The 288,358-nt window shown below is 39.3% G+C and overlaps 1 protein-coding gene across 1 annotated transcript; it reads left to right on the top strand.

The window, feature by feature from the left end:
• Positions 1-93,293: 93,293 nt before the first annotated feature.
• LOC127650725 (alpha-ketoglutarate-dependent dioxygenase FTO-like) lies at positions 93,294-275,618 on the top strand. The gene is made up of 10 exons (XM_052136328.1): positions 93,294-93,371; positions 140,449-140,526; positions 141,839-142,598; positions 148,158-148,385; positions 152,756-152,835; positions 155,120-155,263; positions 165,701-165,820; positions 181,713-181,837; positions 273,708-273,848; positions 274,108-275,618. The coding sequence occupies exons 1-10, from the start codon at positions 93,294-93,296 to the stop codon at positions 274,112-274,114; spliced, it is 1,761 nt and encodes a 586-aa protein (XP_051992288.1). The 3' UTR covers positions 274,115-275,618.
• Positions 275,619-288,358: the final 12,740 nt, after the last annotated feature.

Here is a 288,358-nt window from a genome sequence, read left to right as displayed (position 1 = left end):
CCCTGGTTCCTGGGAAAATTAAATGTTTATTTTTCTCTCTCAGTAAACAGAGAAGTACCTCACAACAGCTCTGGCAAACCATCGGCGGAATGATTAGCCAGTTACCATTCAAAATCCCCAACAGACAGTTATGAGAATGGAAGATCTAGACAAAAACTAGAAAGAGGCCAGTCATCAGATAACCACACTATGTTGGATGTGTCTCTCTCTATCAGTCCTCACTAGTGTGGCAGTCAGACTTGACTGCTTCCCACCACAAGATAACTTTGGACTGGGGACATTTTGTTTGCTGTGAACAGCAACTACAATTGACATAATTACACCAAGCCAATGCAAAGCACTCCATTGCAACCAGTCTTCCAGTACAACTAATTTTCAAAGACAGCCTCAGTCACTATTCACTTTCATTGCATCTTTTTTTTCATCATATAATGAAAATAAATGGTTATAAAATAAAAAATTCTTTTGTGTTCCACTGAACAAAGTCATTCTGGTTTGAAATAACATTAGGTTGAGTAAATGATTACAGAATTATCATTTTGGGTTAATTATTACTTTAAACACAACACAAGCAGTATACCATTTTCTTAAGAGTTGCAGAGTGTGCTTTCATGTGAGTACAGAAAAGACATTTAAATAAGATCATAAAGTACTAATTTTACCCAGCATACTGTGATGACGAATTCTTCCAATGAGCACAGTTAGTGAAAATGGCTCAACTCCTCCTCCTCCACAAAGGCTGTAATGAATTGTCAGCTAATCTATCCCATCCCCTGAACATTAGTTTTCTGAATGCATAAGATAATATGAGCAGTATAGCCTCATTTTCCAGATCTGTGCACACATTGCACACTCAAATTCAGATGTGCCGTGAGCCAAAGCTTTAATATATCATGCAAAATTAGGTCCATATTATTAAAGCAGACTCAAATGAATGGGCCACATATGCTATAAGAATGGAAGCTTCAAGAGAATAAAGGTGTGTGGAACAAAATGTGTGTCTCTTCGAAACTGGAAAAGAATGTTTTAGCAACTTTCATTGCACTAATGCGTGTTAGCAATGTTTTGCAATGAATGCACAAGGTAAACCATACAAAATACACATTATCTACTGCATATCCCTTACAAAAAAATCAAAAATTCTAACAAATTTGCCACAAATTTCCTTCTTATTATTTTCACATGCAAATGAGCTTGTGATTCACCTCAAATGTTTGCCAGAAGTTTGCAGCTCTTCACCGGTAGTGGTGAACCTGCAGCAAACCTTTGGCGGCAATGGAGAGTTTGCAAGAAAGCTCACATCATGAATATAATGTAAATATAACTTTTTTATGTGCTGTGCAGTTCATTGTTTAAAATTATTAAACTAAGTAAGGGTTAAGGGTCAGTGTTTAAACAAAGATTTTGTATGAACTGTAAGATTAATGAATAATGTCTTTGAAGTTCATCCTGGATTAACTGCAGAAGTTCACATAGATGCAATTGTCCTTGTTAATTGGCTGATGAAGGGTTTTGTTGGCAATTAATTGACAGTCTATGAATTCCATTCCAAGAGTGTTGTCCATCATTAGACCGACATTATGCAGGCAGAGATCTGTTCAACCTGGACAGATACAAAGTTGAACGTCTTCCATAAATCATGAAAAGTTTTACCTCAAAACAGTCCTCACACAAAAACATTTAGTTTACGGGAATAATGCTAACTGGGAACAATGCACCAGTGTGTTTGCTCATCGCGTGTTTGTGTGACAAATCTGGAAGCAGTTAATGTCCGGCTTTTCTTTTCTCTCAGTCTGGACAACTTATGTCATTGATATCCTTTGAAAACTGCTTGCATGATTATAAACTCAAAATCGTTCTTGGCACTCTGCAAAAATATTTTCTTGGCTGACTAGCTTGTTGTAATGCTAATCCACATTAAAATGTATCAATAATCAGAGGAATTGTTAATTTAATTTATATTATACTTGCAATGCAGAAAGTATTGTAAATAGTCTAATTAAATAAGAAATTATTTGTGTAATTAAGAAGCAAGACAGTTGTTTACAACCCACTCTTTAGTTCACTCTTCCCTCCTTGTCATTTTAAATACATTTAAGAAACTGAAAAAAGGAAGAAATTTAGGCTCTGAGCAAAACAGCTAATCTGCCTCATGCCTATTTCAGAACGCAGGTTTTCACTGATAGATTGTTGCATGCATATAAGTAAACGCAGAGCTTTTCAAAAATTGGAAGCCTGCACATAAATTCCCTAATCCTCATTTAAAATGTGAAAAATGATTGTCCAAATGACACATCAGGCAAATTAAAATCTATTTTTTAGATGAATTTATATATATATATATATATATATATATATATATATATATATATATATTGAAGTCAGAAGTTTACATACATCTTAGCCAAATGCATTTAAACTCAGTTTTTAACAATTTCTAACATTTAATTATAGAAAACATTACCTGTCTTTGGTCAGTTCGGATCACTACTTTATTTTAAAAATGTGAAATATCAGAGTAATAGTAGAGAGAATTATTTATTCCAGCTTTTATTACTTTCATCACATTCCCAGTGGGTCAGAAGTTTACATACAATTTATTAGATATAGTAGCATTGCCTTTAAATTGTTTAACTTGGGTCAAACATTTTGGGTAGCCTTCCACAACTTTCTCACAATAAGTTGCTGGGTTTTGGCCCATTCCTCCAGACAAAACTGGTGTAACTGAGTCAGGTTTGTAGGCCTCCTTGCTCACACATGCTTTTTCAGTTTGGCCCACAAATTTGAGTTGAGGTCAGGGCTTTGTGATAACCACTCCAATACTTTGACAAGAGTTAAATTTTGTTTCATTAGAACAGAGGGCATTTTTCAAAAAGTAAGATCTTTGTACCCATGTGCACATGCAAACTGTAGTCTGGCTGTTTTGGAGCATTGGCTTTTTCCTTGCTGAGAAGCCTTTTAGGTTATGTCGATATAGGACTTGTTTAAACGTGGATATAGATACTTGTCAACCTGTTTCCTCCAGCATCTTCACAAGGTATTTTTCTGTTGTTCTGAGATTGATTTGCACTTTTCGCACCAAACTATATTCATCTCTAGGAGACAGAATGTGTCTCCTTCTTGAGTGGTATGATGGCTGCATGGTCCCATGGTGTTTATACTTGCATACTATTGTTTGTACAAATGAACGTAGTACATTCAGGCATTTGGAAATTGCTCCCAAGGATGAACCATACTTGGCTGATTTCTTTTGATTTTCCCATGATGTCAAGCAAAGAGGCACTGAGTTTGAAGGTAAGCCTTAAAATACATCCACAGGTACACCTCTAATTCAGTACACCTCCTATCAGAAGTTAATTGGCTAATTGTCTAAAGCACTTACATCATTTTCTGGATTTTTCCAAGCTGCTTAAAGGCACAATTAACTTAGTGTATGTAAACTGTATGTTAATCCCAGCATACATACCACTCATCAGGCGCACAAAATTGCTTCAGAAGCAGGTGAAAACCTGGCTAGCAGGAGACATCTCTGCTCTTCAGGACTGTTTTGAGTGTACTGACTGGCACATGTTCAGGGAGGCTGTAACATATGGCGAATCTACTAACTTGGAGGAATACACAGCATCAGTGATCTGCTACATTAGCAAGTGCATTGATGATGTCTCTTTCTCCAAGACCATCAACACACTTCCCAACCAGAAGCCGACTATGACTGCGGAGGTGCATGCACTGCTGAGGACCCAAGACTCCGCCTTCAGAGCAGGCGACAAGGCGGCCCTAAGAACAGCGAGGGCCAAACTGTCAGAGAGGCAAAGCGCGCACACTCCCAGAGAATCCACACTCACATCCAGGGCAGCGGCAACACGCGGCGCATGTGGTAGGGCATCCAGGCCATCACCAACTACAGAACAACATCAGTTGTCTGTGACAAAGATTCCTCCCTTCCAGATGCGCTGAACGACTTATACGCTCGGTTTGAGGCGCAGAACGACATGGTGGCGAGGAAGATCACCCCTCCTCCCAACGACCAGGTGCTCTTGTCTTACCATGGATGATGTGAGAAAAACTCTACGTAGAGTCAACCCACCGAAGGCTGTTGGACCAGACAACATTCCTGAAAGAGTGCTCAGAGGATGTGCAGAACAGCTGGCAGATGTTCTTACCGACATCTTCAACATCTCTCTGAGCAGCACCGGCGTTCCAACGTGCTTCAAGGCCACCACCATCGTCCACATGCCAAAGAAGTCTTCAGTGTCCTGCCTCAACGACTACCGTCCTGTCGCACTCACACCCATCATTATGAAGTGCTTCGAGAAGCTCGTCATGAGGCATATTAAGACCCAGCTGCCGCCCTCACTAGAAACACTGCAGTTCGCGTATCATCCAAACCTTTCAACAGACGATGCCATCGCCACCACCCATCATCTGGTTCTCACCCATCTAGATAAAAAGGACTCATAAGTTCGAATGGTGTTCATAGACTTCAGCTCAGCATTCAACACAATAATTCCTCAGCACCTGATAGGAAAGCTGAACCCACTGGGCCTGGACACCTCCCTCTTCAACTGGATCCTGGACTTCCTGACTGGGATACCTCAGTCAATCTGGATCGGGAACAGCATCTCCACCACCACCATCACACTGAGCACTTGGGCCCCACAGGTCTGTGTGCTCAGTCAACTGCTGTTCACTCTGCTGACTCACGACTGTGCAGCAATGCACAGCTCGAACCACATCATCAAATTCACCGATGACACGACTGTGGTGGGTCTCATCAGCAAGAACGATGAGTCAGCATACTGAGAGGAGGTGCAGCAGCTAACGTACTGGTGTAGAGCCATCGACCAGTCTCTGAATGTGGACAAAACAAAAGAGATGGTTGTTGACTTTAGGAGAGCACAGAGTGACCGCTCTCCGCTGAACATCGACGGCTCCTCTGTGGAGCTCCTCGTCAAGAGCACTAAATTCCTTGGTGTTCACCTGGTGGAGAACCTCACCTGGTCCCTCAACACCAGCTCTATCACCAAGAAAGCCCAGCAGTGTCTCTACTTTCTTCGAAGTCTAAGAAAATCACATTCTATTGAGGGACTATTGAGAGCATCCTGAGCAGCTGCATCACTGCCTGGTTTGGGACTTGCACCGTTTTGGACCGCAAAGCCCTGCAGAGGATAGTGAGCACAGCTGAGAAGATCATCGGGGTCCCCTTCTTCCCTCCATCAAAGACATTTACAAAAAAAACGCAACCAGCATTAAGGATGACCCCACACACCCCTCACACAAACTCTTCTCCCTCCTGCCATTTGGCAAGAGATACTGAAGCATTCGGGCCTTCACGGCCAGACTGTGTAACAGCTTCTTCCCCCAAGCCATCAGACTCCTTAATACTCGAGACTGGACTGACACACACACACACACACACACACACACACACACACACACACACACACACGTTGTGTTTCCATGTTTTATGGGGACTTTCCATAGACATAATGGTTTTTATACTGTACAAACTTTATATTCTATCCCCTAAACCTAACCCTACCCCTAAACCTAACCCTCACAGAAAACTTTCTGCATTTTTACCTTTTCAAAAAACATAATTTAGTATGATTTATAAGCTGTTTTCCTCATGGGGACCGACAAAATGTCCCCACAAGGTCAAAAATTTCGGGTTTTACTATCCTTATGGGGACATTTGGTCCCCACAAAGTGATAAATACACGCTCACACACACACACACACACACACACACACACACACACACACACACACACACACACACACACACACACACACACACACACACACACAACTGTACACCATCCAACTTTTGCACATGTCCAGAGTTGCACTTTAATTCATTGTTACTTTATATCTGGCTGCTACCTCAATAACTTTTATGTCCATAGAACACTATTTCATAGTATGTTATGTTTACATTTGGCATTTTTAGAAAGTGTCATCTTTTTGCACTATTCATTACAAATGTGTACTGGTCGGCGCTGCACTGTCTCTTACTGTGTCTATTGTTCTGTTCCTTTTAGCAATTTATTGTACTGTCCCGTACTTTTTTGCACACGTTTGCATGTGCACTTTATGTAGAAATATTATGTATAAATATGATTTAGTCTGTGTAGTCTCATGTGGTTCTGTGTTTGTCCTATGTTTTTTTATGTAGCACCATGGTCCTGTTGGAATGTTGTCTCGTTTCCCTGTGCACTGTACTAACTGTATATGGTTGACCGATAATAAAAAAAACACTTGACTTGATTTAGTCAATTAAAAGTTAAACAATCTGTCTTTAAACAATTGTTGGAAAAATTACTCATGTCATACACAATGTAGATGTCCTAAACGACTAGCCAAAACTATAGTTTGTTAATATTACATTGATATATATATATATATATATATATATATATATATATATATATATATATATATATATATATATTGGGCTGTCAATTGATTAAAATTTTTAATCAAATTAATTACATGGTGTCCTGATTAATTAATCGCATTACATTCTTGTAGCAGAAGAGTTAATCATTGATAAAACAATATAAATGTGGCTTTAGAATACAGTATATTGTTTACTACCACATTATTGATCATAAGTCAATCATTGGCATACAGTTCACATCAATCCATTTCACAAGTGAGTGAAGTTTTTTTTTCCAGTGTTTTCCCGCTCTGGCAAGAAAAAAAAAACGGCTGCGCATGTTCAGTGTTTTCTTATTAACTTTTTTTTATAGTGATTTGATAATTAAAGGACGATGAAGTAAAATGATGCTGAAATAATAATAAAGATTATACAGACAAAATTGAAATGCGAGACACTGCTTATGACTTGCGGGACAAAGCTTCCAATTTTGGGACTACCATACGACCTGCGTCAGACATGCTTTTGTCGTGTCTCGTGTGTGTTGCGTCATAAAAATAAAATGTTTAGGTCACTGTGTCAAGTTAAATATAGTTTAATACTCAATCTTTAAACACATATTGAGATCCCTTAGTTCACATTTGAACCCTTAGTAACGCATATCTGTGTTGTTTTTGTTCACTGTATAAACTGTGCACACACAGCTGAAATTTCACTTACTGCCTTCTGGAGTAAACAGGTGGTACTGCGATTAAATGCAGTAATATTTTTAACGCGTTATTTTTTGTATAAATAATCGGGCATTATTAACGTGTTAACTCGACAGCCCTAATATATATATATATATATATATATATATATATATATATATATATATATATATATATATATATACCTGTATATGTATCTCAGCAGCAGGCAAAATAAAAAATTTGTCTACAGACAGGCACAGCGAGACAGCACCATAACAAGAGCAATCTTAATCTGGAGACAACTGGGTTTCGTTCTAACACATGTCCACAAACTAAAGCAAATCATGTCTGAAATGTTTTAAAGATCTAAAGAGAGTTTAACCTGGGAAGACACATTAGATTAAATTAGAGTATACACTGTAGTTATAGATAAAAGTCAACCTGACTTATACATTTAAAGTTTCATCTGACATTCAGTAGAGTGTCTAATGAGTTGCTGGCAGCCACAGATGCATGATGTAACTGGGATCAGAAGTGGAACTAAGAGAACTAGAGATATAAGAGTAATTCTGTCTATTATAAGGAGGGAATCCCTGAAATCTCAGGTGGGGTTAAGTTTGATCTTTGACACAAATTCACAGCACTGACCAATAGGAATTTGCTTGGTTTGGCAGTGACCTCTATGGGGCAGTGACCTCGTGCTGCATAAAAAGAGGCTGTTTGACAATTTGTGCTTGTGGGTTCATTCTCGCTTAACTTTCGTCCACACCTACTTCGCCTGTGGAATTATGCCATGCAAAGGTAAATGTGACCAAGCCCTAGGTTGACAAATTGTGTTGCACAAACATCAACAGATTGTGCCCCGATAATTACATATAGAAATTCCTTTATTAAAATTGCAGATGATTAGATTGACCAGTACATTTCACAATGCATTATTTACTCTGCAAATTCCCATACACAAACACATACACACTGTAAAAAACTTGATGTATAGCCTACCTCTTCAGAAAGAACATAACATTAGCAATCAAAACCAGGTGACAAGCTGTGATGCTATAATTGCCTAGACAGTTGAAGCTCTTTGAAAAAGGAAAATGTCAATATTAAGAAAAGGTTTTCTTCCCTGTTACAAGAATAAACAACTCTTATACTCTATTCATAGTCTGACTGTTAAAAACGTAGAAAAGTGCTAGCAGCTGCTGAAACTGCAAGCATTAGAGAGTCGACTCACTGCTCACCTGTATGTTAATATTTATATCCTCTCTGCTCTTCTCCCCTCATCTCTCTGTACATCACTCATCAGACAAGGGTTTGCACTCAGTGCAGTGTACTAATATTTTATTACATGGATTGTTAAAATCAGAACACTGTTCAGAATTAATAAACAACCAAATGTATTGCTCTAAGAGAGAGAAATACTCTTATTTTTTTATCAGTTTTTGTTATTTGAGGATCATGATTATTTTATTCAGATTGTGCTGGTGAGGTATTTGAAAGTCAAGATCCATTAGATAAAGAGTTTTTTCCTGTCCATTCACCATTAATGGGAATCGTACAGCTCTCATAAAACAAAGTTTTAACTTGATGTTTTTGACTGAAAATATGCACATCTACGCACACACACATCAACCTATACTGACATGTGCACACACACCTCTACAGAGTGCACACATAAATTTGATCATAAAAAGTAGTCTTTGGAGACAAGTATTCTTCTGTGCACTTATCCACCAATGTCTGACAGACTGAGATTGTGGATGGTTAGCTCTGTATGTGGGCCTGAAATGATACACCATGTCACTGGGAACATGGTTAAGTTATGCAGGAACTGTTTAAGGTGAAAGATTTGCACTCGGTTTCATTGCCAGTTCTTTTATATTCAAGCTCCCAAATGAGAATTCAAGTTGTTTTATGTTGTTCCAAACCCTTTCTTTTTTTTCATGGTAAACAAAATGAGATAAGGTGAAAGCCTTGCACCATTCACTTTCACCTTAGGGTGCATCTGAATCAGCTACCTAGTTATGTAGTCAGGGCATTGACCAGGGAGTCAGAAATCTCTAGATCTGTCCCAATCAGAAAAACATTTCAGTGCACCGAAACATTCTGTCCCTAAAAATTCCTAGAATGCACCATAAAAACAGGGAGCATCATTAATATGTTCCCTTACCGGAAACGTTGTCATGGCTTCTTAAGTGTAAAGTTATAAAGTCAAAGCCTTATTGTTGTTTGCAATATCTTTCATCTAAAATGTGCGTGAAGTTTTTAGATGAAGATTAAATATACACTACTTAGTTTTTTCTTCATTTATCTTTCATAATAACACTGTACATTTTCATATTGTGATAGATCTCAAGTTCTCTTCTAAAGGAGGAAGCGAGGGCCAGGTAAATGTCCAACATAAGTCTTTTTATTACACAATTTAATCGTAAATGAATGTACACATACAAACTCGGCTGCGTGTGTTTCTTTCTCCCTCCTCGGGTGGTCTGAACAGCCCTTTTAACGCCCTCCAGCTCTAACTGCAACACAAAACAGTTGTTAGAGGTGATTTCCTAAAGGTGTCAATCTTTACCACTCTTCCTCTCACAGCCTCACTCTACACAGATGTGGCTCAGCCACAAACAAACAAACAAACAAACAACCGCCATTCGCCACTAAGTGGCGGTGACGTCACCACGACGCTTGTGACAGGCTATGTGCACGTTAAGGCCACGTGAATTGTCGAACGCCCGCTGGCAGGAGGTCACAGGACAGATCCAACCAGTGACACGGGTTGAATGACTGAGATGACTGGCTGATGCACCACCTGTGCCCCCTACTGTGCCAACTTGCTGTGCTTTAGCCACCCTGCACTCTGCTCATTGTTGTGAGCGTCGCTCCTCTGGCTTCAGTTGTTGTTGGAGGGCGACCACCTCCAACTGGCCAGCAGCATCCTTCACAAGCCTCCTCCAAAGAGGCCGATCTTGACACTGCTGGTACCAGTCATCGGCAAGTCCACTCAGCTCCACATCCTCCTGTAACACATCACTCCATCTCTTCTCCAGCCCGTGCTGCGCCCGCTTAGCCCCCTCTATCCGGCCGAACAAAAACTGTTTAGGCATGCGGTGGCCGGGCATGCGGGCTAAAGACCCAGCCAACGCAACCTTGCCTGCCGGAGGAGATCACCGATGGGACTTTGTCCACATTTTTCAAAGATTTGTGAGCTCCTCACACAATCCAGCCTGGTTAAACCCAGGATGGATCTTAGGCAGGCCAGCCTAAATGTTTCTAGCCGGCGATGATGTTCCATTAGGGGGGTCCACGTTTCGCAAGCATAGAGAAGGGAGGGAATGACCGTGGCCGAGAATACTTGAAGCTTTGTGCGGAGCGACAAACCGGGTAGCTTCCACACAGCGTTACGCAACCGATGAAAAGATAATGCCGCTCGACTGATTCGGAGTGAGACCTCTGCTGTCAAACCGGAGCTGGTCATAAGCACACTTCCCAGGTATGGAAAACACTCCACTCTCTCCTCAACTTCCCCATCACCAATTGGGAGCTGTGGGGGTGTAGTGTCCGATGGTACATAATACCCAGGAAGGTGCTTAGTTTTGGTTGGGATGATGGTAAGGCCCCATCTCTTAGTGGCAATCACCAGATCATCAGCATACATAATGTGGTTGACCAATAGGGAGCCATCGCTTGACCGCACCCGGGCATCGATAAACCTCCCATTATATCTGTACCAGATGGAAATTCCTCCAGTACAGCCATCGAAGACTTCACGAACCACATGGTTGAAATAGATATTAAATAATCTGGGAGCCAGAGGACATCCCTGTCACACTCCAAGGTGAACAGGGAATGGCTCCGACTCCCGACCACATAGTTTTACCCGAGCCCGCTCGCCATCATGAAGGTCCATAATGATCGCGAGCAGTGGGTCTGGGACTCCGAAAGGACGAAGAACAACCCAGAGCCCAGGCCTACTGATGGTATCATAGGCCTTGACCAGGTCAAAAAAGCAGAGATGTAGGTCTTGCTGGAATTCCCTACACCTCTGCTGTAGCAGACGGACAGAGAATATGGCATCTGTGCAAGACCGCCCCTTCCTGAAACCACACTGGGGCTCCGCAAGTCTCTCCTCAGTGTGCCTGGCAAGGCGATGTTGAATAATCCTTGCCAGGACCTTTCCCGGCACACTGAGGAGTGAGATGCCCCTATAGTTATTACAATCTGAACGGTCCCCCTTTTTAAAGAGAGGGACCACCAGGGCATCCTTCCAATCCTGCGGAACCCGCCCAGTGGTCCAGACTGTTTTTATGATGTCATGTAGGGCAGTCTGTGCACAGACACCACCCTCCCTCAGCATTTCACTGGGGAGATCATCTCTGCCCGGTGCCTTTCCTGGTCTCAGGCTCTGGATCGCCTTCAGTACTTCCTCCAAAGATGGCACCTCAGCCAGCCACCCTCAGGGAGCGACTTCTTCCTCCAATATTTGTGGCACCACAGCCCCAGCAGGGTCATCCCCACTTTGTCCCTCAATGTTTTCCAGGCTCAGGGACTTCCCCTCCCCCAGGACCTCACAGAAATGGTCAGCAAATCTGCAAACCTGTTTCTGGGGGTCGGAGATTGGATCACCGTTCTTTCCCCTAATGATGGTAATAGGTGTGGTGCTGCATGTAACTTTTTTGATAGAATTAAAGAGCGATTTGTGATCGTGGGCCACTGAGGCAGACTCCATCTCCTCAGCAACCCGCGACCACCAACCATCCTTGCAGTGCCTCACGGCTCTCCGAACCTCCGAGCGAAGGCTGCGGTAAGCCTCTTCATTCTCTGACGTGGGATGCTGTAGACGATGAGAGTGGCCCTGTCGCATTTTCTCAGCCAGCCTGAACACCTCCTCCGTCAGCCAGGGTTTCTGAGGAGGTCTGGACCGTGTGCCCAAAACTGCCATTTCAGTTACATGAGCCACAGTCCTAAACCTCGCCCATTTCCCCTCGACATCCAGAGGAGTGGGGGATGATGCCAACCCCAGCTGCAAGCAATGCTGAAATTCTCGCTTGCAACTTTCATCAGCCAGCCTAGACCAGGCCACTATGGGTTTGAAAGGGGTCCTGGGTTTACAGCCACACCCACATCACTACATACCCTCATCGCCCGACTCAGGCCATGGAGCCATCCGGCCTGTCACTTACACCCCCCCCCCCCATTCCTGGAAAAGAAATCCGCAACAGCCATCTGATCCGTAGGGTGAGGACCGCCCACTTGATGGCCAAACACTCCTCCTCTATCTTGCTGTACTTAAGTCTCCCTCACTGAGAGTTTGTGACTAATGTACAGCACGGGGCACTCCTCTCCCTCAACCAACTGGGACAGTACCGCTCCCAACCCCCTGTCCGATGTGTCCGTCTGCAATATAAAAGGGAGAGAGAAGTCAGTAGAGTGCAATAACAGCTTGCCGCAAAGTGCAGCTTTCACCTGCATGAATGCCTGCTGACACAGCTCCGTCCACTGGACTGGACCTGGTGCCCCCTTTTAAGTAAGATCAGTCAGCGTGCTGTGACCAGAGGAGCGCCCCATGCTGTACATTAGTCGCAAACTCTCAGTGAGGGAGACTTAAGTACAGCAAAGATAGAGAAGGTGTGTTTGGCCATGAATATGATGCCAATATTACTTATCATGTAATGTCAGATGTCATCGCTCTGCAGCAGAATTTCTATATTTTCAACATCAACTCCATATGACAGAATTAAATCGAGTGTATGATTATGGCGATGAGTTGGTCCTGTCACATTTTCCAAGAGAGTTGAGAATATCGATAAATGCTAATCCCAATGTGTGATTTTCATTATCTATGTGAATGTTGAAGTCACCAACAATTAAAACTCTATCTACAGTACCTAAAAGATCTGATAATAATTTACAAAATCACCAAGGAAATCAGAATAAGGCCCGGGTGATATATATACTATAGCAAGAGTAAAAGACGACAGAGTCTTTTTTATTTATATCTGACAGTGTCACATTAAGCATTATTAGTTCAAAAGACTTAAATTTATATCCTGTCCTCTGAGTAACTACATAAACTTCTCTGTAAATTGTAGCAACACCTCCTCTTTGACCCCTTAGGCAAGGCTCGTGTTTATAACAATAACCTGGGGGAGTAGATTCATTAAACTAATATATTCATCCAGTTTTATCCAGGTTTCAGTCAAACACAGCCCATTCAATCTATGATCTTTAATAATTTAATTTACTTTACAATTTGTGATTTTGTAGAAAGAGATCTAATGTTTAGTAGCCCTATCTTTATATAATGTTTATATTTAATGTTTTTATTTTGTTCAAGTTTGACCTTAATCAAATTTTTTCTATATTATTTAGTGAGGGTATTGAGGTGGGAATTGTTCAGGAACAGACAGAGACTCCATATGATATCTAGGTGATACAGTCTCTATGTTTTGTAGTTTATGTGACCTGTGTGACATCTCAAGGCAGCTAGCAGATGTTCGGAATAACCAGTGTTTCTAGTTCCTGACCTGGGCCCCAGTTAGTCAAATACTATCATTATTAAGATTTGAGCCAAATTACTAGAGAGGAGAGCGGCACCTTCCCTGGAGGGATGGAGTCTGTCTCTTTTTAGCAGGTCAGGTCTACCCCAAAAATGCTTCCAATTGTCTATAAACCCTATTCTATTCTCCAGACACCACTCAGACATCCAGCCATTCAGTGACACTAATTTACTTTAAACCTCATCACCACGACGAGCAGGGAGTGGGCCAGAGCATATTACAGTGTCTGACATCATTTTTGCAAATTCACACACCTTTTTAACATTATCTCTAGTAATCTCCGACTGGCGAAGCCGGACATCATTAGTGCCACCATGAATAACACGTTTAGAGTTAGCCGGCACCCTCAGGCACACGAAATACATTTAACAATAGTGGCTGGAGTCTCTATTTCCATGTTCCTTACAATATAATCACCAATAGCAAGAGATCTTTCAACATGATTCTCAGTGGGTGCATCATTGAGTGGGGAGAATTGATTGGAAACCCTAACAGGAATGGGAGAGTTGTGTCACTTTCTTGAGCGAGTATGCCGCTGGGACTTCACCCAAACGCCCTGCTGCAGGGGCTCTACAGCTGAAACCATAGTGTGCGTGTTGCTCTCTGTACTTCCCGCATCCAAAACAGTATATACTGGCTTCTCGTTCTCACTGACCTCCACTAGCCTTTGGATGTGTGTCTCTAACTCATTAACCTTCTCCTTCAGCCTGACTAATTCCTTACATTCATCACATATGAATCCTTCACTGCTGATGGAAGAGGGTATTGTAAACATGTGACTTGCAATGAAATAAGAAATAACAAGAGCGGATGCCATGACTGCAGTTGTTTGTTGTTGTTGGTTGTTCTTGATAAGCGGTGCTTTGAGACTGAAGCAATAATCCATGTAACACGGAGGAGAAAAACGTGTGCGTGCTGTAAAATTCACAGTTTAATTGCGATGAATATAGAAAGAGGATGCATGTGGAAAATGCACGCAGCTGAATCGCAATAAGAGAATAATGTGGGGGAAAACCTGATGCATGCTGAAAAAATGGCAGATGTTAAGGATTAAAGGGTGAAAACAGATATAAGCGATGCTAAAAAAGCTAGCAGGCTACAAACACAGACTTGAGCTAGGCGCCAGCAGCAACAGGTAAAATACACACAGATGAAACAGTAGAAAAGGGGAAAATCCCAAAACACGCAGTAAAATGACAAAGGATAAAAAGACGTACGGATGAGAATAAGAATAAGCAATGCTAAGCAGGCTACAAACACTGGTGCTGTGTGCCATCAGCAACAGGAAGTTACATTACTATACAGTCTTTGACTTTGGGAAACAAACAAACCGAACGGAAGCAAATTGTGAATTGATGTAATCCGAAAAGTGTGTAAAATGCAGTCTTTTGACAGGACATGAGAGTTAAGGGGATCTGCCGATATATACATTAAATCCAGTGTCGAATAAAAGTGAGCCGCACCTAACTGATCAAGCAGCTCTTCAGTCGGATGCATCGGAAACACATCAAATTTAGACACAACACTGACTTTTCTATAATCCACACAGAACCGGACCACACCATCGCTCTTCGGATCCAAAACTCACTGTGAGATTCATCTATTACCCTATATCCAGCATCACCTTTAATTCTTCCTGAACCACTTTTGTTTTGGTGCTCGGGGTAATTGGTAGGGATGACTACGTACCGCTACTCCTGGGATTGTCTTGATATGGTGCCCAATGAGATTTATATGACCGTGAAGAGGCGAGAACACATCAGATAATTCTTCTTGCAACCGGCAACCTCAGTGATTTGGGATGGTGAGAGGTGGTCTCCACAAGTGACCATGGTGACTTGATCAGTGATTTTTAAGTTTACCTCCAGTCCGAGCTCCTCCCTCTCCAGAACCACCATCTCCAAAGTCACGGGGACCACCTCTCTCCATGGTTTTAGGAGGTTGAGTTGGTAAATCTGACGTGCTCTGCCTCTATCCATTCGTTTCACCTCATAATCGATTTCCCCAACTCGCCTTGTGACCTCAAAGGGTCCTTGCCACTTGACAAGTAATTTAGAGCTTGATGTGTGTAGTAATACAAGGACTTTATCTCTCAGTGTAAACCCCCATAGCTTAGTACCCCTATTATACAGCCGGCTTTGATGTTATTGAGCCTGAAGCAAATTGTCCTGTGTTAATTGCTCCAGTATGTGGAGTTTGGCTCTCAGGTCAAGAACATTTAGAATTTTGTTTTTGCTGTTTGAAGGTTCCCCCTCCCAATTTTCACATAGGACATCGAGCATGCTGCACGGTAGATGCACATACAATAGATTAATATGTGGAGAACCTCTATACAACCGATCCATGATAATTGAAATATACGGATATGCGAGTGTAATGTCTGGCTGAAGGTGATGACCATCAATCACTTTCACTTGATCAAAGGCATGCCGAAGGGTCTCGTCTCATACCTGCTCCAGAGGAAAATACCCTGCTGGAAACCGAGGGGAACCGGTTTTGTGGTAGGAATTCCCCGTTTACAGGGAATAGGAACATGATGAGGGGAAATAGAGAGGGAGAGAGGAAAGGGAGAGAGAGAGAAGAAGTAGAGGGCTCGCCGGCCCCTGAATACTCTGCCATATGGTCCTCTGCCAGCTGGATCACCTCATCCAGTGATGCTGGGCAGTGGCACTGGACCCATTCCACCATCCCTTTTGGTTGTTGGTTGATCAGCTGCTCCAGCACCACCAGGTTGACTATGGCTGCCAGCAGCCACCACCGGCAGGAGTCAAAGAGCTCCTTGGAAAAGGCAAATGGGCGGTTGAGCTCACCAAGCATCAGCGAGTGGAAGCGCAGGTGGTGCTGCTCTGTGCTGCGGCCTACCCGTTGCAAGATGGCACGTTTCAAGTCCTGATACCCCAGGAGGTTGGAGATGGGTAGATGTTGGGCTGCCAGTTACGCTTCTCCCAACAGCAACGGCAGCAGGGAGAACGCCCACTGGGATTCTGGCCATCCCACTACTTCCACTGCACATTCAAACAGCTCCATGAATGCCTGAGATTCGTCCTCTGGCGACGGTGAAGTGAGTCATGGCGGGGGCGGTGGCCAAGGTCACGCCAGCAGAAGCTCCATAGCACCTGCCGGTCCTCTGCTTGAGCTTGAAGGATGACCTGGAATCAGTGCTCTATTTCCTGGCACAACTCAAGCAGAGCTTGATGTTGGATTTGGTGGATGCTGGCGAGGGTCTTAAAGAAAGAGGACTCCATGACGGCGTAACTTCCTCCAAATTCCTGGGTTTCAGCACCACTGTAATAGATCTCAAGTTCTCTTCTCAAGGGAGGGATGTCCAAAATAAGTCTTTTTATTACACACTTTTCAGCGTAATAAACTTCAGCAAAACATAAATTAATGCACACACACACACATGAACTCGGCTGTGTGCATCTCTCGCTCCCTCCTCCAGCAGTCTGGACTGCCCTTTTAACCAGCTCACACTGCAATTCAAAACAGCTGTTAGAGGTGATTTCCCCCAGGTGTCAATCCTTACCGCTATTCCTCTCCCGGCCTTGCTCTCCACATACGTCGCTCGGCCACGCCCACATCACCACACATTTGTATGTGGTCAGAAAAATACACGATAATACAAAAATGCATGATAATATAATTTATTCAGAGATTCGATTACATTTATTCAGCTGATTAATGACAGCTGCACTTGAATGCACGACCTTGTTATCCTGTCACAGGCGATTGAGTCATAAGTGTCCCAATGTTCAGTAGATGAACCCTCTTGCCAGTGAACGATTTCATGTTCACAATATACTGATTCAAGAAATAGGAAGTAAACCTCCATCCAAAGTGTCAGCAGAGACAACATTGCTCCTCAATCCATAAATCACAGCCTCTCCAATATCTTTCTCTTTCTCACTCTCTCAATTTCTGTGTGCATATAACAACAACTGAAATCCAGATAAAATACAGATAAAGGAACATTTTTAGCCAGGGGCTGAACAAAGGTTTCACATATGCAACAATTTCCAAAAGCTATTTTTCTTTTCCAGCTTTTATAGTTGTTTTTGTGTGTGTGTGTGTGTGTGTGTGTGTGTGTGTGTGTGTGTGTGCGCGCGCACGCTCATAATTATGGTTATCTTTGCTGTCTGATGTGCATTAGTGGCTTGAGCATTGGCCAATGCAGTTAGACAGACAAAAGGATAAAAATTCATAGCGAGCAGATTGTCTTTTGACATGGCTTGGTTGGCAGCAAATACTTGCCTTTAGGGCTGATAAAGCTCAATTGCTTTGATAAAATGGATAGGGAACATTGTAAACTGCACGGACATAAAGTTAAGTGGAATAAAATTTTGAAATAATTCTCCTCAAATAATCCAAAGTCTCTCTGGAGGGGAGATGCATAATAAACTCAGTTTACAATTCCACCAGTAATACGGGCAACAATTCAAAAGACAAAATTAAAGACAGACACAAAATAAAAGCAAGCATCAAACAAAAAACAAGTTATCTTGATAATTAGAGAGAACAATGATTCATTTATTAGTATTTTTGCTTGTTAGAATTTGTCCAATGAAGTTTAAATTGACATAGATGTTTAGAAAGACAAAGAATGAGAATTTGAAAGTTTATTCCCGTACTATGCATACATAGCAAGTGTAACCAGGCAAAAGAAACACCATACTATACATTTTTCAATAGATAATTTAATACTCACAAAGATGTACCACTCTCATAGCTATTTTATTAGAGAACCAGTATGCATGGACAGCCAATGCTACACTGTCTTAATGGGATTTACTGCATGCGGATGTGACCATGTGCTTTATATTTAAATCCATGGTTGGTGCAATATAAACTTTACTTTCATCATTTCACATTACACCACGGCCCATCTCTTGCTTGCAGACAGACACAGGTAAATAAGGCCAGCCTCTTGTCACTGATCCGCATTCCAAATCAACGCTAATCATCATCATTGTCTTCATCATCATTACCATAATCATTATCCCTGTCATTTCTGCTACTATACAAACTCCTCTCACTACCATTATGCTAATCTCCATATTCATAATAGGGACGGATATTCTAATGATGTGTGTGAATATTCCTGAAGGCAGTGTGTATAACTGAGACTAGCAGTGCTGACAGCACGGGCTGGTCACATCCTGCTCGCATCTCAGGTGTGAGTCCTTCATTTAGCACCGATTACTGTGACGCCCAGCTTATGCATGTCACTTCCTTTCCTCTTCACAATTTAATCGTAATGTGGCTGTTGCGGTGGCCGCTAGCCCCGTTTGTGAAACAGGTGGTACATTGGCGACTACCCAGCCTCCCATCACCTTGTCTTTAAGCCTGTAGTTGTCAGGCGTGTGAAAATCTCCCGCCTGGGCTTTCAAGGATCTGGCGCATCTGCATGCTGCTGCATGAACTGACGCCTGCTATGTCCAATTAAATTCTTGAAAACTCCGATCAGCACTGTAACTATATATACAGAATCTGACTCACAGAGCATAGTGTCACACACATACACACACACTTTGTGTCACTATTTGAGTATATTATTTGGCTGTCTCCTGTTTCAGAACTTCAACATCCATCCGCTTACCTTTAGTGAGAGCCGTCATTCCTGCACATAATGGTATGCTAAAGTAGTGGCAGCTGAGAACATGGATTAGCTCCACACACACACACACACACACACACACACACACACACACACACACACACACACACACACACACACACACACACACATGTTGTGTTTCCATGTTTTATGGGGACTTTCCATAGACATAATGGTTTTTATACTGTACAAACTTTATATTCTATCCCATAAACCTAACCCTACCCCTAAACCTAACCCTCACAGAAAACTTTCTGCATTTTTTACATTTTCAAAAAACATAATTTAGTATGATTTATAAGCTGTTTTCCTCATGGGGACCGACAAAATGTCCCCACAAGGTCCAAAATTTCAGGTTTTACTATCCTTATGTCCCCACAAAGTGATAAATACATGCTCACGCTACACACACACACACACACACACACACACACACACACACACACACACACACACACACACACATGTTGTGTTTCCATGTTTTATGGGGACTTTCCATAGACATAATGGTTTTTATACTGTACAAACTTTATATTCTATCCCCTAAACCTAACCCTACCCCTAAACCTAACCCTCACAGAAAACTTTCTGCATTTTTACATTTTCAAAAAACATAATTTAGTATGATTTATAAGCTGTTTTCCTCATGGGGACCGACAAAATGTCCCCACAAGGTCAAAAATTTCGGGTTTTACTATCCTTATGGGGACATTTGGTCCCCACAAAGTGATAAATACACGCTCACACACACACACACACACACACACACACACACACACACACACACACACACACAAACCCAACATGTGTTACATCCTTCAAGATGTGAGGACCAAGCATTTCAGCACCTTGGCAATGGAATTGTCATGTGGAAAAGTGGGAAAGACTAATGGAAGACACCTGTCTCTCATTAAGACTCATCAAAAGACAAATTGAACAATGGTGGACCAATAAGATGTGCTACACCATCCTGGCACCAGAGACACTTCCCTGAGACCAATGCAACATACCATATTCAGTCCAACACCTTTTCCTTTCCCCCCTTTTTTTTCACAAGAGCAAAGGACAAACAACAAATCAATCACCAGTAACTAGGACTGTGCCTCATTCATCCAATCGTCATAAAGGCGCAAAGGGAGGAAGTTGCTTAGAATGAATAGCAGCCGCAGATAGCATGTTTTCTTTGCATGCATTGTTTTTTATTAAACCCGATTCTATAAAGGAACTATGCAAATAAGGGATGCACCTATCCGATAACTGGATCGGTATTGGTATCTGTATCGGTCCGACGAGCCCGATCCAAATCCAATACTCTGTGTTTGGTATGTTCATTACTATCAAGCTCCAAAAATGGCATAAAAGAACCATTAAAACACCATTAAAGCAGTTCATATGACTCATGCATTTTATTCAAAGCCCACAGAAGATGTGTGATAGCTCTGTGAATCACAAAAGGGTGTGTTTAATAAGTAAATATATAAAATGCATGTGCAGCTCCAGGGCATCAGTATATGGAGCTGCTCGGTTTACACACACACTCGCGGCTATTTTTAGCCTTCACGCGCTGCACAATATTTCAGCACTACTCAAGAACAATATCTCAGATGTAGATGCTCAATAGTCCGGTTCACTTATAATATGCATTTAGAACATCACTGGAGGTGCATTTTACCACAAGTTGAATAAGAAGCAAATTAAACTACTGTGAACTTGCCCACATACAGACACATACAGGACTTCCTGGAGAGTTTAGAATGTCAAAATAAAAGCGTGAGGGGTCAAAAAGTGCACGATTTAAATATATTACTGTTCATACTGTTGTATTTAAATACTGTTGTATTTAAAATTAAAAGTCAATAATAATAATATTAATAACAATTAATTATTATTATTATTGTCATCATAAGTATTTGTTTACAATTTATAACGATATATTTGTTGAATAAGTTGAATAGGTTCCAAAGAATAACTGTGTGAATGAAAAGTGGACAGATGTCTTACAACTAAATTGAACAAAACGTTGAAATATTTTTGAAGAAAAAATAAAAGAAAAAAAAGGCAATGTAACCCGCACAAGAAGAGACAGTCACAATGTAGATGAAAACTGCTTTTATTAAGAGCAGGCAAAAGTACAATAGGGAAAATCCAGAAGAAGAGTAGTCAAGGGGAGCGTAAGGTCGAAGCCGGGGAATCAGGATAAGGCAAAGGGGCAAATCTACAAATAGAGTGGTCGAGGAAAGCGTAAGGTCGAAGCCAGGTAATCAGAATCAGAATAGCGAGTAATACTAACAGGTAGAATAAACAGGGGAGCTAGGGGAACACTAGAGCTGGCAAAGCGAAGGGGTAACTAAACAATAACCAACACCGTGAGACGAAAGGGTCGTGATAAATATAGGGGAACAAACGAGCGGTGCAGGTGAAACGAATAACTAGGTGATGGGATGAGTGCAGGTGTATACAATGAAGGGGTGATTGAGACGAGTGCAGGTGTATTCAATACTCTGGCGATTGGGAGCGGGCATGTGAGCCCGAGGGGGGAGATTGGGAACGAGCATGTGAGCTCGAGGAAGCAGAACGAGCGTGTGAGCTCGAGGGAGCAGAACGAGCGTGTGAGCTCGAGGGAGCGGGGCGAACCGAAGGAGCGGGGTTCGTTACAGTACTCCCCCCTCTGCTACGGACGGCTCCTGACAGCTGCGCTCGGTTGCGAGGAGTGCGACCTCTGGGAAGTGGTGCGGGACGATCGGGATGCTGGCGATGGTAGTCCAGCTTAAGAGCTGGATCCAGGACATCTCTCGACCGTACCCACGACTGCTCCTCAGGTCCGTAGCCCTCCCAGTCAACCAGGTACTGCAACTCGCCTCCCCGACATCGGGAGTCTAGCAGAGCCCGGACCGTATAGGCGGGTTGACCACCGACATCGAGTGGTGGAGGGGGTACCTGGGCCGCCGTGGGTGGAAACATGGGGCTGTAGTGCACTGGTTTAAGAAGGGAAACATGAAACACAGAACAAATTTTGTAGCGGGGTGGTAAAAGTAATTTGTATGTGACAGGGTTAATGCGTGAAATAATTTTAAAAGGGCCGACATACTTGGGAGTTTTTTCGACGGGAGCCGGAGACGGATGTCTCGGGTGGAGAGCCAAACCCTTTGACCCGGATGGAACAGGGGTGCAGGACGGCGTCGGCGGTCTGCCTTAGCCTTCTGGGTTTGGACGGAATGTTGTATCCGGTTGTGGGTGGCTCTTCAGACCTGGGCACTCCTCTGGGCCCAGGCATCCACCGCCGGAACGTCGCTGGGGTCAGCTTCCCACGGGAACAGAGGTGGTTGGTAGCCCAGGACGCATTGGAAGGGGGTCAGGTGTGTCGATGAGCTGACAAGGCTGTTCTGGGCGTATTCGGCCCAGGGGAGGTTGGTGTGTGGTTTTGGGCGCAGTAGGCCCTCAGGTACCTGCCTATCTCTTGATTGAGACGCTCGGTTTGGCCTTTGGTTTGGGGGTGGTATCCCGAGGAGAAGTTGAGTTGGATACCCAGCCTGTCGCTGAAAGCTCGCCAGAAGCGAGACGTGAATTGGGTACCCCGATCAGAGGTGATCTCCTCGGGAATACCGAAGTTACGGAAGATGTGGGTGATCACCAGGTCGGCCAGTTGTGTCGCGTTGGGCAACCCGGGCAGAGGAATCAGGCGGCACATTTTTGAAAAACGGTCTATGACCACAAGGATCTCGGTCCGGCCGTCGGAGGGGGGCAAGTCCGGAATGAAGTCCATAGCAATATGGGACCACGGTCGGTCAGGTACTGGTAACGGCTGGAGGAGACCTGCAGGAAGGTGACGAGGCGTCTTGGACTGGGCACAGACGGGACATGAGAGGACAAAGTCGTGAATGTCGTCTTTGAGTGAGGGCCACCAATATCTCCTAGCGAGCAGCTCGGTAGACCGGGTAATTCCCGGGTGGCCAGAACAAAGTGAAGTATGTACCCACTGCATCAGTTGAGGGCGAATAATGGTGGGGACATATACCTTGTTGGGGGGGGTTTGAGGAGGTGCGGGCTCGTCGCCTTGAGTCTGCAGGATGGCCTCCGTCAGTTCCCACTGAATGGGTGCAACGACGCACAACGTGGGGAGAATGGTTTCTGACTCAGGGGGTTCCGAGCCATGGCTGAACAGGCGAGAAAGTGCGTCCGCCTTGAGGTTCTGGGAGCCCGGACGAAAAGTCACGGTAAAGTGAAATCGGGTGAAGAACATAGCCCACCTGGCCTGTCGAGGGTTTAACCTCTTGGCGGCGCGGAGGTACTCTAGGTTCTTGTGGTCGGTGAAAACGACAAAGGGGAACCTAGAGCCCTCCAGCCAACGGCGCCATTCCTCTAGGGCCAGCTTGATGGCCAGCAGCTCTCTATTTCCGACGTCGTAGTTCTGTTCGGGGGAGGACAGCTTGTGAGAGTAGAATGCACACGTGTATAACTTGGCAGGAGTCCCGTGTGGTTGGGAGAGTACAGCCCCCACCCCTACCTCAGAGGCATCTACCTCTACCATGAACGGGAGAGTAGGATCGGGCTACCGCAGGACTGGGGAGGTCGTGAAGGCCTCCTTAAGGGCCTGGAAGGCTTGTCGGGCGGGTGTGTTCCAGGTGAGGAACTTCGGGTTGCCTCATGTGAGAGAAGTGAGGGGTGCGGCGATTTTGCCGAAGTCTCTAATGAAACGCCGGTAGTATTTGGCGAAACCCAGGAACCGTTGGAGCTCCTTGAGCGTACTAGGTTCGGGCAAAGATAGGACTGCGGCAACTTTGTCGGTCTCCATCTCCATAGTTCCTGCTGACAGGACGTAACCCAAGAAGGAGACGGAGGGGCGGTAAAAGGCACACTTCTCTGCCTTCACGAATAGGTCATGCTCTCGTAGTCTCTGTAACACTCTCGAGACGTGGACGGTGTGTTCAGAGAGTGTAGCGGAGTATATTAACAGGTCGTCGATGTAGACGATGAGGAAGAGGTCTAGCATGTCTCGGAAGACGTCGTTCATAAACGACTGGAACACTGAAGGGGAGTTGGCGAGGCTGTACGGCATCACCAAATACTCGTAGTGCCCCCTGGTGGTGATGAACGCCGTCTTCCATTCGTCCCCCTTGCGGATGCGCACAAGGTTGTACGCACTCCTGAGATCGAGTTTGGTGAATACCTTCGCCTTACTGACCTGTTCGAGGGACGGTTGGATGAGAGGTAGGGGGTAGGCGAACTTCACAGTGGCCTTGTTTAGGGCCCGATAGTCGATGCAGAGGCTGAAGCCCGCCGTCCTTTTTGCCCACGAAAAAGAAGCCGGACGCCACCGGGAGGTGGACGGCCGGATGATGCCTAGTTTGAGTGCCTTGTCAATGTAGTCTTCCATGGCTTTAGTTTCGGGTAATGTTAGGGGGTAGACTCGGCTCTTGGGGAGTGGGGACCCCGGAAGGAGCTCGATGGCGCAGTCCATGCTACGGTGGGAGGGAAGACTAACCTGGGTCTTCTCGAACACATCAGCAAAAGAAGAGTATTCAGGAGGGATGGTGACAGAGGAGTTTACTTCGGGGCTCTCTACGGAGGTGGAGGACACAGGAAGGGAAATGCAGTGTGATAGGCAGTGGTCGGTCCAGCGCAACAGCTCCCCTGTGCGCCAGGAAATGTGGGGGTCATGAAGTGCCAACCAGGGGTGGCCTAAAACTACAGGGTCTCTGGGTGAGTGTACTATAAAAAATTGGATTAGCTCCGTGTGAAATAAGCCCACTTGGAGGAACAATGGCATAGTCCGGAAGGAAATGAGGCCCGATCCGAGGGGTGCCCCATCCAGAGAGTTAACTCTGAGGGGGGACACGACCGGACTGAGTGGGATGGATAGCTTCTGGACCAAGCCATCGTCTAAAAAATGTCCTGCTGCCCCGGAATCCACTAGGGCTGGGGTAGAAAAGGAGACATCGTTAAAACTCAACATTACTGGGAGGCAGAGTTGTTTCTGGGTAACGTTGAGAAAGACAGATGTTCTCACCTGGCTTCTGGAGAGGGAACGCCGAGGACCCGGCTGGGCAGGAGTCAATCGCGGTGACCCGAGTGCCGCAGTACAGGCAGAGATTCAGTGTCAACCGTCTGGTTCGTTCTGCTTGGGTTAGTGGAGCGCGACCAAGTTGCATGGGCTCGGCTGTGGAAGAGCGCTCGGGAGTCATGGGTTTGGGCGGGTTGAGAACCGTAGAAGGCTCGTGGACGACAGAGGGGCTCCGATAAGCACGGTCCCGAAGCAGGTTGTCCACAGTGATGGAGAGCTGAATGTAGTCCTCCAGTGACAGCGATTCTCCTCGGCATGCTAATTCCATTTGGAGCCGGTCATTCAACCCCAGGCAGTACACAGTCAACAAGGCAGGGTCGCTCCACCTGCTACCCGCGGCAAGGGTGCGGAAATCGAGTGCATAGGCAGCGGCTGTGCGTGACGCCTGTTTTAAAAACACGAGGCGGCTGCCTATATCTCTGCCAGCTGCCGGATGATTAAAAACCACAGCAATCTGGTGACAAAATTGATCATATGACAATAAAAGTGGGCTATTGGCAGTCCACAATGCGGTAGCCCATTGCCGTGCTTTGCCCGAGAACAGGGAGATAACAAAATGCACTTTCTCACAGTCAGTGTGCAAAAGGGGGTGATAAGTCATATATACAGTGCATTGCATCAAAAACCCCTGACAAGCATCTGACGAACCGTCAAACCGCTCGGGGGTTTGAAAGCTCGCAGCGCTGGGAAACACAGTGGGAACATCAACGGACACAGGGACAGACACAGGTGGCACAGGAAAAATCTGATCGGAAATAGCACGTACTGTTTGCAGAATTTCTTGTATTTGCTGTCCCTGAGCCGTGAGTGCTTGGTCGTGTTTGCCAACGGTAGATCCCTGGGCAGAAAGCGCCGTGCATATCCGCTCTAGCGAGCTGCGGAAATCCTTGGCGGCTTCCATTGTGACTGTCTTCTGTAAGGTTGGTTATTCTGTAACCCGCACAAGAAGAGACAGTCACAATGTAGATGAAAACTGCTTTTATTAAGAGCAGGCAAAAGTACAATATGGAAAATCCAGAAGAAGAGTAGTCAAGGGGAGCGTAAGGTCGAGCCGGGAATCAGGATAAGGCAAAGGGCAAATCTACAAATAGAGTGGTCGAGGAAAGCGTAAGGTCGAAGCCGGGTAATCAGAATCAGAATAGCGAGTAATACTAACAGGTAGAATAAACAGGGGAGCTAGGGGAACACTAGAGCTGGCAAAGCGAAGGGGTAACTAAACAATAACCAACACCAGTGAGACGAAAGGGTCGTGATAAATATAGGGGAACAAACGAGCGGTGCAGGTGAAACGAATAACTAGGTGATGGGATGAGTGCAGGTGTATACAATGAAGGGGTGATTGAGACGAGTGCAGGTGTATTCAATACTCTGGCGATTGGGAGCGGGCATGTGAGCCCGAGGGGGAGATTGGGAACGAGCATGTGAGCTCGAGGAAGCAGAACGAGCGTGTGAGCTCGAGGGAGCAGAACGAGCGTGTGAGCTCGAGGGAGCGGGGCGAACCGAAGGAGCGGGGTTCGTTACAGGCAAAAAGAAAACGCTGCTACATTCTTAATAAGCTATACATTTATATTGAAATAATGTGTAGTTAGAGGTTTGTGTTTCTTTACATATTAAAGAGTACTCTCAATTAGTTATAATAATGCAAAGATATTATAAACTGATTATGCAAAAAAACAACGGTATCAGATCGGGATCAGTATCAGCCAATACTGAGATTTCCGGTATCGGAATCAGAAGAGAAAAAGGGGCAACGATAAATCCCTAATGCAAATCCAACATGATCACAAGTGAAATCAACATTATGCTTCAGAAAGTGAATGTATGCTGAAATCAACCCCATTCTGCCAATTTCTAACAAGTGTGATTCTCCATCAGACATTTTTGCATCAATTCAAATGCAATCACCTTTCCCTCCAGCACTACTGATAAACACGTTTTGTGAGCAACCTCCGAGACACTGGCTCTGGTCTTGTGGGAACCAGGAAGTAAAAACAGCCACACAAACAATAGTGAGCACTAAAATTTAATTTGTGCTCCACTGGCGGTTATGTTTAGGGTTGGGTTTTGGGTTAGTGGGTTAATGGGTTAATAAAATATGCATTTCTGTTGAAAAAATTCAACTCGTTTTAGGCACCACTCTGGATATTTTACCTGGAAACTAGGCTGCTTACACGTGCCAATAAGTTCAACAACACTTCCAGCTTTGACCACTGGGGGCAGTGATTCAAATTTCAGTGAGCACAGACCAATTTTAGCTGAAGAAATTTTGACCTACTGTCACCAAATTCACTGTGCGATCAAATCTGGAAAATGAGGTAACAGCGCAAACACGCTCTGAAATTTAGTGCAACACAATTGGCTCAGCACAATTCATGATCTTTTGGGCCTATTCTGAGTGCTTGGTTGTGATTCAAATTAAACACCCACCAGCCCGCCGAATGCAGGTATTTCATGCACAGTGGAGGGTAATTACATAAAAAATATATAAAATAATGCATACCTGTAAGACGTCTCGAAGTGACATATGACAAGAAATTCCGTTCACGATAAAACACAAACACACACATTTGATGATACAAACTTCATTATATTTTGAAGGACAGACAAAAAAAAAAGCTGTTGATGTGCATGTCTGAATCGGTGTGTATTCAGAGGTTCAGTAGCACACCATTGCTCAAGCGCAGCAAGACTGCTTCTCATGGAACACGTGCATGAATAGCAGAGCCGGCCCAAGGCATAAGCGAACTAAGCGGCTGCTTAGGGCCCTGGCGGCCACCAGGGGGCCCCCAAGAGCACTTTTTTTTTTTTTTTTTTTTTTGTGATTATACTGTCAATGGACAATGGTAATTATACAAAAATGCAATATTATGTTAACAGGCTGCATGATGCAAGCACATTCAGACAGCAAAACAGCAATGTCAAAAAAAGGACATATCCTCTGGTGCAAAGAAAAGGAAAAAGAAGAAAACAGAGGAAGAGAATAAAACAGCAAGATATGTTAAGTAGCTAGGCTAAGTTATGAGCTAACATTAGCTGGCTAGTTAGTTAACATAGCCTATGTAGCATATCTTCTTTTTTAGGAAAGTTTGATTAATCATCCGTAAATAGCCTTGACGTCTTAATATATTATTAGTATAACATATTACTTAGCAAGTTTTAGATTAAAGTTTTTGTCTTCTGTGTAAAAATAACTTTCCTGGGTATATATTTTTGTAATAAAAATAAGCTTCTGTTCCATAAACTTTGTACTGATAACTTAACATTATTTACATTAGTCTACCATTTTGGGGTCTTTGCTATTATATTCCAATATCATTATGCCTCAATTAGCTAGTTATAGATTAAGAGTTGTTGTTTTAGGAGTACAGATGGCTTGCTGCTGTGTATAATAATTTGTGTTGAGAAAATAACATATTTTGTCAAATATTCTGTCAAATATGTACTCTTATGAAACTTCCCTAGGAGCACTGTTGAAATATTTTGGACGTGGGGCACAACCAACGCCACCTGCCCCAAGTTCCAGTGCTACAGCTGATGATGATTTTTCAACAAACCCAGATCATTATATTTATATGGATAAACCATGCCTTTGTTTTTGACAGACAGTTGCATTACCTTCTAATATGACATCTAACATGGCTAGCTTTTATTATTATTTTCATCTTTCATCTTTGCATCCACTGATGTTGTCATCTATCCTGTCAGACTCAGAAAGGACTGATCTGGTAAGCAGAGGGCCACTGCCTATAAAGTAAAACTTCACATTCCCTGAAAAACCTGATGGCTGAAGCTTCCACTACACCTACAGAAAGTTAATTAATGGGGAAAAGATGTAAGTGGAGCTGCTCACTTATTCAAAAAGAAATGATACTGTCTACAGCTTCTGCTGCAAATTGTTCTCTAGGAAGTCCACAAAACTGGTAACAGGGGATCAACAGGATTGTGTAAATATAGGTGTGCTACTGTTACATTTAAAACTGTAGAAGGGTAAAATTATGCCAGGCAGACATTGGTATGTTGTAAGCAACACAGCTACAACTAATCAAATTGATAAGGGGTGTGTTAGATTTATAGTGTGCGAATAATCAAGCATTGACAATATTCAATCATATAGGTGGCACCGAGGGGCCCCCAAATCAAATTCTGCTTAGGGCCCCATAAAGGCTTGGGCCGGCCCTGATGAATAGAGTTTTCACTCTTTCTTCTCTGTTTCAGTTATCTGAAAACAGTTTGCCAGAAAAGCAATATGAGAATGCTGCAAATGATCTCAGACCAAGATCAAGAGCATAGCAAATGTCTTGCAATGACATATATATATATATACACACTATATATATATAAAATTGGGCATTCACAAGCCACTGCATACCACTGCAGGTGGTAATAGCACAATGATAATTGTGGCAGGAAAATAGCATTGAGTTTTGTGATTAAAACACAATTTATAATAAGCCTACTTTACATGCTGGAAAGGATGGCAATAATTTAATTCAAATACCCATTGCACGGTGCTATTTCAGTGCATTTGGTGCACTTATAGATGCATGTTTGTTGCGCTGAAGTTTCACACACATAAGTGGTGCAACTGTTGTCTTGAGAAGTTCATGACTTCTGTCCTTGCGCTATAAGACTATGTCTTGTTCTAATTTGTGTAGCTTTGTTTTGAATAAAAGACACCAAAAATGTGGTCAGATCTTCATGGAACCAAGAGGTAAAACATTTAATCCTGATGTTGGGACTGCAACATGTATTAAAAAAATAATAATTTCAAAACCCCAATTCCTGTAGGCGTGTTTAGTAACCTGCTCTCTAAATGTGTTTTCTCTCATTCTCCTGCCACACACTGAGCTGTTTCTCTGTTGTCCCTGTTCACAGAAACCCCAAAACAAAGAAGAATGTTGGAAGTTTTTCAGGGGTTTGTTGTGTGTGCAGTCACGGTGGCCTGTATCACTAGCTTTCATCATGCAAGGACCTCTCTCTTCGGCTCATGAAAATGTCATCACAGGGTCAGTCTCCAACATGAAATAGAGGCCTTTACTGAGTTCGCTCACCAAGGATTTGTGGGTAAAATCCTTTTACCAACCATACAGGCTACAACAGATATACACACCATTTGAAGGGAATGCATGCTCAAACACAAAATACACACTGGCTCTCATCTGGTTATAGTTTATTGAAATACACAAGAGCAGAGGAGTGTAATGTCAGCTTATTTTCTAAGTGGACATACGGTACAATGTAGATCCCTCCTATCAACAGCAAAATTATTTTAGGATACTGTTGTGCATAAAGGGTAAGGGCACAGCTGAAATAACTTGTACATTATAAAAACAGCTTTGAATCAACCTCTTGACTAAAGCTGCTCACTAATTCAGTATCAGGGATTCAGTGTGACATGGTGAGAGATATGTTTTACAGCATGGTGATGATGAAAAACTCACCATGTCACTTGAGTTCACAGCAGAGCTGTTGAAGGGAGCATAGAAACTGCTGAATCTGGTTTGCCAGCCAGCTTGTGTTTCTAAAGCTACTTATGTTAATCAAATTTTTATATATGTGTCGTTGTTTTCATTTTGAAACAGAACAGATTTCTCCACCTTTAATTTTCTGTCGCTCATATCAGAGGAAAGCAGAGGGTGTGCGATGATCCTGGCTGTACCCCTCTCAGACATGTGTTATGCGAGGATAACAAGTCATGTTTCTAAAGAGCTTTTTTTTTTTACTCACAATCCACTCACAGATGAAGAGGAAGGAAATTAGAGAGAAAGGAAAAGACAGAGAAAGGCACTTTCAAGCTTTTGCAGAAAACAGATTTACCAGAGCTGTGATTCCTGTTTTCTGCAGCTCTATTGCCTCTTTTTATATTCTCAAACCATAGCATGCACCTTAACCTCATGTTTTAAAGATTCTTTGATGGGAAAGTCTAAATATTTCAATAAAAGTCAGTTTTATTATTCAGGATGTTCACAGGTGTTTTAACGTTCAGCGACCAGAGCTTTTCACACACGCAGTACTGTTACCGCTGCAGGCAGCAATATTACATGTATTAGCATGATATATTAAACATTTAGATAATTATTTACAGTCCTAAAATCAAATAAATCAAATGACTGCCAAATGACATTAAAAAGTCAAAGAGAGAGAGAGAGAGAGAGAGAGAGAGAGAGAAACATTCTAAGAATTCAGAGAATTCAGACTAATGTATGTCGGGCCGAACTAGGCAGATACCCCCTAATTATACATATTGAAAAACGATTCTTCAAATTTTGGACAAACCTAGATTCAAGTTCCCCTAACACACTGCAACATGAAGCCCTAAAAACCCAAGAGCTGAAGCCTAAAGCCAGTCCCCTTTGTCAGCTGGCTCTGAAACTCACAAACCCACTAACAAACAACAGTTTCAGACCAGCACTGCTGAACAAAATCATATCAGAATAAACCAAATCATAAAAGAAAGCAAAAATTCACATTTGTAGCATTGGGAAAATGAAAGTAAAAACCAAAGCAAACTGGGATGTTGTCAGGCCCTAAACAAAAAGTATAATCTAGCAGAATATCAGCACACTGTAAGAGATCCAAAACAGAGACGGATTCTCACCAAATACAGACTCATACAGGCCATAGAATAACAGAGACACAGACAACCATGGCTCCCAAAGGAAGAACGAGTCTGTGCCCACTGTGACACGGGTGAGGTCGAGACAGAGACACAGTTTTCCAGTTCAGCAGAAAGAGATCAAATGCAGGTGTTACTGGGGGAGTACCATCATGCATCAGTTGCAGCAACATTCATTTTTGAAGTGCACACCCTCCAAAACCAATCACTGCCTTAATGTACTGACATTTACATTTATGCATTTGGCAGACGCTTTTATCCAAAGCGACTTACAGAGGACTTATTACAGGGACAATCCCTCTGCAGCAACCTGGAGTTAAGTGTCTTGCTCAGGGACACAATGGTGGTGGCTGTGGGGATTGAACCAGTGACCATCTGATTAACAGATTACAAGTTCAGCTCTAGACCACTACACCACCACCACTTTGTGTATATAGTTATTATATATTTTATTTGATTTTATTCATTACCTGGCACCTTATTTGTATTCTATTTTTATTGTTATTTTTACTGTTATATTATAATTATTTGTCTTGTCATTATCTGTTTTGTGTATTATTGCTTTGGCAATACTGTATGTGAACACAATCATGCTAATAAAGTACTTGAAAATGTTATATATATATATATATATATATATATATATAGAGAGAGAGAGAGAGAGAGAGAGAGAGAGAGAGAGAGAGAGATAATGAGAGAGAGAGAGAGAGAGCTTTTCATATTCAAATGTAGGCCAGGAGATATACAGGAAAGTGAAAGGTTAGTTGATTTAGCACAACCTTGACTAACCTTTTGTTATGTATACCTTGTCTTGTCTTTCTGTTGCCCTTCGTTTGTCATTTTTGTCACTTTTGTAGTTCCTTAGTTTTCACTTTTGTCACCCTTATAGCTCCATAGTCGTCTTGTTAGCCCTCGTGTTCGCTGATCATTGTTTTCACCTGCCCTCATTAGTTTCCCATTGGTTTCTGTTTATCACCTTGTCATCTTGTTTGAGTTCTGTTTGTTCATTGGCTCCCGTTTTCCCATGTCCACGTATTTTAACCCGGTTGTTTTCACTCCCCTCTGTCAATTGTTGAATGTTGTTAAGCCTGGTATGTGATCCCTGCCCGAGTCCTCCGTTTTGTTTCATCGTGTTTAAGTTTCCTGTTTTCCCATTGTGGTTGTTTCTTTTGTGTTTATTCGTTTGTTTATTTAATAAAGTTGAGTTGCATTTGGATCCACTCTCCTCGTCTGCCTTTGCTACCTCATTCGTTACAGAACGATTGACCCACACACATGGATCCAGCAGCCTATTCGTGCAATTACTGGCTCCTTTGCCTCAAGCAGGGGGACTGCCCTTTGGAGGACCACGTCCAGGATTTTCTGGAGCTGGCACACCTCTCTGACTTCCCCGACCACGAGTCTCTGAGGGAGCCCGGTCAGCGAGCCAGAGCCCGCATCACCCACGGTCAACCAGCCAGAGCCATTAGCCCCCGATGTCAGTGAGCCAGCACCTGTAGCCTCGACCGTCCCTGAGCCAGCGCCTGTAGCCTCGACCGTCCCTGAGCCAGCGCCTGTAGCCTCGACCGTCCCTGAGCCAGCACCAGTGGTCTCGACCGTCCCAGTGCCAGTAGCCATGACCATCCAAGAGCCAGTGCCAGTGGTCGTGTCCGCCCAAGAGCCAGTGCCAGTGGTGGTGTCCGCGCAAGAGCCAGTGCCAGTGGTCTTGTCCGCCCAAGAGCCAGTGGTCGTGTCTGACCAAGAGCCAGTGCCAGTGGTCGTGTCCGCCCAAGAGCCAGTGCCAGTGGTCGTGTCCGCCCAAGAGTCAGTGCCAGTGGTCGTGCCCGTCCAAGAGTCAGCGCCTCCCGAGCCTCCCAGGGCTCTGCCTCTCAAGTCTCTCAAGTCTTCCAGAGCTCCTCCTCCCGAGCCTCCTAGGGCTCCACCTCTCCAGTCTCTTGAGTCTTCCAGGGCTCCTCCTCCCGAGCCTCCCAGGGCTCCGCCTCTCAAGTCTCTCGAGTCTTCCAGGGCTCCTCCTCTCGAGCCTCCCAGGGCTCCGTCTCCCAAGTCTCCCGAGCCTCCCAGGGCTCCGCCTCTCGAGCTTCCTGAGCCTTCCAGGGCTCCGCCTCTCGAGCGTCCAGAGCCTCCCAGGGCTCCACCCCTCGAGCCTTCCAGGGCTCCACCCTTGAGCCTTCCAGGGCTCCGCTCGAGCCTCTCGAGCCTTCCAGGGCTCCACCTCTCGAGCCTTCTAGGGCTCCGCTCCTCAAGCCTCTCGAGCCTTCTAGGGCTCCGCTCCTCAAGCCTCTCGAGCCTTCTAGGGCTCCGCTCCTCAAGTCTCTCGAGCCTCCCAGGGCTCCGTCCCTCAAGTCTCTCGAGCCTTCCTGGGCTCCGCCTCCCGAGCCTCCTACAGCTCTTCTCCCCGAACCTCTTACGGCTCTGCTCCCAGAGACTCTAAAGCCTCATATGGCGCCACCTTCCTCGGCTCCGCCTCCTGAGCCTTCCTCAGCTCCACCTCCAGAGCCTTCCAGGCATCCGCCTCTAGAGCCTCCTACGGCGCCACCTCCATCGGCTCCGCCTCCAGAGCCTTCCAGGCCTCCGCCTTTAAAGCCTCCTACGGCGCCACCTCCCTTGGCTCCGCCTCCAGAGCCTTCCAGGGCTTCGCCTCTAGAGCCTCCTATGGCGCCACCTTCATCGGCTCCACCTCCCGAGCCGCCCACGGCTCCACCTCCCGAGCCTCCCATGGCTCCGCCTCCCGAGCCTCCCACGGCTCTGCCTCCTGAGCCTCCCACGGCCCTGCCTTCCGAGCCTCCTTTGGCTCCGCCCCAGAGACCCCAGAGCCTTCTAGGGCTCGTCCTCTAGAGCATTCCTCGGCTCCACCTCCCGAGCCCCCTACGGCTCTGCCCCTAGAGACCACAGAGCATCCCACGGCTCCGCCCCTGATCCTCCAGAGCTTTCCATGGTTCCGCCTCCCTCGGCTCCGCCTCCAGAGCCTCCCTCAGCTTTGTCTCCAGAGCCCCTCTCCGCTCCGCCTCCACGACCTGTCCCTGTGCTGAGGCTGCCTCCCAGGCCTCCAGGACCGGCCCCTGTCCTTCGACCACCTCCGAGGCCCCCCAAACCTGTCCTTGCCCTGTGGCCAGCTCCCAGGCCTCCTGAACCTATCCTTGCCCTATGGCCTCTTCCCTGGCCTCCTGACTCTCCTGTCCCTGTCCTGTGGCCACCGACCTGGCCTCCTGTCCCAGTCCTGCGGCCACCTCCCAGGCCGCCTGACCCTATGCTCGTTCTATGGCCGCCTCCTGAACTAGTCCCTGTCCAGTGGTCACCTTCAAGGCCCCCTGACCCAGTCCTTGTCCTACAGCCGCCTTCCAGGTCCCCTGACCCAATCTCTGCCCTATGGCTGCTTCCCAGACCCCCCCGACCCGGTCTGCCCTTTGTGCCCCCTTGGACTTCCTGCCTGCCCTCTGTGCCCCCTTGGACTGCCTTCTTGCTCTCGTGCCCCCCCTGGTATGCCCGTCTGCTCCTGGTGCCTTCTTTTATTTGTTTCTTTTTTAGGATCGTCTGGAATCCGATCCTTTGAGGGGGGCTCTGTTATGTATACCTTGTCTTGTCTTTCTGTTGCCCTTCGTTTGTCATTTTTGTCACTTTTGTAGTTCCTTAGTTTTCACTTTTGTCACCCTTATAGTTCCATAGTCGTCTTGTTAGCCCTCGTGTTCGCTGTTCATTGTTTTCACCTGCCCTCATTAGTTTCCCATTGGTTTCTGTTTATCACCTTGTCATCTTGTTTGAGTTCTGTTGTTCATTGGCTCCCGTTTTCCCATGTCCACCTATTTTAACCCGGTTGTTTTCACTCCCCTCTGTCAATCGTTGAATGTTGTTAAGCCTGGTATGTGTTCCCTGCCCGAGTCCTCCGTTTTGTTTCATCGTGTTTAAGTTTCCTGTTTTCCCATTGTGGTTGTTTCTTTTGTGTTTATTCGTTTGTTTATTTAATAAAGTTGAGTTGCATTTGGATCCACTCTCCTCGTCTGCCTTCGCTGCCTCATTCGTTACACCTTTAGTGTAGAGAGAAATAATCTGTGCACACCTTAAAGGGTCAAACTTTGAAATAATAATCATGAGAAAATAAACACAATGTGTGCCTCAATGTCACTATGTGATTCTGTGGCATCAGGTCTGTCAGAGGACACATGACCCTGTACTAACTACATGAAGACTCACAAATGTATTTTGTGTGGAATTTAAAAATGTCTGTTTGACAGCCGCATTCTGTTTTAAGGTTCAAGCTCTGAATAAAACACAGCCATGTACTGTGCAGTATACAAACAAGAAGAAACTTAAGCCTAGGACAGCTCACTGGCTCATTGCACTCCCAGATTGATTCAGTACTTGTAGAAGGTCTTTTCCATGGAATTGAAATAAACTCTTCTACCAGATCTTTCCTAGAAAGATTTGTTTAATATGCACTTTTGTTTCCTTGAAAATGAGCATGACTTCTAATCACTGTGTAACACATTACATTGATATTGCACACTTTAATAAGTCAAAAGCATGGAATAAGTTTTTTTTCTCCCTCTCTTTATTTCCACATTTATAGGACATTTTTGAGCATTAATTAGTGAGCCCCTGAGCTCTGGAGGGAGAAGAACAGACATCATCTTGAATCATCCTGACAGGAAGGCATGGCCCAATTACAGCAACGCTCCGTTTCACTTTGATGTGGTGGAAAGAGAGATAGATCGGGGCGAATCACTTACAGACACATGCACACACACAGACACACATTATGGTAATGATGTGATTTGGCCCTGATGCTAAACTCTGTGTAGCACCTTTAAAGATGATGCTAATGCTAATTACACTGCTCTAGTGGAAAGGAAATGGTGGGGGTGAGCAACTATTTTGCTTAAATGAAGAGGCTCTTATGCACAATGTCAATGACAATGAGACAAAGTGACATTTCACTTATCAGGGTTTAATTATACACAGGGTGATATGGGAAAAAAGGTTACAGGGCAGAGTTTCCTGCTTTTACATTGAACCTGTTGGGTGTCTTACATTAATTAGAGCTTCTGAGAGACTAAAGAGAGTGTAAGATGAGAGAGTGAGGGACAGGAAGAGGAGAAGGAGAGATAGAGGGATCTACAAGGAAAGCCTGATATTATCAGGCTGTAATTAAGTTGTCACTTCAATTAGGGCAGCTCAAATTGGAATTGTCTTGGGTTGCAGCACTGAGCGATGTCTGTTTGGTTAATTAGTCTGGTGAGTAGCCAGAACATTGCACACACACAGACACATCAGAAAACGTGGTCATTTACAGTCTCAGCTGACTGGTTTATTGTCGGGAATAAAGCAAACACACAGGAGAACACACAACCCTCTACAGAATAATGTCGATTGAAGGTCAAGCAGAATCCATCTGTTATTGGTGAATAAACTTGTATTAGAGCGATACGTGGATGTCAGATTTACTGAGCTTGTCCTGAGGGCTGGTGAGAACACCACTGAAAAACATCAAGTGAATATAGATGCCAAACGAGGGACTTTATTAGCATGTAGTTATGGGAATCTTTTTAATCCAGTAAGCTTTACGGTACCTGAACTGATTAAAGTAAAACTGCACTAAGGCATTATCTGAGCACTCAATTCAGATAAACAGACAGATCAACAGTTTCAAATCAAAACATAAAATCTGAAATAGGGGTGGACGGGGGGGGGCGTAGGGGATGTACGACATCTGACGTATGAATGTCATGACGTAAACATTAAGCCAACAAATTGATTATAGTTTGCATGTAATTCAAATGTGAAAGTGTGGAGACAGTGTTGTGCTGACGCCGGCTGCTCATACATTATAAAGCTCCTCAGTGGCTCATACAGGGAAAACACCATCATGAGCATTGCACACTCTTTTTGTAGCAGATGACAGTAAACAGAGTGCAAATACACATTGTAGTGTGAGGCACATACAGAGTACATACTTACAGTATATAATAAAATAGCAGCTTTTGTGGTTTAATAATAATAATAATAATAATGATAATAATAATTAATATAATTAATAATAAAAATTACTTTGAGTCACGTAGCAACCAGCTTTTACAGAGTGGGAAGCTGCCGACTCAGTCAAAACAACACAAAAAAGCTCCATCAAAATAAATTTATAGGACAAAGTATGACAGAAACATCTCACTACTGTAAAGTTATGTAATATTCACTGTTATACTACTACTACTACTACTACTACTACAGTTACTACTAATGAGAATAAGAATAATAAAGTAGAAGTAATTGTATTATACTTAAGCAGGATCAGAGAATATTTAGCAGAGATGTGCCACTTCTAATAAAATGAATGGGAGAAATTAGAATGTGCACCCAATTGTCAAAGGATGTATAAAGGAAGTCTCGCCTTACAGTTAAAAGAGCAAGTCACCTTTTAGGTACAGATATCATCTGTCAATTAACTCTAGAACATGCATGCGCATTAGCTATCCAAGCCGGGATAAGACAGTGGACTGACTTGCTATAAAAGACTTTGGCAGTATCTATATCTGTGATGCTTTGTTATGCAGCACTTTATTTGAAAAATATAACTCTAATGTTGTATTTTGGATTGTGCTGTGAGGTTCTGTATATAAGCATTTCATTTGATAAAAAAAAAAATACAATATTATGCTGAAAGTTAATTGTTATATTTTCATTTTATTACATATTTAATTCATTTATTTAAACACCATGTTGATGATATAATTTAAATGAACTGTTTATATGGAGTTCAGAAAAAAGAAACAGGTATCGGACTCGGTATCGGCAAGTACCAAAAATAAAATATCAGTACTCGTACTCATTCTCAAACAGAAATGGTATCAGAAAATTCCTATACTCACTGTTTCAAAAGTATAACTACGAGACGTAAACAATATGCGTGTTAACATGAGTTTAGTGTGATAAAATAGCTTACTAACCTTTTCTGTGTAAAGTTAAAATCATTAAAATCAGAATCAGAATGAGCTTTATTGCCAAGTATGCTTACACACACAAGGAACTTTTCATGGTGACAGAAGCATCCAGTGCAAAGAGAATACCAAAAAATATATACATATACAACATATACATAGAAACATTTGAAATACAAATAAACATGTATACATAAACAGTGAAATTAGAATAAAAAATAAGATACAACAGATAAATATATAGAGGAAACTATAGTAGGGCAATAATGTTGTTCAAATATGTTATATACAAATATACAGTTATGTGCAAGGTGATTTAATTTATTGCGCAGAAGAGGTAGGCTATGTCAAATAAATATAAATGGAATATGATTATGAATGAATAGTTCAATATGCGCAAGATTGTATTGCCACAATAGAGAGTATTTGGGGGCAGTTTTAACTGGGTTTTGGACCCCATTTGGGTGAATGGGGTCCAAAGCGATTTTTCCAGCTCTTTTTCTCACTCAGGATGTGTACAGTTCTTGGAGGGTGGGAAGGTGAGAACCAATAATCCGTTCAGCAGTCTGGACTATCCTTTGAAGTCTTCTGATGTCTGACTTGGTAGCTCAACAAAACCAGGCAGTTATAGAAGTGCAGAGATCAGTAGGTGGCAGGTTGAATTTCTTTAGCTTGTGAAGGAAGTAGAACCTCTTCTGGGCCTTTTTCACAATGTCAATGTGGGTCTCCCACTTCAGGTCCTCTGAGATGGTAGTGCCCAGGAACCTGAATGACTCCACTGCTGCCACAGTGCTGTTTAGAATGGTGAGGGGTCAATGTTGGGGTGTTCCTCCTAAAGTCCACAATCATCTCCACTGTTTTTAGCGTGTTCAGCTCCAGGTTTTGACTGCACCAGTGAGCCAGCCGTTCAACCTCCCTTCTGTAAGCAAACTCGTCGGCGAGGCCGATGACTGTAGTGTTGTCTGCAAAGTTCAGGAGCTTGACAGAGTGGTCCTTGGCAATGCAGTCATTTGTGTACAGGAAGAAGAGTAGTGGGGAGAGCAAACATCACTGGGGGCCACCAATGTTGATTGTACATGTGCTGGAAGTGAATTTCCCCTGGTCTAACCGCAAGACGTAAACAATATACATGTTAACATGATTAAAGTGTGATTAAATATTTTACTAAACTTTTCTGTGTAGAGTTATATCCAATTATACAACTTCCTTGGAATATAATGCTGTAAACCTAAAACTACAATTTAAACAACTTTACATCTCAAAAATCTAAGTTTTAACAGAAGAATTCAAATTGTAAGCTTCACATTTCTGCCTCCAAAAATTGGCCAAATTCACTGCCATCTTTAGTGCCTAAAGACTGTAACCTCATCAACATTATTTTTTTGTGGTAATCAACATTATGCCACAAATACTGTTGATTAAGCTTAACTTTAATGAACCGGTAACATTCCTTGAATTGCTTTCTCTAATCCCAGCTTGATATGCTTAGTCTACTTTAATTTGTGGGTTGATTTCCCTGAAAAGTGAAAACTCTGTGGCTCTATCAGCAGTGGTGTACTGTAGATTAGGTGGGCATACTGTGAATTTAATCAAGGACACCTTATAAATAACTTTTTTATTTCAAGTTAAAGTTGTATATAAATGCATAAATATGTTTTAGCAGCAAAGTAAATACAGTGCAAATTATGGTGACTCCAGCTCTGCTGGTCCATCAGCATTTCACTGCAGTCGATAGAAATGTCACAGCCCTTACTGAAAAGGAAAATATGATTGGATAGCAAATATTCAATCATGTCCAAAATGGACGTTCTGATTGGTTGCTCAGCTGAGTGAGACTGTCTATATTGCTTGTGCCTTTAGCTCAGTGCTGCTGCCTTCTGCTGCTCCATGAACTTTTAGAGAGAATCACTGTACACTTAAAAAAAAACAAAAAACAAAAAAACTCACAATTCAATCAACAGTGCTACGGCTTCACCTCAGTAGATTGAAAAGTAATGGATCAAAAGCCTACACCTTGTTCGGCCGGCCATATCATTACTCATTTTAGAAGAGGATACGCAAAATCCTTAGAAAGATAGGTGGGCTTATGGCGTAAACGTATGCCCTAGACTACATTACTGACTATCAATGGATTGCTTTGTTTTTTTTTAGTATCTCAACCAGTCTGAAACAGCAATATTGGCTCAACCAATGGTTTGACACACTCTCTCTCTCTCTTTCTCTCTTTCTCTCTCTCTCTCTGAATATTGATGTGAGCTGTATCCCATTAGTCTGTTCTGTCCTCTTCTTTTATGGTTTATCGATCACTTGGTGTCTGTGGCTTTGCTTCAAACTCACAATGAGATGATTTACCAATTAACTTGAAAATGCTCTTGTAAAAGGCTGGCCCATTGCAATCCTGGTGCTTTATGCTATCTGTGGATAAAGATTACCTTATTGACAGATGCTGCAGTGTGTGCTGGATACTCTTGAACTGTTCAATGAAAAACAATTGTGGGTTTAAAAGTACTGCATGGGCAGTTTACATGCACCATTCAAAAGCTGAACACAGAGTAAAAACAATTAGCCATGCACTCATGGTCTCAAACTGTCAGTGTTTGCAACACAAATGCAGAGGACAGCCAACAGCCACAATGATGCTGTATATTTTTCAAGGGTGGATATTTGGCCTTTACAGACCATATAGCCATCCCCTTAGCTAAGAACAGATTTCAAGAAGTAAAAAGAGAGAAAGAGAAAAGATTCAAACCTTGGAGTCACTAAAGGCTTGTTTAGCTGGCAGCTGCAAGTTCTGCGGTGAGAAAAAACATGTGCAAGTATGTCTAATATTGGACCTCATCCTGTGGCTTAAAACCTTAAAATGAGAGTCCACACCACGAGTCCAACTTTTAAAATAAAATCTAGCTATGGATGTATACGGACAGGACAAATGGGACTACATTTGTTCATCACAATGCAAAAAGTGCCTACATGCATGCACTGTACAGATTAAGATGGCACATTTAGTTTGTTACTGTGCAAACCCGTGATTATTGTTCAGTGGACAGTCATCTGGACTTCTTTCCAACTCTTCAACCAGAGAAGATCCACCACTCATCACAAGTTCAAATCTGAAAAGTCATGGCCAACAATAACACCATAATATAACAGTTTGCTGTGATCCATCCATATCCCTTTTTTTATATATATTATTATTTATGGCAGTTTATTAACCTCTGTTTTAGAAGGCGTTTATCACAGACCCTAAATAAAGACACTGAGGTGAGTTTCAGCACAATCACCCTCTAAGGAAGACAAAATTTAAATATACAGGAGGCTTAACAGGACACATTCTTACTCTACAGTTAGGCTGCTGAATGGGAGTATTCTCTCTGGGTTTAGGTAAGAAGGCAAACTAATAGTGTCTGACATACAACAAATGATACAATTCAACAATATACCAAGCTATCAAAGGTACAATGTGATTTTGAGGGTGAGGCATGTAGAAAACGCAGACAAGCGATTTTTATAGTTGCTAGGCAAAACAAGTCCGTCTCTCTCGCCTATCCTATAGTTATTATGTGGAAGAGAGAGCAGGATCCAAACTTGCAAAGACACATATTGTTAAACATTTGGGTAATAAATGTTAGAGACTGAAAACTACGAAGAAAAAAAGCTTTTGTGCACTCTTTGTCTCAATATATATACAACATATGTATGTGTTCAGAAGCTCTAACCCATCCACTCATGGTCACACACTCTTCTCAAACCAACACAGTCACATGTCATGCATATTTAACTCTTGGGTGGTCACATGCCAAACAATGATTTGTGTTGGCCATTTTATATGACATCACAGTGAATTGGATTGATCATCTAGGAAATACATGGTTTATCTCTTGGTATCAGGGACGCCTGTCTGTTTTACCTCCCTTAATATATCCCTTATGGGACTGAGAGCTGCCTCATCTGAACTATGGTTTGGCATTATTTGATTATCACTAGTAAACAGCATAGTCAGAGAGGCATGTAAACAATCTCTTGAGTTTTACTGTCTTTAGAAATGTAATCTAAAATTAGCTAATTCATTATAAATGTCATTTCTAAATTTAGTAATTCATAATTCATTGTACTGTAGTTTTTTTTATTTCTCACACGAGTAGTAGCAATACTTAAACAGTTAAAAATGTTTTACAATATGTTTTCCCTTGTTGTATTTGCCTTACAGTAAGTATTTGTGTATGAAATTTATTTGTTCAGTGTCCCTTTAATTTGGGGTGCATTTCCCCTGTGGAGGGATAAAGGTTGGAAGTGGGACGGCGCTTGCGCTGGAATCTTGCTCTTCTTGAATGTGCACCGAGTGCACAGGTGCTGCTGTTATTGTTGTTTGGCCAGTACTTCTAATAAAGAAGATAAGTTGAATTACACCGTTGTAACCCGTGTTTATTTTATGCCATTCACGCCTATGGAGACTGGAGTGTTCACTGACGCAGAGTCGCAAAATAAGGATTACAGAAATAACAGCAGTTGAAAATACCTGATCAACTTCACCAATCCAGAGCTGAAATGTAGCTTTAAGACATCTTCTTACAGTTACAAATCACGGAATAAAGAATAAAATATTGTCACAGCTAACAAATAGTTGCAATAAGGGGATCTGGGTGTCATTAAGACTGACATTGTCGTTTTGAACTGACACAGCATCTCTGCTCCACTGAGGCAAAAAAGAGCAGCTAAAGTGCTAACACAAACACACTAATAAATTACATTTATGTGTCATCAAGCTTCAGCATTTGCTGACACCAGAAATGTTTTAACAGATCTGCCGAAGCAATGTGTTTTCATTATGATGCTCGCACTAACAGAGCAAGAAGGCTAATGAAAAGTAAACACTCACTGACCTTTACTAAAGTCGCTCTTCAGACATTGCAAATTACTACAAGAGAAAAGCAGAATGAAATTGCAATAAGTAAAAGATCTTCTATGAACTAAAGTGGAAGACAATAAGAGATTTACATTTACATTTTTGCATTTGGCAGACGCTTTTATCCAAAGCGACTTACAGTGCAGTTATTACAGGGACAATCCCCCAGAACAACTGGAGTTAAGTGCCTTGCTCAAGGGCATAATGGTGGTGGCTGTGGGGTTCGAACAAACGACCTTCTGATTAACATCCAAAACATTTCTTACTGAAATAAAACTGCTAAGCTGGTTTAATGATTGGAGATGGTTTAAGCTGGTCTTAGATGGTCTCCCAGACTGGTCAAGCTGGTTCTCAGCTGGTTTAGCTTGACAGGCTGAAAAGTGCCTAAAACCTGTCAAACCATCTTATGTCCAAAATATACTTATGCAGGTACTGTCCACATGCAGCCTTTTCTTTCTAGACACATGGACAATCAACCAGTCCATATTGGCTCATGGTCTAAAGAGTATATTTTGAAAGCTTTAAAAACTGCTTTTTCTCAACTACAATTCATGGTGACACCATAGTAGGAATAACTAGTCAGTACATGCAGATGTTGTCTACTATGACAAATAAAGAGTTCATAAAAGTCACCTCTCCCACGCCTCAGAGAGAAAAACCACAGAGTTGAAATGCAGCTCTGTGCACTTGGCACAAGCCTAAAGAAGAACATTACACTTCTGTCATGAAAGCACAAGAATGTCTAGAGAGGATAATAGCGTCATTAGCCCATAAGAAATAATAAAAGGCAGAAAAAAATGGGGCTGCCAAATTATGACAAAATGGAAATAACTTTTACCCCTGCAGATTCTTAGAAAATATGCATCTCATTAAATGGAAAGGTAATAGGCTAATTTCCTATTCTGCAGACAAGGTTTATTAGTTTATAGCAAATTTAAGTTTTTTTTTTTTAATTAAAGATAGGTGTGTCCAACAGACAGTACATACAATTATAATTTGTTTCCTTTTGTGCACTCAGAAATGTAGGCCGGTGTCTTTGTGGTGTTATCCTATTACTGTAAAGCCACATTAAACTTTAATTAAAGAAATCCAGTTATATTTTACAATAAAGGAACATGTCAAATATAGAATGACCTTTTTGTGCCCTGTGGCCACATTTTTCATAAATATTATTTTGGATTTAAGGATGATTTATATAAAGGACTGGGTATGGTTACTGTTGGCCTGGTGTTTTTAGAATGTGGTTTTGCAGAGTAGCAATTCCCTGGATATTAAGAGTGCAGTGTGATCATTAAACAAGCTCTATAAAACACATCTCAAATGGCCATGGCTGGACAATTGACCTCTCTGTGACTGCAGTGGTGCTCCTTTTCATATGGCAGTTACCAAAATCTGAAAATGAAAACATATTCAAGAGTGTTTGAAGTGCCATTTTAATCCTCTGAATATGTCGAGAAGTTGTGACTTAAATAAAAAAATCTAAAATAAAAAATAAATTTGCACAAAAAAAAATTATTCCTTCTGGAATAAAATGTAATCCATTAGTTTGCACCTGTCTAGTGACTGATGCTTGAATGTTTTGAAATAAATACAAGCACAAATTATATTTGAGAGCTACGGTGGAAAGGATTTCAATGAAAACATTTAAATTTAGGTCTGTTCCCCACAAAACAACATTGTATGGCTTCAAAAGACTTAAAATATAAGTAATATAATATAAATCATATGGTGCTTTTTTTTCCCTCTGGCAACATACTTAAAAAAAAATCTCATATTGACCAGATTACAGTCCACTGAGCAAAGTCATGCAGGTTTGGAACAACATCAGTGTGAGTAAATGATGATAGAATATTATTTTTGGGGTGAACATTTACAATGATTTCCAGATTGTGGTCTGATATGTTATACATTAGCTTCCTCGTTGTTCTTTGATGGAGACCTCTGCCCTTTCTCACACTTTGTATATGGTCATATGGCCTTAACTAGGGGAGGCCTCAGTCCAACATAGTGCTGCATGCTGCCAAAGGGTTGTTACACCTAAACAATAGAGATCAAAGCTCTCCACTGCCTTGAACGCAACCAGAGAGCTTCACCTGCCAGAATGCCACGTCAAAAATGCAACCTGTCCAGCATATTGTTCTGACCATCACACACACACACACACACACACACACACACACACACACTAAACCACTTTAATCCTATTTTTCCTGTATTTAGTCTTCAAAGAGGGTTGTGTGCTAGTTATCATGATAATATGCCATGGTTTCACCATTGCATCACTGCTTGTTTGGTTTTGAGGTTGTAAAACCATTTTTGTTTGTTTGTATTTGTTTGTTTGTTGTCATGTTTAGTCATGAAAAGCCACAGGATTCCAAAAAGAGAGAGAAAGAGAAAATGTGAGAGACAGGGAAAGGGTTCTGCCAAGCTAAAACCACCATGGCTTAATTGTGATGAGGTTTCCACTTGTTAAACAACAGCTTTGGCTGGTGACAGGAACAGCTTTTTATAGGACAAACATCCTTACAGCCCATAGTTCTCGGCTGGCTTCTCTGAGCATGCCCAGAGAGCAGTTCTAGGGACTGTCATTAGCAAATTCCATAAGGGCAAGTAAGATGATTAAATGCAACTGCAAAGAGGCAGCAACTTCTGTGCCATGAAAACAATCACCAAAATTGAGGGTTGTAAATTTCTTTGGGCACCAGCAAGCTAACAAATAAACAAAATGAGTGAAAAAAAAAAAATCCTGTGAGGGAGAGAAAAGAGGGATGGAATTCAACACTGTGCTCAGCTGTTGATTAATTTAAGGATACTTTTTCAGGATGTAGATGTTCAGAGACATCTGTTGGAATCAGTATTCCAGTGTGTCAGTATTTCACTTTATCTTTGGAAGCATAATTTACTCAGGTATGCACACCCAAATGATCAAAACCTTTTTAGCCATGATTGATTTTGGGAAATGTCATGGTAGATCATGTCAATGCCCCACTCTCACTCTCTTCTCTAAAGGATATTTGCCTTTCCTCTCATTATTGGAAATAAAAGGGGTTTCTTTAAATACAAAAAGCTTTCATTTTCCTGTAACGGGACAAATATGTTTTGCTAGGGGGCCATTTGGATCATTGTTCAATTAAGAATGTAGGTGAATAAGATTTATTTAGAGGTTGTTGTATTTGCAAAAAGAGAATTAATGACCATTAGATAGTGTCTTCTGTATATAGTGGCTTTAAATCATACAGCATGGTTTAGAGATAAAGTAAGCCATGCTTTGGTGAAATGCAGATAAACAGTCATATTTTTTTGATAGAAAAACCTTACTACTCAATTTTGTCTCTGAATAAATCCATGTAGAAATAAACTGAATCACTGAAAAAAAAAATGAATATTTAAAATTCAAATTGTGGCATTATATTATTGATGTTTTTCTGAAAATGAATAAAAGACCCAGATGAGAGATGAAAAAAGCAGAGGGAGAGAGAGAGAGAGAGAGAGAGAGAGGGGTGGAGGAGAGAAAGGTACCCAGGTCACAATTGAAAAAACTGATGTTTTTATCAGAAATTAGTCACTCTATAAAGAGCTTCTCAGTCAAAAAAAGCTGTGACTGCCAGATGCAACTGTTTCAAGTCAAAATCAACGTTTTATATTTACAATAAAAATGTATTGAGTAAGACTGAGTTAGTGTCAACTGCTGGTTAGTTTAGGTTTCAAAGCCACAGTTTAATTTTGATCATTCAAACTCAGACAATAAAATAAAAAAAAGTTTTGCATGACATGTGAAATATTACATTGGTATAAAATAACATACTGTGTAAACATAAACTTACATTGGTATACTGTGTATATCAAGTATTATATAATTCTTATAGAGCGTCTCCCTCCAGGCTTTTTTGTGAGACAATTGACAGACACCTTTGTAATTTTATTAAAATATTTCATTTACTGCATATTTGCTTAAATCATGGATCATACATAGCTGCCACCATTGTTTCTTTTTACATTTTGCTAATATAAAACAGGTTTTGTGATACGTACAGTTGAGTTAATTATTTATCAATAATTTTATCATTTTCTACAAGGTTTCATTTACATAGTCGGACCTCATGCAAGACATTGTGTGCAACCACAAAGAGTTTTGCAAGCACTGGAAACATTTTCATCTGTGGTTGTTTATAATTATTCATGCCCACACAATCACAGTTCCCTCAAAAACCTTGCAAACATTTTTTCCTTGGAAAATTTGGGGAAGAACTGAGCAATCAAAAGGTCTATATTCTAAACCGCATATAAGGAAAATATTTATATATACTTTATAATTTAGAAATAATAAGCATATTAAAGAAATAAAAAGAGCACATAAGCAATTACAATAACCTGCATCTTGCCAGGCTGCTATTATGTCTCACATCTACATGTGGCAATCAATGTTTCCTTCAAAACGTCTTGGCAACGTACGTAACCTTGGCTTCCTTAGGGGAACAAGATGTTGGGTATGATCGCTATGGGACACCATCCGAGTGTCACTTGGTCTGAAGCCCTTATACAATCATACCAATTTTGGCTGATGGCGCTTATGTGACGCCTCCTAGGGAGCTATGTCACGGCTCCATAAAGGCACTCGCTTTTTCCCCATAGAGTCAGATTTTCTGCAAAAGGCACAAGCCTATGCAGCTGCTAGAGAGTATGGCCTGCAACGTAGCGCCTCGTTCCCTCTCAGGGAACCAAGGTTTTGTACATAACCGAGATGTTCCCTTTCCTGGAACTCAAGCTGCTTATGATCGCTATGGGAATTAAATACATTCACGGCAGGCGAACAGTAGCTACCCACTGTCTAAGCCCATGTGACAAGCATAAAGCGGCACACAAGCAAGCTAAAGTGTCTTATAAAAGGATTTATGAATTTAAAAGTCCATAAGGATGTCATGCTCCTCATAGAATGGGCTGGAGTACCCGAAGCTGAAGGTAAACCGCACGCTTCATTAGCACTCGAAATGACAGCGGTCGGTGCGATTATGAGTCTCTATACTCTACCATGCTCTATCATATGAATTACCCATTTCAAAACGTTTTGCAATTGCTGCCAAGCCACTAGTTGGGCAGACAAATGAATTAATATATGGCTCTCTTTTGTAGCGTAAAGTGTAACCACTAGATTGTGCTCTTGGCTTACTTTTGTTGACTACTCAATCAGCGGCACAGCAGAAGGAGACTCCTGTGCCTTCACTACTGTGGCTGATTAAATGAGTAACTAATGTTTTATTTCCAATCTTTTTACTGTGGTATTTAACAAGAAAACACAGATCAGCAAACACATCAGTATACAAATAAATGTCCTGATTTTATATATATTAACCCCAGCCCTCAACACACAACTTAGGCACGAAAAAAAAGGAAGAGAGAAGTATGAATTAATTAGTACCTTGTATTTATCATTCATTATCCAGAACTATCAGGATCCGAGGAGCAATGTAAGCTTTTAATAAAGTTCATGAAGGGATCCCAAGTAATATAAAATAATTTTAGAGATCCTAGGAGCATACATCTTCTAGCTCTATGCAAGAGAAAATGTCTTGGATCCATCTGTCATGCGTTGAAGAATAAGAGCACTTCCATTTGAGAAGGATATACCTTCTGGCTAACAGAGTAGTTAAAGCAACAACCTGACCAGTGGACACAGCAAAATGGCAAAGAGCCATGTATTGGTCTTTGTCATTTTGCTGTGTCCACTGGTCTACCATGACATTTCAGTGTGTCAAATACACTGGACCAAAAGGTTAACTATCGGGGGCACGACCAAAACATATGAACACGATCCGCCGGGGATTGTCTACAACGATTGCAAGCATCACTCTTGTCAGGGAAAAATTTAGCTAACTGAGTGTTTGTAAGTTGGCTTCTATAGAGCACCTTACATTGTAGCAGGCCTCATATAAAATGGTTTAGAATATTACACCATTGATCATCTGAAATGAGAGTACAAAGGTCCCTTTCCCAAGTTTCCTTTAACCCTTTCTAGCCTGAGCCCATAATTCCGATGTTGGGCCTCATGATTTCAGACAAAGGCAGGCCTAACAAAGTTCTAAAGCCTGACTGAGGCCCACAAACACAAAGTCATAAATCTTACTGATAAAAACCGCTACAAAAAGGAGTACAAAACAGACTACAAATCCCAAGAAGCCTTGCTCACTTTGCAACTGTGTGAAATTCCAAAGGATCGAACTCTCACATCACGACGGACGTACCGGCCATCGACAGAGCAAGGAAATGGCCTCCCATCATCACCCGAGCCTCGAGGAACCGAGTCGGAGTCAAACGACGGATGAACATACGTTCTACATGCATCCTCACGCAATCCAAGTAAGAGGTTAACGTCTGGGCAGAGATAGAATATTTAGGTGTGTTATTCTTGTGGATCAAGGTTATTGTTTGTACAGTTTACGGACCGCCGAGTCCACTCATTGTTTGCTAATAATACTCAATGTATTAATGTAACATACTGTTATCACAAATGAGATATTGCTGTGTTGTAATCCAACCACGTTGGACTGTTGGGAATTTACGCCATTGCGGATGAGACCGGCACACTGTGTTTATTCATTTAAAGGACCAAAGGCCACGGGACGAGTTACGAGCCGTTCACCGAGTCTCTGAGAGATAAACTTAACAGTTGTCTTCCACGATCGCGAAACCGGCTTCGGAGCCGCCACATTCTCTCTCTCTGTGCCCAGCTTCTAAGCCAGCGGTTTCAAAGAGATATACGAAGGAGTTTATCCTCCTCCGACCAGCTTCCCTTGCCCCTCGTTTTCTATCAACGTTGACCATCTCCTGCATTTCTCTCCATCACCGGACCTGAGGAACAAAGCAGAGATGAAATCAAAGCAGAGATTTCGCTGATGAGCGTAAGACAAAGACCGAATCCAAATACTTTTCTCCTGACCGCTTAACGCAACAGGAATTCAAATGGACAACCCTGCTGAAATCACATAGGATTTACCAAGTAAGGCTGGATATCTGGGTAGATTTAGTTTAGGAACTATGACTATTCTTGTACAACTAAATCGTATATTTGATGATGAATGCTTGATGTTTTGAGTATAATCTTGTATGTTTAACTCTGATTGCTGTTTTGATTTGTGATATTGTAAATTATGGGTGAAATGTTGTTTACTGAGTGATCTGAACTAGCGATTCAGTCACGCTGTTACCAGCGTTTATCCTCCGTTAAATTGCATGCACCCCTGTTTGTTCGCTCTCTCTCTCTCTCACACACACGGAAATTCACGAAGTGAGCAGCACCACGGTTTATGTCCAACTCAGGCTGGTGTTTTCAAATTCTCCCGCCTGTTTGGTCAGTTCCTTTGTGTGCCTGCTCATTTCCACCCCCACGTGGTATTAGCTCTGTCACCTGGATCTGATCCGGCCATCTTTCTTTCCCTCCACATTCAAATAATCATTGGCTCCGCCCTTTACAATATAATCCTCCATTTTGAAACTAGTTTCCATCTTGAATTCAGTTCACCATTTTGAACCAAGTTCTCAATGTTGAAACCGATCCTCCATTTTGAAAGTAGTTCCCCACGTGGAGTTTAATCCACCATTTTGTTTCCTTTGTCCGAATCTAGACACATACTCACATACATACATCCATACCTCGTATTGAGTCCTTTGTCAAATCGTTTGTATTGTGATAAAGGTTTTGTCCTGTTACTGTTATTCATTCAGTCGGTTTCTGTTTTTTGTGAGTTTTTCTAGTTTAGCTTTCTGTTTCACTTTTTCCCCCTTGCAGGAGTTTTTGGTTTGTACTTTTGTTCTTGTAAATAAAGCCCTTATCCTTGCTTCACTACATTTGGGTCTTGCCTTGCTCTCTCTATTATCGTGACACTGAGACCCTTGGTCATGGAGGCAGAGGCAAACCTCAAGCTGAAAATATTCAATGCTCGTTCGCCAGTGCAAATTACTTGGAAAACTGAACTAAATTGGAGTACTGAAAAATGGGTTAGAAACCAGTCCATATAATGGGGAAACAACGTGTAGTACTTGAGACAAAGTGCTTTTTCACACTGGACAGTAAATTTAGTTGAGAATGCGCAACATAATGGTCGTCTGAATGGCACCTATACGAACCCCAAGCGCTTGTCTGTTAGACACGATACATGGGGGGAATCGAACCTCAATTTGTAGAAGAAGGCACAAAGTCTTTTGTCTATCACCCTCACAAACAAATGTATCGTCTTGACCAACTGGTTGCCTAGTACGAGCCACGGGGTGAAATTGAGGGAAGGTCCAAATGGAGGCAGTGAACTCAAAAAGGCATTCCCTAATGCGATGCTCTTGGTTGGACTGCAAAACCATTGTGTGTAGATCCAACAGCTGATCCACGAAACAGCCGAAAGAAATTAAAAAAAAAATACCTTGCATCTCCTCATAGAATCCAGAGAGAACAATGGCACAGACGAAGCACTCCGCGCATTGGTTTATCTGGGGAATATTCTCTTATTCCAGCCCTCTCGTTCTACAGCCGCGCAGCCACGAGCAGCACTTCGAACGGGGAGGGGGAGAGAGGCTGAAGCTGCTCCTCCATTGCCTAATTCATGTGCATTCTCCTAGAATGACAGAGAAAAAGACAATAGGGACAAAGGGGCCCATTTTGTTTCCTTGATGCGCATGGTCTCTCGTACACGTTGTTCATCAGAAAATGGCCGCCGAGCTGGGCCTCAGAGCATGTCCGACGAGACTAAAGCTATCACTCAGGGGGATGGCAACAAACATGAAGAGGATTCCTGTGTCGCACTCATATCTGGTCAGACACAGCCAAAATACCAAATGGCTCCAGCACACGGTGCTCCAAATCTGGAGGCCGTAGAACTGGAACAAGTGGGTATAATGCCTCGTGGTGAAAAATTACGCGCATTGATAAAGTGCAGTTGTCCTCGTTGTCCCTTGTAATGTTTGGAAAAAACACATTGAAATTGCTCTGACATGTCCATCACGTGTTTGCCACTAAAAAGGGAAAAGTGAACATTTGTAGTTATATTGTATATTATATAAGTTAAACTTGTATATAATAATTGTTTTGTTTCTAAAAATAATCAATTGTTTGGGTTCAGAAGAACTTTATCTGTCGACTGGAGTCATGTGGATTATTCTGATGCACCCATTTTATGCATTTTGGACCTGGAGTACATTCATTTGCATTGTTTAAAGGAGGAGGTCTGAAATGAAATCCTAAAAATCTTAAATTCTATTTTTATGAAGAAGAAACTCAGATACATCTTGGATGGCCTGAAGGTGAGTAAATTAACAGCAAATTTTCATGTTTGGGTGAACTATTCCTTTAATACATGCTTATATCCTTCACAACATTTTATGCACTTAAGCATTTACTCAAATTACTCAAAGCATTTTATGCATTTAATACATGCTTAAATCACTCAAAGTATTTTACTTATTTTTAACTAGGCTTTAAGGACATGCATTGCAGTTTCCAAAAAAATATAATTCTCATCACACATATAAAATGTATTAAACTTATTTGGAAAACACTCTGGATCATAAAAAATATATAATTAATACAAAATGTACATTCTCACATGTGTGCATAGAACGTGGTCAAACGTAGTCAAAACGTGGTCAAACAATTCATATTCATCCTTCAAAAATAACCCAAAACAAACACTCAATTTTAACATATGACTCTTATGAGCACATTTATTGCAGTTTGTGTAGATATTTGTATATTTATCCAAAGAATTCTTTACCTATGAAAAAAATCAGGAGCTCTACTGCACAACATATGCACAACATATGCTCTAGCAGCACACATGCGCAATGCAGAGAGTTCTTAAAGGGGCCACGTCCAATTTATGACTAGAGTTAAATTACATGAAAGCTGTGACATACTGTATAGTGTGAAAGGACACACTATACAGTATGCACCTACAAAATGTACTATGCACTCAGCCATGTAGTGTATGAACTTTCAAAGTGTAGTATCGTCCTAAATGGAAAACTTAACAGTTTTTACTACACAGAAGAGTTTGCGTTTAACAGCTGACAGAAGTGACATTTTAAACCCAAGCTTTGTGTTGCTGCAAGCTTTAGCGAGATATCCACCCTCAGTTCAACACTTAAATCTCAATAATATACATATTCACACAGCATGGTATGATGGTAAATCATTTATCTCACATTTGTAAGGTGCTGTCTTCACAGAAGTTTTGCTTGTTGACTCTGGCGTGGCTGTGACATGGCCTGGAGCTGACTCTGGCGTGACTGTGACTTGGCCTGGAGCTGACTCTGGCGTGGCTGCCATGACTTGGGTCAAAGCCGTGGAAGGCAGAGCAAGTGGGAGGCTCGAAACTAAGAGTCCTGGATAACTGGGAAAAGACCTCAGTGGTCGCGAACATGAACAGAGTCTCGGGAGTAACCTCTGTGGTCGTGGGCATGGACTGATAGTCAATAGTCAATAGTCAATAATCATTGTATGGAGGGAATCCTGTACTGAGTGATAAGCTATTCAGTTTGTCTGGATCGTTTAGCAGAAATTATTATTATTAAATCAGTTTGATACTGGTATCTGAGAGAGGGAACATTTTACACAGTATCATCTGCTTTGGAAACTACCATTTGCATTTTTTTCTTTGCCTATTGACTTGCCCCTCAACTCGTTCATCATGACTAACTGTGTTTTTAGTTGTTGTTGTTGTTGGTTTTTTTTAGCTTCAAGTGTTTTATCAAGATTTTGGATATTAATAAAGTTTGAATGGTGATGAATAACTACTACGAGTTTAAAATTGTAAATTATATTTTTCATGTTCTGCCAACAGCAGTGCAGAATTTAACCTCCCAATCCCTCTTACAAAAACATCCTTTCATATATCTTCAGGCAGGTATATGGATGGTCGTGGAAAGATCTTCCCAAAAGAGATAAAGAAAGGGACGGATTTTCATTTGGAATGATTTGGGAATGTTAAACTCCAGGTCAGGGTGTTTGTCTTTTCTATAATGTATGAGTTTCCTGTGGACTTATTCTAATCTGAAACATTATGAAACTATGCTGGTATCAGATCAGTGGCAGAAGGACACCTCTAACAAAACCAAATGTTAGGCATTGAGAAGAGAAATTGTGTGATCATGTGTGAGGTGTTAGTGTAGGGTGCAAAGCAGCGGTCTAATACCTCATGCGTTCATGTTGACACATGCAGTGGATGACTGAATGGCCGCCAGATGTGTTTAAGAAGGCAAAGACACAAAGGCAACCAAGTTGAAATATTTTAAAACTCATGGCAGTGTGTGTGTGCACAGAGTCACATCAAAGCCAAATTACACCCGTTAAAACCTGTCTCGCACTTCAGTGCAATACAGAGAGCGAGACGGATCTGACACCAGCCCTTTATAACAGAACAAAAACCACACAGACAAAAGCTAGCCATGTGCTAACCATTACTGATCCACTCTTTTCATCCCCACTCTGATGGGAGCAACATGTATAAAACAAGAGAGACATAATATCAGCAGCAGCAATGAGGAAAATATTTAAACATCAAAGACACTGTACACAATACCAAAATGTACGCCTTCACCCCGTGTCTTTATTGCTCTTTCAGATATTTATATTTGTTAGATCATTCCAGGAACTATGTGGAACAGGCTAGACTGCAACGATACTGACAGCTGTTTGCGAACACGCGATGGCAGAGAGAGAAAGAGTTGAGCTGCTCAAAATGGACGGGGCATGGTGCTTAGTGAGGATGTGATGACACACTGACAGAGCGCATGGAGAAGGAGGGAATGTTCCAGCATGTCAAAATAAAGTTTCCAAATATGTGAACTAGGCCATAAAACAGCACTGAAGACATTTGAGTGTGAGAGAGAAAGAGAGACCACAACTGCCTTCAGTCTGTGCTTGTGGCTGAGTTACACCATGTTTGCTAGTGTGTCTGTGTTGTGTCCTCATGTTCCGACAAAGCCAAAACAAAAACAGACAACAGGCACACCAGTGCCCAATACTTGTGTGGCACGTGGCCTTGTAAGAGGCAAAAGGAGATCATGAGCAGCAGAAGAACTACACGAATAATGGGCTATGTCTCACTTCATTCACACATACATAGTCAGACCGGTGGCGCCCTGGGCGGGGGAGGAGTGTAACGAGGAGAAGGGCGTGGCCAAGCCGTGATGGAGCATGGCCAGCGCTGAATCAGCTGATCAGCGGGAGAGTGAGATAAGGGGCAGCCAGAGACACTGGTTCGAGAGAGAGAGACACACTGCAGCATTGTCTGTGCATGTTTATGTTTGTTTTAAGTTAATTTATAAAGTTTATGTTGACTGTTCAGCCTATATACGTTACAACATAATATAGCCTTCTGTAAAAACTGGTAACCACTTGCTATCTTAAGGAACTAGTTCTACCTCATCTAACCCTATAAACTAGGGGTGTAATGATTCACTCAACTCACGATTCGGTTCAGTTCTCAATACTGAACTCGCATTCCAGTTTGGATCGGGTCCTGTTTCTTTACACTAATCCTGAATCAAGAAAAGTTAAGATTGAAAGTTTTTTAAATTATATTATTATTACTTTAAGCTGAAAATACAGAGCTATGTTAGGTACATCTGTTGCTTACAAACTATCACTGATTACATATATTAAAAATATTTCTAATTTAAATTGTATTTTTCTAAAATAATATTGTCTTAATTAAATCTAAATATTCTTTCCAAAAATACATGTTTAATGGAAGTACCTGGCTATCCAGTTTAATAATAATAATTTACTTAGGAAATATAATCAGATATGACATTTGTCATTAGGATTATGTTCCCCCATAGCATTATTATAATATTCAGAATTATATATAGTAGATTAATAAATAAACTTCAATTTTCTCTCATGCAGTCAGAGCAGATCACTCTTGCACTTCAAATGGATATTCGATTTCTCTCACTGAAAAGGAGTTTCTCTCTTCCACTCATGGTTTAAGTTTCAGTTTCCGCAGTTTCAACTGAACTCATCATTTTCTAGTGGGCATTTGTATTTTAGAGCTCATTGTATGCCCGTGTTATGAAGGCTTAGGTCATCGGCTCATCTCACATATTGGATAGAACATACACTAAAATAATGTAAAATAATGAAAAAACATCCCATATACATGATGCAGAAAGTCATATTTTTTAATTGTGATATATACATACTACGATAAAATGTTACATGCCTACTAAAAGCTAGTTTTAAAGGTGTAAACCTAATGTAATCAGGTTGATTCAGTGATATTAATATTTTGACTTGATAACGACCTTATGAAAATTACAAGATTGTGGCAACATTTTTGCTAAATTATATTACATATTTCCTTACACATATTGTTGCATTTCCAAGGTGAAATATCCACAGTGTTGTGCTAAAAAAGCAAGTAAAAACGTCTTTAACAGGTGAGGTTTTTAAGGTTCTTGCTCTATCAAGTTTTAAATTAAAAATACCTCCCTACCCTGAACCTTAAGCCTAAACCTAACCGATAGTGTCATAAAAAGCACATGTGACATGCAATACAGATGAAGTTTTTAAAGGTTAATGCTCACCCCGATAGTCTGGTGGAACCAGAAGAATATAGGACAATCCAAACAGAAGATGCAAATGCTTTGGCATGGCATGTCATTTTGTACTGTTGTCCTAGAGACCGGGGTTTGAATCCAGGTTTTGTCCCACTCATTTTCCCATCCGATTTCCTGTTTCCATTCTTAATATTTCCTTTAATACTACTTAAAATAATACATAAAAATGAATAGAAATGTTAATCTTATTGCAGTGATTTGATCACAGTGAATGTCGAAGAGTTCAGAGAAGGGTTTCATCCGGAGGCGAGGTCTGCCAGCCACACTCGTTCCCGCTACTCAGCATCGTTTGCAAGTAGATTGCATCATTGTATTACTAATATTGTAGTAACCATGTTTCTTTGGGAGAAACCATAGTTTTAATGCAATTAACCATGGTGTTCCTACAGTAATATGTTGTTAATATAGTAAACATGATTCAGTTTGTGGTTACTGTAAATTTACAAAAAATACCATGGTGAAACCATAATAACTGTAGTGAAACAAAAAAAAAATTTCTTCTAAGGTAAGGTGAAGGTTATGTTAAGGCATAGGGGTTAATGTAGTGTGTCTGTGGGACTTTAAATTAACATAATAAACACACTGCAGTGATGCCCATACTGTATGTTAATATTTAAATATGGGTGCAAAAGTATCTGACACTATTTGTGCCAGAGTGCAATAAGTATCAACCATTATTGGGATGTAAATAATATCTGCCATTATTTGCATTAGGGTGTGTGGCAGGGGAGAGAGAGATCGTTTACGGACATGTCCATCATGTGTGTTTATATTGTCTTTTAAGTTTGCCATTAAACTATTATCTATATCGTCAAGCCGGTTCTCGCCTCCTCCTTTCCATTGATCCCTTTACAGGGTGTAAAAAGCATATACCGTTATTTGCACCAAGGTGCAAATAGCATCTTTCTTACTTAAATCTTACCGATAACATCATAAAAAGCAAATTTGACATAAAAAATGCAATTGCTGAAGCATCTATATCCTTTTGTGGTGTTTCTGTCACACTTTGGGCCCACTTGTTGACTTGCAAGACCTTCGGGTTCCTTTGCTTTGCAAGCACGACTCTATCAGTTGAGCTACCATGCAATTTGATTGCACGTGAACAAGCTTGTTTGAGCCTCACAAAGAACAAACCATGAGCTGCAACATCGTACTGTTGAGGAAGACACTAAATCTCAGGTTGCTGTATGGAGATTGTCCCTGCAAAAAGTGTACAATAAGTCGCATTGGATAAAAGAATCTGCTACATGACTATATTATAAAATGCAGTGACATTTGAGTCTCCACCATCGCTATAAAAAATGTTTATGTGCACATAATCAAAGTCCACTTGCATACAGTCTGAGCTTTCATCTGCTCCATCTAGCTATTTTGGGTCAAACTGAGTCTCACTTCCTTTCTAAGGGGAAATGGACTTATGTCTTGCTATGCGTTTGATATAACTTCAGTTTCCTGTATCCCTCTCTCTGATTCTCGCTCTTTCTCTCTGTCTGCAGCAGCTTTTGGTTTCTGAGTTGTGCCTTTAAAGTATTTGATCCCATGATGCTTATCACACCTGTGAACAGAAAGAGCAAACATATAAATAAAGGAAAAGAGGAAGCAACACCTACCTTCCCTCTATTTCGAAAACTCTTTTTTTCTTTATGAGTTGGGATGAGCTTCCAGCATGGGCCAGTGGATGCAAATTTGCTTGCCTTCTCACTCACTAACACACACATGCAAGTCTATTAGATACTGATGTTCAAGGCTATACATATCTCTGTGTGTGGGTCCATCTCTGTTAAAGAGATTATAACAGTCTAATGTTTTGCCATAGAGCACAAACGGGTAGGTAGGCAAGTAGTGAGAGAGAAAGAGAGCAATTGTATGAAATGGTCTTTTGGTTAAACTGACTATAGTCAAAGAAACAAACAGGAGAGGAGGGCATTGCAAACATTATGGGCATTTGATACCTAAAACAACCATAAGACATCAGCTCTTTCTAATCAGAATCCCTGGCTTATCTCTAACTCGCTCTTTTTCACTCCCACTGAGTTTAAAGTGGATCCATGTGATGCTGAAATGAGAACCCACATCTGGAGCTGAATACCATGACATTGTGTGTGTGTGTGTGTGTGCCCGCTCTGTTACTCATACCCTTATTAGAGAGCATATTTAGTTTTTTGTTCATGAATATCATTATCCTTTTTTTTACATAATCAACAGAGCAGTAGCCAAGCCAACAAACAGACCATAGCAGTAAATTAAGATTTTTTAATGATTTTCACTCCCATAATGTTTGCCACTTACTTTGTGCTGCAGTGCTATTTATTTTATTTCCATCATATTTCTCTCTCTGCTCTGACTGTCTCACTTTCTCACTCGTTTAACAATAAGTTTCCAAGCAACAAAACAAATGTGCCATATGTGGAATGGCTTTGCTACATTTGGGTTTCACTGCTAAAAACATTGAGTGTAAGTGCACTAAATGACACTGAGGTTTTATGGTGGTATAAAAAGTGTAGTGTATGTGTGCACGTGTGAGTGTTAGGACAATGGCGTGTGATTTTAGGGAACAAATGTGAAAGTGTTTTCGTTTTCAGCCTTGAATTAAAATTGCCATAAAGATAAGAAACACCCCTCACGTTAATGCTGCCAGTGAATAGATAACGTCATACATTTACATTTAGTCGTACATTTACATTTATGCATTTGGCAGACGCTTTTATCCAAAGCGACTTACAGTGCACTTTATTACAGGGACAATCCCCCGGAGCAACCTGGAGTTAAGTGCCTTGCTCAAGGACACAATGTTGGTGGCTGTGGGGTTCGAACCACAATAAAGAGTTATTTTTACCATGAATATACTATGAAGATACAACAAACAATGCACCAGAACCAAAAGAGGTGTATATTGCTTTCAGAGAATGTTCTGAAAATATGAATGCATGGAATATGTGTATGTGTTGTATCAGAGACATTGCAGGATGAGACAGGTCACTGGTACACTGCAAAAAATGATTTTCTAGACAAGTATTTTTGTCTTGTATTCCTGTCAAATTATCTAAACTTTCTTAAAACACGATTTATTTACTTGTCAAGCAAAATGGGATAAGATATTAAGTCTTGTTTTAAGATAAATCTGACTAAATTTAAAAAAAGAGCTAAAAAGCCAACAAGAACACACAGAAAATCAACATATTGCTTCCAAAACTTTCAAATCAAGCCCCATCCCCTTCAGACATTGAATGAATTCAAATATGACTCTCTCTCTAGCACTACCGATATTGAGTATGTTGAGCAACCTCCTAGACATAGGTTCAAGTCCCAGGTTAACCAGAAAGTAATTGTGTCGGAGGTTGTATTATCGCTCTAAAATTTTTATGTGTATTGTGTACTGCATCATTTACAATAAAAGATACACCTCGCTTTAAGTGCAACTCTGTGAACATTTCACTCCAAAACTGGAACTCACATGTGCTCATACGTTCAACAACACTTCCAGCTTCAGACCCTTGGGGCAGTGGTTTGAATTTTTTGAAAGCACATATTGATTGATTTTTTTTACCTACTGTCACCGGATTCAATTTTTGAATGATATCATATGTTATTACTGTTTTGACACGAACTTGACAAACCAGTTTGGAGATTTTTGTCTGTACCCCATTCAAGTATAAAGGAACTTTTTTTTGTAATTCTATGAAAAGACAATAGCTGCTCTGAGATGTTAAAATATGGCCACTGAGTGACCTAAGTTGTCTTAAAAAAGGAACTTTGGTTTAAAGGGTTTCTCACAAATTTCTCTTTGACACTTGTTTTTTCAAGGAACTCATTTAGCCCATCAGGTATGTGGTATAACACAAATCTTGGATAAGTACATGTCTTGTGGTGTGTGCTGGTTTGCAGCAGGCTGGATGTGGCATCAGAAGCAGCGGTTGTTCATGGTGTGTTTATTATGACAGTCACCAGTAATGGCCAGAGATGCTGCTTGTTATTCAAAGCAGATCCAATAACAAAATACATTTGGTTTATAAAAATAAAAATAGAATCCACATACTGCTTGAAATGTTGCGGTCTGAAGAAATAAATAAAAAAAACCCAGCTCATATAAGCCCATTTTAACCTCACAGTTTCTCTGTTTCTGGGAAATGTGCAGATTTTGCATTTAACTCACAAAATGTATAAATCAGGATTGCATGTTCATACATCCGTCAAATATTGTAAGGTTCAAGCGTTTTCATTTCTCCACATAACATACTTCCTGCTTGACACACATCTGCGGTGAATAGCAATAAGATGGCTTTAAATGCATGCCAATTCTTACCACTGAAAAAGGGACTAAAAATGGAACTAAAACAGACAGAAGTCAAACCTAAACACAAACCTAAGAAAATTCAGCTACCCTCCCTAAGATACTCGAGTCACAATCACTCACTTACTCAATGTGCAAAATACATTGGGATTTGCCTTTTATTTTTCCATGAAATATGAATCTCTTCTAGCAGATATATCTGGATGTGTCTTCTTCATTATGACAAAATCCTCCACAGCTTTAGCACTCTTGTCATTGCAGAAGCAGCTGGAGAGAGGATAAAACAGCTTGAACTAACGCAAGTTCCAGCTGCTGAGGAATTATTACTAAATTAACCACCCTGTGTATCTCTTAATTGCTTTCTGCATAATGTGCTTTTCAAAAGCCCTTCCGTTTTATTCTTTCTTTGCACAGTTTAAAAGGGAAACGGATATCATGGACAATTTTAAATGAAAGATGTCCTCTCCGCTCATCTCACGCTCTCTTTTACTCTCTTATTTCCATGGATGGCTGGTCTTTATAAGAGTCTTTGGTAAAATATAACTGAAATTGCAGCATTAGACACCTGTTAATGTGTACTGTGTCTATCAATTGAACTGATATTATATGGTATAAAACTGTGCATTAAGTTGGCAAAATTCATCAGAAATATAGCTAAACCATTATTGCCAAGCACAGAGATTTCTGTTTAAAAGTATTTGAGGACAACCTCTGTATCTTTCTTCTTTTTGTCTTACTCTCTGTTTCTTGATTTAGACTGATTGTTAACTATGCATTTCTACTATGAACTATCCTATTTTTGTTCCCTAAAATTCATTCCATTTCTGTTATCATGTGTTGACACCTCCAACATATCCAGTTTGGCTGCTGTGAAATATACTGTATGAACTAGTATTTATGTGTGTTTTTATTTGTTCATGTCCTGTGATCTTAGGCTCCGGTAAGCTATAATTGTTTGCTGTAAAACATTAATTGGGACCAGATGAAGTGGGAAATATTTCTAGCATCTTTTTTATGGATAATATTAGGTTGTTTACACAATAATGAGCCACAAACCAAGACTGAGAAGAGACAGAAACCTGGATTAGCTCACACAAACAGATGTCACACACAGATGTATATTCATAGAGACTGTATATTCATAATATATACAACTTTATAAAGTTCTGAACAAAATTTGTCCATTTGGGATTTGATGATCCTATTGCTATGACATAGTGTTTTTAAATCAAATTGCTATTGTTCCTTTATTGTCCATTAGATGGCTTACTTGTACAACATAAAACATTTTCTCTCTCTCACTTTGCTTGTGGAGCCTGCATTTAGGTGTAGCCAAGCTGCATTTAACATACCAAACATATTGAGTTCTGAATAAGTCAGAGGACTCACAGAATGGGGGGGTAGATTAAGGATTGTCTATGGAGTTAGAATCATGCCAAAACCTCACACACACACAAAACGTGTTTTACTCACACCCAACGATTCACAAACAAACTCAGTGTGGTTTGCAAATACAAAACATCACTCACAAACTAATGCGTTTTGTTCTGCAAATAAAAATTAAACAAATACAGTATATTTTACATATACATAGAAACGTATTTCTTCAATGACAAAAATATCCTCCAAGTACAAACTAAAATCTTTCAAGTACAAAACAAAATCCTACAAGTACAAAACAAAATTCTACAAGTACAAAAGAAAATTCTACAAGTACGAAAAACTGTCACGTGACTTTTGGCACTAATTTTCTGCCTTGCTGATCCACACACAAATGCCTTCAGATCCACACACATGCTAGTAAATTGTCATGTAATTCGCACTCCACAACATCAGGTGGCGCTGTTACCGATTAGCTTGGCGCCGCCATGGACATGGAAAGAGAAGAGAAGAAGAAACGTTAGCGTGGGTAGGGTGTTTTGAACACGATGAGTGGCCAACAGGTGAGTTTGCAGTCGTTGCTGGTGAAAAATCAAATGTTAACTAACTAAACTCCAGAATGCAGCCAGTTTGGTTCTCTTTAATCTTTTTTTGTCGTCTTTTGACACCTTCAAAACCTTTTATTTCAACATTTTCCCCGATGTGACCACGTTGCATTGTCTCCTGTGTTGTTTGTTGTCAGTTAAACAAAGTTATTGTATTTTTTTGGTTGTTCCAACCCCCCAGGTGTTTTAAGATTGTATTCACACTACAATAAAAATAATACAATCTACATGTCTTTGGTTTGAACATTCATTATGATATTAAGAGAGCTGAATGTCCGCTGCTAGCACTGCTTGAGGAAAGCTATGCTTCCTGCTGGTCTGATTTGATTAAACAGAGAAAAATCAAACATGAGACAACCTCACTGATTCAGAAATATTTATTTGCTTTTAGTGTGAAAAGAAATGATAGGCCTATACTGTAACATCTCTTACAAACCAGTTATTAGCAGGGGCACTATTCTGTAAATAAGTGTTCTTTTTGTTACCCAAATGTGTGTAGAGAATGTGAGAGTGTATTTGTGCTACAATTGCATCGAATCAGGTCCTTTGCTGAGTACGTTTTATTGTAAGCCTAGTAAGTGCTGGACATACTGCACAGTAAGTAGGTAGATGTCTGAGCCATGTGATTGGGAGTGTCCCAGGGGATTTATGGCTGCCCTTAGTGCTGCCATTTGCTCATCACTCAGTACATCGCCCATCTCAGGAACAGTGACACCATGGTGTGGCTCATCAGGCAGACCACTGTCCTCCCAGTCCAAATGTGGTAGGTACATATTTGAATATGTAAATATTCAAATATATTTTATATAAATATAAAAGACCCCCTTGAACCTCCCTCAAGTTTATTCTTAAAACTGATTGAATATACTTTAATTCAATTAAAATCTTCGCTCATACTTAGCGCACTGTGGCTGTTTCTGCTTACACTTTAACCTCCTGTAGTATTTATAACTGTTCCATGAACATATTAGCACCAAATATCTCCACATCTTTTCACGTGAATTAGCGTCGCTAAAAAAAGTTTGCGCTAATGACATTTCAACTCCTATAAACTCTTCACAATTAAAGCCTCCCGTTACTTTGTTATTTCAGTGACTTAACATGACTCCTCAGATGGTGCTTAAACAAATGTGTGTGGCCTGAGGTGGTCTTCACTTCAAAATTCCGCCTTAAGACCAAGACGTATCAAGTGTAACATTATATGTGACCATAGTATAGTTTAATTTAGTTAAGTTAGAAACAAAATGGAAAAATTAGCCTAATCGGTGTAAGCTAGGTTAGCTCCTGCGGTACCATAAGCTACACACATATAAATATGTATATGTATATATATCTCACCCTACCCACGACAGACATTCCTGGAGTTTAGTTAGTTAACATTTGATTTTTCACCAGCAATGACTGCAAACTCACCTGTTGGCCACTCATCGTGTTAAAAACACCCTACCCACACTAACGTTTCTTCTTCTCTTCTCTTTCCATGTCCGTGGTGGCGCCAAGCAAATCGGTAACAGCGCCACCTGATGTTTTGGAGTGCGAATTACATGACAATTTACTAGCATGTGTGTGGATCTGAAGGCATTTGTGTGTGTGTCAGCAAGGCGGAAAATTAGTGCCAAAAGTCACGTGACAGTTTTTCGTACTTGTAGAATTTTGTTTTGTACTTGAAGGATTTTGTTTTGTACTTGTAGAATTTTGTTTTGTACTTGAAAGATTTTAGTTTGTACTTGGAGGATATTTTTGTCATTGAAGAAATACATTTCTATGTATATGTAAAACATACTGTATTTGTTTGATAGGTACGTTTTTTATTTGCAGAACAAAACGCATTAGTTTGTGAGTGATGTTTTGTATTTGCAAACCACACTGAGTTTGTTTGTGAATCGTTGGGTGTGAGTAAAACACGTTTTGTGTGTGTGTGTGTGTGTGTGTGTGTGTGTGTGTGTGTGTGTGTGTGTGTGTGTGTGTGTGTGTGTGTGTGTGTGTGTGTGTGTGTGTGTGTGTGAGGTTTTGGCATGATTCTAACTCCATAATTGTCACCGCAAAGAAGACACACACCTACACATCTCAAGGAATAAATATACTCAAGAGATAATAACAAGTGTATTCTAGGTTCACTGTGGTAATAGTTGGAAAGACACACTATCACACCTACTACAGTGTTTGAGTTTCCTTAAAAAACGTACAGTGGTAATGCCTTGGAACTGTAATGATATTAAATTGTCATAGCATGCTACTGAATGATTACCATATTCCTGTACCTTGTTATTTACATGCTACCACAAGGTACTTTAAAGAATACCATGATATTAAGACGATATTATGATACCATTATATTATGGCACTTGTCCAAAACAACACGGTGCCATGTAAAAAAAAAAAAAAAAAGGTAATAAAGACCAGACTGATCTCACAGTGAATTTGGAAACAGTAGGTTGACTTTTATTGAGCTAAACTCGATTTTTACTTACCGAAATACAAACCACTGCCCCAGTGGACAATTTTTATTACTGAAAGGGCATGTCTGAGCTCCAAGTATCCAAAAGTGTGTTGTAAAGCAAATTGTTCTTATCTTTATGGATGTAATACAATGAAGAGGAATAAACTTAATGTGAGTGCAGAAAAAAATATTATCTTAGAGGGAAAATTTAACCTCCAAATCACAATCACCACTGAATAGGTGAATACAATTACTTCCTGGCTTTAGTGCAGGACAAACCCAGGTCTCCCATATTGTTGAAAAGGTAAACATTCTTGACCCAATGAAAAAAATGTCTGATGGGAGCATAGGCGGAAATCGCGGGGGGGTCGGCCCCTTCAATATCATTAAAATATGTGTATTGTAAATAATATAATGATATATTCTTAAAATAATTGTTTAAGAAATAAAATAATACAAATGCAAACGGGGCAACAACAAAAAAACCCTTGGTGTCCCCTTCAAAAATTGCTCTTGAGAATTGTTATGTTTATTGTCCCCCCCAACATTTTTAGGAAATGTTCGCCCCTGTGTGGGAGCTGAGCTTGTTAGTAACTCAGCAAAATGGTGCTAATGTCAGAGTACTGGAACATTCAGAAGCTTTTATTTTAAATATATCGTTTATCTTTCCTCATGCTTTTACCCAATTTTGATCCAATTTTTTCATGTGTCCAAATTGTCTGAATGGCAGACAGGTTTATTGACACTTCTTGAGGAAAGAAACCCAAAGCTTTCCAGTTCACAGCAAATAGAGAACTTTACCAGGCTGCCCTCTCATATGCAAATCCTTAATTGATTTAATGTGAGACTTCTTTCCCCATTAAATTTGAACTCAGAGAGGTATCGTACTCTAATCAATGTTCAGTCCTTTTAGCTGTTGTTAAGATGAACAGCCCACTGAACATCCCTCAACTCAAGACATGAGTAAGCTTACAAGATGTTCTAAATAAATAAAGGCCCATCCTCACCACACCATTAGCGTATCCTCTGCTTTTATGCACATTGCACCATGTATAAAATATACTGTATTTCTTTTTTCCACCCATCATACATTCTAAAGAGTTGCTCTGAAAAGTCCCTTTGTGTCATTGGTTAAGTGCTAAATATGCTATTTATATTTTTTTCCACTTTCTTTTCCTATTCTTCTTTTTTGAATCATAGTCTAATTTATTGACATGCTCATTTCTTGTTCGTAAACTTGCCATTCATCTTTTAGTTCATCCAGCTTCCATTCCAGCAACGGAGCGAAACTGAGTTGTGACTTCTGGCTGACTGTGTCAAGTTTCTCCCTCTCTCTTTCTTTCCTCTCACTATGTCTCTTTCATTTGAGCGCTGAGAGGATTAAATCAATTATGTTGATTTTGTATTTATTGCATGTATGCCCTCAGTCGTTTGTAATTAGCTTATAGCTTTTGATGTGAGGTAATGTGATGAGAGTGTTACAGAATCTCTGGAGGCGGCAGAGAGAGAGAGAGAGAAAGAGAGAGAGAGAGAGAGAGAGAGAGTCAGGCGCCAATGCTTGTGGGTTTCAGGCCATCCCTTTGTTCTGGTCCAGTCACAGTTGAACAGGTGAGTTCCACCTGAGTGGAGCAGGACAGAGGGGGGAAAGGGGATCAGTGTCGGGGGCTAAAGGGCCATATGACTCAGGGTAGGACCACCCAACAGTCTGGTGTCAACCCTCAATCAAACATTCATTACATACTGGGGTACCCTCCCTCCATCTTTCCCCTTACCCCACAAATACACAATTACCTTAGAGATGGCCTTTCCACTACTCTTCTCCCCAACCCCCTCTCCATCTCTCATATTCCCACCTTCACTCAAATGCCTTAACCACCATGAGAGATGTGGGTGGCCGCCCCTGTAAAAGGCTACCTTACAGTATTTAGTGGCCTTGAGGATGGAGGAGAGAGAGAGAGAGACAGAGAGAGAGAGAGGGATGGATGGATGGATAGATGGATGGAGAGAGAGAGAGAGAAAGACATTTCTGGTGATTACAGGTGCGTACAGTGAATACAGATTTCTTAGGACACTTTATAATAATTTGTAATTGGTGTTGTAAAAAAATATAATCCATATGGCTACATCAATGTTATACTATAAATAAAAATATACACACAAAGATAAATGTTTAAGTGTAAAGGAATGTTCTGGGGTCAATAAAAGTTAGGCTAAATCTACAGTATTTGTGGCAAAATGTTAATTACCAAAATACATAATTTAGACTCCTCCCTCCTTTATTTTTAAAAGCAAAAAACATGATTACAGTAAGGCACATACAATTAAAGTGAGTGGGATCAGTCCATAAACATTAATATACAGACATTTTCAAAATTATAACCAAAAAGACGTAAACAGTTTATGTGTTTACATGATTTTAGTGAGGTACAATTGCTTTCTAACTGTAACTGTGTAAAGCTACTGTACAGTATATCCAATAATTCAACTTTGTTGTCATGAAGACATAATGCTGGTAAAACCTGTAATCTGGTAAACATTGTTACGTTGGTAAATCCCTTATTCTATATTTTTTTGAGGTAATCAACATTATGCCTCAAATGTTGTCGACTGAGCTTAACATATTTGTACCACCAGTTGTCCAATGTTTCCAGTATTCACCCTAATTAGTGATACATCAGATAGCCAGAGGATGTTGAGGGATGCTTCAGGACTCTACAATAAGAGTGAAGAGAGATGGAGAGTTAAAATAAGTTCTCTCTTAGCTCATCTCAGGATCTGAGTGGGGGTAAATTTCAAGGGTCAGACACTGTTACAGGCATAGGGTTAGAGCTGGAGTAAGATCAGGGGCATAGATTGGGATGGGGGAGGTAACCCCTCAATAATCAAAACAAGCAAGTCAAATCTGCTCCCTTGAGTCAGATGGATTGGCTTGGTTCATAGACAGACAAGCTGTTTGAAGATAAATTTAGTCCCTGTTCTCTGGTGTCAGTGAGGAGGAGGCATTTTAATGGCCCTGCTCTGAAAATGACTGAGATGGACTTCAGACAATAGATGACTTTCATGTCTTGCCCACTGTTATTCAAAGACAGACGCCTAAATACACCTACTTCTTTCCAGCATACAGAATATATTCACACAAAACACACATAAACACATACAGGCATGTACACACAGCCAAATCATGGACACATACACACAACTCTCTGCTGTTTATCTTAGGGGTCACTGTGCCAAACACACATGGCTGCTGCCACAGTTTCTAAAATTGCTCTGTGGCTGTCTGAACATCCCATAATAAAATAAACTCTGCATGTTTCAGGGTGCCTCACTGAGGATTTAATGACTGAGGATTTCAAACTCTGGTCCGATTTGAAAATGTTTCGAAAAGGCAGAGCAAAAACATCTTAAAAAGCCAGAGGATATTGGATTGGACGTCAGCAGCTTTCAAGGGCTGTTTGAATTGGCAAACAGAGCGGCGGATATTCACAGGAGAAGAGTGTGCCGTGCGACATTGCTCCACGAATAACTGAATCACAGCAAGCCATAGGAAACTGGTGGTGAAACTCAACACATGTAATGGCAGCCACAGGCGAGCAATGCCAGCCAATGCTGCCTCTGCTCTGGGAAAGACAAGTCCCATAGACATGCAGAGAACCTCTGATTTTGTGTGCAATAATGTCATAGACATTCTAATTTTCTCAATGTATTAATACATCTATGATAAAACACATAGCAAAAGAAAATAACAGACTTTGGTGAGGGTAGATGACATACTTATTTTGACCAGGGATGGGCAGTATTTCAGATACATGTATTTGAAATACATATTTGAAATACAAAATACTATTTTGTACTTTGTATTTTAAAGTCTTTGAAAAAACCATATATAATTTATAATTTTATGAAAGATGGTGGCGCGCACGGACGCATCGTCCACTCCAGAGCCTAACAACAGTGCTCATTTGTGTATAAACTCTGTTTATCATTGTTGTTTGTCAACAAGACACAGCCACTGTCATGTTTACAGTTTTGAGGATCTCAAAGTCATCTAGAAAAAATCTTACAAACATTTGCTCACACTAAAACTGAAGGTGCCGGTTGAGGAGCTAAACAACAGTGGGCTCTTAAGGTCGACAAGCTCTAAGACAGCGGCTTCGTCTGTGCAGCGTGGCCGGTGATGCGAGAGGAAGTGGAAGCGTGGCAAGCGGGCCATTGCTCATGCATGGCTGACGGCTAACCCAACCAGTCCTGCTGAATCACACCTTCACTATTTCTGGCCAACGTACGCTCCATGAATAGTAAAATGGACTTCCTAAGGCTTTGTATTACATCACAGCGTGAATTGAGGGACTGCTGCATTAAAATTTTCACTGAAACGTGGCTCCACGATAACATTCCCGACTCGGCAGTTCAGCTAGATGGATTAGCCTCCTTCTGCACGTACAAGAACTCATCGTCCGGTAAGGAGGAGAACCGTGTACATTCACTATTTATTGTTGTATTCAGTATTATATCATGCAAAGTGTTTTTTCGTATTGTTGTTTCGTTTTCACTGTTGTATTCGGTGTTGCACTAATTCATGTGTCTACCTGTCTTCCCCTGGTACGCAGAAGGATATTCCAATAAAAACTGCTTGACTTGACATAATAATTGCTGGCAAAGGTTATTAAGGTAGCTATGTTATTTCTCTCTAGCCAATGCAATGCTTGTCAACATTGAGGAAATCACAACGAGTCAGCAATCAGCTAGCAACCTAGTCTAACTATCATTAGCGAGTTCACTAGCTATTGCTAGCTAGCAAGCTAAAATGGAACATCATTCAGATTTGCCTTCAGTTTACATGGAGGGAAAATAAGAGCACTGGCAAGGGGGAAATAGCATTAGCACTAGCACTGGACATTAACACTAGCTAGTCAGTCTTGCTAGCTAATCGGTTGTTGGTGTTAGCAACTGCTTGTGTATGTACTAGCTAGTCAAATGTTAAGCATTACTCCTTACTAGATAGCAAGAAAGGTGCCCACTCTTTTACATGTGATTTATTTAATAGGGTTTGCCACAATAATTGCAGGCTGTAACCTGGACAGAATAGAAATGGCTGCTATTTGGCATTTTGTACTACGCAAGTTTGTAATCATGTACCTTTTATATATAATTGTCTTTAATTGATTGCCTTACATTACCTAACTTTGACAAAAAAGTACTGTGGCAGTGCCATGGTGATGGCATAATATGGTAATTTGAAATAAACCATTACCATAGTTTATATCAAGTACTATGTCCAAAAACATGGTAACACATAACTACACATACAAAAAAACAACAACTTTTATTTATTTTGTATTTGTATTTGTATTTTCAATTTAAACTGAGGTATTTTGTATTTTTTTTTTTAAATACATTTTCATGTATTTGTGCCCATCACTGATTTCGATATACAGGTGAAACTCGAAAAATTTGAATATCGTGCAAAAGTTCATTAATTTCAGTAATTCAACTTAAAAGGTGAAACTAATATATTATATAGACTCATTACAAGCAAAGTAAGATATTGCAAGCCTTTATTTGATATAATTTTGATGATTATGGCTTACAGCTTATGAATACCCCAAATTCAGAATCTCAGAAAATTTGAATATTGTGAAAAGGTTCAGTATTGTAGGCTCAAAGTGTCACACTCTAATCAGCTAAACACCTGCAAAGGGTTCCTGAGCCTTTAAATGGTCTCTCAGTCTGGTTCAGTTGAATTCACAATCATGGGAAGACTGCTGACCTGACAGTTGTGCAGAAAACCATCATTGACACCCTCCACAAGGAGGGAAAGCCTCAAAAGGTAATTGCAAAAGAAGTTGGATGTTCTCAAAGTGCTGTATTAAAGCACATTAATAGAAAGTTAAGTGGAAGGGAAAAGTGTGGAAGAAAAAGGTGCACAAGCAGCAGGGATGACCGTAGCCTGGAGAGGATTGTCAGGAAAAGGCCATTCAAATGTGTGGGGGTGCTTCACAAGGAGTGGACTGAGGCTGGAGTTACTGCATCAAGAGCCACCACACACAGACGGGTCCTGGACATGGGCTTCAAATGTCAAACGTCTTACCTGGGCTAAAGAAAAAAAGAACTGGTCTGTTGCTCAGTGGTCCAAAGTCCTCTTTTCTGATGAGAACAAATTTTGCATCTCATTTGGAAACCAAGGTCCCAGAGTCTGTAGGAAGAATGGAGAGGCACACAATCCAAGATGCTTGAAGTCCAGTGTGAAGTTTCCACAGTCTGTGTTGGTTTGGGGAGCCATGTCATCGGCTGGTGTTGGTCCACTGTGCTTTATTAAGTCCAGAGTCAACGCAGCCGTCTACCAGAGGGCCGACATTTCTGTATTTAAAATCCTTTTTTTTTATTGATTTCATGTAATATTCTAATTTTCTGAGATTCTGAATTTGGGGTTTTCATAAGCTGTAAGCCATAATCATCAAAATTATATCAAGTAAAGGCTTGGAATATCTTACTTTGCTTGTAATGAGTCTATATAATATATTAGTTTCACCTTTTAAGTTGAATTACTGAAATTAATGAACTTTTGCACAATGAACACCTAAAGGAATATTAGGAACACCATACTAATACTGTGTTTGACCCCCTTTCGCCTTCAAAACTGCTTAATCCTACGTGGCATTGATTCAACAAGGTGCTGAAAGCATTCTTTAGAAATGTTGGCCCATACTGATAGGATAGCATCTTACAGTTGATGGAGATTTGTTGGATGCACATCCAGGGCACGAAGCTCCCGTTCCACCACATCCCAAAGATGCTCTATTGGGTTGAGATCTGGTGACTGTGGGGGCCATTTTAGTACAGTGAACTCATTGTCATGTTCAAGAAACCAATTTGAAATGATTCGAGCTTTGTGACATGGTGCATTATCCTGCTAGAAGTAGCCATCAGAGGATGGGTACATGGTGGCCAATAAATGATGGACATGGTCAGAAACAATGCTCAGGTAGGCCGTGGCATTTAAACAATGCCCAATTGGCACTAAGGGGCCTAAAGTGTGCCAAGAAAACATCCACCACACCATTACACCACCACCACCAGCCTGCACAGTGGTAACAAGGCATGATGGATCCATGTTCTCATTCTGTTTACGCCAAATTCTGACTCTACCATCTGAATGTCTCAACAGAAATCGAGACTCATCAGACCAGGCAACATTTTTCCAGTCTTCAACTGTCCAATTTTGGTGAGCTCTTGCAAATTGTAGCCTCTTTTTCCTATTTGTTGTGGAGATGAGTGGTACCCGGTGGGGTCTTCTGCTGTTGTAGCCCATCCGCCTCAAGGTTGTGCGTGTTGTGTCTTCACAAATGCTTTGCTGCATACCTCGGTTGTAACGAGTGGTTATTTCAGGCAAAGTTGCTCTTCTATCAGCTCCGCCCATTCTCCTCTGACCTCTAGCATCAACAAGGCATTTTCGCCCACAGGACTGCCGCATACTGGATGTTTTTCCCTTTTCACACCATTCTTTGTAAACCCTAGAAATGGTTGTGCGTGAAAATCCCAGTAACTGAGCAGATTGTGAAATACTCAGACCGGCCCGTCTGGCACCAACAACCATGCCACGCTCAAAATTGCTTAAATCACCTTTCTTTCCCATTCTGACATTCAGTTTGGAGTTCAGGAGATTGTCTTGACCAGGACCACACCCCTAAATGCATTGAAGCAACTGCCATGTGATTGGTTGATTAGATAATTGCATTAACGAGAAATTGAACAGGTGTTCCTAATAATCCTTTAGGTGAGTGTAAGTTAAATCATGGCTTTGTGGGATAGAAGTATATTACAATACTTTCATTCAACTGTCTTTAGTTCTTATGGTCATGTCTATTTTTACATTTTTTATTTTATTTTTTGTCAATTTTGGAAAGACGTTTTAAATTATTTGCAGCTGAACGATGATACCCAGGTACACAAGAACACAAGAACACACTTAAAAGACTTGATTATGTTAGTATAAAATTAAATGTGGTGGTTAAATTACTGCAGTAACAGTAATTGAAAATATCTACCACATTATGCTTGGACCTCTGGGGCATTAAGCTTTAGGAATTGTGTGAAAAAGGTGTGGAGGTACACCTTAAAAGAGCTGGGGAAAGAGAAAAGCATGTTTCATTTTAGAATGTAAGTTGAAAGAGAAAGAAAGGGTGATAATGATGGGAGAAAGAGAGAACAAATGTTTGTAAAGAAACACATGGCATGACAACTTTTTTGGAAAACCTAAGTAACAAATGAATGATTAAAGAAACACAACATTGACTAAAGACAAGAAGACAGACCAATGAAGCGATATGGATATATTTATAGACTTTTAGATGGAAAGCATGAAAAGACATAACATAGGGGAGAAAAGGTTGCAAATGAAAGAAAGCGAGCGAGAGAGAACCCTTTTTTCACTCGTGGCAGGGAGGCCAGTGTCATCATGTCTCAGGAATTAGGCAGACACATGCGTTGGTGCTGCAGTAGGAGTGAGGCGCCGCTCTTGGCCTGCGGTTGGGGAACATGAAAGGGTTTGTGGGATGAGCAGGAGGGCTGGCCTGGCCCCTGGAGCGCTGTGCTGCTTCTAGCCAGAGAAATTTGGCAGCACACTCTCGCTGCAGCCCGCGGAAGGAATCCACTTCTATATTCCAGCAGGGAACCACAACTCCAAACAATCCCCCGAGAACAGGGCTGCTGACAAAACAACTCTGTCCACAAACGTTCGTACACACACTCACACTAAATCACTAACGAACGTAAGCATACACTTAAATTTGTTAACGCAACCTCAACACACAAATGCACACATTAACTCAACTGAGAATGGGTACCAGATAGAAAAATAACGTCAACATCAGAGCACAGATGACACAGGGTCCCTCACTGGAATCATTGTCTCTCCCTCTCTTTTCCTACCTCCTTTCTTTTCTTCTCTCCAGAGAGGAAAAACTCCACAGTCACACACACTTAGCACTCATTTGGCAGTACTGTTACCCAAACAAAGTTGTCTTTGTGTCTTGGTATATTGCAGCCAATTAAACAGTTCAATTATTAATTATATAATTGAGAGGTCACTCGGTGTGATGTGGTATTGGGAGAATAACAGAGACCAAAGTAGTAAAATAGCTCAAAGGAAACCCTCTGTCACTTACTGTATGGAAACATTGTGAAAGTGTTGCATGTCTCAGCAAAACCTCTTCTGATAATTGGGCAGCTATAACAATGTGTACTGGAGTGCAAACCATTTTCCACAGTGACCATCTGACTGTGTGATGAGATATTGTTTGATGCTCTTAATTAGTAATTTCAGCCCCAATTTAAGATGGTGAGTCAATTCATAAGCCTATACATGCTAAATAGTAATAATAAATACATTTGACATGCAAAATAAAGGCATTATTTACATAATGTTTTTGCCCAGGGTTTATGTAATTTTTAAAAAATGACTAAGAAAAAATTAACAAGGTAACTTGTTCAGTGACACTTAACAGGTGTGTCACGACTCACTCAGTCCCATTCAAACCCATCCAAATGCGGGAGGCTGAAATCACATGATCATTAATCATTAATCAAATTTAGTACAATGTTGCATACCAGAGTTCAAGCTTGGTGAACACTGAACTGTAAAAATGGATGACAAGATGACGCGTGACCAATAAAAGATTGAAGTGTAACACACTGACCACTTCAATTCAAAGGATACATATTTCAAAGATGTGTGTTTTTATTGTTACTGTGAAGTAGACAATATATTTTTTTATATTATATATCTTTTGTATTTGCGAGGTGTTATTTATTAAAACCTGAAGCCCTGCAATGTGACATTATATCCTTGTCCGTGAAAAATTGCATGCTCGAAGGCTATTGTCACTGCCACTTAAGGTCACGTAGAGCAGGGGAAAAGAATGCTAAATGCAAATAATAAAATGCAACTTACATGACCATGCATAATTAGTGTCAATCAAAAATATTTTGGCATATAGTCATCTGTCACCTGCCAATATGAGGAAGGAATATGACTAATGGGCCAGTTTTTGGATCCATGATGGCAAATTAATCATATTTCAAATAGTTGTGCCCATGCAGACAAAGTTTTATTTATTTATTGTAACCCCCAAGCATACATTTATGATGTATTTTATTTTGTATTTTTTCCTCATTGAATGTGTTTTTAGGGAGCCACTGATTAAAAAAAAAACAAACAAAGCCTTGATTTTTAAGCATACAGTATTTTGTTTAGGGTGATTCTTGTGTGACTTCAGGATACAATGGCAGTCTATGTAGAAATCTTGTTTTTTAAGCAAATTTGGCTTTGCTGCGACTTTAGTGTGACTTTAGCAAGCTGTGACATTTAATATGCAATTGTTCCCACCAAAACCAGTTTTAGTGATACAGTTCAAATATTTGTGATACAGTTCAGAGTGTCAGCTACTGTTACTATTATTATTATTTCAGTTTTTACTATAAAAAGTCATTGTTAAATTGCTGTAAACAAACATTTCAATTCTGCAAAGCTTGTTCTCTGAGGGTTAAGGACATTTTTGTTACTTTTGTACAATAAGCAATTTTGGTACTCTGTTGGCTTGCCACTTAATGTCCAATTTAAAATCTGTACCCTGAAGCAAAACCAGCTAAGAACAACTGCAGTAGATTATTAATAAAGAAAGTAAAATGTGCAATTTCTTTTAAACAATTTTAGTTGAAAGCTGGCTTTCCTTAATAGAATGACTGAGCAAGCCTGCAGGTTGGTAAGATCCTCACTAGCCATGTCCCATTTCTGTCTGAGTAGGACAGTTAAGATATACACACAGACAGTAGGAGGCAGCATAGACCGACAGATAAGGCATATATGATCTTCATATTTTGCTTTTTTCCTTCTCAAACAAACTCAAAATAAAGAGAGCATAAGCAACAGTCCATCCTTCAGGCCTACTGAGATGTGTCTCAGACACATGCACACATCTGTGGAGCAGAATGCAAAAAACCATGGCTGCGGAGGTGGTTGAACTTAGCACTGTGACATGAGGAAAGAATGACAGAAACAAATGTAACCAAAGTGGCATGTATAGAAACTACTATTCTTACTACTTCATGGAACAGCAAGATTCATTTTAATTCAGTTATATGCATCCTTCCATCTTCCGTTATCCTCTTTTTCCATTTCCATGCATTTACATCTGTCTATTTCTTTTAGTTTCTACATTTGTATCTGTCTTTCTGCATTTTTTTATTCTGAGCTACAGGGCCAAATTGAGTTTGGCTGCTGTTGTTGTTGGTGACTGTCATTTTGTTATGCTTCACAACAAGGGCTTACATGCAAACACACAGACATACAGATGCTACAAAAACATCTTTCCCACTGAATCAGCAGAAAATGCACTGCCAAACCACCCGTCAAGAGAGGAAAATGGCTTCTGGTGACACTCGATTCATCTGCACAACCACAAAAGAATATTGCGAATGGCCATTGCATTTTTTGACATCTGCGAATGATTTTTGTGATGTCGAAATTTCGAGATCGAGATGTCGAGATGTGAAGACAATTTATAACCCGTCACAGGTATAATTTATAGGATTCAGAGGCACTGGTTTATGTAAGGCCAAAATATACGGTGTGTAAAACAAGGCTTTATTCATCTCTGTGTACAATGAAATCTGACAAGATTTTAATAATAATAAAAAAAGAACCTCAGTCACCTGTTCAATTGTTAATAGAGAAATTTGACCATTCTGGCACATACTACAGTTTCATCAAAGCATGATAATGCCTCATAGAACATGAGCAAAGACACAGGGTATGCACACATGCAGTTAATTGGCCATTAGGCATAAAGAAATTTGTTTAAATAAAAAGCATGAAAACTGAGAGAGAAAGAGAGGATTGGCAAATATGCACGTCAAACCCAAAAATACACTCTAGCATGTGTCTCTCTTTAAATACATTTGCGCTGTCATTTTACTTTATAATTTCATGTTAGCAATTAAAACATCCTGGCCTGTCCCTGAAGCTGACTGTAATTTACTGAAATAATGCTGTAAATCAAGTGATTTCCCTCTGTCTCCTGCCTCTCTCTGGAGGAATTTGGGCTTCAGAAAACCACAGTCTGCCATCCGTATTTTGTTGTCTCTCAAAATCACGTTTAATCTGCCATCGCTGACTAATTACCCACTGCAAAGCATACCGGGAAAAGCCTCAAAATGGCTGTCTTATGTTTTCTGCAGTGCAACTTTGCAATAATGGCCTTTCTTTTGCATTTTTAATTACGGCTGATTTACGAGGCAGTGAGCTGAGGTCAGAGGAATATAAAAAAGGGGTCGCGCTAGGTTTATAGTTTCACCACTCTGCAAATCTGACACAGCCAAAAAGTGTCAACAGTTAACAATGTAAATTTAGGCATAGACAAAGGGAGGGCTATTGTATACTGGCTTACACAGAGCCAAGTGCTGTTTACTACTTGAACCCATGATTATACACATCCCTTCACCCACTCATCATGTCTATATAACCACATGTTAAGACATATCTAATTGCTACATTCACTGGCATAGCCTAACTTTAACTTTTACGCAACTCAAACTGTGAGCTTTTTGGTGAGCGTTAGCACTAAAAAGCATATAATTACTCAACATTTCTTATCACATTTATGTGATATACAGCGTCAAAAACATTCAAACCGAAAATTCTTGTGGTTTTTGGCTCTGTCTGTGTGCATAGGGACAGTCTTGTCCACAATAGTCTTTGTCTGTCCAGGGTCGTAAGTTTATAGATTTATAGGTTTGAAAGGACAAAAGAACTAAGGGTAAGTGGAAAAGAATGAACTGTTATGCTGTAATGTTTGCTAATTGAATGAGAATGTTACACTTAAATAGTGTTTTTCTGACACTACACTCAAAGCACTTTACAGTGTGAACAGGGGGTTCTCCTCAAGAACCACCAGTGTGCAGCATCCACCTGGATGATGTGACAGCAGCCATAGTGCTCTACTGTGCTCACCACACACTAGCTGTTAGTGGTGAGGGGAATATAGAATGATACAGCCAATTTGGCCAAGACACTGGGGTTACACCCTTGCTCTTTTACAAGAAGTGCCCTGGGATTTTTAATGAACGAGTCAGGACCTCGGTTTAATGTTTCTTCCGAAGGTCAGTGCCTTTTTTCAGTATAGTGTCCCCATCACTATACTGGAGCGTTAGGACCTGCATAGATCACAGGGTGAGCACCCCCTGCTGGTCTCACTAACATCTCCAGCAGCAAACGTAGTTTTCCCCAGGAGGTCTCCTATCCAGGTGCTGACCAGGCACAACGCTGCTTAGCTTCAATGGGCAACCAGTCTAGAGATACAGGGTGATGTGGCCACTGAAGCGTGTGTAACTGCTAAACTTTTAAACAAAAAGTAATGATTATTATTTAAGAAAAATTGTAAAATGATGTACAGTCATGTGCGATGAAGACTTTAGTCATATCAGTGTTGGAGATAAAACTACTTTATTCTACATATGGTGCTGGGTGCACATTCATGAGCGCTGACATGTTGAGATCACATGACCAGCCCAATATTACATACTTTATCTCAATAACCCCCTTTAACTGGACACTTTCACTCATGGAGTAAATTAATCGTGGCTGACTGCAATTAGCGTACTGTTATGATATTGGTAGGTTCACCAATTCACTAGATTTTACCCTGCTCCAAAAGAACACTGCAAAAGCATAGATTCCATAGATATGCTCCGTCAAAAGGACTTAGAAGGAAAACGCAAGGGTTTGCAAAAGTGAAGCTCCATCATGAGAACAAAAGTTGAGAACATCTCAACTTGTATAAATTGATCAGTGAGAATCATAGAAAAGTCCAGTTGTGTTTTCTTGAATCGAGTTTGTTGTATTCATACTTTGATTTCAAACTGACACAGATCTTTCCACACCCTCCAATCAGAGCAATGCATTCATATCGACCAAACGCTCTGTCTGAGCTTTCTCTAGTGTGCAGATGCACTAACTGAGAACTGTTTTTGCGTGATGCTGCACCTACGCCATTAGGTGTCAGCGCAACTTATACACAATATTACTGAGTGCACTGTTAGCATTTCAGTTTTCTAGTCATGGCTATGATAGGTGAAATAATTTTCTCTTCCTGTCTGATCAGGAAGGCACTAGGATGTTTCATCCTGACTGTTGAGGTCACCCTGTGCTTTAGTAGCATCCCAGAATGACAGTGTGCTGTTAACGCCAGAACCTCTGCTGTTAGGACAAACAAACACACTCCATTCACTGACTAAGAGAAGTGAATAATGAGGGCATCTGGAAACCTTTCTGAATATAAATAAATAAATAAATTGATAAGTCCGTAAATATGGTTTTGCCAGTATTTCAGTCGCAAGTGCCGTGTCAAGAGAAACAAAGGGAAAGTAAATGATGAAAGACTTGGAAACATATTTCACTGTTAGCAAAACCAACAACTCAGCCCACAACCACCATAAAAGTTAAAAGTACCATAAGCTAAGCCTTTTTTCTTTAATGATAAGAGAAGCATTATATATGGGGTCACCAACATGCTCACATATTCGAATACCACCTGCAAATTATTGGCCCGTGGAGGGATTTTTTCCCTTTAACACATACAAATGCATTGTGTTCTTCGTTGGGGCCAGAATAAAAAAGGGAACACTAATCTGATCCTGGTTCAGTCAGAAGACGCCCAACACCAGCACATCTGCAGACCAGCTGAGCGAAGCGTTCCTTCCCAGTCCAACTCCTGCTTCAGCATATCAAAGAGCCTAAGGGTGCCTTGGAACTGTTCGGATAGTTGTCCTTTTTATAAAAGACAAATAAGCCCAAACCTTGGGCTGCCATCCAAAAGCTGTCTCTGACACCATGTTGAAATGAGGACTTGGCCGGCAGACATGTGATCAACATGCGTTTAAAAGCTGTGGCGGTTTCAGGACGGCAGCGCTTGTCTTCCACGTTCTAATGCAGTCACACATTCTTTTATTAATCTGGCCCAGCACTGCACCGCAAAACAACATAATTTGCAAAACCACTTTATGACTTCAAAAGGTTTTATCCAGACAGCTTTGGTCTCCCTGACAGTAGGAGAGACAGAGAGGGGGAGAAAGGGGGGTTATGGAAAGTGTCAGCGCTAGGTGTGTGGTAGGCCTCTGTCTCTTTTGGTCTCTTGTGTTTTCTGAAGGGTGTGTTTACACTTTGAGAGGGGTCAGGCTGTTTGTTTGACATGGTGATATCATCAGGAAAATCACAAATTACAGTGGTGTTCAATTAAACAAAACCTCACATAGTGCTTGTTTTTCTTCTCTGTCTCTCTCTGAGTTGCTGACACTTTTTATAGAAAAGATTGACGTTGACGTATATGATTTTGAAGGAACCGGTGAAGACTAAAGCTGAACTGATTAGGTTTTACTGAAGACCTTCTTGATGACAGCAATTAGATGGGAAGTCAGTGTGTTGTTTCCAATAGTTCCAGGATTGGTCATATTATGCAGACTCACCAACAAGCGCAATCTCCTATCACACATTTTTGCATCAGCTCCAAAGTGTTTACTAGTGATGTCCAGTTCATAAACGAATAGTTCTTTTGAACCAATTCTTTTTAGTGAATGAGTTGAACTATTTCACCAAATCGGACTGAACACTCTGGTCGCAACAGTTCTTGAGTCAACAGTACAATGAGTCGGTTGTAAGAGTTCTCGTGTCAACAGTACATTGAACATAGAATCGCCTCTTTTGGAGGTGTCCGACATACTGAGAACCGATGAGCTGCTGACATTGAACATGGGGCTAAATGTATGTTTCAGCTGTATTTTGCTGAACAGCAGAAATTAAAACAAATAAAACATACTGGAAATATGTTTATGACTTGATTGTATTACCGATTTATCAACGTATGATGATCCCGAGCCAACAGTACACTGATCCGGGGACAGCAGCTCTCGAGTCAACAATACACTGATCCAGGGACAGCAGCTCTCAAGTCAACAGTACACTGAGTCCCTCGCAGCAGTTCTCGAGTCAACAGTACACTGATCCGGGGACAGCAGCTCTCGAGTCAACAGTACACTGATCCAGGGACAGCAGCTCTCAAGTCAACAGTACACTGAGTCCCTCGCAGCAGTTCTCGAATCAACAGTACACTGATCCGGGGAAAGCAGCTCTTTTGGTTCCCCTCCGTGGACATTACAGAAAAAAAACACTTGTCCATACACCCAACAACACTAGCCGCTTTGGCCACTGAGGGCAGTGTTTCGTATTTCAGGAAGTACAGACCACTTTCAGCTAAAGAAAGTCAACATACTATTTCTGATTTCACTGTGAGATAATTCTGATGACAGAGTTAGTTATCATAAAGCAGACATTGTAAAACAGTGCTGCCAGTATTGATGGAAATAGTGGAGAGATACCTCCACATCAAGCATATGTGCGCACACACATAGTTGCACACACCATAAATGAGCTCATCATCTCCAGCTAATAAGGAGTCCTGTTTAACACACAGACAACACATCGTCTCCACAGAATAATATAACAACTGCGTCTAAATGGAAACAAGCAGCTTTTAGGTTTCAACTTCAAAGCAATTAATAAACGATGGATAACCAGAAGCCACTCTCTAGCCCAGGCCAAACCAAACATCCATACACACATGCCAATCCAAATACACAATTAAACACATGCTGAGAGGAACAGGGAAACTGCTTTAATACTGTTTAGACTCATCGTGAATGGCTGTTGAAAACCTCAAAACCCAAAAGCTATATTGAGGACAATATGGTTTTATCCACAAACACAAGCATTTTTACAGTCCTCATGGAAACAACAGAAACAGAATCAGTCATTGGGAACGTTAGTAGGAAGGGCTCCAATGATTGCTAATAATCACTCTTACAGTACTTTGAAATGCTTAAAATATATGAGCCCTGGTTGCAGGACATGTCATCAATTTGATTTAAATGCCAGAAAGGTCATCAATTTTACTATGACAACAACATGAAATGTCCAATGAAAATTTACATAAATTATTATGTTTATTTATTATCTAAAACAATCTTGTAACATAACTTAAAGGAACTGCTTTGGCTGTTTCATTATTGATTTATACAGTAAAATAATACAGAATGTGCTTGGTGCTATGTGAAGCATTGCACAAAAGTATATTGGAAGTAAAACATCTGTCAGGGTGTAGAGTGGCATATTTCTTCTTTACAATTCACACGTCAGATTCACAATAAGCCCAACTGATGTCTAACACAGTTTATTATTTTACCATTAAATAAGGAATGTTGTTGAATAATACTTGTAATTTTATAGACAGATTTATCACTGTTTTTGAATTTTTTTTTTTAATCATATTTTGATCTTTTCTTTCTTTATTTTCATTTCCTAATACAGAAACATATTTTTTTTTAAATAAGAAAAATACAGCAACAACAGAATGTTACTAGCTCTACAATGACCACCTTTCTATATCTCCCCCCTTCTTCTCCACTTGCTTATAGAGCATTGAAAAATAAATAAAAAAGCCCTGATAAAATTAACCCAAAACATTTTGGTTCAAAGAGATAGCTTTTAATATTTTTGTATGTACCTCTTAATTATATTTCATTATTGCTCTTCAGCTTTAATTGTGAAAAAAAAAAAAAACATTTTGAGGAGGTTGTATAGAGCTGAGATCAAGCTGAATGAATGACAAGCTGAATTAAAAAAGTTGATATTTTAAAGAACTGCCAAGACAAAGAGGTCAGGTTGAGGGAGACGACATTTGAGGATCTTCATGCATGTCCTTACTTTCCCTTTGAAAACTCCAAACATTGTTTTGCAGTGGAGGCAGATGACTTTAACCTATTGCGGTAAGTCATGAATAAAAGCAGTCATTCCAGAGAGACTAACCTCCACCATTAGGAGTAGCATACGAGGCACAGATACACAGCAAATATGTGTGCTTCTGTATAGAATTCTATAATTCTTTCAGCCCGATATTGGCCAGAGTTTTAAAACAGGGCCCTTTTGTATGTCAAACCTCACATTTTAATGGATTTGCTATAAAACTCTTCACTGATCATGGTATTCAAATCACAACTTCAGCAAAACTGCCCCCTCTGATGGCGTCTGGAAGTGATCCAAACCAAGGAGGTACACCACATCTAACAGCAGGCAGCACGCTCTTCCTTCAGCAACCATCATTCTCTTTCCTGTGGTGTGTGTGTGATCATTTATAGGGGGCTTAATCAACATGTATTTAGTGCATGTATTTCGTGAATCATTTTTATAGGCCTTGCTTGCCTGATTCTGTGTACATAAGCCAAAATTGTGCCAGAGCTGAACATGGATCCAACATAAGGCCCTCCGTGACATTCAAAGACAGGGTTGTTAACCCTTATTTCATAAACTATTACAAGGTGCAGTAAATCAGATTCTAATAATATTTATAGAGCTTCATATTGTCCTCGAAACACTACCTAACTATTGAAAGTTGATGCTACCATATACTACCCTATTTATTATAACCACAGAAAAATAATATTTTAAAGAAGCAATTTTTTTGTTTGCTAATTGCTAAACTTTAAAATATTACAGAATATGAATGTATTTGTCTCAATAATCCCTTTTAACTGGACAGTTTTCCTTCTGGTACAAATGAATCATGGCTGAAAAATTAATAGTGCATTTTTATATTAAGTACATTTACATACACTTTAAAAGATCAATTTCATTTTTATGATTTAATGTATTGTAAATGTACTGTATACACATTAACCGTATTTCAATTGGTCTCTGCAAAGTGTAAATGTTCCAAAAGGTGACGAGATATTTGTATTTAACCCTGCTCATCAGTCCTCCGTCTTTCAAATATTTGATTACACATTTTCCCATGTACACACGAACAGACACTGAAAACAAATGGTAAAGTTAAACTTACTGTAAATTACTGGCAGCTGCGGTTGCCAACATTTCAGGCTTTGCGGAATGTTTTTTTAAACCTGTATATTTCAAAGTGCATTACCATTTATATTAATTAATGATACAAACTTGACCCATTAACCTTCCAAAAACTGTAAATATCTTCTTTTCACTTTATAATATATTTCTAATCACCACAATTACAGAAGGGCACATGATGATATAAAGTTCATCAATAGTGGTCCATCCAGGAACAATGTCCAATAAACATGTATGGACAGTGCCCAGTGTCACTCACACAAACAGTAAACACCATCAGGGTAATGCATTTGAAATGAAAATAATGCAATAAACATTAACTAAAGTACATCAAATATAACACAGAACACCCCAAAGTACATAACTGATATTAAAAATAAGAAGAAACATAAATATTCCCATAAAATATAATGTAATGGGTCACCAGGGAATTCTGGAAATGCCCGCTTATGGTTTTACTGTAATTTTAATAATAATTTACTGCAAAAAGTACATGTACTCTCTTTTTAAACATAAAATAATTTCGTACCATTAATTATATGGTAAAATCATATTTCAACATTTTACCGAAAAATTACATGTACTGTCTTTTTCAATATATTATTATTTTTACCATATATTTTAAGGTAACTACCTGTTAATGAATTCACTTTTTTACTGTAGCATATTTACAGTCGTGTACCGTTAAAATTACGGAAATGTTTTTTAAACTCGCCTTCACATAAACCCACTGTTGCTCAATTAGCCAATAACTGTGCATGCAATTGTACCGATCAACATTGTTAACTGAGAACTTCTACATTGCTAGATGTCAGTGAACATAAACAGAAATTTTACTGAGAGCGCCTTTAAAAACTTTCCCCATGCCAAAGAAGTCTTCAGTGTCCTGCCTCAATGACTACCGTCCCGTCGCACTCACACCCATCATCATGAAGTGCTTCAAGAGGCTCGTCATGAGGCATATTAAGACCCAGCTTCCCCCCTCACTAGACCCACTGCAGTTCGCGTATCGTCCAAACCGACACCATCGCCACCACCCGCCATCTGGCCCTCACCCATCTAGATAAAAAGGACTCATAAGTTTGAATGCTGTTCATAGACTTCAGCTCAGCATTCAACACAATAATTCCTCAGCACCTGATAGAAAAGCTGAACCCACTGGGCCTGGACACCTCCCTCTTCAACTGGATCCTGGACTTCCTGACTGGGATACGTCAATCAATCCGGATCGGGAACAGCATCTCCACCACCACCATTACACTGAGCACTTGGGCCCCGCAGGGCTGTGTGCTCAGTCAACTGCTGTTCACTCTGCTGACTCACGACTGTGCAGCAATGCACAGCTCGAACCACATCATCAAGTTTACCGATGACATGACCGTGGTGGGTCTCATCAGTAAGAAAGACGAGTCAGCATACAGAGAGGAGGTGCAGAGGCTAACGGATTGGTGTAGAACCAACAACCTATCTCCGAATGTGGACAAAACAAAAGAGATGGTTGTTGACTTCAGGAGAGCACAGAGTGAGCACTCTCCGCTGAACATCGACGACTGGAGATCGTTAAGAGCACCAAATTCCTTGGTGTTCACCTGGCAGAGAACCTCACCTGGTCCCTCAATACCAGCTCTATTACCAAGAAAGCCCAGCAGTGTCTCTACTTTCTTCTAAGTCTGAGGAACATCTCCAACCCCCCATCCTCACTACATTCTATAGAGGGACTATTGAGAGCATCCTGAGCAGCTGCATCACTGCCTGGTTTGAGACTTGCACTGTTTCAGACCACAAAGCCCAACAGAGGATAGTGAGGACAGCTGAGAAGATCATTGGGGTCTCTCTTCCCTCCATCAAAGACATTTACAAAAAACACTGTATCCGCAAAGCAACCAGCATTGTGGATGACCCTACACACCCCTCACACAAACTCTTCACCCTCCTGCAGTCTGGCAAGAGGTACCAAAGCATTCGGGCCCTCACTGCCAGACTGTGTAACAGCTTCTTCCCCCAAGCCATCAGACTCCTCAATAGTCAGAGACTGGACTGACACACACACACACACATGTCCAGAGTTGCACTTTAATTATTGTCACTTTATACCTGGCTGCTACCTCAATAACTGCTATGTGCTCATCTCATATTATGTTATTTTTACATTTGGTATTTTTAGAAACTGTCATCTTTTTGCACTACTGTCTCTCACTGTGCCTATTGTCCATTTCATTGTTAGTAATTTATTGTGCTGTCCAGTACTTTTTGCACACATTTGCACGTGCACTTTATATAGGTATTTTATTTCGTTGTGTTGTCTCATGTGGTTCTGTGTTTGTCCTATGTTGTTTTATGTAGCACCATGGTCCTGGAGGAACGTTGTCTGGTTTCACTGTGTACTGTACTAACTGTATATGGTTGAATGACAATAAAAACCACTTGACTTGACTTTAAACCAGGTTCCTCTAGGTAATATCCATTCATAATTTGTATCCAGTGCCACAGGTAACCCTCTGTCATCTGATAGCTGAATGACCCTCTGTTATCTGAAGGAAGAAAAAACAAAAATATTAAAACAATTTGGGTTCAGAAAAAAGAAAATCCTATTGAAAGACAGGAATGCATAAAGTCAGCAAGAAAAGAAAGTCACTTTTAAAAAGGGTGCATTATCATTCTGAGAGCTCCAGTGTGGAACCTAAATAATACAGTTCAGGTTTGGTACAACTATTACTGCCTCGGTAAAGTGCTTTGAAGTTAATTGAAACCACTGGGCAGTAATCTCCTTTATAGCACTGACAAATAACAGTTTCCTACAGCTTATCATTGAAGGTTAGGGCACAGGGGAGTTGGATGCATGTTCCATATGCCCATTCATTACAAATAAAAATCAAAAGGCCTCCCCATTCTCCCAGGCAAACCATGGAGGACACTGAGAAAATGGTCATGGACAGGATGTGGGGAGGGCAAAATTGCTCTTTTTTTCAATCTTAAACAACAGCCTCTGTGTCACTGTTGCTCTTGGGACTGATTTTTTTTAACAGACTTTACCACCTCTTTAGAAGAAACCACTTCACAACTTGATAATGCTATTAAAGTATAGGTGGCCCAAAATGCAGTATGTGCTCAAAGGGAAATCTGTCATTATTCCAAAAAAGGAGACTGCTTTTACTTACAAGCTGTTTTTTCAAACCATGCATCAGGCAGGCTGTACCAGGTTCTGGTTTTAATATACAATCCCAGCACAATGGTCAATGAATTTGTCTTTAATGTTCCTTATTGTTTTCCTGGCACAAAGCTCTTTTACACCTTTGATTTCAGCCCAGTGCAGTCTCTCTTTTTTACGTGGCTATTATTTTTGCGGAGGTAAAAAGCAGGCCTGTCAGAGGGTCATCCGCTCCTGATGCACTGCACAATACTGCATAACATCCCCCATAGTGCAAAGTGAGAACAGAGAATTGGCCAGACAAAAGACGAGGAAGATTTGATGAGCTGCAGAAGTTCAAAGTTTTTCTCTCCCCCTCTTTTTTCTCTAACTCAAGCTTGTACCACATCTGAAAGCATGCTGCCCTCAACCTACCAATTTAAGTTGTGAGCACATATTAAAAGTTTTCCTGAACATGTGATGGAATGATGGGACGATTGGACGCATAACAGGCTGACAGGCATTGGTGCAAAAATGACACCCAAATACATGGCTGATGGCACTTTAAAACACCCTTGATTGGCATTTGTAGTATATGAAGAATGGTTAGACATACACATACACATAAAACAAAAAACAAAACAAAACAAAAAACCTTTTTGATTGATTGGACGCGAGTCAGACACGAAGCACAAACAGACAGAGGCTCATTTCCTAACAAAAAAGTATGACAGCATAATAATTTCCTTTCCATTAACATACAAAGGAATCCCCCCATAGACACATGTACTTATACTCTTACATACATATGGACTCACTTTGCTCAAGGTATTTTTCAAACACATATTTTCCTCCAAAGCTAAAAGAGAAGGGAGGAAATGTAGGTTATAAATAGGAATCAAAAGAGTCCCCCTGTTTATTGCAACAATATGACAGAGACACTGAAATCTTTGAACGTATGAGTGCTTTGAGCTTTTTACAAGACAGGTGAAGAGAGCACATGTGTTCAATCTGTGTACCAGGCTCGCTTGGGTCGCCCTGATCATAAAAGTAGAGAGATTGCAAAGAAGTCTAATGAAGACACTGATCAAAGTCGGTAATGCTAATACATAGCAGGTGTTTTTAAACATTTTAATACCCCCCTGCTCCTCAGCGGGGCTTGTGCCTGTATATCTTTCACAGACCAGATTCTTTAGTCCTCCGTTGAAACTGGGAAACAGCAGAACACTTTTCAACACCGCTTCACATGCATTATGAAATGTCTGTTGACCTCAGACGCTCAGAGGGGGTTATGTCCGTGTCATACACAAATGCTGCTACATATTCTATTACAGCTCAAAGTGGTGTTTTTGGAAAATAGAATATCCTGCTTTGGGGCCCTCTGTGTTCAGCTGTATAGCACCTGGGCAAAAGCGGATGAAATGGTTGAAAGAGACATGGCAAGATTGTGTTTTGGAATATGCTCAAAGTATGACTACTATTTTTTTTTCCAAAGCTCTGTTTCTGATTTCCATTCGTTGGAGGCAAAGGCAAACCACAGGAGAGTCAAAACAGTGGCAAAGCAGCTCAGTACTATCTCAATAATGTCTTATTACATCTAATGACAGTGCAATTATATATTACTCATTATTCCACGGGTCTTTTGAATGCTTCATTCTGATTGGTTCACGGATATTCTAAGGTGTGCAATTATTTTTAAAGGAAACACACAGCTATAAATTAGTTCCAGGTCTTGACCGCATAACGGTTCCATATCACTTCACCAAATTATTTCAGTTATATCAAAGAGCCCTGCAGGCTACCACAACAAAAATAACCATATAAGCATGTTATTGGTTTAAGTAAATTGGGTAAGAACATCAAACAATGTATAAAATATCCTACATTTATTCGATTTTGGTGGAATTGAATCTCCCCCGCACTCACACACACAGACACACACACACACACACACACACACACACACACACACACACACACACACACACACACACACACACACACACACAGACACACACACACACAGACACACAGACACAGACACACAGACACACAGAGAGAGAGATGCAGCACATCCTCCGTTGCTAGTTCTAACATGACGTTTTCAAATTAGCAGTGAAGGCTTGCGCTGTATCAAAGCAAGATACACTTGATCAATACAAAAGTTTCTGTATTATCTGAAATATGTGTGGGAAAAACCTTAGTGCTGCCCCTCTCACACACACACACACTCGTGGACACACATTATACACGTAATGCACACACTTAAGGCCCAAATATATTTGTGAAATATTTGTGAGTCGTTTCTTTTTTTTTTTTTTTTTACAACAGAATGTTGTTAATGTTTATCACGGGAATATGGTGACACACATCTTGGAAGCGATTTTGAAGCGATGTTACTTCTGATGAGAAAAAAGTTTATCCCAGAAGCAAGATATCTAATTTTCTGAGTTTCTCTCTTTCAATCCCTTAAATACATTCTCACACACACATGCACAAACGCACTACATTATCACTCCAGTAAGTCCTCGTGTAAAGCAGTGCAATCCTCCATTGCTAGTTCTAACGTGCCGTTTTCGAATTAGCAACAAAGGTTTGAGCTGTACTAAAGATGCTGAATCCATGGCGGAAAGAAATTAGTTCCACTCATAAGAGCATTTTAGGAACGAAAACCAGAAAATGTCTTGATATAAAACCCTGAATGATGTCTTAAGGTGTGGTAACCATGGTATAAGCAGAATAATTACTCTGGCCATTGAATTGTTGAAAAATAATGCACACCCGAGGTGCAACGGTATTAGGTATACTCCAATGTACGTCGTGACCGTATCACCACCTCAGGTCAAATCAAATCAAATCACTTTATTGTCACACTACCATGTACACAAGTGCAACAGTAGGTGAAATTCTTGTGTGCAGTTCTGAGCAACATAGCAGTCATGACAGTGACGAGACATATACCAATTACAGTAAACAACATATTTACACAACAACAATTTACATATGAAATGTACACATACTTACACAACACAATAATTATATACAATGTACAGTAGACAATACACACAATATAGAATACACAATATACAATAAGTGGGAGTATATGAAATATACATAAGTAGTTGAATTGAGGAGAATATGTTGACAGTCCAGTGTGAGATTATAGATTATATAGGTCTATATAGGTGTGCATTATTTTTCAACAATTCAACAGTTCGTCATCAATTATCACCAGGCTTGGGGAGAAACAAAATGTAACGGGATTACATATTTAAAATACAAAATATAAGTAACTGTATTCCACTATAGTTACATTCAAAAAGTATTTTAATTACTGAAGAGATTACTTTGCATTTTCTTGCATTTGTTTAATTGAATATTTAGTCCTTTCAGATGGAAAACATTTATACATATAAATTATGAGATCCAAAGTGTATTTGAACAGCAGTGAAACACTTTCTTATGATGTGTGACATTCATACGCGCAGACAGAAAAGTACGTTTGAATTAAGTTTGGAGTTGAAGAAATAGAAATAAACCGTGTGAAAATTTACAAATTACTAATATACTCTGCACAGTTATAAACTGTGCAGAATATATTAGTAATTTGTAAATATTTAAAGATGGGACTCATCTGCTTGTAAAATGGTTAGAAATAGCTTAGAAAAATAGTTAGAAAAAGCTGACAATTTTCAAGCGGTGTATTTCTATTTCTTATATATATTTCTGTATATATATATATATATATATATATATATATATATATATATATATATATATATATAAAACACTAATTTCAACTTTACATGAGTAAAAATCTATTACTAACCTCTCTCAAACTCAAAGCTACAACCGGGATATTCTGTATAAGAATAAGTCATTATTTTTTCCTAACTGGATTGAGAAACAGATTATTTTAGTGTTTCAACTGTTCAATAGAGATGGACAACTTATGTCTTATACAGAATTTTTAAACACCTATAAGTTTCCAGCCACACCGAAAGAATATGCAATAGTATATGATGCTATACCTTCTGGTGTCAAAATACTATTTAGAAATGTTGATTTTAATATCTCTTCTGTTCCTTTCTATAATCCAATCGATTCAGATATAGGTAAAATTTGTCTGACCTCTTCTAGAAATAACAATAAATATGTACGGTCTTTGTTTCAGAAAGAAGTGATATCTGTCCCATATGTTGTTTCATACTGGAATTCTTTTGTAAATGATATTAACTGGAAAAAGTATGGACTATTCCCAATAAGTTTTTTGTTACAAACAAGGTCAAAGAAATTTCTTTCAAAATTATCCATAAGTACTACCCTGCTAACATTATATGACCGAAATTCAAAAGGGACATTGATGTGAACTGTTCTTTTAGTGAAATCACCCTGAGACCACCCAGCACCTTTTTGGATCTGCACACCCTCCACAACCTTCTGGAAAGACTTCTGCAGCTTTATTATGAAAGAACTTTACAAGGACTTTACTTTGAAGTGGGAAAATGTTGTGTTTTGTTTTTTTAGAAAACAAAGTAAAGAAGAAATTTTCTTTATTATAAATTTACTAATTGTGCAACCTAAATTCTATATCCACAAATGCAAATATGTAAAACAAAAACCGGCCTTTAAACATTTTTATTGTGATATGTTATCGTATATAAAATTAATTTGTGGTTCATTGAACAAAAAGGCTGTGAAAACTAGAAATATTTGTATAACTTACAATTTGTTTGAATGTATGTGATACCTATCCCCCTGGCAAGGGTAATATTAACTTGTATGTTTTGTATACTTTGTATACTGTTGTTTACGTCTGAGCAATAAAAAAAAAAAAAAAAAAAAAAAAAACAACTCAAAGCTTTTCGTCTATCCCCATTTCCTGTTTGAGTCAAATTACTAGGGTGGTTTTCCTGGCGAGAGGCTTGTGGGAAATGTAGTCTTAAACGGAATCTTGGTTAAAAAAAAAAACAAGTTAGTCAGCAATGCTAAACAACTAAAATTGGCTTTTTTGTTATAGATGTATCCTAAAACTATAAACGTTGGCGAGTTTATATTTAAACACAGAAAACAATATTTATAACGCTAAACGCTGTGTGGTCAAGACTACATATCCCATCAGCGTGCGCAATGAAATCGAGGCAGCGTAAACAGTACTCCAGGAACATGAAAAGATCGGATGACAGTGAGAGGGAAAAGAGGAGAAAGGTATCGCTTGCAGTTTTCTCTCAGTTAGCCAGTCATCGCATGTAGTTGAAGAGCTTTTAAGACACCGTTCAGTGTGTCCGGGGTGGTGTTGCACACGCTCGTTGATGGCGTGTGTTCATTTGAAGTGCGCGCATCTCATACTGCTCATTGCCTGTGTAATGTTTCCATTCTTTATCGCAGTATATCTTTCGGTTTGTGTACAGTCATCCGGCACATGCGTGTGTGTTACAACACTGCGCTGGGGGAGTGTTTTCTTATGACTGTCACTCACTGACTTTGCTGGAATGTGTTGTGTTGCTGCGTTAGAGTTGTTGGTGTAATGAATGAATAAAAGAGCAGAAGCGCGTTCAGGTGTTTGTCACACTGCAGGTGTCTCAACCTAAACAAACTTTCCCCTATTTATTTAATTTACGAAGCGTATGTATCGTGTTTGTACCTCTGCTTGTCCAGAAAGATTAATGACTAGACTGGTGATTCTTCCATGGTGAGCTGTTATGGAAATTGGCAGGTTGTGTTTATAATTAAGCACAAACACTGCGACATAAATAACACATGTGTTGTAGCTGTGGATTTACCAGAGCATGTTGGTTTAATATTAAGTCGTTTTGTGAAGCATCCTTGTGTGGAGTTTATCAGGACTGAAATTATGTACCTACATAATAGTGTGTATAATTTTTTTTTTTTTTTTTAATTGATGTTTAATTAAAAGTACTCGTCTGTGTTTAAAGTGTTGTCTTGTTAGCGAACATATTAATAGTATGGCATTTCTTTTGCAACTTTTAATCACAACTGTCTTCAACCTTTTACCAGCCAAGTACCCCTTAAAGTGTTAATTCATTATTTAAAAAAAATTCTCATCATTTACTCACCCTCATGCCATCCCAGATGTGTATGACTTTCTTTCATCTGCTGAAGTCACATGAAGATTTTTAGAAGAATATTTCAGCTCTGTTGGTCCATACAATGCAAGTGGGTGGCAAAATTGTGAAGCTCCAAAATCCACATAAGGGCAACATAGAAGTACTTGGACGACTCTGGTGGTTAAATCTATATTTTCTGAAGCAATATGATTGGTGTGGGTGAGAAACAGATCAATATTTAATTAATTTTTCCTATTTTTGGTGATTCACATTCTTTGTGGATATTGCCCCCTATTGGGCAGGGAGGAGAATTTATGACAAAAATAAATTTAATATTGATCTGTTTCACACCCACACTTATCATATATTGTCTGAACACAGGGATTTAACCACTGGAGTCATATGGATTACTTTAATGCTCCCTTTATGTGGATATTGGATCTTGGTTTGGCACCCATTCACTTGCATTGCATGGACCTGCAGAGTTGAAATAGTCTTCTAAAAATCTTAATTTGTTTACTGTAGAAGAAAGAAAGTCACATATCTGGGATGCCAGGATAATTTTTATTTTTGGGTGAACTATACTGATATCAGTATCAAGCCTGATACAGCGCTCATGTACTGGTACTCATTGTCGTAAAAATGCTCCGATACCAAAAAACGATTCCATCTGACGTATGAATGCCATTATGTAAACATTCAGCCCACAAATTAAAGTCATGTTATGTCCTAGTGAGATTATTTAACTGCAAAAGCTGCAATTTAGATAAATATATAGTTTGCAAGTAATTCAAATGTGAGCGCTTGTGAAAGTGTGGAGACAGTGTTGTGCTGACGCCGGCTGCTCATACCTTATAAAGCTCCTCAGTGGCTCATACATGGAAAACACCATCATGAGCATTGCACACTCTGTTTGTAGCAGATGACAGTAAACAGAGTGCAAATACACATTGTAGTGTGAGGCACATACAGAGTACATACTTACAGTATATAATTAAATAGCAGCTTTTGTGGTTTACTAAAAATAATAATAATAATAATAATAATAATAATTAATAATAATCACTTTGAGTCACGTAGCAACTGGCTTTTCCAGAGTAGGGAGCTGCCGACTCCGAGCTCATTAGTCAAAACAACACAAAAAACTTCAAAATAAAAGTAAATTTATTGGAAAAAAGTATGACAGAAATACTGTATATCACTACTTTAAAGTTATGTAATATTCACTGTAACACTACTACTACTAATAAATCAGTAATTGCATTATACTTCAGCACTATCTAACATCTGTGATGATCTGTTATGCAACACATTATTTGACTATTTAAAGTTGTCTTTATTTAAAGTTTTATTTTGTATTGTGCTGTGAGGTTCTGTATATAACCACTACATTTGATAAAAAACATTATACAATATTATGTTGAAAATTAATTGTTATATTTTCATTTGATTACATATTGAATTCATTTATTGTAAACACCATTTTGATGATAACATTGAAATAATCTTTTGATATGGAGTTTAGAAAAAAAAAAACATGTATCGGTGAGTACCAAAAGTATATACTCATTTAAAAAAACAATGGTATCAGGACATCCCTATTCTTGAACATTACATTTAAATTGTAAGGGGAGGAGGTGGTTAGTTAACTTAAGTTGAGTTAATTTATTTATTTGAGGTGTATTTTTCATTTTATTTTAACCAAATGTTTGTTTTAAGATCAAACAATTATTAGATGACCCCAAATAGCACACATGAGCAACTTGCAACCTGCGGGCTAGATCTGGCCCTCCACATTATTTAATCTGGTCTGAGGCCAGTTATCTTGCATTGGGACCTAACTCGCCTCCACAAGCATTTAACATGCTTAGGGTTGCCAGATAAGATATGCATACCTCCTAATTAGAGATTTATACTTGGGCAAATTTGAAAGATTCCGCCTAATGTTATACTTATTTTGTGCAATCTGGCCACCATGCATGCGAGTGGGCTCTTTCTAACACTCGCTTTCTCCTTTGAACAAACTTGGTGATCTCTCGTGCAATTTACTTCTGCTCAAGGAAAAGTATGATATGGCCACTCTGTCCATTCTTGAGGCTGTTTTGTGCTACTAAGATCTCGGAATCATTGACTTTATTTCACAAATTATTTGACAGGGGTAATTATTGACATGCAAGCAAGAGACGAATGTGTAGAAGTCCCTCACACCTGTATGTTCTTTGATCTCTTGCAGTAATAATTTATCATAGTCATGCAAGCTGTTTTATTCAGTTGTGTGCTGAATGGAAAGCCAAAACATTGGCTGACAAACCATTGACGAGACCTGCATCATGACGCTTTTAGATGGTGTAACACAGTTAATGATGGGCAAGGAGGAGGCGAGAACCGGCTTGTCAACATAAATAATATTTAATGAAAACTTAAACCAAAAGCATAAACATAAACACACACATGACGGACATGCCCGTAATTCTGTCTCTCTCGAACCATCGTCACCGGCCTGGGGCGGGGTGTATCTTGCGTCCCGCGTGGTCATCCCCGCCTTCCTCGCCCTGGGAGGAGACAGGAGGGGAAAAAAACGACAACAAAAAAATAGGCAAGGGAAAAGGCCAACGAGGCGAATGAGAGAGAGAGGAGAGAGAGAAAAAGCTCACTCACCGGTTCTCTGATGTACCGTCGCGTGTTCCTCGAACACTCCTCCACACTCAGGCGGACGACAGCCGCTCCAACCCCGGGCGAACCGGAGTCAAACCTTCGGCCCCCAGCGGGCAGAACACCCCTCCGCTTTTCTGGCAGCAAATGGGGACACTCCTCTACCCCTGGCACTCCCCTGGGTGGACGGCAGTGTCGAGGACTCTACGACGGGTATCCCTCCTCCTTCCCGGGCTTCGGCACCAATGTAACACAGTTAACGGATGGGCAAGGAGGAGGCGAGAACCGACTTGTCAATATAAATAATATTTAATTAAACTCAAAACCAAAACACACACATGACGGACATGCCCGTAATTCTCTTTCTCTCGAACCATCGTCACAGGCCGCCTTTATCCCTCGCACGCCTCATCAGGCCGATTGGGGACCGGGTGCGCGATATTCCGACCTGGCCCCACCCCCCCTCCGCTCCACACTCCTCCCGGCATTATCTCAGTCTGGGGTGCCACCGGCATGACGTACATCCCCCCCTATCCCTGGGGCGGGGTGTATCTTGCGTCCTGTGTGGTCATCCCCGCCTTCCTCGACCTGGGAGGAGACAGGAGGGGAAAAAACAACACAGTTAAAGGATGGGCAAGGAGGAGGCGAGAACCGGCTTGTCAACATAAATAATATTTAATGAAAACTTAAACCAAAAGCATAAACATAAACACACACATGACGGACATGCCCGTAATTCTCTCTCTCTCTCGAACCATCGTCACCGGCCATCTTTATCCCTCGCGCGCCTCATCAAGCCGATTGGGGACCGGGCGTGCGATATTCCAACTCGGCCCCGCCCCCCTCTGCTCCACAGATGGTTAATGTTTTGAGAATAAATAAAATTGTCCAGCTTTGCGACAAACATTCAAAGTTCTATAACTTTCTATTTAATAATTTTTTTTAGAAAACAGACTCCTGATGTAGAGAGAGTTAAATAGTAAATCGTAAATAATGTAATATTATGCTCAGCCTTTATACATTTTTTGAAATTTTAAATGCCTGTTAGAAAATGATCTACTTTTGTAGAGCAATACAATACATTAGCATTTGCAGAATAGCCCCATCCGTCACATATACACTTCAGAAAATTGAGTAGTCATCTATTTCTGGCCTTAATAGATAAAATAACTAAATAAATGCGGAACATTGTATCTCAAAAGGAGTTGCAACAATGTTTCCCACTATGAGCTACTTAAAGCCAGATGTGGCTCCTGTACCAAAATAATTGCCCACCCTTGCCCTAGGGGGATCACGGTCCCCCTGTTGAAGACCCCGAACAAGTAAGTTATTGAAATTAAGTTCTTGTACTCCTCTATCAGCTCTCTCTCTCTTTATTTCTCTATTTTATTTCTTTCCCCTCTCTTTTGTTCAATACTGAAATTCCCTTTTTCTCTCTCTGATGGCATGCTTTTGGATCATGTCTGACAGCAGGAAATCTATGTAGTACGTGGTTCCTCTGGCTTATTGCAGCTGCCATTAGGAACAGATGAGTCTCTGACTTGCTTAGAACTTGATCCAGCCGGTTCTGAGTCTATGCAGCAGACTGACAAACAGATCGACAGGGAAACAGGCCTGCTACCTCTTCCCAATCTCATTCCTCTCATCTCTTTTTTTTCCACAAACTCTAAAAAGGGGCTGAAAACCACATATCAACCAGATTAGGAATTTGGTGTGTATTCCTGGGGCTCCTTAACATAAAATGCAGGTCCACTTAATCATAATCATAAATAGGATAGTGTGTGCTGTTGTTTCAGCCACAAACATATGTGCATTTATGCTCAATATGTGACATGTGGACGGATGTCACTAGATGTCCTGTGAGCTATCCTTCTAAAAAAAGACTTGTATTTATCTTCTGCTCAGCTTTTACAGGCATTTCTTAAGCATATGTGCCACATGTGCATTATAAAAATACCACTTCCATTATCATGCTGTAGCCTGCTCTAAAAGGAGACTGTTGGCTAATAGCCTATTAAAGACTGACTTCATCCCTTTAGAAGTGGCTTTACGTGGCCTCCAACCCAAAAGTACTGTTTTTATATAAGTTGATCAAGGGATGTTAGACAATCAAATTGGCTGTTTTTTACATTGCTAAGATGACAACAACTATCCTACTAAAGTATTATTTAATTATTGATGCCACTTTGACCATCTTATTGTACCTATAGGGAATGTGGGTACTTGGGCCTGCATGTTGTTTTTCTTCTCTCACAGTTATGGATTTTAAAAGTGCTTTCTCATAAAAAGGCATGTTGTATTTCTTAACACTTGTGACACTGTTGGCCTCTGTTGCTGCTTTGACACCTTTTCTGATGCTTGTGTGGTAATTCAGGCATATTAGGCTTGAACTGAGAGCAGCGCCTTTGATCTTCGTGAAAAATGAGTAGATAAATTAGCAAGGAAAAAAAGATTACGAATTGCATTGTTTCAGTGCAGCACTGTACGTGAGGAGTTCAGAGGGTTGCCAGATGTTCAGGGGCTTTCACTCCTCCCAGCCTATCATTCAGAGAGTTATCGGCTCATTGACTTTCTCGGCTTGTGTGTTTGCTGGAGCAAGCTGTTTAGGCTATTTCATTTCTGAACACTCATTAAAATGGTTTGTGTTCCCCTTGGCAATTCTGTTAAATTAACAGCTAGCTTCAGTTCAGGGCTGATTATGAGGCCACACAGCCAGTCTTGATTAATCAATTTCCCCCACAAAATGTTCCTCTGTAAATTAGTGTTAAGGTAACGATTTATAGTTTCTAATGCAGAGCCGCTGTCATGTCGGAGCTGATGTTTTAGCGGGAGATGGTGTCACTTTCGGTGTAATCAGCAGCTTTTCTCCCCCATCGTTTTTCGCCCTCTCCATTCGTGACCGCACGCCCACGTCCTATTAATGAGTCCATAATAGAGAAACAGTGTCGGACAGCCACATAAAACACACTCAGGAATACATAATTAGACCCGTGTTCAAGCAGCACCAGGGGCAGATTTATATCCAGAGACTGAGTGATGTAAAAAGGAGTGAAAGGTGAAGAAAAACTAAAATAAGGGGGTAATGTAGTGTTGCTCATGACTTCTTATTCTGAAGTCATGATCTGAAAATCTGAAAATTCTGAAAAAGATGGGGGATGAGGGAGGGGAAAGAGGAGAAAGAGGGTGGGAGTGTTAGAAAAAATACTGCCACAGTTGATAATGATACCATTACACTAATGGAGGCTGCAAATGAAGTAGCAGGCGGACACCATGCTTTATTGCCATAGGGGGTCGTTTACTGCTGCATTCCTAATGGCTCGAGCCGCCGGTATTGATCAGGCCATCATACCGCTAATCCACACACGCATTACTTACTGCTGCAACACTGTGTCAGTCCTTCTACTGCTGCTACAACCTACCACCCAGAGCCCACCATGTCCACCAGCCACAGGCTTGCAGAAGACCCCACAGGGACTGTGATTTAAGAGCCACGGATTGGATGTTGACTGGGTCAGTCAATGCCCCCTTACTCAGGTCTCATTTGTTTTATGATGCACAGAGAGAGAGAGAGTGGACTGAGTGATTAAGTACAGGCGGAAGTGTTCATTTAATTAATTGTTTGGGTAAAGCAGTATTTGGTCTTCTGCCTTTTTTATGCTAGTATGTGTTGGAGCAGAATGATGAGTGTGCTGCTGTCTTCTCTAATGGCTCAGAACTGTAAATAAGTCTAGGCTGATCCATATCTTTTGGTGGAAAGCATCTGCTGATCAAGTTTTCAACTGAGCTCCCGTACACGTATGTCTCACGTTATAATGAGGAAATTAGCTGTGTCATCCAAAGATCCAGCCATCTTCCACCAGAGCTGCTCAAGGGCACGGGCCGTATACAAATGCTGAGCTCTGCACATGGTTAAAAAGCATTCAAAGCTGGTGTCGGTTAATTATGATCTGATGGATTAACTCGTTCCTCAACTGGACTTGTTTATTTAATAAAGTGGTGTCAATTGTGAATAGACATGCCAGTGTTATGTACATTGCCATCTTTAATATTCGCTTTAGTCACTGTCACTGTGGTTCAAGCTGTTAGAATACAGGCTTAACTTTGGTTGTTTGTTAATACAGACAGCATTTAAGCCGCCACTTTAAGATGTTGTATGAACGGGAAATTTCAAGATTTACACCTGTAAGTAAATGCGGTTGTCAATCCCAAACACTCTCCATTTTAATTAATTTGGTCGCAGGTAAACTTTCTGTTCACCTTATTGTTTTTGGGATTCTGGAAAGAATTATGTTGATTAGCTTGTATTATTAATTATTTTTTATACTTTTTATTCAGTTGAATATTAATTAATCATTATACAATCATAATATAATTCACAATAGTAAAGTATGTGTTGTATTTTCTTTGATGCATTGAATAGCATCCCCTTAAAATATATGGTACAAAACTGTAATGTATTTAAAAAGACAAAACAAATATTTTGTAATAAATTTTTTTTTTGTTGTATAAAGTCTGATTTTCCCATATAATTAATGGTAAAAATGTATATCATGTTTAACAAGAGAGTACATGTACTTTATATGGTAAATTATTTTTGATATTACAGTAAAAATTATAATATAAAAATAATACGTCATTCCTAGAATTCCCTGTGTTACCCATTACATTTAATTATATTTAATGGGAATAGTAATGTTTCTTCTTATTTTTAATATCAGTTATGTACTTTTGGGTGTTCTGTGTTATATTTGATGTAGTTTCATGTTTATTGCATTTATTTTAATTTCACATGTTTTACCCTGATGGTGTTTAGTAACACTGAGCACTGTCTCTATATAGTACATGTTTATTGGTCATTGCTCCTGGAAGGGCCACTATTGATGAACTTCATGTCATCATGCCCGTCATTAATTACCATGGTGATTAACAATACATTATGAAGAGAAAATAATATTTTTACAGTTTCAGAAGGTTAATATTAAGTTTATCATTTAATAATATAAACAACGATAATGCACCTTAAAATGTACAGGCATCAAAATTACATCCCGTAAAGACTGAAACGTGGTTACCGTAATTTTTAAAGTGAATTTCTGACAACCACAGCTGCCAGTTTTTACCGTAAATTTAACAGGATATTTTTTACAGTGTATGCAAACCACGTCTTAAAATGGCCTGAGTTCTTTGGGAGTGTTCACATACTGAAAAAGCCAACATTTTTGCTAACCATTATCAGACCCTGTAAACTAAACAAAGTGAACCTGTGAAAGGTTATGAAATTGGATTGAGATTAAATATCAGTGATTTAACCTTCAGGTTTAAGGGTGATAAAAATGTGTGCTTATGCAGTCTTTAGATGAGGGTTGCATTACATTCTTGAACTTTTAAGAATGATCTGAAATAAATTAATGGCCAAGTTCCTTGTTTAAGCCCAAAACACCCGATGATAAAAAAAACAGTGTCAAAATCACGAATGACTTAAAGCTTGATTAACATGTACAAACAGGCCTTACTTTAACACTGCCCTGCTCTGCTGTTATCTCCACAGTCTCTCCCGGGCCAAACCATCAGTCTCGTTTTCCTGTATCAGCATATCGGCTTTCACCTCTGGCCTTTGCTAATCAAACACTTCACCTTAAGGGAAACATTAATTCAGCTCTTTCATTGTGATGGCATCTGTGGTCATAAAGATGTATATTTATATTTCCCCTCCACATTGCCCGGCTGTTGCAGAGAAAGTAGATATTGATCTGGATATTTAGTCATTTCTTTCTGCTGGGACATCAATATTACGCTAATGTGTGTGTGAGCTGCTTGACCCTGGCCCCTGTGTCTATCTGGCCTCCCGTTGGGGCACAGTGATATACTATTCTGAATGGCATATCAATGAGTGAATAGGAAGTTTTAGGAGTAATATAAGGCAACCCTGAGGCCTATATGTGTGGATTAAGGTTGATTTGTTTGTTGTGAAGCCCCCACACACACAGACATACACACATATCCCCTAAATGCCTGGTTGTTATTTTCTTAATTTCCATTACATCTTATTTGCATTTATTAAAGCTGGACTATGCAAGATTGTTTTGTTTGAAATGAAAAAAAAAATTGCATTATTGAGTAAGTACACCAAAAATCCGTCTTCCAAACCATGTATTTGCCTTACCCTGATTCACTATGATAAGCCTATTATAATTATTTATATTTCAGAGCTGTCAGGACGGATTTGGCAGGAAATTGCATACTTCCATCAGTAACACGTGCATGTTTACGTCATGTCTGTAAATAAAGAAAAGAAGGTCCAGCTATACAGCGTATGTATATATGCGTGATAGGTGTGATGGTAGTTTGAAGATGAAAACTTGTCACAACACATGATCAACATTGACCATGGAGCGAGTTTTGTTGTTAGTGACATTTGCTCTAAGTTCATCACCTGTAACCATGGTTACACTCCTCTAACCATCAGATTAATCCGCTCAGAAGAGCAGAGCCGAAGCCCGATAATAACCAAAACTATGTTCCTCTGCAATTCATTTGCAATTCTATGATTCAACAGCTATAGGGCAAAAACTTATAGTGTAGCTTTAATAATTTTGATAAAATAGAAAACGTTTGTTTTACGCTTTGAAGAAACTGATATTTTCAGAGCGCAGATTGCATCTGTGGAAGTTTTTGTTTGGCCAATGCATCTGGACATGATTTGTGACTACTTTTATTTGTTTTGTTTTTGCACATGTACAGGAGGCACATATTATGCAGATTGTTAATGTACTGTTACATATTTTGACAAATTCTATGATTCTCTACATTGAAAGTATTCAATTTTATAGAGTGATGCTGCCATTTTTGGTCTGGCACTTTCATATAGGCTAATCAGTTGTGATGTATAGTCAATAATCAGTGTGATCAATAATCGTAGGACTGGCACAGAAAAGCTCTGAATAAACATAAGATTGACCTTGTAACCTAGACATGAGCATTTCAGTTTTAAGTGGCATCCATACAAATTTATTTAGTTTTATGTCTAACTCAATCTTCTCATAGTCATAGGCTGTACAGTCATTATTTGGCCATATTAGTTTAAAACAATATATTTACTTATTTAATGTTTTTTGTATTTTTTTTTTACATTGCATAACATCATGTGTCTTCAATGATTCCCTCCATAATTTCTCTGTCTCCTCTGGCTGTTCCACTGAACAGCATGACCCTTCTTTGCTGTTTATTTGTGAATTTATTTTCTTGTGTAATAGCTCACCTTTTCTTGTAAAGGGAAACTAGCTAATGGCAGCCCTTTGTCCAACATCTGTTTTCTATTGCAAGTCCAAAGTCCCTCTTTCATTCGAACTACAGGTGGCCAATTTCACTAGAGCCTGTAAACACTAACTCTTAATTTGTACATCATAAGATATGTTCTATAAATTAGGGGAGTGAAAGTGGTCCTGAGCACCTGGCATCTGTGTATGTGTGTATAGATGCCCGATGGGGGATGAAGCAATGCCCCATATCAATGCCAGTTGGAAGAGTGTGCTTATGTCTGCATCTGCCAGACAGGAATATGTAGATCCTGCCCTGCCAACCTACTGCTGGGTGCACATGCAGGCAATTGATTTACAAAGAGAAACAGGCACCTTTTAGAGGGTTCTTAAATGCATTTGATGGATTTACCTGCTGTTGCCTTTATTGCAGAACAGGAAACCTGCACAGCTAGAAAAAGTTTCATGATATCGATGAGACTGGTTGTGATTTGGGTAATGTTCTCCTCACATCATCTGTATAGTTTTGGCTTGATTGTCTGCTACAGTTGAAGTCAGAAGTTTACATACTCTTTGGGTGAAGTCATTAAAACACATTTTTTAACCACGCCACAGATCTAATATTAGCTTATTAACTAATATTATTTATTAAGTAATTTTTCAACAACAATTGTTTCACTTTTTTTTGACTATATCACAATTCCAGTATGTCAGAATTTTACATGCACTAAATTAACTGTGCCTTTAAGCAGCTTGAAAATGATGTCAAGCCTTTAGACAATTAGCTTCTTATTGGAGGTGTACTGAATTGAAGGTGTATCTGTGGATGTATTTTAAGGCCTACCTTCAAACTCAGTGCTTCTTTGCTTGACATCATGGGGAAATCAAAATAAATCAGCCAAGACCTCAAAAAAATAATTGTGGACCTCCACAAATCTAGTTCATCCTTGGGAGCAATTTCCAAATGCTTGAAGGTACTACTACGTTCATCTATGCCCAATACGTTGATCGCGATCTACCAGTCGATCGCAAAGGCAATGCTGGAAGATCGCACAAAATTTAAATGTGCTTTCGTTAAATTTTTATACAAATAAATATAATGTCTTTCCTTCTTTTAATTTCTGTCTCACTTGAACTTGATGAGTAAATTTTGACCAGGTGAGATTTTTGTTTATTCAGTTGCCATGACAACTTGCGCCCTTCAATGGCTTCTGAGAACAGAGCATGAAATTGCTAAGCTAACAGTGTTTGAGACTAGCTACCAGCAGCTACTGCCCTGATTATGCAAAACTTTCTGATTCCATTCAGTGCAAGTCATCAGAATAAGGTAAATTCCATGGCTATTGTAATCTATTGTGCTGTAGGTGTATTTGGTTTAGTGTTAAAACTTGATGATATAAACATTGAACATTATTTTATTTTTTTTAATTATTTTGAAGATTAATTCCATGTAGGGATACAGGCAGTAGTCCCAACAAGCATTTTTTTAACATTTTTTTTAAATGAAACTGGTAGATCTTATTGAGTTGGTCATTTAAAAGTAGATTATCACGCAAAAAAGTGTGGGCACCCCTGATCTATACAAACAATAGCATGCAAGTATAAACACCATGGGACTGCGCAGCTATCATACCACTCAGGAAGGAGACACGTTCTGTCTTATAGAGATTAACGTGGTTTGGTACGAGAAGTGCAATCCCAGAACAACAGCAAAGGACCTTGTGAAGATTCTGGAGGAAACAGGTAGACAAGTATCTATATCCACAGTAAAACGAGTCCTATATCGACATAACCTGAAAGGCTCTGAGCAAGAAAGAAGCCAAATGGGACATGGGAACAAAGATCTTACCTTTTTGGAGAAATATCCTCTGGTCTGATGAAACTGTTTGGTCATATTGACAATCGTTATGTTTGGAGGAAAAAAGGTCAGCGTGTGCGAGTAAGGAGGCCTACAAACCTTTTACACCAACAGTTAACACCAGTTCTGTCTGGAGGAATGGGCAAAAATTCCAGCAACTTGCTTGTTGAGATGCTTGTGGAAGGCTACCCAAAACGTTTGACCCAAGTTAAACAGTTTAAAGGCAATGCTACCCAATACTAACAAAGTGCATGTAAACGTCTGACCCACTGTAAATGTGATGAAAGAAATAAAAGCTGAAATAAATAATTCTCTCTACTACTATTCTGATATTTCACATTCTTAAAATAGTGATCATAACTGACCAAATACCTGGAATGTCTTCTACAATTAAATGTCAGGAATTTTGTAAATGTATTTTGTTAAGGTTTAAGTAAACTTCTGTCTTCAACTGTAGGTCAGGTTAAGATTGAGTTTGTGTTAGTTTTAGGGAAAAGATAAAGGTGTTTCTTATGGTTAGTGCTGTGAATAGGTTTCTGGTGGTTGTTAATAATTGACTCAACTATGATAATCATAAGAGGTCATTAAGATGTTTCCCTCCCAATTACAGGTTCTATCCAGATATCAAAAGGCTTTGTTGTGTGTGCAACAGATTGCATTTTAGGGCAATACTCTCTGTTCCACAGTTTCCTTCACATCATCACAACTTTTGTTTGTGGCATTACCATGCCAGCAGGTTAAATGACACCTTGTCAGGTGTCTAGTTTGTGATGCTCTCGTTTCAAGGTGAAATGCAGGAGGAGTGAAATAGAGAGCAAGTATGAGCACTCGAGTGGTCACTGATGCATGACACTGGCCTCTCATTACTGTCTCTTCTATTTTATACACACACACAGGCTTGGTTCTGAGCTGTGGCCTATTGAATGGTCATTGGTATGCTTGTCATAATGTTTCTGTCAAAACTCTTTCTCTTTCAGGCTGTCTTTCTTGCTCTCTCACTTTCTGTGGCCCTGGTCATCCTGCTGTAAGTTTACCCTGAACTACTGTCAACCACATGATCAGGGCTGCATAAAGAAGGTTTCTCTGTTTTGCTGTCTATCAAATGCTTTTCTCTCTTCTTCACTCACTCTTTCTGACTTATAAGGCTCGACCTCTCTTCTCTCCTGTTGTTTATTTAGATGAGATCAGCCAAGGCTAGTGGTTCAAGTTCAGTTGTTATGGTGATGAGCAGATGTCAGTGTCCTCTTCTTCTAGCGAGACAGAATGGAAGAAGTCCCATCATGCTCTGTTTGAAGAGGGTGTTTTTGTTGTTTAGTGCCTGTGTGTTTATGTGTGATGTGTCTGCTCTCGAAAAAACTAAGGCTGGTTTTACCAAAAAAATATTTTTGGATTACAACTTTACACTTACAGTATGTAACCCCAATATAAGTGCTTTACAGATATTAATTCATTAATTTATCATATTAACCTCAGCCATCCTACCATTTGCATATTTTATCAGCCAAGAGTTCAGTGGAGCAAATGACGGGTCAGTCACCAGTTTAGTCATGCTGTCATCTTTTGGCCTATGTGTTTTCAAAACCAGGATCAAAGATTTAGTCACGGAGTTAACATTTTGATTGTTGGCTTAATGTAATAAAACATGAATTCCTAAGAGACCTTGCTACTAAATTGGTTGTTATGTGTAATATACAATATACAACAGTTTGTTCCGGTCCACCAATCTGATTCACTGTGTGTATCATTCCGCTTGTGTTTGTGTGGTTTTAAACTAAACTAAAGCAGTAAAAAGCTGTAAAAGCAGTGCAGATGTGTTAAGAGCTATATCAGGGTCCAAACTAAAACAATTACTTGGGAGCCATTGGCTCCTAATCTGAAACATTAAGGAGCCAAATAGTCGCCAAATCACAGAATTGCTCGATTTAGATAGAAAAGGAAGACCACTGATAATCCATTAATCTGAGGTTTAATTTACAGTATATATTGCTGAAAAGATAAGTTTGCATTCCCTTTTGTCTCAAATGTTCACACCCCTTTCATAATTTATACAAATATAAGAGATAAAAGATTTTTTTATTTAGTAATGCTCTTCAGAATCTACATTACAGATATTTACATAAAGTTTAGTATTCATATAGTAGTGTGTTGTCTTCTTGAGCATCAATGAATGTTTGCACCTTGTGTAATAGTGTATTTGTCCTCAATTGCCCTAAGTGTCAAAAGCTTGATCTCACACATACATACATTTATTTAATATGTACATACATTCATTTAAATTGTTTTAAAATATTGCCTTATTCGGGGGCCTGAGTTGCTCAGCTAGTAAAGACGCTGGCTACCACCTCTCGAGTCATGAGTTCAAATCCGGGGCGTGCAGAGTGAATCCAGTCAGGTCTCCTAAACAACGAAGTTGGCCCGGTTGCTAGGGAGGGTAGAGTCACATGGGGTAACCTCCTCGTGGTAGCTATAATGTGGTTCTCACTCTCGGTGGGCTGTGTGTGGATGCCACGGAGTATAGCGGTAACATGCTCAACATAGCGGTAACACGCTCAACATAGCGGATTGATGTCTCAGAAGCCGAGGCAACTGAGATTCATTCTCTGCCACACGGATTGAGGCGAGTCACTACACCAACACGAGGACCTAGAGCGCATTGGGAATTGGGCATTCCAAACTGGGGAGAAAAATAAAATATTGCATAAGTCTTTCTTTACGGTTACAGGATGGCCCAGACACAGAGACTACAAGAGTGCAAATTGAATGAAATCACAGATGCAGTTTTTTTTATTGCTGCTCAAATCACAATCAATAATTACCAGAAGAAAATAAAGTGGTACACAATACAGGACATTTAATTATAAAGATGCCCGAAATAGACTTGGGACTCTTATTTTGAAATGTCTGCACTTTTAGTTGTGAACTCACTGAGACTACGGCTGATTAGCTGAGAAAGTGACTGATATAAACTGCTAACTTGAGCTACTGAGTTCAAACACTTTGTTCTTTTTGGGTGATTCATTAAAAAGACCAGGTTCAAAAGAGTCCTTTGTTCACAACTCTCTCGCACTGGAATTGTTGTTGCATGCTTTGAGTGAGCTCATCAGAAACAGAAAGGGTGAAAAGCGGTGCGAGACACACTAGTGCACGCTCTAAAGATGTATTCAATAACTCACAAGATAATATCTGATGAAACCGCATATAATTGCACACAACCCTGCTGTCGCCAATGGCAACTAGATTTTAAATTAGTGTTGCAATCATTTATTTTTGGTCACATTTGTGACCATTTTAGTCACAGACTGGAGCCTGTATATGTGTCTCTTTACATTTATTTTTGTGATATAACTGATTTTGGCCAGAATGTAGTGGCAAAAGACAATTTTTTGTATGTAATATAAGCCGGATTCCGGTGACATGAGTTGAGTCAGTGTCAGTCAGTGTTTTCATTGATCAGCACTACGCGATCACTCTGATTACTACTACGCTACTAAAGCTAGGAAATAGCTTTAAACAGCTTTAAACTAACAACTTCAGCATTAATGCTCATCACAGCTGAGAGACACAACAGACTGATTGATTACACAAATTCAAATCGCTTGCCTCTTACCGGAGATTCCACATTGGAGAGGACAAACTGTTCAAAATGGCGAAGGAGATTGTGGTAGGGTTGCAACGGTATGAGATTTTCACAGTATAACCGTCTCAGAAAATATCACGGTTTCACGGTATACGGTATTACAATATTATTATCATCAGTTACAATGACACTTAAAAGAGTGAAAACAGAAGGGCTTTTTTTTTTTTTTTGGTTGAGAAAACACTTTATTATAATGTAAATTTTAAACATTATTTATTTTTATTGAAGTATGTGTAAAAAACAAGTCTCTCTTTTGATAATAAATATAAAAATAATAAAGCTAACAGAATTATAATAAACCAAATTATAAACATGAATAAAAATAGCATGTAAACTATACATGTAACTATAACAAGTTTTATAACTAAAGCATGTTAGTTTTTACATGTTAGCATAGCATGTTAAATTAAATACAAAATGAAAAATAACATCAGTTGTGTGAGCTTTTAAAATAATGTCCTCTGATTATTAACAATTAACATATACTGTAGGTGCACGACAGTCAGACTGCTCCTGTCCTTCTTTAACTCCGTGGTTCTCAACTGGTTTTGCTTCAGGACAGATTTTACATTGAAAGTCAAGTAGTGACACACCATAGTAAAACGTAACCTGTATTTAATGTATCCTGGGTCGCATTTCCTTTTATGTTGCAAAGTTTGTTCTTGGTTTTCAGTACAAGGACATGCATCAAGTGACATTATATTTGTTGTTGACTTCAACAACAAAATCTACAGGAAGTTTTCTCTCACCCTTTTAAAAATTGAAGAGCATATGTACTTATGTGAGACCATTATTATCCCATTTTCTTTATTATTTCAAACATAATTCAAACAGAACATACATATTACACAGGAGGAAAGGCTCCTCATTACCATGGTTAAGTCAGTGTGCTAGTCTTAAATAGTAGTAATAATAACAAATTATAATATTTATGAAAAATAAATACTAGCTGAAACGCATCTTGAAACTTTAACTACAACTGCCACTGTTGATGTAAAATGAGGTCTAATAGATTCTACCTTTTAGATTATTTCATATGAAACTATAACATTTTGTGAAAATATAAATTCCTTTTACTCATGTAAAATCCTGAAACAATTTAGTAAAGGTGATGATGTGGAATTATAATTTATTTTTGGCACATTTCACAGTGTTGCTCAATTCCTCAGTGCTGTTTGCCAAGACAGGGCTTCCTACTGTTTGAGAGGTTCAATTTAATTTCCTCCGTAACACTTTAAATAATAAAAGTCTCACAAGAATTTAAATTGGTCACATCGGTTTTGAGGTCTGCGTTCAAGTGAAGCCCGGTTGTTGCACGCCAGAGACCAGAGTAGATCATGATCGCGAACTGGTTCCGTTACACTCGTGCGAAAGTGTAGATGAGAAGCCTTTAGCTGATTGCGAGATTATCATTTAATCTGTCTTGGCGGTAAAATAAATAAACTATCACTTGGGCGGCCTCCGAAATATCTTCAATGGGAGAACCATGGCATTGTTCTTTCCCTGCTGTTGGTGACCCAGTCCGAATTGAACTACCAGTTGAGAAACACTGCTTTAACTCACACACACTCACTTATGTCAGACCCCCTCACCTCGCTTCTCTCTGACATTATCTCCACTGCGTGTGTGTGGGGCACAAGTTGACGAGTCTGACAGGCAGTCGAGGAGGAAAGGAAATGCCCACGTGCAAGTGAGATTCTCCGTCCGGTTGCATTTTTTATTTTTTCAATACTGTAGATTAGCAAATGTACATGGTATGGTAACCATAAATTTTCAAACCGTGGTATACCGTGAAACCGGTATACCGCTGCAACCCTAGATTGCGGTTTCTATAGTGAATGACTCTTGTGTACCGGCTACCTCAAAATAGAGATAAATATCCCCGCTTGGACGGCTGTTTTTCCACTGACAATATAGGATGCATTTCACCAAAATGACATTATCTTCAGAAAGATGACGAACACATTAGGGCTGTCAAATAAAAATTATAATTCTGGATATTCATTGAATTTAAGAAATGCACATTCGAATATTAAAACTGTGTATTCGAATATTGGATTCATGCCAAGCACTGACGATGACTTCAGATCGATCATATTCTTGCACTAAAAAAGGCTATACACAGTGCAACATGCAGGTATCTCAAGATGCTTTTTCAATTTCGTATTAATTAGACACTACATCTAAAAAACAGCACTACTGCACGAGCTGAATAAACAAAAACAAATCGACACAAAGACGTTCACCTAGCATACATAGAAAAATAAATGGGCGGTTGCAAAAGCGTTCGGTGAACAGGCGAACTTAGTTTCTCTGCCCAGTTGACAGCCCTATAACACACTACAGCAGTGGTTCACAACCCTGTTCCTGGAGGCTCCCCAACACTGATCTCCATTATCTGACACACCCAATTCAGGTCATGGGGTCTCTACTAATGAGCTAATGAGATCAGGTGTGTTTGATTAGGGAGATAACCAAAATGTGTAGTGTTGGGGGGCCTCCAGGAACAGGGTTGGGAACCACTGCACTATAGCATCTCTGCTTGGGAGTGGCAACAGGTTATCGCTACCTACATGATGGTTGCAACACATGACTGATTTGGTGGACAAAAGTTTTTCAAATATTTATCTTATTTTCAAATAAAATTGTATCTCCGCGAGTCACTACGCCACCACGAGGACTTAAAGCACACTGGGATTTGGGCATTCCAAATTGGGGAGAAAAATGGGAGAAAAAATAAAAAATGTAATCACATTTATAATTGGCAAGATATGATTTATGCCTTGTATATTCCCATATATGCTCTTTACAGATATAAATTCATAAATACATCATATTAACCTCAGCCGTTCTGCCATTTACACATGTGTTTTAAGTTCCGTGGAGGAGATGACTGGTTTTCTGTCACCCGTTTAGTCATGATGTCATGCAACATTTGCCCATGTGTGGTGTTTTCACAAGAAGGATCAAAGATTTTGTCACTAAGTTAAAGATTTGATTATTGGCTGAAAGAACAGACTTGCTACTAAATCGGTTGTGATGTGTAATAGACAGTAGGTAGATATTAGGCCTAATCTGTGAATTAACAATGTGTATATAACATGAAATCCGACAACCCAAACAAGACCAACACTGACTGATATACAAAGAACAAAAACAAATATATGGTCCAGAAATGAGACATGTAACTGGTGTTTTATGAGTATGATATGAAGTAGACTGTTTCAAATATTCATCTTCACACTGCAGCTGAACAGCTCTGATGATAATAATAGCCTAATAACCATAGTAATTTTGCTTCTTTTCATATCAACACCATTATCATGTCAAATTAATGTTTACATTTAGAAACATTCCCTAATTAAATGTATACTTACATTTTGGATTTTGAGCAGCTCGTGATTTCCAGACACATGTATAACTGGGGTTTAACAAAGTTTATTACATCTCTTTCGGCACTTCATCTCTAAAGGCGAATTAATGAGAGAATTTTTTTTACAGTGGGAATAATATGAGCACTCTGCTAAGACACATGGAAAAGAGCTAGGACAGTGCTAGGAGAGTGCACTCTGTGTCTGCACTATCTTGTGCATGCACATGACTATGTCTTGCCGTGTCCAGTATATTATGCATTGCGAGTCTTTGCTAGATAAATATACTCGCGCTTGCTCTTCAGTTTGAAGTGCTCTCTCGCTTGTTGTTTGCTTGCACTAATGTAATAAATGCAGCACTGGCCCGATCGGGCAAGTGACTGTTCTAGCAACTGGCCCGAATCTTTCTCACACTGGTCGAGCCCTGTCCTTGTGTTGTTCCATACCTATATAACAAAATGCAAAAGGATATATTTTAAAAATGTTGCTATATTGCTGATTTCAGTTCAAAGTTCCAAGTCTTCTGAAGGCATGCAGTCAGTTTGGATGATGACCAGACTGACATTTAAGTTGTTATTCACTCTCAAACCAAATCAAATAGAATCATCGTTATCTCATGTAAACAGATAATTAATTTAATATGACAATATGTCAAAAACATCAAACCTCATTGGTTCTTGTGTTATGATGTTTTGTCACCAGGCGCACAAGAACCATCAAGGTGTTTGATGTTATTGAAGTGTCGTGTCGCTATTTATGATTTGAGTTCTTTAAATTAATTGACTATCCACTAGTGTTGTATGGAAATCGGCGATGGCATCATTCTTTAACGTATATCTGTTTGTGTTCCACAGAGGAAAGAAAGTCATATTGATTTGGAACTACATGAGGGTGAGTAAATAGACACAATTTTTAGGTAAGCTTGTTCTTAAATGTAGGCTTTATGAACTACCACCACATAGCCTACTCATACAAATATGCTTGTGAACAGTGTAAGGGAATGTTAGTTTTAAAAATGTAATTTTACTTTATTTCGTTATTTCTAATAAAAGTAACTAATTACATTACGTCATTAGTTTTTTTTATTAAAATAGTGCATTCATTTAATATTTCTTATTCTTACTCGAATGAGGCTTTCTCGCAGCTGTTGCAATAACATAGCACCTTTTGACTTTTATTTGGCCCATGTATAAGCGTTTTTTTCAAAAACCATCCTTGCCAGTCATTTCAACAGTTGTGACAACATATGCAGAAATATGGCCCTCAAGTGCACGCACGCACACACACACACACACACACACACACACACACACAGTTGTGTTTCCATGTTTTATGGGGACTTTCCATAGACATAATGGTTTTTATACTGTACAAACTTTATATTCTATCCCCTAAACCTAACCCTACCCCTAAACCTAACCCTCACAGAAAACATTCTGCATTTTTACATTTTCAAAAAACATAATTTAGTATGATTTATAAGCTGTTTTCCTCATGGGGACTGACAAAATGTCCCCACAAGGTCAAAACTTTCGGGTTTTACTATCCTTATGGGGACATTTGGTCCCCATAAAGTGATAAATACACGCTCACACACACACACACACACACACACACACACACACACACACACACACACACACACACACACACACACACATTGTCTCACAGTTAATGCTGACATGTATAGTATTCTTTGATTTTTAACAGCCAAATGGTGATGAACAAAATCCTTCTCTGATGCTGTCCCTCTGTGTGTGTTTGAGCAGTGTATAGACCATTTCAAGGATGTACACAATAGCAAAGGATTTAGAATGCTACTGCATATGTCTGACACTGAAGTATTTCCAGTAGCTGCATTTTTATAACCCAGAGCTGTCAAAATAAACTGAATAGAGTGTACTTTTAGAGTCTAGTTAAAACAGAACAAACAAGATGTGTGCATCAGATTTTTATTGTTATTTTGAAATATTTTTTTGTTTTCCATTTTTAATGATGCATATTGTTCATTTAATTTTCCCCAAAAGAAAAACATAGTTTGTTGAAGTTATCTTAATTTGAAACCATTCTTGGTGAATACAACTAAATATAAGATTCACGTAATGTGTCATAAGTGTTATTCTTAACATTCATTTTAATTTACGAGTAATTGGTTACTTGTTTTTTTGTGGGTTAGAGTGCTCGACTCCAAAATTACTCTAAAATGCCCATTCCTAGTCCAAGGGACAAATACGTCACTTCCTTAACCTCTTACGCTCTGGAGGGTTTTTGGGCTGCCGTCTGAAATTTTTCACACTCAAATTTAAAAGCTGCCTTTTCACACATACAGTGAACTAATTAAACAAATTGTCTAATTTTACAGATAACCTACATTTTAAGAAATTATTGAAATAATAAATAACTTTGTATTTGTTTACAATTGTATGATTTATGAAAAAATACAGCTTTGTTGTGTAACATTTGATATTCTATAAATGAGAACCCCAGATTCTAAGCTTTCAAATGATACCACATATGCCATATTCAGGGTGTTAAGTGTTAAAACAGCTTGCCATATAGCGCCTCCCCATGAACCCAGCGAGTTTAAGAGCCGACAAACAGTCCTTGAAATGGTCTATAGGCATATATGTGCCTAAACACTTTTGTGCTTAATCGCATGGTCTTACAAATAGTTTGTTTGACATTTTCTCTATTCGTTGTGTGTTTTTGTGCATTTGACACTGACAGGCTTCCTCGGCCTTGAGTGATGGCACATATGGATTGGGATAATCCATGAACCTGGTTCCACACATACACACGCACACGTGTGCCACACACACTGTCTTCTGTTTCTTACACACAGACAGCCTATGTCGGCCTATCTCTGTTTGTAATGGCGTCCCCATGCTCCATGATGACAACGGGGATTAAACGGTGAGGTTTTTTTAACTTTTTTTTTTTCTCTTTTTCTGGATCCGAAGAAAGAAGGCTTCCTTATCAGCTCTTCCAGGATCCACCATCATCCCTCTCTTCTCTCCTCCGCTGCCAATTACAAAGCGGATCATTTACTTCAAGGGTATAAATGTTCCGACACAAGTATTAGCAAGCAGAGCTCAGTCCCTGACAGATGTACCAACTTTAATTCTCTACTTGTGTGTGTTTTTAAAACTTTAATTAATTTATGTATCATCCTCTTGTCTCTTTCGCTCATTCATGTTAATCTTGGTTGCCATGGTGGTGGCGGGAGGATGTGTTGGTGCTGTCACTTCAGTCTGTTTCAGAGGTTCAGTCGGCTAATGTATTCAGGAAGACAGTAAATGGGAGGTAAACAGAAGAGAATTGAGTGAGTGAGAGAGAGAGATTGATCATCGCTAAACCAAAATGTTCCTCATTACTATTATTTGCACATTTAGGTCTCTTCCATATTCTTTTATGTTTGAAACATCCTCTTTCAGTTTTCTTAAATCATCATTTTCTATGTGGTTATCGGGAGAATTTTGAAAGTATACATTTTTAGTGGAGTAAGTATGCCTTTCTAGTGTGAGCGAGAGGCATAAACACCAACAATCATGCCATGGTCCAGATCTCTGAGATTACATTTTTTCCACATACTGATGGTTGATGTGAACATTAACTGAAAAAAAAAAAGGATGTCTTTCCAAACTCTAATTCCAAATCCAGTGTGTATGTGTGTTGGTAGTAAGTTTCCCCTGTGCTAATTAAATGTGTACCTGACCTGTCAGCTCAGAGATGGAGTAAGTGGAGACTTCATATTTATGTCAAGCCATTCTTGCTTCTTGTGACACTGTCCTGACTTCTCTCCAATAGCTGTTTTTAAGTTGTTGCTGTGGTTGTCTGCAAAAGCTATTGTGCAGTTGGTGTCAAGATAGACAGGCCTACGCTTCTGGACCTCTCTAGACAGAGAGAAAACCATTTCACATTAATTTCATCATTTATTTTTTAAAGTGCATAAATAGATTTAAAGGAATAGTTCACCCCTAAATTTAAAGGATTTCATAATTTACTCACCCTCATGCCATCCCAGATGTGTGTGACTTTCTTTCTTCAGCAGAACACAAACTAAGATTTTTGGAAGAATATTTCAGCTCTGTAGGTCCATACAATGCAAGTGAATGGTGCCAAAATCTTGAAGCTACAAAAAGCACATAAAGCCATCATAAAAGTAATCCATACAACTCCAGTGGATTTAGGCCAGCTCGTTGACGAGATTGGAGTTCAAACAGCCTCTTGCGTGACGCGAGCGTGAAAGCCTCCTCTGCATAGATGTTCATATATACAGTTGAAACTCGAAAAATTAGAATATCGTGCAAAAGTTCATTAATTTCAGTAATTCAACTTAAAAGGTGAAACTAATATATTATATAGACTCATTACAAGCAAAGTAAGATATTTCAAGCCTTTATTTGATATAATTTTTATGATTATGGCTTACAGCTTATGAAAACCCCAAATTCAGAATCTCAGAAAATTAGAATATTGTGAAAAGGTTCAGTATTGTAGGCTCAAAGTGTCACACTCTAATCAGCTAAACACCTGCAAAGGGTTCCAGAGCCTTTAAATGGTCTCTCAGTCTGGTTCAGCTGAATTCACAATCATGGGGAAGACTGCTGACCTGACAGTTGTGCAGAAAACCATCATTGACACCCTCCACAAGGAGGGAAAGCCTCAAAAGGTAATTGCAAAAGAAGTTGGATGTTCTCAAAGTGCTGTATTAAAACACATTAATAGAAAGTTAAGTGGAAGGGAAAAGTGTGGAAGAAAAAGGTGCACAAGCAGCAGGGATGACCGTAGCCTGGAGAGGATTGTCAGGAAAAGGCCATTCAAATGTGTGGGGGAGCTTCACAAGAAGTGGACTGAGGCTGGAGTTACTGCATCAAGAGCCACCACACACAGACGGGTCCTGGACATGGGCTTCAAATGTCAAACGTCTTACCTGGGCTAAAGAAAAAAAGAACTGGTCTGTTGCTCAGTGGTCCAAAGTCCTCTTTTCTGATGAGAGCAAATTTTGCATCTCATTTGGAAACCAAGGTCCCAGAGTCTGGAGGAAGAATGGAGAGGCACACAATCCAAGATGCTTGAAGTCCAGTGTGAAGTTTCCACAGTCTGTGTTGGTTTGGGGAGCCATGTCATCGGCTGGTGTTGGTCCACTGTGCTTTATTAAGTCCAGAGTCAACGCAGCCGTCTACCGGGACATTTTAGAGCACTTCATGCTTCCTTCAGCAGACAAGCTTTATGGAGATGCTGACTTCATTTTCCAGCAGGACTTGGCACCTGCCCACACTGCCAAAAGTACCAAAACCTGGTTCAATGACCATGGTATTACTGTGCTTGATTGGCCAGCAAACTCGCCTGACCTGAACCCCATAGAGAATCTATGGGGCATTACTAAGAGAAAGATGAGAGCCATGAGACCAAACAATGCAGAAGAGCTGAAGGCCGCTATTGAAGCATCTTGGTCTTCCATAACACCTCAGCAGTGCCACAGACTGATAGCATCCATGCCACGCCGCATTGAGGCAGTAATTAATGCAAAAGGGGCCCAAACCAAGTACTGAGTACATATGCATGATTATACTTTTCAGAGGGCCGACATTTCTGTATTTAAAATCCTTTTTTTTTTTTATTGATTTCATGTAATATTCTAATTTTCTGAGATTCTGAATTTGGGGTTTTCATAAGCTGTAAGCCATAATCATCAAAATTATATCAAATAAAGGCTTGAAATATCTTACTTTGCTTGTAATGAGTCTATATAATATATTAGTTTCACCTTTTAAGTTGAATTACTGAAATTAATGAACTTTTGCACGATATTCACATTTTTCGAGTTTCACCTGTAGATGCCTTATTAGAAGCTGTTCCTTTGGACCGCAATACTGTTTCCACACAAAAGCAGTTTAAACTGCGGTCAGAGCTAGGAATGTGCTGAACGACTAATGTTACCGGTGTTTAAATTCATATTTTGTAGTTGACTAGTCTAAAAAGAAACCAACCTTGATGCAACCCTGTTAAAATACTTAATCTATTACAAATCTGATGCAAAATTCAGCTGAAAAGGGACATTTTTCTGCGACGTGCTTTCATTGCATTATGATCATTGTACATTAGAACACGGCACTCATTCACTGAATCAATGTTAGCGAATACAGGCTTATTTACTGAAAATAACTGAAAAGCGCAGGACCAGTAGCGCTACCCTAATAGCCTGTTCTCAATGGATTTCACAAAGTAAAAATTACTTGACATATTAAAACAGTCAGGACATTGTTGAAATAATTAACAGGTAGGCTAAGCCAAATCTACTAGAGAGAAAACAATTTGTTGAAATGTTGTGCGTAAGCCATTGATCTAATCTAACAGCTGTTCTATAAAGAACGTTAAACAAAACCAGATACAATGTAAAATAGCTAAAGGAAAGCAAAGTAATAGGCCTGTGATGTAGCCTACAATAGCCAAATGTACATGTGTAAAAATGTTGGAACAGTTTAATGGGGAAAAATATTAACTGACTCTAAATACCAGAGTCGACTAGCAACATTAGAACTGTTTAGTCGACTAGTCTCGCACATCCCTAGTTTGAGCAAGGAGCTCTGTTTGAGGCATCTCCTCCATTCACTTGCATTCAAACCAATTCAGACAGCTCTCCTTGTTAACCGTTCCAAGATGATGCCGCAGTTTATTTTTCCAAACCAGCCGAATGAGGAATCTATGTATAAATATCTATGTTTTGTTGTAAACAACACTGCGCCTATGCATTTTTCCATGACTCACACATGAGAAGCAGTCTGTATTCGACCCTCCTGAATTTTTGGTGAAAAAAAAAAAAAGTTTTAAATATTGATCTATATCTTACATCTAGTGTTTTGCTTCAGAAGACTTTAATTAATACACTGGAGTTTTTTTTTGGCTGTATGTGCTTTTTGGATCTTTAAATATTTGGCACCCATTCACTTGCATTTTATGGATTGCAGAAATCTTTGTTTGTGTTCTGCAGAAGAAGGAAAGTCATACACATCTTGCATGGCATTAGCGTGAGTAAATTATAAGAGATTTTACATTTTAGGGTGAACTAATCCTTTTAGCATATGATACCTGGAGCTACCAAGAGCAATGTAAAAAAAAAAAAACTGACACTTTAGAAAATGAGTAAATTTGAGATTTTGAAAGCTTATACTGGGCTTCTGTTTTCTGGTTGTGTCTATACTATAACAAAAATCAGAAAATGGTGTTTTGGAAATGGTACCATGATAATATCATGTTTTTTTGGACATGTACCAAGGTAGTGCCATATTTGAATAGATATGCTTTACGGTAGTAACATGGTATTCTATGAAATAGCTTGGAATAACATGTAAATACTATGGAATATGAATATGGTAAACAGAATAATGGCAGAACCATAGTACCACCACAGTACTAGTGTAGTCTTTGTGTTAATCATATGAGTGAATGGCATATCCCTTGCTCTCCATGAGGGCTATAATTCACTCCCACCCCTCTCCCCCCAGATGGCTCCTTCGCCTGAGTGCATTTGCCCACTGGTCATGTGGTATTACACGGGTCAGGAGGAGTAATTATTTCTAGCCACTGAATACACACTGAAGATGAATAGTTTTTGAAGGGAGTGTAATGTGTGGCAGACCCATGCTGACACAGGGTTCATCCCAACTCTACGGGCATGATTTATCCCCTCAGTGTGCGTTAACGAGAGGAGGGTGATTTTGCTCTTGGCCTCACCTCAATCTTCATCATGGAACACAGGACAGCATTTGTTGAGAAAGGCTAAAGGGAATGTCATTGAACTCATCATCATTTCCTCATCTCTTTCTGCTGCCTCATCGAAGGCTCTTATGTCTGATCTCTGGCTCACAATGAGAGGCAGCTACATCACTGAGCCACACATAGGACAGTGTGCTTTGTTTCAGATAAAACATGAAGAGTGCAACTTCGATCCTGTTTACCCCTGGTGTTAACATCCGACTCTGGTGATCTGATCACAAGTGGACAGCGTTAAATACAGGTGTAAATAAACTTCAGTGTGTCTTGTGATCTGATCAATCAAACCACATTCAGAAGTGGTTGAACACACATATGGCCTCATCACATTTGTAGTGTAATTTGCAAATGTATCCTGATGCATCTCAGACAACATCGAAGGACTCACAACATGTAAACACCAAAACAAGTGTATTTAAACTTTGCCAGATAGGTTTGGCTTTAAATGAAAACAACGTTCCCATTGAAAAATTGGAAAAGCCTGCACATTCACAAGACTTTGCGTTATCTTCGTTATGAGATCAATATGCAGTCAGTACATTTACATGCACATTTGTACTTGAGCTACTTCAGCCTTTTTTGTAGTCGAGCTAGAGTCATCTGTCTGTCCATGTACACAATGCACAATCATATATTTGATGGAAGGATATATATATATATATATATATATAATTTTTATTATTTATCTTTTGTCTTTCTGCTGCTTTTGTATTGTCGTACACTGGAAGCTCCTGTCACCAAGACAAATTCCTGTATGTGTAAGCATACTTGGCAATAAAGTTGATTCTATTGACTAATGGGACAAGTTGACTAGTCAGCGGTACTGATGCTGCTTGTCGAAGCTGGAATTACTAGTCGTAAAATATTTTTCCCCATTAAACTGTTTAAAATGTGTACACATTTATGTTTGGCGCTCTATTTTTAGAAAGGATGCACTTAAATTTCTGTTATGTTAATGTACATTGGAAATATAATGAATCATACAATTATCAAAAAAGAGGATACATGATGCAGATGTATACAAAGTTTCATTTCACCTCAGGCCATGCATGCTTCATGTCATTCTTTTGATAAACAGTTAACTGACGAACACAGTTACACATAATTGGACTATACATAACAGACTGCGCGTGTGCGAGAAGTTGATGAAAGAGGGATCCCTTCTAGACACAACCGATTTTGCGATCTTGCAAATTAAATTCTCTGCATTATTTGTGGTAGCTGCCATTTTTTTAAATTCCTGCAAATTTTCCACAAAAATATTTAAATCTGTGGGAATCCCATTGCTTTCCTTCATGTTTGACAGCGGCAAAACAAATGCTTGAAAATCCTGAAGCAGTCGCAACGTAGCCAAATGCACAGAAGCTATTCTGTCATCTCCATAGTAACCGTGTAAGCGTCTCCTCTACATTGTGCGTTCACTATCAAAATCCTTCTAAACTTTCACGGGACCACAGACAGAACATATATCACAGCTAGCATTTAACAGTCACCCTGTGTGCTACAAATGAGAATTAAAAACCTGCATTTAAACAAAGAATCACATTCACTTAAAATCCCCATTAGTTGTGTAATAAAATGTGATTTGAATTTGAAGTGCTATTAATACAGTAGGCTACGAATCTGAAAATGGCAATATATGCTGAACACTTATGCTGAAAGTAAATGTTCATAAATGTATTTACTGATATAAAAATTTCTATTATATAGATATATGCAATATACAGAATATGACAAAAATGAAAATTTTCATGTGTTTACCATGTTTTTTTAAACACTTGAAGAATTTAAATGTGTATATAAATGCTCAAATATATGAATTCTAATTGTATTTGTTCGTATATAGCCATGTATCAGATTTAAATAACAGACAATGCAATGATGGCAACAGACCTTATTATTGAATCCTCATTTGTGTTATTGTACATCTATTTTAAATCTTGATAAGTTCTCTTTCATTGTCTCGTGTTCGAGATCCACCTATGGGAAGGGCATCCATACCTGACCTCTGCAGAAGCATACAGTTGCACCAAGTCTGGCTAGGCAGACCAAAGTGCATGCCATATAAGGACCTGCATGCGCTACTGTTCCTTAGTTGACATTCGCTTCTCTTTACCTCTGATTTTCACTCTCAGCTCAGTTGGATTATTGGACTTTCACTCTTTGTCTACAGGAGGACACATGATTAAGATCAGCTTCCGCCACACGTGACTGTCTTGCTTCAGCCAGGTTAGCTGTGTTTTATTTGCTGAAAGCCGCCCACACTCACTTCCTATTACTCCGGCTGCTCGCCATTCTCCCTCACTTTTTTTTTCTCCACTATGGTGATTTCTTACGCCATGGCTACCCCGGGGAAAACCAGTTGCGTGCCTGACCGGCCGCATGCAGCACCCTCATCGCTGCCAGAGAGCCTCATCCTTTGTGTCATTGGGATGGGACTCAAAAATGTGGAGGATGCTCTAGAATTCCCTGAAAAGTGGAACCACTTACTGGTGCTCCCCTAGACGACTCTAGAATATTTTATTTAAATGGATGGATTAATGGATGGATGGATGGGATCGGGGAATATTCTTGCTTTAGTGATTTTGCATAGAACATGTAATTAATTTATTTAAAAATACTCAAAACCAAACACATTTCTAAATTCAAATAGCTCTTCAAACGAAACTAAACCATTTAATCACTGATGTATAAGGTGCAGAGTTGCACACACAACAAACTGCTCTGTGGAAATAAAGCGAGGTAATTTGCAGCATTCTCATAGACAATACTTTTCTTGCAAAAAAATTCAGAAGACTGAAACAAAGAAAGAGTGAGAACCCTTTACATGTGCGTGTTCCGTGGGACTGCACGTCTCGAACAAACAGCGTCAGACATGTGCATAGATGGCTTTTCTGTCATCTGTCCTTAAAAATATAATAAAGTGTGTTTCTTAAAGTGCTTGTCTGTGTCTAACAGCATTTCTTGTGTCATTCTGATTCTGAGACATTTTATAGTTACACACCAAGACAATAATTTAACTGCTGGAGTCCTATCGATGACGTTTATGCTGACTGTTTTTTTTGGAGCTTCAAAAGATAATCACCGTCCACTTGCATTTTAAAGACCTACTGAGCTAAGATATTTTTCTTTTTTTTCTTCAAATGTGTTCAGCAGAATAAATAAATTCATACACACCTAGGATATCATGAGGGTGAGTAAATAATGAGAGCATTTTTGGGTGAAATATCCCTTTAAACTCACTGCCATGTTCGTGATATTGCTTAATTTTATACAAAAAATATGTTTTTGCTACAATCATTAAATAGGTCTCTAAGCTCAACTTCTAAGTTGGACTAGTATGATTTAATTTGAACTAAAATGTTTACATGACATTTTAAAAAGACAGATTATTGTTTTAGTCCGACTGAAATCAAACTTTTAAAGTCATGCATATACACTGAGGGACTCAGATTAGGCGCACATGGATTTGAAGTTCCATTTAATGCAGCTGCTTGAGCTGCAAGCATATTTGATAATAGCGTGCTGACTTTATCCCTTTGTTCTTTATCAATTGATTTAGTATGTAATGGATGTCATCACAAAATCAGAGCTCCTTTTGTAAATCTGAAAACATGTGGTCACAAGAGCTCACACCATGTTAACCCTTTCATACATATGTGATGGTTAATAACTGATCCCGGCAGAGTAGCGTCACACTTAAGCCTGTAATTTACAAAAGCCTGTAAATGACAAAAAAAAAGAAAGAATCAAGCGCCTGTAATTTATTTGCTCAAACAGTTCCTCATACAGTATTTTAAACCAAAAAATAAGTACATTTTATATACATACATTCAACTCGTCACCAAAGTACCACGATACAAAGTTTATAGCTCTTATATGCCCCGTCAATACATCAAACACGATCTTCTTACGATACCTGCTTCCATTTGTTTACATCAGTAGCGGTTGTAATTCGTCTAACAAACAGCTACTAAAAGAGTCTTTTCAAGAACATGTGTTTATTTTATGTAACGAACAGCCAAATTGTCACCAAAGTACCACAATAACAGTTCACAGCTTGTATTTGCACAACCATCATATCTAAACGTGATCTTCCCATGCACACAGCCACGTCTGCCCATTTGTTCACATGTTTACTATATTATATACAGTATTTTTATTTTTTAATGACAAGAAATCAAAAATTTAAATAAAATAAATTCTCATCTACACTCTGTCCTCCCTACCGGCTGTGCAGTGTCACGTGCAAAAATAACTCACTCCAGGGGGCACTGCAGGGAATTTAGACCCTACTCAAGAAAAGGTTCATTCAAGAATGACACCTGGTATTGTTCTTGTTTGACAACTCGTGATTGAATCACCCAAGATGCCAATACCAGGTGTAAACAGACCCAAACATACATTTGAAATAGCTCTACAATGTGTTACATCATGAACTTTTTAATGTAGAAAGACTATAAAAATTATTTGGAAATTAAATTGTTATAGAGTAAATCTATCATACTGGCATTGCATGCTTTATTAGAGGAATTGAAATGGAGAGCCCATTATCAGGCTTTTATGTAGAGCCATATGTCTATGCCCATTCCTGCTGTGATTCTCAGTCACTCAGCCTGGAAACAGTCACTAGGTGGCAGCTGGACATCATGAATGTACAGGATCTCTCTCTTTACCATCCACTCTCCCAGCATATGTAAAGGTGTAGTGTTTTATAGGGTGACACCACCCTATGATGGCTTCCCTTGCAGCTGTAAAGAGCCTAGGAGCATGACCCACCCCGCTCTGCCCTGTTAAGCCTTCTGATTGGCTCTAATTCTTAGTGGCACAGTACACTGGGCACACAACATTAACAGAGTTCCTGCTCACTGATGAGCAAGCTGCCCCAAAATTTACCCCATCCACTCCCCCACACATACACAAACACATCATCGTTTTAGTGTCACTTCTGTTTCACTAGTCTAATATGAACTTAAGTGCTTAAAGCAGACTATTCAATATGCCACCAGCAATTACATTTTCAAATGGGTGGGTTTGCAAACATCATCTGTGTTAATCTGTCTTTCACTGCCCGAGTTCCTGTCGGAGAGAGGAAAGAGGATTAAGTTATTCAGTCGCTGGTAGAATATTCTCTTTGGTCACACTGACTGAATGTGAAGTAAATAAATCAACAAGATTGCTTCCTGACGAGTTAAAAAAGGCAGATTCCTCCTGCCGTGTCTCTTGGATTTGACTAATGCTATTCAAACAAGCCGTCCTCCCAGAATCTATTTGAAAATCTTCTAAATGTGAGGGAACGACATGGGTCTGGCAGTGTGAAAGAAAAGAGAGCAGCCTGCGTTTAGAATAGGTTCATAGAGCAATTAAAGGAATAATTCACCCATAAATAAGCTTTTTGTCATAAGTAACCCATCCTCATGTCATTCCAAACCTGTATGATGTTCTTTCTTATGCAGAACACAAAAGGAGGTGTTTGCATCTCTGCAATTAATATTGTGGCCACCTTTTCAATTCAGCTGAAGTGGAAAGTGCCTCACTTTAAAGCTTAAAAAGTATTCCAAAAGTTACATAAAAGTAGTAAATGTGACTCGTTCATCATTTTCCAAGTCCTCTGAAGGTACACGATAGGTTTTTGATGAGAAACAATCCAAAATGATTTTCCAGTGAAAATCTTGATGTCCGTTCATGTTCATGCACTTAAGTTATAAGTCTTTTTGTGGAAACCCATACTACTGTGAATGATCTTTACTCATGAATGCTCAATAGACATCAAGATATTCACTGAAAAATTAGAGAGATAGTTTTATGGACATGTCCGTAATGTTTGTTTGTGTCTTCTGTTTAAGTTCTATATTAAACTATTATTTATATTGAAAAGCAGGTTCTCGCCTCCTCCTTTCCATTGACTTCTTTACACTGGTGCCGAAATCCGGGAAGCAGGAGGGATACGTCGTAGTAGAGTTCTCACCACTACCGTCCATCCCAAAGGAGCAGCATCTGCCAGGGGACGATGAGCTTGGCCGCTTGGAAGCGGACGACTGCTGCCGACTGCGAGGGTTGAAGGGGCTCCTAACCGACCGCCTGGAGTGGTCAGGGCCGCTGCCAGGGGTGGAGGAGTCCCCTACCAGCCGCTGAAACGTGGCAGGGTCTGAGACCGCCGACTGCGAGCGGGGAGGGGCCTGGTGCCGACCATCTGGAGCAGGAGAACCGCTCCAGATGGTGCCAGTATTCTACACGATACATGATTCCTCACACTCGGTCCCTTATCAGGCTAATCAAGCCTCAGAGAGAGATAAAAGCCGACTGCGGAGGATTGTGCGGGAGAGAGAGATAGTTTACGGACATGTTATATTAAACTATTATTTATATTGAAAAGCCGGTTCTCGCTTCCTCCTTTCCACTTACTTCTTTACAGTAAACTTCTGACTTGAACTAATATAAGCAGTACTGGAAGAGAGATGCGTGAGTTTCTCATGCTCTCTCTTATGTCCTAATTCTCAAATGGCGCTGTGAAGTCTGTGAATATTTGTTCATTTTTCAATGAAACATCAAAACGAATCAAATCACTACAATGAATTAAACTTCCCAGAGCTACAGAGGACGTTATAGTAAAGTTTGCTTTGCTTGCATGTCTCTGCGCAATAAACTCATTGCGGCCGCTCACTCTGCACAACAGCTCTACGCAGTTGCAAGTGGTGGTTTTAGGAAAGTTTATCGAGAACGAGTACATGAGCAAAGTATCTAACCTGATAGTAATCCTTTCACAAATGCATCATTCTTTTTGAGTGGTGCTTCATCTGTTCATTCCAAACCCCTGAATTCTTCCAATGGATGAATCTGGTGGCAACTAAAGAGAACACACTAGTGGAGACAATGCGCTGTGAAATGTGGCTGCACTTGATAGCGACACACAGGATATACATTTCATAAAATTTCACAATAGTGGGCTAAACTCTGTTCTATTTTAAAAACAAATGTATGGGCTGCATCAGTGCAGTCATTGGGCCATAGTTTGGAAAACCCTGCTCTAATCTTAAATGCATATTAGAGGCCCAATGATCTGAAATGGGCATGTCAAATAATGGAGACATCCAAAATGTGCAGTGTTGGCATGCTCCATGACTACAATTTGGAAATACTAATCTAGGCGAAACGCACATCTTGGTGCACAGTTGTACCAAACAACTGACAGCAGTGGTGAAATTATTACTACCAAGAAAGCGGTAAACAGTGTGTCACGCTTGGATTTTCAGATAGAGAGTTTACACTGGAGTGATGTGGCACAGTCCCTGCACAGCAACACATTATTTAGCTCAGGTTGACCGGAACACTTTTAAAACATCATATGCCAGTGTGCCTAAATGTTATTGAGTTGTTTATTGTCGGAAGATCCCAGCCCCTATTATTTTGCTTTAAACACGCAGGGCTGGCCCGAGCATGCTCCATCACTCAGCTGAGCCTAACGAGAATGACGCTGTTGCTAGCTGAAATTTAACGCCTCACCTGCTTATTGATCCTTCCTGCAAAAGAAAAGAGAGTGAAAGGGGGTAGGAGGTCTAGGCTGGACACTGTCCTTGACTCTCTGTCCATTGGAGAGCCCTGGAGGATGCCCCACTTTCACCGCCCTCCACAACAGCAGCCACTTCCCTGGGGCTCATTGCACTTTACAGCAGGATATTGATTTTTATAGGAGGAATGACTGAAACAGAAGAGAGGGAGGAAAGAAAGTGAAAGAGAAAAACAGGAGGTTTTGGCAGGTGAACAGAAGAGCGGAGGGAAAGAGAGAAGTCTAGGCCTCCAATGTACAGTTATGGTATCAGATTGTAATTCAATGGTTTTTAGATATAGCCAATACCAGTGTCAGTATGTTGTTATATTGGTTTTAAATGGTTTTGCTTAACGACCCACTTTTATTAATTTTTTGGACATCAATTTGCGACCCAACACATTAACAAAATTTTTTAGAATACAAAATTAAAGACAATATCCCTTAAAAATGAACAATTTGCCTAATAATATATATATTTTTTATCTTTGTGTAATTTTGTTCATGGTTTTCGAGAATGAGGGCATGTCAAGCAACCTGCCCATGTTGGCATCTAGTTTGATTGGCTGGAAGGCCTTTGACATCAGTAACAAAAGGTTTTTAGTCTAAATGTTTTATGTCTAATGTCTAAAATGTCCCATTTTTTTGTTTTGTTATTCTAACCATGCTTAATTATATGACTAGTAGCATTTCATTTGCAACCCCAATTCCAAAAAAGTGCTGTAGTGCTTTCAATATAGCAAAGAGTGTATAGAATTTACAAATCACTCCTTTTTGTTTTTATTAGCATTTTCCAGATTGTCCTAACTTTTTTGGAAATGGGGTTGTATTTATTAATTTGTATTTAGAATATTTTGGTTGCTACCAATTAATAGTGAACCTTGAACCTTGGTACTGAATGATTACCATATTCTTGTATTATATGGTATTTACATGGCACACCAAGGTACGTTAAAGAAGCTACTAAAAGGTAACACCATGGTACCTGTCCAAAAAACATGGTTTTTCCATGACATGCCCAATAAACCTTAGTAAATACCTCTTTGTTAGTGAGTCAGTATTCATTCTTCATCCATTTCACTCATTTTCACAACTTTTCTGTTCTTTTCTGTGGATAAGAAAATGTTTCACATGAATTAGAAAAGGCTGCTGTATAACCTTGTATTAAAAGATGTGTGTCTCTAATCTGCAGGTTGATTCTAAACCAGCCCTTTCCATCATAATAGATTTGATCACTTCTGCAAACTAGCAAATAAAATCACAGCACCAATGTGTCTTAGCATAACCAAACATCTGTGTGTTTTCTGCTTGTGTGAGTGTAACTCCATCAGTGCGTCTGACCTTTGACTCCTCATCTCTCCTCTTTTTCGTCTCTTGGCAGCTCGTGACTCTATAGGTCACAGAACATCTTTTTCTGCTTTCCAATGAGGAAGAGTGTGAAATAGACACACGCTTACTGAAAAACACTTAAGCTCATGTGTGTTGTGTGTCAGGCAGGCAGCAGAGTGACTCTCCCTTGTGCTTTTTTAAATACTTTCAGATGATTGATTTGAGATCCTGGGTTTCAGTCGCAGACTTACACCTGCTAAAGACCTTGAGAGGGAGAGAGAGTGTAACTGGAAAAGACATGCTGAGAGTGTAGTGTCACGTTAAAGCTTCTGATGTGTGTGAGTGTTTATATATCTTTTGCTTAGGTGTGTGTTTTAAACAGGTGTTGGCAGAAATATACAGTATGTGTTGTTGGATGTGTACTGTGTTTAAAGCTAATAGATGACCCATATCCTATTGGCATACTAGTGATTGGTTTGCTATACTTTTAAGGACAGAATTACTATGAAATCTCACCAGAAATTAGTAAAGTTAAAAAAAAAAAAAAAAATATATATATATATATATATATTTTTAGTATAGTTATTTTTTTATATATAATAAAAAAGTAATTAGTTGCTTTTTCAAAGGCATGCACCACTATTGCTTTTGGTTATACTTTGTTTGGGATTTGAAAAAGTATTAAACTTACAACATGCCATAACTCGTCCTGCACCATTTGTCATATGGCCATGAATAATACTTCAAATCATGTGGCTAGTTGAGGATAGGGGTGCTATTTCTGTTCTAAGTAATCAGTATATATTTTTGCCTGATTTTGCCTGGGTAAAAACATTACAAGGGATGGTTCATTCAAAAATGGCAATTCTGACATAATTTACACTCCCTCATGTTCTTCCAAACCCATATCAATCCCCTCTTTGGATTATATTTTTTTCCCCTTGTTTTGTTTTGCATATCGGTAATGGCTGAGTTGATTAGCCCCAGTTATTAGTTCTGTCCGGATTCACCTGCTGAGGTTTGCATGTGGCTCCCTCTTAGTCTTTAAGGCTCCTCTCCCTGATTCTGACTGGTGTTGTTTTGGTTATCATTCTCTTATCTTTAATCACTTATTTTTAATTGGTATGTACCGATACAGGTATCAGCTCATGTACTGGCACTCGTTGTTGTAAAAATGCTCTAATACCAAATAACAATACTATCTGACGTACGAATGTCATTATGCAAACATTCAGCCCACAAATTATATTCATGGTATGTCCTAAAGAGATTAACCGCAAAAACTGCCATTTAATTAGATAAATGTATAAGCTGCGATTTAATAAGATAAATATATAGTTTGCATGTAATTCAAATGTGAAAGTGTGGAGACAGTGTTGTGCTGACGCCGGCTGCTCGTACCTTTTAAAGATTCTCAGTGGCTCATACAGGGAAAACACCAGCATGAGCATTGCACACTCTGTTTGTAGCAGATGACAGTAAACGGAGTGCAAATACACATTGGTTCACAAGGCACATATAGAGTACATACTTATTTAATTAAATAGAAGTCTTTTGCAGTTTAATAATCATTTGAGTCAAGTAGCAACTGGCTTTTCCTGAGTGGGTACCTGCCGTCATAACGTCTGAGTTAAAACAACACAGAAACACTTCAAAATAAAAGCTCTACCAAAATTAAAGTTACATTTATAGGTAAAAAGTATGACAGACATACTGTATATCACTACTTTAAAGTTATGTAATATTCACTGTAATATTACTATTACTAATAAATCAGTAATTGCATTATACTAAACCAGTATCAAACATCTGTGATGATCTGTTATGCAACACTTTATTTGACTATTTAAAGTTGTCTTTATTTAAAGTTTTATTTTGTATTGTGCTGTGAGGTTCTGTATATAACCACTACATTTGATAAAAAACATTATACAATATTATGTTGAAAATTAATTGTTATGTTTTCATTTGATTACATTATTGAATTCATTTATTTATTATTTTAAAATTGAAATAAACTGTTGATATGGAGTTAAGAAAAAAAAAATTAGCGGACTCTAGTTCAAAAATAAAGCATTGGTACTCATACTTGTTCTCCAATTTTTTATTATTTTATTTTTTTAACAAATTATACATTTGAGCTGTTATCCAATGTGTAGTCTTCCTTATTGTCGCTTCTTACGTGCTGGCCATGACACCCATTTCTCAAGCACAATGTAAGTCTAAGTCAACATTACCTTTCATTGTGTCCTCCGGTGGAGAAACCACCTTATTGAGGCTGTGGGTTATGTCTTATTGTTCTGAAAAAATAAAACTATATCAGAGCCAAAAGTTCTGCAGTGGAGGGCGGAACACCAGGATGTGTGGTCTCTCTGTGTTTTCTACGTTTTCTCTGTCTTTCGATCAGGCTTTTCTCTCATTCCCATTCTGAATAAATCCAATAAAGTCATCCAGATCAGAATGGTTATTAATGTAGTGCCTGTTTCCATAGAGACCGGCCTGTTGAAGGTGAGCTAACCACTGGTTTCCCACATGGATCATCTGTCTGTCAGCTGAAACTTCTGTTCACAGCTTTTTAAGATGATGGAAACTCATTCTGTTACTTGGAGATGCTGACATACTGACTACATTTCCACTTGTGCTTGTGTCCACGGGCGTGTGTCATGGCACCTACTTGGTGTGTTCTCGCAGGCAGGTTCGATGTAGTCACACACAAGCCTCCATCATGAGGTAACCGGCCGCTCTCCTCTGCTCTGTTTGCTCAGGTGCATCCGTTTTTTCCTTTTATTCCCTCTGTGAGGAGGATGCTCATGCTCATCCTCATGTCTCTGTCCATTTGCACCACCATCACCCACAGAGCACATTCCACAACTCCCCGACAAATAGGAGTTGTGGAGGAAGTGTGTTTGATGTGAGTGCCGGCCATTGAGTTTGCGTTTGATGTTTTACAGGTGAGTTGTCAAGAGTGTTTGATTCAGCTGGAGAAGAGGAGCTCAGTAACTGGTGACACGCAAGATCCAACCGTGTACTTTTCAAACACGGTGCTCTATTACCCTGAATACCTCCAGACACACACAAATACACAGTACAACTGTCAGATGCATATGCAAACACACACTTAGTTCTGTCAGCTTTCCCCAAACCTACGGAGTTCTGTTTCCAGGAATATAGACTCTTTGCAAGTTTATAAAAGCAGTTGCTTCTTGCAACGCAAGCTTGTTTTCATGCATCATTGTGTTCTGTAATGTTTCAGCATAATTCATATTTCAATGCAAATACTCAATGCATTTTCAACATTGCCGCAAGGGGTGCTATAGCAGGCATCAGGGTAATTGACAAATAAGTTTGTCATAGGTGCTAAAACTGAGAAATCTTTTAAATCTAATTTAAAACACATGAAATATAATCTTTGTGTCCATGTTTTTTTAAAAACATTCTTAGCGTTTTCTACCAAAAAAATTATTTTTGTGTCTGTATTCTTAATAATTAATTTAAAATCGATTGTTCTAAGGTAATACACTCACCGGACGCTTTATTAGGTACACCTGTATATCTACTTATTCATGTGATTATCTAATCAGCCAATTGGGTGACAGCATTATAATGTATAAAATCATGCAGATACGGGTCAGGAGCTTCAGTTAATTTTCACATCAACCATCAGAATGGGGAAAAAAATTGATCTCAGTGATTTGGATCATGGCATGATTGTTGGTGCCAGACGGGTGCTGATCTCCTGGGGTTTTTCATGCACAACAGTCACTGGAGTGTAAGGCGAATGTTTGAAAAACAAAAAAACATACAGAGAACGGCAATTCTGTGGACGAAAACAGCTTGTTAATGACAGATGTCAGAGGAGAATGGCCAGACTGGTCCACGCTGACAGGAAGGTGACATTGACCCAAATAACCACACGTTACAATAGTTCTATGCAGAAAAGCATTTCTGAACATACCACACTGAACATTGAGGCGGAGGGGCAGAAGAAGACCCCTCCGAGTACCACTGCTGTCAGCTTAGAATAGGAAACTGAGGCTACAGTGGGCACATTCTCACCAAAACTGGACAGTAGATGATTTGAAAAACATCGCCTGGCCTGACAAATCTGGATTTCTGCTGAGGTACACAAATGGTAGGCCCACTCCAGCCTCAGTTTTCTGTTATTGGCTGACAGAAGTGGAACCCAACATGGCCTTCTGCTGTTGTAGCCCATCTGCCTCAAGGTTCGATGCGTTGTGCATTCTGAGATGCTGTTATGCTCACTACAATTAAAAGATGGTTTATCTGGGGGGGCCTTGGTAGCTCAGCGAGTAAAGACGCTGACTACCACCCCTGGAGTCACAACCAGTTTGAATCCAGGGTGTGCTGAGTGACTCCAGCCAAGTCTCCTAAGCAACCAAATTGGCCCGGTTGCTAGGGAGTGTAGAGTCACATGGGGTAACCTCCTCTTGGTCACAATAATGTGGTTCACTCTTGGTGGTGCACACGGTGAGTTTTGTGTGGATGCCGCAGAGAATATTGTGAAGCCTCCACACGTGCTATGTTTCTGCGGTAACACGCTCAACAAACCACGTGGTAAGATGCGTGGATTGACTGTCTCAGACACGGAGGCAACTGAGATTGGTCCTTCACCACTTGGTAGAGGGTTTATCTGAGTTACCATAGCCTTTCTGTGAGCTCGAACCTGTCTGACATTCACTACTGACCTCTCTCATCAACAAGATGTTTTCTTCCACAGAACTGCAGCTCATTGTTTGTTTTTTGCACCATTCTCTATACACTTTATAGTGTGAAAATCCCATGAGATCAGCAGTTAAATAAATACTTAAACCAGCCCATCTGGCATCAACAACATGCCATGGTGTAAATCACTGAGACCACAATTTTTCCCCATTACTATGGTTGATGTGACAATTGAACTGAAGCTCCTGACCTATATCTGCGTGATTTTATACATTACACTGCTGCCACACGATTGGTTGATTAGATAATCACATGAATAATTAGATGTACAGGTGTACCTAATAAAGTGGCCGGTGTGTGTGTGTGTGTGTGTGTGTGTATATACATGTACAGATTTTGCTCTCATGGAAAGAAATTGGTACTTGTACTCGCTTTCAACTGATCACAACTCCTTGAAGTAAACTACTTCACATGCAGCAATAACAGCTTTGCAGATCCTTGGCATTCTAGCTGTCAGTTTGTCCAGATACTCAGATGACATTTCACCCCACACCTCCTGTAGCACTTGCCATAGGTGTGTCTGTGTGTTGGGCACTTCTCACACACCTTGCAGTCTAGCTGATCCCACAAAAGCTCAATGAGGTTAAGATCCATAACACTCTTTTCCAATTATCTATCTAACCTTTTTTCTTTTCTGTTTCCAAAGTATATTTTTATTTGCAATTCTTCCCATAAGGCCTGCACCCCTGAGTCTTCTCTTTACTGGTGTGCTTGACGTGAGCGGGTAGAATTCAGTGAAGATGTCAGCTGAGGACATGTGAGTCATCTGTTTCTCAAACTAGAGACTCTGATGTACTTATCCTCTGGTTTAGTTGAACATCTGACCTTACCCATCTCTTACTGTGCTTGTTAGAGCCAGTTGTCCTTTGTCTTTGAAGACTGTAGTGTACGCCTTTGTATGAGATCTTCAGCTATTTGGCAATTTCAAGCATTGTATAGCCTTCATTCCTCAAAACAATGATTGACTGATGGGTTTTTAGAGAAAGATGTTTTTTTTGTGCCATTTTTTACCTAGTGTTGACTAGGGCTGAACCGATTAGTCGACGTTATCGACAACTTCGACAATAAAAAAAGTCGACAAAAATGTTCATTGTCGAATAGTCATTTGATCTCATTTAACGTAAAATGAAATCACATTAAACTCTTATGATGACGCACGAGAGCAGCACTGCAGCTTGTGCCTGACTGAGGAGAGGAAGAATTACACAGATCACAGTCCAGATGCACTCTAAACCGTCCAAACAGCTGCAGGTGATGTAGATCACAAAGTATGAGGGAATTATACAAAATTACCAAATAAGTAAATACAGAAGCACTCTCGTTGTGGAATAAGCAGAGTCAGAGCACTTTAAAGGAAACACCACGGTGTTACATCTTAAATGCAGTTATATTTAATGTGTTATAGCTTTATTAAAGTTCAAATAATACAGAAGCAGATCATATAAATAACTACAAACCCCCGAAACTCTCATTTATCTGTGCGGTCAGCGTCTCTTCTATGAGTTGCGCAAATGTCCCGATCTGAGGGGGAGAGATTGAAACTGCACCCGGGTGATGCACACACTGTTGCAGGGACGCTCATCCCTCGATCCCACACGTTTGAAGCAGCTACAGTAGATCAGATATCATTTATAACTACATATCTCTGCAATAATAATAAAATAATTCCTTTATCGAATAGTCGCTTGATGTTTAACATGAGATCATATGAAACTATAACGATGACACGCAAGATGAGAGGAGCGCTGCAGCTCGAGTGTCTGATAGAAACACAGATCACAGCGATTATATCTTTATTTCATCCTTAATTAAAGTTCATATAATACGGGAGCGTGACATGCAAATAAACACAAACTCCAGTCTCTGTGCAGTCAGAGTTGCTTCAACCAGTCGTGGAAGAGACCCAATCTGAGCGGGAGTTGAGACCGGGAGAGATTTAAAGTGAAAAATTGTGAAAAATATTACTAAAATGACAACAACAATAAAATGTGTGTGTATATACTAGATTGACAAATGGTTATCAATAATACTCTTATGGTTAAAATGTTTACAGTGTTCAGTGACTAATATGTCAATATGACTAAATCTTACTAAAATATGACTAAAATGTCAAGAGTTTTCATTGACTAAAACTACATTAAAAAGCCCAGACCTTGTCAACTAAACTGTGACTAAAAAATTATAAAAAATAATATAATATAAAAAATAAAGAAAATAGGATAAGGTTGACTAAATATTATAAAAACTAAAAAGACAATTTACACAGGATTAAGACTAAGACTAAATTAAAAAACAGCTGACAAAATGAACACTAGTATTCAGTTGCCAGGTCATTAGTAGTGTATTAATGCAAAGCCAACGTTTACGTGTTTTTAACGTCACTTGTTTGATCAGTATGGTACCACCTCCGCCTCATTTTGAGTCAGGATCAACCCCTATATATGTGTATGTATATATGTGTATGTATGTATGCGTGTATGTATGTGTGTACGTGTGTGTGTGTGTGTGTATACACACACACACACACACACACACACACACACACACACACACACACAGGACACAGACACACATATGTATGTGTGTATGTATGTGTGTACGTGTGTGTGTGTGTGTGTGTGTGTGTGTGTGTATATATATATATGTATATGTATGACAGTAAAACCACCTTCCTATTGTGAAGGTCCCCCTCTTGCTGCCAAATCAGCGCCAAAGATGATATTCTTCTCACCACAATTGTACAGAGCAGTTATCTGAGTTACCGTAGACTTTGTCAGTTCGAACCAGTCTGGCCATTCTCTGTTGACCTCTCTCATCAACAAGGCATTTCCATCCACATAACTGCTGCTCTAACTGCTGATCTTATGGGATTTTCACACACAACAGTCTCTAGAATTTACTCAGAATGGTGCCAAGAACAAAAAACATCCAGTGAGCAGCAGTTCTGTGGACGGAAATGCCTTGTTGATGAGAGAGGCCTAAGTTTCTGGTCACAGCACCTCATTCTAGTTGTAAGACTCATCTAATATATGTAAAGAATTAAAAAACATTTTTTTAATTCAAACAAAGCTTTCTAACACAGAACCAATAGACAAAATGTATGTCGGTTTTATCTTTGACTAGCAACTAATGCTCAGTTAGGCTCATCTGTGCAGTAGAATGGGTCTGTCTCCTTTTTCCTTTGGAATTTGTGAGCAGCTTGATGTATTTGACATATGTGTGACAGGCTACTACTCTTCAAGACTAGCTCAGAAACTGCGCTGTCCAGACCAGCTGTGTATGTGCGTGTGCTTGGGAGTGTGTTTGTACATCAGAGCATCCAAGCATTGCCACCAGTAAAAAAACACAAACACAACCATACACTAAGCCTTTTTTTTTTTTTTAAATCCATTGCTTCTGTCATGAGATAAAACTTGACACCAACGATGAGTGTGTGTGTCAAGTTGTCAGTTTATCTCTCCCTCTTCCTTTTATGCATCCACTTTGTCTCATTATCTCCCACTCCCTCACCCCTTTCCTCTGCTTTATTCTTCCCCACTCTCTGCCTCTCTCAGGCCTTTAAGTCAAGACTACCCATGAATAGTGGATGTTGTTTTGTTTAGTAGATTTCTGTTTGACAGTCTGCCCCTTTCCACTGTCTTTGGCTTTGTTTTGGTTTAGCAGAAATAACCAAGAGGTAATGGGTCCAAACCTGGCTGCACCAAACCCATTAGAGTGCCTTTTTCTCAAGAGTGTCTTTCCACCATGTGCTGTTAATGTGAAACCTTGCTGTAACTTTAACCATTATACAAGCCTGTTTCCACTCATGAACGCAAACACACACTCTCACACATGCACTTGTGTCCATTGTCAAATCAGGACATAACCTTTTTATGGCATTACTTTAATGTTATTAACAGGACACTTTATTTTACTCTAAAAGTCAAGAACCATTTTGGCAAAGTCTAGTCACTCTCAAAAAAGCCTTTCCATGTAAAAACTCTTTTTAACATGCCTGAAATGTGAAACTCAGTCTCCGTAAATGTCAGCCAATATAGGGCATATATATGGCGTCTGCAATGGCACAGATAGGCGTAGATGCAGCATCAGGGTCACTGATGTAACAACACCCACCATCCCTCCTTAGCTTGGCATGAGAAAGCCTTCTCTCTTGCACCTGCGGTGACTAAATAGAGGACATGTGTGTGTTGAAGATGGTGAAGAGGGACAAGTGTGGGTGCACTTGTGAAATTTATTTGGGTGTCAGAGAGGGCGGTAACCACAATACACTTTTAGGGTGACAAGTCCCCCCCAATAATCAGATATGGCCAGAATGCCCCCCCCCCCCCAATAAATTATATCCTTGTTGCGGATCTGCTGCAATGCTCGTAAATGCTTTGCTCATTTGAGATAGCAATCAAATCGTTAAAGGTGGGACTCAAGTTTAAGATGCTAAGCGGGAACCTTTTGGATTATCCCATCGCCACGCATCAGCGAGCAGTTCAGGTTAAGAGTGTTTGTCTCATGTGAGATGTAAGTATCTTACTAAACATGCAATATTTGACCACTGTTCTATGATTGAAATTAAACTATTCACGTTTGCCAAAATTTGCCATTTTGAATTTAAATATTTCATGTGCAGTATGTGATTGTTCATTCATAACTATGAATGTGAAAACCTTAACGGAGCAGTTTTCAGATAATCAGTCTTAAGACAAAGAGTGAATATGTGTATATTATAAAGGAACTGAATGAATCTGGATGTCTGGCAGGCTTTTGAAGAAGCTTTTTAGAAAATTCTCTTGACATTAAACATTATCTAAAAAAAAAATAAAAAAAATAAAAGGTAGAGCGTTATCACCCAGATTAGAACTAGAACATGGTAAGACCTGTGACTTGTGACTTCTGTTGTGCTTTTAGGTTTTGGCAAGGATAGTGTCATATATTCAAATATTATTAAGAAATCTTTTAAAATCAATTCAAGATTTTCTAAATTATTTCTTTATGTCTTTAATTCTGAATTTTGTACAGCATCTCCTAAGAGACTTTTAAAAGAGATTTTTATTTTGAGTATGTCTTGTCAGGTTTTTGCTCAAAAAATGAGCCACCAGTTATAGTTGTTCATCTACAAATGGAAAATGTACTTTTACTCACTCATTTACTCACCCTTATGTTGTTCAAAACCCACATGCTGTTACTTTTTCTTGGAACATAAAAATATATATTTTAAGCAGCTCTGTTCCATAGAATAACAGTTTATAGTGAGCAGGATCTGTCAAGCTTCATAAAGAACAAATACTATAAAGCACTATTAATGGTTCAGTATAAATACATAATAACAGTAGTCCATACAAAGAGGACCATTATATTTGTGACCTCAACACCTGTGACCCCCCACCTCCAAAATGGTTTGGTCCCCCCAATGCTCAAGACATTATTACGGCCTTGGTATCAGAGTTTTACACCAGTTTCCGTTGGATTTACAGGTCGAAATGGAATGCAGCCCAATGAAAAGCTCTTTGATGGGCAGAGCAGGTTGAGTTTTAACAGTTGAGCAATGCATAGAAGGCTGTCGTTTATGTGGCTGTGAGAAGACCTTTTGCTGCCTGCTAGAGCCATAAAAACCTGAGACGCCCATGAGCAGCAGCACTATGTGATGGCAGCAAAGGGTTCTGGGAAATTGCTAAGACTAGGAAGAGACACTTGTGAAAATTTTTTTTTGTAAATTTTAAAAACAATTGTGTAGTTAGCTTTAATAAAGTCAGTTATTGACTTTCCAATGGCCACTGTTTAGAGTAAGCCTAGCTGTTTTAGAACTCCCAGTACACCGAAGACTCTGCAGCTGAGTAGTAGTGAAGACCTACGACTGCCCTTCTGTCCTGACTTTCTTTGCACCTAAACATGGATAAATGGTGTTCTGAGAACAAACTGAATATAAACAGCTTTTCAAAGAATAAAAAAGTAGTTTGTTTCCCCAAGACAGCTATTGAATGTCTGTTGTTATATGATATGTTTGCTGTGAATATTCTGTAAAGTTTTAATGTTTGTGTTTTTGTTTTAATTTCTGCAGAGGCGGAGGCTTCTACAGGAACTGGGAGAACAGAGGATTCCCTACCTTTCTCCCACAGACCCAGGATTCCAGGAACTGGTTAGAAATCCATATAATGTCTCCATAATATTTCAGAATCTCCAATTTGCTATTGATTATGTTTGGTTCTTTATTACTGTTAACAAACACACTCAGAAAGCATACATAGGCATGGTGTTATACAAACAATGGCCCCAGAGTTTTTGGACACTTAAGACACACTTAAAATGTATGAATATTGTGCATATACAGTACTAACATATCAAACAAAGTGGCATTAATTTTTAAGGCACAGTTCACCAAAAGATTTAAATTCTTTCATCATTTACTGGCACTTATGCCATCCCAGATGTGTTTGACTTTCTTTTTTCTGCTGAACACAAACAAAGATATTTAGATTAATATTTCAACTCTGTAGGTCCTCACAATGCAAGTGGTGGTCCAAAATGACATAAAGGAGGCATAAAAGTAATCCATACGACTCCAGTGGTTAAATCCATATCTTTTGAATATATATGATAGGTGTGGAGGAGAAACAGATAAATATTTAAGTCCTTTTTTACTATCAATCTCTACCTTTGACCACCCCCAACCAGTAGGTGGCTGAATGTGAAAATGAAAGTCACTTCCACACCAGAATGTGAAAGTGAAAGTGCAGATTTACAGTTGGAAAAGGAATTTGTTTGTAATCTGTTTCTCACCCACACCTATCATATCACTTCAGAAGATATGGATTTAATAAATAGAGTCTTATGGATTACTTTTATGCTGCCTTTATGTCTCTTTTTACTTTCAAAGTTCTGGTCACCATTCACGTGCATTGTGAGGACCAACAGATCTGAAATATTCTTTTAAAAATCTGGTATTTTGCAGAAGAAAGTCATATACATCTGGCATGGCATAGGAGTGAGTAAATGATGATGGTAAAAGTGAACTATCCTTAAAAGAAATATAGTTCAAACACTTTTCAATTAAAAAATTTCTTTTTAAAGTATAAAACAATAGATATATCTTTCAAAAATAAGGCAATATTATTTTTACAATTTTAAATTTGCCAACGTTTGTGGAACATGTCCATAAATAACACCTGTAGTAACTCTGTTGAGACATCTGCGTGAGCTTGAGGGGAATTGATGTGAAAATCACCATTTAATTTAAAGTCATAGCAAAAATGACTCAGTAAAGTGAAGTTAGTTCTGAGAAAAGACATTTTGAATATATTCAATGAAATTGAAACCATATTAAGTGTGACTTTAGGGTCCAAGATTGTCCAATTACCTTTGGGCCCACTGTATAAAATATACATATGGAACATCAATAAAATAAAATAAAAAATGTATTTTTATGTCTGCTTTTTTCTGTAATCTGACAGTGGGAATCCAGTTATGCAGGACTGGCTTTACGCCAGTCTGGTACCCTCCCAGACGGTCTCCACGAGAAGGTGCAGTCTGCTCTGATTACTTTTCAGCGCCGTGGCTGCCTCCTCAGAGATCTCGTTCGTGTTCGAGACAGAGACATCTTCACGGCCGTTTCACGGGCCCTTGTGGGTCAGCCGGGCTACACGTACCGTTATCTGGACACCCGTCTCTTCACTATCCCCTGGCACCGTGAGGTTGGCGATGGCCAGAGAGATGAGAAAGAGAAACTCTGCTGTGACTCTGACCTGAGGGATGCTTGCAAAGCATTATGGGAGCTCAATCAGTTCTTTTGCACAGATGTGCAACAGCAGACAAAAGTGAGAGGCGTCAAACGTTCTCTCAGTGAAACCGAAAACAGTGAAGACACACCAGGGGAGGGGACGTGTGAAGAGAGTTTTAAGGACAGGTTACATGAGAAGACTAAGGAGGAAGAGCAGAGGAAAGAAGAGGAGGCAGAGGAAGCCGACAGCGGTCAAGGCTGCTCACATTCCTCAACTACCTCCTCAGCACCGCCCCCTGCTGTGAGCGGCCCGGTCCAGTTTAACATTACTCTCATCAACTATATGAACCCCACAGCTATGACCCAACTGAAGGAAGAGCCATATTATGGAATGGGCAAAATGGCAGTTGGTTGGCATCATGATGAGAACTTGGTGCCTCTCTCACCCGTTGCAGTCTACAGCTATAGCTGCCCAGCAGAACCAAAGAATGAAGGTATGAGGCCATAAGTCTTGAATAAAACTAGATCCTTTTTTGTCTAATATACCCCTACAGCCTCAAAGCTCAAGTACCCTTTCATTAAAACCAGTCCTGAAATGTGTTGCTTTCTACTAATATTCTACTGGATTATCTTTAAAAAAAGGAACTGAATGTAAATATTACTAAATCTTAAAAAGGTAACTTTTTACAATAAGGTTGCATTCGTCAACATCAGTTAATAGAATAGTTAATGAACAAACAATGAACAATAGTTTTATGGCACATATTAATCTTGGTTAATGTTAATTTCTACAAATACTGTACCTATACATTTTTACATTTAAAAGTTGGATATGTTAACATGATTAATGTATTATGAACTAACAATTTTGTTAAATCAACATTACCCTTTTACATTGACAACAAAATGTATTTGGACTCTTAAGCTGCATGATTGCATTAGATAGAAAATATCAAGTTATTGTAAAAATAAAGTACAGCATGAACACTGCAACAGTATAAGGATGGGCATGGAGGAGGCGGGAACCAGCTGAATAGGAAACAAAAGTTTAATGTCAAAATTCAACTTAAAACAAACATAAACAAACACTGACACACTTGCAACATGGCCACGTGTCTCTCTCTCTCTCGAACTGGCACCTCCGGCTCCCCTTTATCTTGCTCTCTCACTGATCAGCTGGTTCAGCGCCAGCCACGCAACATCATTGAGGGGAGACACTGCCCTTCCGGCCGTTCTGTCAGCTGTTGGTCCACCCTGCCTTCTGTGAACCTTGGGGAGAGACTTGTGGAGATGTGGGGAGAGGGAAATGGTGAGTGGAGACACTCAGAGAGAGAGAGGAGAGATAGAAGAACTTGCTCGCTGATGCTGTGTCACATGATACTTCAGAAATCATTACAAGATGATGATTTTGTATATATGGGAATATTTAAAGTGCATTTTACTCATTTAAACATGAACATATATTTGCAAGCACAAGCTTTGTGAATGATAATGAGGCAGCATAAACACTAGATAAATATAATCTAAACATTCATATTATTTTATATCATATTAAATATCATATTTATGTCATACAGCATACAATTTAAATGCCTGCTTTAGCCGAAACAACATTTACATGTAACTAAAACTTGCTTATTAGGACATATTTCAAATTTCAATACTCTGAATCCTGGCTGTTAAGTCTGTAAACAGTCCCACTAGTAAAATATGTACATGTTTATATAAAATAGTATGTCAGCTAATGAAAACTAAATGACTTAATGATAAATTGTATCCTCGGCTGGATCAAGTCTCTCTTCAAAATACAAATGTTCATCGGAGTCCCGCTCTTCTTCTGAGCAAATTGTTAACTCTTCCTTACTATCCAGGAGTTTCATCTCCTGTGCATTGTTACAAATGCACAGAAAAGTGAATAAATCGTGTTTACATCAAACCTCACAGTCGGGGGTGTTTACCATTTGCCTTGACTCGCTTCAGCACATTATCGTATGAATAGGTGATGAACTCTGCTGGTGCGTATGATCACATTAGCTGTAATTAGCTGAGCCAGGAGAAATTGTACATCACTTGGTTTCATACAGATTACATTGCAGGAGAATATTTGTTTTAAATTTGAATTGTTTTATTAAAAAGTAGAAATGTTAAGCTTTCTTTAGACATATGTTTCATGTTTGTGTGATAAGTATTCGCTGAGTTTCAGTTCATTTTTGTGACGTGTTTCAGAAATATGCTCATGAACACGGAGACTGCTGAAAGCTCACCCTTTTTATTTTATTTGTTTTACTACAGCACACAATTTTGTTGTTATTGTTAGTGTACACAAATAAAAGTAGACCCTTTATAGTCTCTAATGTTGTCTTACACTTATCTGTATACCCAGAAATGATGGAGTATTTTGAGTTGTTTCTGCTGTAATGGCGAAAATATCCAGCAGGACGCACCGGCGCGTCCGTCGACCCCAGAGGGTTAAGGCCTGTTCACACCAAATCCGTGACTCATTTGCAAGACGAACCTCTTACTGGAGGTCTATTCACATCAAGTCTGTTAAAAAGAAACTAAAAACTATTTCACTCCTTTACAGTAGATGGCATTGTTGCAGTGTAGTTGTTATACCAGTCTCAGGTCTGCAACTTCAGCTGTTAGAGATAACATAATGAACACTGTTAAAGCATTTATTTCCCTAATTTGGTATAACTGTTTCAATATGTTCTTTACATGGTGTTGATGCATTTTGAGGAGTATATATTCTGTTTTTTATGTGAGTGAGATGAGTAAAGAGCGCTGTTATATATTTATTTGCACATGCATTTTGCTACGAGTATATTACAAATGGACTCATAAAACCAACTTCTTTTAATGCCTGAATTAATGCCTATGTAAAATAACACAAGGTACAGTGATATAAATACACGTGGAATAATGTACATTAAAAAATAACAGGTATAATTTAAAATATAATGCATAATAAAAGAATACCCTGGCTCTTGGTCCTTATTCAAATTATTGCAATACTTCGTTATATTACACTTGCAATAAAAATAGCAGTGTTGTTCTTCAATTCATTTGTCTACAGTAAAATATAGCATGTAAAGTGTGTTTTTAGGGAATTTTCTATGAGCTCAGTGCAAACGAATTGCTGATCCTCGCTGCTATTTTTAATGCCACGAGACTATAACAGGTACAGTGATTTACATATTAAATAATGTAGCCTACATTAGACAAAAAAACATAAGCAGACTTTCAAAAACAGAACAGGTTTATGTTTGCAGTACAAATGGTTCATGAACTGCAACTATTTCTTTTTAATGCTAGAATTTTCAGATTTGTGTATCAGCTGCATGTATGCCGGTGTTGCCAATTGATTAGCACCAACAAAATGCTGGATTAAGCAGCTGCAATAACTGTCAAAAAACTCTTGTCTCATTGGTCTGTCAGTTTTAATCACAGTCCGAAGAATAACAACATCAGAACACTTTCCTTAAAAATAAACCATTAGATTGTCTACAGACAATTTGTTGGACTCCAAGTTCATAATGGCATAGGATTGCCTTGTTACCATACAAAACCTCGTTCTGAAAAAACTGACTTGGTGTGATCAGGGCTTTACTGTATCTTTTCTGTCAGCTTCTGCCAGTCAGGTCTTTCTCCGTTGACCTCTGTCATCAACAATGTGTTTTCACCACAGAACTGCCGCTCATTGGTGGTTGTTTTTTTCCTCACACCAGCCTCTTTACACACTAGAGACTGTTGCGCATGAAAATACCAGAAGATCAGCAGTTACATAAAATACTCAAACCAGCCCACCTGGCACCAACAATCATGCCATGGTCCAAATCAATGAGACCACACTTTTTCCCCATTCTGATGGTTGATATGGACATTAACTAAAGCTCCTGACCATATCTGCATGATTTTATACATTACACTGCTGCCACAAAATTTGCTGATTAGATAATCACATAAATAAGTAGATGTACAGGTGTACCTAATAAAGTGCCTGGTGAGTGCTTATATACAGTATATATATCTACTCACGGTATTGTGAAACTACCATGAAGAATGAACCAGATATAGCATATTTCACATGAATCTCATAGGATAAGTTTTTCTACATATCGTTCTCTCTTCATGTCAAGCTAACAGCTTGGCAGGCAGCTTTGTGCATGTGTGTGCATCAGTTAGACAGAACAGAGCATGGCATGCTAACCAGAACCACCTGCCTCACAAGCTCTGTTTCCCAATTCTCTTACTGACCAATTTGAACTCTGACCTCCCCAGGGCCCGCTTCAAACGCCACATGAATGGTGTGTGTGTGTGTGTGTGTGTGTGTGTGTGTGTGTGTGTGTGTTTGTGTGCAAATGTGTCAGCTGTTCTTTTGGAGGTAAAATTGACCCCTCTGTTCCAGACTTCAGAGAGACTCCCGATGTAATGCTTTTTGCAGCATGTATGCACCTTTCCAGAGCATCGCACAAAACGCTGCTTTCACTTTAGAGAAATCGCTATGAAATGCTGAAGACCAGCTGAAGCAAATTGTTACTTGGAGGAATTTCACTTTGTACATAATTTAATTGTTGCCACCTGTGTTAGTATGTGTGTGTGTGTATGCGTTTTATTTTTTTATCATCCCTTTGAATAAAGTCTGTGTGTTGTATAATAGATTCTTACTTCACCTTAACACACTTTAAAGGAATGTTCTGAAGAATAACTAACCAAACCCTTTGAATTCAGTTTTCACAATGCACACATCTTTAAACACACCTGCGATGGGTTTATAGAGTAGGTTGGAGTATGTATCCCCAACACAGCCTTTGCAGTTCAGTCAAACCTAGCATTAGATGCTGCTCCAGTGGGTGGAGTCCCTCAGTGACAAATCTCTTCAGCTCTTCATCCGACACCAGCCTGATCTCACATAAAAATCGGAAGGTGTGTGCCGATTTTTCTTTAGCCGAAATCGGTATACGTAGACTGAATTTGAAAACACTGCTCCCAGAGGCTAAAGCGGTAAGTATTTCAGGGCATATAAACAAGTGTGACATCCATTTATATCCATGAGAGGTCACCAGAAGCCAGTTGTAAAAAGAATTGTTTTCAGCTGAACAGGTTGTAAAGCAGTAAAGAGAAATGCTTTTTTTAATTTAATCTACACCCCAACCAAATCCCATAAATAACCCTAACATTAGAAGAGACAAAATGCAGTGTTGGGGCTAAAAATGCAACCTCCTTATTACGCTTGTGATTGTTTATACTAACGTGATTACTTCCTCATTTGAATGTGGATTGAACTGTGGTCTCTCATGCAACTGACGCAATGTGCAATCAGTCGTGCTATGAGGGAAAATATTTGTTGTTGAGCCATTCCAAATATGTCCGATGGGAGGTAGGGCATGTCAGTGAGTCTACATACTGTTGCCAATCCTAGGGTACCTGAACTTTTGGAAACAGCATTCTGACTTCCCGTGTGATCATGTTGCTGACACAGACAAGATCCAGCTCATTTCCTTTTATAACATGCATTGGTTTGTTGCCTCTGTGGTTTTGAAGTGTTTTTGATGGAATCTTTTCCACTTTCTGTGTGCTACTGTGTAAGCTGCAGATGGCCATTTGAGAGCTGTGTCAAAGAGCACTGGCTGAAATTAAGTTACTGTTATCCCTGCTGAGCGAAGAGAAAGCATTGCTCAGGGCTCAGGCTACCAAGAGCGCTTTAGTATTGATTTCACTGATGGATGTCAGCCTGCCCTCTGAATTTTTGCTCTTATCATTTTCACTTTCTCTCAGTCATTTGCTTTTATTCTATATTTCACTTTCGTTCTTGATTAACAAAGCTCTTTACAGGAAACAGAACGGAATGTGTACGAATATATATGCTATCAAATACAATGCAATACAATTAATTGTACTTTTGTATTTGGCAAATAAAGTTTGTAAAGTCCTAAGATGACATACAAGTATATTGGTTTTTGAGTTGAAATATTATGAGTGAATGCAGCCACAGAGAGTGAGCAGAAACATGGTGTGACTCTGTTAATGTCAAACTGCTCCTGTTTTTGCAGAAGTGACTGAGAAAGACGGGAAGGGAAAGAGTCAAGAAAAAGAGACAGAGATGAAGGCTGAAGGAATGAGTAAAGATGAAGGAGAGAAGGACAAAGGTGAAGGTTCAAAGAAAGAGGAAGTGGAGAAAGAGAAGGCATGTTGGCGTGTTGGACTGAAGGTAGCCTGGGACATCCACACACCAGGCCTGGCCCTGCCTCTGCAGTCTGGAGATTGCTACTATATGACAGGTGCACACACACACACGTTTATCTGTATCCAGAAACAGTAGACACAAGTATACGTGTGAAAAACTTCTTGGTCATGTTGAAATGCATTAGACCAGGAAATATCTTTCCCTGAGGATATTCACAGCACTATCTAAATCCTTTTTATATGAGTGTGTCTGTAAGTTTCTTTAGGATTTTGCTTCCACAGTTTCCTTTATCATGTGTATCGGTGAGGTTAGGAAAACCAAATGTAATTGTGTGTAGCGCTGTGAGCCCTGTCTGGAAGCAGGATAGAAACAGAGAGAGAGAATCAGTAAATCATACTTCTATTACTGATGGCTACAACAGATTCCCCCTCTTTCAACCCTGCGTAAACAAACTCTCTCATCTAAATACCCCACAGAGTATGTCTGATGACAGTGATAAGGACATTTTTTATACTTACTGAATTCTGTGTATAAGCATGACTAATGACCCCCCCCCCCCTCTGTTCCACACTCACACACACACACACAAACACACACAATTGTATTGTCTCTCTTTGGACATTTTCATCTGTTTTGAATGGCTTTGCAATGGTCAGGCCTCTTTATTGTTGGTGTTCCAATCTGCTTTGATTTAGATGTTATTTAGGGATGCACCAATACCACTTTTTCTCTTCCAATTTCGGAAATCTCAGTATCGACCGCTACCAATCCTGATCCGATACCAGTGCTTTTTAATAATCTTTACATTATTGTGTGGAACTAATTGGGTGTGCTCTTTAATATGTAAAGAAACACACAAACCTATGACTACACATTATTTCAACACAAACACTTTATTATTAACTAGTATACTGTATAATGTAGCAGCAAAATTAACAGTAATTCTAGTATCAGTAGAAAAGAAACATTTTCTTTTCTTTCTTTTCTTTAAATTTATTTTCAGCTTGTATCTAGACTTTAAAGGATTCAGATCTCTTTTTAGTTCAATTTAGTTGTATTCAATTTAGCAGCTCACTTTTCATTCACACAGTTATTTTTTGGAACCCATTCAACTTAAATATTATTATCATTTGTAAACAAATAATAATATATTATAATAGTAATATATTGTAATATATCTCAATCGTGCACCTTTCACTTTTAAACACTCATGCTTTTATTTTGATATTCTAAACTCTCCAGGATGTCCTGTATGTGCCTGTTTGTAGGCAAGTTCAGGCACAGTAGTTTAATTCTGTGAAAATGCACATTATAAGTGAACCGAATGACTGAGCATCTACATCTGAGATGTTGTTCTTGAGTAGCGCTCAAATGTCGAGTGTGTGTGTATAAACAGAGCAGCTCCATTCACAAACACGCTGGAGCTGTGCATGCATTTTATAAATGTACTTATTAAACACTGCCTATTGTGATTCACAGAGTTATTGCACATCTTCAAGTGGCTTTGAATAAAATGCATGAGTCATATGAACTGCTTTAATGGTGTTTTTATGGTTCTTTTATGTCATTTATTGAGCTTGACAGTAACGAACATGACTAATACACAGTATCGGATTTGGATCTGGCTCATCTGGCCGATATCCGATCCATCTAAAAACTTAAGTTTTGGAGCCAATACGATCCAGGTATCGGATCGGTGCATCCCTAATGTTATTTATACCTACCTAATGGCACTCTATGGGTCCGTTCACACTGAATGTTTTGCTGTGTCAGTCTGTGCTCTTTTTCAACCATTTTTCTTTTGTAAACATGCACTAGAAGGATGTCTTTGACTTTTTTGGTCTTTTTTGCTGTTTTTTTTGTTTTTTTATCGTCTTGCACTGGAATGTCGTGATTTTTAGATGCTGTGTCAAGTTAGGGGCTGTTCACACTACTAGACAACGCAAAATTAATAGTACCGAACACCGATGTCTCTAGACAAATTTTTAACATTTAAAAGATAGAATTCTTTTTAGTTTGAAACGGCATATAAAAACAGTGCTCCTGCGTGATGCAGCGCAGTGGTCAAAGACATCCCTTTAGTTCATGTTTACACAGAAAAATAATTGAAAACAGCACAGATGAATGCAAAAACATGTATGATTTGAACGGCCCCCTTTGTCTCAAGAAAACATGTCTTGACATCTGCGTTCTTATATATTTGTTGCGCTACACTAAATGGCCAAAAATATGTGCTTTTTCAATATATATTTTAAAATCAAAGGCATTTATCCATCTATTTGTTGCTCTAACAGCTTCCACTATTCTAAGAAAACTTTCCATTAAATCTTAGAGAATGGCTGTGGGGATTTGCTACCATTAAGACACAAGAGCATCGTAGGGATCAGGCACTGATGTTGGGCAGTGGGACATTACTCACAGTCAGCATTCCAATTGACCCTTCGCTAAGCTCCACCCCCCTTGGTGACAAGCTTTCTTTATGAACTATCACCTTTACTAAGACTTTATAATACCTTAGAGCAAATGTAGTTCATTACTGATGTTTTACATGTTCATTTGGGAATGAGGGCTGACACAGTTTAATCCATGGTATGCTCTTCACAAAAAAAAAAAATATTAAAAGAAAGAAAAAACACAAGTGACATTTTTTTGGATCATTTCGATAAAATCCCACTTAAAACTACTCGAACGCAAATTACTCCCACATGATCTTTTAGTAAAATAGCAAATGCATGTCAGAGATATGGTGGCCGGCAACAGTTGCTAAGAAAGTATTGGTCAAAAACACTTTTAAGGCGGGCTTAGCGAAGGGTCAGTTCATCCCAAAGGTTTTAAGAGCGGCTCAGGTCTGGGCTTTGTGCAGGCCAGTCAAGATCACAGGGGCATTGTCATGCTGGAACAGAAAAGGATCCACCCCTAAACTGTTGCCACAAAGTTTGAAGCACACAATTTGCAAAAATGTCATTGTATGGGGCTATCATAAAGCTTTGTTCTCACAAAAACTACTGGAATAGCCAAAGCTGTGTCCAGATACTTTTGGCTGATTAGTGTATGTGATTTTGTGTGTGTGCGTGCATGAGTGCGTGCGTGCGTCCGTTCTTTATATGAACGAAATTTAAAGCTATGCAAATATAATTGCTCATAATGGGTTTCATGATGAGGGTGAGGGTTATAGTTTGTCTCACATCAAGTGGTTTTTTTTCCCAATAGCCCAGATTTGGGGTTTTGAAATAAGAACAAACATGCAAGAGAGGCAGAATAAGAGGAAGAGCAAAACAAACAAATATTCAACTCCACATTCCCATCATTCTCAAATATGTCACAGCTTTCCCCCTCGATCCTCTAATGCCTGAGACTCCAATGTGCAAATCTAATCAGTGGATTCTCAAAAATGGAATTTGGGGCTGGTTAGAAGCGAACAATTCGTTGGACCGACACCGGGCGTAACTGGTAATAAGATTTCCTTTGCTGAATGCTCCAGGGAGAGGACAGACCTAGGGAGAGGTTTTGACCCAATATATTTAAAAGCCAGCTTTCAAATTGAGGACAGCGCCTAACAGACGATGAGGGAATAATAATACATATTTATTGGGGGACTTAGGGACAGCACATGATACCTGGTGAGGTTGTGACAGAGTCCAGGTTAAGTGATGCCGTGTATTATTAGATACAATGTTTTTTTAAAGACGGTGTAATGCAACTGGAAATAATAATTGTGTGAGGAGAAAAAGACGTTGCTATTGTTTGTCCCTTCTTTCTTCACACCTACAGAGAAAAATACTGTAAGGGTGTTTAAAGTGCAGATACCTGGACGGTGCCTCCAGTTTTGCCAGCTAGTCTACTTAGAGTTTAAATCTCTAAGTGGTTAGGATTAGGGGTGGGTTCGGGTGTAGGTATAGGCAGTAGTTTATGCTATTTCAGAGAAAGCTACAAATCCTTTGATTTCAATTGGAATAGTTCATCATAAAGTTAGAAGATTTTGCTGTAGTGTACTTTGACATACTGTAGGCATCTGTTGACCAATGAGAATTTCAGACAGGTAAGGAAATCCTGTGAATACCCATTCTCTGTATTCACACTTGATTACATTCTTTCTACACCCTCAAAACAGATCTTTAATCCTATCAATCAAACACTTTTTTGAGTGTGTTAGCACCCTAAACAATACTTCTAAGAGCCATTGTTCTTTATGCAATGATATCAGGATAGATTTTGATACAAGCAAGCCAGTCCAGGATATAAAGTGTGGAGAATATGGACAGCTTAGAAATGTCTGAATAATAATTTGACTGAAGGAAAATGCTCCCTGACAGAGTTCATAACATAATGTGTTTTTAAAAGTCCGGATATAGACACCTCAGGTAAATGTCTGGTTGGCATTAAATTAGTGAGATCACAGTGTTCCAGTGTCCTGGAGTTTTTTGCTTATTGTTGTTTTGTGTGTCTGTGTGGTTGTGTCTATAGATGATCTGAATCGGACACATCAGCACTGTGTTCTGGCTGGTGACACTGCTAGATTCAGCTCCACACACAGAGTTGTACAGGTGAGAGTTGCTGTCCATAGCTATCCTGTTCACACCTGTGCTTTCATGTTCTCAGCTATTCCTGCCAACAGTATATCTGTCTTACACACTAACCAGGCAGGACGTTTCCAGTGTCAAGTCATTTGCTTTTCCACACTGAATGCAAACTGCAACATGACACAATCACAACCAGTCATACAAAATTGTGTATTTTATGTGAGTTGTGAGGAACGGGATTGTAGAATAATGAGATTTCACAGTGTGCAAGAATGCCCACTGCAATCTAAAGAATTGACAAAATGTTCTACCGTGGATGGTACACCAAATGTGAATTTTCGCCGCAATTTCCCGCAGCGTTTATTTTAATTTTGTTATTGAAACAATGGGTTCCTATGAAGCCATTCACACCTGAAGCGAACATTCATGTGCCAGCAAAGCAAGTTTTTTTTCTTCACCTGGTGATGAAATGCCCTGAGCAATAATTTATGAGCTTTGGATCACGTGTCAGTAGTTGCTGCAGTTACCAAAACCAGCGCAACGTGGCGCTAAAGCACAGGAAGCTGTTTTAACCACTGACATGAAACGCTGAAGTAACTCGAGGAAGAAATCCTGAACCAGCAGTGAGGAAATGTATTTCATTTGCATACAATTTTGGGTTCTCCTAACATGTAAATGATATTGCTGGATCACTGCCTTGCATCGTCTTTAAAAATTATTTATTTGCTCTAATGTGGATTGTCGTCATAATGTATCCTACATTACTGCATTTTTATTATAATATTAATAATATTAATACTATTGCCTTTATAGTGCATTTGTATACCAACATTTGGCTTCTCCACAAAATTTAATTGTTATTGCTGTACTTATTATTTACAGCTGTACTGTTAAGTTGTAAAGTATCTAATAATGGGTCAGACTGAAGATGGGTTTTGTGTTTAGATGTAACGTTTCATTTGTAACATGCAGGCTTTTGAGAAAATGTGTAACACAAGTAAATATAAATGGAAATAAGAGTCAGTCAGTATTTTTCCAATTGGCAACATTTGTTTTAACAGTCATTAGGTGTGTGCATTACGCAATTATTTTAAACAAATGTACAGTATATAGTATACGTGGCAGTGGCAAATAATCATTCTTTTACCAAATGATAACATGTTTTAACTGTAATTATTGTTTTTTACACTTTTTTCAAATCAATCATCAGACTGTGTACACATGATAAAATGCCTGTCAACTTGCCTTGCAGGTAAATTAAATAGTTTGTGAAAGTGTCTCGAATGTTTTCTTTGCTGGTGAGCAATTCAACAACAAAGTCGTCATCACTTCTGCAGCTAGAAGAGAACATGGCTGTTTCTCAATGTGCATTCTTTTGTGTTCTTACGTTCTCGTGGACTCGTTCTACGTCATCATCCACTGCCGAAGTTCTATTCCAGTACTCAAGAACGCACGTACCGAGGATGCAGAAAATTACCCGGATGTGTCCTAAATATTGTGGATGCATCAGATTGTGTCTTGTTGTCAAGAACTCGGTACTACGGTGGCAGACGAAGGACATTTATTGTTTGTTTCTTTTCCCCCACATGTGTTTTCCTCTGTAAACTCGCAAAAGTCTGAGGGCTTGTGAGAGTCGTTATACTGCATCAACATTTTGGGCATCATTTTCAAATAGTAATAAATACATTTAATTACACTTATTCTTAAAGTCTCACTGCAAAACCTCACTGGTGTGATGATATTAATGTTGTCACTGGTGTGATAATGCCAGTTGTTCACTCTCTGAATTAAAATGTGCTGTGATGGATAATTGCGCAACAGGAAGATCACAGCACATCTCAAAGCTCTCAATAGATGCGTTCTGCATCCTCCTGTCCTTCCGAGTTCATTCTTCCAAGGTAGCTTGGCAAGACTGGTCTTCATAAGAATGCAAGTCAATTCTTTACATTCTTAGAATTGAGAAACACCCCTTGTTTGCTTGTTTGGTTGTTGCAAACTTGTATTCTTCTCATCCGTCATAGGCAGAGGGCAGACCAGCTGAAAGGTGCTTTGCATCACCTACTTTACCATGGTAAAATTGCACCAATTAGTGCACTATAAAGGTGCGAATGTGCTAATGGCGTTTATTCACATCACTTTCTATGTGAAAGGGTAATTCGTCAGCAATTCGCTTCACATAATTGCATTGCCTCCGGTGGGAAAAGGCCTTTACATGGAAGCTCTCATCACTTGTCTCTTTATTTTACTGTGCCTAGTTAGGACAGTGTTATGTGTGAATACCACATTAATATCTGTCCTGTTTGTTTAGTGTTGTACAGGTACGCTGGACTACATACAGAAACGTTGCTCGGAGGCCTTGGAAAATTTACACACAGACCCAGCAAATGACACCAAGAGCCTGCGTTCCCTCCTCCCCTCCACCCTGCAACACATTGAAGACATCCACAATGAGGTGTGTGTGTGTGTGTGTGTGTGTGTGTGTGTTTATATGTGATTACGTGGTATACGTATAAGTGTTTTTAAAGCATTGTAAAATGTGTACTCATGACACCAAATCCCAAATGCGTGTCTCAGACCATAACAGATGAGGTTGCTTAGAGGTTTTTTAAAGGTTGTTCTTGCCATTAATTTTTCAAAACCCAAACAATAGCTCTTTCAGTGAGTCTAACCATCAGGCCTCTTGGGGCGTTCTGTTGAACCCCAACTCACCTGGATTACCATTCAGCACCTAAAAACCCCCTTAAAAATATAAAGTGCTAAATACATATATATAAAGTGCTAATACATATATATATATATATATATATATATATATATATATATATATATATATATATATATATATATATATATATACAGCCCTGCCTATGGGCTGCAGTCTCCCCAGAGGTTATAGACCTCAACACTCTGACCTGATTGAGGCTATTTTGTTAAAACTGCCCACAAGGGCCTATGTTTGTTCTTAAATTATGTATTATTGTATTATTTATAGGAGTTTTTAACTCAGTTTGCAGTTGTAGCAGAGCTCATCGTCTAGCTCTTGTTTAGTGTGTTGGACTGCATGGAGATTGGTGCAGTAAGCGGCCTCTGATCGGTGTTTGCTTGAAGAATGAACTGTAGGGTGTGTGTAAGGGATCTACAGTGTCTATGATTATTGAGCTGTGGTGATCCATTGATGCTGATGAAGGTGAATGTTTACCAATGCTTAGGACATGTGGGGAGGCTCTTGATGCTTATATGGGGGTTCAGCAAACGTTTTTGGGAAACTGGTCTCTATCTCTCTCTCACTCTCTCTCTCTGTCTCTGTCTTTGTCTTTGTGGCGTTGTGCACAGGAGTGTTGGGTTTTAGATATCATGTCAAGTGTAAAAGAACTTCAACTTTTTAAAGCATGTCTTGAGGCACCCACGTTCTTTTCTATTTGTAACACTGCATTTAAATTTGTTTTTTAAGTGCAATTATGCATTCGTTGTGAACTGTATGACTTTCTTTATTCTGTGGATAACAAAAGGAAATGTTTCAAAGAATGTCCAAGTTGTTCTTTTCAAAACAACGAGAGTAAACAGTGGCAGTGTCGGAGAAAATCACCATACAAGCGCTCAGAAAAGTAGACCAAATGACTTGTGATACATTCTAAGTCTTATGAAGCAATACATTTGCTTCATATGAAGAACAGACTGAACAGTGACATCAGACATCAATGATTGAATCTCTAGACTAATTGTGATACACCAGGTTTGAATAAGTGAGTTTTTCAAGACAATTTTTGCATGACCACATTTGTGTGTACTTCAAGCCACCTCACATCCCTGGAGCATTTAAGTGTGTTTGTGTGCCCTTAGTTATGTGCATGTGCATTGTGCATCCCTTGTTCTTATAGTTTGAGCTTATGAGCATGGCATGCACATATGCGACTCTTTCTGCAGTACGTATGGCAATGTGTATATGTGTAGCTGTCTGTTTATAGAGCAAACAGTACAGAGTGTTCCTTATTAATTTTGCCACAGTGGTGCTGGACTCGTGGGCACTCGGGTTTAAATGATTGGTAGTCCAGAGCTGTGTGCGAGAGATGTCTAGAAACCTTTACCTATTTGATCTATTTGATGCTGCTTTGCTATGTCTGCAGGTCACCATGGTTAGCTGTACTACTGTAACTAAGTGTAGTTATCACAACTTACAGCTGGAAGGGTATGGTGATGTATAGACACATTTTCTCCACCTGCCACTGAAAGCCTTTTGTTTTCTCCCTATTTCCTCTCTCTTTCTGTTTCCCCTCCAGCATATGCAGGTGGCATTTAGTCTCAGTACCTCACAGCAGTCATCGGATTGGCTCTAAATGCCAGTTGCATAGTTTCCAGCTCCGTGCCTGTTGCAGGCCTGCTCTGCTGGAAACTGGCCTCCATGTTAGCTCAAAGCTCACCACACCATGTGGGCTTTCAACACAGAAGGACAGACCGACAATCAGAATGGGTGGGAACAACAGACACAAAAGTGGCTGCTAGCATTTGTAGCCTCCGGCGTCCATAGAGAGTCGCTCAGTGGTCGGTATTGGTCTGAAGCGAGTGTAGGTTTGAACCAACACAAAGTGTAGCATTACTTTGAAGGTGGCCATATGTGAAAGTGAATGCTGGGCGTCTGATCTCAGGCCAGCTAAAGATGGTCCTGTTTAAATGGATGCTTAGAAACACAGATATTTATAAAGCATCTCATAATAAGAGAGTTAGCTGTGCATTTTTATAGTCCTGCAAATAAAGTTGTAGGACCAGTTAGCCCTTACTGTGATTTTACCATGGGTAAGTGGTGTTGTTAGGCACAGATACAGTGGCTTATTGTTTTTTTAAAATGACAGAACTATGAAATAGGACAGCAATGTTAAATAAAGTATTTATTATTGATAGTTAATAAATTATTCTTCCGCCAATAAATACATTTCATGGACCCTTTTCACACTGCTGGGTTTTGGAATGCAGAAGTAACTATTGCAGGTTTGAAATGGGAGTGAATTGGAGACCACACCAAATATAACTTTTGCTTACACATTTGCTGCAACATCAAAAGAAAACGAAACTTATTACGTTTCTACAACTTTTCAAATGAAGAACAAATTGGCAAATTTAGAAGATGACAAATTTAGTGTCACACTCTCAGCAGCTGTATTAGAAAACGTATCGGTTACCTAACGTAACCTCGGTTCTCTCTAGATGAGGGAACGAGTATTGCGTAAGCTAGCTTACGCTATGGGAAAGATTCATCTTTTCTGAGATATTGAAGCCAAATAATTATCCTTAATTTTGTATCCATTGTCAACGCAGTGCGGCAGCTGCAGACCTTGAGCGGGCTAGCTAGCGAGCTCATTGGTTGCTCTGCGGCAACTGCTGCAGCCTATAGACGAGCTTGGGCTTAACTCGCGATCCAATGAGAGGCGCCCGCGCTCACTGCATCAAAGCCCGCCAAAAAGGGCGTGACTAGAGTGCATATAAGCGTGCACTGTGAGGCTGGAACCCTGGTTTTCATTGACTGAAGCGAAAAGTCGCTCGTGGCGCGAGTACGGCCGGCTACGCAATACTCGTTCCCTCATCTAGAGAGAACCGAGGTTACGTTAGGTAACCGATACGTTCTCTTACGAGATGTTCTCTCAGATATGTAAGCTAGCTTACGCTACGGGAACCCACTGTCAACGCCGTGCGCGCCAAGCATCCACTGTATGAGCCCCAGGGAATTAAGGGGGAATTCGGGGGAGACCTTATGAGTGGGGAAATAAAATTTGGCCGGCAAGAATGCGGGTCAGTGTTTGTGTAATATATAAGCACATAGTGGGAAGGTAACGATAGTGCGGCGGTGCCGGTCTGTGTGGAATGTGTCCCATCATTGCAGCTCACCAGGGGAGCTGTAGCGTATTAAACCGCTAGTAGTTTTGCCTGCAGAGCGGGCACTTCCATATTGTAAAATCTGACAAATGTGGAGGGGGAAGTCCATCCCGCTGCCACACATATGTCGTGAATGGGAATCCCGCTGGACCATGCCCACGAGGATGCCATGCCTCTAGTGGAGTGAGCCCTAATGCCCAACGGGCATGGCAGGTCTTTGACGCCGTATGCAGCAGCAATAGCGCCCACTATCCATCTAGATAGTGTCTGTTTCGAGGCGCGAGACCTTTGGTGCGCCTCTGAACTAAACGAAAGCTGCTCAGAGCGCCTGAAAGCGGCGGAGCACGCCGTATACAATCTCAGTGCTCTGACTGGGCAAAGGAGATTGGCGTCGCGCTCGCTATCGGATGCTGGTAGCGCCGATAGGGAAATGACCTGTGCTCTGAAAGGAGTACCGATCACCTTGGGAACATAGCCGTGTCTAGGTTTTAAAATGACCTTGGAGTCACTTGGTCCAAACTCAAGACACGCAGCGCTGACAGACAGCGCGTGAAGGTCTCCCACACGCTTGACTGATGACAGGGCAGTCAGAAAACGGTTTTGAGTGAAAGGTATTTCAAATCCACGGATTGAAGTGGTTCGAAAGGGGGTTTTCATAGTTTCGAGAACTATAGAAAGATCCCAGATAGGAACCGATGGGGCGCGGGGTTCATCCTTCTAGCTCCCCTAAGGAAGCGGATGACCAGCTCGCTTTTTCCCCATGACTGGCCGTGCAGGGGTTCAGCTGAACGCGCAACGGCTGCCACATACACTTTGAGCGTGGATGGGGATCTGCCCTTATCCAGCAGCTCTTGTAGAAATACGAGCAGCGTACTACACCCCACATGTCCGCGGGTCCAGGTCTCTGTCGGTGCACCATTTTGAGAACACAGACCATTTTGACGCATAGAGTCTTCTTGTGGAAGGGGCTCTAGCGTGTATAATGGTATTTATTACTCCTGGCAGAGCGACGGGTAGTCTTTGATCACCCACGCATGCAGCGCCCAGCGCTCTGGGTGGGGATGCCAGATTGTGCCGCGAGCTTGAGAGAGGAGATCTGCTATCACTGGGATGGGCCATGGCGCTGTCAGTGACAGCTGCGTAAGCTCCGGGAACCATGTCTGATTCTCCCAACGTGGGGCTATGAGGAGCACCGAGTGACGCTGCTTCCTGATCCTCTGCATTACCTGTGGCAATAGCGAGATGGGGGAAGGCGTAAGCGGCGCCTGGGCCAGTCCTGGGCCAGCTGCCCTCGCTCGAGAAAAATATCGGGCAGTGAGAGTTCTCTTCTGACGCTAAAGAGGTCTATCTCTGCTCTGCCGAATAGGTGCCATAACGCCTGGACTGTTTGAGCGTGCAGGGACCATTCCCCTGGGGAATATTGTCTCTGGACAGTCTGTCCGGCCGCCGCTCAGGTGGCCTAGCACGCGCGTCGCCCTCAGCGAGCGCAGGTGGCACTGGGACCAACTCAGTATGCGTCCGCCAGATGGAAAAGGTTCCTGGATCTGACACCGCCCTGACGGTTTAGGTAGGATACCACAGATCTGTTGTCCGAACGGACCAGGACGTGGTGACCCTGAATGACCGGGAGAAAGCGACGCAGCGCGCACTCGACCGCTATCATTTCCTGACAATTTATGTGAAGGAGCTTTTCCTGAACTGACCATAGGCCGAAAACCGGAGAGCCCTCGCGAGACCGCGCCCAACCCGTGTTGGACGCCGCCTGTCGAGATGACTTTTCGGCGAGATACAGCTCCCATTGTCACTCCTCGCTGATACCACTCGGCCACTGTCCAAGGCTGCAGAGCTGAAATACAGGTCTGAGTCACCTTGATGGGCTGGCGGCCTGTGGCCCAAGCCCGGCGAGACGCTGGTGCTTAGCCAATGCTGAAGCGGGCGATGTGCAGTAAACCCAGCTGAAGTACTGCTGCGGCTGAGGCCATGTAACCTAGCACTCTCTGGAATTTCTTCAGAGGCGTGAGGCTGTTCATCTGAAAAGATGCGGCTAGTCGCTGAGCACGGCGCCGCTGTGTAGATAAGCGAGCCGCCATTGCCACGGAGTCTAGTTCTATCCCAAGGAAGGAAATTGTCTGACTGGGCTGTAGTGAGCTCTTGGTCCAATTGACTGCAAGACCCAAACTGTTCAGATGGCTGAGGAGAAATGCTCTGTGAGACAGAAGCTCCATATGTGACTGAGCCATAATCAGCCAGTCGTCCAAATAGTTCAGAATTCGCAAACCCTGACTCCGCAAGGGTGCGGCGCCGCATCCATGCAATTCGTGAAAGTACGGGTGCTAAGGACAGGCCGAACGGAAGGACGGTGTATTGATAAACCTGGCCGTCGGCGTAATCTCAAGAATGGCCTGTGACGGGATTTATCTGAATCTGAAAGTATGCATCTTTCAGATCGAGAGAAATAAACCAGTCCCCTGGTGCACATGCTAAGGAGTTTCCTGATTGTAAGCATTTTGAACGGTCTTTTGCAAGCACCTTGTTCAAAACCCTGAGATCTAATATGGGTCTGAGGCCGCCGTCTTTCTTGGGAACAAGAAAATAACGGCTGTAAAGCCCCGACTTCGCTCAGAGAGGGTGGCACTTTCTCTATGGCCCTTTTGCACAGAAGGCTTGCTATTTCTGAACGAAGCATGCACGCTGCTTCCGTGTTCACAGTGGTTTCGAGCCGTGCTCTGAAGCGAGGAGGGCGGCGATCGAACTGTAGCAAATAGCCCTGTTGTATTGTGCTTAACACCCACTTGGATATCCCTGGAATAGCTTCCCACGCTTTGAAGCGTAACGCTAGAGGGTGAATGGCCAATTCGCTCTGATTGCCGCACACAGAGCTGAACAAAATGTGTGAGCGCGTTTAGTGTGTTTATGCATGATTGCTCGCGAGACAGCATGAACAGGCTGTTTTGTGAGTGACTTCCGATTGGAATGAATAGGGAAAGAGTCACATCTGTTACGTGATGCGTAAGCATAGTCATGGGCACGGGACTTACACACAGAGGAATGTTTGCTGGCCGTGTAACAGAGCGGGCAGAGAATGGGCGCCACGACGTATTCGTGGGCGCATTTATTGACTCTAGCGCCGAGCGGTTCATGAATCGCTTTATGTGAGCGTGCTCTGGTGGGGACACGAGACATGCAGTGCTTGTGTGCAGAAGTGAACACTGGATTGTGGGCACGTTTTCTACACATAGGGCTGGTCGTGTGACAGAGCGGCCAGAGAATGGGCGCGCGCACGCATTTGTGGGCGCCTTCATTGACTCTGACGCTCGAGCACTCTAGTCACACCCTTTTTGGCGGGCTTTGATGCAGTGAGCGCGCGGACGCCTCTCATTGGATGCGAGTTTGCCCAAGCTCGTCTATAGGCTGCAGCAGTTGCCGCAGAGCAACCAATGAGCTCGCTAGCTAGCCCGCTCAAGGTCTGCAGCTGCCGCGACTGCGTTGACAATGGATACAAAATTAAGGATAATTTTTTGGCTTCAATATCTCAGAAAAGATGAATCTTTCCCGTAGCGTAAGCTAGCTTACGCAATACGAGAGAACCTCTCGTAAGAGAACTCCACATCTGTGATAACTCGTTCCAGGGTAGTATTATACAAAATATAATGTTTTTAATTTAAACAAAATAATAAAAAAAAACTGCAAATATAAAAAAGATTTTGCTAGATTTATGCTGCTAAAAAAAGGTGTAAACGTGTCATCTCAGTCTGTGAAAAGGGACCATTATCCTAATGATATGTTGTTAATGATTGGCAAGCAAAATCACAACTTGGAACATGAATATAGAATGTGCAGTCATGGGATCCATCCATCCATCCATCCATCCATCCATCCATCCATCCATCCATCCATCCATCCATCCATCCATCCATCCATCCATCCATCCATCCATCCATCCATCCATCCATCCATCCATCCATCCATCCATCCATCCATCCATCCATCCATCCATCCATCCATCCATCCATCCATCCGACCAACCGAGAAAAAATAAATTTAAAAAATCCATTGAATGCTGTTCAATGAGAATAACAAAAATTCTGTACCAAACTCTTTTGGTCTAAAGAAAAAAATAAATCATATGCAAATGTGTAATACTTTCATATCTATTATTTGCATTAGACTAAAGAGGACTTCACCTTGCGTTGTTGTTGATCTTTTGGTTACCATTATGTATGTTGTGTTGTCAGCCTGTGTTGTAACTCATAGATAGGGCACAGGGGGGCCTGTTGTTTGGCCAATGAATTTTGGAGGAGTGCTTTGTTCAGTGCTAGTTGGAGGGCTAATGTCAGGTGCTTAAATTTACATGTGGGGTAGGCACACAGATACACATATCACGTAGCTACATTAAGCATCCTTAGGAGGGTTAACTCATCACTTCAAAGGAGTCAAAGATGAGAAGATTCCCAGAGGAGAAAGTCTGTGGTGTATTCTGTTGCTCCCTGTAGAGATAGAGAAAGAGAGAGATTGATGGCATGAAGAATGAATGCAATGAGGTATGGAATGAAAGGAAAGGGTTGAGGAGGAGAGGAAAGAGAAGCTTGTGTGTAGGTGTGAGAAAGTGTGATGTTTTTTTGGCGTGTGTGATAAATCTTTACGGTTCTCCTGGGTGGCACATAGCAGCAAACATAAACAAAAGAAACAAGAAAAACAAAACAGCAAACAGGAAAACATGAAATGCAGATGCCATCACCCTCCTTCCCATTGTGAGGACCCAGTTATGATCGGCACCGCACAAAGACAAAAAGATGTTCAGTATAAAGCAAGCTGTTTGTGGGTTTTGTAACTACCTATGTTGGGGATAAAACAGGTGACAGTGTGAATGTTTATGAGAGATTGTTTGCACTTGTGTTGTGTGTGATTTTCCAGGTTTGTGTGTGTTCTGCATGCCTTTTCCTCTAGATGCATGTGCTCCCTTATTAACTTGACCTTAATGTGGGTGTTCAGTTTGTGAAATCACACCCAACGCCCCATGAAAATGCCCTTCCCCAGTTTTTCCACCTCACTGACTCAGGTGACTAAAACCGACTCCCCTCTGCTGCTCTATTCTGCTTCTAAATTGTCCTCTGATGGATGGATAGAGTTTGATAAATGGATGGACGTCTGGACTGCTGTTGTTTCAGAGCATGCTGATATAATGCACAAGGGCTAGAGAGAGGGATAGTGAAGAATGACTGGAGTAGAAAAAAATTTTGTCCAACAACCACATTTTACAGACTATCAAACACACCTGACTGCTGTTTTTCAGCTGCTCTTAAGTAGATATTTGCTATGGTTTGACCTCTTGTTCAAGGACTCTACTTTACCAGCCTTGGTTTTTTTTTTCAAAAGACTTTCTGGCTCAAAAGAGTTTAGAGTTTGTTGTTGCTATGGCTTTTTTATGTTTGTTCTTTTCATAAACCAAAGATAGCAACAGCTCGATGTCTGTGGGCGATGTTGGTTCTTTACACACAACCACATGGTTGATTAATTTTTTCTGCAGAGTTAAAAAAAGTACATAAACTTGGAATATAAAAGCGTAACTTTTGTCTCAGGGCAACGTTTTGTATATGGTGTGAAGGGAATCATAAGAATACATTGTTTACATTTGAACAGTGATCAGTACATTTTTGTTAAAAATATTTTTCCTATTCACAGAGGCAACTTTTTTTATACCAGGGGTGGGGAACCTTTTTTCCATTAAGGGCCATTTGAGTATTTACAAATTATTCGCGGGCCATACAATTGCTTGCAATTTCTGATTGTGGGTTGAAATGAATGTACGCTTTCCGTTACGTGCACACACCAAAAACAATATAAGATCGTGTTGTTCAGTGGTGGGCCGTGCGTTAAAAGTCTAAGCCTTCAGTGTGATTCATGCCATTAAGACAACACTGTTTCACAATAAGACACCCTATGCCTTTAGTCATCATACATTATGTCACAGCTAACTAATAATACCAATTGACACGGTCACGCACGAAACACAGAACTTGAAAGGACACTTAATGCTCAAGCAAGCCTAATTTTAACTGCAGCATGACTGTTTTGTGACATGAACTTTTCCTAGTAAGAATTTGTAAAATCCGACTTTCCGAGTTGAATGGAAAGCAGCACTACTTTTGAAAACTTTATCTGACACTGAATTCTCATGCGCTTAGAAAACTCCTGATGTTGCTATAACAATGCAAAAAACACTTACAGTTTACTTGAAGTGAAAATCAGTCCTCCTTTCTTGATTAATACATTAAGCAATCAACCGGTCATGCAGAACATCTCATGTTTTTAAATCCGTAAGAAATTATTTCTCAATGGCGATACCTGCAGTTATGACAATCTCGATCTCTTTGCTTTCAAATGACATCACTTAAAGCGTGATTGCATCACTCAATGCCAGCTAGAAGGCTCGACTGAGGCATATCCTTAAGACCACACCCACCAAGAACAAATAAATCAGTCTTATTGGCTGATGAATCTGATAATCTGACATGAGTTGCTCATTCATTTGCATTGTTGAGGGATTCTGTGGAAATTCTGAAGGCCTGACGGGGTGTAGCTCAGATTCATGCACTTTTTCGCACATATGATTTGTGAAACAGTTGTCACACTTTGCTTGAAAGCATCAAGGACTTTTTTTTTCAGGTTAATTGGATAAAGGACATTTTTTGCTTTTCAAATTATGAAATAGGCCCTAAAGCCTGATGTTCCCCACCCCTGGTTTAAACCATTCATTGGTTGATTGCCGTTGAAAAGTGAAAATATTGAGACTCTCTGTCACTGTCAGCAGTGTTGCCTAACAAAGCAACACTGGCCTTAACCATTGGTGTAAATTTGGGATGGGCCTGCCTGTTTTATAGTTTTAACCAAAGGCAGACGTGAGTGTAGGGAAACCTGATTGAAAACGATCATTATTTTTGCAGTTCTGTTTGTTGACGGCAGTGGCAAAGAAAAGACTCAATGCAGCTTTAACATCTTGCACATCTGTGGCTCCTCTTCTCAGGTGGAGTTTGAATGGCTGAGACAGTACTGGTTCCAGGGCCGACGTTACGCTCCATTCTGCAGCTGGTGGACTAAACCGATAGAAAAGCTGGAGAAAGACTGGAAGGAAATGGAGCGAATGGTAAGAGTGACTGAGTGTTTTCAAGCCTGCTCAGAATCCGTGCCCACATTCATACAGAATTGGAAGGCCTGTGTATTCAAGGATTTAAACATGCCCTGCCCCTTTTTTATTAAATAATATGGTTCATTATGCTTTCAGATTCTAATACAGAGGTTTACCCTCCTCAACACATTTTATCATAGTTAAATCCTTTCCACAGAATGGACCCTTTCTCATTTCTGGGGTTGGATTACAGAATTTAGCTATTGCATGGTAAGCTTTTATAGCAGTGACTTGCAGACCACAGCAAATATTTCATTTTTGCATTGCCATTTGCAACATAAGCAAAAAAAAAATTTTTCCATGACTTTCAAAAAGAGTACAAAAACGGAATGACGACAGGCAGATACGAGAAAAGTAGCTGTATTTTAAACCCCATCACACTAGTATTAACTACTTTTTTTTTTGTCAGGATAATATAACACAATTATTAACAATAATAATAATAATAAAAAGACATTTAAATTCATCCATCATCCATAAGAGAAAATGTGAAAAAGTGTGTATGCGCCTAGCCCTAAGACAAGATGGATGGACAGAGAGAAGAAAATTATGGAGATTAGGAAGTATAAGAGAGACTTTGGAAAGCACCATCCTAGTCTTCTAATTCAGTACATGATTAATGGTGTTTTTCTGTAAAGAATTGTGTTTTTTCCCCCCCCAAGACAAGACTTTATTTGTCTTTAGTATGCCATCACCTGTTTTTCATTCCCCTTTTTTTTCAGTAATGGAGTCTTTAATGGCACTTAATATTTCTTACAAGCCTTACATGCTGTTCTCCTGTCCCCAAAATAACCCTGTTGCCCACAATGACCATAATTCAGAGCTGTATCAGTACTCTCATTTCTGAACCTAATGCAAGACTGTGCTAGAAAGGACTCACAGAGGTCATTTAAGTCTAGAAGATCACAAATGATCAGGACTGTCTGTTTAAGACATGTTTGATCCATATGTTTGAATTGTGGAGAACACAGCTCTGCTCCAAGCGTTGTAGCAAGTTTCAATAGGGGGCACTGTTGTATCATAATAGTCTCTCTCATGCTCTCTGCCTCTTTCGCACTTTGAGCAGTAATCACATCTAATGTGCTGCTGGGGCTAAGAACCGTCTCTTGAGCTAGCCGCGGTGTGTGTGTGTGTTTGTGTGTATGTTTGTGTGTGAGTGCATTGCAGGGGTGAGACAGTCTCTGTCTCACTGTGAGATACTTGTCCTCCTCCTGACCAGAGACCGTTTAAGAGAGCTGATATCCAATGGTTAAAGACACACATGTATGTGTCTGTAAATATCATCTTACATTATTTCCTCATGTAATAATAAAAGAGAAATGTAAAATATATATTTGAAATATTTAGATATTATAATTCTTATATATTTCATAAATCGATATTCCAATTTTAACATGCCATTTTTTTTTCTTTTTATTTCATGAATCTTTTTTTGTTAATATCTAAACTATAAATATAAAATTATATTTATGTATTTTCACATTTTGTCAATATTTCATTAGTGCTTTTTTGTTATTGTAAAATAAAAAAATTTTCTTTTCATTTAATTTGCCTTTCATAAGATATTACATATATTAATTACAGAAATGGAAGACAGAAATATAAAATATAATTTTTTTTCTATATTAATTTAGAATCCAAGTTATTTATTTAATTATTAATGTATTTATTTTTTCCACTTTTTTTTAATTTTTTAATTTGTTTATTTATTTTTGAATTTAATTTATTCATGATTTTGCATTTGTGGATTCACGCATTTAGTTTAACTCAATGATAAATCTTTTTTGTACATTTTATTATTTGTACAAACAGAGAATTCAGAATGCTTAGAGCTTGAATAAAAAGCTCATGAATGCGAAAGCATTTAGAAAGTAAATATTCATTTGAATTCCTAATATCTGATATTTTCACAACTGATTTAAATTCATTTAAGTATGGCAGAGTGTTTGTATGATATTAACAGACAGTCATGGCATTTAACAGAGACATGTGTTTATCTAGATTCCTGGGAATTTTTTCCTTCGCCTTTGTGCACTTTTCTTGATTTCAGCAGTCTGAGCAGGTCCGGGGTTGGCTGCTCCGTGTATTTCTCTGTGTGTGCACCCTCTTCCTGCTGTTTATTAAAACCGCTCCTCTCCCGTGGGGGTTTCTCTCTTTCATTTTCCTTCTTTCTCTTTTCTTGCCTCTCCCTCTCTTGCTCTTCAGGCTGTTGTGATGCAAATTTTCACCCCTCCATTTGAATGACATTCTGATAAAACAACTCTTTCTCTTTCTCTCTCTCTCTCTCTCTCTCTCTCTCTCTCTCTCTCTCTATATAACACCCCCCACACACACACACACCTGTACCTCATGAATTAATGTGAACTGCTTAATGAAAACAACATAGAGAATATTGTGGAACATTGAGGATAAGAAAGAATAGAAAAAAGATGTTTGGAAGATAGCGATTTAAATGTGCCTAGTTCTTGCTCTGATAAGTTGAGGTAAATGTTATCAAACATCAGGTCTGGGGTCCCTCTCCTCAATTTCTCTTTATACACACACACACACACACACACACACACACACACACACACACACACACACACACACACTATACAAGCATCTGGTCCCTAAAGAGAAGCTATCATACTCCTCATACACCACTGACATTTATTTAGGATTTTAACAATGACACACACTATCTCTCTTTCTCGCTCTCTATTCTGGCACACTAGAGATAGTCTACTATATGCAAAGTATTTTAAATACCATCCAGGCATTTTTTTAATTCTATGGTTTATATGGGGTGCAGGGCTGAGAGGGAGACAGGTCTGTTAAAAGTGTGTGTGTGTGTGTGTGTGTGTGTGTGTGTGTGTGTGTGTGTGTGTGTGTGTTTTGGTGGGTGCAGCTCTAATTTGTCACTTTCTTGACAAATCTGTCGCTCTGAGCATCACATCAAAAAGCTATCTCCGTCTGTGTCTTTTCTTTCTATCTTTTTGCTACACTGCAGCTTATGCGGCATGAAGCCTCAAATATTGTGTTTTGAAACATTTATTTTCAAGCTGAATTTAAAATGATTATGCATTTAAAGAATGCTGTGCATAAGGTGAACAGTTTAGATGTTTCTTTTCCTTTGGTGGTGGTGTGTTTATTTGTGAGTGTGTGTGAGCATGTGTGTTGGGTCTTGCACAATGACCATTTAATAATTTCATCCTCTCTGTTCAATGAAAGAAAGTGAGCCATCACGACTGCAGGGGTCATCATTGATATCTGATTATGTTATTGACCTAGTGTGTGTGTGTGGCAGACAGGAAGGTAAAGACCCTTCTCCCCAGCGAGAGACACAGAGAGAGTATGAGAGTGAGGGTCAATGTAAATGTTATTGCAGTGTGAGCTCATTTGATCAAAGCCACTGAAAGGTTAAGCGAATCCAATCTGGTTTAGTGTGTCTGAGGGTAGGGGGTGTATGTGTGTGTGTGTGTGTGTGAGTGTGAGAGTGTGTAGACATTTGAGGGCAGTGGAGAGAGGCGGACACAGAGAGGGGATTATCGTATAGCTGGTGAAATGCTGGATCTAGTTTGGAGCGCTTCTCTCTGTCTCTAATGCATTTAGACAGCAATTGGCCTTAATAACCTTTATTGACTTCAGTAGGTCAGTGCCAAGGATCTAATTATTCAAGTGTATCAATTTCATCTAGTTTAGAGCTGCCTCATTCTGATAATTATTTTAAGGTCGACCGGGGCAATTAATCTCTATTCACTTATTTGATGAGTTTGTAAAACATTATAAACGTAATGGCTTTGCTGTGTATTTTCATCATAAATATTATTTCAGAATGCTTGACATGGCGTGGGCTGCCGTCGTTTGCAGTCCGCTAAGGCTTTCTTGTGGTATTTGCCTGCATACTTTACAGTTTTCCTTGAGTATTTTTTATAATCTGTGCATGCCAGGGCAGTGTTTTACTGCCGTTTTCTGTGATCAAATGGATACCATAAAAAATGTGGCTTGTTTCAGTTACACCCTGAATTCCATAAGCAGCAATTCACCCTTTATTCATTTTCTTCTAAGTGTTGTAATATTAAAAGAAAACGTTATAAAAATAAAAGCATGTATAGATTTACATTTCTTAGTGTAGGTTTCGAACAGATTTTCAATAAGAGTGTGTTTTCTGATTTTTTTAAGTATAGGCACCTTCTTCACCCCCCCGTCCTCCCCATTTCTCTCTACTTTAATTTTCTCAGAATAGAGGTACAGTTGTTCATTGTCAGAGCAGAATGAATCAATCTTTATTCCTAGATCTGCAGTGTTTACTTGGATGATTCTCACAAAACCTGTCAAGAAAATGTCCTACTCCTATTAGACTTCAAAATCTAAAGAAACAAATAAAAACGAAGCCTTTTTAGGACCATTCATTCTTTTTACACTGTGACATTATTTTCATGACAGTTTTAACCCCCATTCTCATTACCCTAACGTGAACAAAATGTTATATTATTTATTTTGTAAAGTATTTATACGTCATTGCACTCTGTTGGTACTGCCTTTAATTATTTATTTTTTTTACAGATTTTAATGGAAAAAAGAAGAAAGATTTTAGTGTTACAGTAATGAGATTCATCATTGAAAACAAGGGAAATAGGAAACAAAAAACTTATCCTTATGGGTATATGTATCCAAAACAAGGGTACCTTGTTTTGAGTGCACTGGCTTCATTTTCTTTTTGCAAAATATAATTATTATTTAAAAATAAATGTTTCATTGATTTTGGTTTAAGTATAACCGTACATTTTCTTGAAAGGTTTCATGAGCATCACCTACCTGCATTTCCTCTTTTGGTTTACCTGCTTAAACAACAGAGCAGAAATTACCTCCCAGTTTCTCTAATTACGCTTTTAAACGGTAAATAATATGGCTGCTAATTTCACGGTAAGGGGCATTTTTTTACTGGAGAATGGGGGAGAGAATGAGAAGAAAAGAAGCGGGGGTGGGGGGGGGGGTAGTGTACAGTAGAATTTGCTGGCAAAAGGTATTTATGATTCCCTTTGAAGTCCTTATTGAACAGGGTAAGCTGAATTTTAGCAGGCTGTGATACTGTTGAGGGTAAATACTTAAACCCCTTTGGAGAATTTCAAGCGTTGATATGCCACTTGCAGGCTGTGTGTTTGTGAATGTGTTTTAGTGTTTCCTACCTACAGGGAGAGAAAGAGAGAGATAGAGAGTGGCCTCTCGCTTTGTACCTGCATACAGAAGGGTTTTAGAGCTTGTCTGGGCAGCCAGGCAGGGAGACCACTGTGTGTGTGTTTTTTTTTTTAAGGGGGTTTGTTTGTGTAGCCATGGAATCTCTGGGATGGAGTATTATTGGATATTTTTTAAAGTACACACACTGATAGCTCAAAGGGTTACCACAAGGCCTTCTAAACACAGTCAGCTAGACACACACATACACACACACACACACCCACACACACACACACACACACATCTCTACAGTCAGGCAACCATTGTTTCGCACAAACTAACAATGATGAAAAATAGTATCCTGTTTATATAAAACCCATACACATTGCTGATTATTCCATTTGTTCATTGCATACTTACACTCACCTAAAGGATTATTAGGAACACCATACTAATACTGTGTTTGACCCCCTTCAGAACTGCCTTAATTCTATGTGGCATTAATTCAACAAGGTGCTGAAAGCATTCTTTAGAAATGTTGGCCCATATTGATAGGATAGCATCTTGCAGTTGATGGAGATTTGTGGGATGCACATCCAGGGCACGGGTTCCACCACATCCCAAAGATGCTCTATTGGGTTGAGATCTGGTGACTGTGGGGCCATTTTAGTACAGTGAACTCATTGTCATGTTCAAGAAACCAATTTAAAATGATTCAAGCTTTGTGACATGGTGCATTATCCTGCTGGAAGTAGCCATCAGAGGATGGGTACATGGTGGCCATAAAGGGATGGACATGGTCAGAAACAATGGCATTTAAACAATGCCCAATTGGCACTAAGGGGCCTAATGTGTGCCAAGAAAACATCCCCCACACCATTACACCACCACCACCAGCCTGCACAGTGGTAACAAGGCATGATGGATCCATGTTCTCATTCTGTTTACGCCAAATTCTGACTCTACCATCTGAATGTCTCAACAGAAATCGAGACTCATCAGACCAGGCAACATTTTTCCAGTCTTCAACTGTCCAATTTTGGTGAGCTCTTGCAAATTGTAGCCTCTTTTTCCTATTTGTAGTGGAGATGAGTGGTACCCGGTGGGGTCTTCTGCTGTTGTAGCCCATCCGCCTCAAGGTTGTGTGTGTTGTGGCTTCACAAATGCTTTGCTGCATACCTCGGTTGTAACGAGTAGTTATTTCAGGCAAAGTTGCTCTTCTATCAGCTTGAATCAGTCGGCCCATTCTCCTCTGACCTCTAGCATCAACAAGGCATGTTTTTCCCTTTTCATATCATTCTTTGTAAACCCTAGAAATGGTTGTGCGTGAAAATCCCAGTAACTGAGCAGATTGTGAAATACTCAGACCGGCCCGTCTGGCACCAACAACCATGCCACGCTCAAAATTGCTTAAATCACCTTTCTTTCCCATTCTGACATTCAGTTTGGAGTTCAGGAGATTGTCTTGAGCAGGACCACACCCCTAAATGCATTGAAGCAACTGCCATGTGATTGGTTGATTAGATAATTGCATTAATGAGAAATTGAACAGGTGTTCCTAATAATCCTTTAGGTGAGTGTATATATTAATACATTAGAGCAGTACATGCATTTTAATATGAAGAAAATTGACATTTCTTTTAATTGAATATGTAACTGAGAAATAACAGATAATAGATTTGAACAGATAAATACTGTAAGCATCCTTCATTTTTATCGACAAACATAATTGACTGTTTTCATATGGATCAGTTAATAAATGTTGCTTGATTTCTTTTGTCATATGCACTTGTGTGATTGGGTGCAGATGATGCAGTCGTGTTCTGATGGTGTTGCTGAGTGGAGCTCATCGTGTGCTGGAACAGACAGTCCCTGACAGCCATGAACTCTTTGAAGTGAAACTCTTTTCTTTTTTTTTCTTAGAAAACCAATAAGAGCTTTACAATGCCTGATCTATCTTATCTCCTCTAACCCTCATCACACTCTCCATTTATTTAATGTTTTGCTTGTTTATTGTCTCTGCAGTGTTTTTTCTTTCTAGCCCCCTTCTTGATCAGTGAGATAAGCAGCTGAAGAAAAAGGAATAAGACTTGGAATTACAGACCATGACTGATTAATCACTGCTGGGGAAACACGCAAACACACACACACACACACACACACACACACACACACACACACACACACACACACACACACACACACACACACACACACACACACCGACCCATATACAGTACATCACACATATTTGCTTCATAACATTTCACACTAACACCTACACTTGCTTTACATAGAGATTAAAACATTACCTGACAATCAGGTGGAGTCAGACCTCATTTAGTAGATATACACCTATCTCTTCCATCTAATGTGTCTGTCTGTGTCCTCTATCCCCCTTTTAATTCCTCAAAGTCACCAGGTTGGCTATCATGTTGGGGCTCTTAACTGAGTTAAGACACGGTTCAGAACAATAAGGGGAATGATGGGAGAGACAGATGGCAAGCCAGTTTAAAATTGTCAGATTTGCTTGAAAAATCGCAAAGAAAGAGAGGAATTATAAAGAAGATATTGCTGATAATTTGAAGTGCAGACTGGTTGCTGATGCATACTCGGAAGTTGCAGTGTCTGTGTTTGTTTTTGTGTTTGTTTGTTTGTGTTTGGACAGAAGTTTAGAGTGAGGGCTGAGATGAATAGACACAGATGTGTTTGATAGTAAACACTCTCTCTCCAAAAGGAAATGTTCCTGGTGGAATCTGTTATGATCCCTTCACTTTCAACTCTCTCTTCTGCTCTCTGCCTCTCTCAGTGTTTCGTAATGTTCAGTGGAAAGTGACAGATGATTTTGTAATAATAAAGCACATTCAGCATCTTACACTGGAAAAGATCAGGCTTGACTACTAGAAAGTAAAATCACACGATATTGGCGCGGACACTTGAAATTGTAGCAGATTAATGCTACATGCCAATTGCCGTTCCTGAAAAAACTAATCAAGGCTTTCTCAGATTAAAAATAATAAAAAATAAAAAAGTGGATCTTAGATGGCTATATGTTGTGTGTAGTTCAGTAGGTTGCTGTTGTTCGCTGGGAGATATTAGGTTGGTTTCTGTGGGATTTGATAGTGGGGCTGTATTCAACCAAGTTAATTTTAACACATGAATTTGGCCATTGGTCACTTATTTCATTATACTCTGTAAATAGACAACCAGTGTTGGGTTGTAATGGATGACATGTAATCTTCATTATATATTCAGATTACAAAAATCAAATGCTTATAATATGATTACATGATAATTATTATTATTATTATTATTACATTTGATATGTGTGTAATCCTATTGCAGCTACTGTTTAGGGATTACATTATTACATATCAATTAGCAGGGTTGGGAAGGATACATGCTGTAAAAATGTAATTTGTAACATATTCTGTTACTGGTAAGGTCTGTAACTGATTCTAAATATTTATAATATTTCTATAGAGAAAGCTTTACCGATATAACTATAATTAATTATGTGTTATGAGCAGGTTTATTTAGAGGTTTCCTTTTGAGTGTGTTTTTCCTGTACAATCTTTAAACTGAATTCTCTTCCAGTGGTGTACTCGCTGTGAGTGTCTGTTTGTATCCGTCTACCCACTAATATTATTCTTATGTGTCATGCCCAATGATTCATGCACATATTTCTTAAGGCATTCTCGCTGGAGGTATTAAACTATCAGATTTTGAAAAGAACATTTTTTTATTTGTTACTCTTACTCATATTTAACTAATGCACTGGAAAAATGTGTCCTGCTATACAAGAGCCCTAAGGCTTCCCAAAACCACTGATACACATTACTTAATTCACTTCACTGCTGATATTTTCAGCTTTCAGATGACATATAAATTACACAGCAGTGTCTCCCGTAACATCATAAGTTGTAATCGGTACAGCTCGGCTTGGGTTTCGTTCATTTTGCAGCAAGCCAGTGCTAACTGTACCCTATCAAAACTGTTTTCCCAAATGCCACTTTTCAGCCACCGTAGAAAAAAGACATGTAATGAAAATAGCTTCAGGTCTATGTGATGGTAATCTGTGCGTGGAGTTCACATTCTTTAAGTGCTGAAAATGAATCTGTGCAGAGTGAGGAGAGAGTGAGGTTTTGGCCTCCCTCCCACTGCCAAAAGCTTTCACTGGCAGGAGAAAAGTGGGTACAAGATCCTAATCGCTAATCTCCAATCAGCAGGCAGATCCAGAAGGAGATGGAGGTGGAGAGAGATGGGGCAGATGTGTATACATGTGTTTGTATATGAGGAGAGTGGCTATGGGTATTAACTCCAAAAGAAAACGATAAATTAAAGAGAAGGAGACTTTTAAGAAAAAGATTGTTTTAAGGAATAATTCACCCAAAAAAAATTCTGTCATTATTTACACTCATGCCATTCCAATCCCATATTACTTCTGTCAAACACATTAAAGAATGTTTCAGTCCCTGATTACCCTGTGATGGCAGTTTATTGTGAGATGAAAAAAGGACCCCAAAGTGTAAGAAAAGTTGTCCATGCAACTCGTGCATCATATTTTAAGACACTGACTTAGAAAAGAATAGGTTTTGGTGAGAAACAAACTAAAATATAAGTAATTGTACTGTGAGATTAACATGCTGTTGTATGGGAAACACAATGGCATCTTCTCTCCTCTCCCCTCCTCTCTTCTCCTCCACCCCAACACTTGTATCCAAATTTGCACTTGGCAACAGACAGGATTTTTTTTTATTGTGAGAAGCTATTGAAGGCTTTTGGTGTACAACTGCCTTTTTTAAAACACATTTTTTCTTTCCCATCTAAAAGAGAGAAAGAAACCAATATAGACAGAGAAAGAAAGAAAATCACAAAGCTTTTAGCTTTTGCTTCATTAGCTAAGGCATATGTCCGGTTCCCTCTGGCTGGAGGAATCAGAATCCCCAGCAAAAAAGCCTGCGGCCCATAGTGCTTCACCACAATGCCTTCAAACTTTCTCACTTGTTGCATTAGGCTCTTCAGCAGCTGGGTTTCTATTATCCATCTCCGTCTCTGTCCTCTAACACATTGCTGTGATGTTGTGAACACATTTTTCTAATGTTTTACACTTCATATAATCCATTCTCTCAGCGTGCAGGATCTGATGGGAGTGGTAATTGATGAGCCTCTGTGAGTTCAGAGGGTCAATGTGGCTGAAAGGCCAAGCTCTCAATCACTCACTCACTCACACACACACACACACACACACACACACACACACACACACACACACACACAGAGAGAGAGAGCGAGAGAGAGAGACATGCATAATTATACTGGCTTTGTCTGAAAGCTGAAAACTACTGGCAGTGTTTGGATGTAGGAAGGCATCGAGGCACATCCGAATCCAATTTGTCACATCCATTCTGCTAGGATACCTTCATGTGGTTGATTTTGTAGCCAGCATAGTTTTACCCTTCACCACTTAAAAAAAAATAAAAGGTACCTGAGTGACCAATTGAAAGGATAAATTCAGTTTTGAAATGCATTTCTCAATCTTTTCAGGCATTGTAGTCCCTAAGTTATTGCAGGCTATGGTGTAACTACAGGGTGGGTAGCTGCCCTAGGGCCCGGGGTGAGAGGGGCCCCCCAATGGTGAAAAGTATCATGACAGGTGCTTTGCACCAGGGCCCATGAGATCCAAGTTTCGCCACTTGCAGGGTTACTGCTAAAGCTCACTTGAATACATTTTAGGTCATTAACATTATGATACCATGAAAGGCTGTCAAAAACCAGTTACACGAAGACAACTACACTGTCAATTATTTTATTTTGCAAAAATTGAACCTTTAGGGGTACAAGAGATTGTCACTGGGGCAGTACCCTGAAAGGTACACCCACTGTGCCCTTTATATGTTAATCGTAACGTTTTTGAACCTTTACTGTACCGAAAGGGTACACATTAGTACCTTAAGGTGTAAAGAAGGTACACTGGGTGTACCTATGAGGGTACTGCCCCAGTGACTAGCTGTTGTACTCCTGAAGTTTACATTTTTGCAAATTTTTTCTGACGTGCAAAGCTAACACAGGTACAGATCAATACAATGAAATGTGTGTTTGTGCCTGACCTTACTGAAACAGTGGCCTTAAAACAAATTTGGATACTTAAGCCACACTTTAAAATTGCATTAGATAACAAAATATTAAACCAAGTTGCACTTATTTTAAATATAGCAAAAGCACTTTTCAAGCAAAACAATACTGTTCTAAATCAAGACAAAAAAGTATTTGAACACGTTCTGGTTGACGCACTTCTGTGTAATCTTGAGGAGAAATTACTTAATGACTGATGTATCATCCACTAAAAATACCTTGAGACCAGTTGGTTACAGTTTGCAAGTGCGCATGGGAACAAAGATCTTTTTTTGGAGAAATGTTCTTTTGTTCTCTGTGACTGATTCACTTCACAAAATAGATGGCATCATGAGGAAGGAAAATTATATGGATGTATTCAAGCAACATCTCAAGACATCAACCAGGAAGTTAAAGCTTGGCTGCAAATGGATCTTCCAAATGGAAAATAACCCCAAGTATACCTCCAACGTTGTGGCTAAAAGGCTTAAGGACAACAATGTTTTTGAGTGGCCATCAAAAAGCATTTGTGATGAACATTTGTGGGCAAAACTGAAAAAGTGTATGCGAGCAAGGAGTCCTTCAATGCCGACTCAGTTACACCAGTTCTGTCTGGAAGAATGCACCAAAATTCCAGCAACTTATTTTAAGAAACTTGTGGAAGGCTACCAAAATGTTTGACTGAAGTTAAACAATTTAAAGGCAAAATACCAAATATTAACAAAATGTATGTAAACTTCTGACCCACTGGGAATGTGATGAAAGAAATAAAAGCTGAAATAAATAATTCTCTCTACTATTATTCTGACATTACACATTCTTAAAATAAAGTAGTGATCTGAACAGGCTTAAGATTTTTTCTACGATTAAATGTCAGGAAATGTGAAAAACTGAGTGTGTTTGGCTAAGGTGTATGTAAATGCAAACAATGACATTCTCTGTATCTCCTATTTGTCTGTCAAATTGCCTGCATGTAGTATGTTTTATAAATTGATAAAATACAAATGAATAAAACTGTAACTTGTGTGTTTGTTTTGTCTATGTACAGTATGTTTTCTAGAGAATGGCTGCTGGCTGTTTGAGTATTCTCATGTCATGCAATTTGTTAGCAGTACCTGCCTGACACTGGCTGTTCAGGGTGCTGTTGGTAATGTTGGTTGGCCCTTCTACTGATGGTTAACTGATGTACCTGTCACATAGTCCTTTTGTGTGGGGTGGGGGCAGGTTTAGCTCTACTTGTGGAGCAAATATTTGAAAATGTCCTCACAAATATAGTAAAACTTGAGAAAACCAACTTGTGAAGACCTGTGTCTATGTGTGCGTGCATTTGTATATATGTGTTTAATTATTCCCTTCTGTGAGTATGGGGTAAACCAAAGTGTGTTTCCTTGTGTCCAAATGCACACACCCACCTCTGTTAGTCTCTTGCCCTCTGTCTCACACTCTTCACTGTGGTCCTGAACCCATGTGCTCTGCACAACATCACCCAGCTGACGACAGCTACCGTCATTCAGGGGTAAACAAGGACACACATACACAAACCACACACAGATAAGGTGGCATATATAGGGTGGTGGTTGTGAAAATTTCTCTCATCAACCCACCTTGTGAACAAAACACATAGTCTATCTCTTACACACACACACACACACACACACACACACACACACACACACACACACACACACACACACACACACACTTTTGTGGGTCATCCTTATTGTGTCATCTATGTTTAGTCTGATGTGATTCTTGTGTGGCTGAACTGACCTCCTAACCTCACAGACTGAATTAGTCTTGGCAGACTCATTCATGCTGGGCTCTCTCAGACAGGATGACTTTAACAGGTAACAACTGCTGACAGGTAATGCTTCAGTAAGACAGAAGTGCTGTTTAATGGATGAATGAGGGATAAAAATCAGTGAAGAAAAAGTGATCGCTGGGAAACAGGTGAGGTGAACCATCACTGAGAACACTTTTTGTGAAGCTTTCTCACCTGTCAATCATCTGAGCTCCAGCTACTGTAGACGAAGACAGATGGAGGGGGAGTTTGACATCTTACATCTTTTTAAAAGAAAATAAAACTAGAAATATATATGCATGTATATATAAATATAAACTGTGTCCTAATTGGTACACTATGCACTCCATGAAGCATTCGTTGTGTACCAGCTTAAGGAAGTGACATTTCAAGCGGATATGATGTGTTGCCGCTAGATTAAGCATGTTAGCTAACCTCAGTTCAACAATTGTATATTAAACAACATATATATTCACACAGTTTGGGATGATGGTAAAACATTTGTAAGGTGCTGTATCCACTGACGTTTTGCTAGCTGCTACATTCTTCATTATTTACAACTGTTTTGTCAGACCAGCAGTGAAGCCAGGTAACTCCGCCCCTTCCACTATGTAAGCAAGCTGCATGTGCTGAGTGTCCAACATTCCACACTCTGTTGAAAAAAATGCATCATCCGGGTACTTAAAGTCCACTTCTTTTTGCTGCATTTTCAGTGTTAACATTCAACTTGCACTACAAAATGGTATAGAATAGGTCAGAAGTGTTTATCTGTGCTCACAGTGTTTCAGACAGGCTGTCAGTCTGTGCGTTGCTCGATGGCAGACACTATTTGATCCTAAATTGGTTATATTTGGATCTATTTTCATTGGCAGATCAAAACTACACAAAATAACTGTCCATATGGTGTTAAAATTTAAGATCCAGTATTAACTTCATGTTTGTAGAAATGTATAAAAGCAATATAGGTTACATTTGTGAACATTAGTTAACAACAATAGTTAAACATGAATTAACAATGAACAATACTTTTACAGCATTTATTAATCTTCATTGTTAGTTTGTGATACCTAATACATTTACTACTATTGATGTCTACTCCCTTCTTATTAAAAAGTGCTACCGCAAATCACATCGCCTAATCTTAAGCACGATGCTATTCTGTACAAAAGCACTCCCAATTGTGTTATTAAGGTTAAAAAGTCTGAGGGGATTTCACAGGTTCTTTGGAAAGTACACGTCTGTCCTTCTGTATTTTTATAAACTGATGTCTACTCCCTTCCAGTATCCAAACACATGTCCTGAATGTGTGTACATCATTAATTGGCGTACACACAAACTTCATTGTTCAAGCAAAATATAATAAATATTTTGTCCTGCTGTCTCTGATTCTGGGTTAATCATTGATATTTTCTACGATGTTGTTCTTCAGAGCCCTTCCGCCTAAATACAGAATAGATTTGACCTTTAACATTAAGGGAATGAATGTATATTGATTTCTTTAAGCACTGGCTAAGAGCTTGTCCATGGGATTGGTAGTAAAGCTTAATTCCCTCATTTGATGATAAGAGTGATTGTTTCTCTATTAAGGATGCTCTGGGATCTTTTAAAGAACTAGCTTTTTAACCTTAGTGAGATTTTATGTTGCCATGTTGTGCTAGCCATAATGATAGCTTACCCAAGAATGAACTTTCTGTCATAATTGACTCTCATTCTTGTTCCAAGCCCATATCACTTACATTCCTCAATGTAACACAATAGGAGAGCTCCCAAAAAGCACCATAAAAGTAGTTTGTATAACTTGTGCACTATATTCCAAGTCTTCTGAAGACATATGATAGCTTTGTGTGTGGAACAGACACAAATTTCAATGGTTTTTCGTCAATGGTTAACTGTTATGAACAAATCCCTGTCACATACATTCTGTGCTCATCTGCTGTCATCTCTGCTTTGCTCCGACAAAATAGTTCAAGTATTAATATAGTAAAAAATATGATTTTTATTTGTTCCAACATTGCTTTTATGTTAACCACAAAACCATTTAAATTATATATTTTAGACAACGATGATGGTCAAGCCATGGATTTTTTTGATAACGTATTCAGACTTGAATGCGTAGAGCCGGTCTCTCGTACACTGAAAACATCTCTTCTTGATCATTCCGTGCACTCGTGTGTGTGTGTGTGTGAGAGAGGTAGTGTAGCGGTTAGTGCGCTGTGCTACGAACCTGGTGACCTGTGTTCGATTCCCGCTCATGGCCAACACCAGTGACGATTATCTGAACCGGTCCCGGGCCTCCCCTAGGTCGACTCAGCCTAAAATGAGTACCTGGTGTGGTGTGTACAACATCGCCACTGGGGAGACAAAGGCGGTCGGGCGTGGTGCTGGCCACCCACCCCCTTGTGTACTGTTCCGGATTTCATATGTGCTCGCTAACAGCACTTGTCCCTACAGTCTGTTAAGGCTAAATGGGGGATCTTTGTCTTTGTCTTTTGTGTGTGAGAGAGAGCAGAGCACTCTGAAGTGCACAGCACATACAGACTATGTATTTAATTAAATCACAGCTTTATGGGGATTAATAATCACACTGGGTCATGTAGCGAACTGCTTATCTGGAGGTGAGAATCTACCATTAAAAAACATTTAAATGGACGGTTGTGTTTTTTGCTTTTATTACACTTGTTGGGCACATTAAAATGTCCTGGGAATGTCCTGGAAAATTGTGCTTTGAAAAGAGTGGGAACCGTGGATAATAACTGCTGCTGTTGTTGTATCCAGACTCAGTTGCTGCTGGCTGTGGTGGAGGATGAGAACACAGCACAGGAGAACAGAAGAGAGATGGCAGACATCTTACTGAATGCCCTGACAGACAGACAGCAACACAGACAGACGTGGAGAGACAGGTAAGTCACTCTTGTGTATGAGCAGAACCCTGAGCACTGACTAACTTGTGTCTAATGTCACCTCTTCAGTGAATTGCATTGAAGAAAGGATTTCAATAGGAGGGCAATCCTTCAGGCCGAGAGAGTTCGCACAAACACACGTATACACATGTGCTGATAGCCCATTGACTTCCTTCCTACGAGATAAGACCGGCTGAGAGACATTGCCCATTTTTTCCGATAACAGAGAGAACCAACCTTACACACACAGATATGCATACCGACACACTAGCACACATTTTTTCCTCTTGCTTCATTATTTCCCATCAGAATAGAGAGTGTGTGTGTGTTACAATCTGTCTTCATTCAGATGAGGCCATTAGTCTGCAGAGCCTAAAACAGTTGCATTTTCCCATTGACGTTCCTGCATCTTATCCTTTACAACATTAAGGAATGCTTCCTACCCTCTTACTCCTCTAAAGCGTTTTTGTGAGGGGGTTGTCCCCTTGCTTTGACCTCTGAGTGATGCCCATGCCTGCTGGTACCTGTACACAGTGTTGATGTTGTGCTGAAACTGCATTCTTTGATGAAATGAATGGGTTGATGAAAACTATGGACCAGGCCATGATCCATTTGTCAAACGCCTTCACATTGAGCCAAACACACACAAACACACTTTTTGTCTTATCTCACCTCCCCCACCTCACATCTAGAGGAACCATGCATTTATAAATTCATGCTTCTTCTGAATTCATGCACTTTCAGAGCATGCTTCAAAGTGTGCTCTTTTAGTATGCATCAGTGTAGTAAAGATACTTGTGTTCTGATGGCTTCTCCGCTTATATGGCCTTATTGCATAGTAAAGTGTCCCAACTTTAGAATCTTAGCAGATGCAGTGGTTGTTCGCCTACTGTTTCATGAATACTGCGTATCTGGACATCTTACTCATTTGATATACTGCTTTTTACACACTATATAGCATTCTGTAGTAGAAAAGAATAAATGTGCTTTTCCGGATGTAGGAACTATCCTACACAGACTAACTCACTTGCACACTCGGAAGTTTATTTCATAAGACGGAACAGCGTGATTAGATAAGGATACCTTGACTCCTTCATGTGTGCACCCACTGCAATGTGTTTGAACTCATCCCTTTCCACTATCACTTCCTGCCCCCCCCCCCCTCAGGAGCAAGATAACGTCACTCTCTGAACATCAGGCATAGGTCTGTGAAGTAGCTGTCAACAAATAGCATTAAGGGAGGAGAGGCAGATAGCCGAGCATAAGGTTAAGACACGCCGTTAAGACAAAAATTAACTCATAGCTGATAAGATCTTCTCTGACGTGAGGTGATAAAGTAAACATCATGCACAGCACTCTGCTCACCTGAATGCAGTGATATATTCATACTATTATCATGACAGACTGTTATTACAACTATTAAGACTCACGGTGCTGTTTACAGACATTCATTTCTGACCAGTTTTCTTGAAAGGAAACTTCTCAGAGCAGCGTGCTAAATCATGTCGCTTGTTTTGCAGTGAAAGGCTGCAATTGTTTTATTAATTTAGTATGCAGCAGGCCCACTCCTCACATTATGCCTTTCTTTTGTCTCAGCGTCTGTGTTTTGAGTGGTAAAAACCGAGTGATGAATGACTGCCGCCGCTACAGGCTCATAAACATAGGCACAGCAGGCTGATTGATTAAGGCTTTTATTGTCTTACAGACATTTGGTTTCTTAAACAGTAGTTTGAGTGTTGCTGACTGTGGGGCCTCTGAACTTGCTTTCTGCTATCTGAGTTACCCTGAGGGGGGAGAGAGAGAGAGAGAGAGATGCTAAATGTGACTGTACAGTCCTCCTGTTGACCTATAGGTACTCAGGCTCAATGATGACTTCACTTCCTGTCCCATGGTGACCCATCCATTGACTAACCTAACACCCATGCAGCTCAGATGGCTTGTTCTTAAAAATACAGTGAATCTACCATTGGTAAAAGATAAACATTTATGGTAGGAACACCTCTAAAAGCCCTTTTACATGACCTCAACACAAGCTTCACACACTACTCTGAGCTTTACATGAAAAGTGCTGCAGATAGCTTAACAGAAGGGCAGTTTTATGAGGTTGCCAGGTAGCATGACAGCTGGAAGTCTGCTCAGTAAACAATGAAAATGTAGTTCAGTTTAGAATAGAATAAATGTCTTTGACACATCACAGAAAGAAAATAAAGGACTTGTCGAACTTTGATTCATAAAGCTTTCCTGCTTGTATGCTCTTAGTAAATGTAAATTAGTTCAAGAATTAAGGCACCATGATGACAGATTCCAGCCTTATTTCAGGCTGGACAGCTACTAGTTTGACCTTCTCAAGTACTTTTTTTATTTTATTTATTGTGACGTGACTGATGACAATCTCAAGTTATACAGTATGTTGAGGAAAGCATCTCAAACAAACCTCTGATGACAGCAAACAAAGCATAAGAAAGTATTATGAATAACTAAAACAATAAAGTATAAATGAATAAAAAAATATTAAATACATGCAAGATCTCTTCATAGTTTTTGTCAATTTAGAATTTAGAAACATTTCTTGTTCCTTTTCTGTAGCCAGTTGAATCTTAAATTTCATAGAAATGTCTGTAGTGATTGTACATTTTTCTGTGCTATGAACTATTTTATTTGCTAGAAATTGCTCTTTGTAAATGCAATCTCTTTAAAATTATGTCTAAAGGTCCTTGTCTTTAATCTGAACATCATGGAAAAGTCATGGCAATACCATTAAAATGATTTGGTAAAAGAACCCTGTGCATATGAACTTGTGAAAGAACCCTGTCTAAAGGAGGCAAAAGTATGTGTGAAAAGTTTGGTACAAACTTGGACCTTTCATTGCAAAGTCTGACATTGCATACAAAATGCAAATTGTCCAGTAATCATTGGCTGTTCTCCGAAAAGTCAACGGCAATTGCCGCCAAAGTTGAAATTGTTTGAACTTTGAGCGCCCGCAAAATGGAGCCATTGTAAATTCTGTAACTGATATTTCGCTCCAGAGCGTCATGTGTTAGAGATTAATTTGCATAGATGGTCAAAAGGCACCAACCTTTTGGTTATGTTTCATCGATATGCAAGCCGCAGAGTTGTGGGTCAAAACCATTGATCTTTTGATGCCATGATATAATGAATTAAGTTTATGTTAAAGTACACAACTGAACCATACTCTTTCTATCACACACACACATACACACCCACCTTGCACAGGTAGATCGTACAACTCCTGTCACATGTACGTCCCTGTACTGACCTCTGTAGGGGTCACAGTCCATTTCAGTGGTGGGCAGATTGCGTGTTTGGGAGTTGATGAAGAGGGCAGTGCCTGGAACAGCTGTGTGGTTTGTAGTGACCGTGCTAACTGCTGTAGGCTTTGTAAGGTCATTATATGATAATGAAAATGATTACTGAATTACATGGGGGTTTAGGAGAGGGGAGGGGAGGGAACAGGCCTGAATTTGATAAATGATCTCTGAAAGTGCCCATCTGTCTACACCCTCTCTCTCTCAATCCCTCACTCCCTTATTTCCCTTTTCTTCCTCATTATCTATGTTTTTTTATTTGATCTTTTTTCTTATTCATTTATTATATTTGATACTTTATCTCAAATTGTGAACAGTAGTAAAGTGAAATACCTTGAATGCAATAGACAAAAGTGTCGACCAAATGCATACATCTAAATCTAAAATGCTCTTTTGTCAATTCTAAGTTGTGTCATTTCTGCATCACTAGCATCACCAAATGGACCAAATGGCATAAAAGATCACTGTTTTCATATAGATTACAGAAAACTCACTCAGTCTAGCTTTGGTGGTTCAAACATAATTCCACCCCAAACTTTTTGGAGCCACTGTTGCTGTGTTGGGCCGGGTGGCTGCTCATACAAACTGAGGCATGTTTTTATGGCGCCACAGTGTTACATTTTAGGTGAAATCAACCTACGTAATGCTTTACTAATAGTTGACTCTGCATATTAAGCTGGGATACGACAACACCAGCCATACATTACAGCATACAGTGGGAAAATTTAAGTTGTGAGCATAGCCTCTTCCAGATACAGAAGAGGTCTATCAGGTTTAAGTGGACAGGGCAAATGTAGGGAATAATTTACTCTAAGCATGTAGGCCATCCAAAGACAGTTAGTTACAGAAAAGAGCAAGAGAACACATATTTGGATGAATGAGTGTTTCTTTAAAAGGCTCTAGTGATTAATTATTTCATTTCAATTGCAAGATATTTATGAGCTTCTAAAGCCTCCATTTAATCTGTTCTCAGATAGTTTTTTCATGTGTTTCTTTGGAAATGCCTCCAAATATTATTTCAATCATGATAATCAATTCAAAGTTCTTAGGAGCTTTGAATGAATATGATCATTGTGACACTAGTGAAAAGGTTTGTGTGAGTGTTGCATCCTGGAGCCAACAGCTGCCCTCATCACTCACCCTCACTGTGACCTCTGACCCGAGGCTATGAATGTCTGTATTTCAGTGAGTGTCGCAGTGTGTTGAGTGTGTTGTGACCTCTCGTACTTCACCTGGGTGGAAACCTTTAGAACAGAAATGCCGCAGGCTGTCATCACACACTCGCACACACACTGAAGGGTCACAGAGTTCAGAGGGCAAGCAGAAGTTTTTCTGCAAACTCCAAACATTACACACACAGACAAACATGATTGTTAACCAGCCTTTGCTTTGGTCAATACAAGTGTGGCCAGTGTTCGGAGTAATGCGTTATAGGTAGTTAGCATTGCATAAAGTAACAGATCTTTAAAAAATACCTAAATTACTTTTTAAAATAATTGACTTTCATTTAGCCTTTTTATTGTTTATTTACCGACAAACATGATTAAAAAATTATCAACCTTGCCCATTACGTAGTCAAGTCGTCTTCTGTGAGGCTGTTTACATGGCAAGCATTGCAATGTTTATATGAGAATTTAGTTGATGCATTCAAATAATTTTGGTGGATTTTATAAAAGAGGAAAAATAGCACTTCGACTAAAAAATAAACCAAGCCATGGCAAAACTAGACAAGCATAGCACAATCATTGTGGGTGACAAAGGGCCTCAGTCAATTGACGGTAAGAATAAGTAATGAAAAAGTAACTTTTTATGAAAACTGGTGCTGTTTTGACGCACATAATAATTGTCACATAATAATTATATATATATATATTTTTTTTCATTTTAGCAGTCACACAATACAAAATAATTGTTAAAGTAACACTGAATGTGCCATTATGTGTCATGGCAATAAAACACAGACATATTAACACATATTCAATGTTGGTTTTCTCTCTTACTTTAATACGTGCACAAATTCACTCCACCACCAGTTGTCGTCTCATGAGGAATGGGGTGTCTCCATAGCTGCCAATCCTGCGGCATATCTTTTGTCCCAGCAGTGACTGTGTCCCTCCCACCAGGGTCCTACAGGAGACAGACAATAGACCTGCTGTCCCAGAGTGGAGGGGAAAAGACTGTTCATGTCTATCTTCAATGAAAATGGACAGCCTCAGCCTGCACATGACAGTTCTGATGCTGAGAGAGACCTTTACAGTTACTCAGGATGGAGATATCACACATGCACACACATTCAGCACACACCTGGTGTCTATCACACTATGCGTTTTCCTCTCAAACTCATCTGTTTAATTAGCAGAACAGCATGTGTGTGTGTGTGTGTGTGTGTGCTTGTAGGACTAGTTTAAGGAATAGTTCACCCAAAAAGGAACATTCTCTCATTATTCACTTACCCTGATGCCATCCCAGATGTGTATGATTGTCTTTCTTCAGCAGAACACAAATTATGATTTTTAGAAAAATGTTGAAGCTGTGTTGGCCCTTATAATGGAAGTAAGCAGGTGCCATCTGGCTACTGGCTATTTGATAGTCCAAAAGGCATTTTTAGGCAGCATACAAGTAGTCCACATGACTCAAGTCAATCAATTAATATCTTCTGAAGCAAATCGATAGTTTGGTGTAAGGAAAAAAAATATTAACTTTATAAAATCATTTCCTGCCAGCAGTCGACGCATCAGTGGTGTGAGCGCTAATGTTCACGCAAGAAGTCAGAAGCACCTGCTTTGTATACAACAGAGGAATGAACGTCACACGAGAGTTAGTTCATTTTAAACAGCATCCCAGCGCTGGCCAGAAGCAATGATGTGAAGTTAAAAACATTGTAATTATCAATATTTTTTCATACGCCAACCTATCGATTTGCTACAGAAGACATTCATTGATCGACTGGAGTCATGTGGATTACTTTTATGCTGCTAAAAATGCCTTTTGAACTATCAAATATCCAGCAGCCTGGATGGAACCCTTAAACATTTTTCGAATTTTTCTGTGTTTTGCTGAAGAAAGACAGTCATACTGAATAAGTGAATAATAAGTGAATTTTCATTTTTTTTCTGAACTATCCCTTTAATGAAAGAGCCATAGCAACAGACACACACACACACACACACACACACACACACACACACACACACACACACACACACACACACACACACACACACACACACACACACACACACACACACACACACACACACACCTTCATATGAACATGCATATACACATAACAGACTCACACATGCATCAGGATTGGGTCCCTTTGAATTAAATGAGTTGGAATTGTACACACCCACAGGATGTTGAATTTAAATTTTAATTAGGATGACATGGTGGAAATTACTGATTTTAATTGTAAAGAAATCCATCACAGATGCTTTTCATCTGTCCATCACAAGTTTGTGACAAGACATCAATAGTTTGGTTAATCATTATTTTTTAAAACAGATGCCTATATTCCAACATGGGGTAAATTTAAGCATTTTGGGAAATTAATGGTTTATGATGCGTATTATGTAATACTGAAAAATAAGATTAGCATAATGGAAAGCTACACTAAAGCTAATATGCTGTATGAATCAATTTAAATTTCATTGCATTTTAATCCTGCTTCTTTAAAAATTTTGGAATTGGAATTCTGCACTGTTTGACACCTCAATTCAAATAAAATTGGAATTCAGGAATTGAATTGGAATTCTGATTCCACTATACACATTATACACAAAATCACAATATACATTATACAATATATACAGTGGTCGAGGAATTTTGTTTGAGTAGCGATTTTCACAATATACATTGCTTCAAAGCAGCTTTAAAGAGAATCATGCCTTAATGTCTTAATAGTCATGAAGCCACCATTGGAGAGCTTTATAAAACATCATGCCTTAATGTCTTTAAACCCCTAGTGATCAAGCCAAAGGCTGCTCTGGCTAGGGAAAAACAAAAAAAAAAAGATTTAGTTAATAGAGAGACAAATCAGGAGAGAAACTAAACTTAGCTTGGTGTGGCCATCATCCTTTGGCATTATTTAATGTACAGTACAAAACAAAACAGTGAACAATATGCACTCTGGGGTGTGTAACGGTGTGCCTTCAATTTATATAGGCAATGTTGCATTTGCCAGGGCCTTTGATGGGTGTTTAGCTTGGCACTGACTGCTACATTTACAGTAGTGTTGTAGCATTGCTGGATAGATCTTCTATATTTTACTGTTGGCTCCAGTGCTCACGGGCAAACACCTGGTGCTGGCTCTCAGTAAACACACACATACACACACACACACACACACACACACACCCTCCAACTGGTATGTTTACTGACTACTCTGCACAGAGAGGTAACAAATTTATTGTGTGCGTCTGGGTGTTTCTTTCATCATCGACAGGGCTGTAATTAGTGTGAAAGTGATGGTTGGGCTTAAAAAGCTGTCATCTAATTTGTCTATCTTTATCGACAACAAACATGTGTGGTCCCTCCCTCACGACATGCGTGCGATGTGTTATTACCAGTAAAACGAGCGTCTGAGAGTTTGATTATAAATTACTCTGATACGCCTAAACCGCTGTTTAGCAATCATACAGCTTTGCATAACATGCCCACTACGGCTGCCGTATACCCCCCCACCCGTGCTCTCATATGCCTGCGGTCATCAGAATTAAAGAGTACACACAGCAACCCACTAAGTGAACCGCTTGGATTTGGGCAGACACCAGTGCACACTGGAATGTCATTTTGAACGTCTAATGGTCATTTTCATTATATTTGTTTGTGGAGAGAAAAAATAAGTCCTATTTGTTTTTTAGATTGTACATTTGTGGCAAACAAACATAAATGCATACAAGAGATTACACCCCAACCTACACATATAAAATGCACACACACAAGCGTGAGTAATGTTGAACACATGTGCCATTCTTTTTAATAGCAGGGCGGATGAGGCCTGTTCATCAACACATGGAAGGCTTCATTATGTGATCAAACTCTAAACAACAGTTTACCAGAGGACATGATTCAGCAAGTAACCTCCCAGTGTAAAACTAACGTTTATCGGATGCATCCAAATGAGGGGGGAGAAAGCCATTATAAAGAGAAATTGCTTTTCGTTTTAATTGCTCTCTTGGCTAATAAACACAGCATCTCATAATTATACTTTTTGCTGCTATGGTAAATGGTTTGCCGTGCTTGATGCAATTATAAACGCCACAGAAATTCAGGGCCCCAGCAAACAGTCACAGAGTCTGCTATTAAGCATTGATTTTATATGGAAAGAAAGACAGTGAAATACGTGAGACTAACCAGAGCAACGCAACATTACTGCGTCTCTGGAAAAGCCAAAAACAGTGTAAACTAAAGCGGGCAAGTCTAGTGAGGATATGTGAACATGAATGTGGAACCTTGCTTGTCGAGAATGCCTTATTAATTGTTGCTGAACACACTGTTACACACACACATACACTTTCACACTTATGCCTCTTAGTAAGGCTGCAACTGCTAAACTTTTCCTTAGAACAGGAGTTAAATATACTTCTGAGTTTCCTGTTTGAATTTGCCTTTAAAGAATGTTCCAGATTCAATACGAATTGATCTCAATCTGCAACATTTGTGGCATAATGTTGATTACCACAAAAAATTATTTCAACTTGACAATAATTTATTTAAAACAAAGAGCAAAAACTGATGTTACAGTATGACACTTTTAATTGAAGTGAATGAGGACTGTCCTTAAATACATATTAAAATGATATCTTATCTGTGTAAAGTTATATCAAATATGTCATCATGACAACAGTTGTAATATCGAATCTTGCAATGTCCCATTAAGGAGAACAGCAAAGTAGGAAGAATAGACACTTTAATAAAGAACAGTGATTAAAACTGTCTGGAAAGACCTGTGCATTAAATGGTTTTAATGCACGCAGCCCAGCCATTCAGAATTGAGTAATCATGTTAAAATATTTGCATCTTGTGGCTATATTTTTGAAACAGAGTGTATTTTAATGTTTATGATCTAGCCATACAAAAGGAGTCAAAATGATTTGTTGTGGTTATCAGCATTTTGCTACAAATGCTGTCAATTGAGTGTGTTTATTAAACCTGGAACATTCCTTAAAAAGAATAATATATATATATATATATATATATATATATATATATATATATATATATATAACATGAACACTTTTTAAAATCTTTTCTATGTGTGTAGATTTTAAGCAGAAGATTTTGATGAGGTTTTTGTTATTTTATGACAAGCCAAATGGTAGATGGTCAGTTATCCAGTGGATGATTCAAAGTTCACATGCTTGTTAAAAGGAAGCTGTTTGGAGATTTAGACAGCCCCAGTCTGAGAATCATGTGATGAGATTACTCTACTGATGTGTTGCAAAGGTCTGAAGTTAGACAATATGTATCTCACACTTATGACCATATAGAAGAACATTTTAGTAGTGTTTTCCTGTGCAAAAGTCACCTCAATGATGCTAAGGTGTTCTGTGTGGTTGTTAGCACATTGCTATGTGGTTACTTGAATGTTACGAAGTGGTTGCTAGGGTGTTCTGGGTGGTAACTTACTTGCCCAAGTTAAAAGAGCCCATACCCAAGTCTGATGTTCTAAATTTCGGCTCGGGTTCCTCCAGTGAAAGTCTATGGGATTTTAACCATCTGTTTTATCCTCGGATAAGTCAATGAATCAGTCACGTCTGTGGCAAAATTATTGAGGATAAGTTACATTTATAAATGTAATACACAACCGTACTGTAAGTATGAGCAATATAACGATGCTTGTAAAATCTCTAACTAGCTGCCTGTCCTCATAATTTGTCTGAGTTGACTCACACAGAATTTACCCCTAAACATTATTAAAAAGTCTCCTTCATTTGTGATGTTTTCTTCTACATGCAAGCATAGATCTCTGGTATGCTTTGTATTTGTGTTTGTGTGTTTTTGTGTGTGTGTGTGTGCGCTTCATATCCTTGCCTGTGCTGAAGTGACATGTACGTTAATGATAGTGTTAGCTCTCCTTAATCTCCCTCTCCACAGACACACACACTCACTCACTCCTTTTGCACTTGCACTGTTAATTATTTCCAACACCGCTGGAACAGGCCTCTTCATGGCAAGCATATTGTGTCTGGCAGACAAGTGGCGGGTTATAAATGATCCTGAAGGTGAAGATGTGACTGTGAGGAGATAGTTATAAAAATGTCATCTGTCTGTGCATTACAGCTACAGCTGCTGCTGTCAGTGGAGAAATTACTACAGGTCATCCCTGTCATAGCGAGAGGGGGACATCAGAGCGGACCTGTCACACCCCTAAACACACATACTCAACACATACTTTTCCCAAGCTGTCTGTGCTCATTACTAAACTTAGACTGGGATACAGCAGGCAGGTGGAGCAGACATTTTAACCTTACCTGCCGCAATCAGCTGCTGTCTGTGTGTAGTTGTATCTCATGGTGGACATCCAAATGTTGGTACTGCATGCACAATCTAATCAGAATGATTGCTTGCAATTGTGTGTAAAAGTATGGGGGGTCTTATTGATTTGCAAAAATACTAAAATAATTTAAAACATGTTTAAAACATTAGAAACTTATATTTGGCAATAATGGCAAAAGTTGTTTATTTCCATTATTGCCATTGTAGAAACACCCTCTCTGGTGGTGTAATTTTTTTACATTTATTTTAGCGTCTCGTGTTTTTTAGATGCTGTGTCAAAAAGTTACAATTACTTTTAAAAATCTTTCTCAATGTGTCTATTTTTTGCACTCCGTCTAGCTTTTTTAGTGCCCCTGAAGTCTAGGGCTCACTTCATGAGTCTCCTTTGAAGTTTTGGTACTGCGACTCGAGATGATATTGATATGGTTACTACTGTACCCACGTTTCCCTGAATGAGAGAAATGCTGCATCATAGCAGGCGCTATGGGGTTATAACAACAGGCATAACCAACATGTTATCACTAATAAACTCGCCCGTTGCTATGTGCAGGAGTTTGCAAATTAATTTCAGGATTGTGTCTTTAAACGTGCACAGGTAACTTTTTGAGTATCTTGATCGTCTTTTGTCATCTTGGACTTACAGTGACACCTAGTGGTTTGGATGCAGCATCATTCAAAATCAATCGTTTTCAGTAATAGATGCCATTGTAGAATGCACTATTCAGCCATGATTAATTTAATACAAAAGTTAAAGTAAAAATATGGCTTCTTAGATTTAGCGAGTAGTATTCCACTGGTCATGTGATCCTAAAATGGCAGCCCCCATGAGAGTGCCCCTCCACCTTGTAGAATAAAAGAGCTTTTATAAGGTTAACAATATGACTACAGTCATCGTCTTATGTGAGTGGTCATGATTTTATACATATGTTTCAAAATTGCAATTTTCTATGTACTTTAGGAGTACATGTTTTTTAATGGGGAAAAAATGACTGAGTGCACCTTTTAAGATGTGTTTTGGGAGATCCATTTCATCTATTGCTGGTTACATGCAGATGTACAAGATTATAACCATTTGATCAGAAATTTTAGTGAATGAAAATTTAATACATATACCTGAACATGCAAAAGAACTTCACAGATATTCTTCAGTATGCCGGATATCAACAGGCAGTGACACAGATGAGAAGCACACACATCTGACAGTTAATACAGGTATTCCACTAAAATAAAATAACATAACATAAAATAACATGCAGACGTATTTATTGACGTATGAAATCAGAGACTCTCCCCTCGAAATCTGAACACAAGTGTTTAAAAGAGTTGACCAAATCTGTTTGTGAAAGTATTGCCCAAAATGCATCATAATACCAAGAGTAAACAGGTCTTCAGTTGGGGGCGAGTGCTCATGTAATGTGTGGTTCACCACGAAAACAAAACACTGTCGTTAAGTGTGCACAGAGCGGCAACTACAAGTCATGTGGTGTGCACTTTGCTTTAGCGCACCTTCGTGTTTTTTATAATTAACATTTTTTATTGATTCTGCATTAAATAAAGAAGACCAAAACATATATACATGGAATCAACATTTAAACCCCAAACAAACAAAAAAAATATTACTAATAGTCACACACATTTATACCTCCACCTCTCTTAAATCTTTCTCCCTTAATCTCTTGATAGAAGTTAATGCTCCATCCCCCAGACTCTGAATTAGCAGGGAGTAATACACAGATGCCTCATGACCTTTTCCAAAAGCAGTAATCACCTCTACATCAGGTGTATGCTACTCCCCAAAATAGTACAGGGCAGGTGGCACAGCTGTAAATACCTAATGAACTGAGATCTGGGAATCTCAAAATGTTGAAACAATACCGAGTGCAAATGCGAGATAACAGGTTATAACTTATCTTCTCAGATTTGTTCGATATAAAGTCTTAGCAATGGCAAAATAGGTGCAAGAACTTCCTGTTCAATACAAAACCAGGGATGGGCTCTCTCAGGTGGAAGTGAGCAGTGAGCCAAATGTCTGAGACCGAATGCATAATAATAAAACAAAATCTTGTGTAGACCTAGGCTACCATTGTTTATCGGCCTATGTAACTTATTGGAATGTAATCTGGGACTTTTTAGCATTCCAAATGAAGGACTTTGCTATGCCATCAAATTGCTTAAAATAAGAGATGGGGACATCTACAGGGAGATATAGTAGTTCAATTTTGGAATACAATTCATTTTAATAACATTAACCTTCCCAATCATAGATAAATGTAATGAAGCCCACCTGCCCAAGTCGCTCAAAACCTTTTTATTAAAGGGTCCAAATTAACTCTAACTAAATCAGACAAATTTGCTGGGAAATAATATGCCCAAATACTTAATGTCCTGTTTGGGCCACTGGAAGGCACCCGGCTGAAAAGCCTGTAGTCAGGGCCTTAATTATCTTGACCAGCTCCTCCAAGGTTATCTCAGAATCCAGAGATTTTTTTTTGCTTAGCCATCAGTTTAGGAAGTTCTAATGGTTCCACAAAGTTTCTAATATCTTTATCAGTGGACAAAGACATGGAACTATAGAGATCAAGATATAATTCTTTAAAAGCATTATTAATATTAATGGCCAAGATAAATATTTCACCACCAGCAGATTTCAGGGAATGGTAGAAAAAGACTCAAAGTATTACTGTCTTGACCTAAATAGCAAAAACTCCACCTTCTGTGACAAAATAGTATTATATCTCTATTTCACTCGGGTTAATTCTCTGAGGCCATCAGAAGATGTTTCAGCTCTGCCTCTGCACTTTTAATATTCCCTCCCAACTCCACGAGTTCTCGTGCTTTGGATTTTTTGATAAATGAGGCATACTGTATGATCTGACCACTAAGAACCGACTTAAGTGCCTCCCCATGCATTAACCCATGCAAACTCAAACAGTGCATGTATGCCTACGAGAGTCCCCACGACAAATTTGCCAATAGAATGCTCAAGTCCGGTGCTTCAATACACATTTTGTGAGACAGAATTACACAACAGCAAATAATCTATTAAACAAACTTAAGCCAATAGGCAGAAAAAGCACAAAAAATGGGTAGATTCATCCACATAATTATCCCGAAGGTGTGTTCCAGAATTTGACATCTTTGACATATTGTCTTCATAGAGCAATTATGGAATATAGCGAATCGAATCCCACCGGTTTATGACACAAAAAGCATTAAAACCAGCAAAGTGCGCAGAGCTTGCCGTTCACACGTCCAAACCTCGCATTGCGTCACGTGACTCCACCTTTGTGTTTTTACACAATTGGTTGTGTGTGAATGTGTGTATGACTCATATGAAGTGTAGCAAGATTCACAAAGGTGAATGTACCATTCTGACGTCCTTAAAAATTATTTTCTCTGCCTCACTCTCTCCTGAAACTTTGTAATTAATACAGGCATGGCCTGCCATCTCTTTTTCCCTCACCACCACAAATTGCAGTTTCCAGAGAATTCTATTAGCCCAGACCAGCAGCTGTTAATTACCTCTCTACATCCCTCGCTTTTAGACAAATGAAAAGCTCTGATACAGATGTAGGATAGAGTGATACACTGCCTTTCCTCTCCCTCCTATAAAAGCCACTTTCAGAAATGGGTCATCAATCCGTCGTTGATAAATGTTTTTGTAGGTAATGAGTGTCTTATCTGGGTGGGATTAGTGCAGATCTTTTTTTGTAATTAGTGTACTAGCACATCTCGCACAGCTCTCTCTGAGGTGTTTGTCCGTGTTTTACTCAAACTGAATTGTGTGTGAACTTTTCTGAGAATGAAAAGAGCCGGCCTGTGAGGGAGCGCAGCTTATACAGAACTTTGAAATGAAAACAGAGAACTAATCCACAGCCAATTGCTTTACAAAGAGATTTCAAATGAAGTGTGATACATCAGATGGCCTGGATATTGGAATGAGGGTGACAATAGACAGTCATACAGAGAGCAAGCTAAGAATGGCTATATAGCTTGAGCATGTTTGGCTAAATCTTCTAAGTATGTTTGACTGAAGATACTGAGGTTATTTTCATCTAATATCTGTGGACAGAATTTGTGGCCTAAGTTTTTAAAGCCAAATAGTAAATGCAGAAAAGCAGGCGAGAGGGTGTAAGTGGGCTTTTTCATGAGCTCTACGTGCAGAACCAAGTTAATTTGACGTCAGTTTGGTTTGTTTTGTAGACATAAATGTGGTTTTTCAAACTTGGGTCCGCACTAGCCAACCGAAGGGAACCACTAATGATGCTGTACAATTTGCATCTTTGCACGTTCTCGGTCACACTTTTTTTAGTATGATGATTTTCTCTGAATAAATTGCCTTCGGAGAACAGCTCACACTCTTTGCATCTTTTAGTGGTACAAAAAAATTAAACATTGTTACCTAGCTATAGTGATAAACAACTGCTAGTCGTAGTCATGGTAATATTCAGGTATGGCTGCTCGGACCCAAACACACAATGTGAAAAGAGCCCAGCATTGAAGGAGGATGGAATCAAACTCAAAGGGTGCTTCTAATTTCTGGAATTGTGCATCCTTGTTTCCTCTCCTTGCTTCCTTTCAAAAAGAAAACAAGGACAGATGAATCGAAGCAAGATGGATTCGTAAAATGAAATGTCCTTGCTCACTTCAGAGCATGTTTTTGCGGAGCTGCAGTACATCGGCGTGCTTACCTTTGTTATTGAAACTTATATTTTTGAATATATTCATAATAAATAAAAATAATTTAAAATGCACTGTTGAAGTATGTGACAATTAGTTTTTATTATATAAAACTGTGTCAGATGTGAAGGGGGAGCATGTACTGTGCATGTGCATCATGTGCTTTGACCAAAAGGTTTTCAGCATAGGATGCTCCTGTGATTCCCCTCGCCGCCTCGCGGTGCATTTAGAGAATTGATACATCCTTAATGGCGGACTTTGATCTGTTTCCGTGTCATGGGCATGAGGACGGAGGAGCGAGGAAACAAGGAGTGAAGTCAGTTCACTCGCAGCTATTTTTCTATGTAAACAAGCGGCATGTATGTGTAGCTGGAATGGGGAAAGATATAAATCTTCAAAATGGTTGGTCAAGATTACGATCAAAGAACATATTTCAAATAGCAATAAAATCTGACTTCACTGGTATCAAGTTTTGCTTCTTTACCTCAGCTTATGCCAAATAATGCTTATGCCATAGCTAATGCACATGCAAATTCTGATTGACAGACAATGTCTGTATCTAAACAGTGATTCCTTTACCTGTGATGCAGGACTTCCTGTCTACATCTGTTGACCGATGGGCATTCCAGTGTCTCCCATTCATTTTAATAGAAGTGACCCATCTCTGCTAGTCCCTTCATGTTATCTTTGTGGGTTAAGAACTAAAAGTCACTATGTTTGGTTTTTATTGCCATAGTTCGAACATAAGTTGAAAGATTGGGTATAACTTTTCATAGACAAGCTTTGTACTTAGCGGTTTCTCTATTAGTTTTCAGAGACATACAACAGATGCAGTATATAGACCTGTAATTGAAAAATAAAAACATACAAATATTTCATTTTATAGTATTTGTGTGTTGCAGCAGGTGAATTTAACTGTTGTGGCTCTCAATTAAGATTTGTTTTCTACACACATGCACACCCACACTTCAGACAATTAAGTCTATATGCTGTTTTCTCCTCATTTTGCACATCTACTTCTGCCTTACCCATTTTCTTAAAATGTCCTCCATCCCAAGGCTCTTCAGTGCTAGTTTACACAGCCTCTGGTCTGCCTGCAAGTCTTCTAGCTCAGAGGTCACTTTACCAACTGACTGCTGGGGGCCTTCAGCCTCAAGGTACCCACTTAACTGCCTGTGGGAAGAATATAATTAATTTTTAACTTTCTTTTCTCTTTCTTGTTGCTTTGAGAGTTCCGCTGCGACTCGTTTTGGTTTCCTCCACTCTCCTTTCTTTTAGAGGGCTGCCTTTTTATACCTGCTCATGAAATCACAATGCGATGTATTCCACCCGAGGTGCAACTATTCAGAATGCCGTTTGACACATAGGGACTGAATTCCTGCTGCTCTCTTCTGTTTAAACAACCCTACATGCTCCGAGAGGCCATGGAAACACACATATCTTTCTCTCAGGCCACACTCAGTGGCTTATCTGACATTTATGAGCCTTTAAACTACACTAGCGGGTCCACTAAAGATATCTGATAAATAAACGCATCAGGCTCAATGCTTTAGAAACTTTCTCTCTCTCCATCCTTATGAATGCTTTATGAGAAAATTTTTACATTTACTTCTTTCATTTTATTCTCTGACATTTACTATGAGAGATAAATGATGACTTAAATTTGCTATTGGTGGGGTAATTAGAAATAAACTTGTAGAATGTGCAGGCTCTATGTTATGGAAGACTACAGTACAAGACATGAATCATTTCTCTGTGCTGTTTTTCAAATCCTTATTGCTTTCTTTAAAAGTTTGTCCAATGAATATTCTGCAGGTCTGGGCTTTTTTGTCTGGTGCTGCTTAGTGCCGTGTGTTCATCACTGTAGTGATGCTGACACACTTGTTGACTGATGTAGTGGGTGCAGTTTATGACAGGTGATTATAAGTGGCAAACATGCCAAGGTAATTATGCCGCTGGCTTGACAGTGCACTGGTACATTGGTGTTTGAATGAGTTGGTGAGAATAAGCACATGGTCTAGAGGTTATGGTGGGATAGAGGTTCATCCCACACGTAGAGAGTATCTGTGACTAAAATCTTTTTTTTTTTTTTAAATCACATTTTGCCTCAGTTTACCCTTATTCCTTCTGTTCTGAATATGTGTGTGTGTGTTTTCATGTATATGTTTGTATTTCTTTTAATTGATTTGGTCATCTTAAAGCATCACTGTCATGGGTTGTGTTTTTGTTAAATTCCTAAAGGCAAATGCTGGAGGAATAAACAGATTACAGTCTATAGGCTCATTCTTTCACATCAGCCACTAATTGACATATCAAAGCGCTCTCTCCCTGAGCATGTATAGAATATAGCGTGTTGTGCATGAAAGGTGTTGAAATAATTCTTAATACTGTTCCAAGAAGATATACACTAAGTTACTGCCCAAACATAGTTATATATTATAATTTACAAATAAAAATATACACATGACTTTCTTGATACAGCATGAATGGTTGTGTCTTGGATCAGTGATTTGTAATATTGGGAATGCATCTTTAGTTTTTGTTCTACCAACATTACAAAGCTGTATAGCATGACTCTTTTGATAAATGTGTGTTTATTTAAAAAAAAAAAAAAGCATTTGCATTTAAATACATTTATATATTTGGCAGATGCTTTTATCTGAAGCAATACATTTTTGTCTGTTTGTGTGCTCTCTGGATTGAATTCACAACCTTGCCATTGATGGTACCATTCTTTAGCAGCTGATCTACATGAACACCTAAATAAATAATAATAATAATTCCTTGCATTTATATAGCACTTTTCTAGGCACTCAAAGCGCTTTACATAGTATAGGGGGAAACTCCTCAACCACCACCAGTGTGCAGCATCCACCTGGATGATGCAACGGCAGCCATAGTGCACCAGAACGCCCACCAGCTATTGGTGGAGAGGAGAGAGTAGAGTTATGTAGCTAATTCAGGGATGGAGATTAATACGATGCCATGGTAGATAGGGGGTATTTGGCCAGGACACCAGGGTTACACCCCTACTCTTTACAAGAAGTGTCCTGGGATTTTTAATGACCACAGAGAGTCAGGACCTCGGTTTAACATCTCATCCGAAGGATGGTGCCTTTTTTACAGTACAGTGTCCCTGTCACTATACTGGGGCATTAGGACCCACACAGACCGTAGGGTGAGCACCCCCTGCTGGCCTCCCTAATACCACTTCCAGCAGCAACCTTGTTTTTTCCCGAGGAGGTCTCCCATCCAGGTACTGGCCAGGCTCAACCCTGCTTAGCTTTAGTGGGCAACCAGGAAAGAGATGCAGGGTGATATGGCAATTGTTCTATTTTGCAGTGTTTTCAAGGGTTGCATTCCACAAAGTGTAATTAGCAGTTAATTACTACTTATTTTGTACTTGTAGATGCTTCAGTTTTAGTAGTTATTAATAAATACTATAATTTAAAGCCTTTCTCACGTATGGTGTCTGTGATTCCTAGCTATCTAATTTTGTTTTTTCAGTGAAGATTTAATTATAAGGCACAGAGAAACATAACACACACATCACCATTCTGTGAAGCTTCACTTCAGCTGTGCTGTATTATGAACACATACTGTATGTACAGTACTAGTAAACACATGCTCCTGAACTTAAAGTTTTAGACTAACTCTTCATAATTGAGTTGAGTGAATGTACCCTCCACTAACTGTTTTGTGTACACTTCTCTCCACTCATCCACATTGTTCACTACCTGTCTCTGATGGCTGATTGTAGTGTGTATGGTGTGCAATAAAAGACTGTGTTAGTTCTAATTAGTAACATGCAGTATCTAATAGCGAGGTCTAAGCGGTTCCTAATTATGTGCACCTGGAGCTTTATTAAAATGTTACGTTTTAGTGAGGACACATTTGGCCTAAGGGTCTTTATTTTTGTGTGTTACTGGTTTGTAGTAGTCTGTAAATATTTGTGCTTCAGTTTGTTTCCAACCTTTAATTAATTCCTGGTACCAGCTGTAACGTACCGATTCATTTCACTCTGAATTATTGTAAGTGCAACAAATTTGTGCCCTTCCCAGCAGCTCTGCAGTTTGGGGAAGTTTCAAATGCCTTTAGTTCAAATGCCTTGAGTGTCTCTGTGGTATTCAGCATTTTGTTGACCGGTGTCCCCTTTGTTAAATGACTTGCCCTCATGTTGTTCTAAACCCATTTGAAGCAGATATTGGATCCTCAGTCACCATTCACTTTTAATGTATCATTTTCCCATACAATTAACATGAATGGTGACTAAGACTTAAGCGATACCTTTTTACAAAATTACTGTTTTTTTTTAAGTAACTGACTGACTAGGCTGCAGGGCAACTCAAGAGTTTGTAATGCTGTTTAACAAAGACATTTCTAGGTGGGTCCTGGGTAGCTCAGCGAGTATTGATGCTGACTACCACCCCCGGAGTTGCGAGTTCGATTCCAGGGCATGCTGAGTGATTCCAGCCTGATCTCCTAAGCAACCAAATTGGCCTGGTTGCTAGGGAGGGTAGAGTCACATGGGGTAACCTCCTCATGGTCGCGATTAGGGGTTCTCACTCTCAATAAGGGGCATGTGCTTTGAGTCTTTGGCCACACGATGAGATGCGCGGATTGACTGTTGTGCACCACCACGAGGACCTACTAAGTTGTGGGAATTGGGCATTCCAAATTGGGAGAAAAGGAATGAAAAATAAATCTCTTCTCTTTTCTGTTGAACTTTAATAACTAGTAGCTTTCTCCACCTCTGTTCTTCGTTGTTCTTCTACCCTCTGTACATCTCTTTCATTCTTCCTCTTTTTATATGGTCTTTTTCCTAAAATACGTACAAGGAGTGATTTCTATTGGCTGGTTTAAATTGCAGGCAGCTGAAGTTGATTTCAGTGATGTCTCTGTGCTTTTATAAGACACTTAGAGTATCCAACCCTGCACTGTAGATCCTGTGTACTAAATGGTGTTTATTCAGCTGGTTAGTCTGGGAAAACATATGGTGCCATTTGGAGCTTCAGCCTATGCATGCTGTTCCTCCTTAATTAGAGCAGTCCGGCTAGTGAGTGCCACACTTTGCACTCTGTCAATTACCCATGCACCACGCAGACTGAGAGGTCACACATACACACACTAACTGACTTACACTAAACAATATATGTGTAATAGACCGTCCATGTGTGTGTGTATCATTAGGAGCATACTGTAGGTGTAAGGTTTGGTTTCTATTGCATGTTGGTGTTTGGGTTGTCATCTGGGAGGTTGTTACAGAGAGAGAGAGAAGCAGAGGAAGAGCAGGTTGGCAGCACTGCAGGTAGTCCCTGTTACGAGTCACTGCTGGGACTTAACACTAGTGAAGTCTGTTTAGTTTAAGAGACAGACTAGAGATAAATACAATCTTTTATAAGCAGTGAACTTCTCAAAGTTGCCCAGCTCTCCCCTCCTTTTGTCCCTGTCTTTTTCATCACCCTTCTCAAGTTATGGATTTTACAAATATAGAACATATGGCTTTCCTGTCTTTTTCATTAAACATTTTGCTATCAGTATGCTGATTAAAACTTGGATGGCCTCTGCTAAAATGTTGAATGTACTGTATAAACTGAAACACATCACTTTAAGTCACACATTATTCCTCTCTTTGTATCCTTAGTATAGAGGGATAGTTCTAAAGGGATAGTTCACCCAAAAATGGTGGTGACGGAGGACAAATCTCAGTTCCCTCCACTTCTGAGACCACCAATCCCCGCTTTTTATCACGCGGCTCACTGTGCATGACGCCACGGAGACTGACTCTCCGCAGTCCACGCACAACTTACCACGTGCCTCATTGAAAGTGAGTACCCCTAATTGCGACTACGAGGAAGTTACCCCATGTGACTCTACCCTCCCTAGCAACCGGGCCAATTTGGTTGCTTAGGAGACCTGACTGGACTCACTCAGCACATCCTGGATTCTAACTTGCAACTCCAGGGGTGGTAGTCATCGTCAATACTCGCTGAGCTACCCAGGCCCCCCTTCTGAAGATATTGATTTAACTACCTGAGTCTTATGGATTAATTTTTTGGAACTTCAAAATGTTGGCACCCATTCACTTGAATTGTATGGACCAAAAAGAGCTTACAATTTCTTCTAAAAATCTTAATTTGAGTTCAGCAGATGAAAGAAAATCATACACATCTGGATGGCATGAGGGTGAGTAAATGATGACAGACTTTTCATTTTTGGGTGAAATATTTAACCATGCTGCAAACATCACCAAATGCTGTCAAGACTTCCCTCATTGAGTGATCGTTCTCTCTTCAACTGGTTAAGCCCAAACATGCCCAAACATCAGTTTGTAAGAGCTAGCAGGCAACTTAGCATATGCTGCATTTATATTTCAGCAGCATTTAAAACACATATCTTCACCCCTTAATTATGCATGCTGTACAGAAAGGTTCTTGTCTCAGAACCACCTGGGAACCAAGTCTGATTTATTTATGCATTTATATATTTGCTTTTCAAAAATGAAATTAATTATTTAATATGCTTAGTTCATTTAATTTGTTCTTGTTATTAGGCTATTTTGCCTATCAATAGTTTGCCTATCAATAGTTTGTGTCTGTCAAGTGCTGTAGTTTTAGATAGCGAAAAGGCACAAAGTTGAGGGTTCAAACAAATTCAGTTGTCATATGAACTGCTCTCCAATTATTTTTGTATATATTGTTACGGCATCATTACAACTGTGTGTGTGTGTGTGTGTGTGTGTGTGTGTGTGTGTGTGTGTGTGTGTGTGTGTGTGTGTGTGTGTGTGTGTGTGTGCGTGTTTCTGTTTTTATATCTGTAAATATGAATCATTGCCAACAATGGCAGAGTGAATAATTCAGATCCTCATGTCCCACAGAATGTGGCATAAGCAGCATTTTATTGTCAGAGGATGGAGATTGTGTAATGGTAAACATGGCTTAAAAGACTCACATTTATTATGGACAAGCCTTTTCAAATGCTCACAGATGCAAATACAGCACAAATCAGTTTAAATATGCAGTGCACACTCCTTAAAAAATATCTGAATGAGTTGGATATGTTTATGTACGCATTATCTTGCTCGGGTAAATTGGATGAGACGTGATTGGTCAGGGGAGATAGAGTCAGGTCAGGGAGGACATGTTTTATGTATCAGTGTATACTGCGAGGCTCATATTCATTAAAGGAAATCATACCATCAAAGCCCTGCTGTGAAGCCTTCAACATTTTCACAATATGGTATAGATACTGCATTTAATTCAACACATCATGTATGCCTGTCACTCATATTATTTAGCTTAAAGGAAATAGTTTCTTTCTTTGAACTTAAAAGGTGAATTTTTTAAAATGTCTTCACAGGGGTTATTTGCTGCCAAATAATGAAAGTTTTATGTTATCAACATAGCAGCCAGCCATAGAAGGGTTGGATTTAAGAGTGAATAATAACTCCAATTTTGTTGATCATCACATTGATCGTTTGGCTTTAGAAGACTTGGTCCATATAGTACAAGAGTTGCTTTTTATCATTTGTTTTAACTGTAGTTTAGGGTGTTTTTGTCCTTTTAGGAGCTTCTAAAATATCTCATTTTATGTTTTGCAAAAGAAAGAAAGTCATATTGGTTTGGAGTGACATTTCTGTGATTAAATAATGACATAACTTTCATTTCTGGGTGTACCATTTCTTTGCAGGTGCTGCAATAAGCTGAACAGTTTACTCCCATTAGTAGCTATTTTAAGTGAGTGTGTGCTACAGTAACCGATCTCTTTTACACAGTTTGCATTAGGCAAAATTTAAATTGAAAGCTGCTTTTTTAATGTCACAGTTGCAAGTTTCCTCCTGACGATAAGCTGCAGTTAATAAACACTCATCTCATAAACAGCACTTTCAGACGCTGTTGCTGGCCTGGGGCACTTGTAACCGCTTCATAACACCATTTATTACACCTTTATTAAGCATTTAATAGAGTGTAGAGGGGTAGGAACATTTACTAATGGGTGTTGGGAATTGGACCAGGTATCACTATTTTTGTTCTTTTTTCCCCAAGCGTCTAGTTAGCTCACACTAAATTTAGCCCAGTGCAGAAGTGTTGTTGGCCCATCTTGTGTGTGTCTAATTTTTCCTCTCTGGCATGAAACGTTTGGCTTTAAAAGCCCTGTTCTAGAAAGGTGTATTTGAACCATGCTTTTAGATGCAGATAATGTGTTAACTGCTGAACAGGACTTTTAATGGGAGAACTGCATAAAAGTACAAATTATTTAAAGCATGCAAAGATGCAAAGATGATCTTGACCACATCTGTTAAACTCTTTGTTTTTGAACTATAAATATTTAAAAATATGCTGTTGATTTGCTGTTCTTTATTTTACTGCCTCCCTTTAAAGTACTTGTTCTTGTGCCAGCACTAATCCGTCCTCCATGTTCTAATGGGTAGAATGATCTAGCGAATAAATTACTTTCTTTTGTAGTACAATGTTTTCTTTGTCAGATTAGATTTCATTTGTTGAGAGGAGCAGCGGCTTCCTTTTCTGTGAGCACGTTTTCGATTTCTGTACACAAAAATCTGACATTTTCTTATTATCTCATATTAAAGTTACCTCTGGGTCTGGATATCTAATTTTCCTCCCTAACTCACTTTCACCAAATACCAATTTGACCTCCCTTTTATTATTACTTTTTTCATTCTTTCTGTCTTGTTTTCCAGTCTTACTCCCTGTGTAAAGAATAAAGGGATTAATCTTTTATGTTTTGGAAAAATCAGATGACTGCTATTTGCTGGACCTCCTGTGCAGTTCAGGATGGTGTGCTGGCACAGGGAGAGGGAGACACCAAATTGCTGAGTAAATCAATACGTTGTTTGAATGTTAGGGGATCTGCTTTCAAAGGACGGCATTGACATTTGTATGCTGTGGTTTTGATCTCTTTTCCATTCCACTTCGATTCTACTTGTTATCATAGTTGCTGTTGTTTGTATGTTATTTTAACTTCTTTTATAAGTAGTTATTTTGCAATTTGGACAAAAATACAATTAAAGGCCCATCTGGATGTAATGACAGATGGACGTCTCTATTGAAGCCATACCTCGGCTTTGGCAAATCTAGGCCCTAGTAATGTAGGACTGTAATGCGGGATCCCTCAGATATTAGTAGAGTAAACTGTCGAAGGAGCTTTCAGATAACCAGAGGATGGGTTTTTAAGTGGTTAAGACAGTATGTGTGTTGGTGCACATACAGCCAAACATTATGCCTAGAGCTGTTACTGCAAATGTTTCATCTCAAACAAGACAGCAAGAGTAAGTTTAATTAAAAAATTTAGTAATTATACCCAGAATCCTTGAGGTACTGTATTAACTGGAATGTTGCAACTGAATTTGAGGAGATCATAGACATTCAGCTTATTATTGTACCTTTGCCAAGTAAAATAATAAACATTTTGTGCCTATTTTATACAATTGAGGAAGCAGAACTTTTTTCTCCTGAACAAACTGAAGCACCCTTGGTGAACAAAGCCTGTGTTTATACTATGTGCTGCATTGTATTAAAATTAGTTGACATATTATTCCCATATTGAACTTGTTATGGAGACACTTTCTGCATCATATAAAAAGTGTACTTTTGAACAACCGTAGAGCTAGAATCCTAGAACCAGGTACAAAGTTACCGTTTTTTAACATTAAGATAGCTAATGTAGCTAGCCATCATCTCCTATGCTGGCACGAGCAATTGTAAATAAAGAATGTCATGTCCAAACCACACTCGCAATTAATTTGACCAATCATCAGCACTCTTTGACAATAGCCGAGTTCTTGAATTTTAGAGATGTGCACAAATAGGAGAAATGCCACCAAACAAACACCTTAGAAGAACAGAAACTTCAGAAGCTTGTTCGCCCAGTAAGTGTAAATAAGCCTAAAGATGAAAACGATATTACCTACTTTTATCACAAAGCCCTTTCCTCCCTTAAACAGGCACATACACTATCAGTGACAGGTTAATCACAGGTTATAGCTTTGAGTGACTACCTGTACTGCTTGTTTTGTGCTAAATCTCAGAGTCAGAGAGGCAGGCATCTCACGTTTCTCCTCTGACTATCTTTAGGATGATTGATTGTGCTGTGAGTACGAGGAAAGACCTGGACTACATTTAAACACACAATTTCCTCTGCCTTTTTGTCTCCGAGAGCATGCAAGTACAAACATCTCTGACACCCTTTATTAGCTAGAAACAAACCCTGGAGGCTTGGGCCAAATGGGAAATATAGGAAAATTGAGCTGCTTTTAACAGAGGTGTTTTTGATAACTACTTGGTATGCTTCCTGAAGGATAACCTGTAGGCTTGTCTTCTTCAAACTTAATCCCTTTGATTAGGTGCCAAGCCAGATAGCGCTCTCTTCCCCTTTCTCTTGTTCTCTTCTTCCCTCTGAAGGCCTGACCCACTCCTAATCATCTGTCCTTTGAAATCACTCTTGCCTGAACTCTCTATATACAGGTAGGTGGACAAGTACCTAGACCTCATTAAGATGTTCAAAACCCTCTATAGATGTTTGGCTTTCCTTTATCTGTTGATGTCCTCCCACACAAGAAGATGCAAGAAACACATCCTTCCCTCACTCCTATTCAGGGTCACCATGACCTACTCCCCCTCCCTTACTCCCTGGCATCATCCTTGGCACTCTTGCCTGTTTCTCTAGATAACTGCATCTTAAGGAGTTGCTCATTGGCTGGCTGATGGGGTCATAGTGACAGTTGCTAGGGGATACAAGCTGAAGCCTTCAAGTCATCTGGATCAGACGTGGAGGCTTCTAATGGAAGCCATCCACAGATTCCATTCCAGCGATTGTTATCCATATCAGACCTCAGGCTAAACCTCGGTAAACAGCCACAAGTTACCTAATCACCTCCTAATAGCTCTTAGATTTGCCACTGAGCTGTGTGACCAGCATGTGCCACAGCCCTCATAATCCGGCCAGAGTCCATTGAGAAGGCCAGCTCTACACTAATACGCATGAATACAATCTTTTGCAAAATGAAAGGATAACGAAAAGACAATCTGTACAGCTGACAATCCAGCTGTAATAGCCGCCCTCCTCTGAATTAATCCATAAAACCCCAAAACCCCTCTTACAGTATTATAGCTCATTTCTTTCCAGTTCATGTTACCCAACCCTGTTTTTCGATTGAATTTAGTCCATCACCAACAATCTCAAACCCCAGTCCCAGAAGACCCCCAGTTCCAGTAATCCTCCAATTTCAGCAGTAGCTTCCGGCTCGTGTCAAACCCACATCCCTAAAGCATCTTGCACTTTGCTTTCTTATGTGTGGCACTCTAAAACCCCTTTTTGCCCTGTGTCGATCTCAAGAGGTTTGAAACTTGTCTGTAGTATTAAGCCATTTTTCAAACTTGAATGTTTCATAGTCTGCTGTTTTTTTATTATGTCATCAGGTTAAATACATTAAAACATATCTATATCAGTCCTCTCTATACATCATGGTTTAATTGAGTATTATATAAATGCAGCTAGTAAACATTTAAAAATGTAATTTAGGTAAAACTTTACTTTTATATTTATTAACATTAGTAAACTACAATATATTAGTTACTGTAACTAACAATGCATTTTTATAGCACTTGTAATCTTGGTTAATGTTAACTTCAACATATACTAGTATATTTTATAATTAAAAGTTGTATATGTAAACATATGTTAATGCATTATGAACTAACAGTGAACAATTGCACATTTATAAATTAACATTAACCAAGATTAACAAATGTTTAAAAAATATATATTGTTCATTGTTAGTTCATAATACCTTAAGCATTTACTAATGTTAATGAATAAAAGCTTATTGTAAAGTGAGACATGTTTGTACCATTACAATTGCCACAATTACTTCCTGGTTTTGAGACTGAAAATAAATTCAGCAAAAATGTTATTAACGTTAATAGAGGATCTGTTTTCTTTCACTGAGTTGAGAAACCCGCCAATTTTGTCTGTGTCTAACAGACACAGTGTCCTCCTTGGTGGTTTGTGATGGGCCAAGGCTGCCTTGTGTTCCTTTAGTTTCCCTGTTTAGCCTTTTACATCTAACAAAAACCAGTCCTGAATAAGAGGCACTGTCTCCAGTTACTCTTCTTTCATACACATCAGATGTTGTGTAAGAGATCACAGCTGGCTCTCAACCTTGTTTTACGCAGCCTTTCCCAGCAGCCAATTGAAGAAACAAAAGGCACCTCAACAAAAAGCATGTTAGTGTTTTTAGTAATGTACTTCTGGTGGAGGATCTTTCTTTTCATTGCCATGACATGCATGAATTCTCAGGAGATGTTCCATGTTAAGCAGACTGATCAAAACCCATCATCAGTGTGAACAGACAAATCTGCAGTCTAGCCTAATTATGATGCTATCAACTCCAGAAACCCTTGCAGAGAAGCTCAGGAGAGATACAAGGTGAACCTAGCAATAGAAACCCAACATCAACCTTCTGTTAAGAGCAGCATCATAAAGTGTATTTATGTATTTATGTATTGAAGTAATAGTTAGTAAACTTTGATGTCCTAACATGAATCGTCTGGAAGTCAATGCCCTGAAGACATTGTGGTTAAGCTCCTCAAAGTAAAACTATGTGGATCTACTATCATCTATTAAATATGAAACAACATTTTATTGAGTTATTTATTTATTTATTCCAAATTTTGTCATGCCAGTGCACAGGGTGTGTGGATAAGCATGTGTCACAGCTCTTTAAAATCCCTTATGATGACGTCCCGCCCTGTCGTAGCGTAGCATTGCTAGTGCTAAAGCCTAGCCCCCAGCAGCCGGAGAGCACAGAGAGCTGCTGATATCCATGACTGGATTTGAGCAGGCAGGCCAGCCCAAATCTTTTGCTGATCGCTTTTAGTCAGGGATGGAAAGCTGTCTTGAAAGGCTTGTTAATGGGAGGGAAGCCTTTGTAGCTGTGTGCTCGTAAGCATTTGTGTATGTGCGTGTGTGTCCAGAGGTTTGAGGGATGACGCTAGGTTAACAGACTTGGAAGATGGAATGACAGTGACCCCGAGCCATGATAAAACTCTGAAGTTGCTGTTACCACCCAAGCACACCTCTTCTCTCATAACCTTTTGTGTTTGCCTGACACTTTCTCACAGAAATTAGAAACCGGCCCTCAACCAGATGGTAGAAACTGACATATAATGTACTTTTTTGGCATTTTAAGTATGCGTAGTATGCATTTTGTATGCATTTTAAATATGCGTAGTATGCGTTTTTGTCATTTGCACAGTTAAAACATGGTAGAAATTGAGCATTGAAAGTGCTTCTCATGAGTATTATTTACTGATAATATTTTCAGTGTGTACAAGTACATTGTAATGTGACAAACACGGATTTTGGTATGTTGAGAATGGATACTGCGCATGTCCGCTTACACATATCAGTTTGTACTTTCATGTCGTGTTCTTTGTTTCACCTTGTGCTCAGTCTTTCATAAAACAGTCTAGAATATGAGAGAGACAAATTGCAGCTAAGTTATCTGCAGGTGTGAGGAGTGTTCTCTGGTCTATAGCTCTGGGCCATGCAGTATATGTTTGAGAGAACAAGTAAAGGTGTGTTCACTCAAACTGGAATGCATTGCAGATCACAGCTTTCTCCCCACACAGAGAGAGAAAAGACAGATCTGACCAAGTGGGCCCAACATGCACAAACTGTCCCCTTCAGCTAGGGAGGAGAGAGCCACTGTGTGCAGGACATGGAAAGACAAATGTAGCATGAGGGAAGAAGAATGTGAGGTCAAAATATAGAAACTGGGAAGGAGGTTGGAAGTGAGGGTGTAGAGGGTCACAAACAGGGTTAATAAGCAAGTATGCGAGGACGTGATATATAATAATTGAATAGTCATGACTAAAGGGCGCTGTTTGGCACAACACAAAGTGCCTGCAATCCTATCAGCTGTAACTATATTCACAATATGGCACAGCCTTTAGTGACTTGTTGCTTTTATAAAAATGGTTACCACAAAATATACATATTAATAGAACAAAAGTTTATTATAAATAGTCCCTGATAGTAACAGTTAGCAGAAATATCAGTGAGCTATTGTGCTGCGCGGTAATACAAATATTAGTTTGGTAAAGAAGTCAAAGCTGGGCTTTATCATAAAAAATGCTTGTTCATGTCATGTTGGAATTGCGTTGTAATTTTACTGTAATTACGAGATTCTACTCTGAGCTGTACATGTCCTCTGACCTCCGAAATTATTAGTTTCTCTGGTAACACTCATAACGCCAAAACATGTCCAAGTGTGGTTTTTCTTTTGATTACTGCAATCAGTACATCAGTTTATTTTTTCACCTCTCTTAGTTCTGTTAATTGTTTAAGAACAAAGAAAATGCACCAGGTAAGAGTGGCTATAATTAAATGGTATAGCAAACGTAAATATTCAGCCTGGTCTCATGAAATTTACACGAGCATTGCAAAGTTTTTGCGAATCTGAAATTACATGCTTTATTACATGTTTGGCTGCAGTTTCCACGGGAAATGTCCAGCAGGGTGCGTGACGTCACGAGGGTCAAGTCTAAGCTTTCATAGAATTCCAAGCTTATGAGTTCCATGAGGACTTGAATGTTTTATTACAAGTCAGAATCTTGTAATTATGGTAATTTTGACATGTTGACCAATCAGAATTCAGGACCAAAACTATATGTTTTCTAAAACAGTTTTGTATTTTTAATATAGTTTGTTTTTTTCAATTTTATTTTCAATTTGTCCTCTCAATTTAGTTTGGATTTGTTTTCTTTGAGGTTATTTTAAATCGTTTTTGTGTGTTTTCTAGTGTTAGTTTCATTAGAAATTGTATTTATAGTTTTAGTATTTTATGGCTGCTAAATTTGATATGTGCACTGATATCATTTACCTATGTTTAAAGCTATTTAATTTCTCAGGGCTTTCAAGTGTTATCACTGTCTAATGCATTTTCATGTAGGCAGGTGTTCATGAAGGTTTCAGATTGTATAATTTAGTATGTGTAAAATTGGGTCATTTTTATTCAGTTTTTCTTAGTTTTAGAGCCATGAAAATGTATTTTAGTTCAGTGCAGGTTTTAAAAAAAAAATTTTCATTAACAATAATTGCATTGGTCCCGAGTGAGAGAGAGAGAGTGAATTAGGAAGACTGCCAAATTGTGATGAAAATTATGGTGAAAGAAGCATTTGGACAGTGAGCGTTTGACACGTCCTTCTCTACCTCAGAGAGTTCTCCTGAAGGCCATGACATGTAAAATGTCTGCCACAGGCACTGCTCCAGTAATTATGTGATTACAGATGAAATACTGCCTGTGTGTATGTATCACAGACAGTGGGACAGGTTTTAGCAAGCTCTTTTGACTCTCAAACCTGACAACTTTTTGACATTAATATATATCTACACAATTTTATATACAGACTGAGTGAATATGCTTTCAACCCTCAATCTAAGAGCTACGGAGAGGTCATATATTACTGATAAAGTCACAGAGATGAAAAAACCTATCAAGTGACTGCATCGGACAGGAATGAGGGTCTGGATAGTGTGAAGGCCCCTCGTACACATCTTTCCTGCATGGAGAGTGATGAAGGTACACACACAAACACACACGTCCATGTCTAAGAGGAGAGCAGGGGCATGTTTGTGCATGCAGGATAAGAGCGATGGATGGATGGTGGGCTGTGCACTTTGGTTTATTTTCAATTGCAGCTTACAATTTTTCACGGTCATATCATTCCCCTTTTCAAAATAATCCGATGCCGGCTGGCTAGGTTGGCCTCCTTTCATTTGAGGTTTGTTTCTGAAAAGGTTGCTATTATGACCAAATGGGTTGTGTGCTTCTCCAAACACGGCAAACATTAAGCTGAGCTCCGGTTTCAGGGCTGCTCTTTAATGAGAGACTCAAGCAGCGAGTGGGGTGGGGGGGATGAAGATCAGCTCAATAGCATGAAACCCCAAGAGTGGTTTCACCCCTTTAAACACCCATTCTTTCATTCTCTCATTCTTTTTTGGTTTTCTTTCCCTTTTCTCTGTCTTTTTTCCTGGGAGAGGAGTGTTTATTTGGTTTACCGATGAATTATCAGCTGTAACAGCCGTCTTTAATAGTGCGGGTGGGCGCAGTCACAAGATGGGCAGTGTTCAAGAGCTGCACTACGTTGGTTTGTTGAGGTTCTGACTCATTCTTGGGCTTGTATTCCTATTGTTATTGGGTCTTGAACATTTCATAGTATTGGAAATGCACTATTTTGTTTTGAGAAAGAAATAGTTCACCCAAAAATGAAAATTTTGTCAGAAGTTGCCAACCCGTATGACTTTCTTTCTTATGTGGAACACAAAAGATGTTGTAATGAATATTCTTGTTCATATCTTTGTTATAATTTCAGTTTAGACTCACTTTAAATCTTAATAAAGCCCCCAAACATAAAATTAGTCCATGCGACTCGTGCATCATTTTTACATTTATACATAAATGTAAATGTAAATGTAAATATTCCGTGTCGTCTGAATGCATATGATGCTTCTGAACTGTAAGTGATTTTTCAGTGAAAATTTTAGCACGTTCATAAGTGCTATGATAAAAAATTGTTCACAGCGGCTATCGTGTTCATGTAAGAACATTGCACTGTTTTTAGCGCTTTTAGTGTTAAAGCTACGTGAGAATGCATGAATGCCCTTTGTGTTCCTCCTTTTGTGTTCCACATGAGAAAGAAAGTCATATGGGCTTGGAACTACATAATGCTACGAATAATTTTATTTTGGGGTTAACTTATAATTAAAAATTACACCAACATGTTTTTTTTCTGTTGATTGTGAAGCTCCAAACAGTCTTTTTGTATTTTCTCCCATCTCATGAACACACGGATCATGTTTGTGTGGTATTAAAAATACAAATGTCTAGTTCTGGACCAGACCAGGAACCAAACTATTGGATCATATGTTGCATCCAGGCCTTAATCGTGCTTTGGTTACTGATCCATGAGGTTATGTGGAGTGGAGGCATTCTGTGTCATACAGGCCTGAATTCCTCTCCTCTGTGCCTCAATGTTCTCTGCTTTCTGCCTTTTGTAGTCAAAGGAAGAAAAAGAAGGCAGGTGTTTCTTCTCTCCCCAAAATGAGTGTTTGTTTAATGGTTTGATTATTCTCTTTCTGCCTGCCTGATTACTTAGGTGGTGAATTGGGTTTGAAACATTCACCATGAACTGTTTGAACTTGAAAGTCCCCCCTCCCCACTTTTTGTGCTGTCTTACTGAGGAGTGTGTGCATACACACTTATGCATCATGGAGCTATCTAATAGTGTTAGTTATCTAAGCATTATTGCTTATTACGCTATTGCTTGACTCAGCTGTCGTAAAAACAGCCCTTCAGTATTTCTGATGAACCGGATCTATCCATGCTCATTACGGCACCACAAAGACACACCGTATTGCTAATAGCTGGGGTTGACAGGGCGGATGACAGACCTCACATATAATATGAGCACACCTTTGAGGTGCTCACACACATTCATGAATGGATGGTTAATGGTGTTAAACAACAGAAAGGCATTGTCTCAAATGGATTACATATATGGATTTTTTTTTCTTTCTGTGAAATCCATTGCTTTTACCAGCAGGTGTCGTTCGTCTAATGGAAAATAAGGCTGGCCCATGTATCTCTCACACCCACGCACACACATTTACATACCCACGCACAGGTGCACACATAAGGCTGGAGGGGACAGGTAAAGGGTGGAGTGCTTGTGCAACAGGCAGGTAAGTTACTGCATCTGTGTCAGCGAGCGCATCTCACCTGTGAAAAATGCTGTCTTCCAGCCCTCTATACAGCCTCAGGTGAATGTCATACACAGATGTACTACCTTGGTTCCCACCATTACGGGCTGTGTCAGATCAGGACTAGATAATCATGTCTCCTGCTCCAACATGCTGAGGCCCAAAGCTGCTGTCTTCATTAATGACTAACCTGACGAGTGTTTGATGTAGCTGAGCATCAACATTAGTGTAGACTAATTTACTCCACTGATGCGGTATTTGGACTCACAGCACGCGTTCCTTTGCTCTGCATCATACTGTTATTAAGAGATGAGAGAGGTATTTAAGTCGATCTCTCCCTCCATGTTTCTTTTACCCCCTCCTCTCTCTCTTTCCTTCTCTCTCCATTTTTCATGCTTGATGATCTAAGTTTGAGGAGTTCTGATAAGAGAGCTCTTTTGTAATGAGTGGAAAGCCTGAAACGCCTGCAGGTGATTCTGAATTACCCTTTATTCCTTTAAGTCGCCGTGATTTACAGTCAAAAGAATAACATGCTATTCTGATGAATGAACAAGCGGACGTGAAAATGAACCAATTTCACTGTCAAATTCTGGTGAGTTTTACTGGAAATGCATCATGTGCAAATCTATAACATTCTGTTAATGGAATAGTTCTCCTAAAAATGACATTTCTGTCACAATTTACTCACCCTTGTGCGGTTTCAAACCCATTGGATTACTTTCATCAGTTACAAAAAGGTACATTTTAAAACTTGGTCTATAAGCCATAATGCAAGTGAATTGTGACTCTGGTCTGTTAAGCTTTAAAAAAGACAAACAATAAAATGGTATGTTTTACACTCCTCACTGTTAAGTGCTTTAAAGTGCTTTAAAGTTGGTGATAATATCTTATTCTGTTCAAATGTTTTAACCATTTAAGTAAATGTGACCATCGACGCCCACTTCGTACGTTTTGATATACTGGTGCAACGGTGCATGGAAATTTCCAACTTTTTTGGTCATTATTGATATTGGGACAGAGAATCTCTCTGCACTGGTTTGGTTCCTATCGGGCGAACGTTCTAGGACTAGTTCGAAAAAGTCATTTTTTTTAAATAATCTAAAATATTTAATGAACGATTTGATTCACACCAATGGTTCTTGAGGCAAAGTTGTTCAGAATGAGGAGATCTATAATATAGTATGAACAATGTGTTTCTTTGTGAAACACAGCGGTCTATACAATAATTTACACACATGTAAAATGTGATAGTGCCTCCTGGTGGCCATCTTTTTCTACATTTTCCACAGACCTCTTGGGCCAAGAGACAAATATTCCTAACAGGTTTCATTCTGATCTGCTTTATTTAACCCTATATAAAAACTGCTGAAAGCTGATTGGTCAATGGTGGCAATGTTTTTCAAGATATCTGTCCTCAAAGATCTTATTGGCACCTTGGACAAAGACACTGCATGCAAAATTTCAAGGGGATCGAAATAATGGTTCCATAGTTAGAACAATTTTGAATTCTTAATTATTATAGCACCACCAAGAGGAAGAGACGTGCAATTTTGTGTGTCCTTACAATGTCCCCATACACATGTGTACCAAATTTGGTGACAATATCACATTTGGTTCAAGAGTTATAACCATTTTTGTAAATGTGGCCATGCCCACTACATACGTTTTGGCTCACCGTTTGACGATGAATCATGTTACAAATGTCCAAATTCCTTTTGATAACTTTTCGTATTGGGACTCTGCTGAATATTTCTGCACTACTTTGGTTCCGATCGGACAAACAGCCTAGGACTAGTTTGTTTTGTTTTTTTTTCAAACAATCCAAAATAGTGGGAAATCTAGGGGTGGAGCCAAAAATGGTCTGAGCTTAAAAGTTTCATAATTTGCAAAGAATCACTTACGGTTCGATGTTATTTATAATGATTTTTTATGTATTTTTTATTCTCTATAGTGCCATCTGTGGGCCGATTGGGCCGATTCCGTGGGTATGGCTAGCCAGCCGGAGTAGTACCTTCCCTGAAAGTTTCAAGTCTCTAGGCCTTATTGTTTGGTATACACTATCAGTTTTAGGCCAGAATAGTAATAATAAAAATAATAATGAATATAGCTGCAAGCTAGTATTGTCTGCGGCCAAGCACATTTGGCGAGATGACCAAAACAAACAAATTTGACAGAAAAGATCCTGTGGATGATGTGGACAGCTATTTTGGTGTGACATTTCACCTGCTTTGAGCACAGTTGCTAAAATAGGATTGTCTTATAAGCCTCATCCAAACCACATTCATAGGTGATTTGAAATCCAATTCAAATCTTTTTTTTTTTTCATAATTTGCTGTGCGTGATGGCTGTTAAACATCAGGTCTTGCGATGAGAAAACACTGCACTACGAACAGCATAACTAATGCCTTCACTGGGCACTTTGAATTTAATACAATAATTATGGCCTCACAGTGGGATCATTACAAATATAATTTTCTATAAAAATGACTTCTAAAGTGAGTTCAGCCTATTTTATTACACTTTTCAGCCCTGCACAACTAAACAGGCACCACATGTGACTTTCAGATGTGAAAGTGAAAGTGGAGATTTAATGTAACAAAATGACTTCAATTTTGATCTGTTTTTCATCCACCCCTATTATATCGCTTCTGAAGATATGGATTTAACCACTATAGAGATATAGATTACTTCTTTTTCCTGTATGTGATTTTTGCAGCTACAAAGTTCTGATCGCTATTCACTTGCATTTTACTGACCTACAGAGCTAAAATATTCTTCTAAAAATCTTCATTTGTGTTCTGCTGAAGAAAGAAAGTCATACACATCTGAGATGGCATGAGGGTGAGTAAATGATGAGAGAATTTTCATTTTTGGATGAATTATCCCTTTGTTCCACAGTCATACAAGTCAAGTCATATGAGTATAGAATGACATGATGGTGAGTAAAAATTCTTGGGTGAACTATTCCATTACAAATCTCCACGGAGAGCCTCACACTCTCATAGACACTGTTCTGAGTAGTTTGAAGTTGTAGAACAGACACTTGGGAAGATCATGAATGGTTACAGCTGTTTTTGGCACTCTCAAATCAGTGTTCTCATTTTGGCTGGGCTATTTTATCTCCGGAGAGCAGAATTTAAGATGGCTACCAGCTACGGCTCTAGGATTTCCCAGCTTACTGACACGGCTTCACATCTTCACTTAAGGCAACAATATCCCGCAATTATGTAAACTCATTTTCTAACACACACAAAAAGAAATGCATTAATATATGCCTTCACCTCCAGCCAGTGTTTTATATGCTAATGCAAGTTAGTTTGCAGTAGGGCGAAGAGGTGTTTTATCACAAGGGCTTTTGAATCAGCCTGAAAATGGATCCGTATGTTGAATTAGATTAAAAACAATGTGAAACTCAGAGGAGCAGGCTGGACTGGAGCTTGCTGCGCAGTGGCAGGAGGTGCAGTTCTCACCTCTCTGCTAGCCTTTTGTGTGCTGCAGCAGTGTTTGTCTAAGTCATAATGAACTCTAATAAGCAAAATAAATCATACTGACTGTGTTGAGCTCAGGTACAAGCTGGCATTGATGGAGGACCCTACCAGTGGGGATAGCTTCTGTGAGGAATAAGACAACAGACAGCAGTAGATGTATGCCTGTATGTGTTTTCTATCATGTTGTTGTGCTACTAGGTAAGTGTTACAATGATGAAAGACTTTCATGGTGTAGGCAAATGGGTTTTCTTTATACAGCTGAAGTCATCTCTATTACAGAATCTAATGTAAAAATACAAATAAATATAAAAAAGCTAAGTTGCATTGAGAAAGGTTTTAGACTTAATATCTTAAAACTATTATAATTGTTGGGCTTCTACCAGAAACAAAATTAGTTGTGAGTTGTTTATCTGCACGTGTAAATAAGAATGGGGTACCAAACATAAATACATAAATGGACCTTTTTCAACAAATGGTCAGTGAAAGAAGGTACTGAACCTTCAGAAAATGTTTATTATTAACCCTTATGAGGTCAATGTACATAATATATGACCTGTTGTATTTTCTATACATTTTCTATGAGGTTTACAATTTTTGCAACCCTGTAACCAATGTTGGGGACATATACTTATTTGTTTGATTTTGTAATTTTCATGCAATAAACATTGAAATTAAATGTACACAATTTTTAAGAATGTATTACAATACAAATTGTAATAACTACAACAGAACAGGTTGCAAATAACAATGTTTATTTTGAATATTTTGCCGAAATTAAGTTGTCACTCATAGCTTTAATAGATCTTACAACACAAAAACATAAATTCTTTAGAGAGAGAGAGAAAAAAAGAAGTAATAATTCAAATTTTAAATTGAATTTTTATACTTTTTCTTTATTATAATATGGATAGTTCGAACTGTAAATTCTGATTGGATGCTGTGTTCTAAACTGTTGATGATAAACTCACACATGTGACTGCAAATTCTGTATTAAGGCATAAACGGGTTGCTACATTATATTGCTGATTACTGATTATTAATAATAATCATAACTATTTAATGGTATTGTGCCTAAAAATTACCCTGGTTTAAAGCAACAAATGTTTATCTTATTTTTTTATTTTTTGTCCACTCTGTGTCTGCAAGCATGACCACAAGGACAAACACTAACACACAATGCTAACTAGTGATTAATTCCACTCTGTCCTGATAGATACATGTAATCTACTGCTGTTAATGCCCTGGAAAAAAATGACTGGACTGCAATTGTAGCCTCAAATTTCATAGGTATCTTGTGCTCGACATCAGTCTTCATGCAATTTACACTTAAAGTTCATTTATGGCAATAAGTATGGTACTCTCACAGATTACGATTAGCGTTAGGAATGAAGATGGTGTGTGTGTATGTGTGTATGTGTGTGTGTGTGTGTGTGTGTGTGTGTGTGTGTGTGTGTGTGTGTGTGTGTGTGCCATCAGATATAGACAGGTTAGAACAGGATCCAAACAGTATTACAGCACAATGCTGCAGGTTATGAAAAATAATTAGAGATGCTTTTGTGCATGTGTATTTGTGTGAACAAAAAAATACTCTCACTGTTTTTGAAGTCGCATATTACAGTTTTCACAACTTTCATTGCATGTGCACTCTCTTTTAATTCCCCTCCAAATGAAGACCATTACTCTCACTCACACGCACTGTTATTAGGGAGAAAGTATTAAAGTAGCTATTGCATTAAAAATCTTAAGTGTGCATTAATGAGAAAATAATGCAGCGCAAATGATTCTCAGTTTATATTCTGAGTGCCGAGGAGATGTCACAGGTATCAAGCGTACCGAAGCAAGAGCCATATGTCTGTTGTGTCACCAACACAATAATGCCATCATTATTTTAAAAGAATACAGAAGATAAATGGACAATTTATGTCATATTTACCCAGTTTTATTTAATTTTTTTATTGAGATGCCAAAGCTAATAAAAAAGCATCAAATCAAAAGCAGCCTGTTTCCAAAGGTTTCCTGGCATCATGTCCAAAGCCTCTGCAATCCAAACTATAATTAGAGAGAGGGAATGAAAAAGCGAAGAAGGGAGGGAGGGAAATTGTTTAACGTTAAGTGCACAATCAGGCGTTTGAACTGCTCAGAGTTCAGACTTCTTGGTTTTGTGTTTCTGTCAGACTGTCACGGTGTTATACTGTGTACTTGTGTGAATTCATAGGAATAAAGATGAGATGAATCAGACGTGTGTGCATGAAAGATTGAGAGAGTGCACATCTGCATAAAGAAGAGACTAGAAAGAAAGAGTAGAGAGGGAAAAAAAAAAGCCTCAGCTTTGGTTTTTCAGACCCACTGGCAGAACTAAACAAACGGATGCGTATTGCAGGGGGAGCACATTAACTGTAACGGCTCTTGATCTGTTCGAGCCGAGAGTGCTGTCGGCATGGCTAATAAACACTTCATTTAGTTTTAATGGTGCCGGCGCCTCTCGGCAGCCTTCAAAAGCCCTCTTTATTTGGGTCATTTATGTCTTTCCTCGAGGAGCACCCTGGGGACGCGGGATCTGTCCACAGTGCTGTGCGCCGCAGCGTTTGAAAGTGAGGGGGAAATTAATAGGGCTATCTCTAAAAAATAAATAAATGATAGGCAGAATGCCACCAACCAGACCGCTGAGCTTATTAAAGAGAGAAAGAGCAGAGAGAGAGAGACAGTCAGAGAAAGACAGATTTTAATATGAATTTTGCACCTTTTAATGCACGCGTATTTTTATTTTACTCTTTAATTTCTTTTCTTCTCTTCCTCCCTCCTCCTTCGGCGGGTCTCTGTTTCAGATGGAGTAACTGTAAACATGGCAATTATGGATTGTGTGAAAGTTAATTACTGGGTGTGCTTCTGCCCTGGGGGACGTTTGGCGGAATGTTTGCGTTGATAAAACGTTCTACTCATCAGCAGCCCTCCAATGGAGTCTCAGCCCTCCGAGAGTGGTCCAAAGGGAGCCAATCCCTGGAGTCCTCAGATCTCAAGGACCAATTAGTATTAAGCAGAATTAATCTAAACGGAATATTGCCATCAGAGCAGGTCCACTGGAGGTGAGAGGGAATTAACCAACCGGATTGATTGGCTGAATCTTTAAGGGTCTTCTCTTCCTTCCTCCTTCTGGCGGTCTGAAGTGAAGATAAAAAAATTACACATTAGGGCTGAAATGATAGAGTGCTCTTAAATGGGGCGGCTTAATGAGGACAACAAGCAAACAAAGTGGACAAGCTGGATGCTTCTAAACAGTAGCACAGCAACATTGAAACATAGCAAATTTTGGTATTGTGCAGATTGATTCTAAAGCAGGGCTGTACAGATTGACAGTTTTGCCCACATTTGAAAATAAAAACGTATGATATGTGATGACAAATTTCATAACCATTTGTATGTTATATGTATAATTTCGCCCTATGAGGAACATGTACATATTCATCTGATTTCTTCTTTGCTGTTAACAAATTGAGTGCTTGAACTTTAGCAGCATTGTCAAAATAATATTCGTTCTGTGCTGCCTGTTAGTGGCACAGCTGCAATCAAGAGTGGCACATCAGTTTGCACAAAGAAAGAAAAAGAGAGATCTGCGGAAACTGACGTGATCAATAAAAATGCAATTATTCTGTTTGCCCTCTGTGAGCATGTAGCTGCTTGATTTCCAGAGGACAAGTTTAAACGGTGGTACTTTTGACTCAGAAACACTGGATTTAGCATGTTTCTGAGTTGCAGAAATATTAAGGAAACTACAAGGGTTTTGCAGGAAGATGATGTGCCTTGTGATGTTATATCAAATCATTAAAAATATGAAATTGTATCCAAATTGATTGTAGTAGTAAATTGTTGTAATAAATTATAAAATATTAAAGCTACACTATGTAATGTTTGGCCCTCTAGCGGTTCACTGCAAGTTACTTGCAGATGAACATAGTTTTGATTATTACGTGAGCTGAGCTTTGGCTCTGCTCTTCTGCACGGATTAATCTGATTGTCCATAATAAAATGCCCCATTTGAGTGGCTAACAAACCAAAGTTGTTTTGAGTTTTATTATTCCCCAGACTGGTTGCCTTTTTGAATGATCCATGGTCAATATTGCTAAATTGTTGTGGCTACAAGCTTTTCATCTTCAAACTAACGTCACACCCAAACTAACGTGCACATATACACACGCTGAAGTAGCTCCGGACTGCCTTTTCTTTACTTATGGACATGATGTAAACATGCATGTACGACAGATGGAAGTATGCAATTTCCCGCCAAATCTGTCCCGACAGCTCTAAAATATAAGTAATTATTATAGGCTTACCATAGTGAATCGGGGTAAGGCAAATAGATTAGATGATTAGATTAGATTCAACTTTATTTTCATTGTGCAAAATACAAGTACAGAGCCAATTAAATACAGTTAGCATCTAACCAGAAGTGCAAATAGCAATATGTATATATATATATATATATATATATATATATATATAGAGTATATACAATATGGGGTGGAGAAGCAGAGACCAGCTCAATGCAAATGTCTATGAATACAGTACAAGGTGCAAATGAAGAAGTATAAAACGGAAGGTGCATTGTACAGAATGAAGTATAAATATGTAAATATATTTATATGGCCTGTGACCATAACAGTGCAAGCGGCATCAGGAGGTAGAAGTTATGTGCAAAGAAATGTGCAAGGGAATGTGGAAAAAAAATTATAATTCTTGGTTTGTAAGATCAAGTTGGTGTACTTGATCATTAATTAAATTTTTTTGATTTCTAACAAAAAATAATCGTACGTCACTTAGCCTTAATACGTCATTTTAAAAAATAACAATAAAATGAGTTTTGTTTTAGTTCACATGCACCAGTGACCTAAAAAGTAAGTGTACAGTCCTGATTGAAAGAAAACTTTGCATCATTTATTCACCCTTGTGTTGTTCCCAACCTTTATGACTTTTTTTCTGCCATGTAACACAAAAGGAGATGTAAGGCAGAATGTTAGCCTTAATTACCTTTCACTTTCATTGTGAGGATAAAAGATGCAATGAATATAAATGGTGACAGAAGCTAATATTCTAACATCTCTTTTTGTGTTTCATGAAAGAATAAATTAATGTTCTGGTTGTTTTTTGGTCCAGATGTAGCACCCGCTGTTCTGCTTTCCTCAGGCACTGTGTCCTCTATTGATTAGGGGTGAATGTGCCTCCATTAGGGTGCAGTAAATGTGTTGGTTTGTTTGGGATGAGAGATGGGGCACCCGTGACCCCAGCTGCAGTGTAGAATTGATTAGCTCTAGCCGAGAGAGTACGAGCCGGGTCAAGGTTAACACGGCCGGGTCTCCCGCACGATTATGCTACATTAGCATGGTAGCGGTCAAACAGTAGGGGTCCTATTAAGCTAAATAGCACTTTATCAACATATCAGCGATGACAGTAATTCACAGCTTTTCATTGATCTCCCCTTTTCCTTCTTCCATTTTGCAAGCTCGTCCTGAGTAATGTGTGCCGCACCTGAGAGTGTCTCAAGTGTCGCAGCAGAAAGAGCATTCATTTGATTACCTGGAAACGATTAGCGCTAGATGTCCCGTGATGTTACGCTAATATGCTCAGCTCTGAAAGGCTCTCTCACTGGAGTTCTTGAGTAGGAGGTTTTATTCAGATTTCAAAAGTTAAAGAGTTGATTTAGTAGCCCACAGAGAGCGAGACAGAGTCTCTTTGCCTCCGAGCATCTGCATTAACATCAAAAGCGGGTCAAAATCACAAACGTTGTTTCACATAAGCAATCCCAGCTTGTGTTTACACACAGACTCTGGAAGGATGTATGGCTGCTGGGTTTTATGCGGTTTGACAGCTGCTGAGATGAGCAGTGTGTTTGAAGCCTGATCTCCTGAAGTTGCAGGTGGAAGTGTGGTGAAGCTTGAGCAAGTGAGATGCAGCCTTTTATGATAGTGAAACACTCACTAAGAGACTGGCTCATTTTTACGTCTTTGAAATCTTTCCCTCTATACGTACATGCACACACACACACTCAGGGAGAGCACGCTATCAGTAATTTCTTCCTTGGTCGATTAAAGCAAGGAAGTGTCGGAGGCACAGCTTCTTTGTCTCTGTCTCGCGGTGAAACACTGATCCCCCTGTCACATATCACCTAATCCTCTCATGCAGCAAACTGCCATTGTCTTCATTTCTCTTGCTCCTCTACTACTTGGCTGTCTGTTCTCGCTCTCTCTCTACTACTGTTTTTCCCACTTATTTATGTATTTACTTTTCAATACACGCCGCTGTTCAGATGATGCTTTGTTACCCAGCTGCACCTGTTTTTATCATTCTATGTTTTTTTTGTTTTTTCTGTATGTGAGAAAGTTTTACGAATCAATATTCTCTCTGGTGAACAGCTAACATACTACAGTAGGTAGATTATCTCAAGCTGAAATTAACTGAATCCATATATTATCCAAAATGTTACCTTTTGTGTCTACCTTAGAGCTGAGTGTCTTCAACCTTTTTAAGGCAGGGAACCCCTCTTACATATGTCATTACATTTATTGTTGAGTATTATTAATAGTGTTTATATATTTTATTATAAAAAAAGAATATGTTTTACCTTTAATAGCATACGTATACAGTAGTACCATATAATTATAAATATTAGTATATCTGTAAATGTATTTGCTTAGTTTGCAAATTATGCTTAAATTGCAAAGCCATTAAGATAATCATTATTGATGCACAGTTTAATAATAATAATGATGATGATAATGAGGAAAATGACGTTTAAGGAAACAAAACTGCAACGCTCCTGTTAGCTTAGCAGAGGTTTGTCTGTCATTAGAGATGTCTCCTAGCAACACAACTGATAAACAATGCTGCAGCGCTAGCATTTGTGCTTCAGGTGTACAATTATCAAAAGAGATTATAATGTTTTATACACCTGTTAAACAAGTTTAATATCATGTAATGTGGAAACGAACACATTTATCGATATTAATTAATGAAGTGAATGTTTTCACTTTGTATACAGTATCTCCCTGAGTGTGGACATGTTTGTGACATCATGCACCTGCATCTTGGCAAAATCTGAGTTTATGCATGAGCCTACAGGTTGTAATTCTGACTTCAAGATGCATTTCATTGCACTTTTCCTAGTAAGAATTTGTAAAATCCGACTTTTCGAGTTGAATGGAAAGCAGCACTACTTTTGAAAACTTTATCTGACACTGAATTCTCATGCGCTTAGAAAACTCCTGATGTTGCTATAACAATGCAAAAAACACTCACAGTTTACTTGAAGTGAAAATCAGTCCTCCTTTCTTGATTAATACATTAAGCAATCAACCGGTCATGCAGAACATCTCATGTTTTTAAATCCGTAAGAAATTATTTCTCAATGGCGATACCTGCAGTTATGACAATCTCGATCTCTTTGCTTTCAAATGACATCACTTAAAGCGTGATTGCATCACTCAGTGCCAGCTAGAAGGCTCGACTGAGGCATATCCTTAAGACCACACCCACCAAGAACAAATAAATCAGTCTTATTGGCTGATGAATCTGATAATCTGACATGAGTTGCTCATTCATTTGCATTGTTGAGGGATTCTGTGGAAATTCAGAAGGCCTGACGGGGTGTAGCTCAGATTCACATGCTGCTTCAGAAAGCATCAAGGAATAAATTCTGACTGGATAAACTTTTCGTTTTTCACTATTTGTTGGTAGATTAATTAAGAGTGGAAAGCAATTAAAAATACATAGGCAAAAAGGTGATTGAGAATGAAAAGAAGAAAAATATGTATTTATTTGGCATGTCAGGCCAGAAGAGAAGGCTTTGCTGGCCCTGAGAATTTGCCACTGTTTATTTATATGTTGCCTGTTATTGCTCACGATGACATCACAGTGATGTTATTTTGTTGTTTACCAAAATTTGTAGAAGAATGCCTTTTGGCATTTTTAAGATATAGAGCAATTAAACCTAGTTTCCCTGTTTTTTTTTTGTTTTTTTTTGGACTACACTGTAAACATCTATAATAATAAATATTATTATTTATATAGCTCCTTTTTATGTAACTTCTCAAGGCACTTATACAAATAAAATTATATATACTCAACATTAACGTGTATTAAAAAATATTAATATTAGTAATAATACAAAATACAAAAATAAAGATACAATATTGGAAGACCCTACCTTGGTGAAAAAAATAATTAATAAATGAATCGATAAGTCAGCTACTGTTTGATGAACTGATGGGTGAATGATTTACTGTAAGTTCTGCAGATGATATATTTGCCAGGTGTCTGTGAGTACAGTGAAGCTGCTAGGCCTGATTTGGGTTTGGCCCTCCTGCTCTGCATGTTCTCAGGTGAAGAATGCTGCCATTACAGATCTCTCACGTCATTTACTGGGATCGAGCACAAACGTGGGCCTCGGGCTAAATGGGTCATGATGACAATTATAAAATCTTGTTTTCTGGTTCTTTGTTGCTCAGCCCTGCATTCCTTTGGGTAATTTACAGCACTGTGGTGAATAGCTACTTTTCAGTGGCCAAATCAAAACATATTGACATATTGTTGCTGTTAAACATTGTTGAAGGTGGAGATACATGGTGTGTAATTACAGGTTGACTCTGAACTAGAGTTTAGTGAACTGTCATCAAAATCAACTTTTCCCCTCTTTGAGAAGAAGAGATAAAATGACAGATCAAAGAGAAGAGATGAGGTATTTGTTAAACTCCATTGTCCAGTTTCCTTTTAAACCATACAAAAAATACAAATTCTCCTATTACACTCATGTCAAACCTGTATGACTTTCTTTCTTCAGTGGACCTTAAAAGGAGATGTTTTGCAGAATGTCAAGACATGTCACACCATGTTTGATAAATAAAACTGCATTGCCTCCTGCCCAACTTAAGTTAAATAAATGAAAGGTTAAGTTGAATTAAGTTAAAGAAGAGTAGCAATTTGAATGGAATGAAAAAAGTATGGCGGTATGTGTTGAAACCAGGACAGCAGAAACAAATGTGCCAAAATTAGTTTGAGACAATAAATAGTGATAAACAAACAACATACATAAAGTCTAGGGTTGTAATAAAAACATGTTTTCTTTATTCTCTCTCCAAGCAGGCATATTCCAATGGTCTGTTAATCTAGAGCAGCTTCTTGTTAAATAACTATTTAAACATCTTGTGATCATGAGCGCTCATTAACAATATTATCTAAAAAGATTTCATATTAATAACAGAGCTTTGACTCTTTCTGTATATATGTACATACATGAATTTCTCAGTTGCAGGGGTGTCTTTTATGCTGGTTTGTGCATTACATAGATGTTCCAGAGTGTGTACATGTGTTTATGTTGAGTGTTTTTGTGTGCACGTGTGTGTGTGTGTGTGTGTGTGTGTGTGTGTGCTGTCTTTTTATGCCTGTTTTAATTGTGGGGGGTGCAGGAATCCAGTCGCTTGCTCATGCACAAAGCCGGTATAAGGGCTAATTATGAGAAACCGAGAAAGGGAGACAGGAAGGCCTGTTTTGCAGCTGGCCTCCAGACTGGTGCTATGCAATGGAGTCTTCATTTCTCTCTCCCACTCGTTCTCTCGCTCCTTGTACTCTTGTACTGTTCATTTTGGTTTCCCTTTTCTCTCTCCAGTATTTGTGCTCTGTGTGGCCAATTAGAGCATGGCTTATGGGGGAGTGTGGAGATTAGCTGTGTTCTGCTGTTTCCTGGCCATGCTGTGCTGAGGGATCGAGTGGGTGTGTTCCTTTGTATTGCACACTTCATCTGTCCTCAGGACCCACCGACTTTACTTATGGGATAGCATGAGGCTTGAGAAAAAGGATATCAACCTGAAGTTGTAAAGGACAAGAACACCATTTTATAACAAGCTTTTTTTTAACACATTTTAACTGCATAGATGAATACAGTCGCCCAAATTAGACAAATTTTTTTTTTAAAATTCAAAACAATTGCATTAGATGAACAAATATTGTTAACACCACTATAAAGTATGCATAAACATTAGCAATAGTTAACATTAACAAAGAAATGTATTCATCTTTGGTTTTGCTTACTACTACATATACAAATACATTATTTTAATAAAAGTTGTATATGATAACATATAGAAATATTAAAGGAATATTCCAGGTTCAATGCAAGTTAAGCTCAATTGACAGCAATTACCACAAAAAAAATGTTAGGTTACAGTGAGGCACTTGCAATGGAATTGGATGGGGCCAATTTTTTGGAGGGTTAAAGGCAGAAATGTATTGCGCAGCTTATAATTTTATAAAAGCACTTAATTCTTCTGTTAAAACTTTGACTCCAGAAACGTGTGTAATACGTTTCTGGAGTCAAAGAGAACTGTTTAAATCAGATGGCCTCCACCCAAACACACTTGGTGCAAAAGTGCTAAAGGACAATATCTACTTATCCCTCCTTCATTCATTTTTCAACGTACACAAGTCCACTCAACCTGGATGGCACAAACACCACCGCAGTGTCAGGATGACCATAGGATCACATTTCAGCACCTGGATGGACATTTGATCGACAAATCCCTCAATAACACGTTGAAGACACAACATCCACTGCTGAGGGACAAAATCCAGGCTGAGCTCCTCACACAGAGCATACTACAGTAAGACTGTGGTGACTTAGAACTGCTCCAAGATACAGGACTCAAGGATGATTTCCTGGGAAAAGCAAATGGAGCCAAGATAACATACTTCAGCCTCCAGAAATACCAGAGTCACAGTCTCTTGTCACCACACACTTTCTCCATCTCATCAACATCCCCACTTCTGAGGCTCTCAGTGAAAATGGAGGAACTAGTGTTTGCTGGAAGAAAGCTCTCCCACTCCATTGCTGTGAGCCCACAGAAGCCAACCAAAAAACGGTGGGCCCCTCTACCACCAAAGCCTGCAGTCCCAGCTCACCCTCCCTCTGAGAGAGCTCTTAGGCCACTGCCACACCGGTGAACAACAAACAACTGATAACAGCTCTCAGTTATGTGTTGGGTCCCTGCTATACGGTAGCAGCAACACTCACAAATGTATGCAGAACAAGTGGGATCCCGCTGTGCCAGTAGCTTTTTCAATATTTGTTATGTTAAGTGATGGGAAGACGAAGGCCTTCTCAAGATGTATGGAAAACTGATCTAATCTGTTGACTATTAGATGTCAATCTGACATTGCTGTGGGGCCAAAAACAGATACTCTCAAGTTCACTAAAGAACAAGTCATTTTTTCTCAATGACCTCATCACCACAAACGATCTGGACTTAATGTTTCTATATGAGACTTGGTTAGATAATAGCTGCAGTTCAACTGTCCTCAATAAATCAGCCCCTCGAAACTTTACTTTTTTGAGTGTCTGTAGAGCTGTTAGGAGAGGTGGAGGATTAGCTGCAATATTTAAAAATGTCTTTCAATGCAAGCGTCACTTGGTGATTACTTACCCTTTGAATTTCTATGTATTATACTAAAATGTGCTCCACGCATTCTATTTATAATTATTTATAGGCCTTCTTCTGAATGTGACTGTTTTGTTATCGCTGGTGATTTGAACATTCATGTAGATAATCCTACACACAACACTGCCAAAGAACTCATATCAGTTTTAAACACTTTTGATCTGACTCAGCATGTAGATGGATCCAGACACAATCGCAGACCCACTCTTGATCTGCTCATTAGTTAGAGTCTGAACATTTCATCCACTGTTATTTAGGATGTCGCACTATCTGACCATTTCTGTATTTTCTTTGAAATATTGATTTCTCCAGCCACTGAAGTTAGATCTGTCTCTGTCATAAAGAGGTACATAAATGAGAACACTAGTGTGCAATTTATCAAGGCTATATATTTGGATCTGAGTATATCTGCAGATTGTTAATGTTCTCCTCGATAACTTTAACTCAAAAGTAAAAAATGCTATTGATGATATTTCTACTGTAAAGGTCAAGACGATCACTGGCAGACCTAAAGCATCTTGGAGAAAAACAACAATAGTGAAAAACATGAAAAGAAATCCAGGAAAGCAGAACAAATGTGGTGGAAAACACAACTTGAAATCCATTATAATATCTATAAAGACAGCCTTCATGCTTTCAATTTGGAACTAGGCACAGCTAGGCAGACCTTCTTCTCAAACATTATTAACATCAATATAAACAACACCTGCACCCTTTTTTCTACTGTAGAGAGACTAACAAACCGCCCAACACAGGTTCGCTGTGAAATGCTCTCTGACTGCAAATGCAATGAGTTTGCATCTTTTTTCATAAAAATCAATGATATTAGATTGACGATCAGCTCATCCTCATGTTGCACTGGGGTCAGACAGCATCCACCACAGAAACTTCAAGAGCAATCTGGATAACTCAATATTGAACAACTACAGACCAATTTCAAATCCTCCTTTCATAGGCAAAATCCTTGAAAAGGTTGTTTTCATTCAGCTGAACAAATTCTTAATCTCAAATGGCTACTTGGACAATTTCCAGTTTGGTTTCTGACCCCATCATAGCACAGAGATGGCACTCATAAAGATCCTTAATGATAAAATAAATACTGATTCAGGCAAAATATCAGTGCTGCTTTTGACACTGTTGACCACAACATTCTCCTAGACAGATTTGAAAACTGTGTACGGCTCGCTAGGACAGTCCTCAGGTCTTACAACAGTTGGTTCAGGTCTTATCTAGAAGAGAGGGGTTTCTATGTGAACATAGGCAACTATGAATCTGAGTGGGCATCCATGACATGTGGAGTCCTACAAGGCTCAATTCTTGCACTGCTTCTGTTCAACCTGTATATGCTCCCACTAGGCCAAATTGTGAAAAAGCACCAAACTGCATACCATAGCTATGCAGATGACACCTAGATCTATCTACAGTGTAAAGACCTGACGACTGGAGTAATATGCTCAGATTTTTTGGTTCAGGTACGAAATCCTGGCAGCGGTATTTTAAATGTGCTGTAGGTGTCTAATGGTCTTTAATAATTTTAACTTATTTTTAAATTACTTTTATTATATTTTAATCAAATTTCACATTCTTAATTGGTTTTAAAATAAATTATTTTGACAGGGCGGAGGGCAGGGCCGTGTCGTGATTATACACACCCGGTTCCTTATCAGGCTAATTAAGCCTCCGAGAGGGCTAACGGCCGACTGCGGATGGTGGTGCGACGAGAGAGAGATCGTTTACGGTCAGCTGACCGTCATGTGTGGGTTTGTGTCATTTTGTTTAAGTTTTTCATTAAACTATTATTTATATTGTGTAGCCAGTTCTCGCCTCCTCCTTGCCCGTCTAAATCCCTTTACAATTATATCTTATTTTCTTTATCATTTATATGTAAAACACTTTAAATTGCCATTGTGTATGAGATGTGCTATATAAATAAACTTGCCTTGCCTAGACTAGACTAGTATTTGAGCTGTTAAGTTAAAATAGTTGAAATCATTGTTTTTATTGCCATTTTTGGATTTTAGGGTGTACACCGTTATGTCGTCATGGCAACGAATTTGGAAAATTGTAAATAACTTTAAATAGAAAAGGTCAGTATGTGATTTTACCACACCAAAAAGGTCAGTATGTGATTTTACAGATTGCCCCCATTTACTTACAGTGTAAGTGCCTCACTGTAACCCAGATTTATTTTATTTATTTTTGTTTTTATGAAAAGGAGGGTCAAGTCGAAATAAATTATTTGGTAATCAATATTCTGCCACAAATGCTGTTAATTAAGCTGAACTCGTAGTGATCTAACATGAACTATAAACTATTTTATTATTTAGTATTTTCATACATTTTCATTAACAAAGACAAATAAATGCTGTGAAATATCATTGTAAATGTTTTGCAAGGTCATGATACCTAACTAACATTAATGTACACAAACCTTATTATAAAATGTTACCAAAATAGCATACTAAGTGCTATTTATTTTAAAGAAAGATAATACAGGCACACTTCTCAAGCAAAATATTTTACAAAAAGAAAGTTTAAAATGATAAACAATATATACACTCTAAAGTAAAGAGTTAATGCAAAACTACAAATGCATGTTATTTAGCTTGGATTCTTGTGTAACCTTGAGGGGAAATTACTTTACACTTCCACTAAAAATCACCTTACAAAAGTCCTTACAAAAATCATCTGTCTTTTGATCATCACTTTTAAGTGAGACTTAAATGTGCAAACACTTTTGGGGCCACTGTATATCACATGTAAGCATCCTTACACTGCTTGTCAATAGTGAGTATGGTTATGGGAGAAGTGTGTGTCCTGAGGTTATTTGCTGAGGTAAATATGTATGGCTACACAGTGCAGGCCCTGACCTGGGAGGAAGCTCGTCTTATCTGCCATCGTCTGCATCAATCAGAATGATCATATTCTGGGCGTTACTTAAACAAAAACTCATCACTGTGTGATAAAGAAAACCACATCATTTGTCAAGAGTGACCTACTGACAAGACCCCCATTAAGATCCCTGCCTCAGGCTTTAGATGGATGAGTCATTGCCTGTCTGTTTTGAGTGACAGTTGATAAAGCGTCATCTGGCTAGGGAGGACATATGTGTTTACAGATCACTCGCGGCTAATTGTAGGCAAAGTTTTTTCAAACGCAGCGTCGCTCATCACAGGCTTCACTCTACTGTCTGTCTTCAAACTTAGCTCTCCCCTCTAAATGAGTCTTGACACTGTGGAGAAATGGCTAATGGATCTGTGTAATGGCTTCTGATGACAAACTCCATGCTTGGAGAACCATGTAATCTCTCCACAATTAATTAAAGTGCTTACCGCTCTCTTACACAAATACACCCACACAAATGCACATACACACTCCTCCTCATCGTCTCCTCTCCTGCTCCCTCTTCTTCTTTTTTTCTAAGCAGATGTGGCTAAATGACAGGTATAGCATCGGCCTGGCCTATTATCAAATAAAGGGGTGGTGGGAGACACAGATGTGTGGTTAACACTGCGGTAACGCTGGGATGGATGTGAGGGTCCTGTGCTCCTTAGCATCTGCAGCTAGGTACTAATAATTACCATGGAAACTCCCAGCAGCACAACAGTCTGCTACACCTTACATTGTGCAGCACCACAAAGAGAGATAACAAAGCTGTAGGCATGTTTGTTTTCATTGTTTCACTTTTATTTGCGTACCTTTAACAGTTCATTATTTTTTGCTACTTGATTTTTGCTTATGCATTATGACAGTTGTTGCATTTGTTTGGCTGCAATTCCATCCTTGCATTCGTCAATGATCGTGTCAACAGGGACTTCACTTAAATTCATGGGTTCTCCCTTGGTCTCCTTCATGTAGAAGGTCCCATGACTCCCCAAACCTACTTAAAAAATGGGCAGAATTGAATTCTTATTCATATACAGTATATAGTATGTATACATACAGTATATACATTCCCTGACACTTTATAAGGAATACTGTACTAATACTGGTTAGGGCCTCCCTATGCTCTCAAAAGAGCCTCAATTCGTCATGACATAGGTTCCACAAGGTGCTGAAAACATTCCTTTTTTGAGATTCTGGTCCATGTTGACATGATTGCATCACACAATTTCTGAAGATTTGTCAGCTGCTCATTCATGCTGTGATTCTGTGACTGGGAAGACACTGAAGAACAGTGTACTCATTGTCATGTTCATGAAACCAGTTTGAGATGACTTTTGCTTCAAGACATGGCGCATTATAATGCCAGAAGTAGCCATTAGAAGATGAATAAATTGTGGCCATGAAGGGATTCACATGATCAGCAATGATACTCAAATAGGCTGTGGCATTCAAGTGATGATTGATTGGTATTAACAGGCCCAAAGTGTGCCAAGAAAACATTACCCAAGCTATTACACCACCAGCCTGGACTGTTGACACAAGGCAGGTTGGGTCCATGGATTTATAATGTTCTGACCCTACCCTCTGTGTGCCTCAGAAGAAATCAAGATTCATCAGACCAGGCTATATTTTTCCAGTCTTCAACTGCCCCATTTTCACAGGTGAGCCTGTGTACACTGCAGCCTCAACTTTCTGTTCTTGGCTGACAGAAGTGGAATCCGACGTGGTCCTCTAAGGTTGAAGCCCATGTGCCTCAAGTTGACATGTTGTGCATTCTGAGATGCTATTCTGCTCACTACAATTGTAAAGAGGTGTTTTCTGAGTTACCATTGCCTTTCTGTCAGCTTGAACCAGTCTGGCCATTTTCTGTTGAGCTCTCTCATCAACATCCGTCCACAGAACTGTTTGTGTGTGTGTGTGTGTGTGTGTGTGTGTGTGTGTGTGTGTGTGTGTGTGTGTGTGTGTGTGTGTGTGTGTGTGTGTGTGTGTGTGTGTGTGGCACCATTCGGAGTACACTCTAGAGACTGTTGTGCGTGAAAATCCCAGGAGATCAGCAGTTACAGAAATACTCAAACCAGCCCATCTGGCACCAACAATCATGCCACAGTCGAAATCAATGAGATCACATTTTCCCCATTCTGATGGTTCATTCTGAACATTAACTGAAGCTCCTTAACCATATCTGTGTGATTTTATGCACTGTACTGCTGCCACATGATTGGCTGTTTAGATAGTAGGTATGCAGGTGTTCCTAATAAAATGATCAGTGAGTGATTTGTGCATATATATATATATATATATATATATATATATATATATATATATATATATATATATATATATATATATATATATTTATGCACAAATCATTCACTGAGCATTTTATATATATTTGTACTCATCAATTATCTGTGATCATTAAGTACTGAAAACAATCACAGAAATTAATTGGTCTAAAGGCATGGGAACCCTGAACACTTAGCCATAACACAAAAAAAGATGTTGCATGCATTAGGAATAGTAAGCTATGGTGATGCAATTCTCTTTTTTTTTAATCTTCACATCTTCAATGTGATCTTTTCAATCCATTTTTTTCCATTACGACTGGCTTCTCTCATTTGCAAGATCAGGATGAATGTCCACAAAATTGTATTTTATCTCTATACCAATTGCCACATCATCTGTCCAGTCCCATTTACAATGCTTAGTACATTAGTTACTGCAAATCCTAAACTCAGCCTAGAGGGAACACTCTCTGATACTCCTCCAACTCCATCACCTTTTCATTTTGTGTTTGTCTTTTTCACCTTTTTGTTTTTATTTGTTTTGCCACTGCAATATTGATCCAAACACAAAAGCATAAATAAGATAATTTTAGAGATAATTCCTCCATCTTGGTCGATGTTCTATAAATAAAATTAAACATTTTATATGCTTTGTGTACGTTTTGATAGGAGCTATCAGTTTGGAGTTGCCTTCACCATTGATTCGATTAAAGGCATTATGCATTGTTTAATGAGTTTTACACTTGGCTGAGTGGGGAAGAATTTCAACACAGTGTTCAGCCCAAAAGTCACTCTTTCTCTTTGTTTCTCTGCCTTTCCTCTTCCTCTGTCCTCATCCTCCTTATTCTGGCAAAGACAAATCACACTTGCATAGAGCAAACAAGCATTGCACAAATCACTGGAGCCTTTTATTTGAAAATGTGTTTGTTTTTCTACCTCCTAATGGATTCCCAAAATCAGCTTTGCTTTAATTTCCATTTTCATAAGAGTTTGATAAATACAGCAGGAATTAATATTGAGATTGTTTGCCTACCATATGTGAGAGATTGTTGGAAAACAAAAACGAAAATTCACCATGGTGCAAATTGTCTTGCAATTAGAATTCTTGAAAGTAAATGCTTTCAATCTGGTTTTTCCTCATATCTCTTTCTCTGTGTCTACCTCTCTCACTCCTATTTAGATTTCATTGCAGTCTTGTTTAGACACCCGTTTCATACCTGTGTATGTTTGGAAAATGCAGTGTATAAAAGATGAGTTGAATATGTTTGGCTAAATATTGCCCTCCTTCCCTTTGCTGATCTGTCTTGCTTAGAGAAGCAATCCTAGGTGCTGTGAGTAAACTAATATCAGAGCATCACCTCAGAGAGACAATACAAACGATGGGGTAATCTTTCATCTCTTTATGCATACAGGGAAATATGAAAAATTGCAGTTTAGGAATATTTCTGCAAGATTGGAGGCTCAAGCCGCGGTCGCCGTGGCGCCCAGGGCCACTTCTGACGCCGTGACAAACAGAGGAAGAGTGATGAGAGTATTATGCCCGCCTGTCGCCCCACTACGAGCCCCCTGCCAGGGTCGCACATCAACACACACACACACACAAGCTCACACACTATTTCTCTCATCGTGGTGATTGACAGCTGGGCTTGACATAATTGTCTCCGTTATCTCTCTCTCTGGTCTCTTTATTGCTCCTGCTGCGGCGCAGACTCTGCTGGAAGAGATAGATAAATCTGTCATTTATCACTCCTGCTTTCTTCCCTCTATCCATCCCTCCCTCACTCAGTCTCTAACAGACCCTGTTAGGGGGTAATCTGCCCGTGTTAGCCAGCTAGACTATTCATCACCACGAGTGGACCCGGAGGGGTCACTCCACTCATCCATCCCCAGTCCCTGTTCGCTGAGCCCAGGCTGGGTGCTGGGAACGATCTGGTATGAGTGGAGCTCAGGATCAAGCTCAGGGCAAACAGAAACAGGCTCACAGCAATAAGGCAGCATTACTTTGGGATTGACGTGCACGCTCTGAGGCTGAACTCTCGTGATTAGATCTCATATTAGCTGTTAGCATATGGCTAACACCTGAAAACCCCAGTGCACAGAGTAAGCCCTGGGAATTATTGAACACACAGCCATATCCCTGGCCTGTGTGTGTGTGTGTGTGTGTGTGTGTGTGTGTGTGTGTGTGTGTGTGTGTGTGTGTGTGTGTGTGTGTGTGTGTGTGTGTGGGATGATATCAGAACACCATCAATAGTTTTCTTGGTTGAATTGCTAACAAACGATTATTTTTGGAAGAATATTTCTAATCATTTCAGAATATCTCTGTTGGTCTTACATTTTTTAAGACATAAAAGGGGATTATTTACATGTTGTTCCAAATGTATATTATTATTTGATTCCTTCCATGAAACCCAAAAAGGAGATCTTAGGCAGAATGTTAGCCTCAGTCACCATTTACTTTTTATTACATCTTTTCTTTTTTTTTTAAAAGTGAATGTTGACTGAGGCTAACATTCGATGAAAGAAAGTCATATGGGTTTGGAACAACATAAAGGTGTGTAAATGACATAATTTTCATGTTTGGAAGAACTGTACTTTTAATATATGATATTCTGTAAAGCTGCTTTGAAATATGATGTCTTGTTACTAAAATATACTTGATTTGACTAGAAACTGTTTTAAGACCATCCTCTAGGATGTAGTGATCTGGAGAGTGTAGGTAACCACCCCATCAACCCTCCAAAGTGCCAAATTCACCACAATTTAGTAGGTGAATGCTATTCCCTTCACTCCCTATCTACTTTCAGAGAGAGAGTATTTATTTTGTTGTTTTATTGCGTCATCTTTCTCTAAAGCTTTTTTGTTGCTGAGAGCCTCAGAGCATCTCTGTTTACTCTCTATATGTATGCATTATCAGCCTCTCTCCCCTCCTCTGCAATATAGACTTTTTACTTCACAACCCACTGCTTATTTTTGTTTTCTTTTTTGCTTTATTCAGCTATATAATAGCAATGTCCCTGGGTAAATCAGATGAATATGTGTGTAAGGCAGCCGTTCGGTGTTGATGAGATCAGCGTTCTCATATCTCGCTACACAGTGTGTAGATTTATTGGGCTTCGATAGCAACAAGCGAGCCATCACTCTGGGCCAATAGACTGCCTCCTGCCTTTGTGTATTTATTTCACAGGGATGCTCAGCATCAGGCCAGTGGTCCCCAAGGGTCTTCTCAGCACCAGAGGCTGCCTACACAACTGCCTGAGTCATTACCTGTTATTATATAAAGCAGTGCAGTGGGGGATGAGGGCTGATGGGTGTCAATCTCAGATGCTAGTTGAATCTCGAGTGTCTTTCCACTTCCGTCTCTTTCTTAAGTCTTTTTTCTTTGTTTGACAGACATCTAGTCTATGAGTAACTACATTCGTTTTTTTTTCTTCTTTTTTCCCCCAAATGGTTTAATAATAAACCTCTGTTGGGTGTTATTCTAATTACTGTAGGCTTCTAGTTTTCCTCATCTTTTTAGGTGAAATCTTGATTCTTAACATTTCACAAAATTTTGAGTGTACCTATAAGTCCTTGAGCAAAGAACATACAGTATTAGGAGGAGACAGACCGCTTGTAAAAAAATGAATAGGAAACATTGCAATGCCCAAGACTATAGCTGTAGAAAAGAAAGTCCCGCCTTTCAGTTATATTGCCATTTCAATCGAGGTGTTGCATGTTATTGTCACTGCAGACCATGCATGTGCATTAGCAAGACCAGCCTAAAAACAGTCCTTTTTTATGGGTGATTTGAGTTAAAGAAATATTTCACCCAAAATGTAAGATTCTGTCGTCATTTTCTCACCTTCGTTGCATTCCAAACCCGTTTGAATTCCTTATGCGGAACACACAAAAAGATATTTTAATTAATATTTCGGTCCGTCTTTTCAATACAGTGGCAGTGGATAGTTCCTCATTTTAAAGCTTAAAAACACATGTGACTTTTTTTTCATATTTGATGTCTTCTGACATTTTGCCATTAACTAAAATTATCTTGAAATTTAAGTCATTGTTCAGTGAAAATCTGTTGTGAGTTCATCGGTGCACGAAAGAAGCTCAATTATGTGTTCACGTGGACATTTTCATTTTGAGTGAACTATTCCTTTAAATTAGCACAATGTTGTGCATTGTTGTCAGATTTGTTTGTAAATGCGATGGCTGGTGGAGTTCAGGTCAGGTTCAGGTCAGTGCGTGCACTTAGTGCCACCACCTGCAAGATGCTGCCCTGGGCGGCTGCCCATGTCACCCATGTCGCCCATGCCTCCCATGCCTAAATCCGCCACTGCTCAAAACTACAAACCATCCCTTCAATGACATCAATAAACACAACATTTATCCCATGGATGAGAACCTCACTGGGACACAGGCCTTATCCAGCTTGGAACAAACATGATGATAGAACAATATGTGCAAATGCAACAATGCTAAGTAAGGCAGAAATATAGTTTTAGTGATGAATACATATTTGTATTTGTGTCAGGAATTAATGAACGAAAATGTTAACACAAGAAAACTTACTTAAACTGAATAAGTAATCAGTGAAATAGTTACAACTCACATTTATATTTGTTCCCCGGGAGCATGACTAAATGTGACATGGATCAGACCTCATATAGATACAGACTCAGATGACCTGTAACATTCATATTTATAACATAACAGGATTAAATGCACATGACTAAAAAATGCTTTGGTTACCTTTTGATTATAAAAATAGCTAGTAAATGTATTCAGCTCATCAATAGGCTGAAGAGACGGGGGTAAATAAACCCCTTGAACATTATTTAAATCTGGCTTTTTTGAAACACAATCTTGACAAACAGTTCTGTAGATTTGTTATCTTTCCCCCATGCCAGATAGAAACTTTTCGTGCATGCCTAGATAGAAACTAGCTGCCCGGGGTGTTGCCAAGATGGCTGCTTAGTGAGCTGACTTGCCTTAAAGGGACTTTGACTTGAGTTATTGTTTTAGTCACATTCAGTTTTGATCCTCTGAAAGACACACTTGTTGTTCCTGTTGATGGTTGTGTTCGAGGCTGTATGGAAACCTGTTGTTCAAAAAGAGGTTAGGTGATCCTTTTTTCACAACATGTTTTCAAAATACTGTATAGATTGCCTTTAGACCTTCTGCTGCACACACATAAAGCTGGATAGCTTTCTGTAGTGTGTGTGTGTGTGTGTTTCCATATGAGTAGTATTACAGCAAATCTCTATGATATCCTGAAGAGAAATTTCATCAGATGACAAGCTCTCTAAAACACTCATGAGGGGGTCTCTCTTTCAGTCTCTCTATCTGAGATATCAAGTGGTATTAAGGGTTTTTTTCAATATCTGAACAAAATAGGGGATTTGGTTTTGACTGCATAGGTCTTTCTCGGTCTGCCTTTACCACGTGCTAATTCATGAGACATCGGACAAAATATGTCCACAATTAAAAAAATAGGAACATTTCCTGTTTTAAATTAATCAGAGAATGTTCTCTGTAATTGTGTGTGTTTTTTGTTTTTTTTGTCACAACCTTGATGTCAACACCATAACACAAATTGAGATCAAATTGTTTAGGATTTGTCCTTAATATAAATTAGGTCATATTAGTAGCTTGCAAATTAAACCTGTACACGTGTGATATGCACATTTCCCTGCCATTTCCCATCTTAACATTTTTGTCATTAGATGAACTGATCATTTTATACAAATCTGCGTCTCACAATTCATTAAATAATCAAAGTTAATGCTATATTTCTGTTCTGTAACTGGTTTCCTTTCAGTACTCAAGAATGACTGTTATTTAGTTTTCATTGATTAATTACTATTTGAATACAACATGCAACCTTTTTTAGGTGATTCAATATACATGATATATTCTCTCAGTTTGTCTTTACTCAGTTTATCGCTGCTGTGTATTATTGTATTTTAGAAAAGTTTACTGTATGTCTCACCATGCATAGGTCATCTTTCTTCTTTTTACACACACACACACACACACACACACACACACACACACACACACACACACACACACACACACACACACACACACACACACACACATCACACACACACACACACTGGTCTTGTATAGATTTTGTGTAGGTGAGCAATATTAACAGAAACTGCTACAGCAGGCTAATCAATGCACTGTGTAAAGACATGCAGACTAGTGAGTGAAATCGCCATTTGGACACGATGACTGTCGATAAGCAGCTGTCCTCCTGATGACTGTAATTGGCCTGGTGTGACCAATCTCAACTCAAAGGATTTGTGTCATGGTAAATTGAGCATCTCTTTTGTGTGTACAATTATAGAGATGCTTTGTCATTTTATAAATTCCACTTTAGAATTCCTAGAATTTTCAGTAGTTCTTTCTGTGAAGGCTGTATAATGAACTGTTAAGGAATTCATGAGGCATTTTTAGGGGCTCAAGCCCGAAGGGCTAACCCTATTGTATTTGTCATGTTTTTTGTTATTAGGGGGCCAAGCACCAAAGGTGCTGGAACTCTATTGTATCAATTAGGATTTTCTTCTTCTTCTTCTTCTTCTTATTATTATTATTATTATTAGGATGCCAAATAGCGAAGCTTTAGGAACCCTATTGTAATTGTACTTACTGAATTTTTTTATTTTTATGGGTTCAAGCTTGAAGGTCTGAAACCCTAATGTGTTTGTCAGGATGTTTATTATTATGATTATTCTTCCCTATAACTGATATTGCAGACCAAACCGTAAGGCCTAGAGACATGAAACTTCAGGGAGTAGTAGTACTTACATGACTTAGACATACACATGCTCTTACCCCTATTGGCCAATAGGCACTCAAACAAAGGCAAACGCGTTTTGGGCCATAACTCCTGAACCTCCCGACTAAAATCTAAATTCTTGTTTACTCTGAATCCTTGAGTCAAGCCCTACAAAATGAGTATCTAAAATTTTATTTTATTCACGTTTTATTACATTTATATATAAAGATTTTCCGGCGATTTGAATTTTTGGAATAAATTACTTTTTTGAACTCCTCCTAGACTATTAGTCTGTTCACACGAAATTTGGTATTCATAATCCACAGATCCCCCAGACAAAAATGTATTAAAATAATTTTGATACGTACAAATATTACAAAGATATTAATGATACTATTTCTTTGATTTAACATGATTTGAGTAATTGATCAATATCTACACAATTCAAACTCCAAACATAACCAAACCTGGTATATCAAATTTCAGCACCTTATAACTCATATTGGGAATGGCCGAGGGTTATGGAAATGAATATAGACAAGCACGGTGTCTGTTCAAAGCTGCACATCAAAGTGCAATTTTTGTGGCAATCGTCCATACAGCGGTGCTATAATTATCTAATTCACATTTTTGCAAATAACTCCAGAATGGTATAGACTGAATCCACCAGTGCACCCCAATGGTATGGTCACTTGAATTTCCATTTCCACAATACACCTTTTCTACAATTTTGATTTATTAAAAAAATAAAATAAAAATGAACTTGTCCTTGGCCGTTTGCCTGATTCACACAAAACTCACACACACAAAAAAGTATATGTCATCTACATACTCTCCTGACAAAAATTGGTCAAAAGAATTGTGATACGCCCAATCGTTGTGAAGATATAGGCAAATATGTTTTGGGACATGGCCTATTATGACTAATCAGCCTGTATCTTGTGTGCAATTTTCAAACTTAACAAAACTTTGTACACGTAGACAAGAGAACACTCTGAGGTTGCATGTCATCATTTAGTTCATTTCTGATGCTAGGGGGTGGTATAACTGAATAAAATCCTAATTGTGCAACTGTGCTCAAATCAGTTGAATTAACTCCAGAACCGTATAAGATATTTTTTATTTTTTTTTATTAATTAATGTATTTGCCTCCAAATCATTTGGTTGCATGAATTTACATTTTCACAAAAAACAAACAAAAAAAAAAAAACGTACTTTTTCAAACTTCCTAGGCTGTTGGCCCGATTTGCACAAATCTTTGTATACATTATCTACAGACATTCCTGACAAAATTTTATCAGAATAATTTTAATATATTAAATTGTTCAGAAGATTTTAGCTGATAGGGTTTTGCATGTGGCCTGTTATGACTAATTGACTCAATTTTTGAGCACAATTTTTAAGCTTAACAAAACTTAATATTCTTGCACAAAATTACATTGTGAGGTAATGTGCAAAATGTAATCAATTTGCCATGGATTTTGAAAGGCTTTTGTACTGTTTTTACCAGAGGGAGCAAGACTACGATACATCATTCAAAGAGTATTTAAAGGTAGACTAAGTGTGGATTGCACCAGCCAGGATTAATCTTATATTTATATTAAATCAAGGTTTATCTGATAATTCTGTTGCAGAAAAAAAAAAAAAAATTATCCAGATTTTAATTTCTCAGTAAATCTGAATTAACTTTAATCCTGTTGCTTCAATACTTTAAAATCTGATTTAAATCTCAGTTATGGTTTTAAACTTGCAGCTGAGGTGGTTTAAATATTAAATTGACCTACAATCAGGGTGGGAGGGTTACTTTTGAAATGTATTCCACTACAAATATGCTGTAAAATTTAATTTGTAACGTATTCCGTTAAAATAAAATATAAATATAAATTGATAAATTGTCAAACATTATACATACATTTCTGCATATACATGGTGAAATTATTTAGTTTTCACATATCCCAGCTAAGCTGGGGTCAGAGTGGAGGGTCAGCCATGATACAGCGCCCCTGGAGCAGATAGGTTCAAGGGCCTTGCTCAAGGGCCCAACAGTGGTGTCTTGGTGGTGTTGGGGCTTGAACCCCTGACCTTCTGGTCAGTAACCCAGAGCCTTAACCGCTGAGCCACCACAGAATAAGATTTTTGCCCTAATATCAAAGGTCTTACTAGAAAAAAAGAATTTATGATCCAACATTAATTTTTTTGATAAAAAAATATGATCGTGTCTGGTACACGTGCATGTAAAATGGCTAGAAATAGCATTTTAGCTTAGCTGACAATTTACACAAGGTTTATTTCTATTTCTTCTGCTCCAAACTTGCTTCAAACGTAATTTTCTGTCTGCTCGTATGAATGGAACGCATCATAAGAAAGTGTTTCACTGCTGTTCAAATACACTTTGGATCGCATCATTTATATATATAAATGTTTTCCATCTGAAAGAACTAAATGTTAAATGAAACAAATTACAATAAAATGCAAAGTAATCTCTTCAGTAATCAAAATACTTTTGAATGTAACTGTATTCTAATTCTACCAATTATTTAAATTGTAACTGTATTGGAATTCAGTTACTTATATTTTGTGTTTTAAATACATAATCCCAATACATGTATTCTGTTACTCCCCAACCCTGCCTACAATTAAACATGAACGACTTTGTAAGAAAACAATGAATGTGCCGTCAGCTTTCTGACATTTATCATATTTTTTATAATGGACTGAAATCTTGGCCATCAGCCGCAATGTATGCTTTCAAATCCGTGGTGCGAGTGCAATGACTCATCTCGGTGTCGGCATGATTACTGCTTCCCTGTATGTGGGGACATGGGACAAAGATAATTCTCTCGGAGGAGAAATGAGAAAACAGCACTCATTTGGCATTTAATTAGAGCAGTTATAAGCGACAGGTGATTGTGTATTGTAATTGCAACAAAAATAATTTAAGTTCTTAACTATGTTTCTATGTTTCTTAACTAAGTCTCACATATACCTCAAGTGCACATACTTATCTCTGTTCATTTCAAGTTAGTCATCTTAGGAAAGTAATGATAATTTGCCATTCTTTTTCAGAGTCAGATCATGTTTAACCACTCTGTGAATTTGCTAGGTTTACTCAAAATGACAACAGTTTGTGAGTCTTTCTGACCAGTTCATTAAATTAACTGAAAATTAATACATTCGTGAACCAGACTGATGTGTTTATCATTGTGTGCGCAGCAGGTGCTGATCACACCAACGGAGCGGGTGAGTGAATAATGAGAGATTGTATATTTTTGGCAGTACTCTCTTTCTTAGCGTTTGTCCCACATAGGTGCAGGTGCTTCATGATAGTGTGCATATATATATATATATATATATATATATACACTCACCTAAAGGATTATTAGGAACACCTGTTCAATTTCTCATTAATGCAATTATCTAATCAACCAATCACATGGCAGTTGCTTCAATGCATTTAGGGGTGTGGTCCTGGTCAATACAATCTCCTGAACTCCAAACTGAATGTCAGAATGGGAAAGAAAGGTGATTTAAGCAATTTTGAGTGTGGCATGGTTGTTGATGCCAGACGGGCCGGTCTGAGTATTTCACAATCTGCTCAGTTACTGGGATTTTCACGCACAACCATTTCTAGGGTTTACAAAGAATGGTGTGAAAAGGGAAAAACATCCAGTATGCGGCAGTCCTGTGGGCGAAAATGCCTTGTTGATGCTAGAGGTCAGAGGAGAATGGGCCGACTGATTCAAGCTGATAGAAGAGCAACTTTGCCTGAAATAACCACTCGTTACAACCGAGGGATGCAGCAAAGCATTTGTGAAGCCACAACACGCACAACCTTGAGGCGGATGGGCTACAACAGCAGAAGACCCCACCGGGTACCACTCATCTCCACTACAAATAGGAAAAAGAGGCTACAATTTGCAAGAGCTCACCAAAATTGGACAGTTGAAGACTGGAAAAATGTTGCCTGGTCTGATGAGTCTCGATTTCTGTTGAGACATTCAGATGGTAGAGTCAGAATTTGGCGTAAACAGAATGAGAACATGGATCCATCATGCCTTGTTACCACTGTGCAGGCTGGTGGTGGTGGTGTAATGGTGTGGGGGATGTTTTCTTGGCACACTTTAGGCCCCTTAGTGCCAATTGGGCATCGTTTAAATGCCATTGTTTCTGACCATGTCCATCCCTTTATGGCCACCATGTACCCATCCTCTGATGGCTACTTCCAGCAGGATAATGCACCATGTCACAAAGCTCAAATCATTTCAAATTGGTTTCTTGAACATGACAATGAGTTCACTGTACTAAAATGGCCCCCACAGTCACCAGATCTCAACCCAATAGAGCATCTTTGGGATGTGGTGGAACGGGAGCTTCGTGCCCTGGATGTGCATCCCACAAATCTCCATCAACTGCAAGATGCTATCCTATCAATATGGGCCAACATTTCTAAAGAATGCTTTCAGCACCTTGTTGAATCAATGCCACATAGAATTAAGGCAGTTCTGAAGACGAAAGGGGGTCAAACACAGTATTAGTATGGTGTTCCTAATAATCCTTTAGGTGAGTGTATATATTTGATTTGGTACAAGTTTTACGCCGGATGCTCTTCCTCTTCCCAATTGCTGGGGTACACTCACTCACTCATATACGGGGCAATTTAGAGTTTCCAGTTCACTTAAACTGCATGTTTTTGGACTTTTGGGGGAATCTAGAGCACCCAGAAAGGCCCAAGTTGAGCTGGGTTCTCGAACCCAGAACTGTCTTGCTTTGAGGTGACAGTGCTAACCACTGAGCCACCGTGCAGCCTAATTTGTGTTCAGATTTCAAGCGGAGGGTCACAGATTGTTTTTTTTTTTTGTTGTTTTTTTTTTGCTTAAGGTGCCTCGGTATACTCTGTATAAGGGCCTTTACATGCTACTAAAGACTATGTTCACACAGACAGTGTTTGGGATTGACAACATTATTTACTTACAGGCGTAAGTCTTGAAATGTCCCGTTCATACAACAACTTGTCATGTGTCATCTAGAGACATTCATAACAAAAAGTTATCAAAAACTTTTTGATAGACTAAACGGTTCAAGAACAGCACTTCAACAAATTAGATGGCAAGATGCCAAAAAGCATCAGAGGCTGTAGCTCGGTGATGCTTTGCTGTATTTAAATGAAATTTTGTGTTTCTCAATGGCATCAAACCCTGAAAGCACCACACAATTCGGTGACAGTCCCAACTATTGGTCAAAGGTTATCATGAAATGTTTTGTTTTATAACCAAATCTATTTATTTCATTTTTTACAGCTTTTCTTAAAATCATTATCAGAAATGTCTAGTCATATTTCCTTACATGTCCGATGCTTGTTATTTTTATTCATGCAGACCAAACCATCATAAATATCATAATAAAATGAATTTTAAAAAAAATTATATTGGTTTAGCTCTATTTTAGATGCTTTAAAATCGTGACACATGCACTTAAAGGCCCTATGCCGCTTGAACTCTGATAATTGCTGCTTGCAGCTATATTTTTGTATTACAATTCTCTTAATTTATTATTAGTGCATCCATAATGCCTTATAATGTACTTTATATTCAGTTGTATGTTTTCATAAATGGTTGTAACCACAGTTGAAATACCCAACCACATATCTGCATGATTTTATGCACTGCAATGCTGTCACAGGAATGATTGTTGGTGTTGGATTATATATCAGGCCGAATCACAGCAGTGCTGATGTAGGGCCATATCGTGTGATATTGCTTAAATATATCAGTGCTGATGTAGGGCCATATCGTCTGATATTGCTTAAATATATATATATTTAAGCATTTAAGCAATATCACACGATATGGCCCTACATCAGCACTGCTGTGATTCGGCCGCAGGCACAAGGCAGCAGGCCGAGTGCCGAAGGTAATTACAGCAGTGCTGATTTAGGTCCATATAGCACAATTGCAAGTGTGATATTGCTTATATACAACAGTGCAATGAATAAGTACATTTAAAAAAAAATTTAAAAAAATGAGTTCGGTCATGAAAACGCATGTGTGTGTATGGAACTACTTTATTCCGTGATGGATCAGAATCTGCCGTTGCTTGTTGAAAACAAATGATGCATCCAAGACTTCTTTAGTAATTCAAAATATTCACTTCAGAAATAGTATCAAGGCTTGTGCTGTTTCTAACAAGTCATTGGATAAACAAGGATAGATGGATGGATGTGTGCACGCTTTGCCTCTCTGATGGCCCGGGACAGTTTGGCCCTCGCTGTTCTTAGGGCAGCCTTGTCGCCTGCTCTGAAGGCGGAGCCTCGGGTCCTCAGCAGCGCACGCACCTCCGCAGTCATCCACGGCTTCTGGTTGGAGCATGTGGTGATGGTCTTGGAGAAGGTGACATCATCAATGCACTTGCTATGTAGATGGTCAAAGATGCTGTGTATTCCTCTAAGTTGGTAGAGTCGCCATATGTTGCAGCCTCTCTGAACATGTGCCAGTCAGTACTCTCAAAACAGTCCTGAAGAGCAGAGATGGCTCCTGCTGGCCAGGTTTTCACCTGCTTCTGGAGTGGTTTTGTGCGTCTGATGAGCAGTCTGTATGCTGGAATTAAGATAACAGAGATTTGGTCTGAGTAGCCGAGGTGTGGGCGGGGCTCCACCCGGTATGCGCCTGGGATGTTTGTGTTAACAATATCAAGCGTGTTCGCCCCTATTGTTGCAAAGTCCACATATTGATGGAATTTAGGGAGCACTGTCTTGAGATTCACATGATTGAAATCTCCGGCGACAATAAACAGTCCATCAGGGTGAGCATTCTACAGGTCGCTCATAGCCCCATACAGTTCACAGAGCGCTTCCTTAGCGTTAGCGCTGGGAGGAATGTAAACTCCGGTTATTATAGCAGTGGAGAATTTCTGTGGTAAATAAAAAGGTCTGCATCTAACAGTCACAAGCTCCACCAGTGATGAGCAGTAACTAGAGACTAGCATAGAGTTATAGAGTCTAGCTGAATGGCGGCGTCCGGAACTCTGTCGCTGAGCCACGTCTCCATGAAAACAAAGACGCAGCAGTCTCTAAGCTCACGCTGCGTAGTCTGCTGGAGTCGGATGTAGTCCAGTTTATTGTCCAGGGTGCAAACATTTGAGAGCAGGATAGACGGGAGAGCCGGCTGGCTAGGGTTTGTTTTTAGCCTAGCATGGACCCCCGTCCTCTTGCCACGCTTTCGCTTCCTATTACACCGCTTACTTTCTGAAGTTCAGATTTCTCAGAGGAATATAGACGTCCAAGCGAGGTATTCCTCTCTTTTTCACTGTAGCCGGTGCGCAAATGTCATTCACTATGGAAACAGCGATGTCCTCCACCATTTTAAACAGTATGTATCCAATGTGGAAACTCACAGAGCGCTGTTCTATGTAAACAATGACTAACAGATTCACTTTATGTCACCAACTGGCTCATATTACACACAAAAATGATGTTTTGCCACCATATGTAATTTTATGCATAACACATATGCACTATGTGCATAACACATATGCACTATGCTTATACTTTAGTTTAGAACAGCACAAACACAAGTGAAGTGATACACACAGTGAAGCGTCTGAGTGCTGATGCTGTCACACCATCAGTGCTCATGGAATGTCTCATCCAATCAGATTCGAGGACCGGAACTAACTGTTATATACAGTATATATATTGTATATATTGTATATGTGTGTGTTTATATATGTATGTGTATATATATAATAACATAATGTGTATTATAATATATTATCATGCTTTCTAATGTATTAAAAATTATATATGTTTTGGTTTCATGTAAAGTGTTACCAAATTTTCCCAATATATTTTTAGATAGAAACTTCATGGAAATGTGTTTTAAAATGCAAAATAGTTTTGGGTCAACTGTTTGGAGTACATTAGCATTTAGGTGGCTTCAGAGCTAACAGAGATGGACAAAAAGCCACAAAACTCTTCTCTTTATACATGACATTGTTGCATAAAAATATTTCCTTTGCTTTTTTATAATTTTTTCTTCATTCTAAAAATGCCAAAAGTGTTCTTTAAGAGGCTGAACTAGTACCATTCTCTAGGAATTATGGTATGCCCCCAATTAGATAGCTTGGTAAACATGTATGTGAGTATTTATCTAAGCATCAATAAATTCACCTCTACCAGCATGCACATCTAGTTAAGATGCAAAACCAGCCAGTTACATCATCACACGCCAGCACAAAGAGTGTCTAATCAGAATGTCACATTGTACTGTGTCGTATTGGGCTTGTGAGTGTGTGTGTATGAAGACTACATAGTCCACTCTCCATTAATTTAATGTTGGGCTGCCTATCATCATGCACAGATGCCTATGGACACATAAATGGCCCTTTTGTGTGTGTGTGTGTGTGTGTGTGTGTGTGTATGTATGTGTGTGTTTGCACAAGTGTGTAGCCTACTGAGCCTAATGACGTGGAAAGATAGCGTATGCCACTGCAGCACACTCCTTTATTTACAAACACACATTCACACACAAATACACACACTCACACTCATTAGCTGATCAGTACAGTTATGATAATTAACACATAAAACAATTTCTGCCTCTCTCTCGCTGTCTCTCTCTGTCATTAAGATGATATCATTGAGCACTGAGATGGAATGGTTACGTCTGTTCATTCATTAGAGGATGCATCCATCTGGTGTGTTTGGGTGTGTGTGAGTGCGTTTAGCGGGCAGTGTGCCCATCGATCTGAAAGGCTTCATTAGATAAGTGCTGACATCACAGATTGATGTCTCTTTAAGTCAGCCTGCCACAGCGCTGACAAGGGAAATCAGAGATATTGACTCCCTGTGTACGTGTGTTTTCAATGCTTAGAGATGAGTTTTATATGTAAAGTGTTCGCATGCATTATCGGGAGCATTGCATTATGCTTGCAGGTGAATTTGTGGGTGGAGGTGTGTGTGTCTGTTCCTTTGGCTTAATGGGCTTCCAAGCTTTAGGTCTTCACTAATGATTGTTGTTACACACTCCGCTGTGCAGCTAAGGGCCTTGTCAAACTGTCAGCCTCACACATGGACACAGCTTTGCAGACAGAGCGAGAGAGAGAGGAAGAGAAGAGTAGAGATGAGACTCCATGTATATTATTCTTCATATGCTGAGTATTATGTTTGCCATTTGCTATTTGCTTGCTTACACAAACAGTATCAGGCTGATTGCAAACAGTTCAACAAACCAGAGGGAAAGAAAAATGTCAGTGGGTGAAAAATAGAGGATGAGGATATAAATTGAGAAAGAATATAAGATAGAGGGAATAACTGAGCGAGAGTTTATCTGTGTTTAACCCATGTCTCTGAGTGCTGATAGTGGATTGATTAGGGATGTCATTACCATTGAAGTGTTTTACTAATGAAGACCAGGGCAGGATCATTCATATTGACTCAATCACAGTGTAGATTGAGCCACATAATTGCTTGTGTACAGGAGTGTTGTTAGTGTTATAGTCTGTACTATACTTTACTGTACTATACTAAAATGTCCTTACTAATATAGTGAAAGACGAAGAAGATAAGTATAAAAAAACATGAGTGGACATTTGAAGTTGTTGAAAAGGTTCATAGGTTTCCCAAAACATGTTTTGCTGTAAATCTACTGATATTAATTAGACATTTTCCTAATCAACATCCATTGTTCTCTCTGTCTTTTAAAAGGGCCTGAGCAATGCTGTAAAGCATGACTCTAGCTGTGGGTCATTGCAGAATGCTCTAAATCAGCAATGATGTTTCTGTGGTCTTCATATCTGACCTATTTTTAATAGCTGTGGTTAAATCAATAGTCTTAGAAATAAAGGACTTCTAAATGCTACTTAACTGGTTCTTTGTGGTTAAATAATCTCATTTTATTTGTTGTAGTTTTGGCTTTTTGTAATGTTGCACCGAATCGTATGAGTTTGGATGATAAAATCTGATTTTGATCATGCATAACATTATATTAAACAGCCTAGTTGCTTAATAAAACATTTATTTTTTTTGCTCCCTTTTCTTTTAAGGTGTGAAAGCAAAATAAAAAAAGTTTGAGCTGAAAGTTTTAGTGAGAGATTAGCATAAATTAGCCTGTTTTGAGTGTTTAGTTTAGCACAGGCGGTGTTAGCAGCCTCAGGCTGGATTCCTGCTGGGCCTAGCTCACCCAAGGCTCTTTCCCCATTGGCTGCCTCCAGGAGATTAAAGAGAATAAATGCCATCTGATTGGCTGTTTAAAATTTCATAAGGCTTTTGCAGAATGTACAGCAATGGCTTGGTTTTTATAATTCATGCTATTGAAAGGTTTAACCTGTTAAAAGGGAAGCAATTTTGAAGTGCTGTTCATTTACATATAGTGTGTGAACGAATGAGAGTAGATGTAGTGAGGCCATGTGCACAAATTTGAAGCGTCAGTCTCTTTTCTTTTAAATATCAGTGTGTGTTGCTGTTATAGTTCAGTAATGGTTTGATATGATCGGCAGTGGTTACACCTAAAGCTAAATTATTTTCTTTAATCCAAGCTTTACAACATTAGTTAACATCATAGGGAAGAAAACCCAAAACAACTTTAATTTGCATCAGAAATTATCTGTGTCTTCTCTCTTTCATAAGCCCCTGCTGAATCTCCCAGGATGTTGTTCTGTATTTCATTCAGCTTGTCAGAAACGGTAACAGATCTGTTGTGGGATGATTATTACAGAGTTTTGTTGAAAGCCACTGATCAACAGAGCAATTAAAAACAATAAATAAGGCATCCAGATTTAGCTTCAGCTTAGACAATACAATCCCCTCCTGGTGGACTCATTTGTTGGAAGGGAAAAGGGGAGAAATGTCTTACACGCACAATCTTTTTCTCTCTCTCTCTCTCTCTCTCTCTCTCTCTCTCTGTCTCTGTCTCTCTCTCTCTCTCTCTCTCTCTCTCTCTCTCTCTCTCTCTCTCTCACTCACTCACTCAATCTCCCTCAATGGTTATTTATCCCCATTTATTTCTCTCTCAGTGCTATTTTTTTTTATATGACATAATTATATTTTGCAACATGAGATGTTGTTGTTTATGTAGATTTTAGATTTGGCATTGTCACTGATATGGAGATAATATACTTGTGCCAGCTACATGTGTTTAGTACACCAAACTGAACTCGGAGCCAAAGGCAGAGATCCTGCATTCAAGAGCAATGCAGAGAGAAAGAGACAATTGGCGGTAAAAATAAAACATGTACATAATACTAGGTTCGATGTCCACAGGTGGGTTGTGATATTAAAGGAAAACGACAGGTTAAATACAAGCTGTCTCGACAGCTTATGTTGCATGCTGTCAATTACCACAAAATAATGTCAACAAGTCCCTTAGTTTGTAAAACCAAAGGAAAGCATGCACAATAATACTGTACACTGCTTGTACACTGAAAGCCTACTGGGAATGCTGCCCGAAAGTTTTAAAAGGATAGTTCACCCAAAAATTAAAATGCTCTTATCATTTATTCACCCTTATTCCATCTCAGATGTGTATGACGTTCTTTCTTCTGCAGAACACAAACAAAGATGTTTAAAAGAATATTTCTGCTCTGTAGGTCCTCACAATGCAAGTGAATGGTGACCAGAACTTGTAATGTCCAAAAGAGACAGAAAAAAGTATAACAGTAATCCATAAGACTCTGTGATTAAATCCATGTCTTCTGAAGTGATATGATAGGTTTGGGTGAGAAAAAGCTCAATATTTAACATTCAGCCACCTACTGGTTGGGGTTGGTCAAAGGTGGAAATTGATGGTAAAAAAGGATCTTGATCTGTTTCTCCTCCACACCTAACATATCTCTTCAGAAGACATGGAATTAACTCCTGGCATTATATGTATTACGTTTATGCTGCAATTATTACCTTTTTGGAGCTACAAAGGTCTGATCATCATTCACTTGTATTGTAAAGGAAGATATATCCTTCTAAAATCTTAATTTGTGTTCTTAAGAAGAAAGAAATTCATACACATCTGGAATGGCATGAGGGTGATGAAATGATTTTTTTTTTGTTTTTGTTTTTTTGTGTGAACTATCCCGTTAAAATAAGAAATGTGAAGCTTCTATTTTTGAGAAAACATTTACACTAATCAATCTATCTATCTATCTATCTATCTATCTATATATATATATATATATATATATATATATATATATATATATATAGAACAAATAAGAAACCACACCATATATAGGCACATATGTGTGTATAACATAAGAAAGCTTATAAAATGGGTCAAGAAACAAGTTAAAAGTTGATGTGTGGATCAATCACAAAGCAGTGCATTTGGTCCTGTGTAGTTTGACAGTGGCAACATGCTTAAAACAGGTTTACATAAATCTTTAGTAGTAAAGTAGTAAATACTGTTGATTTATCCTTTTGATTACTAATAAGTGGTCTAGATATATAAAGGGCTAAGGTGCATTCAGTTTCAGCAATGGCAAATTCCTAGGTGATGCAAAAAATAGAGTCCATGAGCACCTGCCTCTGATCATAAAAGAGTTTTGCACTTATGATATCAATGCATTTTAGTTAGATCTGACTTCTTATCACATAGTTTGACTTTGTGTGTGTTTAATAATACATTTTCTAAAATTTCCCAAAAATGTATAAATAAATAAAATAAAGCAAAGATTAAAATAATAGTCCAAATAGCTCCTTGGTGCAAAACATCATTAAAAGTCTCTGTAACCATGAGAAAATTGCTTATGTTGGTCACAAATTCCCCAAATTGGCAGCACTAAGATTTCTGTGCGCAACCAGTATATAATTCCTGCACTGCTCCATGTAAAATGTGCTTTATTGATAGTTATGTAGTATCCTTTCTGGATAACATTGCATTGATATCATGCAAAAATTACATGCTTTACAACATGACTTGAAATATTGGTACATCTTTCCACAGACAGGGTTGATGAGCAATTCTATCACATCAGTCTCATGCTAACATGTATAATGTTAAGGTGTTATGGTTACTTTCAGAACAGTGTGACAGTTGCATATTTTAAATGTTTATTTGCGATACTGTAGACTTTCCTCATAGACCTTATTCACACTAGCAGCATCTTTGATTTTTTTATGGGAATGACAAAGAAGCTGTGAGGGATAGACTTACAGTCTCTTCAATGGCTCGAATGATATAAAGATGTATAAATCTCCAAGATCACAACTGATTTTTTGTATACTGAATGTTCTTAGAAAGATATTTTTTCAATGTTTTGTCCGTGGAACAATCCAGAAACACTTTAAATTGCAGTACAGCCCATTGAAGAGACTGTAAGTCTATCCCTCACAGCATCGTTGTCATTCCCATTAAAATCAAAGATGGCGCTAGCGTGTATAAGGTCTAGACTTCCACTCTAAGTGTATTGCTGAAAACTTTTGTTATCCTTTTTGTTTTTATAGTCTGAGGGATGTTACCTCAACACACAATCAATTATTATCGGTGACATTCGACAGCATAGATTCTGTTGAAAGAGCTTAACTTTGAATATTCCTTTCACTTAAATAGGAGAGAGAGGCTCAAACAGTCTTTAGAGTATTCATATTGACCATTACCAACAAGAAAACAATCCTTGAACATGCAGGAGCAGTGTAGCACTTTTTCGTGTGGTATTTCAGCGCAAAACCTGCATCGTATTCACTAACCACCAGCAAACTTTTTTAAACGGGCACAATCGGCACTGAAAATGCACTGCGTCTCAACTATTTACATTGAGTCATTATCATGCCTTTCTGCAAAACATGATTCCTTTTAAAGTAAATAAGACTCATTATAGAATGCACTTCATTCAATGAAACTGGACTCAATTTACATGGTCCTATTACCACCAGAGGAAACCAGGCGATAAAATGAATTTGATTTAAAAGACATTTTCTATTGATCTGCTGTAATTAATCAAATAGCTTTATAACCTTGCGTATATCATGATGTGCAGTGTAGTCAAGCGTACTTTTGCATATTAAAGAGATGATTCAGGTGTCCAGATCACAGTAGTGGAGTGATGATGCTCTGCAGTCCAGACTGAGGCAGATCACGGTGGTCTGCTGCATCCTCTTCTATAAAGCACTAAGAATCGGCCAGCATTGTCAGAATTGTGCATGCAAATTGTATTTAGCAGCGATTTTGTGGGCATGTTTTGGTTGTTGCCTGCTCTGCATAATTATTTTTATGAATCGGGAAACTGTGACCACAGAACTTCACAGAAATCTTTAAAGATTTCCACAGAATTTGAACGTCTTTCAAAAAGTTTGAAACATCCTATCCATTTAACACCATTTGTAAATGCATTCTGCCGAATTTCCCTCAAAATAAGTAGAGAAAATACAATAACACAGATTCGTTCTGCTAAGTATAGTACACCCAGTATTGTAATTCCTTTTCCGCTCTGAGTAAAAAGACACAGACAGAGTAAATGACTAGACAGGCAGCTGTTATGTACAGTGTGTCAGCATGCCACACATGCCACCTTATGAATAACTAAAGAGCTAGAAAGGGGCAGGCTAGTGTATATGTGTGTGATGGTGAGGTGGTGTTTGTGCCAGGTTCATGGGGCTCTGCTGAGAGCGATATGCCTTAGCAAGATCCTGTGTTGGATAAGCAGAGGAAGCTGGCAGTATTAACATACCGATGCCGGAGGACTGCAGCGGAAACGCCTCTTCAGTGCTTGTCTTCTCTTCCCTTCTTGTTTCACTTCCTTGATTCTGCCTCATTTCATCCTTTTATTCCATATGAGTGTTTTCTCCTTTCTTCTTGTTGCTCCTCCTCCTTTTTGTTTCTGTCTTTCTTTACACCACTTCTTTTTTGCCACACTTGCCCTCCACGATATTATTTTCCAAATTAGCTCAAGCTGAATCCAGTTCTTACTCTAAGGGTTTCACCATCCTCTGTAGGTATTTAGAAATATGGGGGTTGGAAGTTAGTGGCAAAATTGAGGAATGATAGCTTGTCGAGTCTGAAAAAAGTCTGTTCTCCTGTGTAGGTAGGCTGAAGATTACTCTCATAAAAGCAGTTTTAAACTCCATAACAATAAGTACACGGTGCATTATTTACCTTGAGACAAGACAATATGTGATTTTGAAACATACTGACTAACTGTGGTGGGATGTAGCTGCTATTTACCTTCCAACTACTTTCTCAATTTACAACATTTAAATTGTGTTGCACTTGAAATAACACACTGGATTCAGTATGGGCCTCATGCTGGAGTTGTTCGACTTTCAGAGAGCATCAGAGAATTGAGTAGAACTTGCCTTTTAGCAATGCTTCAACAAGAATCAGAGGATGTTTGCTGCCCACAGATTGTGTGTGTGTGATTCCCTTGTGTTGACTCCTTGTTCCTGTTTTGGTTTGTAAGAGCATCTGTTCTTCATGTCGGTCTCCTAGTCTGAGATTTGAGCATAACCCTGCCCTATATTTCTCTCTCCTTGTCTCTGATTAAAGGTGGGTTAGTTGTAGTGGGCCGTGTGCTTTTTAGAGCATTAAATCCAGCCTCTGCAGATTTGCACGCCTGTCGCTCACCACTGTCAGGTGAATGCCAGAGAGACCGAGTGAGGATCCAGGGTCCACAAAGCTACATGGATAAGCCATTTGTATCTGTTCAGTGTTGTGAACAGTGATCAGACAATGTACTCCTGTATCTCATGGGGTGGATATAGCTATGTGTATGTGTGCGCAGTTTTTGCCGTATTTGAGGCGTGAGTGATGTGTGGGGTGGACAGGCAGTGGCCCCAGGAGAGGGCCATAGGGCAGGGTGCCACAGGGAGCCACCCACATCATGTCTTCTTCCCCCTAACTGCCCTCCAGAATTCCCTACGCAACTTCTCTGCCTCCCGACCACTCCATTGATCCAACCTTTTCAACCCATTGCACCTGCTTAGCCACAGAGCTAAGTATCCTCATTGAGTGTGTGAGTGCATGTTTGCATGGTGATGTTTGTGTGATTTATTTACTTTTTGTCTCTAGAGATGGTTTATTCATCTGAATCCTCATTTGTAGGTTATTGCAGAAATTACTCCTGAGAAGAACCAACATTAGAAGTCATTGTAATTATAGAGCACAACGGTGCCCATTCACATTTTCAGCCATCTTGGTCACACAAAAAATTTACAAGACTGTGTACTTAACATCGTTAATTAGTGAATGAACTACACAGTCGATATACAAACAATTAAAAAATATATAAAGATATTGATTTGAAGTTGTTGATTATATGTATAGAAACAATATGTTTTAAGTTCATTGAAAAATATTCAGATATATACAAATATATAAGCAGATTGAGAATGTAGGGAAAATGACCTGATTACGTAATTCACACTGCATCATGCGAGTGCCCGGTCGCTGCAGAGCTCTTTTGTTGAGCTTTGTTTCCTCTGATTTTCTGATTGCTGGATCTCTCTATGCAGGAACATTGGTCATGTATTTCTTCAGTACAAATTCTGCTGTTAAACATGATCTTTAAAAATAAAGTAAAAAAAAAAACACAAACTGATGGCTTCAACAGAAGCATACACCAGCGATTAACAACCTCAGAGCTCAAAGTAGTTCTTACTTTATAGGTTTATATGTTAGTGTTAAATACATTTCCAATGGAAAAAAAAAAATATTTGATATTTACTTCCACAACCAATGTTGTAATTTCATCTTTACTGACTATAGACCATTTCAGGACAGTTTAAGGAAGTGACATCTTTGTTCCTTGAAAATTTTCTGCTAATTGTTGGACAGTGTTCCAAATGGGATAAATCACCCTCTGATGGGTACTTTGGGGAGAAGTAAGAGAAAACAGTCATGACAGTCATGCTGTAAGATCGCTTCAAACTGAATTTCCAATTAAAATGACTTAAAAGTGAGAATGACCTTTTATTTTTTATCTCCACACCTTTTAGCCTTTCAAAGCTCTCACAGTGGATGGCAGAGTTAAGGGGTCTTCGAAGTGCATAGGGATGATTACTTCTGAATAGAACACACCCTCATTCAAAACAACAGCACACAGGCGCTTCATTCATAGTGACTTTATTGGACTGCATTATTAAAATGTGGACCATGTTGTTCGGTGGCTGGATGCTCCCTGGATGCCTGGAACTAACAGAAATTCAAGTGCTTAAATACCAACCCCCCACCCCATCCCAACTGCGTATGGACGCATGTCAAGCAACCGCAGTAAAGCAAGACTGCTGGATTCATGGAGTACTAACAACTGTAGTATACGTCTTATCTTTGGTCGGTTTTTACTTACCTAACTTACCTAACTTACCTGTTCAGTTTGATAAGTAGAGCTCTAAAAGTGACTATAGATCGCTTCCATTGAAATGAATGAAGCTCTGTAAGTCATTACTTGTACATTTTGTAATTTAGCTGACGCTTTTATCCAAAAGAAAGAGACAAGAAAAGTATTTTTATCATTAGAAAAAGAAATCCTTACTCTTTTGAAGGAATGTATGTGTTCCTTTGAAGAACACATCCTCTAACAGTAATTCAAACCCTAACGACATGAGAAACTAATTGGTCGTAAATCAATTGTTAGTGGCTTTGGTATCCTGTTGAACAGGACACAAGTGCTAAAGTAGGATCTGCCAGCTTAGAACCAAACAAAAGCAGGTGAGTCGCACTGTTAGCACATGTCATTTGATTCTGTTATGACTCTTGTGTAGACAAAGACTTGGCTCTTGTTTTAAAGCTAATGTTTGTTGAAAATGATTTGCTTTCTACAGTTTTCGGAAGATACTAATGCTAGTCTATTTTAAGGTGTCATTGGGTGCAAATATTGGGTTGGTTGTAGAGTAAAATGTGCTCACAGACTTTAATACAGCAATCTATTTGTATACATATTTGAAGCAATTAACTAAATTTCCTATAGTCAGTGGATTGGATCCATTTCTGGCCTCGGTCGGGACAGCTGTAAATGTGTCATTAGCACAGTCACAGGTGGCAGCAATAATTCTATCAGTTTGCTTCTCGGCTTGTTTCATAGCACCTCTTAAGCAATTCAGTGGAGTGAAATTGCTCACACTTTTGCTCACACTTTTATTAAACAATAATAGGGGGTGGGAATGTGGTGTTGTAACCTGCTCCTTTTTAATTAAGGGAACTATCCTCATCAAAGGCTCACCTGGTATTTTTCGATAAAGACATTTTGAATAGGACATGAAATCTTCACATCCTCACACTAAAGTAGCAAACCGGTCAAGGATTGAATAAATCAGAACTTGTTCTTGACACACAACATATTGTATTCTATGTGTTTGTTTTTCAATGAAACCATGTTTTATAGTGTGTATAATGGCACCCAGCCAAAGCCTGGCTAAAGCTCTCTATTAAAAGAAAGACACTAAGCACAAGTACATCAGCTCTGGAAAAGGCTAACACTGAAAATAAGAGTCACTCTCTGTTTATTTTACCACAAAAAGATGTGTTGATCATATCAGTTATTGGTAATATGTTCTTGGCAATGGAAAGATTCTGCAGTTGGTTATTTATTTTTAAAAAAAAATGTATTATTATTTTTATTTTTGTGTGAGTGCAGTATTTAGACTTGTGTTGTTTAGGTGAGTTAACTGATGCATTTAAAGGTTTCGTTAATTCAAAAATGAAAATTATGTGATCATTTTCTCACCCTCTGTATGAACACAGGAGCTGTATGAGGTGTGAGGCTGAATACGACGGGTTGAAACCCTCATCATTCACTACTGTTTTGTGGAAAAAGATGCAATTACTGCAAATGGTGACTGAGGCCTTCTGCCTATCATCTCCTTTTGTACTCTACAGTAGAAAGAAAGTCATACCGGTATGAAACAACAGAAACAAAGATAACAGAATTGACATTTTTGGGTGAACTATACTTTAAGAACTATCCCTTTTCCCTCTTACTGAATACAACCTCTGAGAAGCACTGATTGTGATGGACATAAATTGTTACGTAAAAAGGTTTATCAAGCATGTTAAGCAGATGCCTCAGGGAATTTGGTTTATAGATGTATGCAGTTTGTTTTCCTTGAAATAGATGTATGGCTTGTGTTTAGTTGTATTACAGCCAATGCCATGCAGACACACAAATATATACACACACATGCTGTGTTCTTATTCACCATGGGCAAAAATCCTCTCTCCACATCAAATATTCATCCACGCAAGCTGCTGAAAGATTTTCTGTCTTTTCCAGCAGTGTGCGGTGACTGGCTGGAGGTGGACAGAGCGAGTCAGGAGTCATTAGGCCTGAAGAGGCTGCAGGCTCTTTAGATTTACAGGAATGAGGGGGAATGGATGGTGACATGTTGATGTTGTACTCAGTATGTTAGGAGTCCCTTGAGAGACTGACCCCAAACACCCCCCAACCTATCCACTCTTCTCCTTTCTACCTCTCTATCATCTCCATCCTCCCTTCTGCCCAGTTTTTATTCATTCACTCCCATTCTCTCATTCAAACACAGTCTCTTGGCTTGAGAGGGAGAGAGACAGATGATAACTTTCTGTACTTTCTGTTGGTTATATTGTTCCAAGAGTGCAGAGGCTAAACAGTTGTAAAAAAAAAAGTTATCTCTTGGATACACTGCACTTTATGGACCATGCTTGATTTCTCTCAGGCACTGGCCTTGGGCCAGCTGAGGGTCTGTGTGTCAGACAACTGAGCCCCTTTAGCAATCCACCCTGCTGTTTCCAGATCAGCAGTTAACCCCCTAAGTCGGTCATCTTACTGTCTCCCATAGCTGAGCTCTGTGGGTGCTAAGTTACGAGAGATTAAAGTCCAGTTTATTCAGCTTTAATGGTTATCTCATAGAGCCAAGGAAACAATTATTGCTGCTAAATGCAGCAATGCTGAATTATCCTTGCAAAATTTAAAGGGGTCATATCACAAAGAATCAAATTATCCTTGATCTTTTGAGATACTTATAAAGTGTTCATTATACTACGAAAATATACCATAGGTTTTTAAAATCAAAACTTTCTCCCCTGTCCAAAAAGACAATTTTATTAAATTAGTAAGAAGTAGTACATTAGAGTTCATCCAAAAACAAAACATTCTGTCTTTATTTACTCTTTACCGTCATGTCGCTTCAAACCCGTATTACTTTTTGTCTTTCGTGAAGCACAAAATGTGTATTTTTAAAACGACTTCACATGGTTTATTTGCCAGACAATGAAGGTAAAAAGTGTCTTAAAAAAGGACAAAAAACACCATAAAACCACAGTAATAAACACGACTTATATACTGTATTAAATAATTGAAAAAGTGCAGAAATCAAATGGCGACTACATCAGTAACATCAAACCTCATTGGTTCTCATCGCACCTCATGACCAAATGTCCTGTTGCAAGAATCAACCATGTGTGATTTCTTTTTTTTTTTATTTTTTTTTTCTTTTTATTAGATCTTTCATTATTTGGTCAATAAACCCTAAATTTCTCCTTTTGTGTTGGATACATCTATATATATTATTACTTGTTCATTAACACCACAATAACTGATGATATGTGTAATAAGTGAAATAATTCATCAAATCTTCTGCTATTCCTGACCACTTTTCATATCTATCAACATTGGAAATGAGTGGTTGAAGTTTATTTTTAATGAAGTCCCTGATCATTTAATTCTGATCTTAACAGTTTGAGTGAGACATCTTGCCTTGTAAACCTGTCACAATGAAATGCAGGCATTGCAAAGAAGTATTGGACAGTTAAAAATTATATTGGAACCGTCAGCAAACAGTCTGTTACTACACAAGCAAAGAGGGCATTTAAATTGGAGTCTTAAATATACAGTGGCTGTTTAATTCTAAAGGTCAGAGAGACCTTTAAATGGTCATTGTAACAGGTAAAGGTCGGGCAAGGACAGTAAACAACGTTTTAATGTCAAACTTAACTTAAAACAAACATAACAGACACACATGCAGCGCAGCTGTGTGCATCTCTCTCTCTCTCGAACTGGCACCTCCGGTTCCCCTTTATCTCGCTCTCCCACTGATCAGCTGATTCAGCACCGGCTGTGCGTCATCACAGCACGGCCACGCCCTCCTCCTCGTCAGTCATATTATGAAATTATTCATATGACCAAATGATGATATATTTTTGACACATGAAGAACATTAGAGGTGGACTTAAGGAGAAAAGTAATAATAAAAATATTGTATGATGTGAACTCAATAAATAATGAGCTGAAGTGTCTTTCAGTTATTTTCTTTCTATTTGTCCCAATTTGCTACAGGTACACTGAAATCTCACGCGCCTTTCCTTTGTGTTGTATATACTGTACTTTTCTATTTGAACTGGAACATTCCTATTGTCCTTATTTAAAACCTTTACCAGTTCAATTGTTCAAGTGCTCTTTAGCCTCATTGCCTTGTTTGACCTAAAGGTATTAGGCCAATGCAAAAATACAAAGGCTTCCATAAGCCCTCATTGTGACTTTTCATTTGCGTGTTGACGTTTGTAAAGCTAGTAAAGCTCAGTCTGTGTAGACAAAGGGCTGGGCACATTATAGAGCAAATTGCTTTCCTAATATCAGTGGATGTGAAATGTACATTGTGTTCACAACAAAGAGAACCTGTTTAATACTGTCAAGCATATATTTATCTATCCCTTTAACTAAAGCACTCCATTACTGTTAACACAAACACCAGGCAGCTTTGTGTTTCCTCCTATAACTATCACACGTCCTTTAAACAAACACTCACACATGCACATAACATTTGTCATATAATTTGCTCTCTGTATTTCTTTCTTCGCTCTCTCTCTCTCTCTCTCTCTCTCTCTCTCTCTCTCTCTCTCTCTCTCTCTCTCTAACACACACACACATTCTCCTCCCCTTGCCCATGTCTGTGATTCTGCTACCTACTCGTTGCAGTGCCCCAGGGGCCTGCTTGGCCTGACTGCTCCCTTAAACAAATTGTTGGCAGTTCACAGGCTTTAAAATGCCACACTGTTTTAATTACACTATTTACTTAATGGACTGCAAAAGCACTGTTCACACAGCAGGAACAGCAGCTGATTAAGTACTTCAAACACCTGGTGGATGTTGTCTGAATTATTTCAGCTCTTCTTTCGTTCATATGCTCTTCTGTTTTTTCTGTCTTAGGGGCCGTTCACACAGGACGCATTCTTAAGCAGTGGAGTAGAAGGCAATAGTATGCAAGCATCTCAGGATGTGCTTTTTTAAAGTTAAACCATTTAAAATTTGATAAGAAGAGATCCTGAAAAAGCAGCAAAGCATGTCACAACATTTCAAAATGCCTGTCTAGCACATGATTGTGTCCTGTGTAAACGGCACCTTACTCTGACTTCGTGTAGATTGTTCACTGCATGCATCTCTCTTGTAATTGCGTGTTTTCTTTTTCTGTTTCCTTGTCATTTTGTGATGTCATCCTTTTCAAACACTATACTCTTCAATAACTCCGACTTATGTTCTTATTAACAGCTGTCATATGTAAGAACATGACAGTTAGCACCTGCAGCTCTTCCAACACAACTATTTCTTAGTAAATGAGACTAACCTGTTCTGTCCTCTCACTTTCCATAAGGTAAATGTTAGTCATGTCCCATGGCCTTTTATAAGTTGGCAAATATACAGGTGTATTGTCACTTGAACACCTCTATTTGTTCGTAAATGATTGAATAGAATAATGATGCAGGGTTACACAAGTATCACCACCCCAGATCATTCTCTCGTTCTCTCTCTTTTTTCCCCACCACTGTAATCATCTAATCACCTTCACACCATTCATCATTATTATAATCACTCATTTCATTTGGTGTGTGTATGTACTAGCCTGTGTGGTTAGGACTCATTATGAGGATGGTTTTTGTCATTGTTCTTTACCTTAGTTCTGATAATAAGCTCTCAAAACCCTTAAGATAACAATATTTTCTCTCTCTTTCTTACTTTCTAATTAAAGTTTGCATACATACCAGACAAGTAGAAATACATCCATGTTGAAATAACTCCACTTAGATTGTTAAAACAAAACATGAACATGAAACATCTCAACAGTTTTATTTTAATTATAATTTATTGTATATTGATTCTTCTTTCTTTCTCTGTCTTTGTCTATCTGTCTGTCTGTCTATCTCTCTGTCTTTTTTTTCTTTCTTTCCTCATACCTGTAATTAGCTTACCTCTTTGATGCTGCTGCTGCTGCTGCTGCTGTCACCTGAAGACAGGTTGTGCTTGTGGACCTATTGACCCTGGCCATGTGACTGTGTTTAGGTGCGGGTCACTGAGGTGGCGATATACAATCTGAAAAACGATATATATCAGAACAGGCCTATTTATCACACTGTTCTATGCCCACAAGGTTTAATTGTGTATGTACGCAGGCATATGTACGTCCTTTTATGTGTCAATAAGAGTGACTGTTTTACTGGCAAGTTTGTCAGAACAGGGGGTTTTCATGGTAGTGATGTAGAGCTCAGACATGATAAACTTAGTGTTCATGTACCCAGCCTTGCCGTTATCCACATCCTGATCACTCTTAGATTATTGGCCCTCAAACACTCCCCTGTGAAGAACTGCAAACATTCAGAACCTCATAACCTCCACTCCCTCAGGCACTTCTCTCTCTGTCTCTCTCTCTCTTTCTCTCTCTCTCTCTCTCTCTCTCTCTCTTTTTATTACTCATACACGCTTGTGTATTTTCATTCTCTTAACCTCTCCATCTTTCTTTCAGGCAATGTAAATAAACACCATCAGTGTATAAAACTCTAGTGTCTATTTAAAGTTACCAATTAGTTTTGACCAAGCAGATCAAAATGCTGTATTTGGCTGGCTGCCACCTCCCTAGGTGACCAAACAGAGTACTTGGTTGTGTCATGATGCGGATCGCACAGACCAAATAGTAACACTATTTGTTTTTGCCTTAATGAGATCCAAAGGAACTCTGCAAATGTCCATGGTCCAGGTGGGACACTGCGTTTAGTGTCCAAAGGGACACTGCTCTCTACCCTCAGAGCTCCATTCAGTGTCATTTTACAGAATTAACTGACAATTTACTGATTTTGTTTTAAGACTGCACACAAAGCATGGCTTCCCCTAACATTTTGTGGAAAAATAAAAAAGTCTCCATTATCACATACCACATGTTCTGCTTTTCTCTACATAAACATGTCCATAGACATCAGTGGACACACGACACATAGAGTGCCTTTGAAGCTGTGCTTCTATAGCAGATACTTGTACAATTAGTTTTCAATGAAGTAATGATTGATGTTCATTGGACAAAAGGCTCTAAGCACATGATCAAACACATTGCAACAAACAGTGATGTACGTAATTGATGGCATACGAAACAAATCACTGTTGGACACAACAGCGATAGGTCAGTGATACAGACAGTTATTTCTAATCTAACTTAAAATTTTACTTAAGCTTTAAGTTTCAGTTCTAAGCTTGGTCAATTATTATTATTATTTTGACTAAGTAATTTCACTGTATTAGTAATAGTTTGAGACACAGATTTTGGAAGCAGCATTGCAAACTTTGTATGTTGATTTATGCGTACACTTCTTATTACCAACTCTGTGCACAGTGGAGTGACATATGTGCTTTAACCTGGTGCTGGTGTTGACATCTGGCTGCGTGAGGGGGGGGATAGGAGGGGCGTTTGGAGTAATTTGTTACGGTGTTAACAGGCTAATAGATGTCCACCTGGTTTTGAGAGTTCAGAGACAGCAGTGGCCTCCTCTGCAATCAGCTTAAGACTTCAGCCCCTTTTTATTACCCTAATTATGAGAGCTGTTTAGAGGCCACCGCTGTGTGTGTCTGTGTGATTGCGTCAGTGTGTGTTTTTTATATAATCTGGTTGGGTTAGGACCCAGACACCCACTCTCACCACATCAAACAAGCCTGTCTGAGTGGAGGTGTGCTGGCAATGTCTGTCCCCATTCTCCCTGCCTGTGAAAGCTTTGTGTCTGTGTGTGTGTGTGTCCTACACAAACCCAGGGTCATGCACAAGAAATTGGAAGAGCTTGTTTCATGTGGTCTATTATGAGCTGTTGCTCTACAGATGCGAGAGACCTCCAGTCTCTGGTGGACTCATTGCCTTCCACCCAAATATAGCTCCACTTATCGTCTCCAAACCAACACACACATGGAACAGAAAAAAAAAGAAGGAGAAATAAATTAAAACAACTTTGGTCTGTTATATGCTGCCATTAATGAAAGGAAATGGTAGATCAGATGCTAGTTTTATTAGCTTGGGCTTAAAAGTATCACATGCCAATGCTTTGCCCACACTCACGCACGAACACAACCACCCACATGAACACACACAGGAACAGCTGCCTGTACTGATGGTGATTTTGATACTGATTTTGCACATATATAAACACTTTTTTAGTGCTACAAAGATGCACAAATGAGGTTGGGTACATTGTTTCTCACAGACACTAAGTCGAACTTAAAAATTATCATTCGTAAAACTCACTTACCAATTATGTTAGTTCAAATCTAAACCTATCACCCAATAATGAAATTGCTGTCATCTTTTAATCACCTTCTTGTCATTCCAAATATATTTGACTTTCTTTCTTATAATGCCAAACACAAAAGGAAACATTTAAAAGGGATAGTTCACCCAAAAATGAAAATTGTCTCATTTACTCACCCTCATGCCATCACAGATGTGTATGGCTTTCGGTCTCCGGCAGAAAGAAAAACTGAAATCTTTAGAAGAATATCTCAACTCTGTAGGTCCGTTCAATATAAGTGAATGGTGACTAAAACATTGAAGTTCCAAAAAGCACATAAAGGCAGCATAAATGTCCATAAATTATCGATACGAGTCCAGCGGTTTAATCCTTGACTTTTTAAGCAATCCAATAAATTCTGGGTGAGAACAGACCAAAATATAATTAATTTTTCACTATAAATTTTGATGTTTAAGACAACATGCCTTGTTTTAGCAAGTTCTCATATGAATGAGCTTTTCTCATAATGCTCATAAACGAATGTCAAGATTTTTACTGAAAAATTACTTAAATTCCAGCCTGTTTCTCAACAAACAAATATATATATATATATATATATATTCATATAACTTCACAAGACATGGAATATTATGCACAAGTCATACGGGATACTTTTATCATACTTTTGGGTCCTTTTACATTTTATTGAATGAACCATCATATTTATTAATACAGCACATCTCCTTTTGTACATGTCAGAAAGAAAGCCATACTGATTTAGATCCCAGTATGAGTATGAATAAATTCTAAAATAATTTAAATTTTGAGGTGACCTATTCCTTTAATTTAAATGAAATATAACTTTTATGTAATTTTACTCTAATCCCAGTTAGTTAAGCACGGGTTCATTTCATACAATTATAGTTACAGCTTGTTTGATTCATTTGCATCTATGCATTAAGAGTTGTTTATGGAATTCATAACATTGGTATAATGTTATGCACTATTAGTTGAGCTACATAAATAAATCAGTTCCAGTTCAGTTCAGAAACAAGAACGTTTTCAAAACCAGACAAACACTTTTTTTTTTTTTTATAGTGTCAGATGAGACTGTCTGAAGGGTTGAATCTGTTGAAGATGTTATCTGTGAGCTTGTTCTTATTCTTATATTGGAGAACTGATTGCCTTCATGGGCCTTAGAGCCAAACCATGATTTATGATCAGCTCACTTGTTTTTGCATGACTCATTTGATGAAATTTTCTGAATGTGCTCAATCACTGCCAAAAACTGTAAAACTACACACCTGCACACCAACTCACACATACACCCTGCACACCTGTGCATGATATGAGGAAAAAAAAATCAACCACAAAGCTTCTTCCCTTTATGAGAAATTAGTTTTCACATTGGGTGCATTTAAAACAGTGTTTTTGCATATACAATCCAATGTACAAATAGTGCTTATCACATCCAGATACAGAACCAAACCACGGTCTAACCTCGCTGTAATGTCCTAATCAAACAGGCCCATTTGTAGCTGCGTGGTTGTAAATGATCTCTTGGTGGGCAAATGCAATTAGCATTGTCTCCTGTCTGTGTACCCAGCATTTTAGCCCTACATCTATCAGCGTAATGGTGGCGGGCAGAAGCTCTGATGTTGTCTAATAAGGGTATTTTACTCTCTCTAAGAGTGGGGGTCAGGTAATGTACGACCTTAGAGGTGAAGTCCAGCACAGCTCTATAAACCAGAGTGATATTTCAAAGTGAGAGAGAGAAAGTCCAACTGAAAAGAGTTTTTAATCATTTCATTTATCTGTTCGTTCTTGTTTTTCACTCTCCTCTCCTCTAGTTTATCTCAGTTGGAGGAGGATACAGAGAGAGGGGGAAATCGATGCAGAGAACATTACAGTAAAATGTATTGATCAGACACAGAGAGAGCCGTGCGTGCGGCCCAGAGATGGCCTAGTGATGCAATTCTTAAAGGAATTTATCCACTGCCTCCTGCATTAACCTTTTATTGACTGCTTTGCCTGTCCATAATTAACACTCACTTTAGCTAAAGTGGTTAGTTTCAGCTGGGGGGCCAGCTGTGTGTGTGTTGCACGCTGTGTGTGCGTGGACCGGGAGGGCTGGAGTCGAAGTTCAAGTGTGTTGAATGTGTGGGGTGGGTGAGAGGGAGTGTGTGAGCTGGCCCCCAGAAGAACAGAGGTGATAGATCTCCCTCCCTCCACATTAGCTTGCTTTTCCAGCAGGCCTGGCTGTAGGGTTATAGGGTTTCAGAGCAAATTGAAATGAGTGATTGTAATGTCGATCTCTCCTGAGCACGGGTCTGATGGCAGAGGTAGACTGCATCTGAGAGAGGTTAATCTGTATGGATGGTTGGCATACACTTCCAAATATACTTCCAACAGTCCACACACACACATACACACTATTTACTCTTTACCATCGAATGTGGAAAGAACTGTGGCAATTATTGTATATTAATTTGTTGTATGCATGGATTTCTTCAAAATAATAACAACTAAATGACTCATTAAATCAATGAATAATTGGGTAAATCCATAAATTGCAGGTGATTCAAAATCACGTTGAAGGTGTCTGACTTTTAAGAGGTTGCTAAACATGAGATTGAATTTATTTACATTTATGCATATGGCAGGTACATTTATTCAAAACAATTTACAGTGCATTTAATCTATACATTTTGCCAGTATGTGTTCCTTGGGAATCAACCCCATGACCTTGCCACTGAGATACAGGAACACAGGATCAGATTAAATTTATGCTTATTCTCACCATAGGTATTTGAACATTATACTGTACTCTCAATAACAATATTGTAATGTATGATGTGAGTTAAAGGGATAGTTCTCTCATCATTTACTCAGCCTCATGCCATCCTAGATGTGTATGAATTTATTTTGTCTGCAGAACACTAACAAAGACAAGTCAAGTCAAGTAAGTGATCAGTGTGGTTTCGAGTGATCAGTGTGGTTTCATTAAATATGATTTTAAATTGTGCATAAATAATAATAATTGTATTTATAACCCCAGTAAGCAAGCCGAAGGCGACTGTGGCAAGGAACACAAAACTCCATAAGATGTTTGTTAATGGAGAAAAATAACCTTGGGAAAAACCAGACTCACTGTGGGGGCCAGTTCCCCTCTGGCAAACATCATGAATATAATGTAAATATTACTTTTTTATGTGCTGTGCAGTTCATTGTTTAATATTATTAAACTAAGTAAGTGTTAAGGTCCAGTGTTTAAAAAAAAAGTACTTTTTTTATGAACTGCAAGATTAATGACTAATGTCTTTTGAAGTTCATCCTGGATTAACTGCAGAAGTTCTCATAGTTAGTTGGCTGATGAAGGCTTTTGATAGTAATTAACTGATAGACTATGTATTCCATTTCAAGAGTGTAGTCCATCATTAGACCGACGTGATACAGGCAGAGATCAGTTAGGTGCATTGCAGTTCAACCGGCAGGTCATTTCGGTGAGGTTCGGTATGGTCCATCCTAAATCCAAGGTTCAGGTAGTGGCATATGACGTCAGTTTGATCTGACATCAGTACATCCTCTGAAGTCCATCGTAATAGACTGAAGTGATATCTGGCTAGCACCGGCTGCATTGAGTCATCATCACTCAGAGACACATAGCAGTGAAGTCCGACACGAGGCTGGAACGGAGCTGGATTTGGCCGGCTCTGGTAACCTCGGGATATTACATTTTAGAAGAATGTCTCAGATCTGTTGGTCCTCACAATGCAAGTGAATGGTGACCAGAACTCAGAAGGTCCAAAGGGCACAAAGGCAGCATAAAAGTAATCCATACGACTCCAGTGGTTAAATCCATATCTTCAGGAGAGATATGATAGGTGTGGGTGAGAAACAGATCAGTATTTAAAGTCCTTTTTTACTATATATCTCCATCTTTGAACAGCCCCATTCAGTAGGTGGCTTAATGTGAAAGTGAAAGTCACATCAACTCCAGAATGTGAAAGGGTATGTATAAAGTAAAAAAATAAAAGTGTAGATGTATAGTGAAAAAGGACTTAAAGATTAATCAGTTTCTCCCACACATCTATCGTATCGCTTATGAAGACATGGATTTAACCACTGGAGTAGTATGGATTACTTTGATGCTGTCTTTATGTCCTTTTTGGTTCTGTTCACCATTGACCTGCATCGTATGGACCTATAGAACTGAAACATTTTCCCAAAAATCTTTTTTGGAAAACATTGAGGGTGAGTAAAATATTATAGAATTTTCATATTTGGGTGAACTATTCCTTTAATCTTTATGGCTAACAGTATTTTGAATACTCACAATCTATTTCACCACAGTCCATTTGCTTCAGTTGCCTTTTCTCTGTCTCTTCTAATAATCTAGTAAAGGATTAAACAGTTTAAAGACACACCCACATACCACAGATACACAGAATGAGCCCTCATATTATTTATGAACTGATGTGCTACATTAGGGTACTTAACGCATGTTAACGGATGTTATTGTCAAGCTCTGATGCAATATGAGGATGATATATTGAAGCACGATATGCTAATTTCACCCTCTGCATGTAATACAGCCTCTTATGTGGCCAGTGCAGTTGGGGAGACAGCACTTAACAGGAGAGCCACTCCACCATTAAGTAGCCCTTACAAAATATATAACCGCAAATAGTGTCAGAGAGGAGCTGTCCTCCGACCGCCGGACAGCACATACTCATCCATAACACTGGCCTCCTTTGGGTACTGCTGCAGTCTTTGAGTGGAGAGGGAGATGAGTGTTTATTATGGGCCTGTGATTATGAGAGATAATTGTGTTTTGTGCGAATGTGTTATTATATCACCATTTTAAAGGAATGTTACAGGATCAATACGTTAAAACAATAAGTTGAATGTATGACAAAAAGTTAATATGTATCGATAATGACATTGATTAGCATACTGTTACAGTATTTACCACAGGCAACAATTTTAACTTGCTTTTTGAGAAAACAAACAACTCTAGCAATGCACTTACAATGCAAATCTATTATGCAGGACATTGCACCAGAGTAAATGTGACTAATATAATAAAATCACTTGCTAACCTTGTCTGTTGTTTTATTTATTTAATTATTTTTGTTTTAATGTTTATTTAGACAGTTCTACAGATGAAATAATATGCATTTTTCTACGGAAGAATTCATGTGAGCAGCATCGGATTTAGGCATGGGTAACATGGGCAGCCGCCCAGGGCGGTATCTTTCTCTCTCCATTTCTGACTTTCTTTCTTATGACAAGAGATGCAGCACCTTTCCCCTCACATGCCCAGTTTGTCACATTTATAAGCTGTAGTTTCATTCAGGTGAAAACCACACATAACTATGCATAAATTAATCAGCCGTTGGAACGAAATGCAATAACATCAAAGTGTCTTATGGAATCAAGTAGCCACAGGCTTCACCTGCCCAGGTGTATATGATTGAGACACGAATCAGTGTTGGCCAGTTGTGTGTAGATGTTTTTTTACACTGCTTACACATGCAGGATTGCAGAAGTGCATTCCTGAGGCTTCATTCAAAGGAAGAACAAGGGGATGATGCCATACCCACACACAAGCAAGCTGTATAGTCCTCCATTTCTTTATAAATGTGTCATTAGGACAGGTTATTGTGTGTCATAAAGAAATCAGGAAATGAGCGTGTAGAGTGCCTCTAGACAAACACACACTCATTTGTGTGTTTAGGGCAAAATTAACCATTCACACATGCTCTGTGGTAAACACACACACATTTTGCCTGGGGGTGCTGAGCTACTACAAAGGCAGCTTAAAAATGAGATTCTGCTCTCATTCACTCCTCAAATCGTTCCATACACGTATGACTTTCTTTCCTCAGTGGCACACAAAAAGAAAAAGGTTGAGGTATTTAGATTCTGCTCTTTTTTTAATCTATTCAATGAAAGTGAGAGGTTACTGAGGTCGTCAGCCCCTAACATTCTGTCTAACATCTGCTTTTGTGTTCCACGAAAAAAGTCAAACACATTTGGAACAACATGAGCTTGTGTAACTGACAAAATTGCAAAAATTTTTGTTTAAACTATCCCTTTGAAAGGTGTAATGGCATCTGTTTTGAAATTTGGAGTGTGTTTCTGTCTGGGACGCCTTCTATTATTTATGCTTTGTCTGTTCAATTTATATCTGTTATTAAATGGAAAAATTTAATGTTGTGATTACTTCTGTGTTCCCACAGATGCCGGTCCAGCCTGGCTCAGACTTTGCCCTCCGAAGAAGCACCTGTTGACCGACCCTATTGGAGTAACGAAGATCCTGACATGCCCTTGCCCTTTGACCTCTCTGACATTATCAACCGTGTTGAGTCACTTCTCTGGAGGTGAAGTAGAACTTCTATGTGTACCCAAAGATAAACTACATGCTACACTTGCTACATGTTTGTGGTAGACATGGCATGTCATATTCTGTGGGTGAAGTGAATACAGATTTGTGAGTGAATACTTATTTTTAGCTAATTAGCCGAAATAGTTCACAAATCGGTCTGAAATAAATGAATGACAAGAGAACATAAAGAAAAGAAACAATATAGCACAAAATGAACACAATGTGACTTCATTTTACTTTTTCTTCCCTCCTAGGATGTAAAGATGGTGTGAGTGAAGGAAAGAGAGAGAATGTTATGGGGTGGATGATAGGATAAGGTCATTATGGAGAGACCACAGGTGACAAAGTAAACAGTACAACACACACCTGGTCAGTTTCTCTTTACCTGGCCTATTCCACCTGATTGAAGACCAACACTCTCCTACACACAACATTGAGGTCCACTCTGATGGACAGAGGGATACCTGGATGAAGGGAATAATACAGGGGAACATCTTGATAGGACATTTTCTTTTCCTGTTTCCATCATTTACTATCACATTAACAAAGTCTGTAGTGTTACAATGACCGTGCATAGACGCATATCAGTAGTGGCATACAATAACTATCCATAAATATACGTATATATCCATGTATGTATGTATTAGTTCAGTTCTCCATATATCCTTTTCAAGCTTTTTTGGACAGCCATCATATAGATGTAAACATTATACACAGTTCACTTCTCCTCTGTGTGTGCATGTATGTGTTTGTCTGCGTGCCATCTTTTGAGGGGAAAAGTATTTGTAGATGGAATCCCAGTTAAAAAGGATCTGACATTATGGGGTGAGATTTATGACATCATTAACAGGTGCCATAGGTGTGCTGTTGCCTTTTGCTGGGCATATTGTCTGAGGATTTATATGAATATGCCCAAGTGTGTTTGAGCATTTGCTTGTGTGTGACTGTTTGAGAAGGTACAGTTAAAGTTGTTAGTCTGACATTGTCAGTGATGTTTGTCTAGAAAGGTGGATGAAGGTGTGCGGTACGCATTTGTAAGTAATTGTTTAAGACTGTTTTATTTCTTTGTGCAGTTGAATATGAGGGTGTGTGTGTGTGTGTGTGTGTGTGTGTGTGTGTGTGTGTGTGTGTGTGTGTGTGTGTGTGTGTGTGTGTGTGTGTGTGTGTGTGTTGAATATATGTGTACATAAGATGTTTCTCTCCCAAGATGAGTAGTGTTTATAGGCAGCTCTTGCTGAACTCTTCAAGAGAACTTACACCCCATGCGTTGCATAATTCTCGCAGCTCATTGGCTCCTAACCGTTCAATAATGCCTGCCTATATCTGAAATGCTGCCTGTTTCGAGAGGAATGCACTTGAACATCTTTAAATGAATGAAGGATGAAGAAAAGCACTCTTAACATCCTCTAAATGAATGAAGGATGAATGAAAAGGGATGAATGTTGAAGCCTCGCAGCTTTCTCTTTCTTTTTAAGGTTTTTCTATGTCATCAGTGTTAATGTAGAAGATCCATATTATAGTATTTGAATAAGATGCTTAAATGTGTTTTATACTTTTGATGATTTAGAGTTGTCATTGGTTGCCAAATATTGTGTTACTGCTGAGTAAATGCTGTGAGGTTGGTTTATATATATATATATATATATATATATATATATATATAATTTCTTTCATTGTGTTTTTCTGTATTCTTTCTCCTGAGTGCCACAAGCCCTACTGCTTTTCTGAAAGCATTGTGTGTGCAAATAACTAGTTCAAATAGAAATAAAATACAATGCTGGTTTATCATTCAGTTCATGGTCGATCATTCTTTTTGCATGAAATTGATTTTATATATTGGGGTTATCGTATAACTTTCATTAACAGAAACATCAATATAGTGCATAACAGATCATTTAAATAGTTAGAAACAGTTAGAACTGTATTCATATGTATTTATATTTAAATGCAAATGACTTACGGATTTGTTAAGCATTCTATTATTTTTTGGTCAATGACCTATGAAGGAAATTTATTAGAGAGGTGAATCTCATGAAACCTGTCAGGAAAATATCAGAGACATATGAAAATAATTATAATAATAATAATAATAAGAAATAAAATAAGAAAAGAAAGAAAAAGTAGATATGAGATTAAGCTTAACTGTGGCACAGGTAATTTTATTTTTTATTTTAATTTTTTTAATAAAATGTTAGTTTTGTAATTAAATAAATTAATATGGCAGCACAATTTTATTTTTCTCTACAAAACTAATATCAAACATTTAAGCATACGACTTCAGATCAAAAGATTTTTAATATTATGAGAAACATTTCATTCAAGTGTTTCAAAAGTTTTGACCGGTAGTGTGTATTGTTTTATGTAGCAAATATCTATTGCTAAGCTAAAGTTTGTGCGTGCGTGCTTGTGTGTGTGGGCGGTGTACAAAAAATGTTTTTATGTTACAAACTGGTAATTACAAGGGTATTATGCTATAAATGTGTTTTATGAGTACATTTCTAGTGTCCCCATAATTCAAATAGCTTAAAAAATCATACTAAACTATGTTTTTTTGAAAATGGAAAAATGTTGAAAGTTTTTTTGTGAGGGTTAGGGGATAGAACAGATAGTTTGTACAAGGTATAGTTTAAAGCATACAAATCAGTATGTCTAAGGAGAGTCCTCATAAACCACAAATACCAACACGTGTATGTGTGCATGCGTGCACGTGTGCATGTCTGTCTGTGTGCATGCGTGCATGTCTATGTGTGTATTTGTGTGTTGCCTGCAGAGGTTTGAGGTGTTTCCTTTGTAGATAAGTGATAGATGGATGAGCCTCAGGTGATCAGAGAATGGCCCACTCTAAACTTCACTGCAGCCTGTCCTCAGGCATGTGTTCACAGCTATGCATTGTTCTACAGAAGGTCAAAGGTCATCAGTAGTTGCTATCCCTAGATACATCACTGTAGGTGAGAGGGAAATTACCAGGTTCTTGTGGAATTAAATAATGGTGTGTATGTTTTCCTTACAGGCATGGAGATGTATTATTATCTGATACACATCTAAGTTAAAGATGCCATCATTGCTCAGAGGTGACATCCAACAAGCACCAATCACTCACACAACAACACAGACACACATTTTGTCAAACAAATGCCATATCACATTTAATTTATTCATTAATGCTTAATATGGTTGACGAGGGAATTGGCTGTACCACAGTTCACTGAACAAACTAGCTAAAAAATATATATACAGTCAGGTCCATAAATATTGGGACATCGACACAATTCTAATCTTTTTGGCTCTATACACCACCACAATGGATTTGAAATGAAACGAACAAGATGTGCTTTAACTGCAGACTTTCAGCTTTAATTTGAGGGTATTTACATCCAAATCAGGTGAACGGTGTAGGAATTACAACAGTTTGTATATGTGCCTCCCACTTTTTAAGGGACCAAAGGTAATGGGACATTTGGCTGCTCAGCTGTTCCATGGCCAGGTGTGTGTTATTCCCTCATTATCCCATTTACAAGGAGCAGATAAAAGGTCCAGAGTTCATTTCAAGTTTGCTATTTGCATTTTGAATCTGTTGCTGTCAACTCTCAATATGAGAGTCTGAAGAATCATTAGGCTGAAAAATCAAAACAAACCCATCAGAGAGATAGCAAAAACATTAGGAGTGGCCAAATCAACTGTTTGGAACATTCTTAAAAAGAAAGAACGCACCGGTGAGCTCCGCAAACACCAAAAGACCCGGAAGACCACGGAAAACAGCTGTGGTGGATGACCGAAGAATTCTTTCCCTGGTGAAGAAAACACCCTTCACAACAGTTGGCCAGATCAAGAACACTCTCCAGGAGGTAGGTGTATGTGTGTCAAAGTCAACAATCAAGAGAAGACTTCACCAGAGTGAATACAGAGGGTTCACCACAAGATGTAAACCATTGGTGAGCCTCAAAAACAGGAAGGCCAGATTAGAGTTTGCCAAACAACATCTAAAAAAGCCTTCACAGTTCTGGAACAACATCCTATGGACAGATGAGACAAAGATCAGCTTGTACCAGAGTGATGGGAAGAGAAGAGTATGGAGAAGGAAAGGAACTGCTCATGATCCAAATCATACCACCTTATCAGTGAAGCATGGTGGTGGTAGTGTCATGGCGTGGGCATGTATGGCTGCCAATGGAACTGGATCTCTTGTATTTATTGATGATGTGACTGCTGACAAAAGCAGCAGGATGAATTCTGAAGTGTTTCTGGCAATATTATCTGCTCATATTCAGCCAAATGCTTCAGAACTCATTGGACGGCGCTTCACAGTACAGATGGACAATGACCCGAAAAGCAACCAAAGAGTTTTTTAAGGGAAAGAAGTGGAACGTTATGCAATGGCCAAGTCAATCACCTGACCTGAATCCGATTGAGCATGCATTTCACTTGCTGAAGACAAAACTGAAGGCCCCTTTTGGTCCCTTAAAAAGTGGGAGGCACATATACAAACTGTTGTAATTCCTACACCGTTCACCTGATTTGGATGTAAATACCCTCAAATTAAAGCTGAAAGTCTGCAGTTAAAACACATCTTGTTCGTTTCATTTCAAATCCATTGTGGTGGTGTATAGAGCCAAAAATATTACAATTGTGTCGATGTCCCAATATTTATGGACCTGACTGTAAATCCACTATCCTTAAATTAATTTTCTTTTTTTTATGTTCATGAAAGTTGATGTGTGATAAGCCCAGGAGGAATAACAGCAAACTGAAATTTTCTGTATGTGTGTATTCGAGTCCACATCTCTGCATAGAGTGAGTGAGTTATTCTGTGAGACAGCAAGTCCCAGGAGCACTCTGTTTGTGTGTGCGCGTTTGCGTGCATGTGTGTGTGTGTGTGTGTGTGTGTCCACCTGATAAACACATAATGCAGTTCTCTCAGTTAACCAGCCATGAGTGGACCTGTCAGACCCATGAGCCTCATGGCTGCTGCCTGATGCTGCCATGACAACACTTTTCAGTGCGATGGGTTAAACGGCTACTCAAGCCTGTCATGGCTGCCCGAGCAACAGAGACTAACAACCACATGGCCCCTGATATCACTTCAGCCTCTCATTCTATGACAGGACTCTACTGTTCTAATGAAATTTAGAGGCTGTGCCTTACGTTGATTTTGACATGGTTAATGGGTGTTAGGCACAACAGGATGAGGAGTTACAATAAAATTGGCAACAGCCTTATGATAAAAAGACACCAACGTGTAAATAATTACATTTATTAATAATAATATTCCGGCAAGTAATGCAGTGCAATAGCATAATTGTTGGTTGAATATATGGCCTGGCAGATGGTGCAGGTGCTCTGTAATGATGCAATGGCACTTATGCAGGCTAACTGTTGACTGTTTAAAATTTTAGTTTTATTGGTTTGTTGTAATTTAGTCCATTGATATAGAATTCAATTAATCTGCAGTCTCAAGTGTGCATATAATGACTGTTTTACAACAGATTCAAGCATGGCTCATCAAATCAGATTTTAGAGCTGGAACAATCTATTTGAAATCCTTTGGAGCTATGAATCATGCACATAGACTGATAAGACAACATTTTAAATGGGTTTTACCAAAGAATTCACTGGTTGGAATAATGTACAGATTTTGCTCTTATTGAAAGAAATTATTAAAGAAGTGGTATTCAACTGATCACAATGTATTGTCACTATAAAAAATTACTATTACAGTTTGAAATTTATTTTTATTTTTTTCAGAACTTCTTAAACTACTTCTCATCAAACAATCATCCATGTGCAACAATGACAGCTTTGCAGATCCTTGACATTCTAGCTGTAAGTTTGTCCAGATACTCGGGTGACATTTCCCCCCCACACTTCCTGTAACACTTGCCATAGATGTGACAGTCTTGTCGGGCACTTCTCAAGCACCTTACAGTCTAGCTGATCCCATAAAACTCAGTGGGGTTAAGATCCATAACACTATTTTCCAATTATCTGTTGTCCAATGTCAGATTTTTTTTGGCAATTTCAAGCACTGTATAGACTTCATTCGTCAAAACAATTATCGACTGAATAGATTCTAGAGAAAGCAGTTTCTTTTTTGCAGTTTTTGACCTAATATTGACCTTAAGATATGCCAGTCTTTTGCATTGGTGGCATCTCAAAAACAAAGATAACGTTAAGCTTCATTTAACAAACCAAACAGTTTTCAATGGTGTTTAATGTAATGGTAAGGGATTTTATACTACCAAATAAGCAATTTAGCATGATTCCTCAAGGATAAGGTCTGTCTAGATTTTTCAAATAGTGATGGTGCTGTTTTTTTACATCAGTAATGTCCTGACTATACTTTGTGATCAGTTGAATCACTTTGGTGAATTAAAGTACCAAAGTTCTTTCCGAAACAGCAAAATCTGTACATTATTCCAAACTTTTGGCTGCCAGTGTATGTCCAGGCATAATGAGCTCCCTCACTGTCTACATAGGCAGCTATGATACATTTCTAACTGAAATGAAACCCCCAAAATCAATTACAATACAATAATTACTCAAGAAACAGGACTTATGTTCACAGTGAACTCCAATAGTATTTGACGTCAGCACATGCTGTTAAACCAATGATGTAATGCTCTAATAAGTACAACAATACACAGAACAGACAATGGGTGGACAGACAGACGGACGGACGGAAGGACAGAGATAGATAGATAGATGGATGGATGGATGGATGGATGGATGGATGGATGATAGATAGACAGATAGATAGATAGATAGATAGATAGATAGATAGATAGATAGATAGATAGATAGATAGATAGATAGATAGATAGATAGATAGATAGATAGACAGACAGACATCTTTGCATCAGGTGTGTACTGTCTAAATAGGCAGCTCGCTAGGTATCGAAACAGAGGCAGTTAGTTTGCTCATTATAGGATGCAGACATCCAGTGCTCTCAGCTGTTTGTTTGTGATGGAACGGCTCTGGCTTTTGACTGATGCACTGATAGTGATGTGAAAGAACATTTTTGGCACTTGAGTGAAGGGATACTGCTGTAATCTGGCTTAAAGGATTCCAGTGTGTGCTGTTGATAGTTTCATTCAGCAAAACTCTGCTGTGACCTGACTTTTGAGATATATTCGGAGTGCTCCAGTGAGAGATACAGAAAGAGTTTGTGTGTGTATCATTGGCCCTCTGAAGTCTTAAACTGCCACTCTTCAATAGTTTCTCTCCCCTTCTCTGATCTTTTGAAGCAGCTGCCATGTTGTATGACCCACTTCCTGTCTTGTCCCTCAGCACAGGCCACCACTGAATGAATGTACATTACATTTCTATAGCACTTTTCTGACACTATACTCAAAGTGCTTAACACAGTGAACAGGGGACTCTCCTCAACCACCACCAGTGTGCAGCATCTACCTGGATGATGCCACGGCAGACATAGTGTGCCAGAACGCTCCTCACACACCAGCTATTGGTGGAGAGGAGAAGGAAGTGTTATAGACCACAGGGTGAGCACCCCCTGCTGGCCTCCCTCATACCTCTTCCACCAGTTTCAGTGGGCATCCGGGTGATATGGCTTCTGGCCCCAAACGTCTCAAACACACCAATACAGTGGCAGTGCCAACATAGTTCCTCTGCACATTTCACAGAGAGAGCACAGAGCTATGTTGTGCTTAAGGTGATTAAAGTAAAAGCAGACTGTGGCAGGCATGATAGAGTCCTCTGCAACTCATCCAATATGGATGAAAGGCCTTTTTAATATATTTGACCAATTTGTGTGTGTTTTGTCTATACAAGTGCTCCATGGTCTCCCATTTTTAAGTCTTTCTTTCTTTCTTTCTTTCTTTCTTTCTTTGTCCTCCTGTCTTTTTTGTCTTATCATGTTTAATGCATTTTCAGGACACAGGATGGATAAAGCTGTCTATTAGAGGGGTATTAAGATGTTTCGATAGGCCTGCGAGACATGATGAAGAGAGAAAGAGCGATATATTCATCAGGTATGATATTCACCTTATCTACTCCGACCTTGAAGGGTATGTGCATTTGGCCACTTCATACTCATACACAAACCCACACACTCAGCGGCACTCTCCTCTCCGCTCCTTGATTGACAGATGCTGAAATGAGCCCTTGAATAGCTGTGGGCTTCAGTCTCCCAAATAACTCGCCCGTCAAATTACATCCCGCCCTTCTCACTCGCCTGGTCACCTGGGAGACCTATTTATTTGTCTGTTTATTTGCTTGGTTTAAATATTTGGTGGGGAAAATATTGAATTTTTGTCCCCCGGTCAAAGTGCTCATATTTAGTTAATAACAAGAGGAGAGAAGGTTGTTTGCTCTGAGAGTCGGTGAGGACAGAGAAGGAGAGAAAGGAAAAAGGGGAGGGTGATTTTATTTATGGAAGTCCTTGGAAAAGAAGACAACCTTTGTCCCTGGAGGACACTCTGTGAACACTGGGCTGTTATCTTCTCTCATTCACTCTTTTTCAGAAACTGGCTGAAAAGCTTGATTGATATTTGTGACAAAATGTTATTAATCTGCTTATGTAGGCGATAGATAGTTTGCTACGTCTCTCCTTCCCAATATGTCCAAAAAATAATAGTTCTCCCAAATAAGACAATTCTATCATCATTCACTCACCTTCATGTTACAAATCCTCTCTTTCTTCCATGGAACACAGAAGGAAGTGTTAGGCACAACGTTAACCTCAGTCACCATTCACTTGCATTGTATGGAGAGAAAAAAAGATCCAATGAAAGTGAATGGTTACTGAGGCTTCATTCTGCCTGACATCTCTTTTGTGTTCTGTGGACGAAGGAAGTCATGCAGGTTGGAACTACATGAGGGTGAGTAAAAGACAAATGTTCTGTCAGAACTATACCTGTATATTAATTGAGCTGGTATTGATCTTGCGTTAACGCTGTTCATTCTCCTAACAGCATAATCAGATTATTTTATAACTACATACACATTTTTACAGACTGTACAATAATAGCTAACTATCTAAAATATAACATTTACAGACAGAACAGCATAAGACACAGAAACTGTGAGGAGATTCGCATTTCCTTTCAAGGTCTGATTCGATATTGTCGGAGGTCGACCCCCCTGAACATTTTTCTGCCACTAACATACAGTGCAAACACGCCTTCCCACTAATCAATAGTGTTGATTAGTGTTTTCCTCCACTGTTCAATGTCAGCTTCTTCCGTCAGAAACAAAAACAGCAAGTAAAGGTGGGAGATGAGAGAGACGGGATAGGCTAAGCCTTTAACAAGAGAGATCAGTGATTTCATATCCCCTCATATTACAGAGTTAATGTATGTGTCATTTGGCCCTCCCTGCCTCTTGATTCCTGTTTAAAGGCAATGGTTTTTCAATACCTTGCTCCTCTCCATCTGTCTCCTTTTACTCAGAAATAAAGTGCACAGCATTGACCGATCAACCCTTGTCTCTAAAACCACACATGGTAACGAAGGTAGCCCCAGACATAACCAAACACACACACACACAAACACACACACATTTGTATCGGTTAAAGCATATGTGCTAATCAAAAGTGGCTTGGAGAGTGCCTGAGGGAGTAATGCACAAAAACACATACACTCTCACTCCAATCATGGTAATTGCCCAGAAGCAGAGTCGTTTTTTAACGTCATTCGTTGGTGGAGAGATGGCTGCTCTAGTTTTTTAGATTTTTTTTTTCTTCCACTCATTGTTTTTTTTATTATAATTTTTTTTAAATCAACCAAGCTCATGTCCCTCCTCAGCTTGTGCAGGTCAGCTCTAAAGGTTGTGTCTGGTGATTTGTCAGACAGCGGTAGCCAAAAGCACACAGACGCACACGTTTATCATCTCGGTCAATTATAGATCATACATGGCAGCTCGGTTGCTTTGGTGTGACCGGTGCATTTATTCGCAATGGTAGCTCAATATTTCAACCCAGTTTACATTTCAATACAAGAGAATGAAACCATTAATATTACAGTAAATATAGATGAATTGGTTGGATGTTTTCTTTTTTTAAAACAGTCTTACCATAGGAATGAATTCACTAAAGTGTTGTGGCACTTTAGTTTGCAGTATTTCAGCGCAACGCCTCGCATGTTATTCACATACCAGTCGCTGTCCAACTTAACCATGTGTGCTGGGATAGCGCCACACCATACTTATTTTGAAATACAATACCCCTTGAAATAATAATGGCACTTTTGTGGCTTTTAGTCCATGTGTGTTTGTTTTGTGGTCATATTTATGTTAGTCTTCTCCTAAACGTTGGCAAAATTCACTTTAAACATATTAATGGATTTAAAACTGTTAGTATTTCTCTTCTAGGAACATGGAACAAAAATAGTGATGACTCATCGTGTTCTACACTGATTTTTGTCAAATAAAATGCCCCCTAATATGAGAATGTCCTTCTTCCTGTAAACCGACCAGCATATAGCAAATCATGCTTCATGGCTGTGACAAAACTATAGCTTATAGAGTGCAACAGTCTGGTTCGTAAAGTAAAAATCCCATTATTTATACATTTTTTATGCAGAGGAGTAGATGATTTACAATAATTTATAAAGACAAACCTACCATGAGCTACAAGATTGTTAATCAGTAGTATATTCAATAGTTTGGAGCCATCAGTCCACGTTATTTCAATGTACATTTAAACAAATCGTGTTTCTGCAATTCGAATGAAGTCGGTCTCCCTACACGTTCAAACTACTTTCTTGCATGTAGTATATGAATATTTTACTTTATACTTTCAATATTTTTTTTCTGTACTTATAATAAACAACTTTAAATGAATAGTTTATACTTTTCCATCATTTTAAATTCATTGTAATGCATCATTGCCAGAAAATGGTTTATTTGCTCATTAAAGGCGCATTGAATCTTTGTCTTTTTGTCTGATTTTAAATAACTTTTTTTGCTCAAATCAAAGTTTTTAATATTTTGATTAACTTCAGCACTTGTAAATTTAGTTAGAGGTTTTGCCCCAAGTGAAGGAGTTCAAGTACCTCGGGGTCTTGTTCACGAGTGAGGGGACAATGGAGCGGGAGGTTGGCCGGAGAATCGGGGCAGCGGGGGCGGTATTGCACTCGCTCTATCGCACCGTTAGTCACGAAAAGAGAGCTGAGCCGAAGGCAAAGCTCTCGATCTACCGGTCAATTTTTGTTCCTACCCTCACCTATGGTCATGAAGGTTGGGTCATGACCGAAAGAACTAGGTCATGAGTACAAGCGGCCGAAATGGGCTTCCTCAGAAGGGTGGCGGGCTTCTCCCTTAGAGATAGGGTGAGTAGCTCAGTCATCCGTGAGGAGCACGGAGTAGAGCCGCTGCTCCTTTGCGTTGAAAGGAGTCAGTTGAGGTGGTTTGGGCATCTGGTAATGATGCCCCCTGGCCACCTCCCTAGGGAGGTGTTTCAGGCACGTCCAGCTGGGATGAGGCCTCGGGGAAGACCCAGGACTAGGTGGAGAGATTACATCTCCACACTGGCCTGGGAACGCCTCGGGGTCCCCCAGTCAGAGCTGGTTAATGTGGCTCGGGATAGGGAAGTTTGGGGCCCCCTGCTGGAGCAGCTGCCCCCGCGACCCGACTTCGGATAAGCGGCTGAAGATGGATGGATAGATGGATTATTCACCTGAATATGAAAATTATCTCATCATTTACTCTCTAAATTTCTAAGCTCCAAAAAACACACAAGTCAGCATAAAAGTAATCTATATGACTCCAGTGGATGAATCAATGTGTCCAGAAGCTATTTGATAGGTGTGGGTGAGAAACAGATCAATATTTAAGTCCTGCTCAGTCAGTCTCCACTTTAACTTTATCTTTCACATTCTTCTTGTGCTTCTGGTAATTTGCATTCTTCATGCACACCCTCTACTGGGTAGGGAGAAGAATTTCTGGCAAAAAATTACTTAAATATTGACCTTCTTCTCACCCACACCTATAATATCACTTCTGAAAAATATGGATTTAACCATCGACTGGAGTCTTATGGAGTAATTTTATGCTGCCTTTATGTGATTTTTGGAGTGTCAAAATTTTGACACCAATTCACTTGTAATGTATGGACCTACAGAGCTGAAATATTCTTAAAATAATTTTTCATTTGTGTTCTGCAGAAGAAAGTCATACACATCTGAGATGGCATGAGGGTGAGCAAATGATGAGAGGATTTCAAATTTGGTGATCTATCCCTTTAATGGCTTAGAACTCATTTATGAAGGATTTTACGAAATCCTGATGGAAAAAAAAAATGAATGGTAAAAATATTTCTGGAACCTAGATGGCTAAAAAAGTGGGCAGACATTGTTGTGGTTTATTTGCTATTTAAAACACAGGAGCTCCAGCATACTGGTGAGGTCTCCCGATCTTGTTTGGTGAGTGAATTTACATTTGTTTTGAAATATTTTTGCTTGAATAAAACATAGAATTGTGGTTTGATTTACATCAATGCTATTCTGCTCCCTGTGTGGTGGAGTACACGAGTGAATCAAGGTATCTGAACTTTTGAGGAACTCACAGAGAGTAGTTTATCCATGTAGTGAGTGCGAGAGCCCTGCCGCTGATCCCAGGGTGCTCTGTATGTATGTGTTCAGTGCAGCTCAGTGGTAAATCTTCCTTCCTCTCTCCCGCTTCCGGCTCAGTCTGTTCCCCAGCATGCATTGCAGGCATGACCTCAAAGCTAAATACTAGGCCTGCACTTAAAAGAACACACACCGGGGTCCAGGCCTTGAAGTTAGTCAGCATGAAACAACAGGATTATTGTATTACAGTCTGTGTGTGAAACGAAGAGAAATGCATAGTCGAGTTTTCTCTTCCGTTGTCTTTTTCTCTCTTGCACGTCAGATGATATCTCCAAATATTGCTTTAGAGCACACACACACACATTGGAAGACTCCCAGTGAATTTACCCCCAAATCATTATAATTATGAATTTGTATTTTTTGTAATTTTTTATTTTGTTTTGCAGAGAGAGAAAGACAACTCGACCTAGCTTAACTTCTCTTTGTTCTTCTCTCTTTTCCAGTGAAGGGTGGCAGTTCTCCCTTTCTTCTCATCTCCCTTGTTCCTCTCCTCTCTTGCTCTGTCCAGGGAGTCATTATTGCTTTGGTAAATATTTCATAGCCTTCAATACCTCTGCACACAAACCCCTGACAACCTTTCACTCACTCATGGACACACACCCTCACACGTACACATAGATCACAGATCAAAACAGCTCCCTCCTGCAGCTTCGCCTTGCATTTACATCAGTGGGTTTTGCACACAAACAACACAGACTTTGAGTTTTCTGTTTTATGAAATAAAGGAGATCTCTATGACCAACATTTCTTAGCTTTTCTCCAGCTTGACTGAGAGCTTTTCCCAAACATTGCTCTTTGCACAGATGAAAGGAAGAGGTTCAGAGGCTGCTTAGCTTGTGGATGTGAATACCTATGTGTGTGTGTGTGTGTGTGCACGAATCCTAACATCCCTCTTAACCTTGAAAAGGCCTGTAATCCATCCTTCTGTTCAGTGTCTCTTCGATTCCTCACTTGCTTTCATTTTAGAAGGAGGCAAAAAGGAAAAGTTGTAGATGAGATCTTTTCAGATCTATCAGACTGTAAGTACATCTAATGTGTGTTTGAATGTGCGTGTGTGTGTGTGTGGACATGATGCCATTCTCCCTTATTAATATACAGTATAGATTTATTTGCTATAGTCTAGAAACTATAGATTAATATTCTTTATTTTGAATTTTATGCAAGCAACATTTTTCTTTATTTTAATGGTTTATTGAAAAGTCATCCCAGCCATATACCTGTCATTTAATTTGCTATGAGTGCATGTAGAAAAATAGTCATGCACACATACTGTACTAGCGCAGACAGTCCAGGGAAATAAAGGGCATTACAAATGTTTTGGCTTCTCCTTCTGTCTCAGAAGATTCGACTGCCAACAACAGTAGTATGTTTTCTTTCTCATTGACTCAAAGGGAATGTGACCTCTGTGCTTCTGCCAAATGAAGAGAGAGAAATTGAATGTATCATTCTTATAATGATATAACAAATATACACTATTGTATCACCAAACTATAATAGTTAGGACTTCTGATACCCTGTTTGTTAATTACTCTGGATAAATTACTTAATCTTAAAAAAAAAAAAATAAAAAAAAGACTAGTGAACAGTGTACATGATTTGATGTGTTGTGTGGTGACATTTATTTGCATTTAAATTCAACTCAAGTAATTTTTTTATCACATCAGTATTAAAATATTACAGAAATGAATATAATTTTTTTCATATATGTTTCTCATGTATTAGTGTCTTAATTTCTGCTCTTCAATGTTATTACTATTCTTGTCTTTTCTCTCTCTTCTCTTACATTTGAAATCATTTCTCACTATCACACTATGGCATATAATTTCTCTTTACTTCTCTATTTTGGCTGAACTGCATAAACTGATGTGCTTATCTGACCGTAGTAAATCAAATGAAAGGTTCTGCAATATTTTATTTATG

This window comes from Xyrauchen texanus, chromosome 1, assembly GCF_025860055.1.
Source record: "Xyrauchen texanus isolate HMW12.3.18 chromosome 1, RBS_HiC_50CHRs, whole genome shotgun sequence".
NCBI lineage: Eukaryota > Metazoa > Chordata > Actinopteri > Cypriniformes > Catostomidae > Xyrauchen > Xyrauchen texanus.
This window is presented reverse-complemented; position numbering and strand designations above follow the sequence as displayed.

What these genes read in the sequence shown, in the direction of transcription:
- LOC127650725 (XM_052136328.1), top strand. Translation starts at nt 93,294, where the DNA reads ATGAAATCGAGGCAGCGTAAACAGTACTCCAGGAACATGAAAAGATCG. An exon ending in GGAAGGAAATGGAGCGAATG is followed by an intron (nt 165,821 to 181,712) that starts GTAAGAGTGACT and finishes TGTTGTATCCAG; the next exon opens with ACTCAGTTGCTGCTGGCTGT. An exon ending in AGACAGACGTGGAGAGACAG is followed by an intron (nt 181,838 to 273,707) that starts GTAAGTCACTCT and finishes GTGTTCCCACAG; the next exon opens with ATGCCGGTCCAGCCTGGCTC.